Genomic DNA, 245,915 nt, shown 5'->3' on the forward strand with positions numbered 1-245,915 from the left:
GGTCCATTGGTTAAGAGTGGGAGCCTCCACTGAAGGGGGCCCTTCAGTGGATGCTGAAGATCTCTCATGTCCTGGCGTCCGAACAACAACAACAACAAAAAAGAAAGAAAGAAAGAAAGAAAAAGCAACGAAATTAAACGTGCACCTTTAAAATTTATATTTAACTGATTAGGTTTATTTTTAAATTCAAAGTTCGGAAGTTTTATTTAGCTCTGGAGGCCTGGCGTGCTGCGCGGTTCACGTGGTCGCCAAGAGTCGGATACGACCTAGCGACTGAACTGAACTGAATGCGTGAATAAACTTTTTTTCTCCTCAGAATTTCACAAATGCCATTTGCAGACAGCTAGGTCAGGCTGCAAGTAGCCGTGTATCCTTACGCATAATAGAAGATAATACCACCTCCGTGTGGTGAATCTCTGTTTACCACCTAATAATACGTCCTTGCATTCATGGCCCTCAAAATCAATCCCTAGACAATAATTTCAAACTGAGTTTTCACAACTTTCCTTCCACTCTTCTGTACCTTTCCCACGACGTTTATTTCTCTACAGCCTGAATTGCTGTTAATAATTATTTGCACTCCATACTAGTCTACACAATCCTTGAAAGAAAAACCACCGGTTCTAGGAAATTCCCTGGCGGTTCAGTAGTTAAAAGACTCGAAAAACAAACGAACAACCACCTGCTCTTCAACCCTGGCTACACACCCTATGCCTAGTACCTGGGTTTTGTTGTCTCAACCTGTCTTTGTTTAATGAATCATGAATGAAGATGTAGTTTTAGTTCACAGGGGAAAAAAAAAAAAGGAGGTAGACACATATAGGCTAAATAACTGGGCCAGAAGTCATTGATAGCTTGGAATACAATTCTTAACTTCCATATCTTGTGAACGGTGACTGTATATTTTAGACATACAATTACATGTGTTTGTTTTGGGGTTTGTTTTGGTGGTGCCAGGCAACTTGTGGGATCTTAGTTCCCCAACCAGGAATTGAATCCCGACCCTCTACAGTGAAAGCATGGAGTCTTAAGCACTGCACCACCAGGGTATTCTCACATGTATTTTACACGTACAAATCTGTACATTTACCACATTCATTTCTTATGTAACTGGATTTCATTTGTAAAAGGGGAAACGCTATTTGCAGGAATTTTAATACTTAAGTTACCTCTTTCTTTGGGCTTCCCTTGTGGCTCAGCTGGTAAAGAATTCTCCTGCAATGCAGGAGACCTGGGTTCAATCCCTGGCTTGGGAAGATCCTTGGAGAAGGGAAAAGCTACCCACTCCAGTATTCTGGCCTGGAGAATTCCATGGACTGTGGGTCGCAAAGAGTCAAACATGACTAAGGGACTTTCATTTCATTCATTTACTTCTTTCTTTGCCTCAGTTTATTTTTGTATTCCCCACCCCCTCTTGTTTTAATGTAAAAGCATACTTTCAATCTTACAGCTGTCTAAGGATCTTTTTGCATTGTGAGTTTAACCTAGAATAAAGATTGGCAAAGGATATTTGTGGAATAAACATGTATTCAACCTTGAAATCCTCAATAGGGACACTTTACTGAATGTAAAGAGAAAAGTTTTGTAAAATCCTAAAGAACAATCTTAATCTAAATTGGTAAGGCTTTCAAGTAATTCATTCTTCTCTCCAAGAAATTATTTGCTGAGCTCCTTCTATATACAAGTTCAGTTCAGTTCAGTTCAGTACCTGTCGTGTCCGACTCTTTTCAACCCCATGAACCATAGCACGCCAGGCCTCCCTACCCATCACCAACTCCCAGAGTCTACCCAAACCCATGGCCATTGAGTCAGTGATGCCATCCAACCATCTCATCCTCTGTCATCCCCTTCTCCTCCTGCCCTCAATCTTTCCCAGCATCAGGGTCTTTTCAAATGAGTCAGCTCTTTGCATCAGGTGGCCAAAGTATTGGAGTTTCAGCTTCAACATCAGTCCTTCCAATGAACACCCAGGACTGATCTCCTTTAGGATGGACTGGTTGGATCTCCTTGCAGTCCCAGGGACTCTCAAGAGTCTTCTCCAACACCACAGTTGAAAAGCATCAATTCTTTGGCGCTCAGCTTTCTTTATAGTCCGACTCTCACATCCATACATGACTACTGGAAAAACCATAGCCTTGACTAGACAGACCTTTGTTGACAAGACCGTGTTTTAATCATGGTACCCAAAGACGGTGAACTTCTAAACCACAAGTTGCAAACCGGTGACCTCTGAACTAAATAAGACCCATTAGATGTATTTTACTTGTCTTGCATAGTATTTGCCAAGCTTCACAGGTGGCTCAATGGTAAACAATCCTCCTGCCAATGCAGGAAATAGAGGAGATGAGTTCGATCCCTGGGTTGGGAAGATCCCCTGGAGGAGGAAATGGTAACCCACTCCAGTATTGTTGCCTGGAGAATTCCATGGACAGAGGAGCCTAGCAGGCTACAGTCTATAGGGTCGAAAAGAGTTGAAAATGATTGAGCAACTTAGCACGCACATACAATATTTGCCAACACTTAAAAATTGAGACATTTCACTGTGCCCCTGCCCCCAATCTATATTTGCAGCTTCACTTGAAAAATTGGAAAACTTGGCAACATAGTTTATTCTGGGGTGGTAACTATTAACTGAATGTAAGCAGCAAGAGCCACCTTTATTCAGGCCGTGATATCCCCCAATCAATACAGTCATGGGCATATGGGCCTAGTAGAGCCAATCAGATCCTTCTCTGGATCACTATATGGACTATAGAAAGAAGAGCCCTCTTTCTCTCACTGTTGCTAGGCAAGTTGTCAATGTCTCAATCCCTCCTTCCAGAAAAAGTCTACCTGTAGGAAGAGAGAACAGGACAATTTGCAAGTAAAAGCAGAATCAAGCAGAATTGGAGGTCAGGGAGGGGAGAAAGGAAATGGCAACCCACTCCAGTACCCTCGCCTAGAGAATTCCGTGGACAGAGGAGCCTGGTGGGCTGCTATCTGTGGGGTCGCACAGAGTCAGACACGACTGAAGCCACTTAGCAGCAGCAGCAGCAGCAGAGGGGAGAAAGAAATAGGTCTGGTTCATTGATTTCTATTTTTATCTTGGTACCCTGGTTCTTGCAGCTATTTCAATTATCTTCTTTCCTAGAAGATAATCCCCCACCCACAAATTAGCAAATGTTTGTTGGTCTGGGTTGGAGGTTTTGTTTTGTTTTTATTTCATTTTTGCTTGAGCTTGATTGAGAAAGATTTTAGGCTCTTGCAACCAAAATCATCAATAAAGGTGATAATAAATAATTGAAAACACTGAAATCTATTCATCCTACCAGAATTGTTTAGTACTCAGAAAGACCTTCAGGCTCCTTGGTTTGTTACCTAAGAAGCCTTTATCTCAACCTATGTGTTATTCAGGGACTGTCTCCCTTCCTTCCTCAGTCACCAGGTATTCTCCTGCCAGTCAGAGAAAACATGATTCAGATAAAGTCATGATTGATGAAACAAGAAGAAAGTTGGCCTGAGAATCAGAGCCCTCAAATTCTAATGTTGGCCCTGAAACTTACTAGCTCTGTGGATTCAGTAGCCACTTATTCTCCCTAAACTTGAGTCAGTCACATTAACAGTGAAAGTTTTGGACTGGATGATGTGTTAATTCCTCTGCAGTGCTAAGATTTTTTAACTTGTTACTCTTGATTTTTATTTAAAAAATTTTACTGCGGCAAAAGCTTATCACATAACAGTTACCATTTTAACCACATGAAGGGTACGATTCAGCAGCGTCATATACATTCACAATGATGTGCAACCTTCACTACTGTCTAGAATCAGAACTTTTTCATTACCCCAAAAAGAAAACCCATACACGTTAGCAGTAACTCCTCATCCATCATATGATGATAACGTACAGCATTAATAAGGTTTGCAGGAAACAGGTGGTTTCACATACTGTGTGCATGCTCAGTTGTGTTCAACTCTTTTGCAACCCCATGGACTGTAGCTCACCAGGCTCCTCTGTCCATGGAATTCTCCAGGCAAGAATACTGGAGTGGGTTGCCATTTCCTTCTCCAGGGGATCTTCCCAACCCAGGGATCCAAACTACACTTACTATTGGAAGGAATTTAAGTTGGTATAGCCCTTAGTCCAGACAGGAAATAGGAGGCACTCTAGGTGTTTCAAACACAGGGAAATTAATACAGAGAATTGGCTCCACAGGTGATAGTAGATCTGAGAAACCAAACCGGATAGAGATTAGCAGTAACAAGAAGATGCTGCCGCTCCCATGACAGAGGAGACAAAGGAAAGAGATGGTTACCATAGCCCAGAAACTGAGGCCACTGGGTGGGAGCCAGAACTGCAGGTAAATGCAGACACTGCAGAAGGATGGAGAGAGAAGGCAAGAAATCCCATGGATTCTCCCTTTCTCTTACTCTCAGATCTCCTGTTCAACCCAGCCAGTTGACTCAGGAGCTGGGAAAGAAAACGTGCAAGGGAATTCCCTGGCGGTCCAACAGTTAGGACTCTGTTCTTTCATTGCAGAAGGCCCAGGTTCAATCCCTGCTCAGGGAAATAAGATCCCAGAAGCTTCGTGGTGAGGCTAAAAAAGAAAAGATATATGCAGTTTTTTCAAAGAGGAAACATGTAAGCATCACTGTTATCTATTCCAGAACATTTTCATCACCCCAAAAAGAAACCCCCTGCTCATTAGCAGTCACTCCCCATCCTGCTGCCCTTTAACCCCCGGCAACTACGAATCTGCTTTCTCTATGGATTTTCTCTTCTGGACATTGCATATCAATGGAATCATACAAGATGAATGGTCTCTTGTGTTCATTTAGCCAAATCTTTCTGAGGTTTATCCATGTTGTGGCATGTATCAGTACTTCATTCCTTTTCATATCTTAGTTATATTCCATTATATGGACAGACTATATTTTGATTATCTGTTCATCTGTCAATAGGCATTTGGGTCGTTTCCACCTTTGGGCTATTGTGAATCATGAGACTGTGAACATTCATGTGTATGTCTTTGTGTGAACATGTGTGTTTGGTTTTCTTGAGTATATACCTAGGGGGTGGAATTTCTGGGTCATACAGTGACTCTACACGTAACTTTTAAGGAACTGCTAGACTCTTTTCTACAATGGCTGCACCATTTCACATTTCCACCAGCAATAAATGAGGGCAGCCACTTTTTTCGTCTATATTTTTTGGCTCCGTGGCATGCAGAGGGCAGCCACATTCTAACGAGGATCAGGAACTCAGCTTGCTATTTAATCATGAATCATCATTAGCAATGTCATGGTTCTGAAAGAACTGAATAACCATCAAAGATGTTTAAGTTGTTCTGAGCAATGGATGACTACCTCCATGATTTTATGTATCTCTGAACACTGTCATCCCCCAAGGAGAACTCTGCCAGGTAGAAACACTTTTCCCCATTGCTCATTAGAGAGTAGCTCACCAGCAGTTAAGTTGGCAGGTCACCTGCAGGTCCCAAGACAGATGGAAAAGCCAGCCTTTACCAGCTGATCAGATGCAAAACTTCTGAAAGTGACAAACCCTTGTGCAATTCTAAGACATCATATTAGAAGAAACAGAAAATTGCTCTCAACAAGGAAAAATATAATATGTGAACCAGGTCTCCTGTGTGCATGCATAATCATTTTCTTTTGATAATTCAAGAAAATCCAGCTGAGAGGGAAGAAAAGATCCCCTATTGAATACAACGAGGCCCGATTTTGCCAGAGTCACGAAGAGTCTCAGGGTTCAATCAATACAAAAAATTCTGGGTAATTAACTGAGCTGCTGGGGAAACTTGATCGCTAGCCTGACAAGCATCGCTAAGTATTTCCAGACCCAAGGTAACATTCCAGCTTCTCAAAGCTCATGAACTGAATTGACCTCACTCCCTGAGGAAGGAAACTCTCCTTGTTTCCTCTAGACCTCCTATATCATCCAAAGTCGACATCACCATCTGCAGCTGGAGGGATCAATGGACACATTAATTGATTGAGACTGAGTTTACGTTTCTATTGTCAACTCTCATTATTTGTTTTTGAGAACCCACTTCCCATATCTCTTAGTGCTATTAAGCAAAAGATAATATACATTACGTAATTTTCACAAGTCTATGAGTACGTCTTACACTCACCTTTTTTTTTTTTTTTTTTGCTGATACCCTGACTCACTCCCAATACTTGACTTAATAGCAGTTTCCAGTAGAAGTGGTTGCTTTCAGTAATAGGAGCAGAAACTACATTGAGTCATTGCTTTTCTTCCTTTGCAGGATGATTAGTTTCTTAGTTTGTAAAATGTTTTTTAGACATTTCAGTTTGCAAGAGTTTCTGCATCTGTAATGTTTGATGATCATCTACCGCAATAGTGGCAATGCATGGCTCTCTACTTAGCGATAATGCTGTGTAACAGCTATAAAACCCTGAAGGCAAAAAAAAAAAAAAAAAAAAAAAACCCTGAAGGCATGACAAGACACATGTTTGATTGCACATCTAGGGTGGTAGGCTAGGGAGCTCTGCTAATCTTGCTGGGGCTTGGTCACAGATGGGAAGTGTGGCTGATAGGGTGATCCAGAATGGATATGCCTGGGGGCAACTGGAGTGGCTCTAAGGGTCTCTCCTCTGCAGCCCACCTGACAGACATGGTAGAGGCAGAGATGCATGAAGGTGGAAACAAGAATATCCTACAGTCATAAGCTAAGTGGTGGCTCGTATCAGTACTTCTTCTCATTCCTTTTTTTTTTTTTTTTTTTTTTTTAATATTTGGCTGGGTCTCGAGGCTTGTGAGTGTACCAGGGATCAGACTTGCACCCTTGGCAGTGAAAGCGCAATTCCTAACCACTGGACCACCAGGGAATTCCCCACTGCGTTCTATTAGCTAAAGCAGAAGGCCAGCACAGATCCAAGCTTCAGGAAGTAGAGTGGATCTTTGGCAAGAGGAGCTGCAAAGTCATACAGCATCAAGTGGGGAGAGAGGGAAAAGTAAAGAATTGGAGTCAAAAGTGCAATTGCCCAGAGGCTGTCCCTTCTCATCCCCTTGAATCTCAGCTTATTTAGGCAAAGGGAGAGTTGTGTCCAAGAGGCATAGATATAACTGATTTTTGTGTGTTTAATCTCACCCGAACAATTATATGGGGCTTCCCGGGTGGCTCAGTGGTAAAGAATCTGCCTGCAATGCAGGAGCCACAGGAGACTCAGGTTTGATCCCTGAGTTGGGAAGATTTCCTGGGGGAGGAAATGGCAACCCACTCCAGTATTCTTGCCTGGAGAATCCCATGGACAGAGGAGCCTGGTGGGCTACAGTCCATGGGTTCGCAAAGAGTTGGACACGACTGATGTGACTTAGCATGCATGCATGCAAACTATTATATAAATAGATGCATCGGCTGTCTTAGTTTGCTCCAGCTGCCTTAACAGAATACCATAGATTGTCTGCCTTCCACAACTGGAATTTATTTTCCCACAATTCTTGAGGCTAGGAAGTCCAAGATCAAGGTGCAGACCAGTTCAGTTTCTGGTGCTAGCTCTCCTTTTGACTTGCAGATGGCTGCTTTCTTACCATGTCCTCATTATGGCAGAAAAAGAGAGCTTCTCTGATGCTTCTTATAAGGACACTTAACCCATCATGAGCACCCCCCAACTGGGATTTCACCTAAATCTAATTACCTCCCAAAGGCCCAACACCGAATACCATGACACTGGGATTTCAACATGTGAATATGGAGGGGGACACTATTTAGTTAATAACGTGAGCTAAACTTAATTTTAAATTGGGGACTTCCCTGGTAGCCCTATGGTTAAGACTTTGCCTTCCAGTGCAAGACTGTGGGTTCAATTCCTGGTAGGGAACTAGCTCCCATAGGCCACGGGGCCAAAAAAACAAAGCATAAAACAGAAGCAATACTGTAAAAGTGAAAGTGTTAGTCGCTCAGTCCTGTTAGACTCTTTTCCATCCCTTGGGCTGTAGCCTGCCAGGCTCCTCTGTCCATGGAATTCAGGCAAGAAAGAATACTGGAGTGGGTAGCCATTTCCTACTCCAGGGGATCTTCCTGACTCAGGGATTGAACCCTGGTCTCCTGCATTGCCGGTAGATTCATTACCATCTGATCCACCAGGGAAGCCTTTAATAAACTTTATAAAGACTTTAATAAACAAATAAATTTGGTATCTTCATTCTTTCCCCCAAATGTATCTCTCACTTGAGCCGTGACTGAATCTTCCTAAGGTTAGAAATCAAAGCCAGAACTTAACTCTGGAGTCTAGAGATTGATCAGGACATCATGGAATTTCTTATTTAGTTTTTAAAATCATGTCTGTTTTTACTAGAGTTAAGGATAAAATATGTACCTGATCTAAAGTTTCAATTGATGTGAAACTTGAAGGAATGATTAAACCGTCCTAGTCATCCCAGATTTATTGGAAAATTCAAAGTGATTCGATGCTTCCCAGCCACAGCATTGGAAGTTACTCTTCCCATAAGCTTCTGGAACTTCTGAGCATTATTCATTCAGTCTGAGCAAATACATGATTCTTTCATTCTTTATTTTCAGGCTCCTAAATGCCTTGAACCATGAAAGTAATTAAGTTTCCAGAGAACTCTGATGTCCTGTTCCTTTTAACTTCTCCGGACAGATTTTTATTCAATGTGTGTATTGAATAAAACACAGAGAAAGAAAGAGAAAGTCTTCTTCAGGATCTCAATTTGTTCCTATCAGTGAATTAAAGAATGGACAACTTTCACCTCCCTGGTGGTCCAGTGGTTAAGACTCTGCACCTCCACCACAGGGGCCTTGGATTTGATACCTGGTCAAGGAAATAAGATCCCACATGCCACATGGCACAGCCAAAAAATTAAATATAATAATAATAAATAAAATAAAAAACTATATACATGATTCCTGATATATCTTGCACAAATAATAAGTATTCCTATTTTATGCTGCAAACAGACACACACACAAACAATCTCAGTATAAATATTAAAACAGAAAAATACACTTGGCAAACAGGTGATAAGTCTTGAAGAGATGATGGAATATTCTGAGTTTCTTCCTCTGTTGATAATGAATCCATTTTGGAATGTAAATTTCAACTAATCTCTTAACTCCTCTACAGCCACTCTAGAGTAATAGGGGGAAAAAAAAATGGTAAGTTTTGGATTTGATTCTTCCTTTCCAAGTACAAATTATCTTGAGGATATAAATTACATGATTTACTTTTTTTTTCCCAAAGTAAGCCTCAAGGGAGATATTAAGAGGAAAAATACCATGCCAGTAATTTGCTACACATAAATATTAGTGATTAAATAAGCATTGAGAGTAGAAATATGTTATAGGAAAGAACATACTTTGAATATTATTTATGCCCCCACTATATTAAAGTGCTTATAAAACTTGTGACAAGGCCAAAATGAAAGGAAAAATCCTTTTTTTCTAAAAAAAATTTTTGAGGTGTAATTGACGATCTAAGGTGAACAATTCAGTGACAATACATTTATTTTGTGCGATCCCTTGCTCTACCTAGTTCCAAAACATCTCAGTTCATTTCAGTTCAGTCACTCAGTCATGTCCAACTCTTTGCGACCCCACGGACTGCAGCATGCCAGGCCTCCCTGTCCATCACCAATTCCTGGAGCTTACTCAAACTCATGTCCATTGAGTCAGTGATGCCATCCAACCATCTCATCCTCTGTTGTCTCCTTCTCCTCCTGCCCTCAATGTTTCCCAGCATCAGGGTCTTTTCAAACGTATCAGTTCTTCGCATCAGGGGGCCAAAGTTTTGGAATTTCAGCTTCAGCATCAGTCTTTCCAATGAATATTCAAGGCTGATTTCCTTTAGGATGGACTGGTTGGATCTCCAAAACATCTCCCCAAAAGGAAACCTCATACCCACTAAGCAATTTCTGCCCATTTCTCCATCCTGTAAATCTCTAGGAACAACAAATCTGTGGTTTTGTCTCTGTAGATTTATCTATTCTGGACAATTCATGTAAATGGACTATGATCTGTGGCATCTGGCTTCTTTCAGTTAGCATGGTTTTGATGTTCAGCCATGTTATATATAACATGCATTAGTACTTCATTTCTTTTTATGCCTGAATAAAAAATATATATGTATATCACTAATTGATATACACAATCATAAATCGATGGACATTTGGGTTATACATACCTTTTGGCTATAATGAATAGTGCTGTTACAAACGCTCATGTATGGTGTTGACCAGAAGGTTTGTTCGGGTTTTCCCATACAATGCTCTAGAATAATCCAAACGAACGTTTTGGCCAACCTAATATAAACCTTTCTTTGAGAACTTCAGTATTTCAATTATATGGGGTGTTTCCCTCACAGTGAAATCGCTAATTCTTTAAGCTTTTCCTACTGCCCACAGAATCCATTGTAGCCCAACTCTGAGCTGCTTCCTGAGGGTGCCTATTTTGGGAGAGAAACAAATGCCATTAGCAGGGTAGAGGAATTCTATTTATTAAGGACTAGAGCCTGATATATTCATCACACAGTTAAAACAAACATACAAACAAAAGTCTTAAGGGGAAATTCCCTGGCTTTTCAGTGGTTGGATCAGGACTTTCACTGCCAGGGCAGGTTTGATCCCTGATTGGGGAACTAGGATTTAATTATTTATTTGTGGCCAAAAATAAATAAATACAAACAGTTTAAAAAATCATAATGGAGATATAAATATGTATATTATATATATCACATATATATATTATATATATAAAAATATGCTTTATAGGATATTTGAAAGTATGGCTATTTAAGATTGACAGTTACAGGATCTACCTTTTCATATACAAGAGTCAGTTCCAAACCAGTTAAGGCTGAAGGCCTATTTATCTGTTGCAAGATTCGTTGGTCCCTAAAACATAGGCCCTACAATATTTGGCTTGATGAAAAAATGTTAAACTCTAGAAAAATAATTGCAATCAAAACAAGAAAGATGCTGTTATATAGCTATAATATTAGCCAATATTTAAATAAATTGATAAGTAATTACTAATCAAAATGGAGGAATCAGGACCTTTCTTTACAAGACTGGTAAGAAGGCAAATTGATACAGTATTTTCTGTGGACAAATTTAGGAATTCTTATCAAGGCCTTAAAAATGTTTATATTCTTTGACTCCATTTTTCTCTTTCTGGCTATTAACCTTAGAGAATAACCATGAGTATTCACGATGATTTTTTAATGTATTCTTCATTATAGTGTTATTATAATGAAAAATTGAGAGCTACCTGAAATCCATCAACAGATATTAGACATAAGTTATGATTCACAATTAGGAAGAATACATGTGAAACCAAACTATTTGATAGAAAATAGTTAATGACTTGGAATAATGTCTATTATATTTTTAAATAGAAAATAATATGTGTACTACCACACTAAATTTCTAAAAATGTATCTACATGCACGGAAAAGAGTCAGTTTCCTTCCTCTATAAAATGGGGATAATAATAGCATGTACCTCATAGGATGGTTAAAAGAATGAAATTTAATGAGAACGTTCATATTCCAATGCTCACCATGGTGTCTAGCATATTTAAAGCATTCAGTAAATGTTTAATTATTGCTATGGTTGTTGTCAAAGGATATACATCAAAATGCAAGCTTTAGTTATCTTTGGGTAGTGGAATTATGAGTGATTTTCACTTCTTTAAATATGCTTTTTCTTTATTTTCCACAATTAATGTGTTTTTATTTTCTACACAGGGGGAAAAAAAGCATTACAAAAAAACATTGACTTTCTCCAAGCAAGATAATTCTACTCAAGATAATTCTCACTTCCCTGACAGAGACAGTTGATAGCAGATAAAGATATCTCCAAAAAGGTATCCTAAACTTTGCTGCCTTCTCTTTTGATAAGAGTAGAGATTAATGCAGTATCAGACAACTTTAAAAAAAAATAGAGAGAGACTTCCTATTAGGTCAGCTCTCTAGGATATTTCTATTCTTAGATATGAAATAAGATTTAGAGAGCAGTGCTTTACAAGTTAGACAAGAATTTTAAAAAGCCACGGATTACAACAGTTCAGTTCAGTTCAGTGACTCAGTCATATCTGACTCTTTGCGACCCCACAGACTGCATGCAGGCTTCCCTATCCATCACCAACTCCCAGAGCTTGCTCAAACTCATGTCCATCGAGTCGGTGATGCCATCTAACCATCTTATCCTCTGGGATTACAACAGAGGTCACTAATTTCAAATCAATCAAGCAATCAAAGTTGGATTATGTCATTCACCTGCTAACATATTTTACAGCATCTCTTTGCCTAACTTAGAAAATATACAATATTCAGACATTTGAAGCCATTTCAAAGATAATTTTCAGAGTGAATTAAAGCATTTTTTTTCTCTTAATCTATGTTTTGGAGTTTCTGGCTTTGCACTGTGGGATTTTAATTTCACACCCAGAGATAAAAGTGTCGAGAGAAAATTCCAAGAACTCTGTTCTTTGGATGTCACTACCACATACGTAGTTGAAAAGAAAACCTGAGAAATTTTCAGAAAAGGATTCTTCTATTTAACAATCTTTAGATATGGTGAGAAATTCTTGGTCATGTGGTTGGATGGGATTGCTCCCACTCTTAGCCAATGGAGGGCTCCTACTCCTCAGCCATAGTGATTGGTTTAGTGGTGGGCAGGTGACTCAAATTAGACCATCAGCTCCTCAATATGTGGAGGTGAGAAATGATGGTAAATAAATCGTGCCCTGGTGCCAGTGTGAGAACACTAAATTAAGCTCAGTCTAAAGGAATCTTGCTGGAATAGTCTGTTTAGTTGAGTTATTACCTTGCACCCTGTTTTGGGGTAGCGTATTAACAGGGCAAAGGCTAATAGAGTTTTGCCAAGAGAATGCACTGGTCATAGCAAACACCCTCTTCCAACAACACAAGAGAAGACTCTACACATGGACATCAACAGATGGCCAATACCAAAATCAGATTGATTATATTCTTTGCAGCCAAAGCTGGAGAAGCTCTATACAGTCAGCAAAAACAAGACTGGGAGCTGACTGTGGCTCAGATCATGAACTCCTTATTGCCAAATTCAGACTTAAATTGAAGAAAGTAGGGAAAACCACTAGACCATTCAGGTATGACCTAAATCAAATCCCTTACAATTATACAGTGAAAGTGACAAATAGACTCAAGGGATTAGATCTGATAGAGTGCCTGAAGAACTATGGACGGAGGTTTGTGACATTGTACAGGAGGCAGTGATCAAGACCATCCCCAAGAAAAAGAAATGCAAAAAGGCAAAATGGCTGTCTAAGGAGACCTTACAAATAGCTGTGAAAAGAAGAGAAGTGAAAAGCAAAGGAGTAAAGGAAAGATATACCCATGTGAATGCAGAGTTCCAAAGAATAGCAAGGAGAGATAAGAAAGACTTCCTCAGTGGTCAATGAAAAGAAATAGAAGAAAACAATAGAATGGGAAAGACTAGAGATCTCTTCAAGAAAATTAGAGATACCAAGCGAACATTTCATGCAAAGATGGGCACAATAAAAGACAGATATGGTATGGACCTAATAGAAGCAGAAGATATTAAGAAGAGTTGGCAAGAATACATACACAGAAGGACTATACAAAAAAGATCTTCATGACCCAGATAATCATGATGGTGTGATCACTCACCTAGAGCCAGATATCCTGGAATGCAAAGTCAAGTGAGCCTTAGGAAGCATCACTACGAACAAAGTTAGTGGAGGTGATGGAATTCCAGTTGAGCTATTTCAAATCCTAAAAGATGATACTGTGAAAGTGCTGCACTCAATATGCCAGCAAATTTGGAAAACTCAGCAGTGGCCACAGGACTGGAAAAGGTCAGTTTTCATTGCAATCCCAAAGAAAGGCAGTGCCAAGGAATGCTCAAACTATCGCACAATTGCACTCATCTCAACACACTAGCAAAATAATGCTCAAAATTCTCCAAGCCAGGCTTCAACAGTATGTGAACCATGAACTTCCAGATGTTCAAACTGGATTTAGAAAAGGCAGAGGAACCAGAGATCAAATTGCTAACATCCGTTGGATCATTGAAAAAGCAAGAGAGTTCCAGAAAAACATCTACTTCTGCTTCATTGACTATGCCAAAGCCTTTGACTGTGTGGATCACAACAAACTGTGGAAAATTCTGAAAGAGATGGGAATACCAGACCACCTGACCTGCCTCCTGAGAAATCTGTACGCAGGTCAAGAAGCAACAGTTAGAACTGGACATGGAATAACAGACTGGTTCCAAATCGGGAAAGGAGTATGTCAAGGCTGTATGTTGTCACCCTGCTTATTTACTTATACACAGAGTACATCATAAGAAAGGCCAGACTGGATGAAGCACAAGGTGGAATCAAGATTCCTGGGAGAAATATCAGTAACCTCAGATATGCAGATGACACCACCCTTAAGGCAGAAAGTGAAGAAGAACTAAAGAGCTGCTTGATGAAAGTGAAAGAGGAGAGTGAAAAACTCGGCTTATAACTTAACATTCAGAATACTAAGATCATAGCATCTGATCCCATCACTTCATGGCAAATAGATGGGGAAACAATGGAAACAGTGACAGACTTTATTTTCTTGGGCTCCAAAATCACTGCAGATGGTGACTGCAGCCATGAAATTAAAAGACACTTGTTCCTTTGAAGAAAAGCTATGACAAACCTAGACAGCATATTGAAAAGCAGAGACTTTGCCAACAAAGGTCCGTCTAGTCAAAGCTTTGGTTTTTCCAGTATTCATGTATGTATGTGAGAGTTGGACCATAAAGAAAGCTGAGCACCAAAGAACTGTGGTGTTGGAGAAGACTCTTGAGAGTCCCTTGGACAGCAGGAAGATCCAACTAGTCCATCCTAAAGGAAATCAGTCCTGAATATTGATTGGAAGGGCTGATGCCAAAATTGAAACTCCTATATTTTGGCCACCTGATATGAAGAACTGACTCTTTGGAAAAGACCCTGATGCTGGGAAAGATTGAAGGTGGGAGGAGAAGAGGATGACAAAGGGTGAGATGGTTTGATGGCATCACTGACAAAATGGACATGAATTTGAGCAAGCTCTAGGAGTTGGTGATGGACGGGGAAGCCTGGCGTGCTGCAGTCCATGGGGTCACAAAGAGTCGGACATGACTAACTGAACTGACCTGAACTGAACTGATTAGGGTTGTTGTTCAGTTGCTAGGTTGTGTCCAACCTGCCAGGCTACATGGGGTCCATGTAATTAGTCCATGGGGTTTTCTAGGCAAGAATACTGGAATGGATTGCCATTTCCCTCTCCAGGGGATCTTCCTGACCCAGGGATCAAACCCAAGTCTCCTGCACTGCAGGCAGATTCTTTACTTTCTGAGCCACCAGGGAAGTCTGTACTTCCATGTACAGGAAATACTGTAGATTATAATTGAATGTCATATGCAACTGTTTAGTGCTTTGGTCATGCACATATTTCTTCATTGTGGCTCATTGGACAAGATGCTGTATCTCAAATAATATAACATTCCTCTTTTAAATCTATCCTTTCGCCTTGTTTTTAACGTGGGATTCATCTTGCTTCACCAGGGAATTTTTTTTCAAGTGTCGAATGATGAAATGACTATTTGAATAAAAGAGGCCATTCTAAATCAAGAGTTACCTTGAATTAGAAGAGATAAGAATCGAATAGAATTGAGCTAGTTGAAATGAAACATCTTCAATGTAAGATCAAAAGAGCTATTTTGGATATCTTTTCATCACCACCAGTGATGAAAAGAAAACACTATTTAAAGACAGTTGTGTGTTAGGGAATACCATTCGACATCATGATCTATACAAAATTATTAATGCTACAAGCATCACGACCCCAGAAATTGTAAGGGTTTTAGAATAAGGATGGACAGAAGATTGACATTTTAGGGAACAATTATGAGGCACTTACATAGTATTATGTTTAAGATTTATTTATTTATTTTTGGCTGAGCTGGGTCTTTGCTGCTGTACAAGGTCCCCAGATGTGGTGAGCGGGGGCCACTCTGTTGCAGTGTATGGACCTCTCATTGCAGAGCCCCCGGCCATTGTGGAGCACAGGGTCCAGGTACAAGGGCTCAGTAGTTGTGGCTCATGGGCTTAGCTGCCATTCAGCATGTGGGAGCCTACAAGAGCTGGGATCAAACCCTTGTCTCCTGCATTGGCAGGTGGGTTCCCAAGCACTGGACCACTCGGGAAGCCCTATATACCCTTACATGATTGTCAACGAATATGGCATCGAAGAGAAAAAAGTACTAAGCCTACAACTGGAGTTTTTCAAGATGACTATCCCTATCTCACAAAGAGCTGGACACAACTGAGCAACTGAACTGAACTGAACTGATCCTATCTCAACCATCTGAATATCTCCATCCCTGCATGTTTATGTTGTTCATTTATGAGTTGACAGTGTTTGTATTCCATTGTCTGTCCAATTTGTCTGTAAATGTGATTGAGCGTCAGCCTGTCTGCCTTGGACTGTAAATTGTTAAAGAGAAGAGACAAGGCTTAGCTAATTATCTCTGTGAATCATTGAGCCCAGCATAGCACCACATGCAATTAGAGATTTTATAAATGTGTTTATTATGGCCCTTGGGAGGAGGCTCAGTCCCATTTATTGCCTTCTTGATCCTGCCGGCACTTCTCGAGAGAGTGGGGAAAGTCGACTTTATTTGCACTGTCAGCCTGGAAGCAAATGCTCAATGTGATGCCATATTGCTGAGGCCTCTCAATGATATCTGCTGGTGAAAGTCTGTGTAGTATAATAAATACATTTGGCCTTTATCCCCAGGTTCATGGCACAGAGAACTTAAAACCTTTGGAATTTCATGAATGATTGGGGTATCTTTTGTTATCCCTAGGAGCCCCTTTTGAGCGCACCTGAGCTAATGAGGGGTCTTAGGGTGGGGTCCGTAGATGGAGCTTGGTCACCAGAAAAATCAAATGATTAGAGAGTTGGGCTTTTCAGCTGATCTTTTTGCCTTTTCAAACTGCCCATGGGGTTCTCAATGCAAGAGTACTGGAGTGGTTCACCATTTCCTCCTCCAGATTGTATTGTCTTGGGCTGCAAAATCACTGTGGATGGTGACTGCAGCCATGAAATTAAAAGACGCTTGCTCCTTGGAAGGAAAACTATGGCAAACCTAGACAGTGTATTAAAAAGAAGAAACATCACTTTGTCAACAAAGATCTGTATAGTCAAAGCTATGGTTTTTCCTGTAGTCATGTATGGATGTGAGACTTGGACCATAAAGAAGGCTGAGCACTGAAGAATTGATGCTTTCGAACTGTGGTGCTGGAGAAGGAAGACTCCTGAGAGTCCCTTGAACAGCAAGGAGATCAAACCAGTTAATCCTAAAGGAAATCAACCCTGAATATTCACTGGAAGGACTGATACTGAAGCTGAAGTTCCAATACCTTGGCCACCTGATGTGAAGAGCCGACTCATTGGAAAAGACCCTGATGCTGGGAAAGATTAAAGGCAAAAGAGAAGGGGTCAGCAGAGGATGAGATGGTTAGATAGCATCACTGACTCAACGTACATGAACTTTAGCAAACTCTGGAAGATAGTGAAGGATAGGGGATCCTGGTGTGCTGCAGTCCATGGAGTCGCAAAGAGCTGGACATGACTTAGTGACTGAACAACAACCACTGATCTTTGGGGAAGTGGGTGGGACTGGAGATTAAGCTCTATAAATATTCTTGAACAAGATTTGATGAGTTTCTGGATTGGTGAACGTATCTGGTGCTGGAAGGGTGGCGTACCCAGTTCCATGGGGACAGAAGCTCCTGTGCTCAGGACTCTTCTAGACCTTGCTCTCTGTACCTCTTCATCTAGCTGTACTTCTGTATCTTTACAATATCCTTTATAATAAACTGGTAAATATAAATAAATGTGTCTCTGAACTTTGTGAGCTATTCTAGCAAATTATCTGTCCAGCAGAGGGGATCATGGGAACCCCAATTTATAACTAGTTGGTCAGAAGTACAAGTGACAATGTGGACTTGCAATTGGCATCTGAAGTGGAGGCAGTCTTGTGGGACTGAGCCCTTAACCTGTGGCATCTGATGCTATTTCCAGGTAGATGGTGTCAGAATTATGTTAAGTTTGTGGGACCTCCAGTCAGGGTCTACTGAAAATTGAAGAGTTGGGTGGTGGTGGTGGAAAACATTCCAGTCTGAAATGTTATATTTTCACTTATTTTTTTTGGCCATTCTGCGTGTCATGTGGGATCTTAGTTCTCCAATCAAGGATCGAACTTGTGCACCCTGCATTGGGAGCGTGGAGTCTGAACCACCAGATGGCCAGTGAAATTCTTCAACAGCAATTTTTTTATTGTCACAGGTTGGATGGGGGCGATACTACTGGCTTAGCTGTTAAAGGCCAGGGATGCTACTAAATATATTACAGTGAGCAGGAAAGTCCCCCCGCACCCCAGCACTGTTTTCAGTCCAAAATTTCAATGGTGCTTGCATATTACTGGTTATATTTTCTAGGAGAATTGGCCCCTTTATCGTTACATAATATCTTTTTTTATTCCTGATAACTTAGCTTACTTTGAAGTCTGCTCAGTTGGAAATTGATAGAACTCCTGCTTTCTTTTGATTAGTGTTAGCATGATATGTTTTCTCCATTCATTTACTTTTAATCTATATTTGTGTGTGTACTTAAGGTGAGTCTCGTGTAGACAACATACAGTTGGACTGTGTTCTTTGACGCACTCCAACAGTCTCTTTGAGTTGGTTGGTGCATTTGGAGCTTTGACATTCCAAGTGATTATCTGATATGGTTGGATTACTATTTACCCTATTTGTTACTGTTTCCAATCTGTTGCTTCTGTTCTTTATTTGTTGTCTTCCACATCTTCTCTGCCTTTTGTGGTTTCAGTCAAGCATTTTTAATTTCATTTTCTCTCTTTTCTTAGCATAGCAGTTATACTTCTTTTTTTTTTTTAACTCTTTTTAGCAGCTGCCCTAGGGTTCACAATATACATTTACAACTAATCCAAGTCCACTTTCACATAACTCTATACCACTTCATAGGTAGTGTGAATACCTCCTATTAATAATAATAAAGTAAACTAATTCCTTTCTCCTTCTCGTGTCATTGATGTCATTAATTTCACTACATATAATTATACATGTGGTAGTTTGGTGGTTTAGTCTATGAGTTGTGTCCAACTCTTGCGACCCCGTGGACTGTAGCCTGCCAGGATCCTCTGTCCATGGGATTTTCCAGGCAAGGATACTGGAGTGGATTGCCATTTCCTTCTCCAGGGAATCTTCCCGACCCAGGAATCAAACCCAGGAATCGAACCCAGGTCTCCTGCATTGCAGGCAGATTCTTTACCGACTGAGCTACGAGGGAAGCCCTAATTATACATAAGTGTATATGTAATGTACAATATGTAAAGAAGCATGTATAATCAAATACATAGTTGCTATTATTATTTTTAACAAACTGTATCTGTTAGATTAATAAAGAAAAGTAAGTTCCTATTTTGCCTTCATTTACTCCTTTTTTAAAATATGCTCTTCCTTTCTAAACGTTGACCCAACTTTCTAACCTATATTATTTTCCTTCTCTCTAAAGAAGTTCTTTTTTAACATTTTTTGCAAAGGAGGTCTACTGGCAACAAATTCCCTCAATTTTTGTTTGTCTGAGGTTTTTTAAAGAATTATTTCCCATGATACAGAACTTTAGGTTGGTGAGTTTTTCTCTCAGCACTTTAAATATTTCACTACATTCTCTTCTTGCTTGCATGGTTTATGAGGATAAGTTGCATGTAAATCTTTTTTAAAAAAAATATTTATTTAGCTATAGTGGATCTTAGTTTCTGTGTGTGGGATCTAGTTCCCCAACCAGGGATTGAACGTGGGCCCCCTGCATTAGGAGAGCAGTCTTAGACGCTGGACCACCAGGGAAGTACCTGGATATGTCTTAACCTTGTTCTTCTACATGTAAGTTGGGATTTTTTTTACCCACCTCTGGCTTCTTTACCCACCTCTGAATTTTTTCCTTGATTTTCTGAGCTTTGAAAATGATATGCAGAGGTGTAGTTTTCAGACATTTATCCTGCTTGGTGCCCGCTGAGATTCTTGTTATCTGTGTTTTGGTGTCTGACATTAGTTTAGGGAAATTCTAAGTTCTTATTGTTCGAGATATTTATTCTGTTCCTTTCTGTATTTCTTCTCCTTCTGGCATTCTCAGTATGCATATGTAACACCTCTTGCACTTGACCCACAGTCCTTGTACAGGGTCAGCTAAAAGTTTGTTTGGGTTTTTTTTCCATACGATGTAACGGAAAAGCCAGAATGAAATTTTTGGCCAACCCAGTATAATCTACTCTGGTTTTTTAGCTTTGTTTTCTTTGCTTTTCAGTTTTAGATTCTATTGCGATAGCCTCTAACTCTCTCCTCAGCTATGTCCAGTCTACTAATAAGCTCATCAAAGTCTGTCTTCATTTTTATTGTAGTGTTCTTTAGCATTTTGGGTGTTCTTTCTTAGAATTTCAATCTCTCTGCTTAGACTGTCCATCTGTTCTTGCATGCTATCTACTTTATCCATTAGAGCCCTTACTATATATATATATATATTTTTTTTTTTTTAATTTTTGGCCAGACACCCCAGCATGTGGAACCTTAGTTCCCTGACCCAGATTGAACTGGCGTCTTCTGCATTGGAAGGCAGAATCTTAACCACTAGACTACTACCAAGGAATTCGAGAGCCCTTACCACACAAATCATAATTGCTTTACATACCCCCAGTCTGATAATTCCAACATCTCTATCATGCCTGGTTCTGTTGCTGGTTTTGTGTCTTCAAATTTTTTTTGCCTCTTGATACTCCGTGTAATTTTTTTCTGATAGCCAGTCATGATGTCCCAGGTACCTGTAGAACAGTGATGGTGAGGTGTGGGGAAGGGGAAGCCATCTATAGCCCTATGATTAGGTCTCAGTCTTTTAGTGAGCCTGTGCCTCTGGATCGAGAACTTCACGTGTTTTGAACTTCAAAAGTGTTTCTCAGTTTTTTCTCCCACCTCTCGCAGGATGGCTGGAATGGGTTGGAGTTGCCTATTTCCTTTCTCCAAGTCACTTAGGCTCTGATGATATACCAGTCGGGTAGGCTCTGGTTAACTAGCTTGTCCTGAGGGCAGGCCTTGTTAAAAACAGTGTTTGGGGGACTTCCCTGGTGGTCCAGTGGTTAAGAATCCGCCTTGCAATGCAGGGGACACATGTTCAATCACTGGTTGGGGAACTAAGATCCCACATGCTGCAGAACAACTAAGCCCATGTGCCAAAACTGGAGAAGCATGGGCTGCAACTGAAAGGTCCTGAATGACACAAGGCATTGGACACAATGCCTTGACACAATGACACAAGGTCCTGAAGATGCCACATGGCACAACAAAAACCTGATGCAGCCAAATATACAAGTTAAATTAAAAAAAAAAACAAAAAACAGTGTTCTGGCTATTTCAAAGTGGTTCCTTTTCCTGTCTGAAGCCTGAGGAGACTTTTCTTTGATATTTGCTATGGAAACCTTGTCTTGCTCCTAGAGGTAAATTTCATGATGCTATGGGTCCCCCACCCCCACCCCGTGACCGGATTTCCCTGGAGTCTTAAATTCTCAGAATCAGTTGTGGTTCAGGTTTCCCTGCTCAGGCCCTGGTGCCCACTGGCCGCTTCTCCTCCTGAGTCTCTGCTCTGGGAAACCAGCCTCATCATTTCCCATCTGTCAAACTAGGAGGCAGTGGTTTGCCTTGGTGCCCTCTTCTCTCGTGTGGATTCAGAAAGAGGTGTTGATTTCTCAGCCCCTTTAGTTTTTTGCTTGTCAACATTCAGAAAACTAAGATCATAGCATCTGGCCCCATCACTTCATGGCAAATACATGGGGAAACAATGGAAATAGTGAGAGACTTTATTTTGGAGGGCTCCAGAATCACTGCAGATGGTGACTGCAGACATGAAATTAAAAGATGCTTGCTCCTTGAAAGAAAAGCTATGGCCCACCTAGACAGCATATTAAAAAGCAGAGACATTACTTTGCCAACAAAGGTCCGTCTAGTCAGAGCTATGGTTTTTCCAGTAGTCATGTATGGATGTGAGAGTTGGACTATAAAGAAAGCTGAGTGTGGAAGAATCGATGCTTTTGAACTGTGGTGTTGGAGAAGACTCTTGAGAATCCCTTGGACAGCAGGGAGATCCAACCAAGCAATCCTAAAGGAAATCAGAACTGAATATTCATTGGAAAGACTGATGCTAAAACTGAAGCTCCAGTATTTTGGCCACCTGATATGAAGAACTGACTCGTTGGAAAAGACCCTGATGCTGGGAAAGGTTGAAGGTGGAAGGATGAGATAGTTGGATGGCATCACCGACTCAATGGACATGAGTTTGAGTAAGCTCCAGGAGTTGGTGATGGACAGGGAAGCCTGTTGTGCTGCAGTCCATGGGGTCACAAAGAGTCAGACACGATTGAGCAACTGAACTGAACTGAGGTATAATAGAGTGACAACTTCCAAGCTCCTTACTTGCAGAACTGGAAACCAGAAATTCCATTTATAATATTTTGATAGCTATCTTAGTGCTTAAATTGCCAACATCCGTTGGATCATAGAAAAGGCAAGAGAATTCCAGGAAAACATCTGCTTCATTGACTATGCTAAAGCCTTTGACTGTGTGGATCACAACAAACTGGAAAATTCTGAAAGAGATGGGAATACTAGACCACCTTACCTGCCTCCTGAGAAATCTGTATGCAGGTCAAGAAGCAAGTTAGAACCAGACATGGAAGAACAGACTGGTTCCAAACTAGGAAAGGAGTATGTCAAGGCTATATAATGATACCTTGTTCATTTAACTTATATGCAGAGTACATCATGAGAAATGCCAGGCTGGATGAAGCACAAGCTGGAATCAAGATTGCCAGGAGAAATATCAACAACCTCAGATATGCAGATGACACCACCCTTATGGCAGAAAGCAAAGAAGAACTAAAGAGCCTCTTGATGAAAGTGAAAGAGGAAAGTGAAAAAGCCAGTTTAAAACTCAACATTTAAAATACTAAGATCATGGCATCCAGTCCCATCACTTCATGGCAAATAGATGGGGAAACAATGGAAACAGTGACAGACTTTATTTTCTTGGGCTCCAAAATCACTGCAGCTGTTTACTGTAGCCATGAAATTAAAAGATGCTTGCTCCTTGGAAGAAAACCTATGTCAAACCTAGACAGCATATTAAAAAGCAGAAACATTACTTTGCCAACACAGGTCCATATAGTCAAAGCTTTGGTTTTTCCAGTATTCATGTATGGATGTGACAGTTGGACCATAAAGTAGTCTGAGTGCCCAAGAATTGGTGCTTTTGAACTGTGGTATTGGAGATGATTCTTGAGAGTCCCTTGGACTGCAAGGAGATCAAACCAGTCAATCCTAAAGGAAATCAACCCTGAATATTCATTGAAATGATGGTAAAACTGAAACTCCAATACTTTGGCCACCTGTTGCAAAGAGCTGACTCATTAGAAAAGACCCTGATGCTGGGAAAGATTGAAGGCAGGAGGAGAAGGGGATGACAGAGGATGAGATGGTTGGATGGCATCACTGACTCAATGGACATAAGTTTGAGTAAATTCCAACAGATGGTGAAGGACAGGGAAGGCTGGTATGCTGCAGTCCATGAGGTCACAAAGAGTCAGACATGACTGAGCAACTGAACAACATCTTAGCATTCACATCTTATAGTTCTGTGTGCTCACTTCATTTTTTTTATTATTTTATTAACATATCTTAATTTAAAAGTCTTTTTATACTTTTGTATATTTGCATCCATAGATCTTGCCTCTGATAGCTTCCACATCTTTTATAATCCTAAACCTATTTCATGATACATCTGGAGTAAATAAAATATGCTTTCTCTTAGTTTAAAAAATATATATGTTAAATTTCTTGTTTGATGTAGACTTTATTGTAGATTGGAGTATAAGATCTGTTTGGGAAATTCCCAAAACCCACATTCCCCACGTTATCAGACAACTCCAGATTCTGAGTCCTGGATTGTCTTCAAACTTAAGAGCAAAGATGGATCAGATTTTTCCTAAGTTGCTAGTAAAAAGCATGAACTTGAAACTAGAGACTTAACTTCTGCGCCCAGCTTTGCCTGCAGGTAGATGAGCACATTTGACTCTCTGAGACACAGTTTCTTCAATTCTAAAATGAGGAACATGTATAAGGTCACCTTGAAGGGTCCTTTATGGCTCAAAAATTCTGTAACAAACTTTGAAGGACTCATTATTTCAGTCCTGAATCTATAGGCCATAGTAAGACTCTTTTCAAGCTATACCATTCCGTGAAATAACTGTGAAATAAATGGGGTGGGTAAGGGGGTAATTAAGTTAATTCATATATTAGGACCCACAAAATGGAGACCACTTCAGTGGCCCAGCCCAAATCACAAATCTAAACATAAAGTCAGTCAGGTATTTATGGGAAATACCTACCAAGAAAACCTAACATACACCAATTACAATCCTCTAGCTCAGCTTTAACTAGTTTAGCTTATCCTTGAAAACAGGACCTGATAACCTTATAAGGAAATTCTCACCTTCTAGCCAGTCAGGTCCTGTTTCCATGTTGCTGCTTGTATTAATAACAGCTCTTATAAAATTCACTGTCACTCAAAATCCTTCGAGATGGTGCTCCACAGCTTATGAGGTCCTGTACTCCCCCAACCCATGGATTGCTTTTTCTTGAGTTAGGGACATTGAACTCGTTACTAAATCGTCTTAGTTTTGTCATTTGACAGTAGTCAAAAGGTACACACCTTCAGTTATAAGTTTTGGGAATGTAACTAAAGTACAACGTGGTGACCATAGTTAACAATACTGTCTTCTATATTTGAAAGTTGCTAAGACAGTCAGTCTTAAAAGTTCTCATCCAGAAAAGAAAGTAACTATGTGAGGTGATAACTAAACTTATTGTCATAATCATTTCACTATATATATATATATATATATATATATATATATATTTGTAGGTATGGATCAAGTCATAATGCTGTATACCTTAAACTAATATAGTATTACATGCCAATATCTCAAAACTGGAAAACATAAAATTAGAAATGCGGAGGAATTCCCTAGTGGTCCAGTGGTTAGGACATGCACTTCCCTTGCAGGGGTCACAGTTTTGATCCCTGGTTGGGGAACTAAGATCCTGCAAGTCAAGCGGCACAGTCAAAAAAAAAAGAAAAAGAAATGGGAAACTGACTAACTTTTTTAAAAGAAGTGTTTTTTTTTTAACTGTTTAGCATGTTATTTTCTTTTGGTGGGCGTCCCTGTTTAGCGCACTTAGTACAGAGCTTGCTATAAGTAAGCAAACCAAATTTCTCTTAAAACTTAGAAAGGCCAAGAAATACACAACCAGAAAGAGCACATGGAATGAGACAGGTTTTGCAGTATGAGGGAAAGTTGTGCCCTAACACTCTGATCTGGATACAGCTCATCTTCAGTTGGTGAGTGAATGTATTGTTTTCATGCTCAGCGCTACCATTTCACATAAGTTTACTGCTGAAGACCAACAGTCACCAGGACTTCCCTGGTGGTCCAGTGGCTAAGACTCTCTGCTCCCAATGCAGGGCCCATGGTTTGGTCCCTGGTCAGGGAACTAGATCCCACATGCCACAGTGAGGATCAGGGATCCGGAGTGCCACAACTGAGACCCACACAGTCAAATAAATAGATAAATATGTGTGTGTGTGTTTTTAAAGTAATTGTCACCAACTGATGATGTGACCATAGTTAGCTGAATCATCACCAACCATTGTTTCTTTCCAAACCCATTGTTCACCCCTCTCTGTTCCCCTTCCATAAGTGTTCTTGGGCCTTTTGTCCACTGAGTTTCACCTGAAAGCATTGGCTCTGATTTTCAAAGAACAGAGAGGCAGAGAGAGAGTTTTGTTTTAAAGAATAACTTCTTGGGCTTCCCTAGTGGTCCAGTGGTTAAGAATCCACCTGCCAAAGCAGGGAACCAGTTTGATCCCTGGTCTGGGAAGATCTCACATGCTGCAGGGCAACCAAACCCGTGTGCCATAACTACTGAGCCCAAATGCTCTAGAACCTGTGCTTGCCAACAAAAGAAGCCACCACAATGAGAATCTCACACACCACAGGAAGAGTAGCCCCCACTCATTGCAACTAGAGAAAGCCTGCGCTCAGCAATGACGATCCAATGCAGCCAAAAATAAAATAATTTTTTGAAACCCCAAACTATGAAAGCAGACAGTGACATAATGTTTACTAGGGCCTGGGGGTGGGGTGGGGAAATGGGAGAGATGTTTAAGAAATGTTGAGAGAACAGCATCGAAACATATATATTATCTAGGGTGAAACAGATCACCAGCCCAGGTTGGATGCATGAGACAAGTGCTCGGGCCTGGTGCACTGGGAAGACCCAGAGGGATCGGGTAGAGAGGGAGGTGGGAGGGGGGATCGGGATGGGGAATACATGTAAATCCATGGCTGATTCATGTCAATGTATGGCAAAAACCACTACAATACTGTAAAGTAATTAGCCTCCAACTAATAAAAATAAATGGAAAAAAAAAAGAATGTTGTTGTTCAGCAACTAAGTCATGTCTGACTCTTTGCAACCCCATGAACTGCAGCATGCCAGGCTTCTCTGTCCTCCACTACCTCCCGAAGTTTGTTTAAATTCATGTCCATTGAGTTGGTGATGCCATCCAACCATCTCATCCTCTGATGCCCCCTTCTCCTGCCCTCAATCTCTCCCAGCATCAGGGTTCTTTTCAATGAGCCCACTTTTCACATCAGGTGGCCAAAGTATCAGAGCTTCAGCATCAGTCCTTCCAATGAATATTCAGGTTTCATTTCCTTTAGGACTGACTGGTTTGGTCTCCTTGCAGTCCAAGGGCCTCTCAAGAGTCTTTTCCAGCACTACAATTTGAAAACATCAACTCTTTGGCATACATACTTGCAAATGGTCGATAAGTAAGTCCTGGAGACCTAATACACAATTTAGTGACTGTAGACAACGATTGCATTAGACATTAAACTTGCTAAGAGACTACAATGCTCATTGTGTAGAATTTCATCTTAAAGCTAGAGAAGGAATATTCGGTAGAATACTGAATATGTATTTCTCTTTCCTTAGTAGGCTTGCCTTGTATAGGGGGTTGTATGGTGCCCTTCCAAAAGATATGTCCATCCAGAACCTGTGAATGTCACCTTTTTGGAAAAGGAACTTTATAATTACGTTGGGGATCTCAAGATGAAATCATCCTGGATTATATAGTTGGCTGTAAATCCAATGACAAGTGTCCCTTTAAAAAAAAATTGAGGTATAATTGAATATAACATTAGTGTCAGGTGCATAACATGATTTGATATTTGTTTATATTGCAAAATGACCACAATATGTCTAGTTAATGTCCATTACACACATAGTTACAGAATTTTTTTCTTGTGATGAAAACTTTGAAGATTTGCTCTCTTAGCAACTTTCAAGTATATAATACAGTATTATTAATTTATAGTCACCATGCTGTACATTGTGTGTGTGGATGCTAAGTTGCTTCAGTCAAGTCTGGCTCTTTATGACCTCATGGACTGTAGCCCACCAGTCTCCTCTGTCCAGGGGATTCTCCTGGCAAGAATACTGGAGTGGGTTGCCATGCCCTCCTCCAGGGGATCTTCCTGACCCAGGGATTGAACCGGCACCTCTTACATTTCCTGCATTGGCAGGTGGGTTCTTTACCATTAGCGCCACCTGGGAAGCCCCATGCTGTACATTACCTCCCCATGATTTATGTATTTTATAATTGGAAGTTGGTACCTTTCACCCATTCCACCCATCCCGATGACTAGTGTCCTGAGATGTGCACCTGAAACTAATACAATGTTACATGTCAACTACCTCTCAACAAAACTGAGGGAAAGAAAGACAGGAGACCATATAGAGAAGGCCATGCAAAGACGGAGGTAGAGAATGGAGGGACATGGCCACTGTCAGGGAACACCTGGGGTTACCAGCAGCTGGAGGAGGAAAGGAAGGGTCCTCCCTGAGACCCTATGGAGGAAGCATGGGGCCCTGCCATCACCTTAATTTAGGATGTCTGGTCTCCAAACTGTGAGAGAATACATTTCTGTTGGTTTAAGCTACCAAGTTCATGGGGTTTGATATGGCAGCCCCACGACACATAGATGCCACTTCAGAAATTTCTTTCTCTCATCATGGCCATTTAAGCTCCATGAGGAGAGGCGCTGAGTCCCTCTTTTCAATGCTTGGCACATAGTGGGTGCTTAATATATATCAAATGATATATCAATACCAGTGGGAAATTGTACTGACTCTACATTTCAGTGGTAGGTGAATTGTTTCCCCAATACTTTATGATGTCTATGAAGAGGTTCTATGTGAATGCAAATCTAATGTACAAGAATTAACTTGTTTTGCAAGGTCTGTCTCTTTATTAGAAGAATAGTAATACAGGTGAGTACTGGGCTGGGGAGAGAAGTCTTGGCAACTATTCTAACTTTCATCATGGCCTCAGGAGCCTCAGGCAAGAGGGTTCACTTCTGTGGCTCAGTTTCCCAAGCCATGAAAAGAAAATCCTGTCTCCTTTCTAACTACTAAGGGGGATCATGGGGGATTGGACTGCACGGGGGGAGCCTGTAAAGTGCTCCAGCTTACTTTTTTTTTTTGATGTGGACCATTTTTGAAGTCTTTATTGGATTTGTTACAAGATTGCTTCTGTTTTATGTTTTGGTTTTTTGGCTGTGAGGGATGTGGGATCTTAGCTCCCAAACCAGGGATTGAACCCTCACTTCCTACACTGGAAGGCAAAGTCTCAACGACTGGACCAAAAGGGAAGTCCCTCCAGCTTACTTAAGAGAAGTATGATGTGGCCCTACATTATTTGATTTACTCTCTGGGAACAGTTTCAAGTTCTGTTTCTGTCTCACTTTCTATATCTGTATTCTTCAACCATTCAGCAAAGTGGAAGGCAATAGCTGCCCAGTTAATAATCTATTTTTTTTTTTTTACAGATGGAGAAATTTAAGGCAGAAGGGGGTTACATGTTCAAATCAGCAAAGTAATTCACCGAGAGAATTCCGAAAAGATTCTGTGAGTCCAGAACAAAATGATTTGGTGGAGCCATCTGTTCGCCAGCTGCAGAGATGGTTTGCTAAAGTGCAGTGTTGTTGGAACCATTTTGACTGTAGCACAAGTCAATCAGGATTCAGATAAGACCCAGATTAAGCACTCCAGGGAAGAGATGCTTCTTCATCATACAAGTGAGCAAATTTTATGACCTCTCTACAACTTTGGCATGTGTAAACTCAGGTTAAAAGAGGATAGAGAGTCCTTGTGGTCTTTTAAGTCATGCAACTTAAGCAGTGACCACAAAGAAGACGTATTATCTTGACTGGGTGAAAGAGTTACACTGTATTTGTGAAGGTGACCAAGGATAAACAACACAGCAAACCAGATCCAAGGCTCAGATACTTTTGGCTCATATCTAGGCAACAGAGTCATGCACTAATCTTATGATGCAACTTAACTCAGATGGGGGGGGGGGGGGGAGTGGGTGGAGAGATGCTCCTGCTGGAGATGAGACAAGAACGGCAGAATGTAGAGAGTTGTTAAAACTGGGTGATGGATATGTGGGAATTCATTACACTATTCTGTTTACTTCATCTTTGTTTGAAATTTCCCCAAATAAGAAATGGCTTAGTACAGCACATTGCTAACATTGCAAAAGGCTCAATGACTTACTTCCATGTCTTCCATGCCTTACTGTCTTTGAGACAATCCATTGCTAGAATAAAAACTGCTGTCCTTCTACTATATTGTCTAAAGAGTACACGTGCTGTTGAAAGAACCATTTATTCAGTAACTTTTAAACATTGTAATAAAACTTTTGCTGCTTCCTGAATTTGAAAAAGGTTTTGAAATTATGTAATTGACTTAAGAGTGTATTATGAATTCAATAAAAGAATTCTTTTTCAGGATTAAATAAAAGACAAAATCAGAGAACAGCAAGTAAGTTTAGCTGCAATAAATTATCCCACATATCTTGGGAATACTTTTATTCTGAAATACAAAGTATTAGGCTGTTGATGGTTATATCAGCAACAGACCACATTTTCCTGAACCCTAATTGGTACAATTAATACACAATTGAAAGAAGGGTGTCATTATACAAAGTTTGAAACAAAGAAAAAATTCCAATCACCCAATGTGTCTCTTTTATTGAAAAAGTATGATGTTGAAGCACAAAAATGCCTCTCAGGCTTCAGGGGGTTCCAATTTCAAGTATTTAGCAACTGTGAACTTGTGTGTACCCTATTTACTTCCTTTTTAAAAAAATGTTTTTCTTATTTTTCTCAATGTTATATTCCTTCTCAGTCTTCCAGAAGAAAGAACTCAAACATTTATGAGGAGCTTTGTTTTAAGTTAGGCACAGAAAAAGACAGGTCATCCTCAAGAACTGCAGTGTTAAAATGGTCTCTAATACAATCTCCTCCTACTATTGTTTTCATTGCTTTTTTCCTGGTCACTCTCCAGGAAACTGCATTAACTTGTTTTTGTATGTGTGTGCTTTGCTTCTCAATATCTTTATTATCATGATCACAGCTTTATTGAGATATAATTCACATACAACTCACTCATTTAAATTGTATAATTCAGTAGTTTTTAGTGTATTTACAGAGTTGGGCAACCATCACCACAGTAAATTTTAGAATATTTTCATTGTCCCCCCCACAGAAAGCCCTGGGCCCATTCACAAATCCCCCTAACCACCTCAACCCTAAGCAACTACTACTCTACTTTCTGTCTCTCTGGATTTGCCTCTTCTGGACATTTCATATGCGTGGACTCATATATGGCCTTTTGTAACTGGCTTCTTTCACTTAGCATCACGCTCTCAAGGTTCATTCACATTATGACAAGTATCAGTACTTCATCCCTATTTTAGTTAATTTTCCATTGTGTAGACCACATTTCATTTATCCGTCAAATAATGGACTCTTGGGTTGTTTCCACCTTTGACTATTATTGATTATGCTGCTATGAATGTTCATGTAATAAGGCTTTTTGGTGGACTTACTTGGGTTTTTATACCTAGAATTACTGGGTCATATGGTAATTGTGTTTAATATTTTGAAGAATTGCCAGTTTTCCAAAGCAGCTGCACCATTTTAGCATCCCACCAGCAATGTAATTAGAGTTCCAATGTCTCCAAATCCTTAACAGCATTTATTATCTTTTTTATTTTAGCCATCCTAGTGGGTGTGAAGTGGTGTCTCATTGTGGTTTTAATTTGCATTTCCCTGATGGCTCATGATGTTGAGCATCTTTTCAAGTGCTTAATGGTTAACTCTTCAGGTAGACCTGCCAGCTTCCTTTCTAAAGAGGGAGAAGTATGACTTTACAAAGTCATACCACCAGCAAGATTTTACTGAGTTTCTTTGTGCCTGGATCATTAGAAGAATTAATACTTTCTCCTCCATTGAGATTCAGCTGCTGCTTCCACATGGTGAATTAAAGTCTTTCTTTGCATTTTTCCAAAGAAGAAAATCCAGGACTATAGAAGCTAACCTATATTATCTGAGCAGTGCTTTAAGCCAGAAAAATAAGCAAGTACATAACGAGTATTACTGCAGCCTAAGGAAGTGGGATGGCTTTACGTTTTAATCTGACACAGTACATATAAGCAAATCTATTCAAAAGCAATAGGCTATACTTAGGTCCCCATGAGAAGAACTGACATCTTTATATCTCTTTCTCTACTTAAATATTTAAGTACTGGTTAGAGGGGAGAAGTAGTAGTATAGGAAAACCTACGGAGTGTCGTCAAGTCAGACTGAAGAAATCAGTACTTTAATTTACAAACTAATTTTCTCGGTCCAAATAAAGTCAACTCCAAGGACTCACCTTAATTCTCTCACCGGTGCTAGGATTTGGTTATTTTGAACATCGCTCTAAAAGAGCAGTTGGGATTGAGAACCGTTGGTTCTTCAAGTGTTTTCAATAAAACCTTGTTTTTTAAGGCCGAGTCCTTGTGTGAGCAGCTGCCACTGCTCAGTGGACGCTCCAGAGAGGAGACCTGAGGTCATTACCGAGTGTGAGAGGCTTGACCGTCTGAAGAGGAAATCCGAGGCCCTGCTTTGACCGTTATTGTAACAAAAACCTTCCAACCAAACCCGCTTTTTCAAATTTACCACGCCCCTTACCGCCCTCACCTCCCAGAGAACTTGACCACCCAGCCTTAAAGCCAAATCTTTGCCCCACAGATTCTTCATGGGACGCTGACTCCGATTTCAGCGACCCAATGAAGAAAACCTCTGGGAGTGTGCCTACCGGCACCCCTCAGATCCGCCCATCTCCGTCTGCGGCGGAATGGATTCTTCCTTTCAGGGCTAGAGGCCCCGCCCCATTCCCGCCCCTTTATTGGCTTTGGTGACCGGCCCCCGGATTGTCGGCTTCGGATTGGCCGACTCGGCCGCCACTCAGGGCGCGCAGCGGGCGTGACCACGCCCCTTACGTCTGGACGCTGGGTCGCCTCGAAAGGCCTCGTAATCGCCGCCCAGAAGGAAGGAGGGCGGTAGTGCTAGAAGCTGCTATGGTGCTGAGTTCCCTGGCAGAGCCGACCCAGACGCGGCTGTCGCGGCCATGAAGGTGAGGGGCCGGTGGGGTCGGGCAGTCCGTCCTCGTCGCTGCTATTTGGCCAGGGCGCCTGAAGCGCCTTCTTTTCGCCTCAGCTGTTACCTCACCGGCACCACGGAGAGCTCCGCGGAGACCTGGGGCGGCGGGGAGCGGGGGGAACCCCGACCGACGTCTGGGGCCCTGACTCGCAGGGTGGGTGTCCTGGGCTGTCGGCCGTTCCCAGTTCCCACAGCGCTTCGGTCAGCGAGGCCGAGGCCGGGCGCCCCCCGCCCTCATGCTTGGCGGGCCCCTCTCGGCGCCGGGCCCTGTCCGCGTCCTTGGGGGCCGGAGGCAGACCCGCTGGTGCTCACCTCACCCTGTGTGCCTTTGCCCACAGCATGCCCTCTCCCGTCCCGAGTCCTTGAACGAACTCAAATGTCGGGAGCACCGCGGGACTGTCGCAGAAAGGCAACCACAGGACGAAGGGAAAAGGAGTGGTGCGGAGAGTCGTAAAGGCTCGGGCTAGGCTCCCTGTTAGAAATGCCTCGGGGCGGGGATCCCAGCCTGAAGGATCTGTTTACAGGCTTAACACTGGGGCCGTGACCTAGAGCGCTAGCAAACCCAATGTGTCTCCATCGCCGCTAGGTACGCAGCAAGTAATTTGACAGCTTGAGTCTCCAAGGTGGGTGTGAGAGCGTGGGAGCATCACTGAGTGAGAAGTTTAGGGGAAGGGGGGGTAGATTCTGGCCCACTTTTCGGAACTGATTCTCTCAACTCGATCGCTGAGAGTTCTGAAGAACTCTGGGTACAACAATCAATTCAAGTATTGATTCAAACAAAGTGGGGTGAGTCATAAGGTGATACTCTTTCAGACCTAGATGGTTTCTTTAAGTTCCGTGAAGAGGTGTGATTGACCGTGCGTTAAAAAAAAATAACAGAGTGAACCGCTGGCTTAAAACTCTACTTTCACAAAGCCCCAAGGAAATATTTTGTTGAGCATTTCCCATATGTTAGCTAAGAGGGATATATCATGCATAGAAGTAATTCACAATACAATCCCATCCTTTGGGAGTTTGCCAACCAAAAAAGAAGAGACATTCTCAAGAGACCACATTCTGAGGGAGAATTTTATGTAAGGTATCAAAAATGCAAAACCCCCAGGAGCAAGAAAGGATTTTCTCTGACTATAGGAAGCAAGGAAGACTTTTGGAATAGGTAACTTCTGAACTGGATGTTAAGTATGAGTATATTCAAAGAGCTTATTTTAACTTCCCGTTTCAGGTATAAAATGTTTCAGCTTTGAATTTACCTATTAAAATATCTAAAACTAGCTTTCTTTGCTGAAAACCATCATCTTGCTGTGTTTTATTAATAAATCCAAAAACAAAGCAGGAATCTTTATACATAACGCCTCAAAGAATGTTAGTATCTTTATTAGTATTAAATTTGTGACCCACCAAGAAACAAGGTGTCAAAGGAGAGAGTGAGGGGCAAGTCCGGCGTTGAAATCTTTTCAGCGGTGTTTTTGAATTTAGGTGGAAGATGCTGCTTTCTGAGTTGAAGTTTTAGAAACCAAATTGGATGGGATTTGAAAATGTAAAAAGACCGATATACTGTGAAACAAAGTACAGACCTAATAGGCCAGTCTGAACAAGACAATTATGAAGATTCTGTTTTCCATTTAAGTTTCTGTGAAAATTGGATTCATAAAATTTAGGATTTGAGCTGTTTATTAACTTTGTTTCTCACTGGGATTAATTATGTGGTGTCATCTATAGATTTCTGGGCAGGGTTATTGATTCCTGATGTCATGAAATTCTAACATATGAATGTTCATCAAAGCAAGTACTTCTTTCACTGGAATTAAAATTGATTTAAAAGTCAAGCAATCAGATAAATACATCTTCACACAAACCCAGGAACAGTAGCTGATTTTAATATATGTGTAAAATGGGTATTTACTTTCCTCCTCTAATTTTTTTTGGGGGGAGTCTAGAAAACGTTGTTTTGAAATAGGTTTATGTCTCAAAGATTCAAGTAACTGTTTTACCTTAGAGTAGTATCTAATTAACTTCCTATAAGGGATTTTAAGAAAATACAAATTAGTATCGTATGTTCAGTTCAGTCGCTCGGTTGTGTCCTGCTTTTTGTGACCCTATGGGCTGCAGCATGCCAGGCTTCATTGTCCATCACCAACTCCCACAGCTTGCTCAGACTCATGTCCATTGAGTCGGTGATGCTATCCAACCATCTCATCCTCTGTCATCCCCTTCTCCTGCCTTCAGTCTTTCCCAGCATCAGGGTCTTTTCATCAGGTGACCAAAGTATTGGAGCTTCAGCTTCAGCGTCAGTCCTTCCAATGACTATTAGGACTGATTTCCTTTAGGATTGACTGGTTTGATCTCCTTGATGCCCAAGGGACTTTCAAGAGTCTTCTCCAAACACCACAGTTCAAAAGCATCAATTCTTCGGCACTCAGCTTTCTTTAAGGTCTAACTCTCATATCCATACATGACTACTGGAAAAACCATAGCTTTGATAGACAGACCTTTGTCAGCAAAGTAATGTCTCTGCTTTTTAATATGCTGTCTAGGTTGGTCATAACTTTTCTTTCAAGCGTCTTTTAATTTCATGGCTGCAGTCACCATCTACAGTGATTTTGGAGCCCAAGAAAGTAAAGTCTGTCACTGTTTCCCCATCTATTTGCCATGAAGTGATGGGACCAGATGCCATGATCTTAGTTTTTTGACTGTTGAGTTTTAAACTGGCTTTTTCACTCTCCTCTTTCACTTTCATCAAGAGGCTCTTTAGTTCCTCTTTGCTTTCTGCCATTAGGGTGGTGTCATCTGCATATCTGAGGTTACTGATATTTTCCCCTGCAATCTTGATTTCAGCTTGTGCTTCATCCAGCCTGGCATTTCTCATGATATACTCTGCATATAAGTTAAATAAGCAAGGTGACAGTATATAGCCTTGACATACTCCTTTCCTAGTTTGGAACCAGTCCGTTCTTTCATGTCTGGTTGTAATTGTTGCTTCTTGACCTGCATACAGATTTCTCAGGAGGCAGGAAAGGGGGTCTGATATTCCCATCTCTAAGAATTTTCCATAGTTTCTTGTGATCCACACAGTCAAAGGCTTTGGCGTAGTCAGTGAAGCAGAAGATGTTTTTCTGGAACTCTCCTGCTTTTTCGATGATCCAACGGATGTTGGCAATTTCATCTCTGGTTCCTCTGTCCTTTCTAAATCCAGCTTGAACATCTGGAAGTTCTCGGTTCACGTACTGTTGAAGCCTAGCTTGGAGCATTTTGAGCATTGTTTTGCTGGTGTGTGTTTTATGTTAGTTTGATTTAATCCTCCTTCCTGTTTTTCCATATTTATATTGATTTCCCCCTTAATTGTACTAATAATGTTCATTGTTCCAAATTAAAAAATGAAACATGAAGAAGAAAGGAATCTGTTTAATCTCTTTTTTCCTTCTCTTTTCCCTGAAAAGTGGGGGAGTGGTGCTAAGGGTTAAGTATACTGTTTAAAAAAAGAAAACCCACACAGGAAGAAGACAACATTTATGGTCTCCAGAACACATTATTGTAAAAATCAATCAATTTGGCCAATTGTCTTGCATAAAAATATTACATTTTTAAGACCAGCATTTGTTTTTGCAGCCTACTTAATGTCCATATGGTATGAGAGAAAGAACTTAGGATGCAGAATTTCCTCCTTTGTGGTATATGGCCTAATAGTTGGTCATTAAGGTAGCAGAGTTGCTGGCGTATTGTATTTCAGTTGAAGCACCAGTTTCAGTAAGAAATCCTTTGATGTTTTAAGGAACTGTGTTCCTCCAGTGGCTCTAAATAGGGTAAAGGTTTTTGCTTATTATGGTAACCGTTTCTTCTGGTTTACTTTAAGTTCTGTAGGGAAGTTTAACCTCATTAAAATTAAAACTGTAAAACTTACTCTTTTGTATCATGGGTACTGAGATTTGAAACACCTTTTCTTATTGTTTAACATAAGGACATTGAGTTTCAGGAAACTGAAGGTTGTTCAGAGTTTAAAGACAGAGTTTGTGGTGATTGAGTTCTCTGAAGAAGCTTCCACTAGTAGAACTGAATTCCTGCCTGGTCCTTATAACTTCTTACAGCATCCAAGAAAACTAATGTTTCTGAAATGGAAACTTTTAGGTTTATCCTTAACTGTGTAAATTATTACCACATTTAGAGTTGAAGCAAACAGTGCTTAGGAGGTGGCTTCATGATCACCTAGTTTAATCAAAAGCAAATGATTTAGACCATGATCATTTAGATCATTTAGCTTTCCTGGTAGCTCAGCTGATAAAGAATCCACCTGCAATGCAGGAGACCCTGGTTTGATTCCTGGGTCAGGAAGATCCCCCTGGAAAAGGGATAGGCTACCCACTCCAGTATTTTTGGGCTTCCCTGGTAGCTCAGACCATAAAGAATCTGCCTGCAATGTGGGAGACCTGGGTTTGATCCCTGGGTTGGGAAGATCCCCTGGAGGAGGGCATGGCAACCCACTCCAGTATTCTTGCCTGGAGAATCCCAGGGACAGAGGAGCCTGGCGGGCTACAGTCCATGGGGTTGCAAAGAGTCGCACATGACTGAGCAAGTAAGCGCAGCACCCATGATCATTTAGTTTTTTGCTGTTTTCAAACCCATTAACTCCCCCTGCTTCCCGATTTAGTCTTCATGGAAGTCAGTATAGGTTTTCTTATTCCTCATTCTAGTCTGCCTGGCTACTGTTACATTTGATGGGCCCATTAAGAGGGATCACATCCTGATATAGTTTAGAAGAGCATTCCAAGTTTGTGGTAAACTTTTTGTTAATTCTCTCAGCTGAGCATTTTAGAGGTCTCCCCCGCCCTCAACCCCTAGCTATTCTAAAAAACACATTAGAACACACACAGAGACAGCTGAACCTTGAGTCACTCAACACACACAACATACACACACACACACACACACATAGGCAACAGCTGAACCTTGAGCCACTCAAAAACTCTGGCACTGTGCCAGAAAGAAGGCTGGGCTGCTGCTTTCCCAAAGAAACAACATGTTTCTTCTTGCCTTTGTTGACTAAAATGATGATTCAGAATGGGCCTCTATTGTGACTCTGACTGAGGAACACCAGAGAGTGCTTATAAAATTGGTGGTCTGGTACTGTTGTGGAAATAAGTGTCACAGCACTGGAAACTGTTAGTCCCACTCTTCTGCAAATTGTTTAGGTTTGTGAATAACAGTCCCTGCCCCTCCTCTGTACCACTCTGGAGGAGAGGGACTTTCCTATTCCTTCTCTAGGAAGAAACTACAGGAGGAACACTTTCAGCCTTTCTGCTATTAGAAAATAAAGAGAAACTTCTATGTTGGTGATCTTAACAAAGGAGCTAAACATGCGTGTCTCAGTACTTTCCTGGGACCTTCTCAGATCTCACTTCCTTTGGTTGGGATGACACTCTGGTTAGCTGGATGGTAAGCTGCTGTTGGCCAGCTATGTAGGTAGTTGGGTGACATGTTATCAAGAGCAGTTGGCTGCAGAGCTAAAGTCATGTTCTCCTATTGGTGTTACCAGTAAAAAAGCAAATATTTAAATTTCTATTTGTCTTATCTCTTTACTCAGTTTTAGAATGGGAAACAAAAACAAAAAACAAAAAAAAACCAAAGATAGTATTATTGGCTCCCTAAGATCTTGGTGTACTGGCTTTGGAAAAAAAAAAAAAAATAAGAGCTGGCATTGGAAACCAGAATAACATGAAGAGATCTAGGTGTCTGGGGCAGTTCAGATAGGAAACTTTAGAACTTAATTTCTTACTGTGGGTCATGTAAGTTTTTAATATGATATCTGGTTCTTAACTGATGCCAGGCAGGCCATGGTTCTGTGGCTAATCTGTTCAGAAATAATTTTAGTCTAACAGGGTGTGTAGGAAAGGGATTAGGTTTATCAAGAAAGTCATTTATTTTCAGTAGTCATTGATGGCTAGAAAATCAGCTGAAAACAGCTAAATTCCCTGAGCTAGGAGTTTTGTGCCGGATATAAGTAGATGGTTGCCTTATTCAGTTATTCTCTATGTTGTTTTTGAACTATATTAATGGCCAAGAGAGGAAATGTCGCCATCTTTATAGATTATTGTTCCTTCTAACTTCTTGGGTTCATGTGGTTTAGTCTGTTGACTCCTGCTGTCAACCATGGCCCCAAGTAAGGTTTAGAATTGTTAGTCACATATACCCAGATCATAGCTTTAGTTTTCAGAGTTCCAGACTTCGTCTTTTTTCATGAAAGGGTAGTAGATTTTTTTTTTTTAACAAAGTAAGCAACTGAAAGGTGGGTGGTGACCCATATTTAGGTAACACACCTCTTTGTAACTGAGGCATAGCAACAACTCATTGAATTTACTGCAAATCCAAAAACCAAAGAGCCGTGTCTTGTGTACTGTCTGCCTAGAAATTGTGTTTGCTCGGAATATTCAGAAGAAGATGGAATAGTTTGGAAAATATGCTTCCATCTTACTATCAGAAGATGAGCAGAGTGTGAATAAAAGCAAAATAAGAGCATGCAGGCTGATTAAACTGGTAGAAAATCTTAGAGGATAGGGAAAACAGAATTGGAAAGAACATGAAGTTGGGTCTCTAAAGCTCTTTGGGGGATGGTGCAAGAAAGGGGGCTTTTTGGTTATGACTCCCCTAGATTCGGTAACTGGGCTTCAAGAAAATGTAGCAGAGTCAGAGAGTCAAAAGCTCAGAGACTCGGGCCTGGTGCACTGGGAAGACCCAGAGGAATCGGGTGGAAAGGGAGGTGGGAGGGGGGATCGGGATGAGGAATACGTGTAACTCTATGGCTGATTCATATCAGTGTATGACAAAACCCACCGAAATGTTGTGAAGTAATTAGCCTCCAACTAATTAAAAAAAAAAAAAAAAAACAACTCAGAGAATAAATTCATGTTCCCCTACCTACCCCCTTCCTAAGAGCATACATTCAATTCAGTTGTTGGGAAAATGCTCTCTTAAATTGTTCCTTAATTGCTTTTGTAGATTCTGTCACTTGAAAAATGGGACTGTTATGTGTGTATGTTGTGTACTCAGTTGTGTCTGACTCTTTGCAACCCCATAGACTGTAGCCCACCAGGCTTCTCTGTCCAGGGATTCTCCAGATAAGAGTACTGTAGTGGGTTGCCATTTCCTCCTCCGGGGAATCTTCCCGACCCAGGGATCGAATTCTCTTGTGTCTCCTGCATTGGCAGGCAGATTCTTCCCTGCGCCATCTGAAGCCCTGGAACTGTAATATCAAGCAGTAACAGAAGTTTGGATAGATTTGAAAGGGAAAGATTAGTATATGACACTTCAAGTACTATTAGCTGAATGGCAAGGTAACAGTTGTTAGGGAGGGATCCTTGTGCCCAAGGGAACATCAGAAGAAATTTAGGCAATTAGGACTTTAAGGGAAAGTGCTAGAAGATGAAACATACTAATGGAAGTCAGGGAGATGGAGCCCAAGCCTGGAAGCTTCATCTTTTGCATGGATCCTTCAACTTAGAGGTGAAGAGTGACAAAAATAGTTTGTGCAATGGCTGTTTTTGATGGACGCAGAAATCGCTGTCTTTCTCCCAGTATTGGAGATTGCACACAAGAAAAAGTGTAGAGGAATAAGTTAGAAAATTAGAAATGTGGGCAAAAAAGCAAAGAACAAATAAAATGAAGACCGGCATCAGATTTCAGCCTAAGTTCCAGGCTAATAATATGTGGTAAAGGAGAGGAACTAATTTAAGAATCAGAGTAAATTGTTGAAAACTCAGGCTGAATCTTTCTGAAAGAATTAGGGGAAACCATGGAGGGAAAGGAAAAACTGAAAGCATATCCCACTGCTTGGGACCTGGGGATGGGACATGGGGTGGGGCGTGTATACAGGTCGTGTATACGAGGAGCACGAGATGGAGGTATTGGTCCTAGAACTCTAGAGGCACAGGCTTCAGAAGTAACTACAGCCTCTTCCACTTTGGAATCTCTGAGTGATTCTCCAGTTGAAATGATGGAGGCAGGAACGAGAAATCTAGACTCAGCAGTTGTTAACCATTTAACCTCGCCTGTACATGTACATCACATGGGGAATTTTTTTAATGGTTGACTTTTTTTTTCTTTATTATACTTAAAAACATTTAAAATTGGAGAATAATTGCTTTACATTGCTGTGGTAGTCTCTGTCATACATCAACACGAATCAGTCATATATGTCCGCTCCCTGATGAGCCTCCCCCACAGAGGGATTTTTTTTTTTTTTTTTTTAATTCTGATGCCTAGGTTGTACCCAGACTAGTTAAATCAGAGTCTTGGGGGAAAAAAAAAAAGAATCTTGGGGCTCAGTATTTTTTATGGCTCTCCTGGCCAGTCCAACTACTGTCTTAAGGGCAGTTCCACTGGCCTAGGCAACTCCTTGGTGAAAGGCAGTGACAGCAGCTCCTGTAGTACAGGATTAAAAAATACCTGCTCCAAAGAAGTGGGGGAGGTCGAATCACTAAAGACATCACTTTCATTTCAGCACTGGGGTGCCGGAAAACACAGTCTTAAAGGGGGAATAGAAATGAAGTTTTTAAGATATGCTGGACAGTAAAGAAAGGTACCTGGAGTAAAACTGGTAACTGGGCTTCCACTGTTTGAAATTTCTGCACTTTTTGAGAAAGGCTGGAGTGTCGCCAATGCTCCTGTCAGAGGGTGACAGTACACACAGGTAGATTTACTCTTCACCGGGATGTGAGGAATATTCTCTTACTGGGAGATTATTCTCATTTTGGGAGATTTTGTTCAAAATTGAGTTCACAGATCTAAGGAAGCGGAAACAGATTTTCAGTGTTTCAGATTTTTCTTTTTTTTTCCCCTCTGGTATGGTCTTTGGCTGATTTGTACCAAAATATTAGGTTATAGCAACACATTTTTGCCTGGGACAGTGCTCTGGGAGTTGGCTTGGGCTTTTTGTTTTAATTTTTATTTTATAATGAAATAACTGAAAGAAGCATACTTTCCATTATTTTCCCTTCTGGGGAATGAAGAGGAAGTTCTCTCCCCTTTACAGAAATGTGAGGAATTGGATGAAATTGTTACCCTTCAATATTGATGTCTACACAGAGATTCAGTTGTTTTCCCAAAAACAAATTCTTCTTATTCCCTTCATCAGAACTGTGTGTGTTTTCAGCCTAGAATTTTAATGGTTGCACTCATTAACATGGTTTGAAAATTTGTATCCTTCCTTTACTTTCATTGTAAAAGTGTTTTGGGACAGAAAGAACAAAATGTGCAACAGAGCTACTTTTAAAAGGGAGTATCATTCATTTTTTCCACCCGCAAGTTCAGAATTTTTTCTATCTTTATTACTCTTTCTTAACAAGACACAATTTGAACTTTTTAGGTAGCAGAAAAAATTTAATTACATTGCCCTTTTAAAGAAGTATCATAATGAAACCTTTTACAGAGTTATTTATCAATTAGTCATAGTGATGCAACTATATGCTGTGGAGGAAGGAAGTTCTGTTCACAAGGAATTTTCACTGGAGTTAAGACAATATCACCCAGGAATTAAAAGGGTCCTAACAACAATTTAATCATTTAGAAGCTAGGTTAGCAGGAAGCTAAAGTTTCTCAAAACAATACTTCTTTAAAGTCTTAGAATGAAAAGTTTCTCCTGGTGGTACTTTCTGTAGTTGAGGTATTCCCCCCAAAATATTATGTGCAAGTTGAATATTTTGAAAACATTCTCAGTTGTTTTAAGAGCTCACTGTTTAAAGCACTGCAGATGAATCCTTTGCTAAAAAAAAACGCTCACTTTAAATGGACTATTAGTAAATCTGGATTTTTATGCTTTTATGTTTAAACAAATCATGGCTCTAGGGTCTGAGGTATATATTTATTTAAAGGTATGAACTATTAATTATAACTAACCTGACTTTAAAGGCATCACTATTTCTTGAGAATTATAGGGTTTGAAGCCATATAATACTTAAGTCAGTGACCCTGATGCTTAACACTATTTGAACCTTGTGTTGTGGTTTCATGTTTCTTTACCTTCTCTTTTCCCGGTATTTAACATAGCATACTACTTCTGCTGGGCTTCTCAAGTGGCGCTAGTGGTGGAAACCTGCCTGCCAATACAGGAGATACAAGAGACAAGGGTTTAGTCCCTGGGTCAGGAAGATCCCCTGGAGAAGGGAATGGCAACCCACTCCAGTATTCTTGCCTGGATAATCCCAAGGACTGGCAGGGTACAGGTCCATGGAGTCACAAAGAGCCAGACACGACTGAGCACTTGAGCGCACACACACACTACTTCTGGGTAGTAGTAAGAATGGCAAGATCCTTCTATAACATTCCAAATAACCTTTTAAGATTGTTTATAAGAAATTTTTTTTAAGAGCTCATTGGACAAATAGTAAATGTTTGACAGAGTTAGATAATGAAGGGAACAGTGTACTATTGTCATGTTTTGCCCTTTTAACTTGTAAGACCTCACCTACCTGGAATTCCATTACTTATCACATTATCTAGAATCTAGAATATGCTTAAGAATCAGGACAAGGGGCAAGAGCTCACTGGTTCCAAACACTGTAGCTTTTTGTTTTTAGCATGGGAAAATGCCTAAAGCCCTCACTGAAAATATATTTTTATATACACTTCTAACAAGCTTGGTTATCAGGTTTCTGAGTACAGTTAAAAAAAAGTTGCTAGAGGTAGCTATAGTGATAGCAGTGATGATTCACAGAAAGGGAAGAGATGGGAGAAAACATAAAAGGCAGCATATTAGTTTCAAGCCACTTAGTGGTATAGAAAATAGCCCTTAGACCTCATAACGTCATTATGGTTATCGAGTCATCAAAAATTGTGTTCAGTATTCTCAGTTTGCTTGTAAAAATATTTCCTTAATGTTAAATTAATATATATATTCTTTTTAAAAAATATTTATTTATTTGGCTGTGTTGGGTCCTGGTTGCAATAAGCGGGATGTTCATTGTGGCATCCCAGCTCTCTAGTTGTGACGTGCGGGCTCTGGAGAACTCTGACGGGCTTCATTGGCCTGTGTCATGTGGGATCTTAGTTCCCTGACAAGGGATCAAACCTGCGTCCCCTGCACTGCAAGGCAGATTCTTAACCACTGCACCACCAGGAAAGTCCCTAACATTTTCTTTATAAAGATTTGGAAAGCAGGGGAAAACTCCAAAAAACAAATTACATGAGATCTACATGAAAACCTAGAGAGCGCCTCAGTTGGCATTTTGATGTTTTCCCCGTCATTTTAAAAAAACCAAAAAAGTATTCATATGCCACAGTTTATTATGTCCAGTTACAAATGAGAGGAATGAGAGGACCGAAGTTTAACGAAATTAAATAATTTGAATTTATATTTTTTCTGCTAAATGATAGGAAAAACTGCTTCAGCCTATAGAACAGTGCTATCTGTGGTCACCAGTCCTTAAGGTTGCCAGGTGTAGAATACAAGACACTTAATTAAATTTGAATTTTAGATAAAGAACAATCTGGGGAGGGGGAATAAGCATAAACCCCAAATATCACACAGCATGTACTTCTATCCAGTCTTTTTTTTTTTCTGTGTTGTATGCACATCTCTAAGCATTTATGTGTGGGTTTTTTTTTTTTTTTTTAATGAAATTGGGTTCATGTTATATCTTCTCCTTTTCTTAACAGTGTATCATGAGTATCCCCAAAGCTAAATATTCTTTGTAAATACCAGAAAATAACCCACTGTCAAATAGCTTAAAATTTTGATGCTAAAAATATAATCTCGATGGGACTTCCCTGGTGATCCAGTAATTAAGACTCCATGCTTCCACTTCAGGAGGTGCCAGTTCAATCCCTGGTCAGGGAAGTAGAATCCCAGACCAGGCAGTGTGGCCAAAAAAAAACCCCCCACAATCTCAAAATTATTTAGGGCAAACGTGCTTCTGCAGAATGGCATTCCTTAAGAATCCCAGAGAGCCCAGGTTCCACTCAGCTTTAAACTGATGCCTGTTTTTGTTCCTTTTCAGGCGGGTGCTACGTCTATGTGGGCTTCTTGCTGTGGGCTACTGAACGAAGTCATGGGGACTGGAGCTGTCAGGGGCCAGCAATCTGGATTTGCAGGAGGCACTGGTCCATTCAGATTTACACCAAATTCTGATTTTTCTGCTTACCCACCAGCATCTACAGAAGGGCCTAATATAGTTTGCAAAGCCTGTGGACTTTCATTTTCAGTCTTTAGAAAGAAGGTGAGTTGCATGAAATGTTACATACTAAAAACTTATGTGTCAGAATTCTCAACTGTATGTTATTTTGAATACTTTCATTTCTTCTTATACCTGTCAAAAAGTTAGTCCTAATAACCATTTCCCATTTGGAAAAGTACTAAGTTGAAGGGGCTGTGTATCATTGCTCAGTTTTTCTGACTAGACACTATTACTTCTCACGATGCTCAGCCATCCTTTCTCTTGGACTCTGACTTTGTTTATCCACTTTGATTCTTCCTGATGCTGCTTACGTTCTGAAGCAAAAGATTTAATTAGTCAACCGTGTGTTCAGAGATGATTTACTATAGCTCTGACCTCAAGTTTCAAAAAAATGTCTCCCTACCCATATGAACTCAAGTGAAGAAGTGAGTATATTAATATTGACTATTGTTTAAAGATTCAACATACCACACTTGGGCTAAAACAGTTATTTTTCTTTAGGACAGAAAGTCATTCTTTCTGAATACCATCATATTGCTAGATCATCTCCCAGTCTGTCAGTTCAGTCCTTTAAAATACTTAAGGAACAAGGTATTAACAAGCATTGGTATTCCTAACCCCAAGTGGAAATGACCACATCTTAGTATCTTTAAGCTTTGCTCATGGAATGGCTTTGATAGTGATTTAAGGCTCTGTAGGATACAGATTATTGTGAAGTGGCGTCCTCTGTTTGCTTGGCTTGATGCTGAGAGATCAGTTGCCTTTCTCTTTTCCTCTCTGTGTTAGGCTTTCCCCTCTTCTCTTTACTTACTTTTTATTTTATGTTGGATATAGGTGATTAACAACGTTGTGTTTGTGTCATGTGAACAGCCCCCCTTCTCTGTAAACGGGGAAATTTTCACAGGAAAAGAGCAGGAAGAGAGTTTGTGCTTGCTTGTGCTTTTCTGCTCCATGTGGTTCAAGTCAGCTCTGCTTTGCTAATTACATGTTTGCACCCATGGGTGGAAAGGTTTTAATTCATTAACACAAGAGTATATTTTTCTTAAAGGGCTATATTTGAACTTTGGTGACTCCAGACTGCCTCAGCAATGACTGTCTTGATTTTCACAGCTTTGAGAACACAAAATGCCCATGGGTCTGGTGCCATGGGGGCAGTTCATAAAAACTAAAATTTAATTTTAATAGAAGGCAAAAGGAAAACTAGGGCTTTTGCAGTGGCTTATGTCTGGCTCTCATTAAATGCTTCTTTTCTCTCTGTCTCTTCAGCATGTATGTTGTGACTGCAAGAAAGATTTTTGCTCCGTGTGTTCTGTCTTACAAGAAAATCTCCGTAGATGTTCCACTTGTCACTTATTACAAGAGACGGCCTTTCAGCGCCCTCAGTTAATGCGACTGAAAGTGAAGGATCTCCGACAGTATCTCATCCTTCGAAACATACCAATCGATACCTGTCGGGAGAAAGAAGACTTGGTGGACCTGGTCCTGTGCCACCATCGGCTGGGCTCTGAGGACGACTTGGACACGAGCAGTCTCAATTCCTCAAGGTCCCAGACTTCTAGCTTTTTTACACACTCATTTTTTTCAAACTATACAGCCCCGTCTGCTACTGCATCTTCGTTTCAGGGAGAGCTTATGGGTGGAGACCGGACCTTAGGATCTGGAGCGCTGGCACAGGTACGAGGGTGCAGCTACCCCAAGGGCCTGGTACATCATCTGCTCTTGGCCAGTATGGTGGGGCCTTCAGGGCTGATGGCTCCTTGCTGAGCAGAGGTTCCACGTTTTGCTGAACTCTGCGCCTGCAGGCTCCCCTGAGGCTCTGCACTTAGGTGCTGTACAAAGGGTCTGAAAAGAGCTCATCAGTCTCTTGACCTTAGTTACCTCAGTTTCCTTATCTCCTATAGTTAAATACTAGCTGTTGAAATAATGGCCGTGAAACGTAGCACATAAATGTTTACAGGATGTAAACATTTTTACTATTTGTGTTTACTATTAAAACTAGTAAAAATGTTTACTATTTGTGTGTCAGTGACCATGGAAACTATAAGGTAACCTAATGCCCAGTTGTCTTGCTACAGTAAAGTTGTGCTCATCTAGATACTGGGAAAGAGCCATGTGAATTAGCAACACGATACGGTTATTTACTCATTTCAAAGAAATGCCAGTGCAGAATGTTGTCCCAGTGAGGTCCTTAGGCACTCTGATGGAATAACATGCAAGGGCTTGTAATTAATATCCAATTTGTATATATGAATGATTCTAAAACGCTGAAAGAATTGTTTTGAACATTTATCTGCACGTTTAATTTTCTCCTCTGAGGAAAGAGGTTAGAAGCAGAGGGAAATGTGGTCTAGTTGCTTTCTAAATAGTCATAAATTAAATAAACCCAAGTTAGGCATTTTGTTGTTTTGCCAAATGGCAGCTGGCACAATTATGATGCAAACACAAGATGCATGTGTCTGACCTTCGTGTCACTTTGGGGTATATGACACCACTCAGGAGGTGTGGGTTTTGGGTATTACAATATGGTGCTTGTGAACTACTAGGATAGAATACTTGAAATTGGAAATTGACATAGGCTTTCTGTTCTCCCTAAAGAAAAAAGTATCTGACGGTTGAGGAACTTCTAAAAACTAGAACTAGCATCCATCATCAGTGAATTATTCTAGAAAGCTTTGTTTGGAATTAGAATGTCTAAGTATGAGATAGTAGGACTGAGATCTTTGAAATCAAATAGCCCTGACACTAGGGCTGATCTTAGAGCTTTAGTTTCTACCTGTATCTTAGAGGCTCATTAAACTAGCCATGTGCAGGTCCTTTGATCAGGACACAGTGCAATTTCATACACTATTGGCTTTGGTATCCTGTGATGGGCCCTTCTTAACTCCTTGGGGAGTTAATATTCTGGTTAGATTTTTACAGATTCACATTCTCATAGGTATTTGACTTGTGAGATAATTATGGAAGGTTAGTTGTTTAGAGAATCATGTGGGGCCCAACTCTTTGGGAGGGGCAGTAGCTCTCAGGACCCTGGGAAGGTGTGGAGTGTACCAGGTGTCGGGGTCATTCTTAGGGAGGATGGCTTAGAAGGGTTTTCTCCAGTGATAAGGATGAGTTGATAACTGCTAGGAAAAGTCCTGGCCTAATACCCATTATGTGTGTAGGAGCCCAGTGAAATAGCTTCAGCAAACACAGAAGAAGATGAAGATGATGACGATGACGATGACGATGATGACGATGATGATGAAGAAAACTTGGAGGAGCGGGTGAGATTGCCTGTATAATTTGATTTTCCTGACACGTCTTCACCCTTGTAGGGAAAATGTCCATGTGGACTTCCGCTGGATTAGCACAGGTTGTTGCTTCTAGTTTGAATGCAGCACAACATATAAAACACAACAAGGACTCATGAAAAGTCTGGGTCGAATCTCCAGGACCAGTGATGCCCACAGGGCGAAGGCAGTATGCTGTTTTCCTTGCTGGATTTGCAGGAACAGAGGTAATGGATATACTCTGTGATTTCAGATGCCTGGCCTCGCCAAGAAGAGAGTGAGAGCTTCTCTGTCTGACCTATCAAGCCTTGAGGATGTAGAAGGGATGAGCGTGCGCCAGCTGAAGGAGATCCTGGCTCGGAATTTCGTCAACTATTCTGGCTGTTGTGAAAAATGGGAGCTAGTAGAGAAAGTAAACCGGTTATACAAAGAGAATGAAGAAAACCAAAAGTCATGTAGGTTTATTTTTCCGTTTTTTTGTCCTTAGAGTAGCCTTCTTTAGGCTTTTTAAAACTGGGCTGTCTGTGTCACAATGAAGTCCAGTTTATTTTTGAGAAACTATCCTTTGAGTGTGAATTAGTCATATGAAGCTGTTTATAGATCTTTTAAGCAGTAGGTTCATTATGTGATGTTGGCTTTGAGATCACCATTGCTTCACCATTGCTGGTGAGTCAGGTAATCATTTGTTCAGTCTGTTTTTTCTTGCCATAATTTGTTAGAACTCTAATGAAATTCCTTGGATCTATAAAAAGGCTTCTTTTCTCACTCACCTGTCTTGCAAGCTGGTACTTAGGATTTAAAAGCTACAATTGAGATAATCGGTGGGGAAAAAAATTCCCTAGAGCCAAGATATTAAGTAGTTCTTAGCATCAGTATTAGTAGGTTTCTGTGTAAGTCGTGAAAAGCTGAGGTTAAGAACTTCTAAACTACATACTGGAGTGTGGAGCAGAAATCCTCAGCTAGTAAAGGGTCAGGGCCACAGAGCATTTATAGGCAAGAGAGAAGAATTCAGTGGTGTTCAGACTGACAGATATTACATTCTAATCTCAAAAACAGTCCTCCCATCATTAACTTTTATCATCTTGAATTTTTTTCTTTAAAAGCTGGTTATAACACAGCGTTGGTTGGTAAACAGGTCTATGCCCAAAATATGCAGAAAGCCTTTTGGCACACCTGTTTCTAAGATGATGCCACAATAGTAGACACAGGCATCTTAGTCATTGGAGCCTTCAGAGGCTCATGTGTCATCTTATTCCATGCATGCTTTCTACCTACTTTCCACTAATGGTGTGGGCCGAGAACTAGGACCTCAGAGGACAAGAATCTCTTGACATGGCAGTGTTTATTTCTCTTAAATCCGGGGACTACTGGACTACTGGCCCTTTGAGCTTGGATTCCCGTTCGGTTTTTTCTAACCTTCTTTATGATTCCCGTTGTGACCTTTAGAAGGGGAAACCTCACTCTCCAAAGCTCTGTGGCCAAATCTCAGGCTGCAATGAACTTTTAAAACTCATTCCACACCTTTCTTGTTCAGAACCAGAAGGTCCCTTTTGAGTAGACTCAAATAGTACTATCATAGCCAGAAACACAGATTAATTTTAAGATGCTTACAAGCCTCAGGGGGTGCCTACCCACAACGACAGGCAACTCAATGTATGACACTTTAATAAACTTTCCTCACACTCTTCCTCCAGAGCTGAGGCTCTGGAGTCTGCGACTTTCTCAAGGCCATGTAGTTGGGCTGGAAATTCCAATCGTGTTCTGACTCTGAGGCTCCTGTATCAACCAGTCTGGGTTTCTTCATTTTTGTTTACAGAAGCAAGCCATCATTATCACAAAAACCTTGTATTATGTATTCTATAAAATAGAATTGGGGGTCCTAAGGTGGCTCAGTGGTGAAGAATCCACCTGCAATGCAGGAGACACTGGTTTGATTCCTGGGTCGGGAAGGTCCCCTGGAGGAGGAAGTGGCAACCAACTCCAATATTCTTCCCTGGAGAATCCCTTGGATAGAGGAGCTTGGCAGGTTATAGTCCTCGGGGTCACAAAAGAGTCTGATACAATTTAGCAACTAAACAACAGCAACATAAAATAGAATTAAATAGCTAACATTTGCTAGGCACATCATCCCTGGCCCTCAGCTTAGCATTTCTCATCTATTCTTCACACAACCCTACAAGGTGTCCTTATTGTCATTTCTAGGGGAAGGAAGTGAGGTGTGAGGAAGTGGGGACTGCTTCTCACGGTGGGGTCACTGGGTCCCTCCACGGCCGTGCCCGCCACCCCAGTCCTCTGTTGCCTTTCAGATGGTGAGCGGCTGCAGCTGCAGGACGAGGAGGACGACAGCCTGTGCCGGATCTGCATGGACGCCGTCATCGACTGCGTCTTGCTCGAGTGCGGGCACATGGTCACCTGCACCAAGTGTGGCAAGCGCATGAGCGAGTGTCCCATCTGCCGGCAGTACGTGGTGCGCGCTGTGCACGTGTTCAAGTCCTGAAGCCCAGCCCCCTGCGCTGAGCTCCGTCCTGGACATTTCCATGCACAGAAGGGGACTGGAAACTTCCTGTTTGAAAGCTGAAGCTATTTTTAAAAAATTATTTTCACTCCTAACTGGGGACGGGAAAGATTCATCCTGAGTTGCGGCCACACTGGTCCATGCTGTATGCCCGTCAGCCTGAGCACGGGCTCAGTTTCCCAGGTTCTGCTGGGCTCCCTCACAATGCCTCTGATGACTCCTTGCTCAAGTGGACTGCTTATGGCATCAGCTACTGCTCTCTTTGCAGGACATTTCTCTTGTTTCTCCTTCGTCCTATTTTTAACTCAGATGTTTGAAACTTCTATTCTCTTTGGATGAGATCACTGTCTGCAAATGGCTGACACGGTACACGCTGAGCAGTGGCACCTCTGAATGTTCATTTTATTAGTCATGTATATTTTAAATGCTACTATTTGATGAATGTAAGTTTCCACATTGTTGCTCTTTCTGCGTTTCAACGTTCATTGGGAACAACTGACATTCTATAGTCAACTGCCAGGGCCTTAGACTAAACGTGTCCATTTTTGTTCAGGTACAGCTTTTTCTAGCAAGGGCTGCATCTAGCTTCCTTCATTAGAGAAGTGTGTGTGTTAAATTCTTTATTAACGTGTAATCAGTTTACACTGTTTTGTATAGTGAAAGTGTATTTTCAGTGCTACCCACTAGCTAATTTGAACTTTAGGAATAAAATTAGATTTTAAGAAATGTTTTTATGGACACTGTTCCTGGTCAGTTCTTAATTCACTTGGGTACAGCATGAATGGGTGTCCACACCTGGTCCAGCACCTCCTTCAGGAGAGCAAGGAGCACCTTCAAAGATGTTGCCCCCATCTACCCTTGGCTGCTGACTTAATGGTAAGTTTAACTACATTTTCACCATTTACTGTGACCAGGTATTGTGCCAGGTGCTTTGTGGTTATCTCCAAATATATATTACCTCATGTCACAGATGGGGAACTCAATCTCTGAGAAATTAAAAAACTTGTCTAAAATCTGTTAAAAAGTCACCACAAGGAATTCCCTGGAGGTCCAGTGGTTAAGACTCTGTGCTCTCATTGCCGAGGGCTGGGTTCAATTCCTGATCGGGGAAATAAGATCCTGTGAAGCCAAGAAAAAGTGAAGCCAAAGAAAGTTTTTTAATAAAATAAGCCCCCACCTCAGAATTTGAACCTAGCTCTAATGTTTTTTCTTAACTCCTCTAATACCAGAGATGTAAACCTGAGAAACTAACTTATGCAAAAAAGGTTCTTGGGATATTAATGATCTGAAATCTCTTTTCTTTTAGATCTAATTCTGATCACAGTGGTTGAATTGAGACCAACTGTGGATTCACTCCCACTGCTTGTGAGGAGGTATGTTTTTGGGAAATTACATAACTCTTTGGGTGAGTCCTGTGGGTTTCTTATCTTTTGACTCTGTGCAGTGGGTAACACGTGCCTTCAGGTGCTCAGGATCCAGAAGTCAATGAACAAGACTTGAAAATTACAGCAAAGAGGTAAATAGTCTTCCCCGCTGTGCTTAAGGCTGGAAGTTTGGCTAGCTATGAAATAAAGTTGCCTTTCTACGTTTTCTGATAGGGTCAAAGCATGTAAACCAATGCTTTGTGGATAGTCTCAAAACCTCTTCTCTTGTGCTTGCCTGCAGACCCAGAGCTCAGTCCCTGCTGAAGCTATATGTGCACTTAATCTGTACTTCTAGTCAGACAGTGAACTCCAGAAATTCAACATTACCCACAAATTACTAATTTGGTGGAGGGGTCTTCAAATCTAGGCTAGTGGGTGAGATAGTAAACACACCTAAATAGAAGCCAAGCAGCAGGTATTGGTGTCATCTGAAGTTAAATTAGAAAATTGAGATTTGTTTGCTCATAGTCTCAGCTGAAAACAGCTTATTTACTATTTCCTCTTGGACTTATATATATTATCAGGTGCTTGTTTTAGCAATGAACAAAAACTCCTAGTGGTGGATCTTCTTAGGTAGCATTTTCAAACAACCTTGGCTTAGTAAGAAGCAAACACATTTTCAGCCTAATGTTGGAATAATAAGGTACTAATTTATTTGGCAGAGGGCAAACATGTCTGTCTGGAACCTGCGTTTTCTAGCTGCATGCCATGTCTCTATTTCTGAATAGGTAACCTGTCATATGGATCCACAACGGAATAGTGATGTCTCTTTATCCTCATGGTACGGAAGGATGCCATTCGATGGGCCATGGTATCTCTGTCAAGGTCAGCATCCCTCGAGGAAGGAGGTTTGGAGCCTGTCCTCTTTCCTGGGTTAAGATGTGGTCTTACCCAGGAAGTGCTCCCTATATTTTATGTGCCTTCCATTACTTCATCAGATATATTTGGGCTCAGAATAGCTGTTTGCAAGCATCTAGCTTGGCCCAGCCTCATCTAAAGCTCATTCTCTAAGGACTAGGTCTGTACTGGGATATACTAAGTACCCTAACATAATGTACCTTCAAGTTGTGAACATGTGCTCACACGTCCAGTCATGTGAGTTAGTTCACATACCTGGCATACATTGTCACGTGCATGCCTCCTCTACGAGTGGTTGTGTACTTCACAATACTGTAGAGAAGACAGTGTTTATTTCAAGCCCAGGATGTCTGGAAGCAAGCGTAAAAGCAGCAGTGATGTAGCTGGTACTGTACTTAAAAGTCTGTACTAGATTAGAAATGTTTGTGTTTTTTAGGTATTTGTGTCCAAAATATTATAAACCTGTACAGTTCTATATATCTGATTACATTAGTTGGTTATCTAGGCTAACTCTGTTGGACTTCAGAACAAATTGAATTTAGGAATGTGCTGTCAGAACAGAACTTGTGTGTAAGGGACTCTTACTATATAATCTTAACTGGATTGTTTGGTACACCTGGGGAATGGTAATCTGTGACCAGCGCACTACAAATGTGACTGGAAAACAGGGTCAGTTTCTAATGCCAAGATTCCACCTGGAAACCACTGTCACCCTTCAGCAGTTCCCAAAGAAGAAGATGCCTTTACTGGACATCAGGGTAACTCTTACTCAGAGGTTCGCAGCACTCAGGCTGCCAAGAAAACTGCAACTTGACCTCTGGTGTGAGTGCTCCACGATGAGTGATCAGGCTTGTAAAGGTAAGCCACATTTTTATAAACAAACCATCATGTGTTAAACTAATCTTACCTCTGTCAAATGCATCCCCTGAGTTAAATTCCAGGGTGCAACAGCTTCAGATGTCTCCAGTTTGAGTCAGAAAGGATCTCTGGATTTAAATGAATAGGAGGCAGACCTAAATGGGATCTAAAACCATTTTACCATGGGGAAAAAAAAAAGGATTGGGGTGGTGGTGTGAGTATGAAATGACTATTATTGGGAAAGGCTAGTCCCGTGAGACCCAAGTCTGGTGGTGCTGTTGATGACTGAGGAAGGAAGCTGGGCTATCTTTATTTTCAGATGACTAATTGCATCTTTCTGTGATCTCAAGTTGATGTCCTACCTGGAGCAGTTACCTCCTAGCTAAGGGCCTCCAGCCACCCTAGCCCAAGGTCACCAGTGCAGGTTGTGGTCTCCTTGAGTTGCCTCCACTGGAGTCTGAGCAAGTGGACCCCTATCCCCCCTCTTTGGCAGTGGAAATGCCAAGTGGCTGTGGAAGTTACCTTATACAGGTGTGGTCAGAGGCAACCACACAGGTAAGCCACTCTGCCCCTTAAAGCAGTTCGTACCTAATTCTTACATGTGGACGTTACCTTATTAGCTACGAACAGCAAGATCTCTTTCTGAAGATGGAAAAACATGTACCAAGGGGCTGCTGCATTTCTCTGGTGACTAAGAAATGATACCTAGTCTGGCTTCAGAATATATAACACTGGTGCCGAGACTATTGCATCTGGACCTCCCAGTCACACTTCCAGTCCGCCCCAGAACAAAAACCCTCCAAGTCCAAGAGTGGTTTTTTTTGTACAATTGTTTATACAAATTCAACAAAGGTAAAACCGCATCAGGGAAGGTCTAAGAAAACAACATCTTACAACAATGGCACTTATGAATGCGTAACTTTACAACTGGGCAACAGCCATGTTCTAAACCTCAAATGAGAACTCAGCTCACTTCAAAGGAGAGAAAAAAAAGAAAAGAAAAGGCTGTGTTGGGTCATTTATTCTATTTCTCGACTCACTGTATAAATTAGATCTATGTAGAATATAAGAGTTCATGCTGGAGCAAACCCCTCCTGAGTGCAAAGGCTGAAGTCTGAATTTCAAAATCTTGAGGGAAAAAAAAAAAAAGGTGAATTCTATACAGAGGAAATTTAGCAAAGTGTCTCTCTCACTTTGACTATAATTTACATATATCCACATCATGCTTATGCAATTTCTTGACATACAAAGCAGACTCTCAACTTCCAGTTAGACATGCTTTTAACTGGAGGTCTTAGCCTGCTTTGCCGGATCTGGGCACATGTATAGATGGGTTTGTATGAAGTACTGGGAAAGTTCTCTCCTACCTTAAGGAAACCAGGAAAGTTGGCAATCTCAAAACAATAAAAACACTGGTATGCATTCAAACCTTGCATAAATAACTTTTAAACAATTTGTACAAAAATAGTTCTGCATAATGTAAGATGTAACAAAACCAAACAAACATGTTGAGACGGCAGATGTGGTGTGTGGTCCACTTTATGTTGACACCAAAACCCCCAAAGTTGCCAGGAGTAAGGTGTCCAAAACAAAAACACCACCACCCCCCCCAAAATTTCCTAAGCTCATGCTTCAGTAAGAGAATGTCGCCCAAGTCCATCCTCCTCTCCAACGGGAATGTCTTCTCGGTAAAGGCCGCCTGAGCAATGGTCCAGAAAGCAGTGCGGTTTTGATTCAGAAAGACCAGAGGAAAGCACCAGGCTCGCTCATCCCCCAAACGGTGGCAGACTGGCTTCTCCCTCGGCAAGACTTGCAAAAGGGAATTGTTTGGGGTTTGTTGTTCCAAGTTCCAAATTGAAAATATTTAAAGGCCCTAGTTTTTGTAAAGTCTTTCCCCCTCCCCTGGCGTCTCCCCTCCCCTCGCCCCATATTTACATACTTGTCCTTGGACTAACTCAGTTTTTGCAGGAGTTTTTCTTCCACTTGTCCGAACTGGACACTAACAGACATTTCAGCTATGAACTGCTCGCAGCCTTCCTTGGTAACTTGCTTGCAGTACCTCAGGTCAATGTGACAGATATTCCCACAGCGTTTGAAGAAGGACAGGCACTGGTCAGTCACCTTATTGCAGTCTGGAGGGAAGAGGACACAGGTGAGGTGGAGGAGGAGTGGAACAGAGGACCCCCCCTCCCCTGAGCCCCTAGCAGCTCTCCTGTTCAGTCTCCTCAGATGGGGCCTGGTTTCCTCTACTACTTAACAAAGGTTCATACATGCCTGAAAAACACCCACAAGTTCCAAGTGAAATTGCTCAGAGTCTTGTCCCATGTAAGAGTCTTACCTGTATACATTCTCACATCAACAGGTCCTGTCCATATTGTTTTACAGATAAGATCACACAACACATGAAAATATCTTGCTTTTCATGTCTACTCCTACTGAGGAACACCTCTCTCTACACACTCTTGTGTACTTACCTGCTCATTCCCAGGGAAGAGATGCTGGGGGAGTGAGGACACTTGTAAGGCCATCTCAGGGCCCCTCCTGCTCCCCTGGACACCAATGCTTTACTGCAAGGCCCCACATGCTTGATCCCCTTTCATGGAATGTCTACCTCAAACCCACGTAGGAAACCAATGCACTAGAAGTGGCTGGAGAGATTCCATCCTCAGCAAAATCGGAACTCCAAACCCTCAACTGAGTATTTTTATCAATGTGGACTTGGGGTCTGTCATACTCTTTTTTTAGAACTGAACCCTCAGCCAATGAGCTGCAGTGCCAGCTCTCATCCAACTGAGGCTAAGTCCCTACCCTGAGCCCAGAGATTCCTTCATCTCAGTGGTATTACTGACCTTTGCTTGTCATCGCTAGTATGTATACTTTCATTTTGCTATTGAATTGAGTAGGAACAAATGTTAACAGTAAGGGCGAACTGCAGTAATGCACACTAGGCCCGTGCCAGCTCCATATGTCACAGTCCCTCCAGCTTAGGAGGTGGTCCAAAGAAGTCACGTCATAGTACCCCACGAGTCACCAAAGAGCACTCTCCTCAGGCCTGCACAACATCCTTGCACAAATGCTCAAAGTCTTGGATACACATGTCAGACAATGTCAATAAAATCCAATCCTGAACAATGAACTTAGAACAAGTGGTGATGGAAAGCTGTCTGCCTCCCATGCTAGCCAGGCAGATGGGAAAGTGACAAGGATGCTGCCAAAGAGGTGACTTGGAAGATTAACACCTCTGATTTTCCAAGGGTATCCCCTTACCTCATAATCCCTCAAATATTTGCCCCCACAATCTTACTGTAAAAGTCAAGTGAGAAAGGATGGTGTATAAACCCTGTAAGGGTTTAAAGCTGGAAGACGTATAAAGCTGGAAGACTCCCCAGCAGAAGAGGGGAGTTTGTCTCTGGGCAAGAGAAAGGCTCTAGACTAGGCACTACCAGGCACTGTGGAAGGCAGGAGGGCCCACTGAAAAGTGGGGTTACAGGGAAATTTGCCTGCTGGCTGTTGAGAGCCCCAGACTCCTTTCCTGCCAAGCCCTAGAACACCAGCAGCCTGGCCTGAACCCTTCAGTTGGGAGGTCAAGAAAGTGTCCTTTGGCAACTTTGACCAGCTTAAGAGGAAAGATGGATAGATGTCAAGTCTGGATTTCCCCAAAGAAACAACCCATGCTGACCACCCAATGACATCTACAGTCCCAAGCTCCCACCTTGTCCCAAGAGCAGCCCATCAGCTGAATAGAAAACCACATGTTGACGACAGAACTGAGAGAAGCCCCTTAGGCAGGCCCACTGACTGCTTCTGAAGGAATGCATGGTCTATGTGGAGAAGAAAATATAACTACCAGTATCCTCAGGATGGACAATATCTGGTCCAAGAAACAAGAACAGGCCACTCTCCAAAAGTTCTGAATTAAAAATATAGGCTAAACCATGTGAGAACTGCCAATATGTGACTTTTTGACCTACATAATAAAGCAGTTTCATATGTCTGAAATGAAAAACTCACTACAGTTGATCCTTGAACAACACATGTTTGAACTGTGCAGGTCAACTTATCTGCCCATGTTTTTCAACAGTAAATACTACAGTGCTACAGATTTGTGGTTGAATCTGAGGTTATGGAGGAAGTGTGAATACCAAGGGCCAACCATCAGTTATATTTGGATTTTCCACTGCAGAGGGCTCCACCCCTAGCACCTAAGTTGTTCAAGGGTGAACTATGAACTGTGTAAGAAGTGGGGGAAAACCAGAGAATAGAGCAAAAGACAAGAGGTGGGGAAAAAGTAAAGGTATAAAAAGACTACTAAAGAAAGAAAACAGAAGGGAAGGAAATTAAATAATTCAAGGAAATTTTCCAGAACCACAGAACATATATTTCCAAGTTGAGAGATTGATTATACCTTACAACATGAAGGTATAATGAAACCATTTCAGACACAGGAGGTCTGGATATGTCCTCCACCAAACAAACAGATAAACCAAGAAGATACAGGACCAAGGAAAGAGGGGCCCCTACACAAGACAGAGACCAAGGCAATCCTAGGAAGCAGACGTGCAGATGGCAGAGGCAGTCAAGTTCAAGTGGGGACAGGAGGAAAGAAATGTAGGAGGGTGGTTTCCTACCAAGACTGGTTAAGGGCCTGAGGAGTTCCTGAGGGTAAAGAATAGTACTCGAGTCTGTTGTAGAGTCTGTTCAGAGACTGAGCAAACAAAAAGGAGGCAATTATTAACTCTAGGGAAAACAAAAAAATTGTGCAAGGAAAGAAACATAATACACACTTTGGCTCAACAGTGGACAATCCATGCATGGCCATAATGTGGTAAATAATAGTGACTTAACCACACAAACTGGGAAGACTGGCGGGGGGTGGGGGTGGGGGTGCGGCGGCAGTGTAGAGAATTTAAGAACAGTAATCCTTATGCTCTACAAGGCAAGTTAACAAAAAGAGCATCTGAGTGAAAAAATAAACAAGAAATAGCAATGTAGGCTGTTTAGAAAAGTGGAGGTAAACAAACAGCAAGAGCTCAAAATTTGAAGGTGGCTCTTCCATATGAGAAGCAGGGGCAGGGAAGGCAAGGCACCAAAGTGGCTTCACTTTTGCTACTAGATCTGATCTGACCACACTGAAGGATCTGGAAATGTGTCAAGCACATTCCTTTCTGTGGCAGAGGCTTATTTTACCATTAACTAGTTACAGGAACAGAAAATATGTTAAAAAGAACCAAATATAGAAAAGACTGGGTATGGAAATTGGCCTTCATACATGTCACAGCTCTTAACACCAACGGAGAGATATGAATGTAGGTTCTGAGACGAAAAGATGAGGTGACTGGATTATGGCAGAAAACAATGCAACAGATGATTTACACAGACACACATCATGGACATCCTCTTCGCTGCAGGGGAGGGGGATTTTATACCTGTATCCCTGCTATATACCCTAGTGACCCAGTCAGAACAGAGGGAAAGAGTTCATTACTACCAAGCACTCCTCCCAGGCCCTTCTCCACGGGGCAGCCGGGCATCAGTTTAAGACCAGTAGCTGAGGTCCTGGTGGAAGCTCACCCTCAGTGTGGTTCTCTGTTCTCTGCCTCCTTGGGGGGCCACCACCCCACTGCCACCCGCCACCGAAACTCCCTGAGGCGGGAGGGGCCTCCCAAGCACTAAGGTACAGCTTTAGCTCATGTGAGCCAAACCTCCCGGCTCCCAGTCGGATGGGGCATTAGCAACAGGAAGGAGGAGTTTCTTAGGAACAAACACAGGGTGAAGAGAGGCAAACAGCAAAACAGCATGTGAATGCTGACCAAGCCAATCAGCAGGTTGGATTGTGTCCAAATATAATTTACATGAGGTGAGGATATTATTTATTCCTTGCTAATTTCTGGAGAGGAAAAAAATGTGGTTTTTTTTTTTGGTCTCATCCTAATCTCCCACACCCAACCTGACCATCCCGAGCCATCAGACCAGTACAGGGTTATTGACTGGGCTGAGAATGGGTGGTGTCACCTCTGTCCACCTCCCTGTTGGTCATGCCCCAAGCTCTTAGGAACAAACTCCAGCCCCATCAGTAAGTGGAAGGAGTGAGGACTCCACTGTGGGGTTCTCTTCTTGTCAACAACGGGCCCCTTGATGGCAGAGTCAGGAGGGGGACACGTGAGCGACAACAACAATGGCAGCCATCAAGCTAGGTACTCCATCCACCTGGCCTGGTCACACTGCCAGGCGCCCTCCCACACCAGCTGCTGCCCGGCACCAGCTCATCCAGTGGGCCCGAGGGAAGTTTTCCTAGCCCCTATTTTGGGTCAAGAGCCACTGCTATGTGCTCATGTGTGCTCACTGCTACTGGCACTAATTTTTTGTAGCAATTATTGAAAATCTAATAATGCTTAATTGTTTAACGTGTTTCCCCGCTAGACTAGACCGTGTCTTGTTCCCTGGTGTGTCACAGCACCTAGGACGTGACCCTGTAACAAAAGGCAAGCCAGTATTTCCCTACAACTGTGAAATGCCCCCCACCCCCCGCAACTATGGGGTCCTGGGCAGAGCCCCGTGGGTGCCCCTGACTGACCTGACAGGTTGATTTCGGTTAAGGAGTCCCGGGTGGTGGTGCCCACAGCAGTGAGCAGGTTGATGGACTGGTCAGTGACATGGTTACAGTAACTGAGGTGGAGCTTGGAGAGCAGGGGCATGTGGCGGATGATAAGCCTCAGGGAGGCGTCCGTGATGTCCAGGCCGGCCAGACGCAGCTCCACGATGTTCCGGAGCTTACTCCGATTGTCCATCTGACCTGAGAGGGTGGGGTGGAAGAGGCAACAGGTCACCTGGACATGACACTCTACAAGGCCCACCCGCCAGACGGGACACCTGGGTTTCATTCAGCCAGTGAGTGTCTCCCCTAAAAGATCAGGACTGGTTCCAACATTTAAAGACTGGCATATTCCACGTCAAGTTTTACACCTGCAGATTCTTTAAAAGTCAGAAGATCTACAAACACAGCCTGCATTCCACCAGCAGTGCTTGGCTAGTTAAAGCAGAGATAGCACAGCATCTCTGGGTCAGCAGAGTTTCCTCTTTGAAGGTATGGGTTTGGAGCAGTGAGCCCTGCAACCTGTTCTAGAGGGCTCCATCCCTGAGGCCCTGTCCAGCCACACAGACCCCGATGCTTCCGAGGCTTAGAGCTCAGAACAAGAAGTGAGTGAGCAGCGAAGCAGTCAGACCCACACAGAGCTCCCAGAGTGGCATGATGGGAACTGCTGCCCTCTCACGAATCCCTTCTGTGCCCAAAGCTGACTGAGAACAGAAGGGCTGAGGCCAGAGAAGATGAGGACACAAGCCCCAGACGTGTCTGTAGTGAAAACCAGACTGACTCACACAGCTTGGTCACACCACCTTTACACAACCCCACTGGCTTGGCCCCTGGCCTAGCCACTCACCTGGCCTGTTATCTGTAGGCGGGGATAGGAGGTCCCGCATCTGGGCGTCCTTCAGTCCTTCTACCCACTGGACATCCAGGGTCCGGAGCAGCGGACAGCTGGAGCTACAGAGGGCGGAGACTGCGATCCATGAGCAGCCAGACAGCACCAAGTCTCGGAGCCCTGAGGGGACAGAGAGGTGGCGATAGGTAAGGTGACATGCCCTCTAGCCCCCAATACCGCACTCGGGGGGGTCCCTGGTCCAGTGCTCACCAGGCAACCGGTTGATGAGCCAGCTCAGCTGTTTCTTGGAGATATTGGTCCAGCTGAGGTCCAGGGAGACAGGCTGTCGCCGGATGATGCCGCTTAGCATCAGGGGCGTGATGGACTTGCAGTGGTTCAAGTCGATGCGGGTCCATAACCGCTTATCGCAGCACCTGGGGGCCAGGCCCGGCAGAAGGGGCAACATCAGAGTTGGGAGCTCACTAGGGGAGCCTCCTGCATGGCTGTGGTCAGTCCCCAACCTACCAAGCCCAAGGGGAGGCTCCTTAACTTTGCCGTCTGGACTCTTCTGTTTAGTTTCTGTCTTATTCTCACCTGGAAGAGGCTGCTCTGGGGGTGGTCACAGCCCTTCCCCCCCACTCCCCATGGAAAGTACCGGTACCTATAAAGTATTTACTGGGGGCTTTATGACACCTTCCACAGATCATATTTCCAAACAACCCTGCAGCATGCCTGTTCACAGATGAAGGTAAGTAACTTGACCAAAGTCAGAAAGCTGGGGACTCACGAAACAGGAACATCAGGAACTTGCAAAGTGCCCTTAACCTGGGCTCGTATTTTTTTTTTGGTGCCAGACTGCTTGGCATATGGGATCTTAACTTCCCGGCCAGGGACTGAACCTGTGCCCCTGCACTGGAAGCACAGATTACCAACCATGGGACCACCAGGGAAGTCTCACCTGGGCTAACTCTTAGAGAACAAGGACATCACTTGGTTCTTAGTTCACCTCCCAAGGAGTTAAGCCAGGAAAGCAAATAGGGTTCACCTCTTTCAACAAGACCACACTGACGGGACTCTGGAACTCTCTGAGGATACTGAAGCTGGACTGACTTAGAAGGGGAGAGCATCACAAGCAACTCCCATGGGGATGCCCTGGCCCACCGGGGTGTAGCCACAGGCTGGCCCCCTAGTGCCTCCCAGTCTGAGCCTGGCCCCTCACCAGCGGTTCCAGGTCTTGCAGACCCGCATGCAGACACACAGGTCTTGGTGGCTGAGGTAGCTGAAGACGGCCATCCACACCTCCCTGTGCATGACGTGGGCCGCCCCGTCATCCAGGGGCAGCGAGTCGGGCGGGGGGCTGATGGGGGGCGGCCGGATCACATGTCGCTCCATCTGGATGCACTTGGGCGGGGACACGGAGGGAGGGGGCCGGGAGATGACTCGGGGCGGGCTGCGCAGGCCGGGCCCCAGCTGGTGCCGCAGCTCCCGGGGGGTGCCGTTGAGCCCCTTGCTGAAGCGGTGGGGGCGCTCACAGAGGCCCAGGGGCCGCTTGGGCTCCTCGTTCTCGCTCTCAGGCTCCGACTTGATGGGCTGGTGGTTCTCCTGGGCCAGGCTGCTCTCCGTCTTCTGGATCTCCTGGTTCAGCTCCTTGCTCAGCTCCTTGCTCAGCTCCTTGTTGGGGAGCCGCCGCTTCCGCCGCATCTTCACCTTCTTCTTCTCCTCGGGCCCCTCTGCGCCCTCAGTGCTTGGCCCGGCGGTGGGGGAGCTGGAGCGCGAGTGGTCGCTCTCCCTGGTCTTGGGGGGCGCCTCGGGCAGGTCCTCCTCTGGTTCCTGCTTGAACCGCCGGAGAGGCTTGTTGGCCAGAGTTATCCGGTCCTCGGAGTTCTTCCAGGACCGCCGCTGAGGGAGGAAGGGGAGCACGGGAGTAAGCCCCCAGGCCCAGGGATGAGCCCACCGAGGCCCTCCTACCCTCCACCCTAAGACTACTGCCCCAAGAGAGGTGCCGGGACAACGGCGAGGGGGAGATGGTACCTTTTTCCTGAAAAGCTTATCTTCTTTGCCAGGTTTTAGCTGTCATGGGAAAGAAAAGATGCAAAGCTTGCTCCCAGGGGTCGTAGGATTTGGTCCCCTCCACACCCAGCCCCACCAAGAGTCCACAGTCTCTACAGAGCAGAGGCTATGGGGTCACCTTCCCAACAAACCCCCATCTCCTCCGCTCTGGGTGGGCCCTGCCTGCTGGCTTTAAAGGAAGATTTGGAAGTGGCGAAGGCTGATGGAACTGTCCCCACCCAATTGAACTCCCACCCCTGGACAGACCCAGGGAGCCGCAGTCGCTCATTCAGGTCGGACTTGGCTTTGGGAGCCAGGCCTGGAGGCAGGGCCTGCGGGATTTCCCCACCGAGCCTTAATGGCTAGAGCTGGGAGAAGACAACCCGGCGCCACCTCGTGGCCGATGCTGGAAGGGTCGGTGGGCGGAGCGGGCCCGCCAGGATCCTCCGAGGTTCCCCAGATCCACAGGGCTTCCCTGCGGCAGCTTCAGCTTCCCAGGCCCCACGCCGGAACCAGCGACCCGGGGCTGGGGCCTGGGAAGTTACGGTGAACCGGTGCCTGGGAGCGTCTGCGTAGCGGGTTCGAGGACCGGTGGGGCGGGGGCGGGGGCGGGGTGGGAGTGGGGCGCGGGGGGAGGGGGACCTGGGACTCGCGGTCCCGCGGAGGGGGGGCCTGGGTGGGGGGCGACGTGGGAGCACCTGCTGCTGGAAGTAAGTGAGACTGGATCTCCACCAGGGGCTGAGGCTGCTGCCTAGAGGGGGCCTCGGCGAGAGGTGAGAGGAGGAACCGGGGGATGTTTGAAGCGTCGAGGCCTAAAGGGGTGGGAAGAGGAGTGACTCGCTGGTTTTCCCCTCCTTTTCTCTTGGGCTGGGCTCAGGACTTCTGTGACTTGCTCGGGCGGCCCTGCCCGTCCCCGCCCCCGCCCGCGCGCCCCTGCATCCGGGACCAGCCAGGCCATCCCTCGCTGCCCGCTGCCCGCCCCCCGCCCCTAAGCGTACTCGCTTGCGTCCACTCAGCTCCTGGGGCTTCTCGTATTTCCGCTTCCTCCTCAGGTGCACGTCGTCCGACTTTCGGCGCAGGATGCCGTCGGGGGGCACCTTCTTGGGGTGCTCGTCGGGCCTGCGCCGGGGCGCCTCCTCACACTCACTCCTCCGCTTGGCAGGCTCCTGCCCTTCCTTGTTGTCCCGGTTCATCTTCTGCTCCTTGAGCAGGGAGCCGGGCAGGTTGGAGGCGTACTTAAAGCCAGGGCCACGCTTTTGCTTGTAGGCCAAAAACAGAGAAGGCACACACCAACTGTATATCTTTGGACTTGCCCCTGCCCCCGAGTCCGCAGTAGCCCCTCCCAGCCGACATCGCCGTGGTGGGGACAAGCTGTGTCTGGCAAGGCCAAGGTCTACCCCTCCCGGGCTGACCCCTGGGACTTGGAGCCCGGCACTCACTTTCCCGGTCTTGCCGGCGTGGTTACACTTGGGACACTCCCAGCAGTTTGGAAGCTCATCGTTGACCACGCCCTCTGACTCCTTAATCTGGGAGGGACACACACCAGTCAGCAAGCAAGGAGGTGGGGGACAAGGCCAGCTCTGCCCCAGGCATGGACACCCCCCTCCCAAATGCTACTTCCATACCACCTTTGACCAAGAAAAAAACAAAGAGTAGTAGTTAAGACGGGTGGCTCTGGATTCAGGTCAGGGTTCAAATCCTGATTGTGCCTCTTCCTAGCTCCATGATCCTGGGCAAATCGCTTAATCTCTGTGGACAAGTACCCTCAGCCATAAATGGAATGTGCCTATTTCCCTGGAGTTATGTGAGAATTCAATGAGGTAACCTAGTGAAAGCAATTAGCTCAGGGCCTGGCACCCAGCAAGGACCCACAAACTGTTCAGTCATTTCATAGCACCGTACTGGGTACTTAGTATCAGCCCGTCAACGTGCTGTCCCTGAACTCCTGGAGCTTCAGATCCGAGAGAGAGAAGTGACCAGGGGCTGGGGGAAAGTCATAGCGCCCCTTTCAGGGTGGGAGGTGGGTGTGTTGGGGAAAAGGGGATAAGTGTCAAAAGAAACCTCCACTAAGAAACCTCCACTAACGTCACTGAGGGAAAGGGGACAGACACCCCAGAGTCGAAGCACCCTTTGAGGCAGGCCCACTGGCGGGCCCATCCTCATCTTTATAAACAGAGATACACCTGGGCTGACAGGAGGTGCCAGGTGTGACGAAATTCACTTGAGACAGGTGTGAGGTATGTGCCAGCCCAGAGCAGTCGCTTCCTTTCAAAGGTGGAACCGGCTGCCTAAGAAGGGCAGGCCCAGCATGACAGTCCCCGGGAGAAGGCAGGCCTGTCCTAGGCACACCGAGGGAACAGGTTCCTGGCACAAAGGACAGGAATGCAACCACCTATTGTTACATGACCTGCCCTCCCCTGGCCCAGGCCTTACTTTCCCAGAAGCCCCAAGAGCAACCCAACTACCCAGTCTCTCTGGCCCAGGTGCAAGACTCTGGGAACTCTGTGGGTCTGAGGTCCTGGCAGGTGGAGCATGTGCATGTGCGTGCATGCATGTGTGCAAGGTCTGAGCGAGTCCAGGCCCTTCTGCTCTCAGCTCATCATCGGATGCATAGAATCCCCCAGACTCCCAGGTTTTCCAGGGAAGGGACTTACTCCCCTCCACCCCAACCACCCCCAGCGTCAGCACCACCAGAGAGCGAGCCAGGGTCAGGTGTTGAGCAGTGCAGCCCGACGCCCCCAAGCCTGCTCACCTTAAGGCATCCAGGGTGGATGATTTCATTGCAGATGGAGCATTCCATGAGCATGAGGTTAAACTTGCCTTCTTCCTCTTCCACTGTATCCTCTTTTCCCGCCTCGCCACACACCAGGCACACGGCGGTATGGGGCAGCACTGGCTGCAGGGTGGGGAGAACACAAGGAAGTCGGCATGGCCGGGACCCCATGGGGAACAGATCAAAGGCAATGAGCTCTCCCCTTGGGCCTTCCAGGAGCCCTGGGAGTACCAGCCCAGGGCTGCCCATCGTTCATTCATTCATTCAAATCCTTATCCATGTACTACCTCCACATGCCAGGTACTGCTCCAGCACTGAACCAGACAGGAAGTCTCTGCCATCCTGAGCTTACATTTTAGTGGAGAGAAGCAGACAAAATGCAGAAGAGTCTGTTAGATGGTGACAAAGGAAATGGAGAATAAAGCAAGGATGGCCAGGCCAGGGAAGAGGTGAGGGAAAAGAGGGCTGACCTGAAACAGAGAGGTCAGGGACCGCCTCACACTTGAGACAAGACCTGCAGGGGGAGGTGGGGCACAAGCCAAGCCTGGACGTGTCGGGGCTGAGGCTGTGTCTCTCCAGCGGCCATCAAAGCACAGACCGAGGATTCTGGGTCCTCAGAACTTTAAAGGGAGGTCAAACTGTCTTCAGAATACCACCAAGACGCCATCTGCCCTTTTCACTGTGATGATACTTGCCCTGGCAGGTGAAACCACCGGCACGTGTCAGGGCAGAGGCTCCAACATGCCTGAGCAGTCACTGGGCCACTCCTGGCTATGTGCTCCTTAAAGAAATGGCCAGTTTCATTTAAGGATATCGTCAATAAAGCAGTAGAAATGATTGATTTTATTAAAAGTCTGACCTCTGAGGTCACATCCTTTTCAGATTCTGCATGACAAAATAGGAAACAGCCATTAGCTGAACACCAAAGAATGATGGTTATCTAAAGGAAAAGCACTTGTGACCAAGTTGTGAGCTGAACTGGCCCTTTCTCCACAGAACATCAGTTTTTTTGGAAAGAATGACTGATTAAAAAAAAAGGGGGGGGGGGTAATGGCACATTTTTTTCAAGGATGAAAATAAGTTAGCCTGTCACTTACAGAAAAATAAAAGAAGGCATTTGTTGCAGAAGATGAAATACAAATTTTCAAACAAAAATTAGAATTTTGGAAAACTTACATCATGAAATAGACAACTTCCCAATACTTAAAGACATTTCTGAGAACACTACTGGTGGTGTTAACAAATGTGTTTATTTTTTTAACATTGTGTAACACTATGTGCCCCTACTTGGAAAATCTGTAAAAACTAAGTGAGCCAGTATTTTCCAAATGTCCAGTGTCTGATGTTACAATATTATGCAGGAATACATGAGGGGCAAGAAAGACTAATGAATTTTAATGTAACAGTGTGAAAAGTGTGTTGATACAGTTTCAGATTCCACATTGCAACTAACCCGTGAGCACTTGTCGCCTGTCCAGTTCTGGTGGTGGGTCAGAATATTCACAATTACCTGAAAACACTAGAGTAAAAGACTACTCCCTTTTCCAACTACAGATCTACGAGCCCAAATTTTCCTCAAAGAGTTCTTCTAAGGCATTACCACAAGAGAATAAATACAGGAGCATACATGAAAACCCAGGTCTTTTCTAATGAACCAGGCATAAGAGAGATTTACAAAAACATAACAACGCTATTTTTCCTACTCATCCCTTTTGCTTTGGAAGATGTTATTTCTCATAAAAATGTTGTTTATGCTAACATATAGTGTCGGTTTCTTGTCATTTTTAAATGAATTCAAAACATTAAAAAATTTTATTACAGTAATGTTAATAAATAAATAGCCCACATAAACAAAAGCTCTTTGGGGGTTCTTATAATTTTTAAGAGGGTATCTGGAGACCACAACGTCTGAGAGCTGATGAAGTCCTAGACTGTAAACCCCTGTGGGTAGGCTCTCACTCTCTCCTCCTTATACACGCCCACCTCCCAGTGCTCAGGATCCAGAGGAAACACACGACCAATTTTTAGTAAACTGAGTTAGAACAGCTTCAAATAAGCTAGGATACACACTCCACCAATAACTAGTAAAAGTCTGTAAGATGACAACACATTTCTGTTCAAGTGAATGCAACACTGAAGACGAGTTCTCATTCATTCAGGTGAGGAGGCCTGAATGCACACACGGAGGCCAAGTGAACGCCTCGGTGAATGAACAGAGACACAGGAGGGGAAACCCCGGCCCAGGCTAGAGGGAGAGGGTGCTGCTGGTGGGAAGGGATCAAGCCAGTGGGGGAAGCGTCCTTGAGAAGGGGTGCAAGGGAAAGCTTCTAACAGGAAGAGGTAGACCCACACTTCAGGGAAACGGGCCTGGAGAAGCAGGATGGGGCAGGGGATCTGCCTGGGTCACAGGTGGATAAAATGTGGCAAGAAGTGCCCCAAAAGATGGCGAAAGCTAGAAGAGAAGGACAGAGGGTTGGGCTGAGGCTGCATTTGCCATCAGTCCCAGAAACGTCAGACTGGAGACACACACAAAGGTGAGGTTTCCTACAACCGACAATCCCTTTGCCAGGCACCGGGCCAGGCACCAGGGCTGCAAAGAGGTGACGGCAGGGACAGGTTCCTATAACTGGGCCTGGTTCACTGCAGGGGAGGCAGGGGTTAAAGAGAAAGCACAGCCGAAGAGGAAGAGACAGTCCTGGGATACCACTGATGTGCCAGGTTTTAGGTGACACCATTCTCTAAACCCAGAGTCCCTACAGACAACCTCTCTTAAATCGTGACAGAATGCAACAGGTCATGGACCCTCACTCCAGAAAAATGCACACGCACTCATGAACACAGATAACAATCTGTATTTAATTTCAGGGGAGCATTCAAATTCCCTGAAATCCATTCCAATGGTCTGGGCACAGGTCACAAAAACACAAGCCATGAAACTGTTTAACTCCCACACAGAAAAGAAAGACAGTCAACAGAGAGAAACAGCAACCTACAGAACGGGAGAAGGTTATTTACAAACCGTGTATCTGATCAGGGTTAACATCCAGACCATATGAAGAACTCCTACAACTCAGGGACAGAAATACAATCCAATTTTAAAATAGGCAACGGACTTTAACAGATATTTGTACAAAGAAGGTCTACAAATGACCAACAATCACATGATAGCATGCTTGACATCAAGAATCATCAGATAAATGTGAATCAAAACCACAATGAAAAAAAAAAAAAAAAAAACCACAATGAAGTGGCACCTCGCACCCACTAGGAATGCCCACTATCATAAAAAAGAAGACAGCAAGTGTTGTGGAAAATAAGAAGGATATGGAGAAACGAACCCTTGTGCACTACTGGTGGGCAGGCGAAACGGAGCAACTGCTGTGGGAAACAGCATGGAGATTCCTCAAACAATTAAAAACAGAACTACCAGACGACCCAGCAATGGTACTTCTGAGTATATACCCAAAGGAATTCAAAGCAAGATCTCAAAGGGATATTGGCATGCTCATGTTCGCTGCAGCATTACTCACAATAATAGCCAAGAGGTGGGGGCAACTTAAATGCCCATCAACACATGAATAGAAAGAGAAAATTCAGCATATCCATACAGTGGAATATCAGTCTTCCTTTACAAAGAAGAAAACCCTGGCAAGGATGAGCCTCAAGAACATTAACGCTAAGTGAAATAGATAGACCCTGCCTGATTCAATTTCTAAGAGATGTAAAAAGTAGTCACAATTAGAAACAGAAAGTAGAAAGGTGGTTGCCAGGGGCTGAGGTAGGGGGTGGGGGGAGGTGCTGTTCAATGGATATATAGTTTCCATTTGACAAGATAAAAAAGTTCCACAGATCAGTTTGCATTAAAAAAAGCACATTGGTAATATCACTGACATGTACATTTAAAAATGGTCACATAAGTTCTTGACCACAATTAAAAACAGAGACAGAAAATACAAGCAGTATGCGTCGGAGGGAGAAGAGGAAGGTGCCCCAGGCTTGGAGGAGCAGTGGCACAGGAGGAAGGCTCCCTTGATGCCAGGCTGGGCCTGCAATGGGCTCACCTGGGCCGGAGGCCTTGATCCTCCCGCTGAGCCTGCTGTCCCCAGGGAGAAGGGAGATGGCCACTCCCTCCTGGGGGCTGGGGGCACAGTGCCCTAAGGAAGCCAGAGTGCGTGAGTGTGTGCAGGGCGGATGCACGCAGAGCTGGGACCCCGCCGAGTGGCCAGAGTCGGTGCCCACTGCCCTGTCCAGGGGCGAAGCAGGAGGCCAGGTTTGGAGGGCCTGGCCAGGCTCTCCAGCAGCCCACTCCTGGACACCGTAAATCAGTCCTGTTTCTCTGGGACGGCCCCCTCAGGAGGGGCGCTGACCTTCCACCCAGACCTCTGACTTTGAAGGCAGGACAGGAAGGAAGGGAGGGCCCACAACCATCATGAACTGGACCATAAATGTTGGCAACGGGGTCACAGACAGGACAGGCTGCCCCGACATTTTTAATGGCTGAGACTTCAAAGTACTGGGTCATCGAGGGAAGGAAGGAGTTATAAGACCATCGGACTATGAAGGAAAAGGAGCCCGAGCACATGGTAGAACCATCCTGTTGTCCTGCAGCCAGCAATCTGGAAACAGCGCTAGTGCCCCCCTCTTTCCAGGAGGAAGAACCCCTCCGCGATTTCTGCTGTGGCCACACTGTCAGCGGAGGGACTGCAGAGACCGGCCCCACGCGGAGGAGGTGGGGCCTGGATTCCGGCTCCGCGAGTCAGGCAGTCTGGGTCGGGGGAGAAGCGCAGCCCGGGGCGCACTCACCGCGATGCACTGCCGCATGATGCAGCTCTGCTTCATCCGCCCGGGGCCCCCGAACTTCTTCATGTCCTTGCAGAAATGGCACTCGCCGCACTCCGTCCGCAGGCAGGCCTCGCACTTGCGGCATCGCGTCCGGCGCCGGCGAGCTCCCGCCGTGGTCCGGTTGGCGGCCAACTTCACCGCGGAGGCCGGGCCCAGCTTCCCCTTGGGCCGACCTACCGCCCGGTTCTGCGGGAAAAGACACGGGCGACTCGGTGAGACGGGGTTTAGGCGGTAAAGTGTGCCCCACCCCCCAAAGACATACTGAAGTCCGGACCCCACGGCCCTAGAATGTGATCTCATTCGGAAATAGGGTCTTTATAGAGGAAATCACTAAAATAAGGTCCTTAGGGGGGACGCTGCTCCAGTGGGACTGGTGTCCTGGTGAAAGGGGGAACGTGGAGGCAGGCAGAGAGATCTTATGTGAAGATGCAGAGAGACGACTGGAAGGCTGTCACCGTCTCCAAGCCAAGAAATGTCAAGAAAGCCAGAAGACGCCAGATGCTGGAAGAGGCAAGGGTCCTCGCCTAGAACCTTCAGAGAAAGCAGGGCCCTTGACTTCCAACTTCCAGAGGGGATCCGTTGTTTGGTGCTTCATTATGGCAGGCCCAGAAAACTGCAGGGGACATCCCCTGCTTCTGAGGGCAGCTCAAGAGCCTCCCGTGGCCCCCATGCCTCCCCTGGCACGCCCGAGGCCAGGCTCCTCAGGCTATCTGTGTCTCCGCGGGGAGGCCACACAACCTGCCTCTGTTCCCTCTGCCAGGAACACCGCCCCCTCCGCACACCGCTCAGCTAAAGCCAGCTCCAGCTGCAGGGCCCAGTTTACACACCGCCTTCTCCTGGCTGCCCTCCCTGACCGCCTGCTCCGGCCGTCACAGTGTAACTACCCGTCCTCCTGTGGGAGTCTTCTTTTGGAGACAAGAGCTCAGGAGGCAGTTACAGAGGGTGCTTGTCATCACTGTCCCTCAACTAGATGGCTGACACTTAACATGTGCTCAATAAACCAGACCTCTGGAGAAGGAGACCAGAACCCTAAGGAACTGATTTCTGGGACCTTCTCCACATGGGCTCCAAATCCTATCAGAGAAACAGGTGAACAGAAAGTGGTGCTAAATGCTGAACAAGGCACGAGCCAGCCACACGTCCTGCTCTGAGACCCTTACGACCTGGCCACCAGCCCCAGAGCCTCTTGCAAACCATGATCAGAAGCCAGCTGCTGGGACACTGTCCACCCGGGATCGGATTTGGGAAGGACCCTGGGGCAGCTTTCTGTTTGCTGAAAATCGGTTCATCCCTCAGTCAGGAAGACACACTCTCTTCCCAAAACTATCTGATCTAATTGGCATCGAATGCTTCAAGTCCTTCTTAGCCGGCTTCAGTCCATCTCGGCCTTTTCATTTTAGTTGCTTGCCAAACTTGGATCCCTCAGCAAAATCCTGCCCCGCGCCAGCTCCCAGGCCCAGAAGTGTGGTTACGATGTACCACAGTGCAGAGAAGGTCTTCCTTCCAGGGATGTCCCCTGACACACACAACACACACTTACAGTCCCCTCCCCCAAAACTACAGGGGCTGCTGAGAAACTTACAACCACATCAGTCCACGTTTCTCTGAGAATCACGCCTCACTCCCACCATGTTTTCTGAATCTTGATCCCTCTCTCAACTCCAGAGGAAAGGAGAGCCAGCTCCGCAGGTCCCTGTGTCCTCACTGTCCCCTGCCCCGACCCCACCACTCCCGCTAAACCATGGCAGTGTCACCGGGCGGGGTAAGGGGCTGCCCCAACGCAAGTCACTCCTCCTGCGAGCTGTGGAGGGGCTCCTCGCACACCACACACAGCCCAGGGAGGTCTCGGGGCGGGGGTGGCCCGTCATTCACATGGGCAATTCCACAGCCCTGGCAGGCACCTTCAGAGGGATATGTCAGCCTATGCATATCCTGTCAATTCAGGTCAGGTCTTGCTGCCAGTAGTGAAAAAATAAAAAAGATCAGTTTTCAGAGTCTCTAGATTTGAGAACAGCACATAAGGGACCGTGGACCTGAACACTAAGCAGTAGGCAGCCATGACAGGGATGGTGACCACAGTACAGGTGGGCACCTGCCGGGGGCCTGTCGTCCTGCTCATCATTTCACATAGGGTATCACCTAATTTCCCAATAATAACCCTGTGGGAGACGAGGAAACTGGAGCTAGAGGGTAAGTGACCTACCCAAGGTCAGGGAGCCAGCAGAGGATGTGCGAACCCTGCAAGTGTGTGTAAATACTATAAACCACAGTGATGCGCAGGCCGAGTAGGACGAGCACCCCCAGATCCATGGGAACTGACCACATGCCCTGGAAGGGGCCCACAGCTAGTGCCTCGACGCCCTTAGTAGAATGGAGGCCAACATGAGGTGCAGAGGAGGACATCAATTTCCAGAGAAATGGAGACCAGGAAGGTTTCTCCCTCTCTTTACAGCCCAGAAGAGTCTCTGGTAAAAAGCCCGAGTCCGGTTAGCAACTCACTCCTCAAATCCCTGAAACGTGGGAGATTCAGAGCCACGAGTCAGGTACAGAGAAGAGAGAACACAGTCCAGTCCCACAGACAGAACCAAGGCCAAGGGCTCGCACGCTGACCCTGGAGCAGGAGAGTCTAAGGACTTAGCTTCTTTGATAGAAGGGAAGAAATCCCAGGTGTCCAAAACTGACTTCTGCCTCCCACTCAGGAGCATCGGGTATAAACAGCCGCTGAGCGCCCCTAGCCTCACTGGCCACTCGGAAGCAACAGAGTTGAGTCAATTCGGCCAGTCATAAAGCTCATACTTGATTGTGAAATAAGCCCACTTTCCTTTGCTTCCCAAAGTTCATTTTCATCTGAAGAAGCACTTTCCCAGTCTATGGGAAAACCAAATCTGCCTGGATCTCGATGGCAGCTGAGACATCCTGGAAAATGACAAGAGTCAACAGCGGACAGAGCCTCAAAGGAAGAGGTGTAAGCCTGGCTGCTTATAGAGACCTCGATTCAGGCCCTCTTTGCCAGGCCACCAGACAACCAGAGAAGCTGCTGCTGCCTGCAGCTTCATGGGCTAGCGGGAGTCAACTGCTCGGGAGTCAACTGAGCAACACCTGAAATGCAGGAGCCTCATAAAGACCGCTGAGAAAATCAACAGGTAAGATCAGAAGGTCCCTATTAGGGAAGGTGACGGTTCTGTCCTAACCTCTTTTGGGTGACATCTAAACATTCCCAAACTTTTTTTAGTCCCAAACTTTGGTGTCCGACTTTTTGTGACCCTGTGGACTATAGCCCGCTAGGCTCTTCTGTCCATGGGATTTCCCAGGCAAGAATACTGGAATGGGTTGCCATTCCCTTCTCCAGGGATCTTCCTAACTCAGGGATCAAACCCGGGTCTCCTGCATTCGAGTCGAATTCTTCACCACCTGAGCCACGAGGGAAGCCCAAATCAATACTCCTCTCTACTCTATCCTACCTGTACCTCTATTCAAATAACCCAGGATGTTCCTTTGTTAATTTCAGCCTGAAGTGTTCTTCTCAGCAAAAGGAATGGTAGCAACCACTGACTTTCACATATAAACCAGCCTTCCAAACCCCAAGGTTTGTTGATTTTATCAGCCCAGGACTCATAGTCTCAGCTCCATCTGGTTAGGAAAATTGAACCAACACAAATCTTAAGTATTTCAACACTTTATCCCCATCAACATCTCGTAAGTATCATCCTTAAAAGGAATGTTACTGATAAAAGTTTTAAATAATGAAATTTAAAAAAAGCAATACTACTGAAGTAGTTCATTCATTCCACAAACATTAACTGAGTGCCTCCTATCAGATCCTATTCTCCAGAATATTCATGGGCAGAACCTTCAACCCCTCATCTCTAACATACTGGGATTAACATTGTTTGGATTAACCTGAATTAATAAAAAGACATCCCACATTCATGGACTGAAAGATAACACTGTTAAGATGGCAGTACTCCCTAATGTGGTCTACAGATTCAGTGCAACCCCTATGAAAATCACAGCCAGTTCATCTGTAGAAACTGAAAAGCTGATTCTAAAATTCATGTGGAAGGACTTCCTTGGTGGTTCAGCAGTTAGCACTCCACACTTCCAGTGCAGGGGGCAGGACAAGCAAAAAAAAAAAAAAAAAAAATTCACATAGAAATGCAAAGAACCTGAAAAACCAAAACTATCTTGAAAATGAAGAACAAAGTTGGAAGACTTACACCTCCTGATTTCAAAACTCACTTAGAAACTACAGTAACCAAAACAGTGTGGTACTGGCATAAGGACAGATATACAGATCATTGCACCAGAATTGAGAATTCAGAAATAAAGCCCCATAAATACAATTATTTATGAGCAACTGATTTTTGACATGTGTGTCAAGACAATTCAGTGGGGAAAAGAACAGTCTTTCTGACAAATGGTGTGGGAATAATTGGATATCCACATGCAAAAGGATGACGCTGGACCCTTATATCACACTACATACAAAAATTAACCCAAAATGGATAGAGGACCTTAATGTAAGAGCTAAAACCATAAAACTCTTAGAAGAAAAAATAAGGATAAATCTTCATGACCTTGGGTGAGGCAATGAGTTTTTGAATATGACACCAAAAGCACAAGTGACAAAAGATAAAACTGGACTTCAAAATTTTAAATTTATGTGCTTTAAAGGGCACTATCAGAGATTTTCCAGGTGGTCCAGTGGCTAAGACTTCACTCTCCCAATGCAGGGTTCTGGGGTTCGATCCCTGGTCAGGGAACTAGATCCCATGTGCTACAACTAATACCTGGTGCAGTAAAAAAAAAAAAAGGGGGGGGGGGCACTATCAAGTAAGGAGTACACAGAGTGGGAGAAATTATTTGCAACTATACATCTCTTAAGGGGCCAGTATCCAGAAGGTATAAAACAGCAACAACAGAAAGACAAATATCTCGGGATTTCCCTGGTGGACCAATGGTTAAGACTCTGCGCTCCCAACCCAGGGGGAGCTGAGTTCAACTCTTGGTCAGGGACCTAGATACTCCATGTTGCAAAGCCCAAGTGCCATAACTAAAGATCCCGGTCATAGCAATGAAGGTCCTGCATGCTGCAACTAAGACCCAGCGCAACCAAAAAAAAACCCAACAAATATCTCAATTTTAAAAGAGACAAAGGATTTAAGCAGATACTTCTCCAAAAAGAGATATAAGAAATGGGCAATAAGTGCATGAAAAAATGTCTCCAAACTAGGCCAATAAAGCACGTGATCTGTGCCAGAGACTCATTCATTAACCCCCTCACACATCCACCCACCTACCCACTCAACCATCTTCCGGCTCTGAATTATATACAAACTCAATGCTAGGTGCTGGGACTACAAACCTGAGTAAGGTGTGTTTGTTCCCTACTCTCAAAGGCACTACAGTCTAGGGGGAGAAAGATATGTTACTACATAAATGCACGGCAACACAATGATGATAAAATCAAAAGCTAGCATTTACTGAAGTAACACTCTTTTTTCAATATTTGTATTGATAATCTATGAGGGAGGAATTATTATCATCTTTCCAGGTGGTTCTGAGGTAAAGAATCCACCTGCCAATGCAGAAGATGTAGGAGATGCAGGTTGGACCCTGGGTCTGGAAGATCCCCTGAAGAGGAAATGGCAACCCACTGCAGTATTCTCACCTGGAAAATTCCATGGACGGAGGAGCCTGGTGGGCCCCAGTCGATGGCGTTGCAAAGAATTGGACACAACTGAGCACACGTGCGCACACACACATCCATTTAGAAATAAGGAAACTGAGGCACAGTGCAGTTAAGTGATCTCCTTACTATCATACTGCCCATAAATGAGAAGCCAAGATACCCAGGCAGGGGCTCTAAAGCCTGGCCCTGGCATGCTGACCCAGAAGTGCCTCATCTCATGAGGAAGAGAGGCTGAGACAAGTGTCACACACAGTGACTGGGACTAAAGTGAGATTTAGAGAGAAGATAGGCTGCTGCAGGCCAGAAGGAGGGGTGGGGTTCAGGGGTGAATATTCTAGGCAGAAGGAAGAGTAAGATAGAGAAGAAGCTAGATGACTTGTACAAGGAATAGATTGATATGGCTCCTGGAAAACAGCCCTGAGGTAGCAGGAGCCTAAACCTGCAGGGCCCCATAGACCACATTATGGTGTTCTGTGTAAGAGCGGTTTCAAGGACTTTGCATGCAGGAACAACACGACTGTATTCTGGCCACACTGTGGGGAGTGAATTTTTCGGGTGGTGGGCAAGATGAAAGACAGCGATGTGAGTTGAGGATGCTACAGCAGTCAGGCGGAGGGTTGTGAAGGCTGGGGTAGAAGCCACAGAAGAAATGCCAGGGAGGGAGTGATTCAGGGGTGTTTTAGAAGCAGAGCCGGTTTAGAAGACCTGGCAGGCTGGCTGCAGGTGGGGCTTACAAGTAGGTAGAGTCCTGGAAGACTCTGAGGTTTCAGGCTTGAGCAACAGGAGAGAGGAGAGAACACGAATCCGCTTTGGACACATGGAATCCAAGGAACCCATGAGACAGCCAAGGAAGATGGCCAGTAGCAAGCAGCCAGGAGGGACTGGAGCTGAGGCACACGGCTGGGAATCAGCATCGCGTGGTGCCGAACTACTTAAGTCCACAGGGTTGTTCAGGGACAATGGACAGCGTTGACCACAGGGTCCTGAGCAGGACCCTTCAGGAGAGAAAACATCCTAGGGCCGGGTGACAAAAAGCACCCTAATGAGGAATGGCCAGAAGGGCGGGAAAAGCAGCAGGAGTTTGTGGCATCGCAGACGGAAGCCAGAGACGAGTCTCAAGGAGGGAGCAGGCCAGAGTTTCAACTGTCAAGAGGAGTCAGTCAGAAGAGAACAGTAAACGCGCTGTGTCTGTTTTTACGATTTGGTGTTCCCCACCAAACTGCCCCTAACAGCAGCCCGCTGACACCTGGCCCCAAGAAGGGTAGCCAGAGCCGCCAAACAGCAGGGAAATCTTTGTCATGCTAACATTACCTTCAGTTGTATAACAGATTTTTTTCAACATCATGTCTGTTCCCAGATCTTCAAGCATAATGGACATCCCAAGAAAGGCTGGTTTTGAGCTGCGTGGCAGGCTCCTTAACACACACCTGCAAACTCCAGGGAGGGCTTGGGTTTGTTTATATACCAAGAGTAAGGAGCAAGAGAATAAAAACACAGGAGCTACCAGAAACCCAGGGGAGGGGAGGGCCTCTGGAGAATCCGAGGAAAGCTGAGGACCTTTATTCCAGAAAAATGCACATACACACAAGGCCATAAAACTTTAGTATGGGATTTGGGGAAGGTTCAGGGGCGCATATGAGAATGTCACTCTTAGTATTAACAGTTACAGCGAATAATGCAGTGGTTACAGCCATATAAATTTCTGAGATCTTCTTCATCATAATTTCCTAATTTTTTTTTTTTTTGGCTGTGCCATGGAGCATGTGGGATCTTAGTTCCCCAACCAGGGATCGAACCCATGTTCTCTGAAGTGGAAGCAGAGTCCTAACCACTGGACCACCAGGCAAGTTCCCCTAATTAGTATTTTTAACAAACAAGCAGTAATCATTTTTAGTTGAAAAAAAAAAAAAAGGAATAATGGTATTTACTCTTCAGGAGTTTAAAAAAAAAAAAACACACAAGATGGGATTCCCCTTACTAATAGCCCTCAAACTAAAAATTCAGAGCTGAAAAGAATCTTCTAGCACATTCTGCACTGGAGAAGCAAAGGAAGTCCATGGGAGAAGGCCCAACCAGGGGTCTCTCCCATTGCATGGGCCCAACACTGGGAGCAGGGGAGACCCAAGGTACTGTGGGAAGGCGCGGGGCACAAGGCCAGCTCTGCGGTACACGCCTAAGGAAGCCTGATGCCGCCCAGGACTGGACAGCACCCTCCAGCAGGGACCAAGGAAGTGCAGAGACTTTTAAGGTAGAGCAGGCAAAATTCTGATCAAGGGTGAGGGGCCAGGCTCAGCTGCAGGGACAGACCAAGCAAGAGAAGCTTCCTGACAGGGCCTCCACTGCAGGTGGCCCGCAGCAGGTGGCCGAGCATATCTGCATGCCCACACTCCAAGACTTCTGCCCCTCCTTGAAGGAGACTTCAGAGAGTGGGGTCTACAGTCTGTGAGCTGCAGATTCCATCCAGAGGCTCTGGCTCCCATGTGGAAGACACAGCTGCCTCAGAGGAAGCTGCTCTTCTCAGATCCAAGAAATCCTGGGGCTGAGGAAAGGGTTGGGGGTGGGAGGGCAAGCAGCAGGGAGCCATGGCCCGGAGGGTTGGCAAATGCAGGGTCTGTGGCTGACAGCCAACTTCTCTATTGGGACTCTGGGGAAAACCTTCTGCCCACTGGCCTGGCTTACAGGTCATCTCCCTCAATGTTCCTGAGTGGTAGCATCATCTTAAAGCTAGCATGGCAACCTGGAGAACTTCCATTACTAACAACTCCAGAAGTGCCACAGTCAGGCTGACTGATGTGAGCAGAAGGGGGAAAAAAATCTGCCTACAGGGAGTATAGGTCTTCTCAGGAGTGGCAAAAAGTGAAAAGGTGATTTAAGCCCAGAGACATACAGATGTCCTGTGCCATGTAGTGTCTACCATAGGGTGTGGCCAAATTAAAAAACCAAAACAAAACAGGTAACAGGAACCTCACCTGACACACCAAAACACAGTCAACTGAATACAGGTGTCTTATGAGTGACAAGACACAGGAACGGTACCCTGTTGGCAGGGATCAGGCAGACCCACACTGAGCTGAAAATTTTCAGAGAAAGAGTGAACTAAGCAGCATGAACTGAGTACCTCACAGGTTGTGCTACTGCCCTGATGAAAGTTTCGAGGCAAAACCACTTGGGTTGTCTCTGTGTTCATATGATCCAGAAGACAAGTGAGATTCAGGAACACCTCATAAGATACACGATGAGCCTGAAAAACGTCCAGCAAAACTGAGAAAATGCACTTTAACTTCGTCTCTGCTACATAAAACCACTTAATAATATGTGTGTTACGACTTAAGTGCAGTATATATAGTACTTCCTCAACCACGCCTGATAGAAGGAAAAAAAAAAAAATGTTCCTACATCTTGGCCTGAACATTCCAAAACATCATTCCACTGAGGAAATGCACCCGGGATTATAAGTAAGCATCTTATTCACCTACTCTCATGCCCACACGATAACTCAACCCGTCAATGCTTAATTCCTCAGGCAAGTCTACCAAGCCGGTGCCCTGTTTCAAATACCATGCAGATTCTACTTCGTAAAACCTCAACTTTCTTCCCCAACTTCCTAAACACGAATCTCCCCGGAGTAAATTCACGCCGTAAACACACCCAAGGCTTTGTTTTATACAGATTTCAACCCCCTGGTCCCAAGAGAGGTTGCTTTCCCTTCTAGATCCAACCGAGGCCAAATACTGCCATCTGGGGTCACGGCTTCCTCTCGCTGCTGCCGCCGCCGCGGAGCGGACTTGCTGGGTTCCGGATTCCCCGCGCCGGCCCGAGCCTCGTACCCCTTCCTGTCTCCGTCTGCCCACGGCGGGCGGCAGGCGCGCGGCGCCCAGACAAAAGCTCGGGCCGTCGGGCCCACGGGCCCCGGGCCGCCCACCCTCCGGGCCGCGGGCGTCCTCCAGCCCAGAGGCCGAGGGTCCCGGTGCAACTTTGCAAACAGAAAGGAAGGAGGCGCCGTCGGCCGCAGGTCCGGGTGCGCCCGGGGCGGCCGGCACGCGCGTGGGCCGCGGGCGAGGGCGCGAGGGGAGGGCGAGGCGCGCCCGGCCGCCAGCGCCGGCGCCCGCAACTTGCCCGCGGGTTGTGGCCCGCGCCCCTCAGGGCCCGCCCGACGGCGAGGCCCACATTGTCCCCGCGGCACGACCGGCCACCCTCACGCACGGACGCTCGCACACGCCCCCTGCCCCGGCCGGCTGCGGGGCCCGCGGCGCCCGGGCGGCCGCCGGCCTGCCGCGCTCCTCCACGCCCCGCTCGGGCCCGGCCCTGGCAGCTCCGCCGGCGGCGACTGCAAAACTTTCTCCTCATCGTGGCGGCGGCGGCGTCGCGGCCGCCCGGGGCTTGTCAGTCGGTCGGTCGGGAGGTCGAACGGGCGGGTGGCGGGTCCCTCCCTCAACCCCACCCCGGGCCACCGACCTGGTCCGGCTCCGATTCATAGTCGTCGTCCTCGGCGCTCACGGACATGGCCATGGCTCATGGTGGGCCCAGGCTCGCGCGCGCTGACATGGCTGGAGCGGCGCCGCCGCCGCCGCCGCCCGCCCGGAGCAGGCTCGGCTCGCCCTGGCTCGGGCTCGGGCTCGGGCTCGGGCTCCCGCTGCCGCGAGGAGGGAGCCGCGCCGCGCGCTTCGCACGCCCGCGCGGGAGGGGGCGGAGAGGGGCCGGCGGGGGGAGGGCCGGGGCGCTCATGCATATGCATGAGGCGAGCCAGGAAGGGGCTGGCCCCCCGGGCCGGCGGGCCAATGGCGCGGCCCCGGCGTTCGGGCCGCACACAAAGGGAGCCCGGCCTGCGGTGACACGGGGGCGGGCCCGCCGAGGGCGGCCCCTCGCGGTCGGAGCTGGGGGACTAGGGCTGCGTGGGGGCGTGCCCCGCGCCCCGCCCGGCCCGCGCGCCGCGGGATGCACATGGGTGGCTGCACGCCGCGCGTCTCTTAACAGGAAATGCACGCCCGACCTGGGGTGGGGTCTTTTGTGTGGTCCTGCGGGGTGTCTTACAGGAGCCCCGGGGTGCATGGGCCGCGGGGAACGGCCCTGCACGCGACACCGGGGACGGGTCCCTGTGCCCCCGGTAGCGGGCACACGTACTCTCGGGTTTGCACAAGCTCTGGGACCACGACCTGCGAACCCGGGAGTCCCGTACCCTCTTCGGGCCCGCTGGCCTGGGTACGGTCTAGGGAGCCAGTTCTGCAAGACGCCGTCAGTTCGGTTAGGCTGGTCCCCTGACGTTGCCCTCAGGTTTGCCCTTCCAGGTCGCGAGGGAGTCAACGTAAAATACGGCATGGTGGTACAGGCGGGAGCTGTACTGACTTGGGCGGTTGCCAGACAGAACACCATGAATGCACTCTGCCCTGAGGTGGGCGCCCTACTGTCTTGGACAGGACCTCACCCACACCCCGCCCTTTCGTGAGATGCCCAAGGATCGCCCTCGGAAGGGGTGAGGGCAGGCCAGAACCCAGTCTCTTAGAAGCCTTGCAGTGCCTGAAGCTGGCCCAGAAGGTGTGGGTTTCTAAATTCTTAAACTGGAAACATTCCTAACGCTTACTCCTAAAGCAGCCCACTCCTGTAGAAAACTGTTACTGGAAATCCAGATTGAGACTGATTTTTTAAAAAAAGAAAAAAGCCTAGGGGGCACTTGGACCAGCAGTCCTTACTCTGAAGGAAGAGCTCAGTGACCATTAGCTAGAGTGAGCAATTCTGTTATAAGCATCAACCACAGCTAAACTCAAGCTAAGGACCAGACTGACTTAGCTAGGTAGCTGGCATACTCATCATCTAATTAGGAATGTCCAAGGTGACACTAAACATGTAATCCACTCTGAGAACTGAAGGGACCCACAGGCAGGTCATGCCCTGGACTTTCAAGGAAGGCAAAATGAGTGATGGAGGTAAAATTCAGGAGTTTCTATCAGGGAGTCGGCCGGAGTGGATAAACAGGGATGTCAGTTTTACTCAGTGGATTTTAAACTCTGAAATTTATACAACCATTGACACTTATGGGGGAAAAAAAATACCAGCCAACTTGCTGTTTACTGAAACATACCTTTTCTGAATTACCTTTCTCCCTTCTTACATTTTTCACAATTCACTCAAGGTTAACAACAAAAACTTGTCGTTTTGAAAAGAATACTCCCCCCTCCATCTCAGTCCACCCCCCATAGTCTCAGCCTTTATAAAACTACCTTGTCTGGATTAAAGTCTCTATCTGATGTAGTCCATGAACTCTCAGGGGCCACTCAACCTAGTAGGAAGTCCCTTAAAGAAAGAGGAGGGGCTGGGGAAAAAAAAAAAAAAAGCGAAATCATGCTTTCACTTCACTGTAATTGGTCAAAACTGCCAGGATACAGAGACATACAAATAACACGATACACCAAGAGAGAGGTATGGAAACAGGACTTTTTCTCAAAGGTTTTTCTCATTACCTAGCAGGAGTACAAGATTATTTAGACCTGTCTTTGGGCTGTTTTCTTTTGAGAATTCGCAAATGCTCACTTCTGTATTTAAGGAAGTAAAAAGACAGTTCTCATTTATCATGGTTCAAAGAAGAGAAAGGGAAAGTGTTAATGAACAGAAGCTGCAGCTAACATAAAACTTCCTTCCGTCACATCATTTCTGAGCTAAAAGGGGCCTCACCGGACACCACCATCCCTGACTTCACAGGTAAGGAAAGCCCAGAGAAAAGATAAGGAAGCCAAGAGAAAATTGGAAAGTAGCTCTGAAGCCCAGGATTCCTTATAAAACACCATCCAGAGACCCCCTCTAGGGGTCCAGGCAATAACAGGAGCTAATGTTTACTAAGCATGATTGAAGGGCTAGATCCCATGCTAAGTGTGGTGTAGATATATCTCATTTATTCTTTTAGACAGCCCCATGAGGTATGTTCTACCATTCACCCATTTCACAGATGAGCAAACTGAGACACATGGCTGCTAGGAAGTGAAACGACCTGGATTTGAACCTATAAGCAGCTGGAGCCTGCAGTCTGGGCTGTTAATCACACCGCACAAATGCCAGAATCAAAAAAGGAGGATGCCATATGAGACCAGTGTAATAATCCAAGCGAAATACTCAAGATTTATGTGGAAAACTAACTATCCCTTACTAAATTTTGCAAATTCTGTGTTCTCAGTTCAAATTCAATTTCAGGACAGGTAGGTATGGTTTTGGTAACCAGACTGCTGCCTGATGGATCCGTGGAGGTTGATGTGGAAGGAGGAAGCCAGGACTAAGATATGACAATGTGGTGGGTCCTCTCCAAATTCTAACAAGGCTCACGCCAGCAGCCACTGCCCTAACACCTCTTAAAAATTCCTCTTCTGACACTTGCAAAAAGCCTCTTAGCATTTTTACCTCCTTGATCAAAACTTCCTTTAGCTAACTGGTACACACAACTACCCAGCGTTTCTTTTCTATTAATAGTGTACTGGACTATATACAAGATATATTATTTACTTGCCCAGAATCACCACCTTAAAATTTAGCATTTATATTGTGCCTTAGGCTCGTCCTTTCTCCCTTTCAACTTCCTCTTCCAGGGACCCTAAGAACTGAACGGTCTCCCAGCTCCACTTAGCCAAGGTTTACTTTCTTAGAAAGAGTTCCCTAAAGCTGATGCCACCAGGGCAATCGGTGCTTGCCCTGAGCCAGGAGGGTCCAAAATTTTCACCAAGTGAGGAAGAAATAAATAAAAACAGATGGAAGCCAAGCCTGCCTCGGTCACAGGCGTCACCCAGTTCTTCGCTTTCTCTGAATGTCATTTAATTTTCTGGCCTGCCTATTAGATCATGAGACTCTAGGAGTGATCCCAGTCTGCCCAGAGATTTTGCCCAGACTTAGCCATCTGAGGGCACTGCAGGCTGTCCCAGGGCAAAGGTGGGCAGTGATCTAAGGTAGAAGGAAGAGGGCAGCTGTCCCCTCTAGTCCTTTACATCCTCACGCCCAGGACCAGTAAGAAAGGGACAGATTGAATAAATGCCCCCTGGACTCTGGGCTCCCTAGGGGAGGGTCTCTCTGGCATGTGGCCCATTTCCTTGTATCCATGTTACAAAGGGCATGGCTAAACTTGGAAACATTCTTTTCAGAGGATCAGGACAGGGAAAGAGAATGCATTTCCTGTGTCCAGACCAGTAACTGGCTGGCACACTCCTGAACCAAGGGACACCATCTGTAAACATGCCCCTAAGGAAGGAACAAAAATGACTTGGGAGGGTTGCTTCCTAACATACACAATAATATATATTTAATAAGCAATAGAGAATGCATGCTTCAGTTATTTTACTATTATTTTACCATTCATCTCTCTGTTCTTCAATGGCTTTTTCCCCATTCACAGTCCAAGAAGAAAGTCTTTTGGAGAGTTACTTTTCTAATAAAACATAAATAAGAAAAATTTTTACATCATGTCACGTAGCAATTTAGGACTAATTTCAGAGCTGCCTGGATAAAACTATGGTTCAAAGAGTGACTGTATGTATGACAGACCAAGGACTGCACTGATTTTGGTTAAGGAAATTACTAATGTTAATTGCTTTTTATTTTGCCCCTGGAGAATCATTCCACAAGCATTTAAAACCCACATATATCTGTCAGATGGCTCCTTTAAAGAGACCAAGCTTTCTCTTAAATAGAGTTCCTCTCCTAATACTGTCTCCTTACATTACAAAGATCAACCAATAAATATTTACATTCACTGGAAGATTTGTGACTGCACAGGATTTTTTTTTTTTAATTAACTAATTTAACAGGTGACTAGCACTGATCTGAGACATGTTTCCTGCCATCCATCCCATTTCCAACTCAATCACTGACCTTAGAAAGTTACTTCCCTTCTCCATTCATTTCCCTACACAAATCCAGGTTAAGGCTGAGCGCTCAGACAACTTAGACAAGATTAATGGATTCACTTTGCAATCCCACCTCCCAGCCCAGAAAATAGGGACTAAAAGTACATAAAATGCCAGCATAATTTGGGCCTACAACCAGGACTTTTTATTATTATTTTTATTGTTTTTTTTGCCAAACTACTTGGTGTGTGGGATCTTGATTCCCCAACCAGGGACTGAACCTGCATGCTTGCAGTGAAAGCATGGAGTCCTAACTACTGGATCACCAAGGAATTCCCTCATACAGAACTTTTGTAATTTTCTTTTTCCCTTGTCTACTTTGCATGTGGGATTTTAATTCCCTAACCGGAGATCAAACCCCTGTCCCCTGCAATGGAAGCACTGAGTCCTAACCACTGGACCACCAGGGAAGACCCCAAATATTTTTCTTAACAAGACCAAATCTCACCCTTGGTTTCCTTCCGAGTCAGAGCACCTTTCACTGTCCATCCCACCATCCTTCAAAGAAAGACCTTTGAAGACCAGGTTATAAAAACTTAAAAAGACCAAATACAAAGCTTACTCAAAATGGGACGATAAAGCAGTAAAGAGGCAAAATAGGAGTAAAATTAGCAGCTCTGTTCACAATGGTCAAATGGTGGAAACAAATCAAATTCTGTCCATCGATGAAAGGTAAACAAAATGTGGTCTATCCATACAATGGCATGTTATTCAGCCATAAAAAGGAATGAAGCAGTGACACAAGCTACAATGTGTTGAATCTTGAAAACACGCCAAGTGAAACCCACCATATAGTATGATTCCATATATATAAAATGTCCAGAATAGAAAAATCCACAGGGACCAAAAGCCAACTCATGATTGCCAGGGGCTGGGTGGGGATGCGAGGGGAGGATGGAAAATGACGCCCTAATAGGCACGGGGTTTCTTTGGGAAGTGATGAAAATATCCTGGGGTTTAGAAAGAGGTGATGCTTAAACAACACTGTGAAAATACTAAATGTCACTGAATTGGTACTTCAAAATGGCTAATTTTATGCTAATTGAATTTTACTTCCATTTTTAAAAGTATGTATTAGGGAGTTTGGGATGGACATGTACACACTGCTATATTTAAAATGGATAACCAACAAGGTCCTACTGTATAGCACAGGGAACTCTGCTCAATGTTTTGTGGCAGCCTGGATGGGAGGGGAGTTTGGGGGAGAATGGATACATACTTATGTATGGCTGAGTCCCTTTGCTGTCCACCTGAAACTACCATAAGATTATTAATCAGCTATACTCCAATATAAAAAGTTTTTAGAAAGTGTATCTGTATGTATACACACCTGTTTGTGTATATATGTATATATACAATATTTGCATATATAACATATATTTCTATTTATATACAATACAAATATTTGTATATATAAATATACATACACACACACACACATATATATATATACACACCCACACATATTTTTTTTTTCATCAGTTATCATTTAAGAGTGATCTTTAAAAAAAAAAAAAAAAAAAGAGTGATCTTAGTTCCTGTCCCCGAAAGGTAACCTGGTTAGGAAATGTAGCCCCTCAGCCCTGGAGCAGGTTGAAATTTACCAAACCAAGGTGATAGTTGAATCACCTCCTAAATGAGCTGCTAACAGTCACCATGGGGGTCTGATAGGCTTTGACAGCACTTGAAAGCCTTTCACTTAAGGACGCCTAACAAATGCGAGTACGCACTGGTAGGGGAAACAGACACACACACTCTCTGGCTGCCTTCTTCACGTATATTCTTGCTTTCCTTTAAAAATGGCTCAGCTCCAGCAGGCCAATGTGCCTCTACAAGCCCCTTGGATCATGAAAATCCGTGAGTTTACCAAAACACTCAAAATAGAGAAAGTCCGACAAAACTCATCTGTCACCATCTGAAGCAACCATTATACCAACACCTTGGTTTGAAACTGGTGTTTAAAGAGGAAGAACTAAGCACGTGTGCAGCAGAAGCCTTTTCAGGAGTATATTCAAGGGAAGTATATTCAAGGGAAGCTCCCATTGATGAGGGAAAAATGCAGAAAAAAGCCAGCTAGTGCATAAAGGAGGGATGATAATTCATTTATCGAAAAGATTCATCTTCTTTTTTTTTGGCTGTGCTGTGCAGTGTGTGGGATCTCAGTTCCCGACCAAGGATGGAACCCATGGTACCCTGCAGTGAAGCATAGAGTCTTAACCGCTGGACTGCCAGGGAAGTCCCAGAGGTTCATTTTCATCTTCTGAGAAAATTACTGATACAGGAAAACTGTTGTTGAAATCATCAGTGAGCAGTAAATGGAAGCAAGGGCCTAACGTATTCCCTTCCAAATTATTCTCTGGAGCAAAGAGGTATGAACATAATTGAATGATGAGGGAATAATTAGACCACCATTGCTTTAATCCACTACTTATGATATTTAACTTCAATCTAACCAAACCTTTAGACCTAATTTCTAATTTACAGAAATTACAAGAGATAACGAAAAAGCTTAATATCACCACAAGGAAGCAATCAGACAAATGCATAAAGTGAGATATTCTTCAGGACATGGTTCCATCTTCTCTACCAAACAATATTCTGAGAAAGGTCAAGATTAAAAGAAAATTAAGAACAGACTCCTGGAGTGGATCCTGATTTGAACAAAGTAGCTGTGAAAGATAATTTATATGACCCAATCTCAGGAGGAATTGTCAGTTTTGCTAGGTATAATGTTATTTCAAGAATGGAGAAAAATATTATTTTTCAGGGATGCAAACCTAAGTATTGAGGGATGGAATGACATGATGTCTGTAATACTCTAAAGAATACTTCAACATAAAAAATAGTTAGTTGAAAAACAACATACCCATTAGGAAAGCTATTATGAAAAACAAACAAACAAACGAACAGAAAATAACAATAGCCAGGATGTGGAGAAACTGGGACCCCTTGTGCACTGTTGATAGGAATGTAAATCGATGCAGTCACTGTGGAAAACAGTATGGCAGCCCCTCCAAAAATTAAAACATAATTATTCTGTGATTCCAGCAATTCATTTCTATGTATGTACCAAAAAAAACTGAAAATAAGGATTTGAAAAGATTCTTACTCACCTCTGTTCACAGCAGCATTATTTATAACAGCCAAAGGTGGAAGCAACCCAAGTACCCATCGACAGATAAATGGGTAAATAAAATGTATATACATACAGTGGAAAACCATTCAGCTCTAAAAAGGAAAGAGATTCTGGCACATGCTACAGCATGGATGAACCCTGAAGACATGCTAAGTGAAAGGAGCCAGTCACAAAAAGACAAATACTGTGTGATTCCACTTACACATGGTATCTAGAAGAGTCAAATTCACAGAAATAAAAAAAGTAGAACATGGGGGAATGGGGATTTAGTCTTTAAGGGATTAAGAGTTCCAGTTTCAGATGATGAAAAAGTTCTGGAGACGGACGGTGTAGATGGTTAACAACAATGTGAATGTACTCAGTGCCACCCAAAATACACTCAAAATGCCACTCAAGTACACCCAAAATGGCTAAATAGTCAATCTTATGCTGTCTCTTTCCCACAATTCAAAGAAATGTGATAAAAGATAAAATAAAAAGATGGACCTAGAGATTACCATACTAAGGGAAGAAAGTCAGAGAGAGACAAAATTCATCTGATATCACTTATAGGGGAACTTAAAACATGATACAAATGCACTTATTTACAAAACAGAAATAGACTCATAGACATAGAAAATCTTATGGTTACCAAAAGGGAAAGGAGTGGGGAAGACAAACTACTACATGTAAGTAAACAACAAGGTCTTACTGTATAGCACCGGGAACTATATTCAATATCATGCAATAACCTATAATGGAAAAGAATCTGAAAAATGTGTAACATTTACTATACAAAAATGAACCACTCTGCTATACACCAGAAACTAACACAACATTGTAAATCAATTATACTTCAATTTTAAAAAATAAACTAATAAGTAAAAAGAAATAAAAGAACATCCTCCCCCAGAAGAATCAATCAACTGGGTACTCTCAAACCAAGGTTCCCCAGATCAGTCCCCAATACAACCCTTCCTGCCATCTTGTCCCATAAATATTAACTAAGACAGAAATCAATTTAAATACCCCCTCCCAAAATCATTCTTTTAAGGGAGATTATCTCTGAATTCCTGCAACATGCTTTGCTGTTTAGTCATTTACATTCATTGAAGAAAGTGAGTGACTTAGAGCAGGTTTTACCAGAGCTTTCACTTTCTACCTATTTTCTTTGTATATAATTAAAGTTCCCCTTGTCCCAACAAATGGACTTCCCCTTCCCCCTTTTGTAACAGGAAGCAAACTTAAATAAAGCAAATATTTCACCTGTATTCACTTAACTGTGCCCCTTTTTTCTCTAGATCACCTAAATTTGGGGAGCAGATTATCTGGCAACATCACTTGGTCGCACACACATCCGTCTTCCTGATAAAGCCAGATTAGATACGCAGGGGTTGGGGGGAGGGGGGTGCTGTCACAACTTACTCCCAACATCAATGATCAAGTATCCTCCTTTGAAACAGGAAATATATAATGCCATTTGATAAAAACAAGAAAAGCCTGAAGGACAGACCACTGTTCTAGAAATAAAACCATGATGATGGCAAGCAATCACTTACAGTGCCAGCCAGGCCTTCTAATTGCTCCACCAAAGGCAGGAAAGCCTTCAATATCTCAATTGCTTTCCAAGAATTTGTCTTTGGCATTATTAACACAGACAGCCGAGCAGGTTATCAGACTAAGAAAGAAATCCTGGGCTGCAGACTTTAATTACAGGTTATTTCAGCTGATCGCTGTCTTAAAGTTTCAATAAAATGATACGGTTGATGGCTGAAAAGTTCCAGGTGAGATAAGATCTTTTTAAGTCCAAGAAGATGAAGGGAGATGCCTAAATATGAGGGACAAAAGGGTCCAGGGAAGACCAACAGCCCTTCTTGGTGCTCTTCTATTCAGCATTCTTTTATTGGCTGCAACTGGGACACACAAGTTAAAGGAAGGAGAGAGGCTTGCTTTCACCAGCGGTGACTCTGAGGCGTCTGGAGAGCAGGTGAAAGACAGCGAGGAGACTGAACTGACCGACTACAACTTCATCTTCTAGAGGCTCTGGGGAAACCTTGCTATCAAAGTTCATTCATTCACTGAACATTTTCTGGGACCAATCTTGCATGACAGGATACAAAAAAGGATGAGAAAAAAATTAATAAGATGAGCTCCAGTCTCAAGAAGCTAATGGAAGCTTAAGACAGATATGCAACAAAATGCAAAGTATAGGGACTTCCCTGGTGGTTAAGAATTGGCCTTGAAATTGCAGGGGACATGGGTTCCCTGGTCCAAGAAGATCCATCAGGCCTCAAGGCAACCAAGCCCACGCACCACAGTCCCTGAGTCCTTGCGCCTGGAGCCCGTGCTCCGCAACAAAGAGGAGTCCTGCTCGCCACAGCTAGAGAGAGCCAGTGCCCAGCAAAAAAAGACCCAGCACAGCCAAAAATAAATAAATGTTTTAAAAAATGCAGAGTAGAATGTGGATGTCCAGCAGAAGGAGAAAAAGGGAAGTCTATCAGTCAGGATCTTAGCAGGAAACGAAATGGCATCCTGGCACCCTCCCACCAGGTCACAGAGAGGAGTTGAACAGAGGCTCAATTTACAGAGCATCGTTGGGGTCAACTAAAAAAGGCAGGGGGCTCTGATGGGATCCCAGTCACATAGTTCAGAGATTACGGATTCTGGAATCAGAGATCACATATCTGATCAGAGACCTGGGGTCTCAGCTTGTAAGAAACGGTGGCATTCTTTGACCATCAATGGAATTTTTCTCTTGCTGATGTTGGAGGCAACATTATCCAGAATTAGCAGACCATCTCTTGTGAGTATTCTGTGATCAGGGGTTTCTGCTGCCTGCGCTCCTGGGAACCTGCTGGCCTCCAAATGCCACAGATGACTTAGCTGTCACTTAGGGAAGCCCTGGGGACTCTAGGTGGATGTCCCGGATTGTCCACTTGCTGCTCGTGCCTTTCCGCCCTATGGCCCCTGCTGCCGGTCTCCCGGCTGCCTGTTCCTGATCTCCGAGGCTGCTCTCATGAGGCTTCTTCCAGCACATTCTAAGGCAAGTTACCCTTCCACTCATAGGCCTAGCGTTCCTCCCTCCAGTGGAGTGAAGAAGGCATAAAGAAGCAGTTCCTTAAACCAGCCCCCTTGCGGGAAATGCCAGCTGTGACTACCTCCGTGAAATTGAGCCATTCAGGCCCTTGCCTGAGATTGAGCTTTTGCACCAGCAAAATTATGTAGAGATGGGGACTGTCTCTAAACTAATCACCCCTTCTGACCCAGCTCCTCCTCTAGTGTCTTCTATTTCTGCCTTCTAGTTGGGCAGATTCGGGATTATTATTTATTAACTAACAGGACTATGAAAAAGCCTAACTGCTATCACTGATGGAAGGGCTACTATGGAGGTATTTTGCAGACAGCCCCTCACAGCAACCTTGTAGGAAAGCGCTTATGAGCCCTTTTCACAGGTGAGTAAACTAAGGCTCAGACTGTCCCATGACCACACAGTAAGTGGCAGTGCCAGGGGTCAATCTCCAGATGTACCTGACCCCAGAGCTCACCCTCGTTGTGCATGAGAATTACCTGTGAAGCATTTAGCAAGTGCAGATTCCTAGGACCCACCAACACCTAATGAATCAGAGTGTCTCAGGGGAGCACAGGAAACAACTTAGGAAAAAAAACATTTCCCAGGTAAAGCAGATGTCACCAGCCTGAGCACAGGTCCTCACGAGGCCAAACGGCCTTTACAGGAAATGATCTGGCCCTGAGCAGGCAACAATAAATAGCAGGCATTATCCTCCTCCTCAACTGTACACCATCAACTTAATTACTCGGGGGAAACAGGAGCTGGGAGCAGGGCAGTGGGAACAGGAAGTAAATGGGGGCCTCTTTTAATGACTTATGTGACTATCCTTCAGGGAAAGGCTGTGTGTGTGACGCTCCCGGGGGGACCCCAGACTTATCAGGCCTCCCAGATCTAAATGACCAAGTATGGAGGAAGGGGAAGAGAAATAGAGCAGAACTGAGCATGACACAGACATCAGGTGTGTGTGCGTCTGTCTGTCTGTCTGTCTGTCTGTCTGTCTGTCTGTCTTCCTCCCGTCGTTCCGGTGACGTCACCGTAAGGAAGCTGATCCACTAACTGCTGTAGAGGCCTGTCCCCATGTCCCCTTCAGGGTTCTTGTTGGTACACTCTGTAGCGTCTCTGCTCCTCCACTCCAGAAAAATTGACAATAACTGAAATTCAAGAGGCAGCCTGGTTTGGCCACTCGAGATTAAGAAGCAAATGCATCAACGTGTTCTCTTTCCAGGAAAACCGTGGCTTTGTCTCACCTCCTTCCTCGGTTTCCTTTTCTGGGAACCAACCTGTAGCCTGGCCGGGTAGAAGCATCTGGCTGCTGTGAGGAAGGTCAACATGCTAATAAGGCTGAGGTCAGAAGCCAGGCCTCAAAGTAGTTCAGTTTCCTCGGTTTGGTTCTAAGGTCACAGACAGGCCTCTCCCCCTCCAAATCTTACCACTTGGTCATCAAAGGAAGTGGCCAGAGTATAGACGGATCAAAACAAATCCATCACCACTGGTGAAAACAGCCAATGGGGTGGGGTGGGGGTGGGGTATGGTAACCGAGGGTGATTCAGTAGCATCTCTGATTTGAAAGACGCCACATCAGAAATGACCTCACGGCACCTAATCAGTTCCAGAAAGGGACTTTGTTCTCCAGGAGGCAAGGTGGGAGATCAAAGCATTTCTTGCTAATCATCATTTAGCATTAATTATTTAAGTAACCTGAGCCAGACCCGGGACCACTCCCGACTTTGCATCCTGACAGCCTCAATGAGCACCCTTGATCTTTCAAGCCAACCTGCATCAAATTGGGAGGAAGCCGACTGCAAACCTGGGAATCGAGAGACCTGGGCAGCCCAGGCAGTGAGTCGTTTACTTACTTCTTCCTTTCCTGTTAACTTTTTAACCCCACCAGCCAGGAAACGCATAAATACAGCACCCGGCCTCCCCTCCCCCTGCCCCTGCCCTCCGCCAAGTCTCATAGAGTTCCTCAGGCACAGGGACAAATCTGGAGATGAACACCTTAGATTCATAAGCTGTGTGGCCTCAGACTTACCAGTATACCTCTCTGAACCTCCAGTTTCAGATGCATCATGAAGATAATCCTATCCTCCCAGCCTCGTTGTAAGAATTAAGTTAAGACCTCAGAACTGTTGCATACATTTAGAAGGAATACATGGGTGTTTGGTTATACCAGAAATATTTATTTCTAGAGTTGAAGGGGGAATCATGATATTCATTGGTTATACCAGAAATATTTATTTCTAGAGTTGAAGAGGGAATCATGATATTCATTATTATATGATTTATTCCTTTTTGTATACTGTGTAATACATGTTATGGGCTAAACTGTGTCCTCAAATCCATATGTTGAAGTCTGACCCCAGCACCTCAGAATGTGACTGTATTTGAAAATAGGTCTTTTTTTTTTTCTAATTTGGCTGCACCAGGTCTTATTTACAGCACAAGGGATCTTCACTCTTTCATTGCAGCATGGACTTTTTTTTAAAATTGCAGCATGCAGGATCTAGTTCCCTGACCAGGGATGGAACTGGGCCCCCTGCAGTGGAAGCGTGGAGTCTTAACCACTGTACCACCAGGGAAGTCCCTAGAGATAGGTCTTTAATGAGATAATAACAAAGTTAAAATGCCATCATTTGGATGGACTCGAATTCAGTATAAATGGTGTTCTTATAAGAAGAGATTAGAACACACACAAAAGGAAGACCAAGTGAAAACGCAGAGACAACGGCCATCTATAACCCAAGGAGAGAATCCTCAGAAGAAATAAACCCTGCCAACTGACATCTTGATCTCAGACTTCTGGCTTCCAGAAAGGTGAGAAAACTAATTTTTCTGTCATTTCAGCCACTCACTCTGGGGTATTTTGTTATGCTGGCCCTTGCAAACTCATACAATTAACTTCAAATAATTCATAGGGAAAAAAACTCGAATGGCTCTAATGAAAAAGACAGGCAATATGAGACTTCCATGGTGTCCAGTGGTTAAGATTCTGAGCCTCAATGCAGGGGGCATGGGTTCGCTCTCTGGTCAGGGAACTAAGACCCTGTATGCCGTGTGGCACAGCCAAAAATTTTTTTAACTAAAAAAAAAGATAGGCAATAGGTGTTGGGTGAAGATGTGGAGAAATTGGAACTCTTGTAATTGCCGAGGGGAATACAAAATGCTGTAGCCACTTTGGGAAATAGTCTGGCAGTTCCTCAAAAACTTCAACATAGAGTTACCATCTGGTAAGCCAATTGCATGCCTAGGTTTCTACCCAAGAGAAATGAAAACATACTTCACATAAAAACCTGTACATAAATTATTCATAGCATCATCAATCACAATAGCCAAAAGGGAGAAAGAGCACAAATGCCCATGGACAGATGAACAGATAAACGGACTGTGGTCCACCCATACAATGGAATATTATCCAACCCTATAAAGGTATGAAATATTGATAGATGTACAACTGAGATGAACCTTGGAAACATTCTGCTAAGTGAAAGTAGTCACAAAAGGCCACATACTGTACAATTCTATTTATATGAAATGTCCAGAATAGGCAAATCCATGGAGACAGAAAGTTTCCAGGGGTTGGGGGAAGGGGAACTGACTGCTGATAGAGTTTCTTCTAAGGGGTATGAAAATGTTCCAAAATGAAGATTGTGGTTGTGGGGATGGTTCCACAACTCTGAATATTTTCAGTATACTAAAAACATTTAACTATACACTTTAAGTGGGAGAACCATAAAGTATGGGAGTCTTATTTATTATAAGATTAAAAAAAAAAAGAAAAGCCTGCTACCATGAATATTGTTAAATGTCAAAGGCTCTTACTTCTCCCTCCCACCCACTCTTTCCCAACCAGCTTAAGGGCTGCAATTTCTCCTACTCATGTTGACACCAGCCATGCCATATAGTCCCATGCTGATAAACCAATCCTCCAGAGGAAAAAGCTGAGGGTCTCCAGCACAGAAAACAGGGCACATTTAAGGTCCTGAAGTGATCTCCAGAGGGGCTGGTCTAAACACCTCCATTAATTCTGAGATTACAGTGAGCAATGTCAAGTGGGTTCCTTTAAAAGCCCATGTTCTACAAACCCCAATCCATCCCATGAAGCAATTCCTCCACCATGAGGGAAGTGGGCAGCAAGGCAAAGCCACGGTTTCCTTTACAGGTTCAAAGAAACCATGGGGCCTGGCTGGGCTACTTCAAGGTGCAAGTACAGTCTGTGGTCTGACAAATGACATTTATATTTTTGCCCATTTAGGGGAAAGTCAGTTCTGAAACCCCACGCATGTCCACAGATTGGGGAGCTAAAGGTAGAAGATGTGGAGGCAAATCCTTTTCAATTCTATGGCCACTTCAGTTCCCACTAAGCTTCAGAGAGAATCAGAATTCAACACCCACAAGGAATTGGGTGCCTTCTCTCCATTAACAAGTCCACATTTAGAAAGATAATCAAAGATAATCAAAAAGGTGAACAGGATAACCCAGAACAGCAATGTCCAACAGAAATACAATGTGAGCCACATAAGTACTTGAAGCCACTCTTTAAAACATAAAAAGAAACAGGTGAAATGAGTATTAATAATCCATTTTGTTTAATGGATTATCGGGCTTCCCTGGTCACAGATGGTAAAGAATCTGCCTGTAATGCAGGAGACCCGGGTTTGATTCCTGGGAAAGGAAGATTCCCTGGAGGAGGGCATGGCAACCCACTCCAGTATTTTTGCCTGGAGAATTCCATGGACAGAGGAGCCTGGTAGGTTACAGTCCATGGGATCACAAAGAGTCGGACACAATTGAGTGACTAACACACAAATATGATCATTTCAACGAGGGTTGGCCAGATTCAGCAAATAAAAATACAGCCATATTACATTTCAGAAAAGAAGAAAAGCTCTTTTTTTAAGCATAAGTATATCCCATGTAATATAGGGGACATATTAAACTAAAAAACTGTCTGTTTAATTGTCTGAAAATCTGAAGTTCAAATTTAAATGAGCGTCCTTTTTAAAATCTGGCAACCCTAATTTCAACATGCAATCAATATAAGTGGTATTGTACACTGTTCTTTTTTATATTGTCTTTAAAATCTGTTATGTATATTATTACTGGCAGCACCTCTTAATTTAAGCTTGCCGTATCTGAAGTGCTCAATAGCCACACATGGCTCATGGCCTTTTGGACAGTACAGATAGAGAAAGTTCTAGAAAGTTCCTCTCAGTGTTTTTTATAACAGTAAAAAATCAGAAATTAGCAAAATACCCATTAACAGGAAGGCTGCTTAGGTTACAACTAACATTTAGAGAACTTACCATGAGTCAGCCCTCGCCCTATGGACTCTGCATGCATTAATTTTAGTCCTCACAATGACTATTCAAAGTAGATACTGATATAACACCTTTCTACAAACGAGGAAGTAAGGTTCTTGGAACTCATATAACTTGCTCAAGAAAGTGAGGAAAACAAGACAGACTGATAATAGATGAATGGGTTCATATATATATATCCCACCCTAGATACACCAAAATGTTATTGGTTTTCTCTGGACGGTGGACACTGGGGCAGGTATTAGTTGAAAGTTAGGTCTCCGCTGTCAATTAGACCTCTTTGCATCCTCGGCTCTGCCAAGTAACCTAACAAGTAACTTCGCCTTTTTAAGCCTCGGTTTCCCCATCTGTAAAACAAATCATAAATGTCTATCCACAGGATTGTGGGAGTCTAAATAAAACAGGGCATGTAGAGGACTAAGCAAGGCAACCTGCCCCTGGTAAGTTCTCAGTGACATCACTGCTACTCTTCTCAGCATCTTTGTCCATTCCTGTTTGATTAGATTTTTCAGAGAGAGCATCAACTCTTCTTGTGTTTTTGGTTTTTTGGTCACACTGCAAGGCATGCAGGATATTAATTCTCTGACCAGGGATTGAACCTGTGTCCCCTGCAGTGGAAGCACAGAGTCCTAACCACTGGACTTCCAGGGAATTCCCAAGCATCCATTTAGAAAGAGAAAATAAGTTAACTTTGAAAAGAGGAGAAAACAGAGATTTCCTGTGGTGAAACAGGGATTTCATGGTGATCTAGTGGCTAAGACTCTGTGCTCCCAATGCAGGGGGCCTGGGTTTGGTCCCTGGTGAGGGAACAAGATACTACATGCTGCAACTGAAGATTCCACATGCCTCAACTAAAACAGACACAGTCAAATACATAATTTTTTTTTAAAGGAGAGAACAGCCCATGAAGCAGCTGGAGGACAAAGGAAGGAAGGAGACAGAGAAGAAAGGAGAGAGGGGAGGAAAAGAAGAAAGATCACCCTATGACAGGCAATGGTGAGGTGTCATCTCCCCGCAGTTTTCTGAGTGACCACAAGGGGGCACTGCCTGCAGTTTCCACAGCAAGGGAAAATGATCCCCCTTTGAAAAACAGAAACTTGCAAGGAAAAAAAATCACCAGCACCATTCATCTTGACTCTCGCAGGCCTCTCCCTGGAGTTCCCCCTGAAAAGCTGCTGACATTCATCTTACAGGAGATGTGAAAAAGCAGTGGATACAGTTTCCCAGCGGTGGGTGATCTGTGTCTTACCTTTGGAGTCTTCTTTGGCCAAGTGACTACGGGGACCCCAGTGATGGCCAGACTGGGGTCGTCCTCCGCGTGCTCCTTCAGGACATTCTGTGGTCAAGCAAAGGAGCCAGATTAGCCCAGGGTACAGGAGATGTCTCTGAAGGGAGTGGAGGCTGGCCCTTACCCAGCAAAGCACAAAGTTCTCTGCAGCTTCACTGCCTGGCCCTTGACTCCACCAATACTCACACGCTCAACAGAAGCCAAGTTGCCAGGGTTCCCCAGGGTCCGCCAAACACAAACATCCCCTTCTCCAAGAAAGTTCTTAAAAAACAAATCGCCCACCTCCCTGAGACTTCCACGAACGTACTGCTCACTGATCATACGACAACAAACATTTGTCCAGAGCACCAAAGACTCTCACGGACCCAACCTCCTTTAATCCTTACAGAGTCCGCTGGGAGGTGCTGGGCAGTGGTCTAACAAATCCTCTAATGTACACGAATTCAACTACATCCTCAGAGAAAACAAACAAAGCAACCATGAGGTCTCACCTATAAGCTCTGACTCTGGCTTTTCTACCAGTCAGCAAGCAAGCCCTAGGTCCTCTCATCCTGGTGTGTAAAGACATGTCTTTGTTTTTTGCATCAAGGTCCCTAAACGTAAGTATATACTCAGTCAAATGGGCTGTGATGGACACACTTCCAGACTTTGTGCGGGCCTCCCACATGGCACTTCACGGTCACTCCGTTGTAGGTGGTTTCAATGCTTTACAGGGTAATCCCGACTTTATCAGCTTTTGGTGTTGTGTGCAGCCAACTGCAGAACCTCGTTAAGGTGTAAGATGTCACTCCACTGAATTATCCCTACCCAGTAAGGCAACCAAGATTCAGAAATGCTCCAAGGATTTGGATGCCATCCCAGACCAAGAGGGCAGAGCCCTGAACCCTGCTCTCTGGCACCAGACTTCCTGCCCCATGACCATGTCACACACGGGATTTGGGGCTGCATCCACACCATGCCATAAAAAAGTGTTGAGGGATGGACAGGAAACTGTTACTGGTCTATTCTGACCCCGACCATTAATTTTTGGATTGTACAAAAAACACTCCTGCAGAGACATCCAAGGACAGAGTAAGTTGCACTGGAGCACTTAACAGGAAGTGCAAAAGAGCTCAGAGAAGATAAATGTAGGTGAAGATGATTTTAAACTCACTTTCCCTAGTCTTCACCAGAAAGAATCCAATTCACTTCTAATTTATTCTCCTTATTTTCCTGCTTTAATTTTCAATTGGTTGCCTGATTTTTCAAACTGTGCTTTATTACCTCCAACACACCTGAATAACTCCCTCCTCTTCCCACGGAAGGAGGCCAACAGCAAGGTCAGGGGCTTGGGCTCCGGGTTCAATTCTCAGCACGTACAACTTTCTTTAACTCCAACAGTCAACGTCAATGATTTATAAATGCTGTTTTTATAAAATGTCTTGGTTCACTGCGATATCCCCCAGCCTTATACAATGACTAACCTACGGTAAACCTCCAGTAAATATCTTAAAAAAATGAAGCCACAAATCCCCAAAGAGGGACTTTCTGCTGAATGTCTGACCTCAAATCTGTCAAGGTTGACACACACAAGCGAACTCTGAGAGACTATCACAGCCAAGGGGCGAGAGAAAGGACACAAGGAAAAACTGAGGAAAAGTGAATAAATTATACAGGTTACTTAACAATAATGTATCAATACTGGTTCATTAGAAGTAACAAACGGACCATATTAAGGTAGGAAAAGGACCATATTAAGGTGGGGGAAACTGAGGGTGAAGAGTATGTGGAAACGCTGTATTACAATCTGCAGAATTTTTCTGAAAATCTAAAACTGTTCAAAAACACAAATTAACAAATTACACTTCTAAAACAATTTTTAAATAATTTTAAAACAATAGCAATGAGCAAATAATCATTTTTAAAATGCCAATCAGACAGTAGTAACAGTTACAATAAAGGAAAACAGGATTCTTAGGCTGCCAATTTTGTTAACACCTATGCGGCATATTTAAAAAGAAATAGAACAGACGAGAAACAAGCAGACACGATTCATCTCACGTATGGACTTCACATGGAGCATCAGAGGCAACCAAAAGCTGGGGCAGTGACAGCGATCGTGCCTGGAGGAAGGAGTATTTCATCACTAACATTGTTTTTTGTTTGTTTGTTTTGGGTTTTTTTTTTTGGCTGCACCACCAAATCTTAGTTCCCCAATCAAGAATACAGAACCCGTGACCCCAGCAATGGAAGCACAGAGTCCTAACCACTGGATTGCCAGGGAATTTCCACTGACAGTGTTTAGAATTGCCAATTCCTGGTGATGATAAAAAGCAAATCAACTTTCTATCAGCTTCTTTTTTAATTATTGCTTTCACAAACACTGCAGACACTGCACCCCTCAGAACTTGCATCTGAATGGGCCATTTCCAGGGCCCTCTCCCCACCTCGGTCCACTTCTCGGAGTAGATGGAACTAGCCAGGTTGAGAGGTAACTGTAAACATCAGGAGGGCAGGCACCTCACATTCTGTTGAATGAAAGGATGAGAGTAAGAGGTACTGAGGTCTTGCTCTGTGGCGGGTTATGTCCACACTCTCATCCAATCCTCTTGACCACCCTGTGGGATGAACTATCATTTCCACAGTGCAGATGAGAAGGGCAGGGCTCAAGGCGAGAAGGGAACTGTTGAATATCACTCAGCCAGGAAGGGGTGGAGACTCTTGACGACCTGGGCTCTTTAACCTTGGCATCATTCAGCCCACCTCTGAAAAAGGGAATGGAGCTGTGTTCACAGCTACACTGTTCACAACAGCCAAAAACCAGAAACAACCCAAGTGTCCATGGATGGATAAATGGATAACATACAAACCATGGAATATTATACAGCCTGAAAAAGGAAGGGAATTCTGTCACATGCTATAACACGGATGAACCTGAATGACATTACGCTCAGTGAAATAAGCCATACACAAAAGGACAATTACCACATGATGCCACTAATATGAGGCACCTAAAGCAGTAAATTCATAAAAGCATATAGTAGAAAGCTGGTAGCCAAGGGTAGGGGAAGGGGACAAGTGGGGAGTTACTGTTTAATGGATATGGAGGGGATTTTCTTACTTTAATTTTTTTTCTGGATATAGAGTTTTAAGTTTGGGAAGATCAAAAAGTTCTGGCTATGGATGGTAATGGTTGCACAACAATGGAAATGTACTTAATGTCACTGAACTGAACACTTAAACATGGTTAAAATTTTATGTTATGTGTATTTTACCACTGGCTGAGGGGTGAAGAATCCACTCGCCAGAGCAAGGGACTCGGGTTCAGTGCCTGGGTCAGGAAAATCCCCTGCAGGAGGGCATGGCAACCCACTCCAGTATTCTTGCCTAGGAAATGCCATGGACAGAGGAGCCTGGTGGGTTATAGTCCACAGGGCTGCAAAACAGTGCAGACACTACTTCGCAACTAAATAACAATATTTTTAACTATTATATTTTAAAATATTTTTATCTGTTTTTAACTGGGGAGGAAGAAGTGGGGCAAAGCAGTCCCTCCCTAAGGAATGGATCCAGGACTTCCCAGAATGGTGGTACAGTGGTTGAAAATCTGCCTGCCAATGGAGGGAACATGGGTTTGATCCCTGGTTGGGGGAGATTCCACATGTTGAGGAGTAACTAAGCTGGCGAACCACAACTCCTGAGCCTGAGGCATGCCTAGAGCCCATGCTCTGCAACAAGGAAGCCTCCACACTGAGAAGTCCACACACCACAACAAAGAGAAGCGCACTCTCTTGGTAACTAGAGAGAGGCTCCCTGTAGCAACAAAGACCCAGCACAGCCATAAAGAAAGAAAGGAATGGATTCAAGACCGTCTAGAAAGTACAAGTTGGGTACATACTACCTCTCTCGTTAAACTTCTGCTGTTATGCCTGGGACAACACTAGTTTTAGAGTCAGAAGATCTGGGACAACCTGTGTGATTTCAGGTAAGCCACAGCTTCCTAATGTGTGGTCCTGGGGTAGAACAGTGATGTCTGCACCTTGATAGGAGGTTACGAAGCTGGAGCATTTGTTAGGAACAAATGCTTTGGAACATTTATTGAGTGCTTGCCCTAAACGTTAAAATAATCCCAACTGGGAGACTTCCCTGGTGGTCCAGTGGTAAAGAATCCACCTTCTATGCAGGGGATATGGGTTCAATCCCTGGTCTGTGAACTAAGATCTCACACGCCATGGGGCAACGAGGCCCACAGGCCACAACTAGAGAAACCTGCACGCTGCAATAAAGACCCAGCAGGCACAGCCAAAAATGAAAAAAAAAAAAAAATTCCCCTATCAGTGGGGTAGGACTGATTCTCCCTGTTTCACAAAAGCAGAAACTTGAGAGAGGTTCAGTGATATAGTTCAAGGTCACACAGCTGAGAGGTGGGCGGAAGTTGGCATTGACCTGGTCCATCTGACGACAAGCCTAAGGAGTAACACTGGGTGATAAAGCCTCAGGAAATTGTGGTAGCAACCTCTCCAGCTGATCCTACCCCATTATTAAAAAGACACCTACCCTGTGATGGATTTGCGAAAAAAAAATAAATAAATAAATAAATAAATAAAAAGACACCTAGGAGAAAATCTGGGCTTATAGTTACCATTCAACTCACAAATACAGAAGTGAATCACTGTCACCTATTCCTTGCAAATAAGAAAGAACTAATTTGACTACTAATGCCTTTATAAAGCATCTCAAACAGCTCCCCCCAAATCACAGAAGAGGTTTGCACCCCCCCCATATCACAGAAGAGGCTTGCATGACCAAATTGGGCCTGCACAACGATGAAGTTTTGTTGACATTTCATGGTTCTTACTAACCCATATGAATTTCACACCCTCCTTCACAATACATCAGTTTGTTTTATCTAAAAATAATGTTTCCTGCCCACCCCCCAAAATCATTAACAAAAAAAGAGCTTTTCAGGAAGACAGTGCATGTTTAACCAAAGCTTATATGGTTATGAATATACGTACAGATACCTTGCCATATGGTTGGGGGGGGGGGCAGGGCAGAGGACTTCCACAGGACTTTCTGCCCCCACCCCTCATCCCAATCTTTAACTCTAGGCTGGGGATGACAAACTCAAATGCCTCTAGGAACCAATCAGGTAAAATGAAAAATATAAATGGACCAGAAAGATAAGAGAGTGGTGTGGTCACCTATGGCAAACTAGAGACCACATGCCCTGTTTAAAGATAGCAGATGCTTCCTAATTTCAACCTATTAACCTCCTGTGGGAATAAAAGCCCCACTAGATCTCTGATTTTCCAAAAGAAACCTAAGATCCAGAGTTTTATTTGAAATCTCTCCAATTTCAAATGTCGGCGACTGAACATTTAAAAAAAAAAAAAATAAACACCACTTGTGAGCCAAATATATCTGTGGGCTGGCTTGGGCCATGGGGTGACCAGTTTACAAAGACTGCTCTGCATATGACTGAAAATAATGACTGCTTGCCTTGGTGTGGTTTGAGTTTCCTTCTGAACTGTCTCAAGATTTCCTGTCACTTCACTATCAGAGCTGGAGTTGGTGACTCACAAGCATTAAAGTGAGGCAGGCCTCTTTAGAGTAATGTCTGGTTACAAAATCTATTACTGAAGTCATAAGTATATTAATAATTAAGACATAATTAAAATTAACAGACACCTCCCCAAGTATCCTTGAGTCGGGGCATCTCACAAACTTCCCTGAAGGAAGCAATACCTCTCCATGTGTGGCTGTCAGTGGCCACCAGGGGGCGCTCTGGGCCCTGTCCCTCAGGGAAGTATTGTGTTCTCATTTGTATGTGACAGGCTGCAGGAAGAGGAGATTATTCTAATTGGACTTCTTCTCTCTGAGAAATAAATTGCGCTGAAGGGAATCATGTCACTGGCTTCCCTGGGCTCTGCCAGAATTTATACACTCCCTGGGGCTCTTAGAAGCAGAGACGAGGAAGCCTGGGTGCCTGCACCAGCCCAGCACTCTTTGGGTTATACCATACAAGCCTTTTAGTAGGAAATCACAGGGCAGGGTTTCTAGAAAGAGAAAGACTGGGGTCACCAGGCCCTTTCTGCTAGAAACTGCCCTGCTTTTGACCTAACAAGATAACCACAGACAATGGATAAGCTGGGCTTCCGCTCTTCCTGATGCCAACTTCTCTCAAAAAGCTTAATTAGTCAACAATGGATTCAGGCCCCATGCTCCCCAGAATGCGGCGTTAATAATTAGAAACTGCATCTATAACTGTGACTAAAAATATCAACACTGTGACAATAAAGCGGAGGCAAGCATCAGCAAAGCGGCACTAACCACAGGCCTGTAGAGGGAGAGTAGCACGGCACGGACTAGCTCAGGCTGCTGCTGTGGGGAACTCAGCAGTCTCAGGGGTCCCTCCTGGCCACAGGTAAGGACCCCTGCAAGCAGGCATCAATGCACCTTGGGTCTCCCAAGATCCCTCCCTCCACTCCAGCCCAACCATCTTGTTCAATTCAGTTCAGTCACTCAGCTGCGTTTGACTCTTTGCAACCCCATGAACCATAGCATGCCAGGCCTCCCTGTCCATCACCAACTCCCGGAGTTTACCCAAACTCATGTCCATTGAGTCGGTGATTCCATCCAACCATCTCATCCTCTGTCGTCCCCTTCTCCTCTTGCCCTCAATCTTTCCCAGCATCAGGGTCTTTTCAAATGAGTCAGCTCTTTGCATCAGGTGACCAAAGTATTGGAGTTTCAGCTTCAATCAGTCCTTCCAATGAACATTCAGGACTAGATCTCCTTTAGGATGGACTGGTTGGATCTCCTTGCAGTCCAAGGGACTCTCAAGAGTCTTCTCCAACACCACAGTTCAAAAGCATCAATTCTTTGGCACTCAGCTTTCTTTATATTCCAACTCTCACATCCATACATGACTACTGGAAAAACCATAGCCTTGACTAGACGGACCTTTGTTGGCAGAGTAATGTTTCTGCTTTTTAATATGCTGTCTAGGTTAGTCATAACTTTCCTTCCAAGGAGTAAGTGTCTTTTAATTTCATGGCTGCAATCACTATCTGCAGTGACTTTGGAGCCCCCGAAAATAGTCAGCCACTGTTTCCACTATTTTCCCATCTATTTGCCATGAAGTGATGGGACCGGATGCCATGATCTTAGTTTTCTAAATATTGAGTTTTAAGCCAACTTTTTCACTCTCCTCTTTCACTTTCATCAAGAGGCTCTTTAGTTCTTCTTGTGCCTGACTGCAAAAACCCATCTGTACTGTGTTGAACTGCATCTCTCAAGAAGATATGTTCAGGGGATTCCCTGGCGGTCCAGTGGTTAAGACTCTGCGCTTTCATTGCCAAGGGCCCAGGTTCAACCCCTGGGTCATGGAAGTGCACAAGCCCCGAAGTGTGGACAAAAATAAATAAATAAAGATATGTTCAAGTCCTAATTCCTGTTACCTGTGAATGTGACCTTACTTGGAAAAAGGGTCTGAGCAGATGTAATTAGTGAAGGGATCTTAAGAAGTAATTTTGGGGGCTCCCCTGGTGGCTCAGAGGTTAAAGCGTCTGCCTGCAATGCGGGAGACCTGGGTTTGATCCCTGGGTTGGGGAGATCCCCTGGAGAAGGAAATGGTAACCCACTCCAGTATTCTTGCCTGGAGAATCCCATGGTCAGAGGAGTCTGGTAGGCTACAGTCCACGGGATCGCAAAGAGTCGGACACGACTGAGCGACTAAATAAAAAAAAAAAAAAAAAGAAGTAATTTTGGATAGGGTAGACCCTATATCCAGTGACTGACGTCTTTACAAAAGAAAGGAGGGGGGCTTCCCTGATGGCTCAGTGGTAAAGAATCCACCTGCCAATGCAGGAGACATGGGTTTGGTTTCTGAGCTGCGGCTATCCCACATGCCTCGGAGCAACTAAGCCCATGTGCCACAACTACTGAAGCCCATGTCCCCTAGAGCCCGTGCTCTACAACAAGAGAAGCGACTGCAATGAGAAGCCTGTGCACCACAATGAAGAGGAGCCCCCGCTTGCCACAATTAGAGAAAAGTCCGCACAGCAACAAAAACCCAGCAGAGCAAAATATAAATAAAAATTTTTTTTAAAAAAGAGAAAGGAGAGGAGATTTGAACAGAGACATAAAGGAGAAGGCCATGGAGAGACAGAGGCAGAGACTAGAATGACACAGCCACAAGCTAAAGAACTCCAGGCAATACCAGAACCTGGAAGAGCAAGGAAGGATCCTCCCCAGAGCCTTCCCAGGGAGCACACCTCGATTTCTGACTTTTAGCCTCTGGAACTGTTGTAGAATAAATTTTTATTGTTCTAATCCACCAAGTTTGTGGTCATTTGTTATGGCAGCCCACAGGAAACTAACACACCACATTTGTCTTAGTACATCACAATTAAAGGGAGCTTCCCTGGTGGCTCAGTGATGAAGAATCCGCCTGCCAAAGCATGAGACTCGAGTTCTATCCCTGCGTAGGGAAGGTCCCCTGGGGAAGGAAATGGCAACCTACTCCAGTATTCTTGCCTGGAAAATTCCATGGACAGAGGAGCCTGATGGATTAGAGGAGCCCTGTCTTCTCCTTGGAGTCACAAAAGGAGTTGGACACAACTCAGAGACTAAACAACAGCAAACATCATGATTAAAAGCTTATTAGCTACATGATTTGGGCAAATCACCACATCTCACTGAGACTCAGGTTCCTGTCTAAGAAATGGAATAATAACTGTCCCCATCTTGCCAGGATCATAACGCATGAAAGGTATTTGGCATGTGGATAATGCTCAATAAACGTTGCGTGCATGCATGCTAAGTGTCTGACTCGTTGTGACCCTATGTACTGTGCCAACGTCTTCTGCATTGGCAGGCAAGTTCTTTACCACTAGTGCCACCTGGGACCAGAAACAAATGTCAGTCAATCTCTTTTGGCTTATGCCATATTTCCAGTTGGGATATGCTGTTCCCATTCTCTGTTTGCAGAATTTATCCATTTAACAAGTTTTAAGCATAGGGGGAAAAAAATTTTAAGTTTATTTAGTTGGAACGACAGTTTAAAAGCTGATTTAGCAAAAAAAAAAAAAAAAGTAATTAATTAATTTAAAAAATAAAATAAATAAAAGCTGATTTAGCTATACAACTAGAGGGGATAAAAATGTGATTCAGGGACCAAGAAGGTAATTTTAAGCCAGAAGGACCCCTAAATGGCATGGACCAACATATCCATTTTTCAGGTCTAGGGGTACACAGGTGTCTAGAACTCAGATCTTCTGCCCCTAACTGGTCTCCTACATTCTCCTGAGGTGGTACCAGCAGCGGACTCAGAATACACATGGCTTATTTGGCTCCTTAGGTGACAGGCCTGTCTCATTTATCCCTGCATCAATGCTCTATCCATTTACAGCTCATCCAAAATACCAAACCCAGGGCTCAGTATAACATGCAGCCTCGGGCAGAACAGCCTCAGCAACTACTGGAGGCCTGACCCACTGACCAGGCTGAATCTGGTTGTTCTCTGTTTTCTATACTCTGGGTCATCTTCAGGGTGTGAGCAAAACAAGCTGTAGCCCTCCCACTGGCTTCCCACCTTCTGGCTCCCCTGAAGCAGGCAGGGTATGATGACTTTTAAAAAGCCAACAGTGTTGAAGGTCTGGGTTCTACATCTCACTGTTTCACAAAAGAGCAAGACCCAGGAAGGGCAACTTAGATAAGCAGGTGTGTTCTTGGGCCCAGACCTGATGACCCCAAGGGAGAAAAGCTGCACCTTCCTTTTAAAGTCGTGAGTTTCACACACACTCTCACACTTAACCCTTAATGAGCCTGCTCTCACTCCACAGTATCAGCGAGCTCAGCTGTAGCTCACTGAGCACTTAAAGGCCCTGTTCTAAGGCTTTTTTAATATGTCACCTCACTAAACTCGAAGAGACATGATTCTTTCTATCCCTATTTTACTGTATTCCCCCAGAGCGGTCAGCTGATTAATGGATGGTGCAGGGGAGTCAGCCCGATTCCAGAACCTTTGGTCTTAAAAGATAATACCTGTTTGGGTGATACACTCTTATTTTAGATTGTTTCCCATTTGGGTTTTGATGAAAGAGCAATACCACTGATCTCTTTTTTAGTGTTTGAAAATAAAAATGGTAACACCTGAAAGCAGGCACCCCTCACTGTCTCTTTCAGCTCCTTGATTCCACTCTGCCCCACAATTCTATGCAGCCCCATAGTTCTGTGCAGTCCCATAACTCCATGCAGCCCCATAATTCCTTGCAGACCCACAATTCCATGTAGCCCCATAATTCTATGCAGTCCCATAATCCCACACAGACCCACAATTCTATGCAATCCCACAATTCCATGCAGACCCACAGTTTTATGTGGCCCCATAATTCCATGCAGCCCCATAATTCCATGCAGTCTCACAATTCCACCAGTTGCATAACTCTGAGGCCCCATAATTCCATGTGGCCTGACAACTCCACCAGTCTCATAATTCTGTGAGGCCCCCACAGTTCCATGCAATAAGAAAGATGGTTATCCACAGTGCATTGGTGTTTCCACCCTTAGCCAGATACTCTGGCAGCCAAGGGAGCATGGAATCATGTAAAAGAGAGCTTCCCATTATCTTAATTAACAAGGACAGCTGCAGAATCACCTGGCAAAAACATATCTAACAAACACTCTCCCATCTCCTATCTCAGTAGTGACTACACACTTAGGCTCAAGTCCTCACAAGCTTGCAACGCATCTGGTTATTTTCAAGTCATTTACAACTACTTAGAGTAATGCCCATATGCCCTCCTTCTCTCCCATCAGGAGCCTCAGCTCTCTCCTTGAGTTCTAGTCGAAAGTATAGACTCTTCAAGGAAGAACAGCATGCAGGCCAATTCCCATCTCACTATGAGTTAGTCTGTCCACCGATTAATAGTTGCCAATCCAAGAGAGAAAAGGGAAAAAGACAATGCACTGAATTGAACAGCACATGTGTGTGTGCACAAACACACACGCACTCAAGTCAGTCATGTCCGACTCTTTACGACCCCATGGACCGTAGCTCTCCATGCCCCTCTGTCCGTGGGATTTCCCAGGCAAGAATACTGGAGGGGCGGGTTGCCATTTCCTCCTCCAGGGAATCTTTGCCCCTCAAAATTCAAGTGCATGTAAAACTTCAGAGTATGACCTAGTTGGAAAATGGGTCATACTGGATTAGAATGAGACCTAATCTACAGACTGATGTCCTTATGAGAAGAGAAGACACACAGAAACACAGACTGCCAGTGTAAAAACTGTGGCAGAGACTGGAGGGAGGTAGCCACAAGCCCAGGAACTCTAAGTATTGCCAGCAACCAAGAAAAGCTGGAAGAGACAAGGAAAAAATCCTCCCGTAGAGGCTTCAGAGGAAGCATAGTTTTTGCAGACTTCTAGCTCCCAGAACCAAAAGACAATGAATTTCTGTTGTTTGAGCCAGTCTATGGTACTTTCTTACAGCAGCGCTAGGAAACTAATACAGGTGGGAATCATTAACCCTTAAGCAGGGATAGAGACGCTGAAAGGCAGGGAAAGAGCACAGGAACAGTGGGGAGCTGGTCAAAGTCAGTCTGACTCTCCTTTGCCTGCTATCTAAGAATGGCTAATTTTTCTCTGAGGGCTTACTAAGAGAGCTAGGTGCTCATTACCTCGTTGTCCCACACAATAATTCAGTGACCGAGGTCCCTGTTATTATCCTTATTTTACAGTGAAGATACTCTGATGTCAATCAGTTACACACTTAAGAATGGCCAAGGAACCACAGAATCCGGGCCCTGGAGGAACACAGCACGTTTAGTCTAATATCTTAGATTTACAGATAAGTACACAGAAAGGTGAGGCTTCCCTGGTGGCTCAGATGGTAAAGTGTCTGCCTACAATGCAGGAGACCCGGGTTCAATCCCTGGATCGGGAAGATCTCCTAGAGAAGGAAATGGCAACCCACTCCAGGACTCTTGCCTGGAAAATCCCATGGATGGAGAAGCCTGGTAAGCTACAGTCCATAGGGTCGCAAAGAGTCAGACACGACTGAGCGACTTCACATTCATTCATTCATTCAAACAGAAAGGTGATGTGACTTGCTCAAGACCGCACGGAAACAGCTAAGAACAGAAATCAAAATAGAAGGAAAGCATGTTTCATGTCCCAATTTCCTGTTTTCCCATTGCACACAGGCCAATATCCTGCAACCCTAGCAGAATAATTGTCTTAAAAGAGAGTCAGGCTCCTCTAGTGGCTCAGTGGGGAAGAATCCGCCAACCAATGCAGAAAACATGGGGGTTCAATTCCTGATCTGGGACTATCCCACCTGCCTTGGAGTAACTAAGCCTATGAGCCAAAACTGCTGAGCCTGTGCTCTAGAGCCCAGAGCCCCAACTACTGAGTCCACATGCTGCGACTACGGAAGCCAGTAAGCCTAGAGCCTGTGTTCTACAACAAGAGAAGCCAATGCAATGAGAAGCCCCTGCTCACTGCAGCTAGAGAAGGCCTGCATGCAGCAACGAAGACCCAGCATAAACAAAATTAAATAAGTATTTTTAAAAAAGAAACAGACACAAAAAAGGAAGCTTTAAAGGGACAAAAGCAAGTATGAACCAATTTTTTTTTAAAAATTCATATATATATATATATATGTTTATATACATTGATGTGAGGGAAAAAGCTCCAAAAGTATGTTCAGCAGATGACTAACAGAGGTTATTCTCCAGGAAGTGAGAACTGAGGAAGGAGACATTTTCTATCCTGTAACCTGTAATGTTTATTTAAAAAAAAAAAAAAAACACAACACCAATCACTTAAGATTATAATATTATACTCAAAACTCCCCCCCCCACCCCGGCCATGCAATGTAGCTTGCAGGATCTCAGTTCCCCAAATAGGCACTGAAAACCCAGGCAACAGCAGTGAAAATCTCAAATCCTAACCACCAGGCTACCAGGGAACTCCCTACACTTACAACTCTTAGATATATGAGCTATACAGAATAAATAAGTCCATAAAGACAGAATGCAGGTGGTTCTGCCTAAAGTGATGAAAAAGTTCTGAACTAGACAGAGATAGTGGCTGCACAATACTGTGAGTGTACTTAATACCACTGAACTGTACACTTTAAAATGGTGAAAATTAAAAAGAAAAGAAAAGAAAAAAAAAGAAAAAAAATGGTGAAAATTGTAAATCTTCTTTCTTGAAGAATCTTCTTTCTTCAAGATTCTAAGCTGGTGATCTAGTCAGTATAATTAACCAACTAATGAAAATGGTAAATATATGTTACCACAATTTAAAAACGTACATTATGAATGAAAGAAAAAGAAAAGAATTTCTGGTAAAAGCTAAAACCTAGCCATCTGGAGACTGACATTAATATTAATACTTTGAGGAGTGTCTCTAATCCCAGGGGCTCTGGTTACCATGAGCCACCATTAGCAGCCATCTCTGAGGCCTCAGAGAAAGAGACAGAAGAAAAGACATCATCTTTTTGCCACAGAAGTCAAAGATCATGGCTGATCAATCATCAAGGGGGAACCAACACTGGTGAGAAACACAAATCATTCAATAGTAGTGGGAGCGGGGGGCATCAGCTAAGAATTCTATCTGGAACCCACATTCCTAAGCTGACTTTTATTTCTCAGCCAGTGCAAAAGAAACCCCAACATCTGAGAAGAGAGAACAAAAGGACCTAAAGCGTGCAGCCAGGAAGAAGCTTTTCACCCTCTGTGATAACACACTCATTCTAGAAGCTAGTCTTAGGTTCAAAATCTCTTCTGGGTCTCCAGGGACTGGGAGGGGCTGATAGCCTGACCAGACAGCCAGGAAGTAGCTCTCCCTACTCTGGAAAAGACGATTGGTCCACTTCCCCCACACAGGCCATACAATACTCAGAGATGAAAGCAGAGGCTCCAATTTTCCTGGGGCTTTAAGGAGACTTGTCCACCCAATTTATAAGCTCCTTAGCCTGAAAAGGCTTTCCTCAGACAAGACTCAAGACCATAAATATCTCTGAAGACAAGTTAAGTCAATAAATAAGCTAAGTTGGCTAGATTATACCAAAATGAGATGTGTGAGCCTAATGATAAGCCAACACTCAAAAGGCAGTAGGGAGTGGTGGGGACTGGGGTATATAAGATCACTTGCTACTCATTTCTTGCTGCTTAGAGTCAGTCATCTGGAGAAGGAAATGGCAACCCACTCCAGTATTCTTGCCTGGAGAATTTCATGGACAGAGGAGCCTGGTGGGCTACAGTCAATGGGGTCACAAAGAGTCGGATACAAGTGAATGACTAACTTTCACTTTCAGAGTCAGTCAGAAACATAAGCCAGGATAGCCAAGATATTTTATATAATCCTCTTGATTTTTTTTTCTTTTTCACTTACTCTTCTGATTTTTTTAATGTTGGCAAATAATTACAAAAATATGTTCAATACCGCACAGGTCAAATGCCATGCCTAGAGGCTAGATTTTGTCCTTAGACTACCAATTTACAGTCTTTGTCCCAGGACCAAACAAATCTGTTGCCTGTTCTGTAAAGAATGCCATTAGCAGTCAGCTTAACACTTTCTTCCTAAATTCAGAGTGGCCTCCGAGAAGAGAATCAGTTTCTCTACAGCAGCCAAACAAAGCATGGTCTAGTAGGTAAGCGCATGGACTTTCCCATCGAGCAGTACATGTGGCCTTGAGCAAGTTACTTAACCTAATCTGTACCTCAATTTTCCCATTTGTAAAATGGGGGTAACAAAAGTAACACAGAGGGTTGCTAGGAGATTTAAATGAATTTATATATGAAAAAGACCTATAGGAGCACACAGTAATTGAAATCCATTCATTATCACACATCATCATTAGCTACCATTGAGCCCCAAGGTGGGGGTTGGGGAGGAAAGAGGCTGGGATTCTTGAAATTTGTCTAAGCTCCTACCCCAGGCCTCCTTCACACCATCACGGGCCTAGGCTGAATCTAGCCTCAGAGGGCCATCAGGTGGGCACAGGTGAGGGATACAAGAGGCTGAATCCTATCCCTAGAAAGAAATCTGACCAACCAGGGACTAGGAACACTGCACATGAACATAAAGTAAAAAAGGCTCTCCACAACACTTCCTTTTCAGATGAACATGTGTTTTTTAAACTCATTTACAACATTTTGAAACTCTAATGCTATTAGTGGTATTATTATTGATGAAAATACCTGCTTTCATTTTACAGGACCTTAGAAGAGAAAAGTAGCCACACTGCACAATTCTAAGGTTTCCTTTAGGAAACCCAATATCTAAAACTCCATTCCACAAGATTATAGGGTCTTAAGCCTGGGTTCAAGAGCAGGCTCATGAGTCCAAAACCCTCTGATACTGCATGCAAAATTTTGTGTGTATACACGTACTTTCATGAAACTCTCAAGAGGTCAAGCAACCTCCAAATCAGTCAAGAATCGGTTTAAAAAAGATCAATTTGAAAGTAAAGATATGCTTTGCAGGGATATTCATCACAAAGTTCTTTTACTTGGCAATTTCCCAGAGTCATAAGATCTGAATTCACAGCATCTGCAGGGAACACACCTACTATATAAAGTGAGATATACCTGAATTAATGATCCTGTACACCAGCTCCCTCTGCTGGTGGTACCTGTTAAGCTACCTGACAGAGCCCCAGGTCTCACCTCCACCAGACCCCAAGAGTTCAGCCCTGATCACTGAGCACCTCAAGGGCAGCAGAACAGTCTTAATATTTCTATATCCCAGGATCTGACATGTTTTCTAAGGGAACAAATGTACAAATGAACTAATTAACAAATCCTGGGTTGAGTTTGCAGCCATCAAGCAAGAGACTTGAATTCAGTTTTCAACTCCAGTGGGCAGATGGATTCACTTGAGAACCAGACATTAGAGAAGGAAGCCCAAACATCTCTGAGGCCTCACACCCAAAAGCCTTACCAATGCCGTGATAGGAGGCAGTTCCACGCAATGATATCCACACAGGCACTCTGAAGGCTTCATCCTGACCCTACTGTCCAGATATAAGTGACAGAGCTGTCACCGCAAGCAGGTCATTTTACCTCTGAGTCAACTTCCTCGTCAGGTACCTACCACCTGCTGAGCCCTGCTACCTGGCAGGTAGTAAGCTTTCAACAGGACTTCCTTGGTGGCTCAGATGGTAAAGAAACTGCCAACAATTCAGGAGACCAGGGTTCAATCCCTCTGTTGGGAAGATCCCCTGGAGAAGACAGTGGCTACCCACTCCAGTATTCTTGCCTGGAGAATTCCACAGACAGAGGAGCCTGACGAGCTACAGTCCATGGGGTCGCAAAGAGTAGGACATGACTGAGCAACTCACACACACACACATATAAGCTTTCAACAAATGTTATGATTACTACCAGACAAGGTCTCCCAGTGTTATTTCCTATTTCTTAAATACACTTCATGTTTGTACTCTGCCTAGAACAGCCTTCCCCCATCTGAAGAACTCTATGTAATCTCTGAGGCCCAACTCAAATCCCCTGTACATAACTGTCCCAGAGCCCTGGCCCTGATGCAGCCAATGAATGTCCCCTTACCCCACTCCCATGACCTGGGTACACACAGTGGCACTCATTTCCCTGCCTCCCAATTTCTTTTTGGCCACACCGCAAAGCTTGCAGGATCTTAGTTCCCCAAACAAGGACTGAACCCATGCCATGGTGGTGAAATCATCAAGTCCTGGAGACCACCAGGGAATTTCCTCCTGATTTCTTTACCTGCCTGCTTCCCATTCCCCTATGGCCAGCACAGCTGGTGCTCCATGAGCTTGCTGAATAATTAGGCTCTGGGAGGGAGGTGAGAGGGAGGTGGGAGGAAGGTTCAAGAGGGAGGGGACATATGTATACCTATGGCCGATTCATGTTGATGTATGGCAGAAACCATCATAATGCTGTAACGTAATTATCTTCTAATTAAAAATTAAAATTAAAAAAATAATAATAATTAGGCTCCACTTGGAGACCTCTCAATCCTGGTGGCCCACCCGAGATGGTCACCTAGAGGACAACCAGGATGAACACCCTGTTCACGTGAAACAGAAGCATGCTCTGGGGCAAAAAAGCCAGCCCAAGGCAGCAAGTCTCCTCGACCATGATGTCAGGAGTTTGTCCCCAAGCCCAACCACAGCACTACTGGTGCACTCTAAGTAGTGACACCTACTGCCCTCAATGGCTGGGATTCTCAACACGTCCTAAGAGACAGTTCATTGTCAACTGCAGAGCCAGCTTCCACTATGAGATCCCCTTGCAGGGATCACAACGGTGGCCTCTACTCAAACACCCCAGATGGGCTTGTTTGGACTCGAGGTCCCTCTCCACACACGGATGTCCCCCCAGGACAGCCTGTACCAAGCTCCCTGGAGCTGAGCTACCCTCGAGAATCTGCATGTTGAACAAGACCTGCCCAGCCCTCCTTAGCTGCCCAGCCCGAGGCAACCCCCTTGCCCACCTTCACACCCTCAAGGAGGGCCTGGGGGTCCTCGATGCCCTCGGGGACACACTTCTTGTTCTCCGGGAGGGATTCAAGTTTCTCCACCAGAGCTTTCAGGCCCTTCAGTTCAAACTCGGTGAGGTGGGTCCATTTGGCAGAGACCTCAGTGGCGGGAGAGCCAGTGGGCGTCTTGGGGTAGTCGGTGGGCATCATGGCAGACTTCACGCTGTCCTCTGACTCGTTCGACAGAGTCCTTTTGAGGAACCGCATGGCAGGGGCTTTGGGCTTCTTCCCGGGGGCCTCCTGGTCCTCGGACGGGGTGCTGGTGGGTGAGGCAGGGCCATCAGCAGATGCTTTGGGGGTCTTATCTGCACCCTCCTCCTCTTCCTCCTCTTCCTCCTCTTCCTCCTTCTCCTCCTGGGGCTGCTGCTCACAGGACTCCTCCTCCATCTCCAGCCAGGAATCAGATGAGAAGCCGTCTATGCTGGGCTTTCTTGGGGCATCTAAGAAAGGAGTCGGGGCAGGAGGCATGGAAGGAGAATGTCACAAGAAAGAGATGAACACCCCAAACTCCCTGCTGGAAGTCCCTGGAAGCCCCACTCGCTGTGCCTCCCCTTTACTCTGCACATGGAGCTCCTTCTGATGATTCTAATGGCCTTTGCCTCCCTCAGGCCCTAGAAAGGCTGCCATCAGCCAGGCAGAGCTCTGCTTTTCCCCAGTTGTGTGCATCCTGACAAACTGCCTCACTTCTCTGAACACACCTGGTATTGTATCTTTCAATATGGTAAAAAAGTAAAGCAAAAATGAGCACATATTAAACGATTCCACTCATATGCAATGTCCAGAACAGGAAGAAACTATACAAAGACAGAAAGTAGATTCCTGGTTGCTTAGGGCTGAGGTCAAGGGCATGGGGTGAGAGAAGGACATGGTAGCTCAAGGGTACAGAATTCCTTTTGGGATGATGAAAATGTTCTAAAAACTGACTGTGCTGGTGTCTGCACAACCCTGACAATAGACTAAAAATCACTGAATGGTACATATTTAAAAGGGTGAATTATATGATATGTGAACTATATCTCAAGAATGCTCTAAATACTTCCCTTGAACAGTCATAGTGAGCATTAAATAAGACATCACAGAGCATTGTTCCTGACACACAATTAGCACTCAAGAAATGAGGCATCCCCTAAATATCCCCCCTTCTCTTTGGTGGGGGAAACTGGCAAGAAAATGGAAGAGAAATGTGGGTACCAGTGACCCAAACGTGGCCTTAACACTTCCTATCAAGCCTGGAACAGAATAAGGAACTTTCTTCTATGGCCCTAAATTTTCAAGTGAGAGCGGTGACTCTCTCCCAGTCCTGGGGACTGCCTCAAAATCCAGCCTCTGGTCCCCAAGGGAACATGTAGCTACTGCAACCACAGAGGTCATCACACTACTTCAGGATCATTTCCCATCTCCTACCAGGCTGGAAGCTCCCCAAGAGGAGCCTGTGAAGGTCTGGATATTTTTGAACACCTGAATCATCTAATAGGGATGAAACGTCACAACAGAGCCCCCCCGCCCCCCGCTCCAGAACCCAAGATAGAACTGAATTTCCAAAAGGCACTCCCCAGTCAAGAACCCCCACCAGCATAAACATTGGTTCTCCATCACATGTCAAGCCTGAAACCCCTGGAATTCAGGACAGTAGTCAAGGGAAGGAAGGAAGAGGTTTAGTAAGAGGAAAAAAACAAATCTAAATATCTTGTAAATCGCAGCAGAAACTGTTCAGGCCCTAAAGGAGGTGGGCCGACCCCATTTTTCTATCCCATGATGAGAAAGATGCAGTGAGTGAGGCACAGTGACTCTAGCATCCAGAAGAAACCCTCGACTGTAGCAGCTCAGAGGCTGAGGGGAAGAAGCATATTCTTCCTACAGATCGCTCTTTGAGGTGTCATAAGCTAGATACAACTTCAGGGTGGGTGCCTGTGAGCCAAGATTCAAGGACTGAGCCATTTGGGGGTGGGGGGTGGGTGTGATGTCCCTTTAAGTAATGGCAGCCGGGTAGGGCGTTGCAGCTGCAGTTATAAATGCTCTCTCCCTGCCTCTGTCAAAAACCACCCACGGCTCTGCCAAGCTTGCACCCCCAACTCTGGTCAACCCCTCCCTCTGGCTTATAACTGACCTGTGTTTTGGGGAACTGGTTGAATCTCTTAGGCCTGTTTCTATATAGACAAAAATCTAACCTCTAGTGCAGTGAGAAAAAAAATCAGTTGGTGGCCAGGGAGGGATTAAAAAAAAAAGAACCAGGAATCTTTGTTCAGTGGGGGCCCGTTTCAGTAACCATGCCAGGGGACTAGCCCCTCCCCATCTCTGTATAATCAACCAGTAAAACCTGGCGACCACCAAGATGACTCTGTTGGAGGTCATGATTTCCTTCACTTACCACTATTTCAAGTGGGAAGCTAAGAAGGATGACTTCCCTGCCCCTCCTCAAGAGTCTCTAGGAATCTGCCCAATAACACTGGCTCAGAGGAATTCCTGGAACCCAGGACTCCCAAAGCCCCACTGAAAAAAATTACTTCTGGGAGGGGATATATGTATATGTATAGCTGGTTCATTTTGCTATTCAGTAGAAACTAACAGAACATCAGAAAGCAATTATACCCCAATAAAAATTAATCTTTAAAGATAAATAAATAGAAATACTGACCTAGAGATGGAAAAGAAAATAACACTGCTGAGTATTAAAAACAAAAATTATTTCTGCTGCAGCTGAGCCGTTGAGGCAGCCGAGCAAGGCTCACTCACCAATAAGCATTGATTCTCTCTGGTATTCCTGAGTGAGGTAGGACCGCTGGGTCATACAGTACACGTATCTCTCCAAGACATACCAGCACATCTCATAGTAGAAGGGGTAACGGAATTTGGGCTGCACCTGAAAGCAAAGATCCAGGAGCAGAGGTCAGTTTCTGGGGGGCAGAGGGGAAAGGCGGGAGAGAAGGGCACTGGGGTGGGGTAGGGGGGAGTTCCTGGGAGTGGGAGTCATTTTCATCATCTTAGCAAGAGCACAAATGGTGTGAAGGAAAAATGGGGGGGGAGGGGGGCTGGGGCGGGGGTATGGGCTGGAGGGAAGGGCTGAAAGGGACAAGATATCAGCATGCACGAATGAGGAGGAAGAGCGGGGAAGAGGCCTATGTGAGAGCGTCATTGCAAAGGTCCTCGAGCTTTGCGTAGGGAAAGCTGTACGGGGTCCACTTTATGCTTCGGTGAGATGCAGAGAAACAGAGGTGTCCCCTGATCTGACGGCGGAGTGCGCGGGTACCTGAAGCTGCGAGCCCCTGCCTGATTCTAGCTACCACAGACACAGGGTCCTCGCCCGTTCTCCAAAATCCTTGCATAGATTCTACCACCGCTCCTTCCCACCTTGAAAAACAGAAATCAAACCCCAAACCTTACCCATTTGCAGACAGGCTATCAAGCATCTCCTGTACTCAGAGGAGGCCACAACAGACGGACCAATGAGGATGGAGGGGGTGTGGCCTCTCCTGCCATCAGGGGCGGGGCCTCAGAGGGGCCCACCTCCTGCGCCTCCCCCACGACACCGGGCACTGCCAGCCATATCTCCACAGAGGACTCCCTCTGACACAAGTCCCCGGTGTGACCTGGGACCGTCCTAACACTGAAGGACACACCCCCTGGGTCTGGAGCAGGCGTCCAGCTGGAGATCCCCTTTTGACTGTTTCTTACAGGAGAGGAAGTATAGGTGCAGAGAGCTTGATGCATCAGAGCTGTGAAAAGGCCGGGGCCCCAGGGGGATTCCAATGGTTGGCAGCACGGGTTCTATACGGATGAGATGGCAGCAAGAGATGGGAAAGAAGCAATAACACTGATGGCCCTGGCATGGAGGAGCCTTCCAGAAACTACATCCCGAGCGGGCGAGGGTGGTGGGAGATGGTGTCTCCCACAGCTGGGTCCTCTTCTCCGAGACCACAAACGGCTCCCACACGTCCACATTCACTCCTGGACCCTCTCACCGAGGATGCATCTGCCTTGAGGGACCTGTGCGGGGGCCAGAGACCCTCTCCTCACCTCTCCTGCCCTCTAGGAACTCAGGGAATTGGGTGTCAAGGAAGCACACTCTCCCACCTTGCTTTGCTGACAACCAACGGGTGACATTCTACATCTGGGAGGAAGGCACATACAGAGACTTAGACGCTCCATCTACTCCATCATCCCTAAAATCTGGTCTTCCTGCCTCTCTCGGTGTCCATCCGGACAAGGCCCCCACTCTGCTCTCTGAGAGTCCCAGTTCCAGTTCCCATCCATCCCAGATCCCACTGACTCAGTTTCCCAGCTGCAAGACCCTGTCCCCACTTCTCCCATCTGCATCCTGGGTCCATCTGATCTCCCTGCCTCTGGGGGATGGTATGCTTTAGGATGAGATCCTGGCTGCTGCATGCTTTTGAGCTCCTGGGGAGATGCATGGAGTTGGGAATATCATTTAGTGGTTTCCTTGGCTCCAGCTTACTTTCCCAAGAACCCCAGTTTTATTGCTGGGAGAATATTCATCGTTTTTCACAGTCATTGGATCAGTGTCCTCCAGAGTTTGAAAAGGAGAGAGGCTCTTGGGCCTGTGGCCGTCCTGGCCTCCTGTGAAGAGAGTTTGGGGAGCGGGTGGTTCTCAGCCTCACCCCACCCTCACTCCAGAACAAGGGCCAAGAGATTTTGAAACAAATCGTCAAAACCTACAGAGCAAGTTGAGGACAGGCAGGCCTGCCTCTTCTCAGACCCTCCCTCGCATCTCCTGACTTGACTGATAAAACTCTCAAGTTCTTTTGACTTTTCAAATTTGGGAAACCGTCTGAGCCACTCGGCCCTAATGGGCACCATGGCACCTGAGAATCTTTCTAGATTAGGAAAAAAATTTTTTTATAGTTCCGGAGAGGAAGATAAGTCTCCCCTCATCATTGCTGAACCCAAGGGAAACCAGCTGGGTGAAAACAAATGCTGATGAAAGAATTTTTTTTTGTTTTTGTTTTTTTTTTAATTTTTTTTTTCCAAGAGAGCACCGCAGGAAACAAAATTTGCAAAGAATTGACTTACAAACAGGTTGTCGCCTTCCACCCTTCGCCTTCAAAAGGTTTCAGCCACATGCCTGGGAACATTAAACACACGATTGCTCAACATTACTTGTTGACACATTCGGAGCCTCACCAAATTGAGCTGATCATTGAAAGGCAAGGCAGTCAGAAAGCATGCAATGCTCCCAGCCTGGGGGAGTAATCAATCTCTCAGTGGGTCTCAAGGGGTCAGTTTGAGTTCCCAAAGGTCCATTCGAGTGGCACCTGGCCTAAGCCCTTCCTCCTGGAGCTGAGTGACCTCAGGAGATCAGAACCAAAGATGTTTCGGTTCATCTAGAACCCCAAGGTCTCAAGGACTTGAGACACTAAAATATGAGGGTGGGTGGAAGTGTCTTAAAAATTGTTTTTCTCCTGGAAAAAAAAAAAAGTCAATGGAAAAAAAAATCCAATGGTAGGGGAAAGGTGAGAGGAAGGATAAATTATCTGCAATTTCCAAATAGATTCGCTAGCTGAGAGGGAATGGGGCATGTTGGCATTACCTTTCCTGAGAAGGCTGTTTTCACTAGAGCCATTGGGGGGGAAAAGAAAGATAAATATGAGAGACGGCAGTTTAGTGATCAATTGGACCATTTCTATCCTTTATCAAGCCAACTGGAGTTAAAAATATGGAGTGAGAGTTGTTGAGATGCTATCTTCAAATAATAAACATGCGACACATCCAGTCTTTGGTTAGCTCTTCACCCCTCTGCTTATCTTTAGAATGAGAGAGGGAAGATGGTCAGGAAATGAAAAACGCCAGTCCCAGAACACCTGCACCTGTTCATGCTTGCTTTATGGGCAGCAGGGTGATCACCTCTCATCCAGCCCAGAAAAATTCAAATCATGAGAGCCAGACATGCTTCCTAAACATAAGAGAACATTGGGGTTCCCCTGGTGTCTATGGGGAGGTCCCCCACCTTGGGCCACAAAGGCAAATGATTTTTCTAAATAAATCAAGCCCACACCCTAGGGCTTAGAGACTGATGGTTTCCTCTGTCCCGCCCCCAGCATTTGGTTTCCAAGCAAATCCATGTTTTTGGACTCTCGAAAAACTATTTTTAAATGGCCATAACCTTCTTAAGAAAGCTCACAGGGATATAAAGAATTAAGCTGTAGCGAGCTGACGAGGAGCAGCCCTGGCATTTTATCTGGCTTCCAGGGCTCTCTTCCCAGCATCTTTTGTCTGCTTTGGCTCCTAAGACATAAACAATTGGGCCTTGTAGCCAAGCCCTCTCCAAAGACCAGAAATCAAAGCAGATTAAACAGCCTGCTGCTGGTTCCCGCCCAGCCTGCGCCCCAATCCCCCCACCCCACCCCCGGCCTCTCCCCCTCAACCCCCCGCCCATCCACCTGCTTCAGGGAACCAGATGGGATGCCCACTGAGACGACAGGGAACGGTAGGCCTTGGGGGAGGGGGCCCTGCCGTGCTCATCTCCATGTGGGCGCGATTTTCCACAGCAGCTCAGCATGGCGCTGGGGGTTCCACTTCATTACCCTCCCTCCCGCCTCCTGCTGACGGGGGAGGGGAGCTGGGCTCCTAACAGAATGACGACAGGACCCCAATCCATGGAGAAGTAGGATCCAGATTCCCTCGGGGGGAGCGGGGACAGCTGCCAAGTGAGTTGCTGAAGCCTTTAGAAATATCCCAGCCTGACTCTGGCTTTCAGGAATTGCCTGGAAAGTTGTGTGCTTGACTTCTTTCTCCTCTGCTCTCCCACACCTACCCGTCTGCTCGCAAACAAACCGGTCCATTCTTCAGGGGCTGGCCAAAGGACAGTTGGCCAGAGTCCCAGACAGCACTTGACCCAGACTACAAGTTGACCACTGGCACCCAAATGGTGCCTTTCTCTAGAACGCCATGGGGCAGCAGCCTCCAGACCAGGGCTGGGACTGGCCTCCCCAAGACCAGGAGAGGGATGGTCGGCGGGCAACAGAAGAGGGGCACAGAATTCCACAAAGCAGGACCCCTGGGATCCAGGCATCCCAGCTGCAAATCCACCAGGCTGAAGATATGCACGCGCCCTTGTGAGCACACCTGCCCACTGAACACGGCATAGAGTGGTCCCCAGGGAACCTGTGGACGAGGCTCCTCAACATCGGGACTACTAAAAAGGTCAGTGCACACAGAGTGGCTAAGACTTTGACCCATGCATGTGATTCCAGGCAGACCAAGGCCCGGAAACAAGACCAAGAAAGGCAGGACCCCTGAGCACAGAGCATCTGCTTCTATAAGAGGGTCCACAAATGGCAACCCTCTCTGGGGCAAAAGTCACTTCCAAGGCAAAGTCCGAGATGGCCGGGTGTGGTCCTCCCATACAATGAAATATAATCAAGCCATGGGAACAAAGCAATGACAAACACCACAACCGTAGATGAACCTTGAAGATGCTGCTAAGTGAAAGAAGCCAAACAGAAAAGGACAGGTTATACGATGCCATCTCCATAAAATATCTAGAACAGGCAAATCCAGAGACAGAAAACAGACCAGTGACTGCCAGAGGTTGGGAGGGGGGAGTGGGGAGTGACTGCTACTGAGGACAGGGTTTCTTTTTAGGGTGATGAAAACCCCTTTGCATTAGAAGTGATGGCTGTGCAACATTGGCACATGCTAAACGCCACTGAATTGTGCACTTTGTGTGTGTGGATTACATCTCAATTAAAAGGGAGAAGAGACATTTGAATAACTGATAAGAATGAAGAAGTAGGCCTTTTGTGTCCTGGTTTCCCACTCTCAGACCTGTCTCAGATGCAGGGGGACACTGGGTCAGTTTCCGGCATGGAAGGGCCAGTGATTTTCAGAGGAAACTTGTGGAATGGGAACAGAGTGGAGGACCCAGGTCAGGTGTCTGAGCCTCGGACTCTGCTCCTGGGGCGCGAGGTGGGGGAAGACTTCGTGTCAAGAAGACAAGAGACCCCCCAACAGCAGCAAGCAGACACTGAGACGGAGCTCAGAGACAATCCCCCAGCGGACTCACAGATCGATACTGGCTTCTTCAGGGTCCCCCCATGGTCAAGATCTGAGCTACTTCCCAAGGTCCTAACCCCGCTCCAAGCTACCAGCACAACCATGAACCACCAACCACCCGCACCCCCACCCCACTCCCTTGCATCCCTTTATACACGTGGGAAGAAGGAAGAGCCAGGGTTCCTGACATCTCACGGTGCTTTCTCAAGAGATACTTCCTCTTCGACAAGGGGGTTTTGGGCACCACGGGTCTGGAGGTGAACAGAAACACCCGGGGCTCTGGGTGGAGGCTCTTGTGGCCACCCCCTGCCCCAGAGAACCAGGACCAAGACCCGGCTTGAGGCAGGGAACTCAGGAGGGACAAGGGGCCAGGAAGGACTTTGGAAGGACTGCCCCGTGTGCCCCGAGGACCAGGCAGAGCTCAGGGGCTGGCACGGTCACAAGAAAAGGAAGCCGCCTCACCCGCGTTCTGTCCTCGATCTCGTAGATCCGCAGCTGCATGGGCACGTTGAAACTGTGCAGGATGTTCCCGCCGAACACCAGAGAGTCTACAGGAGTGTAGACTGCATGGATCCAGCCTGGGGTGGGGAAGGGCACAGAACGAAAGGGTCAGCAGCTGGCCCTGTGCTAATACCCCACTAGGCCTGCACATAGGATTGCGTGGAAGGCCCGGGTGAGCACCCGAGGATGCTCAGGCTGTGTGATGCAGATAGCCGAGCTCCTAACTGTCCTGGAGGACCCAGACCTGAAGCCCCACTGGACCACTGCAAGCCAAGACCCCTGGCTAGCTCAAGTCCAGCCAGGGGGGCAGCTGCAGACCAGCCTCTTGTCCTGATGACCTTGGTGACAAAGTGTTATGAAAAACCCGACTGTAGATGCCAAGAGACAGGCTGTCCCCTGCCACTGCCAGTCAGAGAGCTGGAAACCCCTCCCTCAGACTACTCATACGGCCTGAAGCCTCTTCTGCATCATTCCAGCGATGCCTCATCTCAGGAGGAGTCAAGGATTACTCAGGGATGGCTAAATCACAGATGAGAAGACTGAGGCACAGCAAAGTGAAGTCAGTTGTAAGGATCGGAACCCAAGGAATCAGCCCCCGCGCTTGGCCCATGACATGATGGCTAGAGACAAAGCAAGCCGCCTAACTCCTCCAGTGAGTAACTAACCCATCTCAGACTGATCATGTTCTCAGAGTTCAGCAGACCTCCCTGCGGCTGCCAGCTACCACACTGGACAGTGCAGAGATGGGGGAGATGGGGTGTTATACCCCACTCTCCTCAACAGATGCTGAAGCTGAGGCTAAGAGAAGGTAAGTCACTTGCTGAATGACATCACAGCTGGTGAGTGACAGATCTCGGTTTTTAGACGCTGCATCAGAGGCTTAGCACAGGTCCTGGGAGTCCCGGGAGACAAGCTGGCAAAACACAGGAGCAGAAGCAAAGAGAGAAACAAGCAAGACAGAGGCAAAAAGACAAGGACAGGGGACTCCCAGCGAAAGACAGGATCAGCAGAGGGGAAAGGGGACACACAGGTGACCTGAGATTCTGAGCCTTCTACCAACCTGGAGCCTAACTCATTTGCTTGAAGGAAAATTACAGAGGCCTCCCCACCCATCCCTGAGCGGGAGCAGATCCAGCCTCCTTCCTCGGTGAGCTGAACATGCCAGCCCTGAGTCAGGGTCAGCGGCGGGTGGCCACGGCTGCCGGGAGTAATGCTACCACCTGGGAAGAGAGCCCGGAGGCTGCAAGGCCACTGCCGGCATCTGTGTCGACACTATGGACGGCTGGCCCTCCCCTGCTGGGGACAATAGGTGGGACAGAGCTGGTGGCACGCGGGCTGGGGAGGGCAGGGGAACCCGCCAGCTAACGGCATGGGAGCGAAGGCTTTATGTAACCCGGTTCTGCTGTTACCTCCCGCATCTCCGGCAGCATCTGTGCCGGCCAGGTGTGCCCTTGTGGCGTGTCCTGGGCTCCTTCCCTGCCCCCTCCCCCACTCCATGCAGCCTCCAAAGCCACAGTTCCCACATTTGCTTCAGCCTCTCCGCCTCAGCTGTGGACCAGCTGATTTTCTCAACTGTACATTGTTTTGTTTCTACCAAGCAAAGCCACGCTGTCTGTTATGATTGTGGTTACCACCATCAGCATTATTTAAGCAACACTTCCCAAGGCTGGGACCTAGGACAGCGGGACTCAGGCAGATACTTGTGGTGGGGTGAAGCCCAAATGGGACAAGGATTCCTGGGTCCCCTTCCTATGCTCCACCTCCCACCCTACGAAAGCTCATGCCCGGAGATGGAGATTATCTCCAGGGCTGATCTATCAGGTGGCCTGGGGCACCTGACTGTCCCCACTCCTGGCCTCCACGTGCCTGTGTGAAATGAGGAAGACCACTGCTTCCCTTGTGAGTAAGAACTCAAACCATGTAAGCAACTGCTGCTGATAGTCACTGCAGTCTCAGCCATCACAAGGGCTTCAGAAAGAACAGCGGCCACATGAATCTGCGTTCATCAGCCCTGGACTCTCCCTTCTGGAAAAGCAGACACACCTGACTTACAGCTATCCCTCTGATGTGAGAGATGCTACTGCGGGGCTGGGGGGTGGCGGGTGAGGGCAGGGAATCTGTGCTCCCAGATATTCCAATGGTTCTAGAAGCTTCTCTTCACTCTCCTCTCCAGGCCGGTGCCCTGCAGGTGGGTCGGGCAGCCTTACTTGGATTAGAGTTGCTGCCCAGCCCCTCTCCCCAGCCCTTTTCACATCTTAAATGCTTGTTCTGGGACTTCCCTGGAGGTTCAGCGGTTAAGACTCCACGCTTCCACTGCAGAGGGTGTAGGTTCTATTCCTGGTCGGAGAACTAAGATCCCACATGCTGCGTGGCACAGGCAAAAAAAAATTTTTTTAATAAAATAAATTACCTCTGAACGACCAGGGAGGGGAAGTAATAAAATTCAGAAGTCCCATCTGAACCCACCCTCCCGATGGCGACTCATTCACTGCACCCCAGGAAGCACCAGGGAACAGGTGTCCCCAGACTGGCAACTGTACCAAGGAGACTGGCATCTACCTCCTGCTTCTGGGCCAGAGTCTCCAATAATATGAAGGTAATAACAAAGGCTATTCAGGCCAGACAATGGGAGACAGATCCAGTCATGGAAGGAAAGCAGGCAACCCAACAAAACCTACTGACAGGTGTGTTCTCTGGGACCTGAGGGGCTGAGAAGGCCAGACCCACAGCCCAGCCACTCAGGATTCGGAATGCAAAGCCCCTGACCCACATCTGTCTATCTCAGTGGCTACTACAGGGGTATGTCCGCAGTTCACAAAACTCAGGGTGCCTCCCAGAGGCCCATGGCCTGCTGCTTTCAGGAACATCCATGAACACCCTGTTTCGGGCCAGGCCCAGGGCTGCGCACAGCAGCTGCCAGCACGGCCTCTCCATTCCAGGACCTCCTCGCTGGTACCAGGCCATGGGCTGCATCACAACCAGGGGTGTGTAGAGTTTGACCTGCCTTGTTATCAGAACAGGGAAATTTCACAAGGCTATCTGAATTGGCTTCCACTCCAGATAAATGGGCTTCCCTGGTAGCTCAGACCATAAAGAATCTGCCTGCTATGCAGGAGAGCCAGGTTCAATCCCTGGGTTGGGACAATCCTTTGCAGGAGGAAATGGGAACCCACTCCAGTATTCTTGTGTGGAGAATCCCATGGACAGAGGAGCCTGGTGGGCTACAGTCCATGGAGTTGCAAAGAGTCGGACATGACTGAATGACTAACACTTTGCTGATAAATGAGACGATGGCCCCCCCAGACCCCATTCCCACCTGGGCCTAACTGGCTGGAGCTGAGCAGCAATCCTCTGGGCTGCCAGAGGCCTCCACCCCAGCCTGCTTCACTGTCCTTCTTTCTCTGCACCCATTTTACAGATGGATCATCTCAGGTCCAAGCCACAATACACTGTTAAATAGCTATGAGTTACTGTTTTCTCAGACTGGCCCAAGTTAGGAAATGCCTGGAGCTACTATGAATTTTACCACCAGGCAAAGATGACTGACTGAGGGAGTCTTTCCCAGGCGCCTGTACTGGGCTCCACCATCCTACTGCTAGCTGGCTGGCTATGCACTCACGATGGAGGAAATCTGTCTCTTGGCCTCCCCAGCACCTTTCACACTGCCAGGTGGACCCTTAAGAAAGTCTATTAAATGAGCACACAATTATCCCCAAGTCACAGAGCCGAGAAGGGGAACCAGAGCCCAAGTCTGCTGACCCCCAGGCTGCAGGAAACCAGGTGGGATCTGAAACCAGACACACTTGGGCTCCCATCTTGCCCTGTCACTTATAAACTGTGTGACCTTGGACTAGTGTGTTCACTCTTCTGGACCTTAGGAACCTTCACTTTTAAAAAGCGGGTGGAATGGGACTTCCCTACAGAAGATGAGGATTCAATCCCTGGTCAGAGAACGAAGATCCCACATGCCGCAGGGCAACTCAGCCCAAGCGCTGCAACTAGAGAGCCCACGCGCTGCAACTAGAGAAGCGTGGGGGGCAGTTTCCTTATGTACAAAGAACTTATGTACATAAAAGGATCATTACTCAGTAATGTAAGTTTATTATTATTAACTACAGTTCTCCAAAAGAGGACCTGGACATAGGTCAGATCAAGCAAAGGAAAAAGTCACCAGGTCCACTGCTGAGTTCCAACTCCAGCTTTCCTTACTCCCAATGATCAGACTGAATCTTGGGGATGCCCGACCCACTCTAGACTCTTGACTCTGTGTGGACTGGCGAGGCCATTGTAGTCCCACCTCCTCCACCTTTGAGAGCTGGCCAGTTCAGCGGGACAAACCCCAGCCCCTTTATCTGGGTCATCTTACTCCTCGGTCACCTTCGACAGTCTTCCTCTTCCAGGCAGCTTTCCTGGACTACCCAGGAAGGAAGTCTGAATAACCACCACCTCTGAAGCACAGCTAGCACCCAACCCCTTCACCCTCAGACAAAAGAAGGCTCAATCAAGTCTCACAAAAATATCATTACATTTGACATCTCCCTCTCCCAACAGCATCTATCAGCTTGCGCAGGGCTGATGGGGAGGGAGGCCTGAGGCCAGCATGAGGCTGAACACGTCTGAGGTCACCTGAGGTGAAAACCCAGGTCAGGGGTGGGAAATGCCAGAGTGAGACTCTCCACTTTCCACACCCAAAAGCTCATGTATGCAGGGGCGGGAATCCCCAAGGCCCTCTCTCCCCAAAGCCACATCCCAGCTACCACAAATCTCAGATGTGTGTTCGCTTCAGAGGGTATGATGCTAGCAAGAATCCCTGGGCTCCCATGAGGACCCAAGATGCTCAGTGACCCCAAAACTCTGGCCCTTTAGTTTTTACAGGTTGGTGACAAAACAAGAAAAATGAAGATGGTATAGTCTCATAGACTCAAAACTAGTGACTGTTCTTTATTCTGGAATTATGTACTGTCATCTTTTTTAGTGTCAGAATAGTCTTCCTTTCACAAAACAACAGCACAAACAGGTGACAGGTTGTTGTTGTCACTTTTAAGTAATGCCCATATTTAGCAAAATTACAAGGTTCATGAAATCAATGCCTGGAACCACATGTACACCCTGCCCCCGAGAAGGTGACAAATTTCAACTGTCTCTATTTTTCTTCCCCAAAAATCCAGGAAAAAAAATCCTAGAGTCTCACTCAAGACCCTTAGGGCCAGAAGCCTTTGCTGGGATCTAAATAGATTCCGGCCAGCTGCAGTTCAAATCCACATCTCTTCTTTCTGCCTTCAACACACAGTCATACCCCAGCTGGGGTTTACATGGCTGCTTCTTGAGACCTTTTCCAATCTGCCTAAGTCACCAAAATTAACACCCTTCCCATCCCAGATCTGGGGAAAGCGATGAGCCACCTCCCAGTTCAGCAAAAGACCCTGTGAGAAAAAGGCCTGTCTTCCTGGGAAGGCTGGGAGGCGTGGACTCAGGGGACAGAGTTGGGAGGAATCTTTTTTTTATGGCCACACCACACAGCATTTGAACCCGTGCCCCCTGCAGTAGAAGGGTGGAGTCTTAACCACTGGACCACCAGGGAAATCCCTAGGAGGGATCTTGAGGGTCTCAGAGCTCAGCCTCACCCTGCCCCCATTGTAGAGATGAGATAGTTGAGACACAGAGAAGGGAAAAGATTAACCCAAAGTCACAAAGACAACAGCAAGGTCAAGAGCACACCAGCCTTCCTTTGAATCCAGCAGGGCCAATCCTCCAAAACCCAGAGTAGCCCTGAACCCACTGCAGATTACCACCTCCTCCCTGCCTCTCCACACCACACCAGCCAGGGTATGCTCCATAAACACTGCCCACCAACTACAATTCCTTCCTGTCTCAAGCAGGGGTCCCGACCCTCCCCAAGTCAAGCAGGTCCAAAGATGGATCCGGGGCCCTGACAACAAAGTTACCCCAAACCCTGCCACCTCCGAATCCCAGATTTCCTGACCAGTGAAATCTCTGCCCAACTTTCTAGAAGAACCCACGTGTACAGGTCCCACACCCCCATGGCAGGAACTATCACCACAACCACTCCTTCAGTTGACACTACAGCTTGGTCCAGGCCCAAGGCCAACTCCAGTCCAACTCTCAGAAACTTAAGTGTGACTATCTTCTCCATCCAATGAATCTTATTGGCCTCAAAGGATATGCCTGCCCTAAGATCCACACTTACATTCAGCAGCAAATTCTCTGCAGGCTCCTTGGCATATAACCTCTACTTGTATACTTCCAGTGATGGGGAGCTCAGTGCCTAGCAGAGCAAGTCAGTCCAATACTACTTGGCGACACCTCTTCTTCCAGATGATCCTTCAACTGGCTGACGGCCATTACCATACATCTTCATTTCCGCAGTGAAACAATCCAATTGCTCCTTCAAATTGACCTCAGTTCAGTTCAGTTCAGTTGTTCAGTTGTGTCCGACTCTTTGCAACTCTCTGTGACTCACCTGATGTGATACCCAGACTCTTCTCTCTCTCTCCAGGTTGACTTCTCCTCCAAATTACAACCCACAAGGAACACAATCAGGTGGCCTAATCCTCTCACTCACTCTTCTATCCAGTGGGACTGTTACCTCCCCTATGCTGGGTAAAACGCTTCCACTAATGCAGCCTACGGTGAAGAAAATGGCAACCCACTCCAGTAGTCTTGTCTGGAGAATCCCATGGGATTGCAAGAGTTGGACATGACTTAGAGACTAAACCACCACCAAGGCAGCCTAAGGGTCCCAGGTCCCTGGCCACATCCACTAGTGACTCAGCCTGTAACTGGCCAAAAGCCCTCAGCCCATCTCCCAGGAGATGCAGGCAAATAGGTCGTGGCTCACTCAGTCCTCACTACTACCCGGTAAGTCTCCCATTTTACAGATGAGAACACTGAGGCACCAAGAGATTAAGTCATTTCCAGGAAGTCACAGCTGGTAACCATCAGAGAAGGAATTTGAATTAGGGCGGGGTATTCTGGCCCCAGGGCCCGTGCTCTTAATTACTGCCCTCTGTTGTAGTTATGGAGCTAATTATTTTTGGGGGAAGGGGAGAGTCCAAGTGCAGGAATTGACCTTGAGCCCAATTACATTTCATCTCATTCTGCAGGAAGGAGGCTGCCACTCTGGGTGCATTTCCCTCTACCCAGGCTTCCATGGGGTCTGTCCTTCCCCTGGACCAACCCTCCTCTTCCCCCTCCCCAGCCCGTAGGGTAAAGTCACCCCTTCCCTCCCCACAGGACCACCCTCATCCTCACTATCAGAAATCTCAGCAGGACTTCTTAGAGGAAGGCATTCAAACTTCCCCAGACTGGGAGGGCTCTGGCTTTCTCCCAGGAGAAAATCCTAGCCCTCGGGCAGGAAGAAACAGGTAGACGTGAGAGGTTGTTTTTCCCCTGCAGCCTGAGGCCTGCTTCTCTTGGAGACTGCCCAAGGCCAGGAGGCCCAGAAAGACCCCATCGCCTGGCCTAAACCCCTGGTCACAGGAGGCTAAGAGACAGCCCAGTGCCAGCCTCACAGGAACCTACCGGAAGGGATGAAAAACGTGTAGCCCTGTTTCAGCTCAATTCTTTGGCATCGCTCCACACGGTCTCCCAGGAAGATGTCGCTCTGTTTGCCTGACAGCACCCACTCCTCATACAGTGCCAAATTGTGCAAGGTTGGAGGAATCAGCCAAAAGATCTTCGGAGGGAAAGGAAGCAATTGGTTAAAGATCCAGGCCAAAGTCTCTGATTTCTTCCAGTCTCTGCCACCAGCCAGGAGACAGCCCCACCTGCCTGGGAGCGGAGAGGATGGGGGAGGACCCATCCCCGCGGATCCCTCTAGGACCAGGCTCCCCAAAGGGTCTCTGGAGGGGCAGGGAGGGCTGTGCTTGCTGGTCTGGGAGGCCTCCTGCCTGCCTTTAGAGAATCTTCATTCCAGCTGAAACACCAGGGTGGAAAGACTTTCTAGATTGGTTAGAACATTCTTTCTCCTGAGCCATGGGCTTGTAGGGGGAGGTGGGGTGAGGAGAGGAAGGGGGATTTAAGTTGTATGATAAAATGGCCGAATAAATAAACCCAGCTTGCGCTTGCTCTGGAGAAGGAGGAAAAACATCTGGAACCAAGCGGGGTGACTTTCTACCCAGAATTTCTCCCAACATGTTTGGTTAAAACACATGCACACGCAGACCCAGAGGAGGAGGACGGCACACACATATTCTCAAGGAACACCCACGCCCATGCAGGGACCCCTCCGTTCCCACGTGGACAGGCACACAGCGGCAGACACAGCAGGAGCATCCTGAACACATGCCTCACCTCCTTTCCCTGGGTGATGTCTGTCCCTCATGGAAAATGTTCTTGGAGGCAGGTGGTGCCAGCAACTAGACTTTTAAGTTAAAAGGTCACGGTGCTGGAGCTGAAACTATAGCTGGGGGAAGTGAATGCTGGGGGGTTCTTGGGAGCCAAATCTGGAGTTCTAATGTGGCCTGAGATGCTTCCCAGGTGGTGCAAGTGGTAAAGAACCCACCTCCCAATGCAGGAGACATAAGAGACTGGGGTTTGATCCCTGGTCAGGAAGATCCCTGGAGGAGGACATAGCAACCAATTCCAGTATCTTTGCCTGGAGAATCCCGTAGACAGAGGAGCCTGGCAGGCTATAGTCCATGAGGTCACAAAGAGTCAGACAGGACTGAAGCATGCGTGCTCCTAATCAGGCCTAAGATGCTTAGGACATTGATTGGACTGGCTGAACAGGGGTGAATGGGTGATCAGACGTGATGCAAAAGAGTTGACCTCGATCTTTCCCTCCAGAAAAAGACACAGAGTGAGGAGGTGGCCCCAGGGGACCAAGTGGCCCTCAAAGTACTCACAGGGTGGGGGCTTGCTGGGGAAGGTGGGTGGAAGGAGAAAGGTGAGAGCCCCTCCATGCACAAACAGTCAGGGATGCACAGAGATTTGAAGAGACTCAACTCAACTCACCTTCCCACCCCGGAAAACATGGTACCAAACGGAAGTGCCTCCAAAGTCGATGTGGAAGTCAGTGAAACAACCCTTCACGCTCATCAGACAGTACCTGCAGCACAGGAGTGAAAAAACAGAAAAAACAAATTCAGTGCCTGAATCACAGGAGGTAAGCAAAGAGTTTCAGAGATGCTTGACCTGCTGCCCTTTGATAAACGCTGACGCTGGGGAATTTTCTTTTTTTTAAAAACCCAAACCTAATTGGAGTTCCCCACGGGGGAAGCCCCTGTGATCACCCGTGATGAATCTCGAGCATTGGCTACCTGCCCCCAAGGCTGGGGGAGGCATCTTTGTTCTCAGGTTCCCGCCAGAGAAAGAACTGGCAACCCACAGGCCACTTCGTCTCTTCCTTGCAGACAGTTTCTACTCTTGCCCCACCCCCACACCTCCTACCCAAGCAAGAGGCTTCCTTTCTGCTCCTTCCAGCCCCTGTACCTGCTGTTCTCCCAAGCTGCCAGGCCCCTGTGCAGCAGCTGGGCCCCCTGGAATTCAGTTGTAAACCACCTGCATTGCTTGCCAATTACTAGTCCCCATTCATCTCCTCCTTCATTCAACAATCATTGACTGAGAGCCAAGCAATGGTCCGGCCCAGAGCTAGGAATGGCACTTAGAGAAAAGCATAGACCCCTGACCTGAAGGATGAAACGCTCTTACTGGAACACAGCCCTGAAAATGTTAAATGGCAAGAGAAACTGCAATTGATTGCAAAGTAAGCAATGCAGCTGAAAGTACAAGGGTATCAGCCGTAAAAGACCACAGTGTTCGATTCCATGTATGAAAATGTCCAGAGTAGGCAAATCTAGAGACAGAGAGCAGGACAGTGGTAGCCAGAGGCTGAAGGAGGTTGGGGGAGGAAATGGGGAGTGACAGCTAATGGGTACTGGGTTTTGTTGTGGGGTGACAAAAATGTTCCAAAATTGATGCTGGTTGCACGACTCCGTAAACATGCTAAGAAACACTGAATTGTACACTTTAAATGGATGAATGGTGTGTGAAGTACATCTCAAAAAAAGCTGCTAAAAAAAAGTCAAGTGGTAAAGACCCTAGGGGTGAGATGGTGGAGAGGCAAAGAGGGAGGGAAGGAGGGAGGGAGAGCTTGGCCCTTAGAGGCTGGGACAGAGGGAGTGCGTTTGGGAGAAGAAAGCTGCCAGCAACGCTGCTTTCTGAGCTCCAGCAACTGCCAGACAACCCATCCTTCCTTACTCGGTGGTCTCCTCTCTCCTCCCTCCTCCCTCCACTTTCTGCCCTCCTAGGGGTAGGCAGAGCTCAGGAGGGGGACGGACAGGCTTCCAGGTCTGGGCCTGGCAGATGGCGGTGCCAGGGCCCCCTCCCTCCCACCTACCCCTGCCCACAAGAGCCACTGCTGGGGGCAGTCCCCCAGGGCTCATGCTCACACACCCTGGCACCTCCAGAGGCCCACACACACATGCTTACCCCACTGACCTCTTTTCCCCGCTGCACTTTGCTTTTCCACGGTTTTGGGGAAAAGGGGAGGAATGGGGCGGGGACGGGCAGGGAGGAACCTGCAGCTGAAGAGGAGATAATGGGGTGGAGGGGAGGAGGGGGGCGTGGGGCAGAGCTGGTTAGGAAGCTGGAGGGTGCCAGCTGGCCCCTCCCTCTGGTTGCCTTTTGCACCTCACATTCAGGTGGACTGGGGCTGTCGGCAGTATGCAGGCGGCGTGCCCCGCGTCCCTCCTCCGGATAGGCTGGAAGGAGCCTCAACCATGTGTCTGCAGGAGGCTGACAAATCAGAAGGCCTTCCCGCACATCAGAGCCCCGCTGCCTAGCAACCCCATCGGAGGGGTGTAGTTGACAGCGCAGGACGCAGCCCAGTCACGAAGACAGGAGCGGGCTGCGGTGCTGGCGGTGCTGGCGCTGAGGCTGTTAAAGTCCCAGCTCCAGCTCCGGCTCCACACCCCACTGCCTCCTCCGAGCCCACCCTGCCGGGTCCCCACGCGAAGGCCTGGGTGTTTCTCTTCTCTCCAAGGAACTCAAGGGGCAGGGGGTGCTGAAGCCCCCACCCCACCCCCACCCCCATGGGCCACACCGGCCTCTTCTCTCTAACCACCACTTCAAAATATTAGTCCTCATTTTCCTAAAACCATCTCTTCCTCTCGATTTTCTTTTTTTTAATCTAACCTTGATTTCCACCTCCTCCAGGCCCCTGGCAGAAGAGTCTAGGAAAAACAATTTAAGTGTTCGTGGGATGGAGCAAGGCGAGATGCTTCCTTTGGCCTGCAGCTGGACACTCTCCCCGGTGCCCAAAGCAGAAAAGAGAGCAGTTTTGGCTCCTGGGCTCCAGATCCAAGCCTGCTTGGTCAAACAGGTCACCCACCTCAACCTGCCCATCTCCAGCCCCAGCCCCAACCTCCCCAGCTAGGGTGGAAAGGGAATCCCTTGGAGCTGCGGCTGCTGCGTGCAGGGGAAAGTTCTCCAAGTTGAGCTGGTGTCTGCTCTGCCCTCCCAGTCACCCTCCAGCATCCTCTGAGGCCCCTCAGAGCTCCGGGGAGCCACTTCCAGACCCGCCTCTCCAGGAGAGGTCCCTCCTCCCAGGTCCCTTATTTCCAGGCGGCCGGACCGACCCGTCCCTCCTGCCGGGCAATTGCACGCTTTAGGGCAGCCCAGGGAGCCGGGAGAGGACCGCTTCGGTCCTGGTGCCTGCAGCCTTCGCCCGCCGTGCTCATCCCACGTCTCCCCCCTCACTCCGGCTTCTGGCTCTCTCTGGCGTGACGCCTTTGCACTGACCTCTAACAGCTTCCTCTTCCAAAGCACACCGCAGTCACATGGGCATCCCGGCTCGGTGCCACGGCCGCTAAGCTCTCGCGGCGGCCGGCCAGCCAGCCTTGGTTCCGCCTGGGCCGCGGCCGCCCCCTGCCCGGAAAGCCGCGCCCCCCCACCCCCGCCCCACCGGCGCGGGTGGTTTTCTGTGCAGGACACAGTCCAAGTTGGCGGCTGAATATCAGGCGCCCCCAAGCTAAGCCTTTGGGGGGTTCCCACCTCCCAAAGCTCAGGCTGGTTGGGGAGGAGCCTGGAAGGTGGGGGCGCTGCACCTGCAGCACTAACTTTGGGGCGCTGCCTGGGGTCTGGGGAGGCGGGGCAACCCCACCCCGCCCTTTTCCCTCCAACTTGGTGAAACTCCCCCGGCAGCCCAGGGGGCGTCCCCTCGGGCAAAGGTCTGGCGCGCGGCGGAGGGGGGGTGCCTGGAAAGCTGGCACCGGGTGATGGGGCTGGAGGCGATGAGCGCGCGCACCCGTGCACACACACTACACACTTACACGCAGCCCCGGGAGACACAAAGAGCCGCTCCGCGACGCCGGCCGTTCAGCCCGCGGGCGGGAGGCGACCCACACCCCGCCCCGGCGCGCCCCTTAGGAGTGGGGGCTCCCGGGCAGCCCGGGGCCCGCGGGGCGCCGCGCAGGGACGCCCGCCCAGCCCCGCCCGCGGTTACCCTCGGCGGTGCGGCTCCCGGGTGTCCCCTTGGGCGGTGGAAGCTGGACGCTCGCCCGGCCCCGGCAGCCAGAGCCGAGCACCCTCCACGGCGCAGCCAGGCCCCGGTAGAGGACCGCGAAGCCCTCGCTTGCTGGCTTCCTTCCTTTCTCAGGGAGCTGGGCGCAGCCTGCACTCATCCCCGCGCTGAAACTGAACACCCGCGCGGCACAGCGGCCGCCAGGGAGGCGGAGGGAGGCCGCGGCGGTGACAAGGAAGCGCGCCAGACCAGCGCCAGGGGACGCCGCCGCCGCCCACAGCCGCCCCCTCACCCGGGCTGGGTGGGGGCACCAGGATAGCTCTCCCCACCTCTGTTCTACTGGCAGGCGCCCGGGGACTCCCGCACACACGTTCTCAGGGAGTGTGGATGCTATCCTGCTGTTGAAGGCGACGACCCAGCAAAACTAGCTTCCTGAAATGCATCCATGGGGCAAAGCTATAGGAAGGGCCAGTGCCAGCAGGTGGAGGGCTTGTCAGATCCCGGGTGTGGCAGCCCAGGGACCAGGGAGGCTGCTCTGGCCTTAAAACACACTGCCAGTATGACCTTGGACAACCACTTCCCCTCTCTCAGCAGGATCCTTGTCCTGAGGGCAGGGAGGTGACCTTAAGTTCATTTGCAATCTAAGATGCTCTTGCAGCCCTTTCCCTTATCTGCCCCCTTAGTAGCTCTGTAAACCCACATCAGAAATCCTGTGGAAATTCACTGAGATAGACATTTTGATGATTAATCCAATCTTCCCAACAACCCTGTAAGGTCATTCCTAGGATTGTACCCATTTTACAGGTGAGAAAGCAGAGAGGCTCAGAGGTAGTGCCTCACCCTGATCACTACCCTTGAAGTGAGGTACTTATCCAAACAGCCTGTCTCAGAGTTTCTCAGCCATTCTCCCCACGTCTCCCTGGTAAATCCCAAGACTCACAAACAGCAGAGTCTGCAGGTTAAGCCAAACCTCAGACACTAACTGAAGGAACTGTTGTTTAGTCACTAAATCTTTTTTTTGACCCCGTGGGCTGTAGACCGCCAGGTTCCTCTGTCCATGGGATTTCCCAGGCAAGAATACCAGAATGGAGTCTCCTGAATTGGCAGATGGATTTTTTTTTTTTTTTTAAATCACTGGGCCACCAGAGAAGCCCTAAAGAGTCAGTCCAGCTCAAATCAGAAGTCCCCTCCATCCCAGGCAGGCTCATCAGGACAACAGCCCACTTTTCATCCCACCCTTCCCCCCCTCCTCCCAAACTATAAGAAGGGCAGGAGATGGTGGTATGCTGGCTGCAGGGACAGAAATCAAACTACTCCTTTCTTTAGCCAAATCCCATTCCCCAGGCTACCTATTCTTAATGAATAGGTTCCAATTATCAGGTGCTCATAATAATAGCTGTTTACAGGTATGATAACATTTTACCCTCAAAACAACCCAATAATCCCCATTTTAGGGAAGTGAACACTGAGCCATTTCAAGGTCGTCAATACCTTGGCCCAGGGTGCAGCTTTCTGGTGTCATTTACAGGATGGCTCACGCATTGGTACCTCCCTGATGGCCTGCTGTGAAGTTAAACTGTAAACGCCCTAGAAAAGGTTGAATTTTTTACCTTATGAATACTTTGCTTATTTAAAAGAAAAGATAGTCATGACAATGATTATCCCTGACCTTGAATCTGAGCACCAAGAGAGAAGGCCCTGACAACAGGATTAAGCTGTCCACATGAGAGACATATTACCTTTTTTTTTTTAAATTTTGTATTTTGGCCACATCACCAGCATACAGGACGGTTCCCCGACCAGAGATTGAACCGAGGTCTTCGCAGGGAAAGCGCCCAATCCTAACCACTAGGCCACCAGGGAACTTCCCCATATTACTTTTACAAGTCACAAATGCCTCAGCCACTTGAGAGGAGGGACCACACCAGATTCATTCGTGTAAATGCAGCACCCAGCAACAGCCCTATAATTATTCTAATCAGCTATGTGAACTGGACCAAATCTTTCCCCGCCTCTGGAACTCAGCATCATATTTGTTAAACTACCCAGGGCCCTCTAACTCATGGCCCTCACAGATCAAACCAGGCCCTGAACTGACTTGGTTTGGCCAGCACTGTTTTTTTTTAAAAAAGGCTTTTTTTTTTTTTAACGTTGCCTCTCCGGTTATCCAGAAGCCACACCAGCTCCTACTGACTTATGCTCACCTGCTAGCTACATCCATACTGCATTGAACGACTGTGAATTTCAGCTTCCATTTATCTGTTTATGGATGTGACAGCTGGACCATAAAGAAGGCTGAGGGCCGAAGAATTGATGTTTTTGAATTGTGGTATTGGAGAAGACTCTTGAGAGTCCCGTGGACTGCAAGGAGATCAAACCAGTCAATCCTAAAGGAAATCAACCCTGAATATTCACTGGAAGGACTGATGCTGAAGCTCCAATACTTTGGCCACCTGATGCGAAGAGCCGACTCATTGGAAAAGACCCTGTGCTGGGAAAGATTGAGGGCAGGAGAAGGGGCAACAGAGGATGAGATGGTTGGATGGCATCACCAACTCAATGGACATGAGTTTGAGCAAAATCGGGTGTGCTGCAGTTCACAGGGTTGCAAATAGTCCCATACGACTTGGCGACTGAACAACAATGAAAGTAACCTGCTTCCTATATTTTTGAGATTTGTGTGCTAAGTATAAAACACAGCACCTGGGTCCATACATGGCACCACAGGAAAGGACAATTTTCTTTGCTCTTCTTTTCGAGGTACTAGGAAAAACCCAGGAATCCAGAGGCCTGGGACCAGGGCATGGCCCATGTGTGACATCAGCAGCCTCTCCATGTCAATTTCTCTGTGTGATATATTACACAGGGAAAATCATTTACGATGCCAGCAAACATGACTGATGAGAGTGAGAAGGTAAATATGTGTTGTAGAGATGCCCTATGCAAATGTGAGGGAGGGTAGATTAGAAAGCAGTGGATGCCAGGACTCCAATGGCAGCTGCAGCCTCTGTGTGTCTATACATGAGGCCACATGGACAAAAACATTTTATCCCAACTACATTTCACATCCACTGTAGGCTCCATCTTCCCTTTAGCATGGCAGGGAGGCAGGGCAGGGATGAGAGATCCCCGCTTTGTAGACAGAAGAAAAGATCCGGACTTCCCTGGTGGTCCAGTGGCTGAGACTCCATGCTCTGAATGCAGGGGGCCCAGGTTCAATTCCCGGTCAAGGAACTAGATTCTGCATGCCACAACTATGAGTTTGCATGCCACAATTTAAAAAAATCCTGCCTGCCACAGCTCAGACCCTGGACAGCCAAAAAGATAATTTATTTTTTTTTTTAAAAAGGAGATGAAACACTTGCCATAGCTACAGAGAGTAGCAGAGGCACCCCCAAACTTGGTCTTCCCAGTGCCTGCCTTCATCCTCTTTCACCTTTGTACCCCCGTATTATTCCCCTGTTCTTCCTGCCACTTCCAGAAAGTACATGGAGAAAATATGTGGTCAATTTTCAACTTGGGGGGAGCCAAGTGTATGCTTTCTGTGCGATCCCGTTTAGGCTGGGCTTCTGAGCTCTTTTGGTCCACAGTATATCTCCAATACACCAGCAAACCTCTTTTCTGCAAGCCTGGAGTGTGAGCAGGTGAGAAGGGAAACAACTTGCCCATTTCTTTCTGAAATGTGTTAAAATATCCTACAGTCCTAAGTGAAAAACGTGTGCCCATGTCACAGACCTAGGAGATTACTGTAGAAGCTGTAAAACACTTCCAAAAAGTCTCTGAGTGCTCCCCCACCCCTTCCAGAGGCAGAGCCAAATTCCCCTCCCTTGAGTGTGGGCTGGATTTAGTGACTTGCTTTTAACTAACTAGAATATGGCAGAAGTGAACAGTATGTCAGGCTTCCCACATGGCACTGGTGGTAAAGAATCCGCCTGCCAATGCAGGAGACATAGGAGACGCGGGTTCAATTCCTGGGTTGGGAAGATACTCTGGAGGAGGAAATGGCTATCCACTCCAGTATTCTTGCCTGGAAGATTCCACAGACAGAGGAGACTGGCAGGCTATATAGTCCATAGGGTCGCAAAGAGTCAGAAACGAATGAAGGGACTTAGCGTGACCGAAAAAGTATGTGACTTCCAAAATTAGGTTATAAAAGGCACTGCAGCTTCCTCCTGTTCTCTCTCAAACCACTCCTGATGGAGGGTAGGAAGCTGCCATGTCTTGAGGACACTCAAGCAGCCTTACAGAGAAGCCCACATAGTGAAGAATTGAGGCCCAGGCTTAAGCTGGTTTTGTTTCTTTTTTGGCCGCACCCCATGGCTTGTGGGATCTTAGTTCCCCAACTAGGGATCCAGTGGGAGCCACAGTAGTGAAAGCACCAATGTCCCAAACACTAGACCTCCAGAGAATTCCCATACTAGTGTACCCTTTACACATATTCTGTCTCCCACAACGTTGCAACTACCCCCTTGACAACTGTCTCCACCCCTTCCTTGCCTGAAATTCCTGAACAAAAATACATTAAAATTCTTTACCTCCTCACCATGATCAAAGGGCATAAATCCTGGAACCAGGGAGGGAGTAATCATGGGTTTGTAACCCTCCTCTCGCCCCGCTGCAAACCCTCGGTTCAGGTGACCCTTCAGCTATTTCCACTCTCCAGGCACCTCCAGCATGAAAACTCTGATTTCTACAAAGTGTCGTTTTAATTAAATTCCAAAGAACAATTCTATGATCCCAGAGGACTTCATCATCATGGGATTTTTACCTTGTTTATTAACTGAAATCAGCATTCGTTTCAGCTGAACAAATGTACTACTTCCAAGGCAACAATTTCCGTCCTAACGAGCTTCAAATCCTGTAACAAGTTCTAGGCCACTGACAGGGTTTGTAAATTTACTTGCCACATGATCCAACCAATATGTCCAAGACATGTGGTTCTAGAAAATTGTGGGTGACCCTTTTTTTGGCAATTAGATAGAACTCTCAGTATATTAACAGAGCTTACTATTTAAAGGAATCTTTCAATAAAGTGAAGAATACACTGAATATCTCAGACAGGCAAGGTAGACATTACTCAATTGAAATCTGTCACCCAAGGCTGTCTATCTCACCTTCCTAAATACATGTTCCGTTTGTGCTCTGCTCTCCCCTAACACTGCCCCATTACCCATCCTCAGGTAGATGATGCAATGGCTGCTCCTATCAGTCTGCCCCCACATCTCCTTCAATCCACACTGCAGCTGCAGAATTTGCAGAATGCAAATATGAACACATCCCTCTCTGCTTAAAATCTCCGAGGTTTCAGGGGACTTCCCTGGTGGTCCAATGGTTAAGACTCTGCCCTTCCAGTGCAGGGGGTGTGGGTTCAATCCCTGATTGAGAAACTAAAATGCCACATGCCGAGTAATCAAAAAATGATTTTTTTTTTTTTTTGTAACTCAAGAGGATTCTGATTGCTCTTAGGAGAAATACAGACCCTCATGGCAATCCACTCCAGTATTCTTGCCTGGAGAATCCCACGGATAGAGGAGCCTAGCGGGCTACAGTCCATGGGGTCACAGAGTCGGACAAAACTGAAATGACTTAGCACGCACACCAGCTTTATGACTCTCTTATGACTCCTGTCAGCCTGACCCTCCCTCGCTCTGCTCCACTCCCACTGGCCTTTTTGGCAAGTCCTTCAGTTCCACCCTCTTCCCAGCCTATCCCACCGCCCCAGGCTCTCGGTACACAGTCAGAAAAGCTCTTCCAAGGTCTCTTCACTTAAATAACTCCTCTTCCTTTCAGACCGCAGCTCAGGTGGCTTGCTCTGCCCTCCCTGACCTGATGAATCCCCTAGTACACGTGCTATAGCACCAGGTGTCTCTGCTTTGTGGCCTCATCACAACTGCAAACTTCCGTTTGTTTCTCTGATCGTTGGATTAATAGGTCTCCTGCATAGACCATAAGCTCCATGAGGGCAGGGAGCTCACATGGTTTTCTCCCCGCTGTATTCTCAGTGCCCAGCACCCATCAGATAGATGTTCAATATACAGGTGGAATCAATCGATCGATCAATCAAAGAGAGCCAGGATCTGCCTCTAATCTGAGTCCCTCTCTTGTTCCTCAAGCTCCGCCTCTGTGATTCCATCAAGGCTCTTGGCCCTTGCCTACCTCCATCCCTCCTCACTTCCCTCCCATCTCCTCTGTCCTTTAAAGCCCATGTCAAATATCACCTCTGAGAGGATTTTCTGAGGCCAGCAGCCAAAAAGGATTTCGCTTCTCCCCATTTCCCTTCTGGGAACCTGTTTCTCTCTGCCTAGGATGAAAGCTGGCTTCCCTGGTGGCTCAGACGGTAAAGAAACCACCTGCAATGCAGGAGACCTGGGTTCGATCCCTGGGTCGGGAAGATCCCCTGCAGAAGGGAATGGCAACCCACTCCAGTATTCCTGCCTGGATAATACCATGGACAAAAGAGCCTGGCAGGCTACAGTCCATGGAGTCGCAAAGAGTCGGACACAACTAACACACATACACAGAATGAGAGCTGCACCTTGCCCTCACGTTAATGGCCAGTTGTTCGCCAGAAGGTACGGGCTTTTAGACCTGTTTCTCTTTTACTTCCCTGTCCCAGGGTCTCCATGAATTTTGCTGCGATCGCATTGAAACAGAACAGAATTGAAAACCCTCCTACCAACCCCACCTTGAGCCCAGTCTTTCCCTTTGAGGCAGCCCAGATCCAAGGGGTATTAAGGAGCATCAGCTTTGAGAGGAGAAAAAGTGCCTGAGAAGTAATTAAACAGAGAGAGAGAGCTTGAAAGCAAAACGGACCAGCGTGCTGGCCTCCCTTACAAAGCCTGGCACAGAGTTTGCATTCAATATGCACTGAATGAAGGGCCGAGTGAATGAGAAGTTCATAGCCTTTAAGCTCCTGGGGGCACTCCTGGCAGCAGGGCTCAGCAGAGAGATGCTAATGGATTCAGAGCCACCAGAGCCAACTCTTCTAGGAAGCACAGAGCAACTCCCCGGGCCGCGAGCATCTCATTCTCATTTTAGAGATGGAAACAGAGAGAGAGAGGAGCCCCGAGGTGACTTCGTCATCCCAAGGGTCCGCCACTCAAATCCTAGAACATGGAGGTGCGCGCAGCCACCGCTGCCCGTGTTCAATAACTGCTCTCAGGACTTGCTGGTCACGCTGCCTGTAGTGATGTCCCCGTAATTAGATGTGGCCAACCTTTCCAGCGCAGCACCAACTTCCCCCTTAGAGGACACTGTCTCTCTAAGGAGTGTCTGGTGAGGAAGTGGCCCCTGGCTTTATTCAGAGAAGGTTCTTCTCCATCAGAGGTGCCTGGTCTCAACAACAGAAAGCAAAATAATACCAGACCCCTATCCAGCCCTCAGCAAAAGCAAAGTGTCCATGGTGGGTCCCTAGAAAATCCACTCCTAGGACAGACACACTGTCACTTAGAGGGAGTAGAAGAATGTTTGACAAGCACGCGCGCACACACACACACACACACATATTCACAGAGAGATGATTTCCATGACTTCTCCTCCTCTTCAGATCACATCCCCCTGGGCAGGGCTGGCAGGAAAGCCAAAGAACCATCTGGATGAAGAATCCAGACCCAGAGCAGAATGCAGAGCCAACCTGCTCACACTCAGGACCCCCAGCACTCACATCCCAGCAGCACCCCAAAGAGCTGTGGCCTCAGCCCAGGCTCATTTCCAGCCCTCACCCCCTACAAGGCTGAGAGTCACCCACTCCCAGCCCCCGCCACCAGCCAGCCAGTCTTACTTCTTCACTTTCGGGTACTTCATCTCTGCAATGGCATTCGTGGCTTCCGTCTGCTTCTCCTTCAAGTGCTGAGGCCACATGTTGTCCACCCAGTCCACCAGGTCTACCTGAAATCCAGCCAGGCCACCATCAGCGCTTCCTGGCCCCAGGTACCCTTAAGTCGGACCCCATCACTGCCTCAACCTTCCTCCTCCTCCTCCTGCTCCCAAATCCCTCCTGCCCTCCCGCCATGGGCTGGCCTCGAGCTAGGAGAGGATGGGGAAGGTGACCGGGGAGGGGAACCGCAGCCCGGGACCTACCACGGTGGGCCGCTTGACCAGGTGCTCCAGTTTGGTGTGGCTGAACTCAAGGCTGATGACGTTGTACAGCTTGTCCCGCTGGGCCTCGGGCGTCTCGTAGTACCGCACAAACTGGGACATGCTCATCTCCGTGCCTTTCTGGGTGTTCACGTCCATCACGTCCACCAGCCGCCGGCTACCTGAGGGCAGAATCCACAGGCTGGTGGCTCCAGCCAGATAGGGCTCCAGATCCTACTTGGGAGGCCCCACAAAACAAAACCTGCTCCTAACCCAGCATCCCGAACATGCCTCAGCATCCTACACCCCTACGCCTTATCTGCTCAATGACGTCATCCCATCAGTGTTCCTCACTGAATCGTTCTGCAGTCTTTAAAGGAATCCCTCTTCAATCGATCTGTTTCCCTCGGCAACTAACTTGCCCCCAAACACTCAGTTACTGAGCAGCAAAGCTGGGATTTGAAGCCAATTCCATCTAACACCGGCACCAAGGTTCTTAACCCCCAACCCCGGCCCCTGGCCCCTGCAATACTGAATCCTGATCACATGCTAAGGCTGAAAAATGATCCCCTCCTTCAGAGGCTGGCTCCTCGCCCCATAGATCCCAGGAAGCCTTGGAGAAGCGCTCTGGTTTTGAGTCAGGAGTGCAAATCCACCAGGGGGCATCCCTGAACTTTGCTGGAAATTCTGGCCAAGCTCTGGACAGTGCCGGCTCCTTCCTTACCAGGGCTCCTGGAACAGGTGGGCTCTGCTCAGCTTTTCTGGAAAGCCCATCTGGCAGAGAACCGCCCTTAGAGTGAGGAGGGGAAAAGAACAGCTGCCCCCCCCAAGCTCTCCCCACTTTCTGGCCAGCCTCCAGCCTCCCCCTGCCTCTCCTCCCTCACTTTGCTCAGGGTCCCATCCGCAAAGCCCCCTGGGGAAGGAGATTCACTGGGCAGGTAGGTGATGGGACTCACAGCCCTGCAGGCAGGGGCAAGTGGGCATTAAAGGCCTGGAGCTAGCTGCCCCATCAGTACAATATAGTGGTTATGCTGGGGAACTCCCTGGCAGTCCAGTGGTTAAGAATCCACCTTGCAATTGCAAGGGATGCAGGTTCAATCCCTGGTTGGGGAAATAAGATCCCACATGCCGAGGAGCAACAAAGCCCACACAGCAACTACTGAGCCCACGGACAAGTAGAGAATCTGTGTGCCGCAAGGAATGATCCTGCATGACGCAATGAAGACCCCCCATTCTGGAACTAAGACTTAATGCATTGAAAAATGCATCGATGCATTAGAGACTGGATGGATTAAAAAAGATTAAAAATAAATTTTATATATATATATGCTAGTTAAGCTTCCCTGGTGGCTCAGATGGTAAAGAATCCGCCTACTATGAGGGAGACCTGGGTTTGATCCCTGATCCCTGGGTTGGGAAGATCCCCTGGAGAAGAGACCAGCTACCCATTCCAATCTTCTGGCCTGGAGAAATCCACGGACAGAGGAGCCTGGCAGGCTACAGCCCATGGGGTTCCAAAGAGTCAGACATGACTGAGTGACTTCCACTCACTAAGCTAAGACTTTGTGGGTTTGAACCCCAGCTGCCCCTCAAGTCTCTAGACATGAAAGTAGCAGTTTCTCCATCTATAACATGGTAGCCAGCCTATGGTGTTGTTGTATGATTTAAGTGAGCTAATGCACATGAAAGACTTCTGAGAAGTGTCTGCAAGTAGGAAGTGTTACCTAATTGGCCAATTTCATTTATAATCACAGGTGGAACTACTATATTTAAAATAGACAATCAACAAGGACCTACTGTGTAGCACAAGAAATTCTGCTCAATATTCTGTAATAACCTAAATGGGAAAAGAATTTGAAGAAGAACAGATACTAGTATATGTATAACTGAATCACTCTGCTATACATCTGAAGTTAACACAACATTTTAATCAACTACGTGTCATGTCTGAATCTTTGTGACCCAATGGACCATAGCCCTCCAATATCCTCTGTCCAAGTGATGCCATGCTCTCCTCCAGGGGGATCTTCCCCACTCAACTACACTCTAATAAAAAATTTAAAAAAAAATTTTTTTTTAACATATATAATTACAGGTAGAGAAAGTGAGGTGGTGGGAAATTCAGCATCAGTTAAATCTCTGCCAGTCAGTCTAAAAGGATGGCTAATGGAGAGGGGTGAGGGGTATGAGGGGTGATGAAAATGTTCTAAAATTGACTGCGGTGATGATTGCACAAACTCTGTGGACAGACAACAAACCATTGAATTGTACACTTTAAACAGGTGAATCGTATGGTATGTGAATTATAACTCAGTAAAGATATTATTAAACAAAAACACTCAGACACTAAATGACCAACAAAGTTGGTTTTTATACAATTATCTTTTTTCTTTCAAAAGTCTTCTACCCACTTAAAACACACATCATAAAAAATATAGAGGGACTTCTCTGGTGGTCCAATAGTTAAGAACCCACCTGCCAATTGCATGGGACGTGGGTTCAGTCCCTGGTCCAGGAAGATCCCACCGGCCTGGGAGCAACTAAGCCCCTGAACCATAACTACTGAAGTCTAGGTATTCTAGAGCTGGTGTTCCACAACAAGAGAAGCCACCACAATGAGAAGCCCCAGCATTGATACTAGAGAAAGCCAGGGCACAACAACAAAGACCTAGTGTAGCCAAAAATAAATAAATTTGATTTAAAAATATACGGACTTCCCTTGTGGTCCAGTGTTTAGGGCTCTGCTCTTTCCCTGCAGTGGGCCAGGGTTCTATCCCTAGTTGGGGAACTAAAATCCCATATACAGCAACTAAGGGTTCACATGCCGGCAACCAAAGATTCTGCGTGCGGCAAGGACGCGTGCTGCAACTAAGATCAGACACAGCCAAATAAATACAGTAATAAATAAACAATCAATAAATATTTTTAAAACAGTGACTAAATAAATAAATAAATGTTGAGTGTTATCCTTATTACTGTCCAGCATTTAACCTATTACTTCACATATAAATGACAGCTGAACTGAAGAAACGACCTGGGGGTACCCGGAGGCAGATAAGAGTAACCCTCCTTGCATTGGGCAAGATGACCCACACACCCCTCCCTCCCAGCCTGGAAAACATCCAGAAGTATTGAGCAGTCCAGAGCCCCACCTCTATGGACAACCATCATTGAACAAGAAAGAGACCCATGGGAAAGGCCTGCTTTTTACTTTTTTGAGCACTAGCCAGGTTTTTGAACTGTGGTGTTGGAGAAGACTCTTGAGAGTCCCTTGGACTGCAAGGAGATCAAATCAAGAAATCCTAAGGGAAATCAACCCTGACTATTCATTGGAAGGACTGATGCTGAAGCTGAAGCTCTAATACTTTGGCCACCTGATGCGAAGAACTGGCTCATTAGAAAAGACCCTGATGCTAGGAGGGATAGACGGCAGGAGGAGAAGGGGACGATGGAAGATGAGATGGTCAGATGGCATCACCGACTCAATGGACATGAGTTTGAGCAAGCTCCTAGAGACGGTGAAGGACAGGGAAGCCTGGAGTGCTGCAGTCCATGGGATTGCAAAGAGTCAGACACAACTGAATGACTGAACAACAACAAACCAGGCTTCCAGAACCCCCCCTCCCCACACAATCCCCAGGGCTTTCTGTACATCCTCACTCCGCTCTAGTCCTGCCCAGGTGCAGGTCCCCTGTTGACCCACCTCGATCTGCCCCACCCTCAGCGGAAAAGGTAAGTCCGGACCCCGATGTGGTTAGAACCGCGAGGGGCAGTCGGGACGGAGGGGCGCCGGAGGGAAGATGCCCTAGGGTGGGAGGCCAACTGACTGTATCCGGAGCGGTTCTAAGAAGAGCGTCCTCAGCGTTCAGGGAACGCCGTCCGGCTCCCCCAGGTGTCCTGCAAGCCGCAGCGGGTGGGTGGGAGGAGACGAAGTAGGAATACAGGGAGGAGCAAAGAAAGTCAGTTCTTCTGGATGCCGGGGCTCTATAAACCCCCAGGGAAACATGGGTGTACCAGTAACCGGATTCAATCCCGCTGCGTTCCAGCCCGCAGGCGGGGATGAGAGATGCAGGAACCTCAGAACGCGTCCTGGGGAGGCGAAAGGATACTGAGTGAAGTGACTATAGGTTTAGAGGTCTGACACAGCTGAGATAAGGGCCAGCTCGAAGCAAGCTGCAGAGGAGGGTAAGTTTTTCTCCATAGATGTATTCCAGACAATAAAGGGCAAAGGAGGACCACTCGTGGTCCAATGGAGGGGCCCCAGGGTTCCACTGCACGGGTGCGGGGTGATCCCTGGTTGGCGAACTAAGGTCACGCAAGCCCTACAGCACCGCTAAAATTATATAAAATAACGGAGATAGGTGTCAATAGCTGCTAACGTCAGGAAGAGAGGGAGAAGCGAGAACCTAACATGCCCCTCCTGACAGATCTATGAAGCTGTCAGAAAAAAAAAAAACAATGAATGAACTAATTATGAATGAGTGAGACAGGCTCTGAGTCTGATCAAGCATCTATTAATACGGCCAACTACCAATTTACAGAAACTCCTCTGTCCATGGGGATTCTCTAGGCAAGAAAACTGGAATGGGTTGCCATGCCCTCCTCCAGATCGTCCCAATCCAGGGATCGAAACCAGGTCTCCCAAACTGCGGGCGGATTCTTTATCGTCTGAGACAGCAGGGAAGCCCAAGAACCCTTGAGTGGGTAGCTTACCCCTTCTCCAGGGGATCTTCCCGACCAGGAATCCAAACAGGGTATCCTGCATTGCCGGTGGATTCTTTACCAGCTGAGTTACCAGGGATGCCCACAGAGAAACTACTCCAAGGCAGAGTCCAAGTAATGAAAAATTCTATAGCTCAAACAATCCCACTTCTTCAGATTGGAAAGAGATGGGAGAAGAGCCCAGAGATTATAGAAGAGTTAAAAGATACCCCAACCAATCACAATGCAAAACCCTTATTTACATTCTGACTCATACAACTGTTTAAAAAAAGAAAGTAACATTTGTGCCCTATAGGAAACAACTGGAAATTTGAACAAAGGATATGGCTATTTACTCATTTTAAGGAATTTTAAAAGCTTTTAGCTTTTAAGAAACAAACAAACAAAATTCCTTAGTTTTTAAGGTTCCTAGTTTTTAAAAGACTAGGTGTAAGAGAGCACTCCATGGCCCTGCAGACCTGTCTTTTGCTTCAACAGTGTTGGGGTGGAAAAGACCCAGGAACACCCCTTCCTCCAGCCTCCGACCACCCTCCAACCTTTTTTCCAGTTACATTTTAGGAACCAGCCACTCAACTACATCTGATCTCCAGGACCAGCCAACAACATTTTAAAAAAATGAATTGTTGAGTATTTTTTTTTGGGTGTGGGGAGACTGCATTAGGTGACATGTGGGATCTTAGTTCCCTGACCAGGGATTAAACGTGCACCCCCTGTCATGGAAGCAGAGTCTTAACCACTGGACCACCAGGGAAGTCCCAGCCAACAGCATTTTCTTTGACCTTAGCTCTTTATTACCCATCAATCATGAGCTCTCACATGTGTCAGAATTATTCCACCACAGTGGAGGGTGCTGTCCACCACCTGGTGAACATGCATCTGCAGGCCTCCTATACCTACCTCTCTCTGGGATTCTATTTCCACCACAATGATGTGCCAGGGCGTGGCTCTGGAGGGCATGGGCCACTTTCCCCAGAATTGGCAGAGAAGCTCATGGACACCAAGCATCACTTGAAAATGCAAAACCAGTGTGATGTCCACATCCTCTTACAGAACGTGCAGAAGCCATCCCAAGATGAGTGGGGTAAAAGCCAGAACACTGTGGAAGCTGCCATTCTCGTGGAGAAGAAACAGAGCCATGCCCTTTGGATCTGCGTGCCCTGGGTTCTGGCTTTATAGACACCAGCTCTGTGACTACCTGCAGAGCCAAATGCCCCTCCTCTAGGCCTCAGCTGCCTCATATGTAAAGACAGGAAGAAGTTGATCTTTATATTTTTTTCATTGCCGCAGAATTCTTCCTTCAAACAGATGCTTTGACGAGAGCCGACTACATAAATAAAAACAAGCAGCTCAGGCTGAAGTGGGTAGGGAGAAGGCACTCAGAATTCAGAACTGGATTCCAGGGATTTTCCTTTGAAAACCACTGGGTTAGGTCATTTTTAGGTCCTCTTCCAGGGCCGACACACTGGTTTCTAGCCTAGTTTTTTTGTTGGTGGTGCCGATTTTAAATTTTTCTCTTTTATTTTTAATTTTTATTTTTTGGCTATACTGCATAGCACGTGGGATCTTGATTCCCTGACCAGGAATCAAACCCATGACCGCTACAGTGAAAGGGCAGAATCTTAACCCCCGGACCTCTGGGGAATTCTCTAGTCTAATTCTTTTTTTTTTTTCTTAATTAAGTTTATTTATTCTCAATTGATGGATAATTGCTTTACAATATTGCATTGGTTTCTGCCATACATCAACATGAATCAGCCATAGGTAAACCTATATCCCCTCCCTCTTGAACCCCCCTCCCCATCCTAGCCTAGTTCTTTCTTAGATCATATCCCTTAAATGTGAACTGAGGGACTTCCCTGGTGGCCCAGTAGTTACAGAGTCCACCTTTCTATGCAGAGGATGCGGGTTAGATCCCTGGTCGGGGAACTAAGATCCCACATATCTTGGAGCAGCTAAGCCCTTAAATCACAACTAGACAGAACCCTGAGCACTGCAACGGGTGATACGTGCGCCACAGCTAAGACCTGACACAGCCAAAAATAAATTAAAAAAAAAAATTTTTTTAATGTGAACTGAGGGGAGTAGGAGGAAGAGGGAAGAGATGGACAGGCTTGCCCTCGGGGTCACTGGGGATACTTGAGGCCTGCCAGTCCCTTTCAGTCTGAGCTGGGAGATTAAGCACTAGGACTCCGTCTTCTCAGGTTCCCAGGCTGGTCTGCCACTGGTGGCAAAGGGGAGCTAGACCTAAGTGCCGGGTCTCCGAGCTGGAAGCTGAGCCCTGGGGAGGAGGCAAGTGGCACAGCTCAGTGCTGAGAAGGGAATGTGGCAGTCCAAGCTCTGGGGAGCACCCTGCGGGAGCAGGTGACAGAAACAAGGAGCCTTCTGGAGCCTGCAAGGGATCCATAGCGCTAGAACCCAGGCCCTGAGGTCAAGGGGTTACAGGAGAAATTTTCCATGTCGGCATGGTGCTGGAGTTCCTAAGTAGGCCAACAGCAGAGCAACCCCTCTGCCTCTCTCTCTCTCCTTGCTCCCTCCTCCTCCTCCCTCCTCCAGTCTCACTGGTTCTCTGCACTCACAGGCTTCACCCACATCCAACAAATTCCAGCTGCATAAATTAATCCGTGGCCCTATGGCCCTTGCTTTGAAGGCTCCATCAGTCAGTTCCAAGAGCCAGGGGCTCGGAGCTTGGGAGTAGGCTGTGGGGTCACCTTGAAGGCTAATATAAAGCAGGCACGGGCACTGACCCCAACTCCCCCTGAGTCCACTCTTCAGAGAGTGCATGCAAGTGTCTTGCATCATAGCTCTGGAACCTTCTCTATCATCTCAAGTTTCTGGTTTGTTATTCTGCTCCTTGGGAGTATTTCCTCATCCATCTCATAAAGGCAGTGTTTATTAGCAAGAGCACCAGTCATGGTTCAAATCCTGCTCCTCTGTTTCCCAGCAGTGAGGCCTTAAGTAAACTCCTGACCCTCTCTGGCTTCAGCTGCCTCACCTGCCAAGTGGAGATAATAGGACCTGCCTAGTGGCCCAACAAAATTATTGGAGGGACTTTTTAAACCTAAAAGCAGGGGTTCTGGTAAGGATGCTGTCCCAAATGGAAGATGCAAGGGTACAGGAAAGATAGAGCCCAGGGCTGAGTCATTGCACAACTTGGGAAACTGGATCAGTTTTCCTCTTTGTGAAATAAGAGGATGCTCTCAAAGGTCCACAGGCTTTCCCTAAGCACCAATATCTTCTGACTTCCTCACCTTTGCACCTTTTAAGATGATTCCCAAGGCACATCCGGTGCCAGGCTGTCCTCTGTGCCCTGGGCTCAGGACTCTGAGCCTTGGGACTTCGCTGGTGGCCCAGTGGCTAAGACGCCACGATTTCAACACAGGGGGCCCAGTTTCCATCCTTGGTCAGGGAACTAGATCCTACATGCCACAACTAAGAGTTCACATGCCACAACTAAAACTCGGTGCAGCCAAATAAATAAATAAAAATAAATATTTTTTGAAAACACTCTGACCCTCAGAGAGAGGGGCACAAGAAGATACAAAACAGGCTAACAAACCAGAGTTGAAACCAATCAGGCAAGAATATCCAAAAGACACCCAGCCAACAACAACAAAGAATTCAGGATGAGGAGACACCTGTACCATGTAGAAATTAACAGGACAGCTCTGCGGTCAGACAAATACGGGCACAAAGCTCAGCTCTTCCACACACTAGCTATTTGACTGTGGACAAGTTGCTCTGAGCCTCAGTTTTGACATCTATAAAATGGGGGTAGTAATAAATAGGATTTCATGTGATCAGACAAAAAGCTACAGTAAAGATCCTTGGCTTTTAACAAGGTCTCAGTGAACAGTAGTTAATGCAAACAGTGAGCAGAAGTAAACACAGTTTCCCTAGGCCCCTAGCAGCATCAAGAGTTTGATTTTAGGGACGTCCCCTGGCTATCCAGTGGTTGGGACTCTGTGCTTCCACTGCAGGGGGCCTGGGTTTGATCCCTGGTTGGGGAACTAAGACCCCACATGCCATGCAGTGGAGCCAAAAAAAAAAAAAGATTTTGATTTTAGAGCCTAGATTTTAGGGAAAATGGAGACAGAACAAATCAATGAGGTGGGTGTTTCTCTTGGAAAGAAAACATAACTGAGAACATAACTGAACCCCTCTGAAACCCTCCTCACTTGGGATCCTCAGCACTCCAGGCCTCATGCACCCTCCCCGCTCCTAGCACTTCTATCTGTCCTGCTGCCCCTACCTATCTGTCCAGCCTTAATGTCACTCCTGAGCTCAAATTCAATGTGGCCAGAACTGAACTCGTCTACACCCCAACTCAAATCGATGTTTCCTCTTGGGTTCTATTACAAGCATCATTTTCCAGTTGCTGACATTCAAACCTACATTTGAATCTGATGTGCCCTCTACTTGGGCGACTCTCAAGTAACTTCTCTCCAGGTTTCAGTTTTTCCCTCCTGTGAAATGGGAAAGCAAGACTACAAGAATTCTCAAAAGTTGTCCAGGATTTAAAATATTTTCAATTTTTATTTTACTGTTATTATTCCTTTTTTTGGACCACACCACACAGCTTGTAGGATCTCAGTTCCCTGACCAGGAATTGAACGTGGGTCCCAGGCAGTGGAAGCGAGGAGTCCTCACCACTGGACCACCAGGGAAGTCCCTAAAGTCTATGCTTTTAAACCAACTTTAAAAAGGTCTACACATACCCTAGATCCTGTGCTTTGCAACAGGAGAAGCCACCAAATGAAAATCTCAAGAACCGAAACTAGAGAACAGTCCCTGCTCACCACAAGTAGAGAAAGTCCATGCACAGCAACGATGAACCAGTACAGCCAAAAATAAATTAAATAAAATAAATAATAAATTTAAAAAAAATTTAAGTTCTAGGAAAGGTGGAGGGATAAATTAGGAGTAATCGATTAATAAACTATACATATAAAATAGTAAGCACAAAGGATTTACTGCATAACAGAGAGAACTATATCCAATATCTTATAATAACCTATAAATGGAAAATAATGTGAAAAGATATGTATATGAAACACTTTGCTATATACATGAAACTAATATTTTAAGTTAACTCTACTTCAAGTTAAAAAATTAATGATTAGTTGGGAATTTCCTGGCAGTCCAGCAGTTAGGACTTGATGCTTCCCCTACAAGGGCACAGGGTTGATCCCAGATAGGGGAAGTGAGATCCAGCATACTGCGCACACACGCGCGCGCGCACACACACACGCGCGCGCGCACACACACACACACACACACACACACACGATAAAAATAAGGTCTGAGGACAAATCAGCCACCTTTGATTTCTAGAGTGAAAATGTAGTCTCCCTAAACACAGCCAGTCAAGGGTAGAGCTAGGACCAAAGACATCCAGTAAATTTGTGAGTGAAGAAGGAACGGAGGAGGGTTAGGGTAGAGTCGGAAGCCATAAAGCAAAAGCATGAGCTTGGGGTACGTCCCTGGAGGTCTCCCCAGTCCCAACACAGGTAGCCCAGCCGGATTCCATTCCTGGTCAAGGAACTAGATCCCACCCACTGCAACTAAGACCTGGCACAGCCAAATGAATAAATATTTTTTAAAAAGCATGAGTTTGAGAAATACCCTGGACTGGGTTCGGACCCTGTCTCCACTGCCCACTAGCTGTGTGGGCAGCTCCCTCTGAGCCTCAGATCCCCCATCCAGAAAAGTGAACAACAACGCTTAATTTCCAATTATTAGTTTGGACAAAATGAGGTCACATGGTAAACATATAGTAAAAGATAGGTGAGTATTACTCTAATGGTATGAACACATAAATACTGAATGAAGTGATCTGTCATGAAGATTTTTTAAGAAAAACGGCCAAAGAAAACATTACCCTCATTAGAGAGAAATACAATGAAGAGACAATATGCAAGTCTCCCTCCTATCTTCTGTGATGTAAGTCCAGACAAGGAGTGAAGACCCTGCACTTTCTGGGTACAGGTTCTCAAGGGGTTTAAAGCATCTTCAGAGACAACAAGAAATCTCTTCCCCAGTCTCCCTATCCCCCCATCTTCTAAACCATAGATGTGAAAATATCCCCGTGTTCTTACATGAACTATCCAGAACAGCGATCCTGAGAGTGGAGGACACAGGTTAGAGCATCAAACAGATTCAGACAAATGCAGTCACTTGTTTCCCAATAAAGTAACCTGATTCAGTGCCATGAAGAAAAGAGTGATTTTTCAATAATGGTCTAGATCAACTGGATATCTATATAGGGGGAAAAAAAAAGATCTTGACCCCATTTCATACCCAAACACAAAAATCAACTCCAGGTGGACTACATGTAAGAGTTGAAACAATAAAACTTTTGCAGAAAAACATATGAATATCTTCGTGACCTTGCACTATGCAAAATTTTCTTAATTTGAAAAAGACACAATGTGAACTAATGGACTAGGAAGAGCTAAATGGTCTATGTTAAAATTAAAACTGCCTGTTCATTCAAAGACATCTCTTTTTTAAATTTATTTTTAATTGAAGGATAATTGCTTTACAACATTTTGTTGGTTTCTGCCATACATCAGCATGAATCAGCCATAGGTACACATATGTCCCCTCCAAGACATCTTTAAGAGGATGACAAGCAACCCACAAAGTAGGAGACTAACTAACATCCAGAATACAGAAAGAACCTTTATATTGTCAGCTGAATTGTGTCCCCTAAAATTTATATGTTGAAGTTCTAACCCCCAGTAACTCAATATGTAACCATATTTGGAGAGAAAGTCTTTAAAGAGGATATTAAGTTTAAAATGGGGTCTTTGGTGGTGGTTTAATCACTCAGTCACATCCAACTCTTTGCAACCCTATGGACTGTAGCTGCCATGCTCCTGTTTCCATGGGATTTCCCAGGCAAGAATACTGGAGTAGGTTGCCATTTCCTTCTCTGGGGGATCTTCCTGACCCAGGAATGGAACCCAGGTCTCCTACAAGCAGATGGATTTTTTAACCAACTGAGAGGGTGGCCCCTACTCCAGTAAGACTGGTGTTCTCATAAGAGAAGGAGATTAGCACACAGATACATACAGAGGGAAGACCATCTGAAGACAAAGGGAGAAAACAGCCATCCAGAAGCCAAGGAGGGAGACCTTCAAAGAAACCAACCCTGATGACACCTTGATCTTGGACTTCCAACTCCAGAATTATGAGAAAATTAATTTCTGTTGTTTAAGTCACCCATTCTGTGGTACTTTGCTATATTTGGCCATAGCAAGCTGATACACCTCACAATCAACAAGAGACAATCTTTATCATAAATAAAATGAAAAGACAACTTACAGACTGGGAGAAAATATTCACCAATGATGCAACCGGCAAGGGCTTAATTTCCAAAATATACAGTTCATACAACTCAGTAACAGAAAAACAAACAACCCAATCTAAAAATGAGCGAAGACCTAAATAGACCTTTCTTCAAAGACATACAGATGGCAACAGGCACATGAAAAGATGCTCAATGTTGCTAATTATGAGAGAAATTCACATCAAAACTACAATGAGGTATCACCCCACACCAGTCAGAATGGCCAACACCAAAAAGTCTACAAGTAATAAATGCTAGAGAGGATGTGGAGAAAACGGAATCCTCCTACACTGTGGGTGGGAATGGAAATTGGTGCAACCACTGTGGAGAATGGTATAGAGTTCCTTAAAAAACAAAAAATAGAGTTACCATATGATCCAGCAATCCCACTCCTGGACATATATCCAGAAAAAAAAAATTCTATTTAGAAAATATACATGCAAAAAAAAAAAAAGAAAATATACATGCACCCCAATGTTCAGAGCAGCACTATTTATAAAAGCTAAGACACAAAAGCAATAGATGAATGGATAAAGGTATGGTGTATACACACACACACACACACACACACACATATATGCAACAGGAATATTACTCAATCATAAAAAAAGAATGAAATACTGCCACTGGGAGCAACATGAATGGACCTATTATTATGCTAAATGAAGTAAGTCAGACAAAGACAAATAGTATATGATATCACTTACATGTAGAATCTAAAAAAAAATGATACAAATGAACTTTTTTATTTATAAAACAGAAACAGACTCACAGACACAGAAAACAATCTTATGCTTACCAAAGGGTAAGGTGAGGGGAGGGATAAATGAGGAATTTGGGATTAATAGATACACACTATATATAGATAAACAAGCACCCCTGTTGTCCAGCATAGGGAACTATATTCAATAACAGAATCACTTTGCCGCACACATGACAAACATGACATTGTAAATCAACTACCCTTGAATAAAAAAAAAAAAATGTTTTTAAATAAGAGATAGTCTTTACAATAATGGAAAAAAGACTTGATCAATCAGTTCCCAAAGATCTCCAAATAACCAATACATGTAATGAGACCGAGCTCAGTTTCATGAGTCACTAGAAAAACACCAACTGAAACACAGTGAAATAGAACGATACTCCCATCAGCATGGAGGCATGACTACAATGAAAACGATGAACATGCCAACTCTTGGTGAGGTTGTGGAGCCAGCAGAACCAGAACAATCCCTCTAGATAATTATTGGACAGTGTTTACTAAAACTGAACATACATGCTAACTCTCTGACCCAAGCAATTCTGCTCTTAAGTATATGCCCAATGGAAATGTACCCGTTTGCTCACCAGTCATGCCTAGAATGTTCATGGCAGCATCACGCACACAGCCTTAGCCTGGCAGTCACCCAGGTGCCCACTAACAGAATGAATAAACCAACTGGGAAATAATCACATAAATGGAAAACCATACAGCAATGAAACTAAGCCATCTACAACTGCACACAACAAATTGGGTGAATCCTGTAAACACAAAGTTGAATGAAAGAAGTCAAAATCAAGAGGACAGACACCCTGTATGATTTTACTAACATAAAGTATAAGAAGAGGCAAAATTCATCTACACTATTAGAAGTCAGGAAAACAGCGGAGGGAAAGCCTGGACGGGAATTCAAGAGGGGTTGATCCTGGGGTTCCATGGCACTAGTGGTAAAGAACCCACCTGCCAATGCAGGAGACATAAGAGATGCGAGTTCGATCCCTGGGTCAGGAAGATCTCCTGGCGGAGGGCATAGCAACCCACTCCAGTATTCTTGCCTGGAGAATCCCCATGGACAGAGGAACCTGATGGGCTACAGTCCATAGGGTCACACAGAGTCTGAAATGACTTCGCAGGCAGGCAGGTTCAATTGTTCAAGTCACACAAATTTAAACTACTGTGGACTTCTCTATATGTATATTAGACTTCAATAAAAAGCTTCTATTTTAAGCATACAGTGCCAAAGAAATGAAAAGTGCCACTTTTTATTTCTGTTCTTTAGAGGTAAGGAACTATAAACAGAGGCTAGGTGCCTGTCTTCCCAATGGGCAGAGAAACAGGGCTCAGGGGAAAAAAAGCCCAATCTCAGGAGATTAGAGAAGAGTCTGGAGCCCCAAGTTGTGACCTGAGAGCTGGTCATGCACCAACCCGCTTCTCCCAAGAGACAGGGCCTGGGGAGGGGGCAAGTGGCTGGAAGACAGGCTGAGATGGCCCACGAACTCAAAGGGGATGGTCCGGCTACCCCTCTACTCTGCCCTCCATAGCAGAACTCCCAGTTGTGGGAATTCCCTGGCAGTCTAGTGGTTAAGACTCCACGCTCTCACTGCAGAGGACCAGGGTTCAATCTCTGGTTGGGCAACTAATATCCCGCAAGCAGCACAACCAAAAACAAACAAACAAAAACCTTCCATTTGTGTTAGGGGCCTGGTTATGTCACCAGCAACCCTGGGAAGTCACTCCTTCCCCTCTCAGTTCACATGGTTCTGCTTGGGCGGACCCCACCAGCAGCTCTGGGTGTGGGGTTGTGCTCCCCATTTTTCTTGCCACATGGGGAGAAACTTGCCAGAGAGTGAAGCAGAAAGAGGAAACAAAAAAAAAAAGGGAAGCAGAAATGAAAAAATAAGAACTGAGTCCTTGAGATCTTCTTGGAGCATCTAGATCTAGCTATGCCTAAGGTCACATCCTGAACTTATTACGTAAACCACTGAATTCTGTTTTGCTTAGGGCAGATTGAATTACATTTGTCCCTTATGTCACTGTGACAAATGTTCCCCATCGCCACTCTCCAGAAGCCTGCGTGCATTCCCAGAGACTAAAATGGGCATTATCATACCCCCTGCCAACTGCCATCGCAGGCATCCCTCACAGCGTCAGAGCTTCCGGACTTCTACAAAGCACCTTCATGTTCTCCAGTCCATTCAGTCATCACCAGAGACATGAGCTGCAGGTATAACTCTTCTCCCCTTCCCCACCCCCCTTTTTTTGGCTACATCGTGCAGCATGCAGGATCTTAGTTCCCTGATCAGGGATCGAACCCATGTCTCCAGCATCAGGACTATGGAATCTTAACCACTGGACGACCAGAGAGGTCCCACCATTCCCACTTTCTTTGCCATACTAAGCTTTTTGAGAGCTGGGAAGGAAACTGAATCCTGCTCTCACGATGAGAAGAATGAGGCTCAGAAAGAAGAGGCAGCCTACATACAACCAGAACTAATAACAAAACTACAGAGGGCTTCCCACATAGGTCAGTTGGTAAAGAATCCACCTGCAATGCAGGAGACCCCAGTTCAATTTCTGGGTGGGGAAGATTCCCCTGGAAAAAGGATGGGCTACCCACTTCAGTATTCTTGGGCTTCCCTGGTGGCTCAGACGATAAAGAATCTGCCTGCAATGTGGGAAACCTGGGTTCGATCCCTGGGTTAGAAAGATCCCCTGGAGAAGGGAAAGGCTAACCACTCCAGTATTCTGGCCTGGAGAATTCCATGGACTGTATAGTCCTTGGGGTCTCAAAGAGTCGGACACAACTGAGTGACTTTCACTTTCACGGAGGGCTTGGAAATTTTTCAAAAGGGCAAAGAGCAACATTACTCAGGCTTTAATGTTGATGCCTGAACCCCAGATTTGAGAATCTGGTTTTAATCCTTGTCCATAAAGATAACCTCATCAGATTCACATCCTTCCATTAGAATAATAATAGGGACCATTTATTGAGACCCCCCCACCCTCGCCCCAGTCAGTCAGCTAAGCATTCATTCATTTTCTTATAGGATCCTTATTCGAGGCAGATGCTGCGATTAGGTCCATTTCACAGCTGAGGAAAGTGAGGCTTAAGCAGGTGAAGTAGCTTGCCCCAAAGGACTCAGTCAAAAAGCAGAGCTGAGCCCCAACAACAAAGGCTGGGGCTGGGCAGAGGCATCAGCGAGAGTGACCTATGCCAAGACTCGACTTATGGGGTCCATCGCCCCATCTTCTGCTCACTGCTGGAAGGTTGCCTCCTTCCGCTCTGACATCCACTTCCTTCAGTGTTTCTAGAATCCAGCTTAAAAAAAAATCTCTCCTGAGCAAACCCTCATCAATTAACTGAGATCCTTCTGTCAACAGCACTATCTCCTCATAACCAACTGGTCCTCTCTCCTTTTTTTTTTTTTTTTGGCTGCAGGCACGTTCCCTGATCAGGGATTGAGTCTGCGCCTTTTTCAGTGGAAGGCAGAAGGCAGATTCTTAGCCAATGGACCACCAGAGAAGTCCTAGTCTTCTTTCCTGCATTAACACACCTCTAGGTCAATAACTCAAGCTGGATCATCTGCACACCCCCTGGTCAGCTGCCTGCATCCTCCACACGGCCACCAGAGTCAGCTTTGATAGAACTTAGATCACATCACTTCACACTCACCAGGATGGTTAGCATCAAAAAGACAATAACAAGAGTGGGCAAGGAAGGCAAAGAAATTAGAACCTTTGTATGTTACTAATGGGAATTTAAAACGGCACAGCTGAAAAAAAAAAAAAAAGGGTGCAGCTACTTTAGAAAACAGTCTGGCAGTTCCTCTGGAGATTAAATGTAGTTACCTCATGACCCAACAATTCCCCTCCTACGGATCTACCCTGAAGAAGTGAAAATGTCTGTTCACACTAACATTTGTACATGAATAGTCATAGTATCATTATTCACAAAAGCCAAGAAGCAGAAACAACCAAAATGTCTATCAACTGACTTATGGGTAAACAAAATGTGGTCTATTCATATAATGGGATGCTATTCATCCATAAAAAGAAATACTGAGACATGTTACTACACGGATGAACCTCAAAAACATGAGGCCAAATCAAAGAAGCCACATACAAAGGACCACATATTATGATTCCACTTATACGAAATGTCCAGAAGAGACAAACCCACAGAAGCAAAAAAGTGGATTAGTGGTTGTCAGGGGATGGAGGAAAAGGGGAATTGGGAGGTACAGAGTTTACTTTGGGGGTGATGAAAATGTTCTGGAATTAGTGGTTAACGATTACATAACACTGTAAATATATGAAGAACCACTGTGGAAATCCCTGGCTGTCCAGCAGTTAGCACTTAGCGCTTTCACGGCTGCAGCCAGGGTTCAATCCCTGGTCAGGGAACAAGATCCCACAAGCCCTGGGATGCAGCCAAAAAAAAAAGAGAGAGAGAACCACTGAACTGCACGCTTTAAAATGGTTAAATGGTGAATTTTATGGTATATGAAATTTCTCAATTTTAAAAATGTTTTTAATTCCCCCTCCCAAGAAAATAATCAGATCACAATGCTACTCCCTCACCACACTTTAAAATCCCCCAAGGGCCTCCCGATTATACCAGGAGACAAACCCAGGTTCCCCACCAGGGCCTAGAGGGCCCTCTGTGGGCCTGGCCCTGAGGCCTTTCCCACCTCTCCTCACTCCTCCCATTCTTCCCCCGCCTTCTGCCCTTGTTTATCCCTCCATCTAGAATGTTCTTCCCTACAGTTAGTTTCTCATCAGTCAGGTCTCTGTCCAAATGTCCTCATCGCCTCCACCCAGAGGCCCTCCCTGAATACCTCCATCTAAAATAAACATAGCTCCAACAACCTCCATCCCATTACGCTGCTTTATTTCTTCATAGCCCCATCACCTTCTGAAAAGATATAAATTTTTAAAAATGGTTTACTTCTTCTTTGCCTGTCACTCCAACCAAGAGGACAGGGCTCTTGTCTGTCCTATTCACAGCTCTGAATTCGCCTACCATGTACGAGTTACTTGAGAAACACTTCTGGAAAGAATGGATGTATCGAAAAACTTCCTGTAAAATGTGAAAGGCCACCCACTACCTGGTCAAGAGTCCGGGACACTCAGTGATCAGCCGAGTTCTACAGGTGTCCAGGGCCAAGCCCCGCCCTAGACCTGTCTGGAACCCAGAGGAAGTAGGAAAGAGTAATCCCTCCCCCTTGGAAGTTCTCAAAGTCTTTCAGGGGTCACACAGCACCCAATGTTTACCCAGCAACCCACAAACACCAGGAGAGATCTAAGATTGCCTTGCTGACACTCAAGCTGGAGGCTGGGGTCCAAACCGGCCTCATAAAACTGCACTGGTAAACACCCTCTAATACAGCTTCTTACGGCTCTGCAATCCAACCTGTTCTCCAGAGTGAGACGGTTGCAGCTCACACCTGCTCCTGCCTCCTCCCATGAGGACTTTCTTTTCAGAGGCAGTTAAATATCCAAATGGGCAGGTGGTACCAGCCTTGCTCCCCGGGCCCCCCATCCCCAACTGCAGCATCTCCGCCATACATGCAAACAGCAACTTACCCACTAGGAGTTTGACATCTCGGACTGTGAAATCAGGGTCAGGCATCCTGGAAAAAGAGGAACGCAGACATTTGGTGGGAAGCCAGAAACAATAGGGTTAGATCTCACAATGGGGGCAGGGGGAGGCCATTTTTCTAAGAGAGTTCTCTAGGTCTCCGGCTGAGAACCCACAATGAGATAACTCAGCAAAAGGGTAGTGATGAGTTGGTGCCTGGAGGGAGGGCCACCCCGGAACAAGTGAGCAGTTTTCTCAACTCAACAGGCAAATCAAACCCCACTCTCCCCAACACCGAAATTCAACACTGCTACAGAGAAGAGGATGGGACTCACTGTCCCCCCACCCACTTTTCCCGGGAAGACTGAGTGTGCTGTCAAGGTAAGCACCAGAGTTGGGCATTCAAACCTCTGCTTTCTTTTAGAGTGGCTAGCTCTCTCTGTGGCTCCACTTTTAGAAAATACTTTCCATAAGGTGTTGTATGGAAGGTGGGAGGAACCTCTTTAAGTTTAGAGGGAAAAAAAAAAACCACATCACATCGATTGCAAGGATTTGGTGACCCTGGCTACTGTGGCAGTGATGATGTTCACTATTGTCAGTGATGCCAAAGGTTTCATTTCTATTCATAGGAATGAGACTCTTGAGCAAATCTGGCAGTATTTGCTTGTGGAAGGAGGCAGGCTGTGACGAGGACACCCTCAACCTCCTCCAACCCCTGCCCCAGGGGCAGAAACCTGTTCTTCCAGGCTTCCTCCAGGATCTCTCCCCCACCTGGAGCTCTGACAGATTTCCAAAGAGAATGTAAACCAAACAAGCCACTGTGGGGAGGCAGGTGCTGGGGCACCAGCGGAAAGAGGAGACAGGACCTAGTGTTCTGACATCCCCTCCAAGGACTTCCCCAGTGGTCCGGTGGCTAGGATACCACACTTCCACTGCAGGGGGCACAGGTTTGATCCCCGGTCGGGGAACTAAGAAACTGTATGCCAGAGGCAGGGCCAAAAAGAAAAAAAGGAACATGCCCTCCAAAGAAAAGGACCAGTTTCCCATACAGTGGGAGTCTGAGTAGAAACAGGCATGTAGGCATTCTGCCTCTCTGCCCAAAGGCTGGCTAATCCCTTCTCAGCTTAGGCACTGCTTCAGTTTCCCTTTAGGAAGTAACTGCGTGTAAGTGGGATGGATCAGGAAGGAAAGTCCACACCGTTGACCTCTCCATCCAAATTCTCTGAAATTCCAGACCCATCGTTGGAGATATTTTCCCCCCTCTTTCAGGTGTTGAACAAGGAGGTGCAACCCCCAAATAACAAAGAAAAATCCTGCTCAGTGACGAAAGGTAGGGGAAAGAGTAGAAGAAATGCATCCCAACCTATAAACTGTGTGAGGGAAGGAGACAGGGGAAGAAGCAATTCATTTCAGCAACTTACTTAATTCCCAGGCCATCCTTTTCTCGAAATACCAGGGGAACTCTGAGAGCTTCTCTCTGCACATATTCATAGTTGAAATCTGTTTGGAGACGGGAATTAAATCAGGTTGGTTAAGTCACGAAGGAGGAAATGAACCATGATCCATCAGTTAGGGGAAGAACATTGATGGAGGAAGGGGCAGGGGTTATATGAGATGCAGGCACCAGCTCAAAGAACAAGAGATCCCTAGAAAATGACAAGGAAATGGATGAGGCAAAGCCCAAGAGAAGCTATGCCAACTCTTGGCTCCTCTGCCTACTCAGTCATTCCCTGCATGCCCCACGGGTCAGAACTTGTCAACGAACAGCCCAAGGGCTGCGAGGGTTGGGGAAGGAAGCTCAGGAAAGAGCCCCAAACAGAAAGAGCCCCAGCTCTCACTGCGAAAGAAGGACGGATGGAGAAAACGCATCCCAGGCTGAGCTCTGAAAGTAAAGGAACTGCAGAACTGAATAATGCCACCTGGGAGGATCTGAAGCCCCATAGAGGAGGCTGGGAGGAGGGTTCTCATTGTAGCTGAGCATCAGGGAAGATCTTATTGTAATATCCTGCGTAGTGAAGGGGAGGGGGGGAAAAGCCGGTTTCCCTGGAAACTGTGTATTTGGTGCCAAAATAACTAGGGAACTGGGCACAGCTTTGTTGTCTTAATAGTGAAATTCTGTTGCAGCCATCACAACACTTGCTTCAGCTGGATAACCCAGAAGGATGCTGCCCAGGTGAAGGCTGTATGAAGGGGACAGAGTGAGGCCCAAAGAAAATTCACCACTTAGTTTTCTGTCTGATGGATGCTTGTCTAGTGGAGACCCCAACATCCTTACAGAATGCCCCAGAGAATGAAGGAAGCCTTAGTTTCCATCCTCCTGAGTTCCAAAAGTAGGGGAGCTCACTCAACCTTATCCCTAAATGTGGAGATGAGGGAGGCGGAGACAAATACTCACACCCCCCAACCCCTCAGGTAACTAAAGCAATTCACAAAGACACAAGCCCGCCCTGGCCGGTCAGAAGGGAGACAGATGGGATCTCAGGGCACTGAAACCCCTGCCCCAGAGAAACAGTTCACTAGGACAGCTTAGGGGGTTGCAGGGGCGGTGAGGCCAAGGCAACTCTGCTCAGAGGAGAGAGAACAAAACCAGAGCTGAGGAAAGCCCTGACCTTAGCAGCTCAGATCCCCAGGGGCTCCTAGTGAATGGGGATTCCTAAGGATTTAAAGGCAGAGAAGTTTAAGAAGCTTCTATTTTGAATCCAGGCTAAGGGCTCCTTCTGTTTCTCAGCTCCTCCCTCGAGTTTTGGGGCAAGATCTGAATTAACAACCAACAACCCTAGAGTCCTCTTCTTTGAAAGGAGCCTGGACAGTAGATTTAAGGAATCACCCTTTCTGGAAACCTCCCCCCACTACCACCTTCCTCCCCAATACACACACACCCAAAGTCCAGCCCCAGGGTCAGCTTCAACTTCCTCAAATGAGCCTGAGAAAACATGAGATCCTGGGCAGAGAATTCCTCACCAATGACCAGGAAGAGTTGCATACTGTTTTCTCCTAAAATATGCCAAACGACTCAAGAAAAATGGGGAAGGAGAGGAATTAAAATCCCATTTGTGCTAAGGAAATTTAAATGTAGTTGGGACTAGACCCCTGAACTATCCAGCCTCTGCGTGCAGTGCTCTTTAAGACCTGGCAGGCTGGAAGAAATTTCTTCCTCCTTTCCCCTACAACTACCCCCTACCACCCCAACCCAGGCACTCCAGGAAGCAATGGACACAAAAGAGAAACTTCAAAAATGCAGAGCCAGGCCCTGTCTCTCCTAGGGGCTAACCCCACAGCCCCAGTCACTCAACCAGAACCTGGAGGCGGGGGGAGGCTCTTCCCCTGTTATCAGCTCACTGAGGGACTGGAGGGTTTTCCAAGGGGGATGGGGGATCAACAAAATAGAAACGTTAATATAAAGGGAAACCCAAATAACTGAGAGGCAAAAATGAACTTAAATCACAGAAGGGCAGAGAGAGACAAGTAAGCAGGCAGAAACAAATCCAAAACCCCAATCCCATGGGCCCAACCAGGGGCCTTGCAGGCCTTAGACCCAAGTCAGAGCATCACTTAAAGGTCTGGAAGACACCCCCCAGACACCTTGCCAGTACCAGGGTCAGGCTGAAAGTCAGGCCCCAAAGGTCTCAGGTTGGGGTGACATTGCCAACCCCCATCCCCAGGCTTCTCCAACTTCTCTAAACTGGCAGGGCTCACAAGAGGGACAGAGCTCTCAAGGCCTCAGACTTGGGAAGAGACCCTGTTTCCCAGGAGGGTTCCCCAAGTCTTCACCTCCAACTGCCAGGAGGAAGCCTGAAGCCGGAGGGGGGATAACCCCTTTACCGGCAGTCCCCACTTCAAAGCGTCAGGGCTGCAGGACTAGAGGCCTCGGGCTTCACTGGGGGCCAGTCAACAACTCCGGGCTCACCCACCCTGCTCCCGTCTGGCAAAGCCCACGAGGTGATGGGGTGCAGTAGACCCCAGGCCTGAGAAGATGTCACTAAGTGACCCGGGCCGTCCCCAGCTCCAGATCCCAACTGGCAGGGTCCGAAATGGCACGGGGTTAGGGAGGCTTCAGGCCTGGGGGGCCCTCACCCCAATGGCCCTGGGGTGACCCTGGCCCGCTGCAGCCCGTCAGCCGCACTAAGTGCAGCGCAAGGAGCTGGGCCGGCTCCGGGAGGGGTAGAACGCGGCGCACCCGCCCTCCCTCGGTCCACCCGTCGGTCCCCAGGTCCCTCAGTCCGCCGGGCCCCTGGCTCTGCCCACCCTGGGGCTGGTGGTGGGCGCGGGCCGGGCCTAGGCCCACGGCCGGCCCCGGCTCCCGCCTGCCCTCCTCCCTCGCCACCCCACCCCACCCCCCCCAGTGCTCGGCCTCGTTTCGTCACCGGATCCCCTGGAATGGGGGACGCGGGCGCGAAATACGAACCCAGCCACCGGCAGCTCCCTCCCCACGTGCGCTCGGGCCTCGCCGCGGAGGACAGCCCGAGGAGGGGGCGCCTCACCTTTGCCCTCCATGGCGTGCACGAAATCCCCCTGGTACAGCTGGCTGCGCAGCTTTTCCTCCAGGCTGAAGCCGCGGGCGCTGACGATCTCCTCCACGTCCGACAAGTCCTCGTTCTCGTCGTATCTCTGGCGGTCAATCGGGCGCTGCGGGGACCCAAACCGGAGAGCCCGGGACATTATTGGGGGAACTGGGGGTCGCCTCTCACCCTGGGCCCAGCTCGAACAGGTGCAGGAGCCTCGTGCCCCCCTGCACCCCACCTTTGGGACCGGAGCAACTTTGCGCAGAAGCCAAAGATGCTGAAAATCGGGATAAGGAGAGGGACCCGCACCCCCCAGGGTCAGGCTGCGCCCTATACAGGGCACTCCCCTCCTGCATCTTTGGAGGCCGTGGAAGGGATTTCTGGGGGACTCTCCCCTTGCTTCCAGCCCCCCACCCCCGAGAGGTGTTGAGTTTTGCCCACTCGACCGGGAGCCTGGTTATGTAACCCGCGAGGGGGGCTCCGCGCACGGGCTGGCGGGGCATTTGTAGGCCCCGGGAGGAGCCGCCGCAGCGCCCGGCTCGGCGGTAACAGCAGCCCTGGCGGCCGCGGCGGCAGAGCCGGGAAGCCGGAACCGGGGGCCGGCGGCATTTCTAAGCCTGGAGCCGCCCCCCGAGCTACCGGGTAAGCTGGAAAGCTGAAATGGAAGGGCTGAGACCCCAGTCGCCCCCGCCGACCGACCGCTAGTGCGAGAAGAAGAGGTGGAGAGGGGGGGTTCGCCGCTTGGGAGGGGGAGAGGCAGACGGCCCGCCACAAAGCTCCCATCGGAGACCCCAAAACGCACCAGCAGCTGCCTCATCTCCCCACAAGCGCGCGCGCACACTCACTTCTTTAGGAGAATCCCCCACCACTCCCCGCATCCCCTGCCTCCTCCCTCCACCGCCGAGCGCCCGGCCCCGCAGCCCCCCAGATTCCGGGCGAACCCCGAGCCCACTGAGCACCCCCCCTCCACGCCTTTCCCCGCTACCACCTCCCCACATAAGTGTCTGAGACTCAGTCTCACAAGGGACTGGAGGAGTAAGCTGCTTGCTTCCTTTTGCATGCAATTTATTATATTTTTTTCCGGTCCTCTTGCAAAATACAGAAAAGGAAAGAAAAGGCAGCAAGAAACAACGACCAAAAAAAAATAGATCTATCATAAACCAGATACAGATTTGGAAAAAAAAAAAAAAAGCTACACACCAATCTTCTTCCAGAGTCTTTCTCTGCCTCCATTTTTTTAGGAGAGTTCACCAATTAATTGTCAACACTCCTGCCCCCTGCATTTTGGCGGAGGGGGGAAGGAGGGAAGACCAAAGAAAACAAACCAGAAAATAAATAAATAAAGCAAGCCAGAGCCGAGATCTACAAAGTTTTGCACCAACACTTAAGCAGATCCGTTTGCAAAGTCCTAGGAAACCATTTTCAGCAGTTGTGGGGGGGGAGGCGTCGACGTCATAATCCCCGGAACGTAAACATTGTTGCCGATCGCGCTCGGAGCCCGCGGCCGGGCTAGTAGCGGGAGGGGGCACTCGGCCCGGGATGGGGGCGGGAGGGGGCGGCGGCCCGAGGAGGTGTGGGGCGGGGAGGGCGCCCGGGAGGCACCGGGCGCCGTTAGCGCCCTGGCATCGCTGTTTTGTTGTTGGGTCACGAGTGCGCCTCTGCACGCAGGCGCCGCCGCCGCCCGGGAGTTGTGTGCAGAGCTGACTTTTGGAAGGGCTGAGTTGCAGGCGGCGGGCGCATCCCGGAGATGGCGGGGCAGGGAGGAAGGGAAGGAGGGAGGGGGTGGGGAGGGAGGTGCAGATTTGCACGGCTGGCCTCAGCGGGAGGCGCGGAAATGCAAGCCGAGCCTGCTGGAGTGAAAGCCCCCGGGGCCTGGCACCCCCGAAAACGACCTCCCACCTTAATCCCTGCCCCCATCGCCCATGGCCCCCATGGGCGACCCCTCTTCTTCCTCTTCCTTCATTTACCCCACCTCGTTACCTACGTGGCTGACCCAAATTCAAAGCATTTTGTGTGTGTATATATATATTTTTTCTTTTCTGCTATGTCTTTTTTTTTGGGGGGGGGGGGTGGAGAAATCCTCTCTAGAGCCGTAAGCGGATCGGCCACACGGAGGAAACATTTGGGGGCTCAGGAAGAAATTAGCGCAGCTCCATACCTGTACGGACTACATAACTCTTAAACTACTGGACTCAAAGGATCCACATACACACAGGTAACAGGAAATACAGCCAGACCAAAGCCTTTTCAGACCCGAGCAGACCGGAAGACGTTGCCTTTCATTCATTCATTCTGCCCGCGTCTGTGGAGTCCTTTACTAGGCGAGAAGCCCTAGAAGAGAAGTTGGACATTTTTTAAAGGTCCCTGCGCTCTCCAAGAAGAGGAAATAGATGCTCAGGAGTGAACTACCGAGAGAATCGGATCTGGCGCCTCCTAACGCAGCTGGCAAAAATGCGAAGGGTAAGCCCTTATTGGCGGGTTACAGGAGAAATGTCGGTGGAAAGGTGCAAGGCGCTGGGATGGGGCCCAGGGAACTTTGGGTGCACCTTGATTAATCCTACAGTGCTTCTTGGCGGCGGTATGGCCACCCTCTGTATATAAATATGGAGTGTCATTAGATCTGGGTATACTTACCTGTCGACATACCTAGTTCACTGTGCCCACCTCCCAAAACTAGAATGGTAAAGGTGTTGTCCTGTAAGTTCATCATGAACAACAGTCTGGTCGACTTTGATTGTGAGAAAAAACTGGCCCTGAACATTCTTCCAGCCCAACTAGGCCCGATCTTGAAGGTAAAGATCGTGATGAGATAACAAGGCACCAGGGCTACAAGAAAGGAGCCTTATACCTGCTCATAGGTGGCTTTGCAAAAAGAAAAACTTCCCATACTTTTTTATTTTTACTTCTTTCCTGAATCCTGTGGGATAGTTGGAGCAGATCATTTTGCAGATAGGAAACTGAGGCTCAGAGAAGTTTTGAATCTGGTTGATTGCTCTACCCTCATATCCTCCTCATGTCAACACAGTGATCAGACAGATAAGTGGAGAGGAAGTGGCTTCCCCATCAGCGATCAGATGTGAACCATCAGCTCAGTGTTGGTCACCCTATGAGACAGCTCCCCCCTCACTCACCTTGAAGTTTCCTTTCCTATCTTTCTGTATCTTTTTCCACCCACCCTCCAAAGACTACTCTTTGAAGTTTGTTTTAATCCAAGTCCACTTAACTGGCAAACATCACAATTTTTTCCAAACTGAAATCGCCCACCTTGTCTTAATGGGGGTGGGAAGGTTTTTGCCTTTAGCCTGTGTCTATTTTATTTGCTTCTTTCACTCAAGAACCCTTTAAGGTAAATAGTTTTGCAAATAAGGAAAGTGCGATTCAGAAAGGGGAAACCAATCCCCCAAGATCACACAGCTTATAAATGGGATTCCTGGGGCTCAAACTGGAGCCTGCCTCTGCCATCACATCCACTTTTGGATACTGACCCTCTTAACTGCTCCCACATAATGAGATGAGGAAGTGAAGTGAAGTCACTCAGTCGCGTCCAACTCTTTGCGACCCCATGGACTGTAGCCCGCCAGGCTCCTCCATCCATGGGGATTTTTCAGGCAAGAATACTGGAGTGGGTTTGCCACTTCCATCTCCAGTGGGATCTTCCCTGACCATGCAGTGGGCTGGAAGGTCATGAGTTAAGTGCAGTAAAGCAAAAAGTGTGAAGCAAATCACTTAGTCTTAATTCTCCTTTCCTCACGAAGACCTTTCTGTCTCCCCATGTGGTCGGTCTCATGGTATCCCAAAAAGCTGGTGTCAAGACCCGATGGCAGACACCTTAGTGTAAAAACAGTTAAGTCCATATATCACCCGGTTGGGGAGTTCCTGGCCTGTCGGAGTGGGAAGGGGTTGAGTAGTCACCTAATTTAATCCCGTCCCTTTACAAACTGCCAGGAAACCACAGACCAGAGAAAAGAATGGGCCAGCCAGGGGTTTGTTCCCCTTTGACGCCCCCAGAGTGCCTACCCTGCCGCCTGGTCCTAAGTGGTCACTCCATAAATGTTGGGCCCTTGATGGATCACCTTCCTTAGCAATATTTGCATTTTCCCTTTATCAGTAATTGGCAGATGAAAGGCTTTGTCCTCCTGTTGAAAGAATTCCAGGCATTTGGTCAAAGTGGGGGGAGGAGGTTATGTTGGGCCAAAGGGGGAAGGGCCAAGACCCTTGAGCTCCTTCCCTGGCTAATTGTCCCAGAGGAGTGGACTGTAGGTGAGAGAGGGAAGGGAAGCTTAAGGTGATTCCCCAGGAGAGGGTTTTTGTTTTGTTTTGTTTTGTTTTGTTTTTATCTTGCAGGAAAAAAAAGACCAGGCCAGTTGTATTTGAAACAAAGTAATAATGACTTTTGGACCTTCTTGCTCATTCTTACAAAAGGCCCAGTCAGATCCTGGCTGTGTTGGCCCCATTCATTCATTTCTTCATTCATCATAGGTTGATTGAGCAGCTCCGTGCTCTAAAGACTTCAAGGATGGAAAAATCAGCTCCGATTGTACCCTCTTCCTCCAGACTGGGCAAGGGGTGGGCTGCCAGCTTCCCAAACAAGTCAGGAAGGACTGATATTGGATGGAACCCCCAGAATCTAGGATTTTTCACACTGTTAGAAACTGAAGCTGTCATATTCATGTATCATTATAATAACTCCTGATTTTTGAGAGCTTACTCTGTCTTTGAGCAAAGGCTCTCACGTTTTGCTATCTCTTGGAATCCTCATCAAAGTTCTCTGAGAGAGGGTCTGTAATTGCCCACTACAGCTGAGGCTCAAAGAGAGGTCAAGTCACTTGCCCACAATTTAGGGCTGCGAAATAGCAAAGACAGGTTTTGAATCCTGGGCTGGTAGGAATCCAGAGCCCAGAGGCTTCCATCTAGTCATTCCTGCAGGGCGGCCCCATAGAACAAAAAGATGGAAATGTTCTATGTCTGTGCTAACAGAGGAGCCTCTAGCCACATGTGGCTGTTGAGCACTGTCCAAGAACTATTTAATCAGTTCCCCAAATTTCAGAATGAAATGTGAATAGTGGGATTAAGGAACTAAATGCTGAATTTTATTTAATTTTAATTAAATTTAAATAACTATATATAGTATCTCTCTTACTGGACCTTAGAGTACAACCTTAGAGTACAATCCAGAATTTGTCTTGCGGGGAGAAGGTCAGGAATATCTACAAAGGTTTTCTAGAAGGAGCCATCTGTGCAACATGAATAGAGTGTTAGTGCTTAAACCACCCACTCTGTGTGCCCGCTAAGAGCATGGCACCTTAGGCACCTGGGGATGCCAGCAAGATATAAAATTGTCCCACCTGCCCAGATCTGACGAATAAACTTCTCAGGTACAGATGACTGGTGACAGAGCAGGAAGCCTTAGAAGTGGATGACTACTTCCTGATATATATCTGATAGTCAGACTCAAACAAAAAGATGCACTGCATTGTAGCCCTGTTTGTAATAGGAAAAGATTAAAAATGATCTGAAAGTTGGGGAACTGATTAAATTATTCTTGGACAGTTTGTATGCCCAAGGAAATGCTATCAAGTCATTAAAAAGAACAAGCTAGCTATATATATATCTATATATATATGCATACATATATATTATGTATATAGGGCTTCCCTGGCTCAGTGATAAAGAATGCAAGAGATGTGCGTTCAATCCCTGGGTCGGGAAGATCCCCTGGAGAAGGAAATGACAACCAACTTCAGTATTTTTGCCTGGGAAATCTCATGGCCAGAGGAGCCTAGCGGGCTACAGTCCATGGGGTCCCAAAAAGAGCTGGATACGATTTAGCAACCAAACAATAACAAACTCTGTATATACTGATGTAAAATGATTTCATGATATCCTTACATTAAAACAAAACAAGGTGTAGAATAATACCAAACTGTGATGACCACTTATGTAAACCAGAAAGAATATATCTATATCTACATTTTTTTATATGCACGAAATTTTCTTTGGAAAGAAATACAACTTTTAAATGGGGAAAAGAACTGGAAAAGACAAAAATACTTTTTCTTTGGTACAGTGTAAAATCTTATAAGTGTAACGCTTATAAGCGTTCGTGTTGCCTGATTTTGAACCTTATAGATTTCATTTTATATGTTGTGTTATCTTTTGAATTTTATACTATGCATAGTGTAAAATTGTATGTATTACCTACTCAAAATTGAATTTCACTTTATTTGTGATTTTTGAGCCTATGAGTTTCAAAATCAGGCAAATCTAAACCAAATGAATATTATTTAGTTATACATTCCTAAGTGGTAAAGCATAAGTAAAAGCAAAGGAGTGATTAACAGAAAATGCAGGAAGAAACTCGCTATGGGCTAGGGAATGTGAACAGTGAAAGGTAATAGTGATTTTCTGTTTCTTAATCTAGGTGGAGGACACCTGATAAATTCTACTGTATTTATGAAATGTTCCACTTTCTAAAAATTGTTTTAAAATTGCTTTCTTTCTCTCCCACTCCTAGTTTCTCCTCTCCACACTCCCACCCCCAGAAAACTTAGTAAGTCCCTTGGGTATCCTCCCAGAAATGGTTTATGCTGTTACAAAACCTCTACGTATATTTTCTTTTATTATTGTGTCACACAAATATACACACTGTCCTTACCCTTCCTTTTTCATTTAATATAATCTTGGAGTTCTTTCCATATACCATCTGTAGAACTGCCTCATTCTAAAATATTATTTAAGGATGAGATAAATCTGAATCATATGATACAGAAAAATTCAAGATTGGTTAAGAAACATAATAAGTCACAGAATAACCTGTAATGATCCCATTTATGTTAAAACAAACTGTAATGTATAGACATGCAAAAGAGAGAAACAAAGAAAGAAAAAGGCTTGAATAGAACAACAAACCATTCATTGTTTGATCACTTTTGAGGAGAGGACAAAGTTTTTAGGGGGTTATATAGAGTCTACACTTAATTATTTGCATTTTTTAAAACCATTGTGCCCTGTTAAATTTATCAGATATTTCAAACATAAAGGCATAGAAAATAAAATATAAATAAATATAGGAAGAACTTGTGTATCTAGCATCTCCATTTGCCAAACCTTAGAGTTTTGTCATATTTGGGGTCACTTTTGCAATTTAATAAGTACTCTGGGACAACAGACCACACTATTACAGTTAAAGTGATTGTAGTTCCCAGAGACTTGTGTTTGTTTGGGGTTTTATTTGGCTCCTCAGTCCCTGTGGATTGCAATATCTGAGTAAGAAAAACCATGGCCAGATTACACATGGCCTGAGTGTCAGGCTTTGATCCTTTGAGGAAGACAGGTTTGTGCCTAGAGTTCTACATATTATAATATCTCTTCCTTTCTGAAGATTGGAAGGAAACTTGGAAATAACAGGTGAGTTAATCAAGGGGTTAACTCCAGGAAGAGAGTCATAAAAGTTCAAAGATACTTTCAAAACTTGCATCTTTGGATTTATGGACAAGCATGTTAACCAATGGAAATCAAAATTCTGGCATTACTTCATCATGCTAAATTGTCATTGGCTGCCAATCTCTGAGGGCTGGACCGCCGGGCTGGCAGTTAACCCTTTCAGGGACGATCATGCCCTTTACATTCATTTTATTTTGAAAGATGAAGCAAGGACAGATGAAAAGCTTAGAAAGGTCCCCAGGCCTTCAAGCTCCATCTTTGGTTCTCACCCCAGAAGAAAGAGTTTCACCCTGCAGAGGAACACCCGGGGACAAATTTTCTGGAGAAAAGTTTTGAACTTTTAAAGTGTGGAATCAGCTGACCTTGCTTAGTAAGAGGAGAGGGGAAAAGAGAGGAGTTTGATTCACTTTTTGTGCTGTCAGAACAGAGACCAGAGTTGGAGAGATTCCATTAATCTTACAGAGCAATCAGTCATTGAGAGGATTGAATTGCATTTCCTGCCCAAAGATGTAGAGACAGATGACCTTTGCAGCAGCTCTCAGACCCCCAGTTCACAGCTGGAGAGAGGATGTGTCAGCATTTACTTAGGGTCTCACCCTGCCCTTTGTTCAAAATTCAAATTCTTTTTGTGTTCAAGCTGCTGCGTGGTTTTTTGTAGTTGTTGATGCTGCTGATTTTTTTTTTAACCTCCCACGTCTTGTAACTTATGAGAAACAAACTCTGGCTGATGATAATAACTGGAGGTGCCCCAGAGAGGGAACCAGAACAGATGAGGGGGAATTTTAAGAGAGACCATTGGGCCTTTTGGTTTTCATTTACTGCCCCTTCCTGGGCTCCTTGAATGCTGCAGGCTGAACTGGATGGAGCCAGAAATCCAGCAAAACTAATAATAATGCTTCATGTTTACATGGCTCTATTACCAAAAAACAGCTTTTACATGCGTTACCTCATGTAGGAGGGAAAAAAAAACAACAACAAACAACTTCTAGAATGGAAGCATTTACATAAAGGAACATTCTAAATTCCCAAATGTCATGAGCTACATGACTTGGACCAAGGACCCAAACTGAGCCTCAGTTATCCCATCTGTAAATGGGGGTGAGGGGGACTCATGATACCAAACGTTGAAGAGTTCATATGATGATTGAATGAGCCAGTGTTCTGGAACAGAGTGGTCAGTAAACGGTGTGTCTTCATTAAAATAAAGGCAACCACCTGGACTTCATAACCCTAACTAGTTGTGGAATCAAGAAATTTAGTTTGGGGACTTCCCTAGTGGTCCAGTGGCTAAGACTCTCTGCTACCAATGTAGGGGGCCAGGATTCCATCCCTGGTCAGGGAACTAGACCTTGCACGCTACAACTGAAAGGACTCCACAGGCCCCAGTGAAGATCCTGTGTGCCGCAACTAAGACCCAATGAAGCCAAATAAAGATTTTTTTAGAAAAGAAGAAATTTAGTTTTCCCCCAGGAGGAAGGCAGCCTGAGATGAAGGCATCAGCCCTGGTTTTCTCTCCAACATTCTTTCTGTCCCCAATAGGTCTTCTTCAAAGTCTGAACACACCAAACTACTTTGAATTCTTTGAATAAACCTGCTTTCTCTCCTCCAGACCTTTGCATATTCCGGTCCCCCTACTCAGAACACTCTCTCCTGGCAGCACTCCTCCTCTTATTTGTAACATAATAGTTCTTATTTATTCTCCTGGAATCAGACTGGATGGCTTCTCTTCCCTCATTCATTGACGTATCTTAAAGGTAGCACAGTGCCAGCACCTACTCTAAAATAGTGTTTAATGGAAGTCCGGCATCCCTTACATGCCTCTCCAAATCCCCAAATTCCTCCTCTTCCAGAAAGCTAGGAATGAAAGTGCTAAGATCTTCTCTTTTCCTAGCGATCCATAGTATACCACTCTTCACAGATAGAATCAGTGGCTTTTTAACTCTCCTTGAAGTGGCATTCAGTAATTCACCAGTTCTTCACTGAGTGCCTCCTAGATTCGTCCAGAGTGGACTTTATAGGAAACACTCCTCCTCACCCAGCAACACCCATTCATTGCTCCTGTGCTGTGCTCAGTCTCGTCCAGCTGGATTGTGGCCCTGCCAGGCTCCTCTGTCCCTGGAATTTTCCAGAGAATACTGGAGCGGGTTGCCATTTCCTACTTCAGGGACTCTTCCCCACCCAGGGATTTTGAACCCTCGTCTCTTAAGTCTTCTGCATTGGCAAACACGTTATTTACCACTACCGCCACCAGGGAAGTCGTGTTCATGGCTGAAAGCAGGTCTTTCATGCCAGTGACGTTAGTTAGGATGGTCTGAAACAAGACCATTGGCTCTTAGCCTCAACCTGAAGAGAGAAATCTCGCCAGTTGCAAACTGAGAGCAGGTGAGTTGGCCCAGTTTACCTTAACACAAACCCTTTCTCATCCAGAACACTTCTCACAATTATAATATACTGCTCATGCATTAATGGTCTACTGTCTGTCTCTTAACGAGTCTCTTAATGAGAACCTTCTGTAATAGCACAGGGAACTCTACTCAGTACTCTGTGATGACCTAAATGGAAAGGAAATCCAAAAAAGTATGGATATATGTATATGTATGGGCTTCCCTGGTGCCTCAATGGTAAAGAGTCAGCCTGCCAATGCCGCAGACATGGGTTCAATCCCTGGGTCAGGAAGATCCCCTGGAGAAGAAGAAGGCAACCCATTTCAGTATTCTTGCCTGGAGAATCCCATGGACAGAGGAACCTGGTGGGCTACAGTCTATAGGGTTGCAAAGAGTAGGACGTGACTAAAGCGACTGAGCACCCACGCATATGTGTATATATAGAACTGATTCACTTTGCTGTGTAGAAGAAACTAACTATACTCTAATAAAAAAATAAAGAAATGCAAATAATGTCTGTCTAGTGGAACCCGAAGGTTATGGGTTTATGACCCTGTTGTACAGTCATCAGTTTTTTATCTAATTTAGCAGTCTAATAAACTAATAAATTTGATAACCCACCCCCACCCCCAAAAAAGAAGGAAGTCGCTGAGACTGACCTTGGTCTTACTCGCTGCTTATCCTCAGCCCTCATGGCTTGGCTCATAAAATATACCCACCAAACGTTTGTTGAATGAATGAATGAATTCTGCAAATTCCACAATATGTCTGTTTTCAGCTTGAGCAACTAAACCTTAAGGTGTACCTCTTTGGAGAAAATGCAAGGGCTCTAAGAGACCCTCTTGAAGTGTAACAAACAAGGCTGTGGCCTGGGGGAGACAGTGCTCTGTATGCTTTTCTAGCTCCAAAGCCCACGCTCCCTTCTGTATTCCAGACTGCCTCCCAGGCTCAGGGTTCATGACATCTGCTGGGCAGAGACTGAGTCACAGGGCCACCTAGAGATAGAGGACTAGCTAGAACAACACCCGGCCCCTGAGGCCTGCAAACAGGTATTCCGCCCCAGGCCCCAGACCCTCACCGTCTATCTGGAAGGCCCCTCAAGCTAATAATGCTGGGAGAGGAGGCCTATTTGCATGTGAGTGTGGCTTAGGGAGGGTGTGGTAGCACTCTGTCATTAGCCACTTTCTAGATCTCTTGATGGCCTGGAGGCTGGAGACCTGGGGCAAAAGGGGGCAGGGCACAGAACCAGTTGTGGGGGCAGGGCTGATGGGTCTTTGGGTCACCAACAGCTCCCCAAAGAGCTTGGCAGCCTGGGTCTTCTGCTCCTGATTTCTAAAATTGACTTGTCAGGCTGAGCCTTGACTTCAGTCTCAGCATCAGCAGCTCCCATAAGCAATCACGTCTGCCCTGGGCAAGGCATAGACACTTGAGTACTGACTGCTTTGTGAGTCCTCCACTCACCTGGCCCAACTTATTGACCTGCCAGACCTTAAACTCTTGGAAGAAAGTTTGATGCTCCTGGGACCTCCCTGATGGTCCAGTGGCTAAGACTCCATGCTCCCAATGCAGGGGGCCTGGGTTTGAGATTCGCACACTGTCACTAAACAGTTTCACGTGCCACCAGGAAAATCCCTCATGAAGCAAAAGAAGAAGAGGAAGAAGAAAGTTTGATGCTCCTTTTGTCTCCAACCCTACACACTCGGTAGGTACACAGTAAAAAGTACAGGATGGGTTCCTATGTTTTTCCAGAATTCTGACTTAACCTATGAGCTGTGTGCCTTTGGGGAAAGTGACTTCACCTCTCTGAATCTCATTATGACTTGTACAATGGGAAAAATAATAGATCATTGAGGGTATGAGATGAGATCATGGAAATACCCTCATAACACTCTGTATTTCATTATTCTGCTTCCATATGCTCTGTAGCACTGATCACTTTTATCACATAGTTTATTTCTTTATTTTGTTTCATTTTTTTCTCCTCCCTCTAGGATGTAAATTCTGCAAGGCAAGGGTTTTATTGTTTCATTTGCCTCTGTACTCCCAGCCCTGCAAATAGAGCTTGGCCTGTTGTAAGTTCTCAGTATTTGTTGAATAAATGAATAGAGGGATATAAAGTGATTAGTTGTCAATAAATGCCCTATGGTGGTATCAATCATTAATTATCATTGTGATTAAGAACTCAGTCTCTGGAATCTAATTGAAAGCAGTGTAGTTGGAACAGGGGAAGTTTTAACATCACAGTAGGAGGTTAGGTGCTCTGGCTGAGAAATCCTGTCCACACCATTTACTAAATGTGTGACCTGAAACAAGTGATTTCACCTTCTTAAGTTCAGTTTCCTCATCTGTAAAATAGAGGCAATACTACTACCTCCCTTGTATGCTGTGAGGATAGGATAAGATGGTAAATGCAAAGCACTTAGTGCGTGGTACATAGTAAGTGCTCGATAAACAATGGTCATCAGGGACTTACCTAGTGGTATAGTGGTTAAGAAGTTGCCTGCCAATGCAGGGAACATGGGTTTGATCCCTGGGGAAGATTCTGCATGCATCAGGGCGACTAAGCCCAAGAGCCGCAACTGCTGAGCCTAAGTGCACCCTAGAGCCTGTGCTCAGCAATAAGAGAAACCACGATAATGAGAAGCCCAAGTACCACAACCAAGAGCAGTCCCTACCCTCCACAACTAGAGAAAGCGCACACACAGCAACAAAGACCCAGCACAGCCAAAAAAAAAAAAAAGTCATCATTACTCATTATAGTAACATTCAGACTGGAAATGACTTCTGAGCCAATTAAATAGTTCTAAGTACTTAGCTCCGAAGCACTTAAAACAGGTAAGGGTCCAGAAAGCTCAGTTAATGTTTATTAGACTTTAGTTGCTCAAGGAATGGGATTTTGCCTAGTGTACCCTGATATTGGCCCCCGGTAGATGGCAAATAATGTTAAAACATGCTGAAAATTTTACACACTGAGCTCCAACATGAGTGAGAACAAAGAATATCTATTAGAATAATAATCAGAACTTACCTGGTGGTCCAGTGGCTAAGACTCAGCGCTGCCAATGCAGGGAGCCCAGGTTCAATCCCTGCTTAGAGAACTAGATCCCACATGCCACAGCTAAAGATCTTGAGTGCTGCAACCAAGACCCAGCGCAGCCAAATGAGTACATAAATATTCAAGAAAGAAAAAACAGTAATATCAATTGCTTAGTGTGTGCCGGGTATGGTGTTGGGTGCTAGAGCTAGAGTAGTGAGCTGAAATAAACATGGTGGTCATGACTTTCAGACTAGTGAAACTTAGCAAAAGGGAGATTGTACCAACAGTTGCACAGACAGAGGGAACATCACAACTGCTAAGTGGGTCACAGCAGAGAAGTATATGAGGCTTGAGCTGTATAATATGGGTGGGGGGAGGAGGGGGTTGACCTAGCTTGGGGTTGAGAAGGAAGTTAGGGAGCTGGTCCAAGGAAGTGAGGCACAGAACTGAGCTCTGAGGCAAGAGTTAGGCTGAGTGTGGGGGAAGTGTTCTCAGCAGAGAAAAATAGCAGATGCGAAGTCCTCGTGATGGGGGAGTACATATGGGAAAGGAACTGAAAAAAGGCCCGTATGACCCAAATGTAATGAGCTGAGGATGAGGGTTAGGGATGAAATAAACTGGAAAAATAAGTAGGCACTTCAAGAACTAATTGAGGAGCTTTCCTGGTGGTCCAGTGGCTAAGACTCTGAGCTCCCATTGCACGGGGCCCGGGTTTGATCCCTGGTAAGGAAACTAAAATATCACATGCCTCAACTAAGACTCAGCACAGCCAAATAAATAAAAATCTTTGGGGAAAAAAAAAAAAAGAACTAACTGGGCAATATCTGACAAAACTGAAGGAGTGGGTAGCCTATGATCCTGCAGTTCTGTGCTAGGAACATTCTAGAGAAACAGACACAAGTGCACCAGGAAGTATGACCAAGGATGGTAACCTCAGCCGAATTGTATGCAATCTCGGAAAACTTGGAACAACTCATGTTCATAGACAGGGGAGTGGACACATTGCAGGTATGTCTTTCTTGGGTTCCTCAATAAACAGAGTCTGAATCAAAAGTCTGCAGGACTACTTTGTTGGGGAGTGCATTCCCAAGGAGAAAGACTGCAGAAAAGTGGGAGTGAGGCAGGGAAAGAGTCAAGTGAGGGTACCAAGGAGAGGCCATAGTTACCATGGCAACTCAGGACAGTTCTAGGGAGAGGAAGAAGGCAGAGGAATTATCTTCTAGCTCCTGATCAAAGGTTTGCCCCACTGGGGTGTAAACACCCTCCTTCTTCAGTATTACCCATGTGTGAGTACCTAGGTGGTCCTCAATATCACACAGGAAAGCCCCAGATAGAGGCTGTTTGTCCAGAGCCCACACAAAATCAGTCAGTGTGGTAATCAATGGTTAGGATGAAAAAAGTAGCGAAAGGAAATCACCCAAGATGGGAGGTTAAGGGCTCTGAAGAAGCCTGTGGCCTGCACCTTATAAGCTGGAATCTATGCAGCAGTGAAAAAAAATGGCCTTGAGCGTTCCTCGTGTCTACAAGATGACTCTGACCAGAAAATATTGAATCACATGACAAGTTGCAGAAGTAGGCACAGGCTAAAGTTCTGAACTTTGTATAAATTTCAGAAATGGGCCAAAGTAAACAATATATAGAAAAGCAATGGAACACATAGAGGATAAAGGCCAAACTGAGGAAAGGAGTTACTTCTGGGGAAGGAGGAGGAGGAGACTGGGCTGAATGAGAATTTCAAAGAGAAATGCTGGTAATGTTAGGGTTCTTTTTGTTGGTATTGTTTTTTTTTTTCTTTCTCTCCTTTGTTAATGGTACACTTCACAGATATGCATGTTGTGTCATCCCTGTGTAGGGGCCACGCCAATCTTTGTATTGTTCCAACTGTAGTAGACTGCACAGTTTTTTAAAAAGAATTTATTTATTTGGCTGTGCTGATTCTTACTTGCAGCACCTGGGATCTAATTCCCTGACTAGGAATCGAACCCAGGCCCTCTACGTAGGGAGTCTTGACCACCGAACCACCAGGCAAGTCCCATATTAACTATTTCTTACCAAAATAATTGGTTCGTTATAAAAGCTATCTTTGTATATTATAAATGTTCTAGATTAACCAATCATTAAATGTAAGATCGCAATAAAAGATGAGGAGAAAATAGTGACTTAGTTTTAATAAAATTTTATTTATTTGGCTGTGCCAGATCTTATTTGCAGCATGTGGGATCTTTAATTGCAGCATGGGGGATCTAGTCCCCTGACCAAGGACTGAACTCAGGCCCCCTTCATTAGGAGCTTGGCGTCTTAGCCACTGAACCACCACGGAAGTCCCAATATTGATGTCTGAAATTATAATCTAAAAAGAAGAGAAGAATGTCAATGAGGGGGGCATAAATGTGAATGTACTTAATGCCACAGAACTGTATGCTTTATTTATTTATTTTTTTTATTAGTTGGAGGAGAACTGTATGCTTTAAAATGATTAAAATGGTAAATTTTATATATGTTTAACCCCTATTTTTAAAAAAAATAAAAGGGAAGGAAGGAGGGATGGAAAGTGGCAGATCAGGCAAAGCCTTGCGATTATGGTGAGGATTTGAATCTTTAACAATTTCTACCCATTGTCTGAACTTTTATAAGAATAGATTTATATAGTAGTCCATGCAAGGAGTTATACCAAGGAAGGAGACCAAATCCTTCACTGATAACTGGAAAAGTCAGGCCAAATAGGAGGGTGGGTCACCTGTCAGGGGCCTCCAGCTCACTGCCAGCAGCACCAGAGTTAGGACCCAGCTGCTGCCCTCTTGCTCAGGGTCTGAATGAAGGAACAACTTCCAGTAGAGGATCAGCAATAATCAGACAAGAGGCAATGACTGAGCACATCATACAGGCAAAGTCCTTCCTGGGTGCCCAGGAGATGGACAGGCAAGTGAGTGACGGGTCCACCTGACCTTCAGAAAGCTAGTTCCCAGGTGAGACGATAAGACTGGTAAAGGTACCCACAAGTACAAGGTGATAAGGGGGCCCCTTTGCACTCTGAACACACCCACATAATAGCCTTATCTTTCCATGTTAGAGTTATTTATTTATAGGCATTTTAGCAGGAAGACTGGGGGCTCCTTGAGGGCATTCATTGATACAGGCACTTATTGAACTACTGTGTACACAGGCACTGATTTGGGGCAGCTGGTATATAGTAGATGTTTGATAAATGTACATTGCCTTGCATTCCATCATCACTCAAATGCTTCTTTTTTTTTTTTCTTTGCTGCACAGATGTGGGATCTTAGTTCACAAATCAGGAATTGAACCCCACAGCCCCTGCAGTGGAAGGCAAAATCTTCAACACTGGACCACCAGAGAAGGCTCTCAGATTTGTTTTAAAAAACTTTTTGCTAGTTGCTGTTACAGAATGGCTTTAAAAGCAGAGACATCAGGGAGCAGTTTACTGCAGACCTCTCGGCAGGCAATGGTAGCCTGGCTAAGATGGAAGAGGCGATGCTGGCCACAAGAGCTGAGATTTTAAGAAAATGTGGGTTTCCTAATGGATTAGATGTAGTAGGAAAAGGGCACAGTGAGGGGAAGCAAGGACCCAGGGGTGACTCCTAGGGTGAGCAGCACCCCAATTTCCCCTTCTCTAGGGTCTCTGGAGAGAACCACAGAACCGCATTGCACTTGACAGTCTGTTCCTGGGATGCTGGGCATTTTTATGTGATTAGGCTGGAATAGTTCTCTGGGAAATAAATGCCCTCAGTCTAAAAGGCTTTTACAAGCCAAGGCAGGGGATTAAAGGCGGCCAGGCTGAGGAGAAATTCCAAGGTCAGGAGACAGCTGGGCATGGAGACTTTTAATCTAAACCTTAAACGTTTTTATTTTTCACTCCCTGAACCCAGGGTGTCACTTTAAATACGTGTTTGGCAACATCGGCTGTTCTATTTTTCTTTTTAATTATACAAAAAGAGATCCTGGAAACAGCTCAGCCCCCAGGCTGGGGGAGGCGAGGAAAGTCTGGCAACAGTTGGAGGAGGCAGACACCAGCTAAAAATTGAGTGGATCGAAGTCCCTTTGAAGGCGAATGGAGACTCTACCCTGAACTCAGTGGGGGGAGCCCTGACTCAGGGTTTCTAAAAGGAGACTGACAGTCACCAGCTTAGCATGGAGAGATGACAGATGGACAAATCTGCAAGATAAAAATATCACTAACACTAGCATGGCTCTCGTACCTTGAGTGTCTTCCCAGACCTCTGTCCTCCTCCTTCCTTTCATCCTCTGAGCAGAAAACACTTAACTAGACAATTCATTCACATTTACAGGCTACTCCCTACTATATGCTGGACCCCGGATTCAACTGTTTGTATGTGTTATCTTGGGATTTTTTTTTTAATATATATTTGTTTGTTTGCTCCAGGTCTTAGTTGCAGCACATGGGATCTTCCATCTTCATTGTGGCATGTGCGAACTTTTTCTTTTTTAAGATTTTTGTTGTGGACCATTTGTTTTGTCTTTATTGAATTTGTTACAATATTGCTTCTTTGTTTTTTTTTTTTAATGTTTCTTTCCTTTTTTCTTTTTTTGCCCCAAGGCATGTGAGATCTTAGTTCCCCCACCAGGAATTGAACCCACTCCCCCTGCACTGGAAGATAAAATCTTAATCACTGGACCTCCAGAGAAGTCCCAGCATGCAAACTCTTAGTTGCAGCAAGAGGGATCTAGTTCCCTGACCAGGGACCGAACCTGGGACCCTGAATTGGGAGCTCAGAGTTTTAGCCACCGGACCATCAGGGAACTGTTGATACCTTGTTTCATGCAGACAGCAGTGTTGTGAGTAGATAATCATACATATCATTATCCCCATTTTCTAGATGGTGAATCTGAGACTTAAAGAGATTAAATATAACTCCAGTTCCCCAGTGTTGGGCCTGGCCTTGTTTGCCCTCAAATCCATTCCTTGCCCTTCCTCTGTTTAGCTGTGTATCACTGGGAGGCCAACCTCTGCAGGCTGCCAAAAGAGCTGACTTCCTTTATAGATCGACGAATGGGAAGCAGAGATAGGAGCCTAGTGGGCGGGAAGAAGGGAGAAGCCAGGGTTTTTCTCCCTCTCTCTGTCTCCGGAAATAGTTCCAGGAGCAGCTGCATTTCCTGTGTCTCTACCTCCCACCAGACAGTGCCACTGTGGGTCCAGCTTCTACCTGGGGATTCCAGTCCTTCCTGAGTACCAGAAACACCACCCCCTGCCTTTATCCATCCAACTCCAGGGGTGGTGCTGACCTTCCTGCTGTTGCTAATCTGTAGGTTCTTCACCCTCCCCTGTTTGCCTGCTTCCATGGTTCTTCTATTACCTAGGAAGCGAATGCATACATTCCCCTATTCTAGTGTCTGCTTTTCCTGCTTGGATTCTCACTGATTTTCTACCTTTCGTGAATAGTCACCATCTAGCCAATTCATCTGGTTTGGAATGACACAATTCTCTTTCCTTGAGCACAGGACATCCCACAAAACGAAAAATAGTAACCACCGTTTATTGAGCATTATGCCAATTGCCAGACAAATGTTCTTTCGTGGAACACTCATAGCAACCCTTTCTGCCAAATCCCATTAGTTACTATCCCCATTTGACAGGTGGCGCTCAGAGAGGTTGAATTGCTTGCCCAAAGGAATACAGTTATAAACCGACAAAGCCAGGATTTACATCAAGGGGCCCCTAAACCCAAAGTCTTCGACTTTATCTAATCTCGGCTGACATCTTTTTGTTGTTGTTGCTTTTAATTTATTTGGCTGTGCTGGATCTTAGTTGCAGCATGTGAGATCTAGTTCCCTGACCAGGGATTGAACCTGGGTGCCCTACATTGGGTTCATGGATTCCTAGCCACTGGACCAGCAGGGAAATCCCTCTGGGGACATCTTGAACACACTTGCAACCCCATGATAAACCCATTAGGACTCAAGTCCCTTGGGTGACTAAAGATCCCTCCTCAACTCAGTCCAGGGTACATATATGAGCTTTCCTAGTGTAGGGCTTCCATGGTGGCTCAGATGGTAAAGAATCTGCCTCCAATGCAGGAGACCTGGGTTCAGTCCCCAGGTCAGGAAGATCCCCTAGAGAAGGGAATGGCAACCCACTCCAGTATTCTTGCCTGGAGAATCCCATGGACAGAGGAGCCTGCTGGGCTACAGTCCACGGGTTTGCAAAGAGTTGGACATGACTGAGTGACTAACACATACAGACACACAGGGCTGCTATAACTATCACAAACTGGACAGCCAAGAACACAGAAATTTATTGTCCTATGTTTTGGGAGGCCAAAAGTCTGAAATCAAGATATCAGGAAGACGGTGATCCCTCTGAAGTCTCCAAGGAAAGATCTGACCCAAGCCTCTCTCCCAGCTTCTGGAAGCCCCAGACACTCACTGGCTTGTAGATGGCCATCTTCACCCTGTGTCTCTTCATATCATCTTTTCTCTGAGACTCTGTGTGTCTAAATCTCCTCTTTTTATAAGCACACATCATACTGGATCAGGGCTTACTGTAATTAAATGACCTCATTTTAACTTGGTTGCCTCTATAAAGACCCTGTTTTTAAATAAGATCATGCTCTGAGGTACTGGGAGTTGGAACTTAAACATCTTTTCTCGGGGGGAGGGACATAATTTAACTCTTAATAGTCCTTGATGCGGGTGCTCTCTCTCTACAGTGTGACCGAGTTGGTCCTGTTTTTCTATTTTTGGTGGCTCTGAGAAGCTTGCAGAATCTTATTTCCCAGGCCAGGGATTGAACCCAGGATCATGGCAGTGAAAGTACTGAGTCCTAACCACTAGGTAGCCGGGGAACTCCCACTCCTCTTTTTCTAATGAAGAAGGCTAGATTTCCAGGAAGACCCTACCTGTTTAAAAGATTGCGATAACTTCCAAGTCATGTTTGTATTCCAAAATTTTTATCCCAACATCCTACCCCAAAATATATAGAGGGACGTAAAGCACCTAATATAGCCAAACCCATTTTGAAAAAGTAGGACAAAGTTGAAAGACTTAACCTATCTAACTTCAACACTTATTTTAAAGGTAAAGAGTCGGACACGACTAAAGTGACTTAGCAGCAGCAGCAGCAGCAATCAAGAGAGTGTATACTGGCATATTAGAAAGTAGAGCAATGGAATAGAATAAAGAATCCAGAAACAGACACTCACATATAGTTGTTTGATTTTTGACAGAATGGTCCATGCGTTTCAATGGGGAACTGGCTTCTTGTCTTTTAAAGCTTTTAAAAAAAATATTTATTTGGTTGTGGCTGACCTAATTGCAGCATGCAGGATCTTCAGTGTTGGCACGCAGGCTCTAGTTCCCCGACTATGGGTTGAGCCTGGTCCCCCTGCATTGTGAGCATGGAGTTAACCACTGAACCACCAGGGAAGTTCCTCTAAGGTTTTATATATATATATATATATATTTATTTATTTATTTATTTGGCTGCACCGGGTCTTGCTTGTGGTATGTGGAATCTAGTTCTCTGACCCGGGATCAAACTCAGGCCCTCTGCATTGGGAGCACAGTCTTAACCACTGGACCACCAGGGAAGTCCCAAGGCTTTTTTTTTTTTTTTTTTTAATTTTTATTTATTTAGGCTACTCTGGGTCTTTGTTACTTTTGCCCTGGCTTTCTATGGTTGAGGTGAGCAGGGTCTACTCATTGTTGCTCTGCCCAGACTTCTAATCATGGTGGCTTGCTGGGGAGCATGACCTCAGGGCTCAGGGACTCAGTAGCTGTGGCGCACAGGCTTAGCTACTCTGTGGCATGTGGGATCTTCCCGGACCAGGAATTGAACTTGTGTCCATCGCTGCACTGGCAGGTGAATTCTTACCACTGTGCCATCAGGGAAGTCCCCTCTAAGATTTTGTAAAACTCTTGTGTTTTAAAGTTTTAAAACATAGGTGAATATCTTTATGAGCTTGGGACTAGCAAAGATTTCTTAGCCAGGACACTAAAAGCACTCACCATAAAAGGCATGAGCACAAACACACAGTCCCAGCGATGGCTTCTGACCAGGGAGGAGAGTGAGCCCTAAAACCTCAGGGCCTGAGGGGCAGGAAAGTGGGGTAGGGGCTCCCCTGCACATGGTCTCTGAGCTTCGGGTGCAGAGAATCATTCTGAGATCAACACAAACCCTAAATCTGAATTTTGTACCCAGTCCCCTGCTTCCTTCCGTCATCCAATTCTTTGACTCTCAAAGCCCCTGGATCACGCGCTAATGCCGCCATCCTGATGTCTTGTGGAGCTGGCACCAGGGATGGGCAGCAGAGGGATTTCACACATTCTGTGTGACACCTAGAGGGAGTCACATGCATAGAAGGAAAACTTTTGAACCATTAAAAATAACTGTAGAGGGAACCTCCCTGGTGGTCCAGTGGTTAAGACTTCACCTTCCAACGCAGGGGGCATGGGTTCAATCCCTGGTGGGAAAACTAAGATCCCACATGCTGAATGGCATGTCCAAAAAATGAAAAAAAAAAAAAAAAAAAACTACAGAAGGAGGGTACTTCCCGTCACCAGAGGTATAGAAGCACTGGTCTATAAAGTCAGGAGCTCAAGAAATTATGGCTCTTTTATTATTATTAATTTAGAGCTTTCAAACCTCAAGAGTAGTCAGAGGTAAGGCAGAGATAAGGGAAGGAAATAGCAAGCATCCATGATGGGCTCTGACAAAATGCTCTTTTTTTCAAACTGAAAGTGAGGAATTCTTTATGGCCTTATTGGGCAGGAAGGGGCAAGGGATTTCCTCTTCATCTGGGCATCAGATTTACCCCTCCTAAAAATGTGCCTGGGGGTGGTGATGGGGTGTCCAGACTCGGGGTCCATGAATAGGTATTTGTAATATCTTTCTTTTTGCTAAGAGTATTGTTTGCTCAGAGAGGTTAAGTAAGTTGCCCAAGGTCACACTGCAACTGACTGGCCAAGGTAACAGTCAACCTTAACCACCATAGAAGACAAAAAGTATTTAAAACTGAAGCTTATCTATTGTGGTGGTTCTCAAACTTTACCCAAAAAACTGGCTAAAAGGAAACTGCTTGGGTGGGTTTTAGTAACTTGCATTTAAAAAGAATACCTCTAGAGATTCTGATGCAGAAGCAGGGGTCACTTTGGTGGTCCTTAAACCCCAGCTTCTAGAGACTCACCAACTCAGTAAGTGTCCTTACTACATACTGGCTTTCTGTGCATTTGTTTTTTCATCTACCAAGTGATAATATACACCTGAAACCAACACAATATTGTAAATTGACTATAATTTTTAAATGGTGATATTAATATGAAAATGAAGGAATTTTTTAGTTCAATATAATATTTAATATATTCAATACAATAAAATAATAACAAAATAATTAAACATATTTTAAAAACATTTAATAAGATAATATAGATATTTGTTGTTCAGTCAGTAAGTTGTGACTCCGACTCTTAGTAACCCCATGGACTGTAGCACACCAGGCTCCCTTCTCCTCTAGTATCTCTTGTATGCGTGTGTGAGTCACTCAGTCATGATTCTTTGCAACCCCATGGACGCATGGGGTCCTCACCAGGCCCCTCTGTCCATGGAATTCCTCAGGCAAGAATACTGGAGTGGGTTGCCATACCCTGCTCCAGGGGCGCTTCCCAACCCAGGAGTTGAACCTGGGTCTCCGGCATTGCAGGCAGATTCTTTACCGTCTGAGCCACCAGGGAAGCCCCCACTATCTCCTGGTGTTTGCTCAAATTGATGTCTATTGAGTCGGTGATGCTATTTAACCATCTCATCCTCTACTGCCCTCTTCTCCTTTTGCCTTTAATCTTTCCCAGCATCAGGGTCTTTTCCAGTGGGTTGGCTCTTCATATCAGGTGGCCAAAGTATTGGAGCCTCAGCTTCAGCAACAGTCCTTTCAACGGATATTCATGATTGATTTCCTTTGGGATTGACTGGTTTGATCTTGCAGTCCAAGGGACTTTCAAGAGTCTTCTCCAGCAGAATTCAAAAGCATCAGTTCTGTGCTCAGCCTTCTTTATGGTCCAACTCTCACTGTTGGAAAAACCACAGCTTTGACTATACGGACCTTTGTTGGCAAAGTACTGTCTCTGCTTTCTAATACATTGTCTAGGTTTGTTATAGTGTTTCTTCCAAGGAGCAAGCATCTTTTAATTTCTTGGTTGTAGTTACCATCCACAGTGCTTTGGGGGCCCAAGAAAATAAACTCTGTCACTGCTTCCACTTTTTGCCCTTCTATTTGCCATGAAGTGATGGCACCAGGTGCCATGATCTTAGTTTTTTTATACTGAGTTCACTCTCCTCTTTCACCTTCATCAAGAGGCTCTTTGATTCCTCTTCACTTTCTGCCATTAGAGCAGTATCGGCTTGTCTGAGGTTGTTGATACTTAATATATTTAATAAATTATCACTCTATTCTTTAATTATATTTTATGTGGCTCAGATGGTAAAGAATCTGCCTGCAATGGGGGAGACCTGAGTTCAATCCCTGGGTCAGGAAGATCCCCTGGAGAAGGGAATGGCAACCCACTCCAGTATTCTTGCCTGGAGAAGTCAATGGACAAAGGAGCCTGATGGCTACAGTCCATTGGGTCAGAAAGAGTCAGACATGACTAAGTGACTAACACTATATTACATATTTATTTCTAATAATATATAAATGATTTACTAATACATAATTTAGAATGGTGTCTGCCATTGGTTCAGTTCAGTTCAGTTGAGTCACTCAGTCGTGTCCGATTCTTTCCAACCCCATGAAACGCAGCATGCCAGCCTCCCTGTCCATACCAACTCCCGGAGTTTACCCAAACTAATGTCCATTGAGTTGGTGATGCCATCCCACCGTCTCATCCTCTGTCGTCCCCTTCTCCTCCCGCCCTTAATCTTTCCCAGCGTCAGGGTCTTTTCAAATGAGTCAGTTCTTTGCATCAGGTGGCCGAAATATTGGAGTTTCAGCTTCAACATCAGTCCTTCCAATGAACACCCAGGACTGATCTCCTTTAGGATGGACTGGTTGGATCTCCTTGCAGTCCAAGGGACTCTCAAGAGTCTTCTCCAACACCACAGTTCAAAAGCATCAATTCTTCTGCGCTCAGCTTTCTTCACAGTCCAACTCTCACATCCATACATGACTACTGGAAAAACCACAGCCTTGACTAGATGGACCTTTGTTGACAAAGTAATGTCTCTGCTTTTTAATATGTTGTCTAGGTTGGTCATAACTTTCCTTCCAAGGAGTAAGCATCTTTTAATTTCATGGCTGCAATCACTATCTGCAGTGACTTTGGAGCCCAAAAAAATAAAGTCAGCCACTGTTTCCACTGTTTCCCCATCTATTTCCCATGAAATGATGGGACCAGATGCCATGATCTTAGTTTTCTGAATGTTGAGCTTTAAGCCAACTTTTTCACTCTCCTCTTTCACTTTCATCAAGAGGCTCTTTAGTTCTTCTTCACTTTCTGCCATAAAGGTGGTGTCATCTGCATATCTGAGGTTATTGATATTTCTCCCAGAAATCTTGATTCCAGCTTGTGCTTCATCCAGCCCAGCATTTCTCATGATGTACTCTGCATATAAGTTAAATAAGCAGGGTGACAATATACAGCCTTGACGTACTCCTTTTCCTATTTGGAAGCAGTCTGTTGTTCCCTGTCATTGGTAAATACTATTTAAGTGCTATTTTATTTTTTACCCTATGCCATGTGGGAGTTTGCTACCTGCCAAGGCAGCTCACACCATCTTTGGCCAGCCCTAGGCTGATCCATTGGCCACAGTGGTGAAGCAGGTTGCAGTAGTCCCTTCAGTTGGCTCTTTATACCTACACACACAGAGTTGATTGAAAAATTCTATTTGGCTGTTTCAGATAAAACTCCAAAAGGCTGAGAGCACACCACCCCCCTAGCCACTAGAGGGAGCCACACATAGTCCTTGGAGGCGCTGCTGGAATAGGCAGCCCGGGTTCCAAGTCTGATTCTCCACTGGCTTCTTTGGTGTACTTTGGTAAGGTGCTTTCTCTCTGGGGCATCAGTTGCTGTTAAGTAGGGGTTTGGAATGGGGTGCATCTCATGGCCCCAACTAGCTCTAATGTGCTGCGAGCTCAGTTGCTTCAGTCGTGTCTGACTCTTTGTGACCCCATGGACTGCAACCTGCTGGCTCCTTGTCCATGGCAAGAATACTGGAGTGGGTCACCATTTCCTTCTCCAGGGGATCTTCCCAACCTCGGGATCGAATCCACATCTCTTATGTCTCCAGCATTGGCAGGTGAGTTCTTTACCACCAGCCCACCTGGGAGAAAATTTATTAACCACTGACCCTTCAGGGCTCTAATATTCTAAAACAGGAAGCAGGGTTTGCCCAGATGCCCACCCCATCCACCCACCAACCCAAGTCTTGATAGTGTTTTTTTTTTTTTTCTTCTCTTTTGCTCTGTGCACGTGGCAGTGGGATTCAAACTCCATAGAATTGGGAGAGTGGGAACCCTGGCCCCATCCCTACCCCAAAGCCCCCAGCTGACCTGCCACTGACAAGTCCTTTGGTTCCTTCTTAGTCAGCAAATCTTCCCTCCCTGCTTCAAGGTTCTTCTCTTCCAGACCTGCTGGCCCCGCTCAGGCTCCAGTGGGCCTGTAAAACTGAGGTCGGGGAGGCTCTTAGAACCAAGACCATCTTATTATCTTTTTCATTAAACCTTTTCCTCTTGGGAATCTCTGTTGTGCCAGTTTCTGTGAAAGGCCATGGGTGATAAGGAAGTAATTTAAAGAGAGGAGAACTTTGCTCTCAGATAGCTTCCCAGATGGTTCAGTTCAGTTCAGTCACTCAGTCATGTCCGACTCTTTGCAACCCCCTGGACTGCAGCACCCCAGGCTTCCCTGTCCATCACCAACTCCTGGAGCTTACTCAAAGTCATGTCCATTGAGTCGGTGATGCCACCCAACCATCTCGTCCTCTGTCTTCCCCTCCTCCTCCTGCCTTCAATCTTTCCCAGATCAGGGTCTTTTCCAATGAGTCAGTTCTTTGCATCAGGTGGCCAAAATACTGGAGTTTCAGCTTCAGCATCAATCCTTCCAATGAATATTCAGGACTGATTTCCTTTAGGATGGACTGGTTGGATCTCCTTGCTGTCCAAGGAGTTCTCAAGAGTCTTCTCCAACACCACAGTTCAAAAGCAGCGATTCTTCGGCGCTCAGCTTTCTTTATAGTCCAACTCTCACATCTATACATGACTACTGGAAAAACCACAGCTTTGACTAAACGGACCTTTGTTGGCAAAGTAATGTCTCTGCTTTTTAATATGCTGTCTAGGTTGGTCATAGCTTTTCTTCCAAGGAGCAATCATCTTTTAATTTCATGGCTGCAGTCACCATCTGCAGTGATTTTGGAGCTCCCAAAAATAAAGTCTCTCACTGTTTCCCCATCTCTCATTGTTTCATTGTTTCATCTCTCATCTCTCAATGTTTCCCTACCTATTTGCCATGAAGTGATGGGACCAGATGCCATGATTTTAGTTTTCTGAATGTTGAGTTTTAAGCCAACTTTTTCACTCTCCTCTTTCATCATGAGGCTCTTTAGTTCTTCTGCCACAAGTGTGGTGTCATCTGCATATCTGAAGTTATTGATATTTCTCCCAGAAATCTTGATTCCAGCTTGTGCTTCATCCAGTCCAATATTTCTCATGATGTACTCTGCATATAAGTTAAATAAGCAGGGTGACAATACACAGCCTTGACGTACTCCTTTCCCAATTTGGAAACAGTACCCACCTGCCAATGCCGGAGACACAAGAGATGCAGGTTCGATCCCTGGGTTGGGAAGATCCCCTGGAGGAGGGCATGGCAACCCACTCCAGTTTTCTTGCCTGGAAAATTTCATGGACAGAGGAGTCTATAATCCATGGTGTCACAAAGAGCCAGACACAACTGAGCAACTGAACGCACACTCATTTGTTGAGGGGCGGGGGTCACCAACAGGTCAGTACAGAAATAAACTAGGTGATTTCAGATACTGTAGTGATCAGAACTATCAGGGAAATAAAACAGGGTGAGGTGACATAACATGAAATGGGGCCTACTTTAGAAAAGGAAGTTCCCTCTTTGGAGGTGATATTTGAGCTGAGACACAGATGGTAAGTGAAAGAAGTGACAAGTACAAAGGCAAGCAAAGAAACAAGCCCAGTGGGATGAGATTTCAAATTCCAAGTTCCCTGGTCTTCATAAAAAACAGAGAAAGGTCTCTGGAAGAATTCCAGAGGCTTTTGGGAGGGGGGCCTTCAGGTCTATCCCATGATGTGGCTGAGTGGAGGGGTGCCCTCTAGTGGTGACAAGAGTTAAATTTCACATAGCTGACCTGGAATGCGGCATGCTTGTGACTTGACTCTGGGATAATTATAAGTTTCACTCATTCTTGTCTCTCCCACACTTACTCATTCAACAGATATTTACTGAGCTCTGTGCCAAGCAACCCTCTAGATGCTAGAGTTGTGAAATCGACAGAGACGGTCCCTGCCCTCCTGGAGCTGATACCCTAGGGAACAGTTCTTACCTCAATACTCTAGCCCCACTTCACCTCTTCCCTCTATTATTCTGTAGCTAAATTGGCCTCCTAATGTTCCAACAGGCTGATATTGTTGCTTCAGAGTCTTTGTATTCCCTTCCGCCCCAGGAAAGCAGGTCCCTGCTTCTTTGCATTGCTGGTTCAGGTCTCAGCTCAAAAGTGACCAAGTCAGAAAAATGTGAACTTATTTTGCTCGTTGACTGCCTTTTCTCTTCACTAATATATAAGATTCCATGAAAGTTACTATTTTATTGGAATTCCTCAGCCTTCGGCTTAATAGGTGCGCAGTAAACTTACTGAATGGGCTTATTATCCTGTACCCCAGCTTGTTTCAGAAGATAGTGAGCGGTAAGTGAATGAACTGGACAAAACATACCACAAATCTCAGCCCTAGAAAAAAGAAAAAAGCTGTTGCACACTACCTCTGCCCCCTTTCTCTGCTTTATTTTTTCTTTCTTTTTGATCTGCTTTATTTTTCTATACACTTATCACGTTCTAAACTATTATAACTTACTCCTTGGTGTTTGCGTGTCCCTGCTATTAGATCAGAATGTAAGCTTCACGAAGGCAGCGGATTTTGTCCATTTGATTCACTACCCGACCCTCAGTGCCCAGAACAGTGATGGCACCCAGTAGGCGCTCACTTTGGCCACCTGATGCGAAGAACGGACTCATCTGAAGAGACCCTGATGCTGGGAAAGATTGAAGGCAGGAGGAGAAGGGGACGACAGAGGATGAGATGGCTGGATGGCATCACCGACTCAATGAACATGAGTTTGAGTAAACTCCGGGAGTTGGCGATGGAGAGGGCTGGCGTGCTGCAGTCCATGGGGTCGCAAAGAGTCGGACACTACTGAGCGACTGAACTGAACTGAACGGAGGCGCTCAATACACAGAATGAATGAACTCTATCTACATCACAGTTTGCTCTTTCCTGCAGATCCTAAGTCACCTTATTCCAAGGGGGAAACGGGCTTCAGGAGGCGACCAGAGGTGAATTCAGGTGGCCCGACCCAGGAGTCCGACCTCTGGGAGCAGGGCCATAAGAGCAGCTGCGGAGATGGGAGGCGCCGGCAGCAGGAACAGAGAGAGGCCCGGGGGCTGAAGCGGTTCCAGGAAGAGGCGCGGGCGCTGACGGCGCCTGGCCAGGGACTGTGGGCGGCACCGTCCGATGGGACGAGTCACATGACTTACACTGACCACGCCCACCCCCCGATGGGCGGGGCTCATGCAAATCAGTGCGGGCGGCGGCCAATCGTGTCGCTCGCCGAGGGTCCGGGCCCGGGGATCCGGGACGCTTGCTTGAGCGCAGGCTCCTGTCTCTGCTGCCCCGGGCTTTTGCAAGCGGCGCGGCGGACCTTTAAGTTTGTGCTGTAGTCGCTTCTCCGAGTTACTTTTGGCGGCCGGGCGGCTGAGGCCGGACCCGCGCTGGGGCCAGGCGGCGGCTTCCTCAAGCGAAGGCGGAGGTGCGGCGCGGGGTGGGGGCCGCTGCCCTAGCAGGCGCCCGGGCCGGCCCGCGCCTTTGCAGCGTGCTCCATGCATCCGGAGCCCGCCCCGCCCCCAAGCAGCAACAGCCCCGAGCTTCCCCTCAGTGGCGGCAACAGCACCAGCGGCAGCCGCCGGAGCCGCCGCCGCAGCGGGGACGGGGAGCCCCCGGGGTCGCCGCCGCCGCCGCCCGCCGTCACCTACCCGGACTGGATCGGCCAGAGTTACTCCGAGGTGATGAGCCTCAACGAGCACTCGATGCAGGCGCTGTCCTGGCGCAAACTCTACTTGAGCCGCGCCAAGCTCAAAGCCTCCAGCCGGACTTCGGCTCTGCTCTCCGGCTTCGCCATGGTGAGCTCGGGCCGCCCTGCCCTGCCCCCTCTCAGGTCCTAGCCGCTGCCTCCCACAGCCCCGACGGGGCGAACTGGGGAGCTCGCTGGGAGGGCTAGAGGGTCTGGGGGTGAAGGGAAGAGCTGGGAGAAAGCTGTCATGGACGCTGGGAGGACCGGAGGTGCTGGACATGAGAAGTGGGCAACAAGTGACACCGTAGTGGGAGGTTGGGTATCATACCAATATCCAGGGTTGGAGGGCTCAGATGGGCAAGCTTGATGCGGCAAGGAGGGAGAAATAGCAGGATGCTCGACGTAGATGTAAGAAGACAGTCCCACGCATGTTGAAGTGGAAGGGAAATTGACATAAGCAGTCTGATCTCTTTGGGAGCAGGTGTCAGGAGGTTGGGAGGAGAAGGACCCCTGAGTCGTCTCTCCCTAGTGCCCCCACACTTGAGGCCAGAAGGAATTGGCCAGCTTCTTTTATTATCTAGTAGAGGGGATTTCCTGATACCCTTTCTCCTATTGTATTTTCCGAGGGCCTCAGCCTGGGGGTTTGACAACCACTCCCCACCCTCAGTTTCTGCTCCAGAAACTTGCCACTGAGTCACTGAGTGTGGGGGAGGAGGGTGGGACTTGTTCCCGTTGAATGGGCTCTTTCTTGACGTTGGGGGTAGGCTTAGTTTCCCCCCGCCCCCTTGTGTGCTGGGTTGGAGTGAGAACCAGCCTCTGGCGGGTGGGGTAGGTGAGGTTGCAGGTTGGCCTGAGAAGTGGCTCTGAGGATGCCTTCAGGCTGGGAATCCTGGCGTCTCCCAGGACAGCTACAGAACAAGTCCTGGCCTCAGCCTGCATGGATAGGGTCTGCCTCCCCTCCCCCAAGGTTTTTAGCCCAGAGCACTCTTGCCTCACTGGTGAGCTAAGCTCTTGACCTTAGGGGAGGGAGTGGCTGCACCCTTTGAGTTTTCTTGGGAAGGGAGTGTGTCTGGGACTCTCCCTGGGCTCCACAAACTCATGGGTGATGCAAGGGAGCCAGAACTTTTTAGAAGCCCTAAGCAGGCCCAGAGCACCCGGGGCCATGGTGGCAAGACCAGCTGTCTGAGATAGGGGACATGCTTTCCTGGGTCTGCCCTTGCTGCTGCCTCAGACAAATCCCTCTGTGGGCCTTGAATGATTCCTCAATTGGTGAATGAAGGCTGCTTCTCAGGAGTTTCCTCTGACTTTAAGCATTTAATTGAGGACTTCCCTGGTGGTCCAGTGGCTAAGACTCCACTCTCCCAATGCAGGGGCCCCCGGTTTGATCCCTGGTCAGGGATCCCACATGCTGCAGCTAAGAGTTCATGTGCCACAAGTAAGACGTGGCACAGCCAAATAAGTAAGTTTTTCTTTGAAAAAAGAATTTAATCAAGGAAGCCTTTGAGAGGGAAGGATAGAATGTGTGTGTTTGTAAGAAGTGTCACTCTAGTTTTTAGTTTAGGTCTATAGGAAAGGATTCTGTTCCATCACTCCCAAATCCTAGGAACAGCTGACACTTAGCCAAGCACCCACTAGGTGCTTTGCACTGTGGTGGTGCCCTAACTGGCACACTAAGTCCTCCACGGCGCTTGGAGGTAATTTTGGTGTGGGACCTTCCCAAGGCCACACAGCTCTCTTGCTGGAGCAGGATTTGAACTCAGGTTGGCTGGTATGCAGAACTCTCTTGGACACTTATGCAATTTGTGGTGTATGGAGCTCCGAGCCCCGTCCTGCCAGGGACCTCTTAGGACCAGGCCTTGTAGGGAATGAGAAATCGAGCAGAAAAACTTCTCTTGAGCAAAATAAAATGTTACAGTTAGGGGGAAGGGAGTGACACCAGCGGCTGCCAGCTCTTCACAGCAGTGAAGTGTTTCAGATGGTGGGGTGCCTGTTCCCGTTTTTCATATTCATAGCTGGTGGTGTATTCATAGCTGCCCAGGCCCCTTCCCACGCCAGGAGCAGTAAGGAGGCAACAGGTGAAGCTTTTCTGCCTTCTTGAGTCGTCTCTTAGAAGCCGGGCCTTCTGATCAGATGTCACCTCCCTCTTCCTCTTGCTAAAAACAGTGTGGGGAAGTCAGGCTGCAGGGGCGGCCAGCGGCACTTGGTGGGCCTTGACTCAACCAGACTATCTCTTGGGGACCTTTATGCGACCCAGCTGGGGTGGAGAAGGCTTCCTGGCTCCAGTGATGAAATCCCCCAAGTTCTGCCAGCAGGGAAGGCTGAATCCCGTGCCCACTTCCATTCTGGGAAGGCACTTAATGAGAGAGTAACTGCATCTGCCATGAGTCTGCAAACAAGGGGGAGAGATGGGGTTGGGGTGGAGAGAAGGGCTCAACAGGGCAGGTCCACCTGCACCCCGCCCCCCCACAGGCACCCGGCCTTGTGAATGCGCCTCAGAGAGGAAGGGGTGCCACGAAGCCGGGTGCCACGAAGCCAGGTGCCATGGAAACGGAGTGAGCAGGTTTCCTGGACTACTCTCCCTTGGCCTGTGAGTCAGCACAACCAACTTCCTGCCCCCAGAGGGCTTCCTTCTGAGAGAGTGGGAAACCCAGAAGGAGTGATATGATGTGACCTTTGATTTCCAAGGGGTAGAGAGTTGGTGAGGTTGCCAGACTCAGCTGCACACAAGGTGAGATTGAGGGAAGGTCTCCCAGGAGCCTGAAGGGCATGGAGAGACTCCCCTTTCCTGGGCGGAAAGGCCTGGACAGCTGCCCTGATGTGCTGGGGAGATAGGCAATGGGACCTCAGGCAAGTGCCTTTACTCTTTGGGGGGCAGTTTTCTCGTGTGTACAAAGGAAACACATATCCTGCTCCCCCATGGACTTGCATGAAGAGTCGTTAAAAGGTTCGCTTGGACCCACAAGGGTTGAGGAATAGTCAGGATCTGATGATGGACCCTTAGGTGGGCCCTCTCTGGTCTACAGACAAGCATCCCACTCCTGATGGAGCTTCTGGAAATAGCACGCCCTGTCTGGGTTCAATATCCAGACTCCAAAACCAAGGGCCCAGTATGTAGCAGAGGATCAGCAGCCTGCAGGTGCTTCTTGAGCCTAGGGTGCCGTGATTCAGGCCATCCCTGCCTCAGTTTACCTCTCAGCAAGAGGCAGCCAGCCTCAGCCTGACCCTGTCCCCTGGGGGCCATGGCGAGTGCACCCACGCGCGCACACACATGGCAGTCTTGGTTCCTGGGGAGGGCAGCCTGTAACGTTAGCCTAAGCAGAAGATAATTGGGAAGGTCAGCCTGTTGCCGTAAACAAAATGCTTTCCGTGACCTGGGATCAATTATTTTTGGATTATCTGCCTCCTCAAGTTCTCTGCTGGCCAGCACCCTTTTGTTCCCAGGTTCCAGAACCGGCTCAGAAGCAGCTTGGCATTTCTCTGAAAATGAGTTGGAAGGAAGGGCTCAAATCATAAGACGTTATTGAGCCTCTATGACATGTCGGGAGTTCAGGGGGCATGGAGATGAGTAAGAAATTAGTATTACTCTTCATGGTGCTAAATACTAATGGTGAGCATTGCCACTGTTGATTGGGATCTTGGAATAGGTTAGACACCTGTTAAGTACTCTCCTTGAACCATCTCTTGTGAGCTTCAGAATGGGGAGTGAGGGTAAGTGCCCAGTGAATGACTTGTCTGAGGTTACCTGGCTGGGAAGCTTCCAGGCCCTGTGACTGTGGTGTGGCCCCCACTGCTGCGGGAGAGGAAGCACCAGAGAGAATGATGGAAGGACTGAGTTGGGAGGCTTGAGTATTGTAGAGTGAAGTAAAGAACAGGGACCCTGGAGCCAGACTGCTTGAGTGGGATCCAGATAGATCCCCGCTCTGCCACGTAGAACTGTGAGATGCTGGGGAAGTTGCTTAATGTCTCTGGGCCTCAGTTTCCTCAGCTGTGAAATGGGAGTAATAGCAATAACCAATCTCTGGGTCAGTGTGACGGTTCATTTGTATCTGCAAAGCACGTAAAATATACGTGATCCAGGTGTGACAGAAACTCACTCACCCTTGTTCCCATAATGTTGAGACTACTTTTTCTTGGCCAAGCAGTATGCAGGATCTTAGTTTCCTTAGTTTCCTGACCAGGGATTGAACTCGAGGTCCACGGCATTGAAACTGCTAGGAAATTCCTGGGACTGCTTTTATGAGAGTTAACTGGTTTAGAAGAATGTGATTCCAGCCAAGCCTTAAGGATGGTAGAGTCGAGCTGAGAAAGAACCCTCTATCAGAGGAAGCATCAGAAGCAAAGTTACAAGGATGAGAAATGATAAGGTCTTAGGGAAGAAAAGGCAGGGAGTCTGGTGTAGCTGGAGTTGAAGCCATGTCCGGGGATAGTCGAGGAAGGTGAATCTTCCCAGACTAGACAGCGCAAGGCCTTCTGATATAGGCTGCGGGGAGCCAGGGAAGATTTTGGAGCAAAAGAGTTCCATGATGAATTTTTTTGATACGTTTATTCATTTATTTATTTTTGGCTGAGTTGGGTCTTAGTTGTAGTACACCATGTGGGGTCTCAGTTCCCTGACCAGGGATTAAACCCAAGTCTCCTGCATCGGAAGGCCGATTCTTAACTGCTAGACCACCAGGGAAGTCCCATGATGAATTCTTGAATAATGTTGGTGATGTTACTATTTACTGAACACCAGGCATGAGCCTTTCTTTTTTTAATCCTCAGAACAGCTCTTAAAGGTATGTACTGTAGGTGAGAAAGCTAAAAGGCTCACTGAGGTTGCGATCATCCAGCTAGTAGATTTCAAGCCGTGGTCTGTCTGACTTGGAGCCTTTTCTACTCAATCACCCTCTCGCCATGTCCCATGTAGCTGGCTGAAAACTGGGTCTTCGAAGTCTTACAGATGGATCCTTCTGTACGCTGAGTCGGTATAAATGGAATTTTGTTAAATGCCCCAAGGGAAAGGCACTCCCTGCCTAGCTGAGAAGCCTTTTGGAAAACTTCACAAGTGCCTTGCACGTGTCTGGGGTTTTCAGCCAAGGTCTGTGTTGAGCTCTGCTGGTTTCTGGGTCTGGGGCTGGTGAAGGAGAGTTCTAGGGTTTCCCAAGGTGACACTGTGGTAATCAGTGTTCGGAAGGAGTTCCCTTGGAGAAATAATAAAACTGTGACAGTTTATGGGGTGTCCCTGGTGGTTAAGACTCCACCCTTCCACTGCAGGGGACGCAGGTTCAATCCCTGGCCAGGGAACTAAGGTCCCACATGCCATGTTCAGTTCAATCGCTCAGTCGCGTCTGACTCTTTGTGACCCCATGGACTGCAGCACGCCAGGCTTCTCTGTCCATCACCAACTCCTGGAGCTTACTCAAACTCATGTCCATCGAGTCAGTGATGCTATCCAGCCATCTCATCCTCTGTCGTCCCCTTTTCCTCCTGCCTTCAGTCTTTCCCAGCATCAGGGTCTTTTCCAGTGAGTCAGCTCTTCACATCAGGTGGCCAAAATATCGGAGTTTCAGCTTCAGCAACAGTCCTTTCAATGGATATTCATGGTTGATTTCCTTTGGGATTGACTGGTTGGATCTCCTTGGAGTCCAAGGACATAGTGCTGCCAATAAATAAATTAATTAATTAATAATATTAATAAAAACTGTGACAGTTTGCACTTTTTAAATTTCTTGGCCAGGCTGTGCAGCATGGGGGATCTTAGGCCCCCAACCTGGGATTGCACCCACATCCCCTACAGTGGAAGCACAGAGGCTTACCCACTGGACCACCAGGGAAGCCCTAAAACTTCTGAGAAAATTTAAACAAGAGCAAGTTTCTCTCTGGTGGAACTTCTTCTTAGGGGGCCTTTAATATGCTTCCCAGAAGGGAATGCTCCAAATTGATAGAACCACAAACTCTTCAGAGGAGAATCCTCTGGGACCGTGGTTTGACATTCCTTTTTAGGAGCATTGATCTAACCCAATAATGGGCCACCTTTTTCTGTGAAGTAAACGTTTTCAGCTTTGCTGGCCACGCGGTCTCAGTTGTAACTACAGGTGTCCCCCCACTTTTCGCAAGTTCACTTTACACCTCCTTGATTTTACAGCAGACCTGCATTTCTACCTGTTTTCACTAGCCCAAAGGAAACCCAAAGAGAATTTTTACTTTTACCAAAAAATGGTGAAAGCCAAAAATAGCATGCAGCCTTTGGTTTGCAGCTAGCTGTTATAGACGCAGCATGCGCCCTGCGGGGTAAGACTGGTACCACCAAGCTCCTTTCCCGGGAATCACACTCAGCATCTCGGCATCAAGCTGTCAGAGCTCTGAGCTGTATCTGTGAGCGTCAGTGCTTTAATCTCAGTTTATTTGTGCATATGTTAGCAAGATATCTCCTAAGATAATTGCTCCGTCCCTTTAGGCCATTTCAGCTCATGAATGGTTTCAAAGGTACATTGCAGGGGGAAACCTGTACTCAGTTCTTTTCTTCTAGCTTGAAGCAGCCACAGACCTTAGGTGAGTGAGTGGGCGTGGCTGTGTGCTAGTAGAACTTCATTTGCAGAGAGTACATCACAGGCCAGTTTGGCGACCCCTGGTCTAAGTGGTGGTCTCCAACAACACTTTGAGCGCACACCCCGCTCAAAATATTGTCAACATTATACTCAGTGTTCATACATAGGTATATGGTAATTATGATATGAATGCTAATAAAATGTGAGTATTAAAAGGTACATAGGCGATCCAGTGGTTAAGATCCTGTGCTTCCACTGCAGGGGTTGCGGGTTTGAGCCCTGGTTGGGGAGCTAAGATCCCTCAAGTCACACAGCATGGCCAAAAACTAAAAATTAAAAAAATAAACGAATTATTTTAAGGTACATAGGAACTTCCCTGGTTGTCCAGTGGTTAGGACTCAGCCCTTTTACTGCCAGGGCCCAGGTTCAATCCCTGGTTGGGGAACTGAAGTAAGTAAAGACACAATATTGAAAAGTTTAAAGGATGAGCTAAAAAAAGGAATGTCATGAGAGTTCGCCTGTGGTCTTCTGGTTTCCAATGGATCACATAGGATTGTCTTCAGGCACTTTAGAGACCCTGGGTCAATTCTGACCTTCATTTATTCCTTTAACATTCGTTTCCTGAGGCCCCTAGAGGGACAAGGGAAGTGCAGGGAAGCTAGAGAAGCAGGAAAGTAGAGTGGAGGAAACCGGACGTGTCGTTACATCTTCAGAACATGTTTGGCAAGTGCAGTGGTGGAGGAGCGTTGGTGGACGGACGCTTATCACTATCTGAAAATATCTGCCTGCACGTTCAGTGCCTGTCATCCTCCCCAGGGCAGGGGTTCTTCCGGCTGTCTTCCTGCTTTCTTTGTCTCCAGCAGAGCCACAAGATCCTCCAGGCACACAGTAAGTTCTCAGAAAAAGTTCATAAGGGCAATTCCTGGGCAGTCCAGTTGTTAGTTGGCTCTTGCATTTCTCAGGGTGCAGGTTCGATCCCCGGATCAGTGAACTGAGGTCCCATAAGCCTCGCAGCACCACCAAAGGGGGGAAAAAATGTCCATGATTGAATGAATGGCCCCATCCTCACTTGGAGAGCCCTGGAACAGAGGTGACTTGGGAGATAGAGACTGGAGGTGCTCAAAATTAGCCAGATGAACAGAAAGACTAGGCCCGTTCTCCACCCCTTTCTGCAGCTTCAGCCTGTTAGCGACTCGTGACAAGAAGTGAGTCGCAACCAGCATTTTAATTTTTATTGGAAGAAGAGTGGAATGAAATAGAAAGCAGCCGCATGCATCACATGTTGTAAGAGTAGACTGGATTAGCATGCTTTAAAGATAATTATTGTTTGGGGAAACTTGTTTCTGTTATAAGTGGGTATGTGTCTATTTATGGAAACCTTTGGAATACTGCACTGTAGTGGTCAGAAAAGTTTGTAAACTCTTAGAGGAGCCCTCAATCCTCTCTTAATAGACGGTTTGCATCTGAGATGGGGGCCGCAGGCTCAGACGGCCCTGGGTGACCTGGGGTGACTGTGGCTTGGCGGCCTGAGTGATCAGGAGAAGCTCAGGCTGGGGAAGGCAGAGTTATGTCTCCCAGCTGTTGAGCGCCCGCGTCGGGCCAGGCATAGGAGGGCTGCCTCAGAGGGGCCCAGCCTTCTAGGCCAGGTGGCAGGGGGTCTCCAGGGAGCCCAGCAGGAGTGAGGAGAGGTGGTTGGCATCCGGGTGTGGTGGGCAGACACCCGGCAAAGCCAGCCAGGCCCTACCCTTCTTGGAATCACAGGCACCTTAGCCCATGGGTGAGGTTTGATGTCCCCGTGGGGGGCGGGAGAGGGAGGCATTGGAGGCCCACGGACTAGAGTGACGTAGGGCTGGTGGTCCCTCGCCCCTCCTCACCCTTTAGGACCCATGTGTCCAGGTTTAAGCAGGCCCGTGGCTGGCTGGGAGCTGTTTATTTTGGGTTAACAGCCCAGCACTCTGGCTATATTTACCTTGCGAAGCTGCTTGCAATCTGATCTGATTTGATCTCTCTGGGACTCAGCTGGGGCCCTGGGAGTCGCCTGCCAGATTCCACGAGGCCCTCCTGGCTTTACCCTCCCTACTCTTGGGGAGATTTCCCAAGTGGGACACATTCTGAAAAAAGCAGTCGTTTTTCTGCTTGTGAACAGTTCTCATCAGAAGACCTGATCTGTGTCAGCCATTCCTTCCCACAGTGCCAGGACATGGAGCTTGGTCCCCCAGGTGGGGACAGTACCTAGAGCCAGCCGGTGTGGTCAAGTTCCAGGAACTATAGGGTCCAGCACGGTTGATGGGGTTTCTCCTGGAGCCCATCCTCCTCCTTGAAGGAGCTCAGTTCACACACTGAGCTGCCCAGCCTAGCTACCCCGCTCCTCCCAGCTTAGGACCTCAGGGGAAGTTCTGGAGTCCCCTGGCCAGGTGTGTCCCAACAGCTGCAGTGTTCTGACTCTGGAGCGTGACAAATGGTGTGGCAAGGGTGGTCCCTGTCCCGCTGTGGTGGTCAGCTGTGCTTTGGGGCACACATTCCCCTCCTACCCAGGGTTTCTAGCAGGGACAGCCTTAGAAAGAGGCAGACTGAGTCCAGAGTGGGGCATCTGAGCCCCTCACCCTCCCTGGGGGATAGAACGTGGGGTCAGCTCTCACCAGCCTCAGCTGAGGGCGTCCAGGAGCTATTCGTCTTCCACTTTAAGCCCTGTGTTTTTCTTTTTTAACCGAGATTTATTGAGTACCTTCTGTGGGCTGGCCCTTTGTTAAACACATGTCAAGACCTCATTTAATCTCCTTGGTGATTGTCTTAGTCTGTCTGGGCTGCTAAAACAGAATACCACAGCTTGGGTGGCTTATAAACAACAGATATTTATTTCTCACCGTTCAGGAGGCTAGAAGTCCAAGATCAAGGTGCCAGCAAATGCAGCGTCTGGTAAGGGGCTGACTTGCTAGTTCATAGACACTGTCTTATTACTCACTGTGTTCTCACAGGGCAAGAGTGATGAGGGGGTCTCTAGGGGTTCTCTTTTATAAGGGTGCTAATCCTATTGCAAGGGCGCCACCCTCATGACCTAATCACCCCAAAGGCCCTACCTCCTAACACCATCACCTTGGGGGTCAGGATTTCAAATATGAATTTAGAGTGTTCACAGACATTCAGTCTGTAGTAGCAGGTGTGAGGAAAATGTTGTTAACCCCTTTGCACACGGGCTTTAGAGCTAAGTGGACTTAAATATAGATCCTCCACTCAACAGCAGAATAATGCTTGGGACTGCTGACTTCACCTCTCTTGAGCTTCAGTTTCCTCATTTGTGAAAACGTAATAATAGTGTTGCTAATAATCATTGATGGGCTTCCCAGGTGACTCAGTAGTAAAGAATCTGCCTGCCAATGCAGGAGACACAGGAGATGTGAGTTCAGTCCGTGGATCAGGAAGATCCCCCAGAGGAGGAAATGGCAATCCACTCCAGTATTCTTGCCTGGGAAATCCCATGGACAGAGGAGCCTGGTGGGTTACAGTCCATGGGGTCGCAGAATCGGTCACGACTGAGTGGCTAACACACACAGACACAGACACACACACATACACACACAACCGATTAACAATGTTGTGATAGTTTCAGGTGCGTAGCGGAGTGACTCAGCCATACATATTCATGTATCCATCACTGACGCTTTAAGTGTAATATAGATGTATATATGCATGCCAGGTCTTGTGCTAAGGGCTTTATTCATTAATCTGTTGAATCCTTGTAACAACCCCTGTGGCATTGAGAGCTTACCAGTTTTGTAAGTGGAGGACTCAGTTTACTCTTAATGGCTCTCTAGAGGTGGAGATACCAGGTTTAAGGGAACAGACTGGTTACTGTATATGTTGGTATGTTCCCCCTCCCCTCCCCATATAGGTACCCAGCTCTGGGCCCCATGTACCTGATGGGTCTGGACATTTCCAGTGAGTGAGACAATAGCCTGTGGGCCTAGAGCAGCTAAGCAGCTGGCTCTCCTGCTCGTCCTCTCTCCAGTTTCAGCTTCCAGGGCAGCAGGCCAGAACAGGAAGAGGAAGTGCCGGGGGTGGGGAGGAGGCAAGGAGGTATGCCCTGCTGGGGGTGCCCCCCGTTTCCAGCGTGGTCAGGCCTGAGGACAGAGACCAGGGACCCTGGGGTACAGCCCATAACCCGCCGTGCCCTGATGCCCTAAGTGCTAAGAAATCTCAGCATTGGCCTTAGGCCACCAGTGATCCTAAAAATGGCCCAAATCCTCATGGCGCACTGCCCCAGATTTATGTGAACTTAAAACATTTTACAAACTCCTGGGCTGAGAAGTTTATACAACCATCAATTGTGGGAATTCAAAGACAAAAGTCTGCGAATCCTGTTGAAATTGTCTGAAAAGCCCTATGACTATATATACCTTGGTGTCTTAAGAAATATCCAGTATTTTCACCAGATTCTCAAAGTATCTGACCCCAAATCAGCTCTAGATGGTGACCTTAATCTTGCCACGTCTGCTCCTTTGTCAGAGACAAAGGGAAGGGTTTTGACCAAAATCATCCAGGGGGAAGCAGGAGTGATTCTGGAGCCAAAACTCAGGCTTGCCAATTTGGCTTTGGTGTCCTCAGCTCAGGTTGGGGGATAGAAACCCAGCCCAGGCAGGGGCGTTTCATACAGAGATGCTGGGATTGGGAGTGAAGTTTTTAAACTGAATTACAACGATACTAATAAAGCTCCTTTTATTGAGGGTTTATGCTAGGCCAGGCACTAAGAATTTGAAGTGAAGTGAAAGTCACTCAGTTGGTTCAACTCTTTGAGACCCCATGAACTATACAGTCCATGGGGTTCTCCAGGCCAGAATACTGGAGTGGATAGCCTTTCCCTCCTCCAGGGGATCTTCTCAACCCAGGAGTCGAACCCAGATCTCCCACATTGCAGGCACAGCTGAGTCACAAGGGAAGCCCAAGAACACTGGAGTGGGTAGCCTATCCCTTCTTCAGCAGATCTTCCCAATACAGGAATCAAACCAGGGTCTCCTGCATTGCAGGCAGATTCTTTACCAATTGAGCTGTCAGGGAAGCCCAAGGATTTGATGTGGGATTAATTCAGTCCTCACAACTCTCTGAGTTATGTACTACTATTCTGTTGTTGTTTTTTTTAATATTTATTTATTTGGCTGCATTGGGTCTTAGTTGTGGTGCTCAAGATCTTCAATCTTCATTGTAACACATGGAATCTTTAGTAGCAGCATGCAGACTGTTGGCATGTGGCACTTGGAATCTAGTTCCCCGACCAGGGATCAAACCCAGTGCCCCTGCTTTGGGAGTGTGGAGTCTTAGCCACTGGACCACCAGGGAAGTCCCTGGGTGTTTTTTTGTTTGTTCGGCCATGCTGTGCAGTGTGCAAGATCTTTGTTCCCCGACCAGGGATCAAACCTCAACAGTGAAATTGCTGAGTCCTAACCACTGGAGTGCCAGGGAATTGCCTCTATAGTCCCTTTTTTTTTTTAAACAGATGAGGAAACCGAGGCTCAGAAAGTTGAAGGAACTTGCCAGAGTCAAACAGCCTAATAAAGGGCAGAGGAGTCAGGGCTTGAAGCAGGCAGCCTGGCTCCAGAGCCCATGCTCCTAACCACTGCCCCACACTGCCTTTCCAGGCCTCAGAAGGCTGAGGAGGTACAAGAAATGAAAGCAGACAGGGCCAGGTATTACAGGCAAGAAAGCTGGAAGGAAGGAGCCCACTCCCTCCCCAGGAGTAAGAAGGGATCAGGGCAGGTATGGAGCTTGTGGGTACATTTCAGCCTCAGACCTCCCCCTTCTGAGCCTGGCACATACAACAGTGAACCCTTTATAAAGGGTCATTCTCCTTAATGGTATTGCCATTGGCACTTGCGCCCCAGTCTCTGGCCTCGGCAGGCAGCCACTCGGCAGTGTGCCCACCACCCGCTTCTCCCAGCCCAGATCTGATGAGCTGGCTTCTTTACATGGGGGTGATTTGCAAGGCCCAGGTGAGAGGAGGTGGGTGGCGGGGCCTGGAGCATGCCCCTGGTAACCCCAGATCCACAGGTCTCCAGGAACTGGGGAGCAGCTAGTACGTCAGCCCTGGGGCTCTGAGCCCAGTGCTGGGGCCGGAGGAGGAGATGGCCCCAGGGCTTGCGGTCTGCACTGTAGCACCCTGTCATAGCCTGTCTCTTCTGGGAAGCCTCTCTTGATTCCTTTGTGGTTGGTGCTCTATGTTCTCAGAAAGGGCCTGGTATGACTTGGGAGGGCCTTCGTCTCTTCACCCCTCACCTCTTATGCCCAGAGCAAGGCAAGAAGAAACCTCTCCTTGGGAATGGGAGTGTGGCTCCAATAGGGAGGGTGCCTTTTTTCATTAATGTAAACTTTTTTTTTTGGTCATAGTAAAATTTACATACAGCTTACCATTTTAACCATTTGTGGTGACTACTATTTGGAGGGTGTTTGTCATGTACTGAAAGTGTTAGTTGCTCAGTTGTGTCCATCTCTTTGGGACTCTCTGGACTGTTGCATGCCAGACTTCTCTGTCCATGAAATTCTCCAGGCAAGATACTGGAGTAGGTTGCCATTTCCTCCTCCAGGGGATCTTCCCAACTCAGGGATCAAATCCAGCTCTCCTGCGTTGTAGGCAGCTTCTTTACCGTCTGAGCCACCAGGGAAGCCCAGTACTAGGAACTCTCATTCAGTTGTTAAAATGAGCCTATGAACTGATATGATGTCCCTATTTTACAAATAAAAATGCTGAGGTTCAGAGAGGTTCAGTGAACTTTCCCAAGGATAAACAGCTCAAGAGTAGCAGAACTGGGATTCAAATCCAGGCAGCCTGGCCTCAAGCCTATCCTCTTGACCAGTACTTTCTGCCATTTCTCAACCCTAAGTGGGTGGGTCTGTCATCCCCATTATACAGATAACAGAAGCTGAGGCTCAGAGAGGCCTCGGAGTGACTTACCCAGGGTCCCAGAGCCTGACAAGAGGAGAGCCTCTGAGCCGTGACCATCCTTGTCACTCAGCCCACCTCTCCCCGCTCCTCCCCCCCAGGTGGCAATGGTGGAGGTACAACTGGACGCTGACCACGACTACCCCCCGGGGCTGCTCATCGCCTTCAGCGCCTGCACCACGGTGCTGGTGGCCGTGCACCTGTTTGCGCTCATGATCAGCACCTGCATCCTGCCCAACATCGAGGCCGTGAGCAACGTGCACAACCTCAACTCGGTCAAGGAGTCGCCCCACGAGCGCATGCACCGCCACATCGAGCTGGCCTGGGCCTTCTCCACCGTCATCGGCACGCTGCTCTTCCTGGCCGAGGTCGTGCTGCTCTGCTGGGTCAAGTTCTTGCCCCTCAAAAAGCAGCCAGGCCAGCTGCGGCCCACCAGCAAAGCCCCGGTCGGCGGGGCGGCTGCCAACGTCAGCAGCACCAGCAGCATCACCCCGGGCCAGGCAGCCGCCATCGCCTCCACCACCATCATGGTCCCCTTCGGCCTGATCTTTATCGTCTTTGCCGTCCACTTCTACCGCTCACTGGTCAGCCATAAGACGGACCGACAGTTCCAGGAACTCAATGAACTGGCCGAGTTTGCCCGCCTGCAGGACCAGCTAGACCACAGAGGGGACCACCCCCTGACCCCGGGTAGCCACTATGCCTAAGCCCTTCCTGGGCTGGGCAGTTGAGAGCTTTGGCCTTACGCCCTTCCCCACGACCTTGTCCTGCCCCAGCCTCAAGGACAGCATGTGCAGGGGACTGGGCTTTCGTCAGGGGCGGGCAGAGAGTGGAGGAAAGAGGCTTTTTTTTTTTTTAAAGAGAAGTTACTGCACTTTGAAACTTTCCTCTAAGAGAATAAGCACTTCCTGTTCTTCCAGCTCCAGGTTCACCTCCCACTCAGAGGCCGCCACCGGGAGCCAGAGCGGGACAAATGCTCCCTTTGTCTCTCCTCCTCCCCGAGCAGGTACCACCTGGATGCCTCCTGTTCTTTCCGTCTTGACCCTCCCTCCCTGTTCAGCGTCGGTGGTGTGCGTGTGTGCGCGTGTGTGAACACAGAAATATACTCATAAGGGACACCTCCTCTTGTGTCTGTATTTGTTGGGTCTGAACTGCCTGGCGTTTCTCCCGGTGGGTTGCCCAGGCAGGTGAGCCTCTAAGCAAAAAAAAAAAAAAAAAAAAAAATTCAACATTTTGGGGTATTTCCAACCTATCCGAAAAAGTTGCATGAGCAGTAACTGAAATGTCTCTGTAGGCAGTTCTTATCATTCATAGTTCTGTTTTACAGTTACAGAACACTGAATTAATTGAATGCTGAACCACTGCTCCTAAGAGAAAGGGGTTAGGTTCCTGCAAGCATCTGGTCACATTTTTTCTTGTTGTTGTTGTTTTTTATATGGACCTTTTTTTTTTTTTTAAGTCTTTATTGAATTTGTTACAGTACTGCTTCTGTTTTGGTTTTTTGGCCAGGCAGCATGTGGGATCTTAGCTCCCCTACCAGGGATTGAACCTGCACCCGCTGTGGGCATTGAAAGGCAGAGTCCTAAATACTGGACCACCAGGGAACTCACTGCATGTTTCTTTTTAAAGACACCTTACTTAAAATATATTTTTTAAAGATACCTTAATAACATTGAACTTATACATTATCACAACAGCACTGTCACTTATTTGTAATACACACATATGTTCCCCATAAGGCATGTCAATCTTCCTGTGCTCCGAACACTATAGACAGTGCTTCCTTGCTACCCTTGGGGGTCATTTTAAATAGTGAAATCACCAACTTTTAAAAGCCCCAAAATATGAGGGCTTTTAAAACCCCAAAACCCTGCCCTCCCTCCAACCCTCGCCTCTCCCTCCTCTCCAGGTGGAGGTGGGTGGTGGCAGGGGGGATGTGTCAGCAGCCCCCCGACAGGCGACCAGGCGCCATTGGGCGCATTTCTACTGTGGCGATGCGCCACTACTGACTCTGGGACAACTGGGAAGGCCTGTGGGGAAGATGGTTCAGGGGGCCCCATCATCCCCTCATCCCCAGTCGCTAAATAGGCTATGAAGGATAGATGTTTACAGCATGAGCTGAAACTAAGGCAGAGGGTCATCTTGTTTGACCTCAGCAAGTAGACAGATTTGCAGATACCAAAACTGAATAGTGAGGATGCCAATACGTGTTTCCCTCTGAACCAAATATATTAGTTGCAGATTTCCTTCTAAAATCAAGCACATTCCTCTACATAAGCACAGTTCAATGATCAAATTCAGGAAATTTGACATTGATGTGATACTGTTATCTGATACAACGTTTTCAATTTTGCTCTCATACCCATCATATCCTTTCTTGCAGTGATTTTTCCATCCAGGATCATGTGTTGCAATGAGTTGTCATGTCCCTTTGATTGCCTTTACAACAGTGCTTCTGTTTTATGTTTTGGTTTTTCGGCCACAAGGCATGTGGGATCTTAGCTCCCCAACCAGGTATTGAACCTTCATCCCCTGCGGTAGAAGGCGAAGTCTCAACCACTGGACTGTAAAGAAAGTCCCTCTTTAGTCATCTTTAATTTGGAACAGCCTTTCTTTGTCCTCTTTAATAACATTTTTGAAGAGTTCAAGCCAGTGGTTTTGTAGAATGCAACCTCCATCTAGTTTCTCTGGTATTTCCTCATTTTTATGATCAGGTTGTATATTTTGGCAGGAATTTTATCTCCATTTTGCTGATGACAAGAAATTGTTGTCTAAAGAGGGTAAGTAAGTATTGGGCAGTATTCAAACCTGGAAGTAAGTCTGGCTTGGAGCCTAGACACTCCCAGAAATCTTACATCAGCTGATCCTGGCATTGCTGAAGAAATTGGAAGATCCAACAGTGGCATTACTGGCCTACCTTCTTGCAAAGCCACAATGAACAGGAGCTGAGTTGCAGCTCCTTCTTCCCAGGAAATGAATTTGCCATAGCCCCCTCCACTCCCTATTGTATAACACCAGCCCAGCTTCCTATGTTACTTGTCTAGCCCAGAGGGCCTTTGAGTTAACCCTGTTCTGTCCCATAACCCTGACATAGAAAGTGGTTTTACAAAAACAAAGTGCTCTGACCGAACGAAGTGAGAGTTCATGGGGGAAAGCGTGGCCTTCCTTGGGCTTCCTAGGTGACTCAGTAGGTAAAGAATCTGCAAGAGATGCAGGAGACATGGGTTTGATCTCTGGGTCTGGGAGATCTCCTGGAGGAGGGCATGACAGCCCACTCCAGTATTCTTTCCGAGAATCCTATGGACAGAGGAGCCCGGCCAGCTACAGTCCATGGGCTCGCAAAGAGTCAGACACGACTAAAGCAACTTAGCACACATGCACATACATGGCCTTCCTCAAGCTCTTGTCCTTCTGTAAAGACGGACATGGCCAACAGCAGCTTGGTGGGCTGAGCGGGGAAGGGAGCCCTTCTTTTTCCTATTGCAGCTTCTAGCTTCCGTCCTGTATCACATGCAGCAAGACCCACCCCCTCTTCTGTCCCCAGATGGCCCTCTGACTGGGACTGAGTAGGGTGGAGCAGGTACCCCTGTGTGAAAAATCACTGGCTCCCCAGAGAAGACCTGGGCATCTTCTTCCATCCTTCTCTGAGATTCCCACCTCCCTGCTTCTGCAAAGACCTGTGGTCCAGGTAGAGTCTTTCCTGAGTGTTTGGTTTTCTTTTCTTAACTTGGCTGAACTCAGGAATCATCAGATTGGCTTGTAAAAGGAGGATTTCCAATCTATTGGAATCTGCCCTATTGCAAATTCCAATTTAAGTTGGTCTGGATATGTCTCTGGAATCTTTTTGCCTTGAAAATGCCAAGTTCTAACCACTGGACCTGCAGGGAATTCCCTGGAATCTCTCTGTAACTAGCACTCCAGGTACTCAAATGCAGGCAACTTGTGAGGGAAACATTGACAGTTAAAAGAACAGTCTTTAATATCAATTTGATGTTTTAAATAGATAATATGTTCATAGGTTCCAAATACAGCAGTGAAAAATTGCTATCGCTCCCCTGTTTCCAGGTTCCCAATTCTCCATAAAAATAACCACACCTGCCAGTATATTTTGATCCCATCTAGAGATTTTATACATAAACAAGAACACACCCTACTTCTTAAAAAAAAAAGTCTATACACATTGCTACTGTTCTCCCCACTACCTGTTCTCAACTGTCTGAGCAGACAGGCCTAAGTTTAAGCACAGGCAGTTTCTAATTTGATGACTTGTGAGCCTCCCTGAACCTCAGTTTCTTCTAAAATGACATGAATAAAAAAAAAAAAAAAGAATAAAATAAAATAAAATGACATGAATAATAGCAGGACATCTCATAGGTCATTGAGGGATCACGAGAGAGCACTCATGTAAAGCTCATGTAAAGCTGTCAGCACTGGGCCTGGCAGTGAGTGGCTCTGTATCTGGTTAATGGTGTGTCCAGAGGCAACCAGGCTCAGCTTCCTGGCCTCAGAGGTACCGACTGAGAACCCTGCTGTGGATCAGGCCACCTGCTTAGGGTTCCGATGGCAGAGAGAATCTCCATAATATCAGTGAACACATTTCTGAGCCTTTTACTATGTGGTGGGCATTTGCTGAGGGCTTTATGAACACTGATATTTCAACGTTCTTTCATGGTTTTATACCAGTGAAGTTGGGTTGGATTCTTCTGTGGAGTGTTTACATTATAACATGTTCAGCAGGTTCCCAACCTCTACCCACCGGGTACCAGTAGGACTCTTCCCTGCCAGTTGTGACAACCGAAAGTGTCTCTAGACTTGGCCAGATGTCCCCTGGGAAGGAAGGGGGGCAGAATCACCCTCAGATTAGAACCACACCTTATTCCATTCTTCCAGTACGACAGTAACTCTGGGTGGTAAGTACTATTATTGTCCCAGACTAGGAGAGGAAACCTGGAGAACAGAGAGGGTGGGTGATGTACACAAGAACACACAGCTAAGAAATCAGTGCTGGGATTCACATTCTGCAGCAGTTTGACTGCAGAACTCATATTCCTAAACATTATGTAAGAGGTGCTCTTATCTTGCAGGAATGTTGTCCAAAATTTTGCAAAGCCTTTCCCGGATATCTGCTTACAACTCACCTCAATAACTTCATGTTATCTGTTGTTTTTATATCTGCCAGCAGATCCTCACAACACCCCATCCCCACCCCAGTGAGATCTCTGAGGTTCACATTTTACAGACAGGGCAACTGAGGTCACTTGTTTAGGTTCACAAAGCCAGTAAGTCAGAAGTTCTGTGCCCCAGCTGCACACTAGAGTCAAGCTGGGGAACTTCTGGAAGGCCCAGGCCTCATCCTAGACAGATGAGGCTCTCTGGGTGTGAAATCTGGGCATTCTTAGCTTTTACATCTCCCACGGGATTCCAAGGTTGGGAGCTCCTGTGTTAGGGTGAGAAGCCAGGTCACGTTTCAATGCCGAATCTTAATGACGAGTGGAGCCTGATGCAGGCTCTGTCTCATTTCTGAAATGAGACAGAGATCAGTTATCTCATCAGAGATCAGAGACCTGGAAGCACCACCCCACTTTGCCCCAAGGGAAATCCATGTCGCCCGTGGGGGCATTTCACTTCTCCACCTGAAATCCCTCCCGAGGGACCCTGCACACACACCCCCCACCTCCACCCACTGTAGGCACCCGGCTCTTGCCACCAGGGTCCTCCTTTATTCTGGTGCACTCAGAGATGAGGTCCAAGAAAAAAGGCGGTAACAAGAGGGTCCCCAAGGCCAGCAGGGAAGAGAAGCACTGGCCTCCTTCTGGGAAGGAATGAGCCAGTGCTGGGAGGAGTAAGGTGCCTTCTGAGGGTGCCAAGGGTGTGTCCCCACTTGTTCCTCCAACGGGAGCCGCACCAGTCCGAGCAGTTGGGTGACTCCGGTTTGAATTTCTCCTGTAGTGCTGGTGATCTCTCTGCAGGGGTGAGGAGTGGTGGGAGCTGGTGTTTCAAAGATGCTGTACCAGTGCTCTCTCCTCGACCCCATTTATACCCACCAGGAGGGACTGCACGGAAAAAGGCCCCACAGGACAGATGGGCAAGTAGAGGACTGGGGCAAACATCGGTACTCAAGGGCACTTTGGGGTGAGCAGAGCTCCTGAGTCCAATCCCATAAGCCCACGGTGGGAGGATCTGGGCAGGACGTCTACAGGGAAAAGAGGGTGTGTGTTTGCTCATTCATTTGGCCACACCAGGCAGCATGCGGGATCTGAGCTCCCCAACCAAGGACCGAACCTGTGCCCCGTGCATTGGGAGCACAGATTCTTATTTATGCACAGAACCGCCACAGAGGTCCCAGGGAAAAGAGATTCCAAGGAGAGGAAGCAAAAACGACCAGCAGGACTTGAGGTAAAGTCCTGTGTGGCCCTGCCCCTGATCTCTCCTGGCCAGAGGAGAGCCCAGGAGCTGCCCAGACCACATCAGAGGGTGGCTGGCATGCCCGCTTCTCACCTGGCATCAATCTCCTTCTTCTTCTGTCTTCTTGAACATAGCCAAGGCTTCCTCCAACACACCGTCGGGATCTAGAATTTTGACCTGGAGGGAAGTAGCAGGGGTTGGTCTGAAGAGTGTGGAGAAGCCCCAGGCTGTCAGCCTTGGGGACACTGCCTGCTTTGTGGGGGGTACTGCCAGTCTCCCTGAGGATGCCCTGACTGAAAACAAAACCTTGTCTGTTTCCTGACGGCTGGGCTAGCTAGGTTGGGTGTGGCTGGCGGGGGGCTGCTGTTTCCTGTCTGTAGGTTGGGTGTGGTCCCAGGATCCTGGGGAGAGCTGCCCACCTCAGGAATGGGGAACTGGGTGGGCTGAGGGGCCTCATCGCGGCCGAAGTCAATCATTGTGCCACACTTGGCCACGTCGTCCACCCAGAAGCCTTCAAACAGCTGACCATGGTCCAGGTGGAAGAAACGCCCTGACCCATTCTTCACACCTCTCTGCCAATTGCCTTCATAGCGGTTCCCATTCTCTGCGGGGAAAAGACAGGGGGTCATGGGTGCTGGCCCACCACATTCCCCCACCCACCGGGCTGGACCTTCTGCCACTCCCAGGCTAGACATCACGCCCACCAGAAAGCCATAGACCCCCGGGGTGTCAGTGGTTTCAGACCTGATTCACATATCACCTCACCTCAACTACCTACTTGAACTTAGATAAGTGGCATCGTTTCCTGCCTGTAAAAAATACAGCTAATGATACTAACAGGCAGTGCTTTTCCAGCACTTACTCTGTGCCAGATTCCATGCTGCTTCTGACCTCACTTCTCACAAAAACAGTTCTGTGAAGGATAAAGGATTCCATTTTATACATGAAACTTGAAAAGCTCCAGAGATTTGATTGATTTGCTCAAGGTCACAGAACTAGGAAGGGTTTCAAACCAAATCCTGTTCATCCCAGGAGCCCCTGCTCTTAACTGGGAATCAATTCCCCTTCCCATTGGATGGTGGTGATGCTGTAAAAATAACAATGATAAATCTAACATGTCTCAGCTCAGACACTTATGAGCTGTGTGACCCTGAGCAAGTCATGCAGCCATTTTGTCTCATTTCCTCATTTGTAAAATGAAGACCAGAGTAGCACCTCCCTCATTAAATGATTGTAAAGATTAAATGAATCTGTACACAAAAAGGGCTTAGAAAAGTACTGGATAAACTCCAGATCAGAGATCAACAAACCTTTTCTGCAAAGTGGCAGATAGGATTTTCGGCACTCCGGGTGTCTGCCACAGATGGTCACCTCTGCCATTGGACAATACATAAGTGAACGAGCACATCTGTGTGCCAACAAAACTTTATTTACAAGAACATGTTCGGGGCTGGATTTGGCCCATAGTTTGCTGAGCTCTGCTATACACGTATGTACTGATACTGAGCGCTTACTATTTATTCTGTGTCATGCTAAGCATTTTATAAATATAAACCTCCCTTAATCTTCACAATAACTTTAGGTAAGCTTTATTTTCCCCTTACTTTACAGTTGAGAAAACCAATGTGTAGAGAGTTTAAGGAGGTTAATTGCCCAAGGGCCCACAACTAGTAAGAGCTGGTTCAGACTCTGAGCCTTAGAAAGCCTGCACTTAATACTCCTTCACTGTGTGGGCCACAGCAGGTGCTCACTAAATGCAGGCTATTAGTAGGAGGTACGCACTAAAATCAGGAATGGAAGCAGGGTGTAAGGAGGATTAAGAATGATAGAGTGGCTGCCTTGACCCTCCCCAGTTTTCAGGAGCCTAGGTTCTGGTTTGTGTCCTCACCAAGAGTATCTACTACACAGCAGGCACTGGGGGAAACAGTAGGGAACAAAACAGACACAGTCCCAGTCCTTCTGCAGGTCACAGTCTGAAGGGACAATGATGCTAAATTTATGGACTCTAGGTGAGTGATAACACCATCGTGGTTATCTGGATCATTAAGCTCTTTTTTTGTATAGTTCTGTGTATTTTTGCCACCTCTTCTTAATCTCTTCTGCTTCTGTTAGGTGCATACCGTTTCTGTTCTTTATTGTGCCCATCTTTGCATGAAATGTTCCCTTGATATTTCTAATTTTCTTGAAGAGATCTCTAGTCTTTCCCATTCTATTGTTTTCCTCTTATTTCTTTGCACAGTTCACTTAGGAAGGCTTTCTTATCTCTCCTTGCTATTCTTTGAAACTCTGCATTCAGATGGGTATATCTTTACTTTTCTCCTTTGCCTTTCGCTTCTCTTCTTTTCTCAGCTAACTTGTAAGGCCTCATCAGACAACCATTTTGCCTTTTTGCATTTCTTTTTCTTGGGGATGGTTTTGATCACCACCTCTTGTTCAATGTTACCAACCACCGTCCATAGTTGTTCAGGCACTCTGTCTTTCAAATCTAATTCCTTGAAACTGTTTGTCACTTTCACTGTATAATTGTAAGGGATTTGATTTAGGTCATACCTGAATGGTCTATTTGTTTTCCCTACTTTCTTCAATTTAAGTCTGAATTTTGCATTAAGGAGTTCATGATCTGAGCCACAGTCAGCTCCCGGTACAGAATTGTAGTGTGGATATAATAAGCTCAGGGCTGCCTAAGTGTGGGCTATGATTACTATGGACCAAAAGACCAAGTCTTACTTGTTTATATTTATTGCTGCTGCTGCTAAGTCACGTCCGTCAATCGTGTTCAACTCTAGGCACTCCTTTTAGAGTATAAACTCCCCGAGGGCAGGGACCCGGTCTTGTCTCCTGTCACTCACCTTAACCCGCCAACCCGAGCAGGGCTATGCGGGGGCGTGGCCCGGTGGGCGTGGCCAGGGCCCGGAGGAGTGGGCCTTGAGGGGGTGGCCGAGTGGGCGTGGCCAGCAGGCCATTGGGACGGGGCTGGACACTCACTCAGGCGCAACATGCCTTCCCCTTCTGGCTTGTCGTTACGCCACTGGCCCTCGTAGATGTCTCCGTTGCTGTAGTACATGCGACCCCACCCGCTGCGCTGGTTGCCACACCAGTCACCCTCATAATACTCCTTGGGTCCGAAAAACTGGATCCCATAGCCCTGAAAGCACGAAGGAGTCCTTGTTCACGGCTCCCCACAGCACTGGGAACTCCCACCAAACTCCCTGGTACCCAAACACCTGGACTTCTTCCTTGCTTCCTCCCCAAGCCCTACATCCAAGCTGAAGGTCCTGTTTTGTAGAATCTCCCAGGCCTTCCATTTCCCGCTACCCTTGTGCTACCGCCTTCCTTCAGCCCACCATCATATCGCCCCTTCTCACTGATCTTCCTCCTCCACTCTCCCGTTCTCTCCCTCATCCCATGCATCTGCCATATGACTGCTGGGAGGATCTTTTACATGGCCTGTCTGATCACGTTTGTTCTGTCTTCCCAACTCTGATTTGACCCTATTAAAAGTCGCAGATGCCTGGCAATGAGATCAAAGCTATGGACTTTCTCCCCAGAAAAATGAACATGAGCGCTTATCATGTGACCGCAGAGTCACCATGGGGTCCCCACAGATCACACCTGAAGGGGCTGGCTTATGCAGCCCAAGTCTACTCCTCAAAAATTCTTAATCCCCCACATAACCTTCAAGGCCCCCTCCTACCCCTCCTCCCTCTGCCACCCCTGTGGGTAGACACACCTTGCTGTTTAATATTTCCTTCCTTTAACAACTTCTGCAGCCTTTGCTACTTCCCCTTCTTTTTTACTCCCTAACACCTTGCATCTTATGGTGTCACCTTCTACAGGAAGCCTGCCCTGAATTCTCAGTGAACTTCCATTGGACTTTCTGTGAAAACCTCAATCCTAGCACCGTATTATACAATATAAATTATTTATTTGGGGATCTTTGTCCCCCACTGGCCCAGAAACATTTTGAGAGCAGAGATCATGAAATCCTGGGGTCTACAACTTCCAGCAGTGTGACCCCAGGTGAGGCACTTCACCTGCTGCACCTTTCTGAGCATGTTTCCTCATCAGTAAGAGGAAAATAATAATGATGATGATGACGATGTTGATGTGGAGTTCTACAATATATCATATTCCAGGGTCATAATAGCAGTTGTTCAATAGCAGTACTGTATGATATCTCTCTCCATGACCTGTGGTGAGGAGTCAGGTGTTTATGGGTTGGGGGCATGCCTCTGGCTGCCTTCTAGCCCTCAGGACCTTCTTCTCTTGGCAAAGGGTGTAGCTTCTGCTTTCTTTCTTGCTCTCATTTCCCCCCCACCCTGCCCCCCACCTCTTATCCAGTCCCAACAGAAGGGGTATTCTCAGAAAGGGATACCAGGGGGAAAGAAAGCCAGGAAATGAGGAAATGAGTTGAGGAGGTGGGGGAGGAGACTTTGCCCCTCACAGGCTGGCTGGTTTCTTGTAGCCACAGGGTTTCAGGGGCTCCTCCCTGGGCCCTCTCCTCCTGCTTCCTGTTTCTGGGTTTTGTTCTGAGAAGTCTTGATGGTTCCCCCACCCCTTCCTTCTCCCACCCACGCAGAACCCTGATCTCTTCCCCTAGATCCCCCTCCCTTTTTTCCCAGGCCTCTCTGACTGCTCCCCCTACACACACACATACACACACACACACACACACACACACACGCTTCTTTCAGCCTGGCCCGCACCCCAGAGCATGATGGGAACCACTCACACATTTCTTATCGCCTTTCCACCAGCCTGAGTAGACTCTCTTGTACTTTCCGGTCTCTTGGTCAGGAAGGCTGAGGGTGCCATAGCCATCTCGCTTCCCAGACTTCCAGTCCCCCTCATAGATGGCTCCGTTCTTCTTCCAGACCTGTGTTCCTTTCCCTGGTGACACAAAGACGGGCCAACACTGCAAACATGGTCTTCATGGGGCCGGTGCAGGGAGACAGGTGCTCTGTCTGCCTGGGCCTCGGGCACCTGGACTGGACAGTTCTTAAGGACTGAGAGGGGCATCTGCCTCGTATGTAGACCACCCTCTCCCTAGCACCCAGAGAAACTCCAAGAGAGGTCTATTTCTACAGTGCTTTGCCCTGACACCAAACCCATATAGCAAACACCAAGCAGAAATTTTCCCCTTTGGTGTTTCAGCTCCATCTTTTAGTGATACTGAGTGTATACACCAGATGGTCAGGATTTCTGGAGAATGTTCTGCATATTTCTTCAGTTCTCCTGATTATACATGGAGACCCACCTCCTACTATTATACTCCAACCCCTTCTGTGTCCTCCACTCCCATTTTCCATTCTGCCCTCCAATTCCTGGTGGCCTGGTCATTCCTGGAACCCAGCAGGTATGCTTCCGCCTCAAGGCTTTTGTACCTGCTTCTCCTCTGGCCTGGAAAACTCTTCCCCAAATATATTCACTCACTCCCTACCTCCTGCAAGTCTTTACTCAAATATCATTTTCTCATTGACCATCTCACTTAAAATTATTTAATATAAGCTTCTGGACTTCCCTGCTGGTTCAATGGCTAAGACTCTTCGCTCCCAATGCTGGGGACCCAGGTTCCATCCCTGGTCAGGGACCTAGATCCCGCATATACTATAACAATGATTGAAGATCCTGCATGCTGCAACTAAGACCCAGCCCAGCCAAATGAATAAATATTGAAAAAAATTAATATAAGCTTCTTTTAACCCCTTACCCTGTTCTATTTCTTTCCACATCACTTGTTAACTCCTAACATAATAGATAATTCACTTATTTATCATGTATTGTCTACTGTCTGTGTCTTCCAGGAGAATGTACACTTCACAAGGGCACAGACTGGTCTGTTCTGTTCACTGCTCTATTTCCAGCACGGAAGAACAGTGCCTGGCGTGTTGGAGGTGACCAATATTTGTTAAACAAAGGGATGAATACAATATGTGTGGAGTACCTATGCGTGCCAACTTGTGTCTCAGTCCTTGGTAGCTCAGGAACAAACCCAGCATCGTCCCTGTGAGCTTTTTGATCTATTGCAAGTAACTTAACTCTGGGCCTCAGGTTCCTCATCTGTAAAATGGGGACAAGAAGATCTCATGGGGTTGTTCTGGTCACTAAATTCATTAATATATGTATAATACTTAGGACAATGCCTGAAAATAGAAAAGATGCTATCATTGATGTTTGCCCTTGAGGCAGGGTCCAGTCACACTGTAGGGGATGAAAAGTTGTTTATAACAGCCCACAAGGTCATATCACAGGTAGGGCAGCCAAGTTCAGACAATGGGAAATGACTTACCCAAAGTCACACAGCCTCTCAGTAATAGAGCCAGGCTCAGAATTTCAGGGTCCTGACTCTTAGACCAGGGCTCTGTCCACACCACAGGCTGCCCACAAAAACTGAAACACACAGGCAGTCATCCTTAACCACACAAAGAGCTCCAGGCAGCTGCCTAAAACTTTACCTTTAAGTCAGTGCTGAGGGTGGGTGTTGTGTTATGCGCGGGGTGGGTTCAACTTTTGGGGGCTACTTGGACAAGGAAAGTCTGAATAATGTCCTGTGCCATGCTCAGCCCTCAGAGGACATTCAAGAAGTTCCCCTTCTGCACCGATCCTTGGCTACATATTTGATAGATGGTATCTCTTATCTTAACAGATAGGTATTATTCCCATTTTACAGATGGGGAGACTGAGGCTCAGAGTGGTGTAGTAGATCTCTCAAGGTCACAGCTGATGGAGCTGAGATTGACCCAGGTTTATGGACTCAAGCACTTAACGCAGGAAGGCAGGAGAGAAGAGTGGCCAAGAGCTAAGAATCTGGAATTGCAAGACTAGACAGAGAAGCCATAACACCTTTTTTGAATAAAAACTTTGTTTTTCTTTCTTCAGGGCTCACTATGTTATCACAAGGAGTCCATACTCCACCCTGGGAGCCCCAGCCACTGCAGGGTGGAGATGTGGTGGGAGATGTCCTACTTCACCCCCTGCTGGTTTGAAGGACTGAGCTTGAAGGCCAGAATCCCAGTTGCAAGGTGGTTTCTGGAGGCCACCTTTTCCTCCTGCTAGCCAGTTCCATGCTTAGTGCAGGTCTCAGAGGGTAGAGAATGAGCTGCTGTCCTGGGAGTCCCAGCTGAGTCTGTGGCTGGTGCCTAAAGACAGCTTCGTTTCCTGCTGGCCCCTCTGCTCACCTGAAGCCAGGGTTGAGTTGGATTTCAGAGCCCCAGCATGAGGATGCCCCGGCTAGTCCTAGTCAGCATTCACCCCTCGGCCATATATCTAATATCCCCAGTGAGCTCTGCAAGCTGCTTCCTTGGCCCCAGTGGTCCACCGTGGCCCAGACCCCATACTCACCGCCTGAGCCCCCAAGGGCCCCCCACTTACCGTGTTTCATGTTGTCCTTCCACTCGCCCACATAGTGGTCGCCATTGACAGCAAACACCTGGTGCCTCAGTCCGTTCTTCTGGGCCTTCTTGTCCCACTCCTTCCACAGGGGCTCCGACTTTTGCGGGCACTTGAAGATAGGCATGTTGGCTGCTTCTGTGGGGCCAGAGGGTGCTAGCAAAGGGTTAGAGACATCAGGGGTTCAGTTGCTCCAAGGAATGCTGGGATCTTGGGATTTCCTGGAGAGACACTTGTCTGAGGTCAGGTGGGGTGAGTCATGTGTGTTCTGAGTGCCCGGGGCAGATGAGCAGCCCTTGCAGGGGATTCTTTTGTGCTGGACTGATGCTTGGATGTCTCCTCCCTTGCCTCCCTAGGGGCCCCCTGGGGTGGGGAACCTGATGGCACAATTGCTTGGGATGGAACCCAGGGAAACCAGTAGATCAGAGGGGTTTGTGATGACATCAGGAAGAAGTTGCCCTGGGGAGAGGGTGAAAGTCACATTAATAACCGGTATGACCAATCAGGGGCTTCCCTGGTGGCTCAGATGGTAAAGAATGTGCCTGTAATGTGGGAGACCTAGGTTCCATCCCTCAGTTGGGAAGGTCCCCTGGAGAAGAGAATGGCAACACACTCCAGTGTTCTTGCCTGGTGAATTCCATGGACAGAGGAGCCTGATGAGCTACAGTCCATGGGGTTGCAACTGAACAACTAACACTCATTCACTCACTCATGACCAGTCAGAGTGGATGCTGGAGTGGTGAGCACTGGGACCCACTACGGGGGAGTTGGGACCTAGCCAGGCCACTCTTGTCTGGGCGGGCAGACAGTCCTGTGGCACAGCCCCCAGGGACATCCCATTACCACCACTGGTTCAGCATCTAGCACTTTAGGCCCCAGGTCCTGCCTTTGGTGGAAAAGCCCAGGGGCTGGCTTTGCAGGTGTTTGTGAGCTGTCAGCAGAGCCCATCAACTGAAGATACTGTCCCGGTTTCCCTGGGATTGAGAGGTTTCCTAGGACATTGAACTTTCAGAGCTAGAACTGGGACAGTCCCAGACACACCAGGACAATTGATCACCCTGCTACCTCTGACCTCTGCCCTCTGCTTAGGTACTCTTCCTGCCTGCCTGGTTAGGTTTTTTTCCATCAGACCAGGGCTCTCCTACCCTCCCTGCCCAGTGCAGAGCACTATTTAACCATCAGCAGGCAGAGTTATTGACCAATGAGTATGACCTCAAGACTGAGCAGGTTTCAGGAAATCATGATGTTCCAGGCATCCACCCATTCAGGGTCAGCATCACAGATGTCCAACCTGACAGGGCCTGGTCCTTAGACAGGTATGTGCTTGGTCTTGGCTCTGCTGTCACTTTTTAAAAATTCCTAATACTTCCTGAGCCAGGGCCTCATTTTCATTCTGCACTGAGCCCTGTCCATCAGGGAATTCCCTGTAGGGACACAGCAGGGACCTCCAGGAGTCTGACTAGGCTGGCCAACTGCACTGGCTAGTACGTATTTTGACAATCATTCCCAGGAATTGGGAAAGGCACTCAAAGCAAGGAAGACAGCCAGGGCATGAACTGGGCAGAGGTAAACAGTCTCAGGTCCTAAATTTAATGTTTTTCTTTTTTTCCCTCCCATTTGCGTGTACCATAAGTACTGTGATTAATCTTTTTTTTTTTTAATATATATTTGGCCATGCTGTGCAGCATGTGGGATCTTAATTCCCTGACCAGGGATGGAACCCACGCTCTTTGCACTAGAAGCTTGGAGTCTTAACCACTGGACCATCAGGGTGGTCCATGGTTAGTCTTTATATTGAAATTAATTCACTTTAAAATTCAATACAGTTATCCAAGAAAGATTTTGTGATTATTTCTTAAGCCTTAGCTAGATACTGGGGCTTACAGTTGAGACTGGCAAATGTTAAGAAAGATATTAATGCCACATTAGCCTCAAGCTGACACTTTCTCCTTGACTTACTCAGAATTTTAAGAGAATCCAAAATCTAATAACTTTCTTACAACATCATTGGGTGATTACCCTTCATCAGTGTAACACATCCTCTGTCCTAACTTTCAAGAACTTAAATTCTACCCTAGAGGAGGCCGTGGTCTTAATACAGAGCTTCTGATAGGAAAAGAAAGCTTTGGGGAATTCCCTGGTGGTCCAATGGTTAGGACTAGGCGCTTTCACTGCGGGGGCACGAGTGGGCTCCCTGGTCAGATTCCGCAAGCCGTGCAGCGTGGCCAGGAAAAAAGGAAACAAGTTTTACAGCGCGGTATGCGGACTCTGCTCGGGTTGTTTTGATACTGAATAACAATAATTACCACCAGGGAAGGTGGAACGAGAGGGGCTCAGACGGCTGAAGGTTACGTGCTCGCCCCCTCCCCGTCACACCTGCGACCGCTCACCTGCGCTCTCCTGCGGGGCGGAGTCTGGATCTGGAGTCCCAGGCAAACAGCGATGGGGTCGCCGCCCTCAGCCTCCAGCTTCTGTCGCTGCCTGAGGCTAGTGCTCTGGCGTCCAGAGCCCGGCCAGGGTCGCTATGGCAACGCGGGGCCTTTGCAAAGCCAGCCGGCAGGGCCCGCCCCTTCCTGCGGGGACTGTGAACTCGCGGGGCCGCGGATGGGGAAGGCTGCAGATCCTCCCGCGACGAGGCAGGACGTCTTTGGGCCAGTGGAGGTCGAGGGCAGGCTCGTGCACCAGCCTGGTGCCAAAGGCAGGTGGGCGAGCCCGGGAGACCCCATATCCCGGAGCCTGGGCACTGTGTGCCCGGGAGGTTCGCCTTTCCTCCTGCCCCGGGTTCCCCATGGCAAATACCACGCCCGAACCTGGCAGAAAAGGATCACAAGCTTTTTTGCCTAATTGAAAAAACAAAGGGACAGATTTGAAGGACAGATCAACATTACACCTGCTCTTTGTTTTATGGTGGTCTACAGACTCCTCTGAGAAGCTGAAGGGAGCTATAAATCGCCCCTTCACCCTGCAAGATGCATCCGGTTTAGGTATACACAAGTCGGCCCAAGTTATTCCTTGCTCACTTCCTTGTGGTGGCTCCCCTGGTCACTCAGTGTAAAAGCCATAGTGACTATAGTGGCTTCAACGCCCAGTGTCACCTGCCTGCCTCCCTCCCTCCTCTCTGAACTTGTCCCCTCCTCTGTGTGCCCAAGCCCACTCCGCTCTAACCTCACACTTTCTTACTGTTCCTGGAAAATGCTAGGCATGTTCTTGCCTCAGGGCCTTTGCCTCTTCTGCCTCTTCTGCCTCCTCTGCCAGGCAGGCCATATCTTCCTTCAGAAAGCAGTCTGGCTCACTCCCTGCCCTCCAGGGTTTGATTCAAACATCATCTCAGTGTGGAGCTTCTGGATCATCCTGTATTTATCTACCTATATATTATTGTTGTTGTTCAGTCGCCAAGTCATGTCTGACTCTTACATTTTGGCTGTGCTGGGTCTTCGTTGTGGCTCTCGAACTTAGCTGCCCTAAGGACAAGTGGGATCTTAGTTCCTCCAGGAGCCAAACCTGAGTCCCCTTCACTGGGAAGTGGATTCTTTTTTTTTTTTTTTTTTTGGAAGGTGAATTCTTAACAACTGGTCCATCAAGGAAGTCCCTGGACCACCCTATTTAAAACTGGAATCTCCATATATGCTTTCTGACTTGTTTTCCTCTTTCCCACTCTCATCCTGTTTCATGTTCTCGTTAGCCACACACATGAACACACACACACACACGCAAACACACTTTATTTATTATCTGTCTCTTTGAAGGCAAATTTTTTCCTTTCAATTTTTAAAATATATATATATATATATTTATTTATTGCTTGTGCTGGCTCTTTATTGCTGTACAGGCTTTTCTCTAGTTGCAGCGACCATGGATTACTCTCTAGATGTGGCACTCAGGCGTCTTGTTGTGGTGACTTCTCTTGTTGCGGAGCACGGGCTCCAGGGTATGTAGACTTCAGTAGCTGCAGCACATAGCTCAGTAGTTGCAGTTCCTGGGCTCTAGAGCACAGGCTCAATAGTTGTGGCACACAGGCTCAGCTGCTGTGTATCATGTGGGATCTTCCAGCACCAGGCACTGAACCCATGTCTCCTGCATTGGCAGGTGGATTCTTTACCACTAAGTCACCAGAGAAGCTCTCTTTCAACTTTTAACACAGAAAACTTTCAACAGTAATAGTACAATGAATACCTGTTATAACCTCTGCCTATACTGGACAGTTATTGTCATGTTGCCGTGTTGAAACTGAGTTCCCCTAATAACCCAGTTTCCCAAGTTTGTGATTAATCTTTCTATCGCAAACTTTATTCCTTTTCCTATCCTGGCCCTGTGCCCCTCAGGATTGGGGATCATCCAGAAAAGGGGGAATTAAAACCAAGCAGGCACTTGTGAGGGCTTTCCAGTACAAAAGCCCCTCTGTGCCCCCCTTTTCTCATTTGTAGGAAAAAGGCTGTAGTCTCCTGGGCCTTCCCCAGGGAGAACAGGCTTAAGCAGTTAATGATGAGAACAAAAGAGACACTGGACTCCTAGTTCCTTCTGAAGGGATATAGATAACATCTGACACATATCTTTGAGTTGTTCAGCAGAAAGTAAGACCTCCCACCCTCCTCCAGGTGAAGGCTGGCGATGACATGCTGTCCTCTGGCATGTAGAGCCAGACTGCTTGGAACCACCAGAAGGTTGATGATTGACATTCCTGAAACATCACCCTGTTAACTCCACACTTGAGTACTCATCTTAGGACCCCTTTCCCTAAAAACCTTCCCCTGAAAACCATCAGAGAGTTTGAGTCTTTCGAACATGAGCTGCCCGTTCTTGCCTGTGTGCGTTTGTGCTTAGTCGCTCAGTCGTGTCTGACTCTTTGCTGCCCCCATGGACTGTAGCCCACCAGGCTCCTCTTTGAAGCAAAGTTAAGCGTTTGAGGAGCCTGGTGGGCTACAGTATGGAGTGAGTTGTCGTCCTCTTCTCCAGGGGATCTTCCTGACCCAGGGATTGAACCTGGATCTCCTGCATTGGCAGGCAGATTCTTTACCATTGAGTTCCCTGATAGCTCAGTTGGTAAAGAATCCACCTGCAATGCAGGAGACCTCGGTTCGATTCCTGGGTTGGGAAGATCCGCTGGAGAAGGGATAGGCTACCCACTCCAGTATTCTGGTCTGGAGAATTCCATGGACTGTATAGTCCATGGGGTCTCAAAGTGTCGAACACGACTGAGCAACTTTCACTTTCACCCCTGCAAATAAACACTTACTTCGCTTCAAATTCCCATTGTGAGTTGGTTTGCTGTGCCCATGCTCGGTAACAATATGTGCAGGCAGAGAAGTTTTTGTATTTCTTCACTGGTCTTCCTAGGACCTAGAAGAAATTCCTGGCACCTAGTAGTTACTTAATAATTTGTCGAATGAATGAATGATGTGCTTTTAGGGACTCCTGCTCTGGGAGTCCTTGGTCATCCGGTTGAAGATTCCTACTCAAGAGGAAACAGAAACTGCATGAAATGCTGTGGAAGTAGTATCCTGCTCAAGAATATGCTTGCCCCCACTCCAGGGGATCTTCCCGACCCAGGGATCAAACCCTTGTCTCCTGCATCTCCTGCACTGCAGGCAGATTCTTTACCCACTGAGCCACTGGGAAGCCTGGACATAGGTATACCTATGGCTGATTCATGTTGACATGGCAGAAACCAACACAACATTGTAAAGCTATTAGCTTTCAATTAAAAACAAATTAAAAATTTTTTGTAGATAATAAAAAAGAAAGAAATGCTTTAAAAAAAATTTTTTTTTAAAGAGACTGGTTCCATTTCATGGTTCCACCTCAGTTCCAATCACTCACAGGAATTAATTTGGCTCTTTCCAAACTCCCCATCCCAAATTCATGATTGGCTCATCTAAAATCCAGAGTCTGCCCAGGGCCAGTCAGGCTGTAGTTCTCCTTAAGACATTCTCTTCTCCTCCTCAGGTACTTGGCCAGCTGTCCCAGAGGTTCTCTCCTGGCGCAAACAACCCCTGTGCTGTGGCTTTGTCCAGGGCTGCCCTGCCACCAGCTAAGTGGTGTCTCTATGGCCTAGTTTTCTCTCTCCCAAGGTCAGGCTAAGACACAGCTTCAAGCCTCAGTCCCATCCCTGCAAGAAGCCCTTTTACAACCCCTAATCACACCCTGGCTCAGGGGAAGAAAGGACTGTCCGCTAGAGAAGAAACTGGAGTAGGTTAATGTTGTTTCTTTTAATTATTTATGTATTTGTTTGTTTGGTTTGGGTTGCACCAGGTCTTTGTAGCTGCACTGGGGCTTTACTCTAGTTGTAGCAAGCAGGGGCTACTCTTTGTTGATGTACTAGGGCTTCTCATTTTTAGGAGCACAGGCTCTAGGTGCATGGGCTTCAGTAGTTGGAGCACACAGGCTCAGTACTTGTGATTCATGGGCTCTAGAGTATGGGCTCAGTAGCTGCAGCTTTGGGCTCCAGACAGTAAGCTCAATAGTTGTGGTGCACAGGCTCAGCTGCTCCATGGTATGTGGCAGCTTCCCAGGCCAGGGATTGAACCTGTGTCCCTTGCATTGGCAGGTGGATTCTTATCTACTGGACCACTAGGGAAGTCCTGTAGGTTAACATTTATCTGCCTCTGAAGGCAATCTGGATTGGCAGGTTACAAATCTATAACATTATTCTCCTTATGGAGTCAGAATCTGGTAACATTATTCACAAACTCCTAAGTGGGTGCTACAGACTGGCCACTCCTTAATACTGAAGTGCCAGGAACATCAAGCATGAGGGCTTCTGTCCCATACACCCTTCTGATAATTACTTGCCAGGTTTGAATGGCTAGAACTGGTACTTCCCTGGCAGTGCAGTGTTTCAGACTCCATGCTTCCGCTGCAGGGGGCGCATGTGCCATTCCTATTGAGGGAAATAAGATCCCACATGCTACGTGTGATGTGGCCAAAACAAACAAACAAAAAAAGGTAGTCAGTCTTGAATAGCTTGGGCTCCTCTTAAGGACCTTGTTTATAGCTTGAGGTGAAGGGAGTTCTCTTGTGTAGTCAGAAGTGAGAGGGACTCCTCCCCACACCCACAGATAAATAGTCCTTTGGGGGAATATACTTTCCTGGGCACAGAGCTTTGGCTGGAAGCCAGGATGCTCCACCCTGGCAAGAAATCCCAAGTTTTTGTCCAATGCTTGCTGAATTATCATCTCCAGGACCTGACATTCACACTGTAATCCATTCCTGAGAGCACTGTCTAAATAAAATGCAAATGGGGCCTTCTGGAGCTGAATGATCTGGGTCTAAACCTTCCCAGAAGTGGCAGGAAAGACCCACCTGGAGACAACTCAAATGACCATCAAAAGATGAATGGATAGGGGAATTCTCTGGCGGTCCAGTGGTTATGACTTCATGCTTCCATGGCAGAGGGCTCTGGTTTGAGCTCTGATTGGGGAACTAAGACACAAGCTGAGTTGCACAGCTTAAAAAAAAAAAAGATGAATGGATGAACAAAATGTCATCTATCCATACATAATAATAATGTAATATTATTCAGCCATAAAAAGGAATGAAGTACTGACACAGGCTACAACATGAATGAACCTTGAAAACATTGTGCTGAGAGAAGCCAGACACAAAAGGTTGTTTGTTTCTATTGATATGAAGTGTCCAGGATAGGCAAAACTATAAGACAGAAAGAATTTAGATTACTGGTTACTTGGGGAAGGGGAGGATGGGAAGATAGGAAGGTGATAATTAAAGGGCAAGGTTTTTGTTTGTTTTTTTGTGGTGATAAAAATATTCTAAAACTGACTGTGATAATGGATGTATAACTCTGTGAATATACTAAGAACAGTCAAATCGTATGTTTTAAATGGGTAAATTGTACAGTGTGTAAATTCTCTCTCAATAAAGATGTTTTAAAGTCTCCAGCGCAGAATGAGCGCCCTCTAGGGGCTCTCAGATGTCCAGAGCAAGTCACAGGCCCTTTTTTTTTGACTTCTACTAAATTAAAAAGCAGAGAAATACCTAAAGAGGGTAACACAAAATGAAGAAATGTTGTTTAATTTTTTACTGAAGTATAATTCTATAGAAAAATGGAAATATCATAGGTGTATAGCCTGATAGACTTTTGCAAACTGAACACACCATTCTTGTTACCACTGATCCTCTGGGACTGTCTCTCTTGGAAACAATGCCAAAAGTCTAAATTTGAGTCCCTTGATACATATGATGCCATTTTTTTTTAACTTTTGAGAGCTTATGGCAACTTTGGGGAATTAGTGGTAAACCATATGGTTTTAAAAAACAATATGTGGCTGCATTTAAATTCACATAAAAACAGCAATTTTAAAACCATAATGAAATTTAATCCTCTTACACAGGTTAACAAAACGTATTACAAGAGAAACTAAACATTGTATTTAACAAGAGCAATACTTTTGAAAGTGGAACAATGAAAAAAAATTAAATATTTTACAAATGTTCACCTCTGGGTCCATTTATCACAGTAGGGGAACAAAGCTGTTAAAATACAGATGTGCTCAACTAGGTCACTTATTTGCACTATAGTAGTACTGGAAATCAATCCTAAGATCACGACAGAAGACCATAAAAGACAAGACCCTAAATGTTTTACGGCCTCCTCAGTAAGAGGTGTTTTCCTTCTCAAAACAATATGAGGTCACTTTTGAGTGACTCTGCAGGACAGCTCTTTTCTTCTCCTTTCTCTCCTTCTTTCTTAATCTCTAGAGTTATGCCATCAAATAATTTTATTATATTTATTTTGGCCATGCCCCACCATACAGGTTCTTAATTCCCCATCCAGGGATCAAACCCTCACCTCCTGCATTGGAAATGCGAAGTCAAACACTGAACCACCAGGGAAGTCTCAAAGAATTTCATAAAAATAAAAATTCAAAAAAAAAAAAATTCAATTCTTCAGTTGTACTAGACACATTCCAAGTAACCAGTAGGCACGTGTGGCAACTGGCTACCCCAGGGGCCAGTGTAGATACAGGACATTTCCTTTACCATAGAAAGGTCTGAACAGCGCTGTGTTCAGGCATGAGCTCTCATCTCTCTCTCTGCCTCCTTCCTTGGAAGATTTCTTTTTACTGACCACAGCTCCCCATCCCTCTTTTTTTTTTCAGTTGGTCAGCAAAATGCTCTGTCAGAACCTAACATAATGTCTGCAAGAATAAGCCAGTGGAAATTATGGTGTTTGAAAATAGTTGTTAGGCAAAGAAATACAGCTAATAAATCATTCCAAGGAAAAAGCCTCAACCTCCCTAGCAATTAAAGAAATGAAAGTTAAAATAAGCCTGGCATACCATTACATACTGTCTAGACTAGAAAAATGTGTAAAAAATGATGGACTGTGATATTGATAACATTGTGGGGAAAAAGACATCTTTACCTACTGCTAGCCATCCTGGTAATTAGTTAAATCCTCTTGAAGAACCATCTGCAACCATGTTACAGAAACTATAAAACTATTTTCTGACTAATTCCACTTAACTAGTATTTATTTAATAGGTAGCTGGTATGAGCCACAGTACTTGATACTTTATTGAGTTTTTTAAAAATGTACTCGTGTTTTCACAACCATCCTATGAGGTAGGTAGCTTTAACCTCACTTTTTAAAATCTGCAAATGCTTAAGTTCACAAAAGTTAAGGATGATACCCAGAGTAAAAGAGCAAATAAGTGGCTGAGCTAAGATTCAATCTTAGATCTTTTGACCTAGGAAGACCTGCCCAGAACACTACATTGCCTCCCATTTCAGAAAATTGCCTCCAAGGGAATGGTATTACCAAAAATATACATAATAATGTAATTATTACAAATATTCCAAAGGAAAAATTGGGAAATGCACACAGGAGAAAATGTAAGTTGGGCCCAGCACACAGAAGGCTCTCAAGAAATGCTTAATTAATTAATTAATTTAGGTGTTGGCTCTTCCCACAGCAGGGATAGAACTCGTTTCTCCTGGTATTGGCAGGAGAATCCTTTACCACTCAGCCAACAGGAAAGCCCACCTAAATGCTTAATTAAAAAAAAAAAAAGCAATTCGGTGAAAAAGAGCTCTAGCCCTTTAAAAGTCAGAGGCGGGTACAAAGAAGAGAAAGGAGGCGGGCTAAGGAGGGGACGAGAGAAGCTCCTTGCCTTATTTACATAAGCATGCGTAAAGGTTCGCCCTTGTACCTTGCCGCGTCCGAACACTCGGTGCGCGTGCGCTGCCTGAACCTTGGGGCGGCTCTCGGCTCCTCCCGCCTACTTAGGTGGGCGGAGACAGTCGCGTGAGTTCCGCGGACCTACATTCTCCCGCCCAATTGCTTAATTGGGTGGGCCCGCCCCCACCCTTGCACATGCGTATACTTCAACACTAGACCCGGAGGTCGGTAAAAGGGTCCAAAAGTTGCGCCTGCGCCGCGTACGCCTCTGCCGGAAGTGGGCGGGACCGTGTTCCAAAGCCTTGAAAGGTGGGGAGAAAGCCACAAAGACGAGTGTGTTTGAATGGAAAGCTGAATTTAGGGGCTGTCCCAAGTGCTCGGCTGCAGAAATGTAAAGCCCAGCGTGTGATCACAGGGAGCTTAATAATTTTCGATTTTTAAAAAGGTTTTATTCTTTTTTGCATGCATATTTAAGAAAAGTTTTAGAGGAAAGAGTATTTTCTCTGTTTTCTTTTTCCCCAAGAATTTTTTTTTTTTTCTCAGCCCTGCCGCGGGGTTTGTGGGATCTTAGTTCCCTCACTAGGGATCCAACCCGGGTCCCCTGCAGTGGAAGCAAGGAGTTCTAACCTCTGGACCGCCCTGCAATCTTCCCCACCTCACCCCACCCCATCAATTCCTATATTCTGAAAGACTTCAGGACTCAATAAGGACACAGTTGCAGGACTTCCTTGGTAGTCCAGTGGCTAAGATTCCGCGCTCTCAGTGCAAGAGCCCCAGGTTCGACCCCTGATCAGGGAACTAGAGCCTACAAACCACAATTAAGACCAGGTGCAGCCAAAAAAGAAAAAAAAAAAAGACACATTTTAGTGCCTCCTGTGTGCCCAGGTTGAAAATGAGTGTTTAAAAAATGAAGAGCACATATTCTCACCCACATTAAGGTCCTAATCAGGAATCCCAGTCAGGAAATTGTCAAGAAGATAAGCTGAATAGTGAACCAGGAAAGAAGACACAAATGTGCACAGAAGTAAGTGTGCGTTTGTGTCATAAAAGTTATAAATGTTTTGGAAGTCCCCTGTGTCAGTTCATCAGCTTGATTCCATAGATGTTTGTGAAAAACGTGTCATCTTTTATACGTTATGCTGGATATTAGAGATTAAGAGATGAATATAATTCAGCCCCTGTCCTTGATGAATTCACACTCGGAAAGATTGGGTGGGGTTCAGCTATAGGAATAGCCTGGGCAAAATCTTGGAGGTAACCATGACAGTGTAAAATGATTCCAGACACTGTCTTGACTAAAGTAGAAGGGAGGAAATGACATGGGAGGTTGTGTCCTTTGAACAGAGTTGGGTAGTTTGGGAGTGACAAGGTCTAGGGAGTGACAAGGCTAGGGAGGTTGGATCCAAATCCAGTGGCCAGGAACCATTGTGTTTTGGTGAATTTGCTCTGTTGGCATGGGATGAGGCAGAAGGTGACTTTTTTTAAAAATTAAACTTAACTATAATTAAAAAAAAATTTTTTTTTTTTAAATCTTCTGGCCGAGCCAAGGCATGTAAGATCTTAGTTCCCTGATCAGGGATCCAGCCCTCGACCCTGGCGGTGGAAGCGTAGAGTCTTAACCACTGGACCAGCAGGGATATCTAGAAGGTGACTTTTAGACCACAGCGATTGACTGAACAGGGAGAACTCTTTGGGACCCCATGGACTATAGCCCGCCAGACTCCTCTGTCTATGGGATTTTCCAGGCGAGAATACTGGAGTGGGTTGCCATTTCCTCCTCCAGGGGAATCTTCCTGACCGGGATTGAACCCAGTCTGTGTCTCCTGCATTGCAGGCAGATTCTTTACTGCTGAGCCATTGGGGAAACCCTGTCCACAAGCCAGGGAACACTACAGATGCAGGCAGGGGCTTCCCTCGTGGTCCAGGAGCTAAGACTTGGCGCTCCCAATCGGGGTTTGATCCCTGGTCAGGGAGCTAGATCCTACATACCACAACTAAGATTTCTCATGCAGTTAACTAAAGGTCCTGATGGAATCAGAATGGAAGATTCACCATGTTGCAACTAAGACTTGGCACAGCTAAAAAAAAAAAAAAGCAGACAAACCAGCAGAAGGTGGGATAAGGTCGTGGGACAGACCTTCCCTCAGAGCCTCCAGCAGGAACCAGCCCTGCTGACACCTTGATTTCAGACATCTAGCCTCCAAAACTGTGAGACAATCAACTTCTGTCAGATAAGCTACCTCGGTTGGTGGTTACTTTGTGATGGCAGCAGCCCTAGCAAATGAATACAGCTCCCAGGAGGTCCTTAATAAATACTCGTTGAATAAATGGATGGCTGAATAAAGGACACTTTTTATCATCTCTGGCTCTTCAAAAGATGACAAAAGAGGTATCAAGAGAATAATTTTATCCAGCCTTTCAAGTCTGGTGAATGGTTGAAAACCAGTCCCTTTCCCCAACCTACTTCATTTTCTGTGGTTATATTTTCATTGTGTTTGATACTGTCTTTGTCCTGAGACTCAGACAAGTCCTGGGCCGTGATAATAGGTGCAGGTAGAATGGGGGCTGTGGTTCCCTGGTTGACACACTATTGGTCGCTACTGAAATTCAACACCCTGCCACCCCCTGCTTTCCTCCTCGATGGCAGATCTCCAAGTATGTTAGCTTCCCTTTTGTCTAGGGAAAGTGAACCCTCTTCCCCAGAGCCAGGGGGTGAATTATAATTGAGCAAACCTTTTCTGTAAAGCTAGTTAATATATTTTGGCTTTGGAGTCCAAACATCCTACGGATATATATATTATATATATATGTGTGTGTGTGTAATGTATAGCTGTATATATAATATATATGTATGTATACATATATGCGGGGGCTTCCCTGGTGGCTGAGATGGTAAAAAATCTGCCTGCAACTCAGGAGACCCAGGTTAGATCCATGGGTCGCGGAAATCCCCTGGAGAAGGGAATGGCAACCCATTCCAATATTCTTGCCTGGAGAATTCCATGAATGGAGGAGCCTGGTGGGCTACAGCCTATCAGGTTGCAAAGAGTCAGACACAACTGAGCAACTAATACACACGTTCATGCATATATATACTGCACTTCTTTAAAACATAGCTCAGTTTATGTATTTAATTTTGGCTGCGCCATGCAGCATGCGGGATCTTAGTTCCCTGACCAGGGATGAAATCTGAGTCCCCCAGCAATGGAAGCATGGAGTCTTAACCACTGGACTGCCAGGGAATTCCCTCATTCAAATGCTTTATAAACCTTTAATAATTTTGATCAAAATAAGCTACATGATCCAATCCCAAATGAAGAAGTAGGACATATGCTTTGCCTACGGAGTATGCAGTGCTCTGCGGATCTAGTTACAGTGAGTCCTTTACAACAGAATTTTCTCTCCAAGGTGTACTCTCAGATCCCCATGTTAAGGTGTGATGAAAAGAAATAACCTGAGCTACAAGCCCCTGAACTGGAGTTTCCTGGACACTCTGAACAGCTATTACTCTGGCTCTCAGTTGCCTCATCTCTAAAATACACAGTGAAGAGCACCTACCTCTCAGGATTTTATAAGGATTACTTGAAATACTGTTTGTGAAAGCGTAACTGCTATCACAGGTAACAACTGTTCCCATGGAAGGTGTGTGGAAGATGTATGAATGGTGATGTTTGCACTGTTGTCAAACAGAGCTGAGAGCTGAGAGGCGCTGAGCAGATGTTAAATTCTTTGAAGTGCTTTTTCTGGCAAGTGGCACTTGTCTCCCCATTTCAAACAGCCCAATAGCAGCTTTCATGAAAGCCCACTTAGAATCTTTTTAAGCTACCAGCCATATGAAATACACTTTTCAAAGGTATTTCAAAAAAAGCAGGAGAGTCCAAACACTTTCAGAGAGTGTGAACTATGTTGGCTGAGATCTAAAGTCATGAGTAACCTTGCTGCTAGCAATTAACTCCTGGCTAGGTACCAGGATAAATGTACCTGAATGCCCTTTCCAGCGTTGTTCTTCAAGCCCCAAACAGGAAATGACCTAAATGTTTATCCAGGATGGCTCAGGTAAATCACTTGTGTACTACTTATCCCATAGAATGTCACAGCAATGAAAATAAATTATAGTCCATGTAATACAGGTGACTCTTAAAAACATCATACTGAGCACAAGAGGCACAAAAATGAATCAGAAACAAATAAAGAAACCAATATAATTTCACTTATAAAAGTTCCAAACTAGGAAAAACAAATCTATGTTATGTAGGGAGGCAAAGATCCATGGTAAAACCACAAGGAAAGGTAAAGATATTACCACAGAAAATTAGGACTGTGGTTACCTCTGCGGAAAAAGAAGGAGATTGCAATTGGGAATTAACACCTGAGAGGTTTCTGGGAGCTGGTGATGTTCTATTTCTTGACTTGGGTGGTAGTTACATAGATGTTCACCTCATAATTCTTTGTTAAACTATAAAAAATGTTTTTTACTCTTTTCTTTAAAAAAAAAATTTTGGCTGTGCTGGGTCTCCATTGCAGTGTGCAGCCTGCTCTAGTGGCTACAGGATTAGTTGCCCCCCAGCATATGGAATCTTAGTTCCCCCACCAGGGATCGAACCCATGTCCCCTGCATTGATGGTGGGTTCTTGACTGATGGACCACCAGAAAAATCCCTGCTCTTTTCTGCATATTTCACAGAAAATAAAATTTTCTTTCCTTCCTCCCTCCCTTCCTTCTTTTGAAAAAACTTCCCCAAATAAAACGCAGGAAAGAATTAAGCATACATGTACCTTGATGCTTTCCTATTTTCCATCCCATATTTGAGGGCTCCTTTCACTTTGTTACCCTTATGGTGGTGCAGCGGGGGCAGGCATCAGATTCCTTCAACTGAGAAATGAGATGTAGAGGTTTTCTTAATCATAAAAAAATTCTACTAGGCAGAAATAATTGTGAAGTCTTGTGCTACAAATTGGCTATTGTCTTCCCTTTGAAGATCTTTGAATATCTTTCGTGTGATGTGATATTTAACACTATATATACCACATATGAATAGAAGCCCTATCTAGCTCTGCTCATTATTGTCACCCCAGTACCTAGCATGGAGTTTGATATACAGTGGGTCCTCAAAAATTTAGACTTCATGCTTCCAATGCAGAGGGCATGGGTTTTGATCTAAAATCCCTCATACCACAAGGCGTGGCCAAAAAAAACACCCTTTCTAATAAAATATATATTATTTGTGACAAATTAATTAAGGTGTGTCACCTGCCATAAAATTCACTCTTTATACAATTCAGTGGTTTTTAATGTGTCCAGAACATTTTCATCACTCCAAAAAGAAACCTTGTCCCCCCCCCCCCAAAAAAAAGAAACCTTGTCCCCATAAGCATTGGTAAAGAATCCGCCGGCAATGCAGAGGCCCGGGTTTGATCCCTGGGTTGGGAAGATCCCCTGGAGGAGGGCATGGCAACCCACTACTCCAGTATTCTTGCCTGGAGAATTCCTTTACCCCACTTCCCTGGAAACCACTAACTTACTTTCTGTTGCTGTGGATTTGCCTATTCTGGACATTTCATATAAATGGAATCACATAGTTGTGGTGTTTTGTACTTACTCCTCTCATTCCATTTTATGGCTGAATAATATTCAATTGTATAGCATATCACATTTTATTATTTTTGATTTATTTGGCTGTACTGGGTCTTAGTTGCAGCACCTGGGATATTTGCTCTCCACTGAGGCATGCAGGATGTTTAGTTGCTGCACGTGGAATCTAGTTCCCTGACCAAGAATAGTATCCCAGCCCCCTGCATTGGGATGATGAAGTCTTAGCCACTGGACCGCCAGGGAGGTCCTCCTTATTCACCTTAATTGTTATTGTTGTTGACAACATCTTATTCTTGACCTGGATCTTATGTAAATTCTCTTTATGATTATTATTTAAACTATACATATACATTTTATGCACATTTCTGTATATGTCATATGTCACAATAAAAAACGTAAAGTAGTCTTATTGTTGAAACTGTGGAAAGCAAAAGTTTGTTTCATTAAAGAACAACACTGACATATTTCTACCACCCTAGCTCTGTGAGTAGTAGTTTTCCAGGGGAGAGAGAAAAAGACTGAATAAATCTTTGCTGATTTTTGCCTTTTGTTGGAAGAAAAAGAAATTCTGGAAAGTTGTCAGCAGGTGGCGCAATTAAATAAGATTTAATCTTCCAGGCTCGATGGCAAGCCAAAAGGGAAAACAAAAAGCAGCCAATACTTCCCTTGAAGATGGGGAAATATTCTGGTGAATTTCCCACTACCTTCGATCTTCCTCCAGTATCCATTACACAAAAGAACCTGGTAAGTATGGTTTCACTGGGGGACTGTCAGACTTAATTCTTCAAAGACGTCAAAGACAGTGGATGTTTTCTCCCTGTTGCTTGATGAAGGGCCCTCAAAATAACAGACTTGGCTGGGCCCCAGGATGTAGGGCTTTCTGTGTCTGCAACAAATGAGGACAGCCAAGATGCTAATAATAAATACACGTCTCAAATATTCTTAGATGGCTTTTGAGGTGAACTGGGAAGTGTTCAGTTTCTAAAATCTTTACCAAGCACTTCCTTCCACACCCATCTTGTTGATAATAGCCTTTGGAGTTTCTGTACAAAAAAAAAACCAAGACATTTAAATCTGGACACCAAGTCAGAGAAAGAAATTAACGTGCTCATCATCTCTCTCATTAAGATACACTTATTGGTCGAGTGGTTAAGACTCTGCACTCCCAATGCAGGGGACCCGAGTTCCACCCCTGGTCAGGGAACTAGATCCCACATGCCACAAATAAGACCTGGTGGAGCCAAATAAGTAAATAAGTAAAGAGAATATTTCTAAAACTGACACACTTATTGGGACTTCCAGAGTGGTCCATTGGTTAGGACTCTGCACCTCCAATGCAGGGGACATGGGTTCCACCCCTGGCCAGGGACCTAGAATCCCATGTGCTGTGTGATGGAGCCAAAAAAAAAAAAAAAAAAAAGCTCAAAACCACTTATTTGGGGTAAGGTTGGCTTCAAGATGGCAGAGGCTAGGTGGTGGAGGTGGGAGACTGGTTACATATGATCGGATAAGTAAATACACTAAAAATGACAGGAGATAGATTTCCCACTGTTGGTGAGGGGAACAGCAGATCTGGAAAAGAGAAAAGCTAGAATGAACCCTGTGGATTAGAAGTGGATAATGGTGTGGAGTCATGGTGTTCAATACTTCCTGCTGCTGCTTAGTCGCTTCAGTCGTGTCCCACTCTTTGCTACCCTATGGACCATAACCTGCCAGGATCCTCTGTCTATGGAATTCTCCAGGCAAGAATACTGGAGTAGCCGGTTGCCATGCCCTCCTCCAGGGCATCTTCCCAACCCAGGGATAGAACCCGGGCCTCTGCATTGCCGGCAGATTCTTTACCAATGAGCCACCAGGGAAGCCCTTTCAATACTTCTAGAGTTATGATATATAAGTGCAGTCAGTCCCCAGATCTGTCAGCTGAGAGAGGAGAGTAGTGACATTCCATAGTGATGAACACATATCTAGTACCCAGAACTTGGTTTCTAGGGAATTTCCTGGAGGTCCAGTGGTTAGGATTCCATCCTTTCACTGCAAAAGGCCTGTGTTCAATTCCTGGTTGGGGAACTAAGATCCCCAAATGGGGCACAGTGCAGCCTAAAAGTAAAAATAAATAAAATTTAAAGATAACTCTTCCATTTGTCTTAAGGATCTCATTCCTTCTTTTCAAAAAATAAACAAAGGTTTAGAATAGGCATTTCTCTGAAAGAAGATATGTCAATGGCAACGAGCACATGAAAAGACAATATTCTTAGCCATTAGGAAAATGCAAAATTAAAGCCACAGTGAGATACACTTCACACAAAGTCACAAGGATGGCTAAAATGAAAAACACAGACACTAACAATTGTGGACCAGGATGTGGAGAAATCCAAACCCTAATACTTTGCTTGGAGAAAAGACATGGCAACCCACTCCAATATTCTTGCCTGGAAAATCCCACGCACAGAGGAGCCTGGTGGGCTACATAGCCCATAGGGTCACAAAGAGTCGGACACGACTGAGTGACTAAACAACAAATACTTTGCTGGTGAGGCTGTAAAATGCAGCCACTGGGGAAACTGTTGCTTCCTCAAAATGTTAAAGTTACCATCTGACCCAGCTATTCAACTCCTAAGTGGAATACAAAGAGAAAAAAATAAAACAGTAAGTCCACACAAATACTTGTGCAGGAATGTTTTTATTATTCATAATAATCAAAAAGTGGGGGAGGGAATCAAATTTCCATCAACAGGTGAATGAATGGACACGCAAAATGTGTAATTCTAGTCTGAACTGCAGATGGTGACTGCAACCATGAAATTAAACGACGCTTGCTCCTTAGAAGAAAAGTTATGACCAACCTAGACAACATATTAAAAAGCAGAGACATTACTTTGCCAACAAAGGTCCATCTAGTCAAAGCTATGGTTTTTCCAGTAGTCGTGTATGGATGTGAGAGTTGGACTATAAAGAAAGCTGAGTGCCGAAGAATTGATGCTTTTGAACTGTGGTGTTGGAGAAGACTCTTGAGAGTCCCTTGGACTGCAAGGAGATCCAACCAGTCCGTCCTAAAGATGGACATCCTAAAATCAGTCCTGAATATTCATTGGAAGGAATAATGCTGAAGCTGAAACTCCAATCCTTTGGCCACCTGATGCGAAGAACTGACTCACTGGAAAAGACTCTGATGCTGGGAAAGATTGAAGGTAGGAGGAGAAGGGGACGACAGAGGATGAGATGGTTGGATGGCATCACTGACTCAATGGGCATGAGTTTGAGTAAACTCCAGGAGTTGGTGATAGGGAGGCCTGGTGTGCTGTGGTCCATGGGGTCGCAAAAAGTCAGACATGACTGAGCAACTGAACTGAACTGAACTGAGCCTGAACTAAAGGCTTTATTTCTTTTTATGTCGGGAGCCGTTATGGGAGGTCCCGCCCGTGACGAGGTCATGAAGAAAATACCGGGCAGGCAAGGCCGTCCGAGACCCCATCCATGACGAGGTCACGAGGAAAATACCTGATAGGCAAGGCCGTCTAGGATAAGGGAACCTCCAGGTTGGCCTCGGCCTCTACCCTACCCTATATCCTCCCCCCTTTTCTGCTGTTGTTCTTGTTTGCCCTGCTGCGGATTCTTGTGTTGCCTGCCGAGAGCTCTCCTGCTCCTCTTTCACTGAGTGAGGACCAACTTAAAACCCTAATTAATAAATCTCCTGGACGCTGGTACCCTATGAAGGGGCCAGGGATGAAGGAAATGCTTCAGTTCAAACCCTTTTGCTGGCATTCTGGCTTGTTTGATAAATGTGTGCTCTCATTGCACAAAATGCTCATGATTGTTCTAAACATCCTAAACATAGTACGCTAACAAAGGAAACTATTAAGCATAGGCCCCTTCGCGGGGTGAAAAAAGCTCCACAAATATTATAGCCACAAATGTGCCTAATAGAAAATAGTTTAGATAGAGATTAGCTGGCGACTTCTTGCAGGTAATTAACTTTTGGACTAAGAGCCTATTTTGTGCCATATCTGCTGTTTTTGCAATCCTTTGCATTTCTGTTCTGTGAAAATGTTATCCTATCTAGTTCCCATAGAGATGACGCTTATTAAAAAGAAAATAGATTAATTATAAGAAAGACAGGGTCGGCTACTGAAGTTGCTTAAAGTTGCACCAGGTGCAAACCATAAATTGTCAACAGGCCTGAAAGCCAAAAGATATTATACGTAGAGATTAACCATTAAAAAGGCCCTAATAGGCACAGAGCCCTTTGGGGGGTGAGGAAGCCCTATTAAAAAATACAAAAAATATTGTTTTAAAAGTGGTTATTAGATCAATGTTTGATTGATGTTAATGTGCTGAGGTTATGCAGTGGACACTATTGTTAATATGGTTAAAGATATAGTAAAATAAGAGTTTAGCCCTAGTGTAAAAACAATAAGATAACTGTTAATTTTAACCAGGAGTGCTAAACAGGGGCTGCCTCACCAGAGCCACAGAGTCTTTGTGTGTTAAACTTTTTAGATAAATTTAGCTGAGAATTTCTGCAAAAAGACTGACTTTTATGTTAACAGGATTGTATGTCTATTATGTTACAACTTGCTGTACCATGAGACTGCCACTTTTCTGTTTTCTGCTAACCTCAAGGCCAGAAGATAATGTACAAAAAATCTATGGGAAAAGACTCTCATAAACAAAAATATACAGAGCACACCTGGTTTCGTGAAGGACAAGCTGATATAATGTTAAACTAAGTCTGTATGCTTATCTGCCCCTTAGAAATGTACCAACTTAGGGTATAAAGGCTACGGTGAAAAATAAAGCAACTGCCAGACTCTGCAGCATATTCCTGGTCTGGTCTCTTTCTTTCTCTCTCTCTCTCTCCCCCTAGCAGACTTGGCCCTATCAAGGCCGGTCCCACGTGTCTGTCTCTCGCCGATGCCGTTCATCCTGAGGGTTCCCCTGGATCCTGCCGGGGCTGGACCCCGACATTTTTAAGAGTATTTATTTATTTTATTGTTATTTGGCCATGTCAGATCTTAGTTGCCTCTTGTGGGATCTTTTGTTACAGCTCATGAACTCTCTAGTTGTGGTGCTTGGGCTTAGTTATTGAAGCGCGTGGGTTTAGCTGCTTGTCAGTATGTGGGATCTTAGTTCTATCACCAGGGATCAAACCCAGGTTTCCTGCATTGGCAGGTGGATTCTTAACCACTGGACCACCAGGTAAGTCCCTTAAGCTGAAGGCTTTAGAGTTAAGAGAACTGATAAGGCGTAAATCCTAGTCCCAGGGCAGGAGACTTAATGGGTCAGGCAGAGGGAGAGAGAATGCTGTCTTCCCCTACCTTTTTATTCTATTCAGACCCTCAGTTGATTGGCTGGGGCGCTTATATTGGGGAAGACAATCTGCTTTACTCAGTTTACTGATCCAAATAATCTCTTCTGGAGAGACCTTTGTAGACACACCCAAATGATGTTTAGCTGGATATCTGAGCTGGATATGTGGCTCAGTCAGTTGACACATAAAATTAATCATCTTGACAGCTCAATAAAACTATTACTAAAAATATATAGTTTACTCTTCAAAACTGTCAAGACCATGAAAAAACAAGACTGAGATACTATCAGAGACCAGGAGACTATAGAGACATGATACTTAAATGCAGTGTCAGATTGAATTGCAGAACAGAAAACGGACATCAGTGGAAAGACTGGTAAAACCTGAATAAATTTTGGAATTTAGTTCATAGTCATATATCTACTTAGTTCACTTCTTAGTTTTGATAAAGATGTCATGGTTATATAAATTGTCAACATAAGGGGAAAAGGAGTGAAGAAGAGTAAATGGAAATTATCTTTGCAGCTCTGTTGGTAAATCTTAAAGTATCCCAAAATAATTTTTTGGTTTTTTTGGCTGTATCTCAAGGCATGTGATCTTTAGCTGTCCCGCCAAGGATGGAACATGTGCCCTCTGCAGTGGAAGTGCAGAGTCTTAACCACGGGACCACCAGGGAAATCCTGTTAGTTTTTTAAGACTCAGCTTTATAAAGTTAG

General features: G+C 46.2%; 4 protein-coding genes and 1 long non-coding RNA gene across 15 annotated transcripts; 3 read left to right on the forward strand and 2 right to left on the reverse strand.

Moving 5' to 3' along the window:
* Positions 1-32,592: 32,592 nt before the first annotated feature.
* Positions 32,593-51,415, forward strand: RNF34 (ring finger protein 34). Its single transcript, XM_043901911.1, has 6 exons — positions 32,593-32,717; positions 44,725-44,943; positions 46,168-46,575; positions 48,063-48,164; positions 48,424-48,625; positions 50,477-51,415. The coding sequence occupies exons 1-6, from the start codon at positions 32,712-32,714 to the stop codon at positions 50,665-50,667; spliced, it is 1,128 nt and encodes a 375-aa protein (XP_043757846.1). The 5' UTR covers positions 32,593-32,711; the 3' UTR covers positions 50,668-51,415.
* A 3,222-nt stretch (positions 51,416-54,637) lies between these two features.
* KDM2B (lysine demethylase 2B) lies at positions 54,638-169,725 on the reverse strand. 10 transcript variants are annotated; one of them, XM_043901909.1, is made up of 24 exons: positions 169,153-169,725; positions 167,750-167,894; positions 164,690-164,768; positions 163,274-163,320; positions 144,858-145,036; positions 144,559-144,665; positions 133,271-133,364; positions 131,837-131,990; positions 124,256-124,371; positions 118,517-118,643; positions 115,739-116,223; positions 98,231-98,317; positions 70,872-71,096; positions 66,048-66,191; positions 64,735-64,821; positions 64,294-64,563; positions 63,994-64,107; positions 63,278-63,316; positions 62,466-63,145; positions 61,517-61,680; positions 61,265-61,426; positions 60,400-60,618; positions 55,765-55,957; positions 54,638-55,634 (listed from the first exon to the last, which is right to left on the reverse strand). In XM_043901909.1, exons 2-23 carry the CDS (start codon positions 167,760-167,762, stop codon positions 55,776-55,778), a joined length of 3,774 nt encoding a protein of 1,257 aa, XP_043757844.1. In that variant the 5' UTR covers positions 167,763-167,894; positions 169,153-169,725; the 3' UTR covers positions 54,638-55,634; positions 55,765-55,775. The 10 variants fall into 10 exon arrangements, with proteins under 10 accessions (XP_043757844.1, XP_043757840.1, XP_043757839.1 ...); XM_043901905.1 differs by having other exon boundaries at positions 64,294-64,554; positions 168,971-169,292; XM_043901904.1 differs by having other exon boundaries at positions 168,971-169,292.
* On the forward strand, positions 169,725-184,825 carry LOC122693928. Its single transcript, XR_006341063.1, has 2 exons — positions 169,725-170,230; positions 183,905-184,825. It is a non-coding gene; the product is annotated as an uncharacterized LOC122693928 (long non-coding RNA).
* An 11,623-nt stretch (positions 184,826-196,448) lies between these two features.
* Positions 196,449-211,489, forward strand: ORAI1 (ORAI calcium release-activated calcium modulator 1). Its single transcript, XM_043901912.1, has 2 exons — positions 196,449-197,018; positions 210,469-211,489. Exons 1-2 carry the CDS (start codon positions 196,719-196,721, stop codon positions 211,072-211,074), a joined length of 906 nt encoding a protein of 301 aa, XP_043757847.1. The 5' UTR covers positions 196,449-196,718; the 3' UTR covers positions 211,075-211,489.
* A 4,578-nt stretch (positions 211,490-216,067) lies between these two features.
* On the reverse strand, positions 216,068-226,770 carry MORN3 (MORN repeat containing 3). Of its 2 annotated transcripts, none has more exons than XM_043901913.1 (7): positions 226,552-226,770; positions 224,144-224,317; positions 221,505-221,662; positions 219,758-219,917; positions 217,192-217,376; positions 216,866-216,949; positions 216,068-216,330 (listed from the first exon to the last, which is right to left on the reverse strand). In XM_043901913.1, exons 2-6 carry the CDS (start codon positions 224,286-224,288, stop codon positions 216,872-216,874), a joined length of 726 nt encoding a protein of 241 aa, XP_043757848.1. In that variant the 5' UTR covers positions 224,289-224,317; positions 226,552-226,770; the 3' UTR covers positions 216,068-216,330; positions 216,866-216,871. The 2 variants fall into 2 exon arrangements, with proteins under 2 accessions (XP_043757848.1, XP_043757849.1); XM_043901914.1 differs by having other exon boundaries at positions 216,210-216,330; positions 224,144-224,299; positions 226,552-226,639.
* Positions 226,771-245,915: the final 19,145 nt, after the last annotated feature.

Source organism: Cervus elaphus, chromosome 5, assembly GCF_910594005.1.
Source record: "Cervus elaphus chromosome 5, mCerEla1.1, whole genome shotgun sequence".
Taxonomy (NCBI): Eukaryota; Metazoa; Chordata; class Mammalia; order Artiodactyla; family Cervidae; genus Cervus; species Cervus elaphus.

Coding starts and splice junctions, on each gene's coding strand:
- MORN3 (XM_043901913.1), bottom strand. CDS start 224,288: ATGCCTATCTTCAAGTGCCCGCAAAAGTCGGAGCCCCTGTGGAAGGAG. Junction 221,663..224,143: donor GAAGGACAACATGAAACACG/GTAAGTGGGGGG, acceptor TTGTGTCACCAG/GGAAAGGAACACAGGTCTGG. Junction 216,950..217,191: donor CCCAGTTCCCCATTCCTGAG/GTGGGCAGCTCT, acceptor ACTTCCCTCCAG/GTCAAAATTCTAGATCCCGA.
- ORAI1 (XM_043901912.1), top strand. CDS start 196,719: ATGCATCCGGAGCCCGCCCCGCCCCCAAGCAGCAACAGCCCCGAGCTT. Junction 197,019..210,468: donor TGCTCTCCGGCTTCGCCATG/GTGAGCTCGGGC, acceptor CCTCCCCCCCAG/GTGGCAATGGTGGAGGTACA.
- RNF34 (XM_043901911.1), top strand. Junction 44,944..46,167: donor TTTCAGTCTTTAGAAAGAAG/GTGAGTTGCATG, acceptor CTGTCTCTTCAG/CATGTATGTTGTGACTGCAA. Junction 48,165..48,423: donor AAGAAAACTTGGAGGAGCGG/GTGAGATTGCCT, acceptor CTGTGATTTCAG/ATGCCTGGCCTCGCCAAGAA.
- KDM2B (XM_043901900.1), bottom strand. CDS start 168,379: ATGCCGCCGGCCCCCGGTTCCGGCTTCCCGGCTCTGCCGCCGCGGCCG. Junction 116,224..118,516: donor GAGAGAATCAATGCTTATTG/GTGAGTGAGCCT, acceptor CTCCTTTCTTAG/ATGCCCCAAGAAAGCCCAGC. Junction 64,564..64,734: donor ACGCCGGCAAGACCGGGAAA/GTGAGTGCCGGG, acceptor TCTCTGTTTTTG/GCCTACAAGCAAAAGCGTGG.